The sequence below is a fragment of the Manis pentadactyla genome, chromosome 3, assembly GCF_030020395.1.
Source record: "Manis pentadactyla isolate mManPen7 chromosome 3, mManPen7.hap1, whole genome shotgun sequence".
NCBI lineage: Eukaryota > Metazoa > Chordata > Mammalia > Pholidota > Manidae > Manis > Manis pentadactyla.
This window is the reverse complement of record NC_080021.1, coordinates 88,333,732-88,622,089: the sequence shown is the minus strand read 5'-3', so window position 1 is coordinate 88,622,089 and position 288,358 is coordinate 88,333,732. Positions and strand designations below refer to the sequence as shown.

The following is a 288,358-nucleotide window of genomic DNA, read 5'->3' as shown; positions in this document are numbered from 1 at the left end:
CATCCCAAATATATAAAGAACTCATATGCCTCAACACCCAAAAAACAAATAACCTGATTAAAAATTGGGTGGAGAACAGACAAATCTCCAAAGAAGAAATACAAATGGTCAACAGGTACGTGAAAAGATGCTCCACATCACTAATCATAAAGGAAATGAAAATCAAAACCACAATGAGATATCATCTCACACCAGTTAGAATGGCCAATATCCAAATATTGGCAAGATTATGGAATAATGGGAACCTTCCTGTTCTGTTGGTGGCAATGTAAATTGGTGCAACCTCTGTAGAAAGCAATATGGAGGTGCCTCAAAAAACTAAAAATAGAAATACCACTTGACCCAGTAATTCCACTTCTAGGAATTTACCCAAAGGAAACAAAAAAGTTGATTAAAAAAGGTATATGCACCCCTGTGTTTATCACTGCATTATTTACAACAGCCAAGATATGGGAGGAACCTAAATGTCCATCAATAGATGAGTGGATAAAGAAGATGTGGTACATATACACAATGGAATATTATTCAGCCATAAAAAGAAAAGAAATGTTGCCATTTGCAACAATATGGATGGAGCTAGAGGGTATTATGCTCTGTGAAAAAGCCAGATGGAGAAAGACAAATACCACATGATTTCACTTACATGTGGAATATTTAAAAAAAGCAAAACAAAATGAACAAAACAGCAGTAGACTCAGACACCGAGAAGTGACTAGTGGTTACCAAGGGGGAGGGGTTAGGGTGAGTGATGGTGAGGGGTATAGAGGGGCACAGTAATTTGCAATCACAATATAAGTTTTTCATGGGGATGGTAGTACAACATGGAGAATACAGTCAATGATTCTGCAACAATCTTCTATGTTGATAGATAGTAACTGCACCAGAAGGTGTAAGGATTTAATAATATAGGCAATTGTTGAACCAATGTGTCATACATTTGTGTATCGATGATACTTAAAATGTAATTTAAAAAAAAGAAAAAAAGAATTCTATATCCAGCAAAGATAAAGGATAAATTAAGACATGTCCAGATAAACAAAAAGGGAGTATCGCACTAGTAGACCTGCCCTACAAGAAATCTTAAAGGGAGTCCCACAGGCTAAAATGAAAGGACACTAGACAATAATTCAAAGGCATGCAATAAATAAATAATGGTAAAGGTACATAAGTAAATATAAAAGTCAGTATCATTGTATTGTTGGCTTGTAAATCCTTCTTGTGTTTTAAAAGAATTCTTTTTTTGGTAAATTCTTTTGGTTTAAAAGACAAAATACACAGAACATCAGCAACATGGCAGCATAAGACAGTGCTCCTTTTTAATCAACAAATTAGACATTCATATATGAATAAAAGCATCTTGGTGGGTCTTCTGGAACTTAATTTCTTCCTCCTAGGGTATAATTTCTTCACTCAAGGGTGAAAAGTCTCACCCACCAGTGCAGTCAGCAAGACACACACAAACTACCAGATAGATGCCAAACCAGAGGCACCAGCAAATAGCCTAGAACTCCCACACACTACTGTCAGGCGAAGACTAGGTGAATGCTGTCCCAGGCAGGCACTCATTCATGAGAGAGAACTTGCAGAAGACCAGCATTCCTGAAGCGTGACTACAGCACACCCTAGAGAAACAAAAGAAAGAAAAATAAGAATTTGGCTGCAGTAGAGGCACTAAAAAACACCTTTCATTGTGCTGCCCTTTCCCCAAGGGAACACTGAACAAGGCTGATTTTCTGGTGAAGGAAAACCTGTCCTATGGGGAAATGGAAAGTGGTGAGTGAATGATTGGCTACCCCAGCCAGGTGGGACACAGTTGGAGAAAACCATTTCCACCAACACCTGGAGTACTAAAATACTCTACCAGTGGGGGAGGGAGGGTATTGGGAAAGAATTTCAAAAGGCATTAAAGGGACTGCACTCATCAGAAAGCCTATGGTATGTACCACCCTGGGAATATCCCTAGAAGATATAAGGGCACCCCCAGACACAGTAAGTGCTAAACCCACACCTCCTCCCAACTCTGCTGCTGGCTGCTTATGCATACTCCTTAGTGTGACTAGGAGAGCAAGCTCTGGTAGACAGGGGGCATGCTAAAAAACAGGCCACAGTCAGCAGATGAAGAAACTATGAACTTGAGCTACAGTGCCACCTTCTGGAAAACATGAGAGGTTTCCAATATGCAGCCTGTTGAATGGTAAGAACTGAAGACATAAATGATTAAAAACTCAGGTACAAGAGAAAGCGAGTGGAGTAGATTAACCTTCACAAACACAGAGTAAAAACTCAGATAACAACAATACCATAGAAATAACACCTGATTTGCAGATGACAAAGAGTACAAAGTTAAGGCGTTTCACCTTTCAAATGTGAAAGCACAAAAGCATAAACCCAACAACTATGAAAAATCAAGGAAATATGGCATCAAAAAAAAAGAAATGATACTTGTCCAGTAACCAAGCTCAAAGGCATGGGATATTAACATATAACTTATAAAGAATTCAAAATAGTGGCTATGAAGAAACTCAATGAGTTACAAGAAAATTCCAAAAGACAATTCAAAGAAATCAGGAATAAAATATGTGATCAAAATGAGTTTTTTCCAAAGAGATCGAAATTATAAAAAAAGAACCAAATAGAAATTCTGGAGGTAGAGTTCAATGAATGAGGATGAAGAATGCAATAGAGAGCCTCTGTAGCAGAACAAACCAGATGGAAGAAACAATCAATGAATTAGAGGATAGGAACTTTGAAATAATGCAGAAGAGAGGAAAGAACAGATCTTAAAAAGGAGAAGAAAGCCCACCTCACCCATGAGCAATGGTATTCCATTCAAAAGACAAATTCAGAATATTCAATATGCTAGGAGAAGTGAGGGAGAACAGTGAGTTTATTTAAAGAAATAATAGCTGAGAACTTCCTAAACCTGGGGAAAGGCTTGGACATAAAAGTCCACAAAGCTAATAGGTCACCCACTTATCTCAATGTAAAAAGACCTTCTCTGGGATACATGATAATGAAAATGTCAAAAATCAATGATAGTATTGAAAGCAGCCAGAAGAGAAAATAGATTACTTATAAGGGAAACCCCACCAGGATATCATCAGACTTCCCAGCAGAAACTTAACAGGCCTGAAGGAAGTGACATTAAGTATTTAATGTACTGAAACAGAAGGACCTTCAACCAAGAATCCTGTACCTAGCAAGATTATCATTTAAATTTGAAGCAGGGGTTAAACAATTTCCAGAAGGTTCAAATAATTTATAATAACTAAAACAGCATTACAGGATATGTTACAGGAACTCTTATACATGGAAATGTTACAAAGGCTAAATAGATTTCCCCAGCGAAAATAACCCCACAGTAAAGGTAGTAGACCAATTAATTACCAAACAAGTACAAAATTAAAACAAAACAAAAGCAAAATCAACTATGCACAAAATCAATCAAGGGCTACACAAAAAGTACAGATTATGACATCTAATACATAAAGTGTGGAGTACTGCTTTTAGAAAGAAGAAAAAGTAAGAAGAAAAAAAGTACTTTAGATTTTGTTTGAAATAGGGCAATCAGCAATGTAATATAGACTGCTGTACAGTCAGGAAGCTATCCATGAACATTTGGTAATGACAAACCTAAAGCCTATAATAGATACACAAAAATTTTTTAAAGTAAAATCCAATCACAGCACTGAAGAAACATCAACAAGAGAAGCATATAAGAGAAGAAGAAAGGAACAGAGGACCTAGAAAAACAACCAGAAAACACTTAAGAAAATGGCAGTGAGACATATCTATCAATAATTAACTTGAATGTAAATGGACTGAATGTACCAATCAAAAGACATAGAGTAGCAGAATAGATAAAGAAACAAGACCTATCTATATGCTGCCTACAGGGGACTCATTCCAGACCCAAAGACATACACATACTAAAGGTGAAGGGATGGAAGAAAATATTTCATGCAAACAATAGGAGAAAAAAGCAGGAGTTGCAATACTTATATCAGAAAAAAAAACACTTCAAAACAAAGTAATAAGAGACAAAGAAGGATATTGCATAATGATAAAGGGTCAGACCAACAAGAGGTTATAAACATTATAAATATCTATGCACCCAACATAGGAGCACCTAAATATGTAAAACAAATTCTGACAGAATTAAAGGGGGAAATAGAATGCAATGCATTCATTTTAGGAGACCATTCACACCAATAGACAGATGAACCAGACAGAGAATAAATAAGGAAACAGAGGCATTGAACAACACATTAGATCAGATGGACTTAACAGATATTTACAGAACATTCAACCCAAAAGCAGCAGGATACACATTTTTCTCAAGTGTACATGGAATGTTCTCCAGAATAGATCACATACTAGACCACAAAAAGAACCTCAATAAATTTAAAAAGATTGAAATTGTATCAAACAACTTCTGAGACCACAATAGTATGAAACTAAAAATAAATTACACAAAGAAAACAAAATCCTACAAACGTGGAGGCTAAACTACTTGCTTATAAATAACCAATGGCTCAGTGAACAAATTAAAACCGACATCAAGCAATACATGGAGACAAATGAAAATAAAAACACAATAGTCCAATATTTGTGGAACACAGCAAATGCCATTCTATTGTACATAGCAATACAGGCCCACCTCAAGAAACAAGAACAATCCCACCCCCTAAAATAATCTAACCTCACAATTGAAGAAATTAGAAAAACAAAAATAAATGAAACCCAAAGTTAGTAGAAAGAAGGACATAGTAAAGATCAGAACACAAATGAACAATATAGAGAAGAATACAATAGAAAAAATTAATGAAACTAAGAGCTCATTCTTTGAGAAAAAAAAAATAGATAAGCCCCTAGCTAAACTAATCAAGAAAAAAAGAGAGAATACACACACAAAATCAGAAACAAAGAATGGATAGTCACAATGGATACCACAGAAATACAAAGAATTATTACAGAATACTATGAAAAATAATACACCAAATAGATTGGACAACCTAGAAGAAATGGACAAATTCCTAGAAAAATACAACCTTCCAACACTGACCCAGGAAGAAACAGAAAATCTGAACAGACCAATTACCATCAATGAACTCAAATTGGTGATACATTAAAAAAAAACTCCCAATAAAAAAAACGAACAGGTCCAGATGGCTTCACAGCCAAATTCTACCAAACACTTAAAGAACAGCTAATACCCATCCCTAAAGTTTTCCAAAAAGTGGAAGAGGAGGCAATACTTCAAAACTCATTCTATGAGGCCAACATCACTCTAATACTGAAGCCAGACAAAGGCACCACAAAAAAAGAAAATTACAGACCAATATCCCTGATGAACGTAGATGCAAAAATAGTCAACAAAATATTAGCAAACTAAATCCAAAAACACATCAAAAAGATCATCCAACTTGACCAAGTGGGATTTATTCCAGGGATGCAAGGATGGTACAATATTCATAAATGCATCATCTCATACACCACATTAACAAAAAGAAAGATAAAAACCACACGATCATCTCAATAGATGCTGAAAAGGCATTGATGAAATTCAACACCCATTCTTGATAAAAACTCTCAACAAAATGGATATAGAAGGCAAGTACCTCAACATAATAAAGGCCATATATTACAAACCCACAGCCAACATCATACTTAACGGTGAAAAGCTAAAAGCTTTTCCTCTAAGGTTGAGAACAAGCAAGGATGTTTCACCACTTTCATTCAACATAGTACTGGAGGTCCTAGCCACATCAATCAGACAACTTATAGAGATAAAAGGCATACAAATTGTTAAGGAAGAAGTTAAATTGTCACTATTTTCAGATGATGATATTATAGATAGAAAACCTTAAAGACTCCACCAAAAAACTATTTGAACTAATAACTGGATTCAGCAAAGTTTCAGGAAGCAAAATTAACACACAGAAATCAGTTGCATTTCAGTACACTAACCATGAAACATCTGAAAAAGAAATAAAATGAACCTATTCACAGTAACATCAAGAACAATAAAATAACTAGGAATAAACTTAACCAAGGAAGTAAACAATTTCTACAATGAAAACTATAAGACTGCTGAGAGAACTTGAAGAAGACACAAACAAACTGAGGCACATCCCATGTTCATGGATTGGAAGAGTTAATATAAAAATTCCCACACTAACTAAAGCCATCTACATAGACAATGCAATCCCTATCAAAATTCCAATGGCATCTTTTACATAAATAGAAAAAGACCATCCAAAGATTTGTATGGAACCACAGAACATCCTGAATGGTGAAAGCAGTCATGAAAAATCAAACTAGAGGTACCACACATCCTGATTTCAAACTACACTAGAAAACCATAGTAATTAAAATGTATACTGGCATAAAAATAGATACATAGACCAGTAGAGACCCCAGAATTAAACCTCTACAATATGGCCAACTAATATTTGGTGAGGGAGCTAAGAACATCCGGTGGGGGAACAGATGGTCTCTTCCACAAACAGTGCCTCAAAAACTGAGTAAACACAGAAAAATTAAATTGGAACAGAATCTTAACACCACTCACAAAAATTAACTTGAAATGGATAAAAATTCAAACATAAGACCTGAACCCACAAAACTAGAAGAAAACATAGGGAAGGAGCTCCTTGACATTGGTCTTGGCAATACGTTTTTGGATATGACACCAAAAGAACAAACAACAACATAAAAAGTCAGTAAGTGGGATTACACCAAACTTAAAAGCTTCTGCACTGCAAAAGAAATAATCAATAAAATGAAAAGATAACCTCTGAAATTGGAGAAAATTTTTGCAAACCTTGTATCAGATAGCCAGAATTCATAAAGAACTCATACAATATAATAACAACAACAAAAACCCAATCTTATTAAAAATAGGCAGAGGAACTAAATGGAAGTTTTTCCAAAGAAGAAATCCAAATGGCCAACAGGTACGTGAAAAAGTGTTCAGCATCACTAATAATTGGGGAAATACAAATCAAAACTGCAATGAAATATCACCTCACACCTGAAAGAATGGCTATCATCAAGAAGGCAAGAAATGTGTTCATGAATGTGGAGAAAAGGGAACCCTTATGCACTGTTGGTGGGATTATAAAGTGGTTCTGGCACTGTGGAGAACAGTAAGTAGCTTCCTCAAAAAATTTAAAATAAAACTACAATATGATCCAGCAGCCCCACTTCTGGGTATGTATCCAAAGGAAAGGAAAACAGGTTATCAAAGAGATATGTGCACTCCACACTTATTGCAGCATTATTCACAATAGCCAAGATATGGAAACAACCTGTGTCCATCAATACATGAGTGGATAAAAAAGATGCAGTCTATTTATAAAATGCAGCACTATTAAGCCATGAAAAAAAGGAAATCTGACCATTTGCAACATTGATGGACCTGGAGGACATTATGCTAAGTGATATAATGATATATAAGTGATGTAAGTCAGACAGAGAAAAATGAACAGTGTATAATATTTTTTGGTAGAATTTAAGAAGGACTGAACATTAAAAAACTGGAATGTTACCAGGGGCAGGGGAACACTGGAAAAGAAGACAGGTTGTTTAAGGTTGCGTTCTTGCAGAGGTAAATATGTAGCAATAAATGTGCACATTAAAAAAGAAGAAAGGTCTGAAATTGATGACTTAACTTTATACCTTACCAAACTAGAAAAAGCACAGAAAGCTAAACCGAGAGCTAGGAGAAAAAATAATAAAGTCAGAGCCAAAGTAAAGAACATACAGAACAGAAAAACAATAGCAAGAACCAAAACAAAACAAAACTTAGGTCTTTAAAAAGATTAACCAAAAATGACAAAATTTAGCTAAACTGACAGGAAAAAAAGAAAAAAAAACTCAAATTAATAAAATCACGAAAAAAGTAGAAGGGTTTTGGACATCAGTGTGATGGCAGAGTAGGAACACTGGACCCTTCTTTCCTCCACAAATACTCTTATTCATTAACAATTCATGGACAAATTCCCAGTGTGAGGAATCAGAAGCTAATTGAAAGGGCCTGAAGAATGCACAACCAGGCTTACAGCAGCCAGCAGAACGATTCCAGACAGCTTCTTGCTGGACATCCTGCACCTGGCACATGCCGTACAGGGAGGCACCCTGGCCACTAGCTTCATCCAGGGTATGGAACGAGTTAGTTTGTGTATCTAAAGCTCCAGCTTTTCTGAGTCAGCTCCCCAGAGGATTGGCTTCTGTCTGTACAGTCTTGGGGTTCTGACAGGTCCTACCTACCATAGGGAAACAGAGGTGCTGGCTTGGGCCGGTAGATGCCATTGATCCTCCTTTCTGCTAAGCACAGAGCAGAAGGGTGGGAAATCCCAGCTCTAAGTTTCTCTCTGAAGAGGGAAATATTTGGTCCATGCATCCAGCACCCCAGCTTTTCTTGAGCTGCCCAAAGAATGGACATTTGTCTTGCCAGTCCGGGAGTTCTGAGGCAACGGGTACATTCTAGCTGCCTGGAGGAAAAAAGAGGAGGTGGCTTGGGCAGGTAGACACCCAGTCATTATCCCCCTTCCCAGCACCGAGTGAACAAATGAAAAATCCTAGCTCTCAGCTTGCCCCATAGGCAGGGAAAGAGTTAGTCTTTACATCCAGCACTCCAGCTTCTCCAGGGCATCCCAAAGAAGTAGCATTTGTCTCACCAATCTTGAAGCTCTGACAGGTCTGACACTATCTATCCAACTAGGGGAGAATGGAGGTGGCAACTTGGGCTAGTAAATGCCATGCCCTCCCCCATCTCAGCACAGAGTGAGCAGACAAAAACAGCCATCTTCCAGCTTCTTTCTGGAAGGTGCTTAACTACATACTTGCCTAGCTGCTTCCTGAGGGTCCAGCTCCTAATCACCCTGCATCTAGATGCTGACTGTAGTCCTCCCTTTTGGGACACTGGTAAGTCTGTCATACCCCTACACATATTTGAGAGACAACTAGGAACTCAGGTTGGACTGACCAACAGGGTTCATTTTCTTCAGGAAACCATTCTGTTAGGATGAGAGGTGGCTATTTTATCTGATGCACAGAAACCAACACATAGAGTCAAGGAAAATGAAGAAACAGAGGTATATGTTTCAAACAAAAGAACAAGATAAATACTCAGAAATAGATCTTAATTAAACAGTAATAAATGAATTACCTAATAGAGAATTTGAAATAATAACCATAAACATGCTCACTGAGGTCAAGAGAGCAATGCATGAACAAAATGAGAATTTCCACAAAGAGAAAAAAAATTTTAAGTACCAAGCAGAAATCATGGAGCTGAAGACTATGTAACTGAACTGGAAAATTTAGTGAAAGTGTTCAATAGAAGACTAGATTTGCAGCAAAAGGGATCAATGAACTTCAAGACAGGACAGTGGAATTTATCCAGAGGAGCAAAAAAGAAAAAGAATGAAGATGGCTTAAAGGACCTATATAATTCCATAAAACAAATATATACATTATAGCAGTGCCAAAAAGAGGAGAGAAAGGGACAGAAATCTTATTTGAAGAAATAATGGCTGAAAACTCCCCTAACCTGAGGAAAGAAACATACAGGTCCATGAAGTTCAGACAATTACAAATAAGATTATTTTAAAGCAACACACCAAGATATATTACCATTAAATTGTCAAGAGTTAAAAACAAGGAAAGAATCTTAAAAGTAACAAGAGAAAAGCAACTTGTTACATGCAAGAGAACCCCTATAAGATCAGCATATTTTTCAGCAGAAATTTTGTAGGCCAGAAGGGAGTGGCATGATATATTCAAAGTACTGAAATAAAAATATACCAAACAAGAACACTATACCCATAAAGCTGTCCTCCCAAATTGAAGGAGAAATAGTTTCCAGCCAAACAAAAGCCTTTAGAAGAGTTCACCACCACTAGATCAGCCATACAAGAAACGTTAAAGGGAGTTCTTCAAGCCGAAATGAAAGGATAATAATTAGTAACAAGAAAACATATAAAGTATAAATATAAAACTCATTACTACAGATAAATATGTAGTTCATTTCAGAATACTCTAGTAGTCATGTGGATGCATAACTCATAACTCTGGTATAAAGGATAAAAGACAAAAGTATTAAAAATAACTATGATAATGTTTTAATGGATACACTGTAAAAAGAGGCAAATTGTGGCATCAAAAACACAAATTTTGGGAAGGGGAAGTTTTCATGAAGTTATTATCAGCTTTAAAAAGACTGTTATAAATATAAGATGTTTTATGTAAACCTCACAGTAATCACAAAACAAAAGCCTATAATAGATCTCAAACAACCAAACTTTATATGTCAAGGTACTAAAAAGAAAAAAAAAAAGCAATGAACTAAGCTCAAATTGAGCAGAAAGAAGGGAGGATCAGAGGGAAATAAGTGGCAATAGCAAAGATACTTAAAAAGAAATAAATAGCAATAGAAAAGACTTAAAAGACAATAGAAAAGATCACTGAAACTAAAGCTGTTTTGTTTTTGAAAATGTAAACAAAATAGACAAATATAAAATATAAACAAAATAATTAACTAAGCTTACTAAGGAAAAAAAGAAGATTCAAGTAAATAAAACCATAATGAAAGAAAAGACAATACAACTGATAGCACAGAAATGTAAAGGATCATAAGAGACTATTATGCACAATTATCTGCCAACAAATTGGACGAACTAGAATAAGTGGCTCTTCCTAGAAACATACAATCTTCCAAGACAGATACGAAGAAAGAGAAAACCTGAACAGACCTGTTACTAGTAAGAAGATTGAATAATTAACCAAAACCTCCCAACAAACTAAAGTCCATGCCCAAATTGATTCACTGGTGAATCCTACCAAACATTTAAAGAAGAATTAATACAAATTATTCTCTACTCTTTCACTTCCATACTCATTTCATGAGGTCAACATTACTCTGATTCCAAAGCCAGACAAGCATAGCACAAGAAAATTACTGACTGATACCTTTGATGAACATAGATTCAAAAGTCCTCAACAAAATATAAGCAAACCAAATTCAATAATACATTAGAAGGATCACATACTGTAATCTAGTGAGATCTAGTTGGATTTATTCCAGGGATGCAAGTATGATTCAACATCAACAGATCAATCAATGTGATGTACCACATTAACAAAATGAAGAATAAAAATCATATGATCATCTCAATAGATGCAGATGAATCATTTGACAAAATTCAAAATCATTTCATTGAAAAGATGTTCACATCACTAATCATCAGGGAAATGCAAATCAGAATCAAAATGAGGTATCACCTCACACCAGTTAGAATGGCCAATATCCAAAAGAGAAGAAATAACAAGTGTTGGTGAGGATTAGTAGAAAAGGGAACCTTCCTACACTGCTGGTGAGAATGTAAATTGGTGCAGCCACTATGGAAAGCAGTATGGAGGTTCCTCAAAAAAATAAAAATAGAAAGACCATTTGACCCAGTAATTCCACTTCTAGGAATTTACCCAAAGAAAACAAAGAGGCTGATTCAAAAAGACATATGCACCCCTATGTTTATCACTGCATTATTTACAACAGCCAAGATACAGAAGCAATCTAAGTGTCCATCAATAGATTAATGGATAAAGAAGATGTAGTGCATATACACAATGGAATATTATTCAGCCATAAAGAGAAAAGAAATCTTGCCATTTGCAAAAACATGAATAGACCTAGAGGGTTTTATGCTCAGTGAAAAAGCCAGGCAGAGAAAGACAAGTACCATGTGATTTCAGTTATTCATGGAATATAAAAAAAAAGCAAGACAGAATGAACAAAACAGCAATAGACTCATAGACACTGAGAAGTGACTGGTGGTTACCATGGAATTGGAGCAATTGGGGGAAGGTAGGTGGGCAGGGTGAGGAGGATAAAGAGGAACGAAATCTCAATGATGAGTTGGTCACGGGGATGGAATTGCAGCATGGAGAATATAGTCAATGGTTTTGTAACATCTTTCTATGTTGACATATAGTAACTGTACCAGCTGGGGTGAGGTTTTAATAATGTATGTAACTGTTAAATCACTGTGTTGTATACTCGAAACCAATACAATATTACATATCAACTATACTTCAATAAAAATACACTTAAAAATAATAAATAAGCAATAAAGATCTAATGTATATGATGAAATGGATAATAATGCACTATAATTATATGATGTGAGAAAATCACTATTGGCAATCATTACAATATATAAATGTATCAAAGTAACATACTTATCAAAATATAATGTGTCAAAAACACTTATCAAAAATATAATTATTGAAGTTGTATAACTTTAACTTACACAATGCTACATGTCAAATTTATTCATTAAAAAAAAAACAAGAGGAAAAAATCCAAATCCTTTCATGATAAAAACTCTCTACAAACTGGGTATAAAGGTAATGTACCTCAATATAGTAAAGGCTACATATATATATATACATAAATAAAATAAAGGTCATGCATGACAAGCCTACAGCTAACATCATACTCAATAGTGAAATGCTGAAAGCTTTTCCTCTAAGATCAGGAACAAGACAAGGATGCCCACTCTTACCGCTTTCATTCAACATAGTACTGGAGGTCCTAGCCGTAGCAATTAGGCAAGAACAAGAATTCAAGGGTATCCAAATTAGAAAGGAAAATATAAATTGTCCCTGTTGGCAGACAACATGATCTTAGAAATACAAAATCCTAAAGACTCCATCAAAAAACTGTTAGAACTAATCAATTAATTCAGTAAAGTTATAGAATACAAAATCATCCTACAAAATCAGTTGCATTTTTACTTCCTAACAATGAACTATCTGAAAAGGAAGTTATGAAAACAATCTATATACAATAGCACCAAAAAGAATAAAATACTTGGGAATAAATTGAAGGAGGTGAAAGACTTGTATATTGAAAAGTACAAACATTGACAAAAGAAATTAAAAGAGGACACAAACAAATGGAAAGACATCCTGTGATCACAGATCGGAAGATTTAATATTGTTAAAATGTTCATACTACCCAAAGGGTATACAGATTCAATGCAATCCATATCAAATCATCTAAATGGCATTTTTTACAGAAAACAAATCCCACTCCTAACATATATAGAGCCACAAATTATCACAAGTAGCTTAATCACTATAGCTAAATACATTCTAAAGTATACAGCTAAATCTTGACAAAGGAGAAGCAAGTTGGAAATATCACACTTACTGATTTCAAAATATATTTTGAACATATGCTGTAAACAAAGTTACAGTAATCAAACATTTTGGTACTGGCATAAACACAGACATATCAACCAATGGAACAGAATAGAGAGCCTAAAAATAAATGCATACACTGTCAACTGATCTTTGACAAGGATGCCAAGAATACATAATGGGGAAAATACAGTCTCTTCAACAAATGGTGTTGGGAAAACCGGATATCCACATGTAAAATAATGAAATTGGACTCAACATCATACACAAAAATCCACTAAAAATAGATTAAACACTTAAACATAAGACCCAAAGCTGTAAAATTCACAGAAGACAACAGAGGAAAAGCTTCATGACACTGGTCTTGGCAGTGATTTTCTGGATTTGATACCAAAAGTACAGGCAACAAAAACAAAAATAAGCAAGTGGAGTACATCAAACTAAAATGGTTTTGCAAAGCAAACATCAACACAGTGAAAAGTCAACCGATGGAATAGGAGAAAGTGTTTGTAAACCGTCTGACAAGGGGTTAATATCCAAATATTACTTGTACTCCTACAATTCAATACTAAAAAGTAATAGCTAAATTTAAAATGGCTAAGGACTTGACTAGACATGATTCCACCTGATATAATGCATGTATCATGTAGTCTATGGTATATGAAAGACTTGAATACTGCATGATTCCACTTACATGATATATCTAAAACAGATTCATGGAATCAGAGTGGAATGGTGGTTACAAGGAACTAGTGAAAGGGGTAAATAGGGAGTTACTAATCAATGGGCAGAAAGTTTCAGTCAAGCAAGAATAAACATTAGAGATCTGTTGTACAACACTGTCCCTAGTCAACAGTATGTGTACACTTAAAAATGTGTTGAGGATAGATCTCATGTTGAATTCTTTACACAATAAAATGAAATAAAATAAGAAAGAAATTGGGACATTAGTATGGACCTGACAGAAATAAAAATGATTATAAAAATAATATGAACTGTACACCAACAAATGAGTTAATCTAGATGAAATGGACAAAACCTTAGAAACAACAAACTCCCCAAACTGACTCAAGAAGAAATAGAAAATCTGAGTAAATCCATAACATCAAATATCTCTCAATAGAGATAAGCCCAAGGCTAGATGGCTTCCCTGGTGAACTAAACAAAACATTTAAAGAAAAATTAACACCAACCCTTCTAAAACTTTTCAAAAGTAGTAGAGGGAAAACTTCCTAACTTTTTCTATGAAGCCAGCATTATTACTCTGATACCAAAGCCAGATGAAGATATTACAAACTTAAATCCCTATAATTATAGATGAAGAAATTATCAACAAAATACTAGCAAAGCAAATCTTGTTACCTTTAAAGTAGAGTATACATATTTACCAAGTAAGATTTATCCCAGGAATGCAAGAGTAGTTCAGCATATAAAAATCAGTCAGTAGAATACATCACATTTAAAAAGTCAAGGAAAAACCCCCACATGATTATCTCAATTGATGTAGAAACAGCATTTGACAAAATCCAACACCCTTTCATGATTAAAAAACACTCAACAAAATAGGAAAAGAAGGGAACTTCCTCAACATGATAAATGGCCTTTATGAAAAACTCAGTTTTTCACATCATCTTCTCCAATGGTGAAAAGCTGTCCCTGTAAGACCAGGAACACAAGAATGCCAGCTTTTGACACTTGTATTCAATATTGTATTGCAAGTTCTAGCCAGAGCAATTAGGCAAGAAAAATAAATGGCAAAGAAATTGGAAAAGAAGTAAAATTATACCTTTCTCCAGATGACATCGTGTGTGTGTACATATATATATATATATATATATATATATATATAAATTCTATTATCTATTTTTAAGAATAGTCTTAATAGAAATTCTTAAAAGCTCACAAAAATATTAGAACTAAATAAACAAAATTAGCAAAAGTGATGGATAAAAGATCAACACACAAAAATTGTCTTTAATTGAAGTATACTTGATATGCAATATTAATTTCAGGTATAAACATAGGGATTTGACAATTATACATATTAATGCTCACCATGATAAGTGTAGTTACCATGTGTCACCATACAAAGTTATATTATTGACTATACTCCCCATGCTGTACCTTTCATCTTTTTTTTTGTCCTAAGCCTTTAATTTTTAAAGTGAACTGTTCAGATTTATACAAATCCTTATTTTGAAAAAATTTGAAACAATTTAGTTTTAATATTTAACAGAACAATAATTTTGTTTCTTTTTTTTTTTTTTTTAAATAATTATTTTTTATTGAAGGGTAGTTGACGCACAGTATTACATTACATTAGTTTCAAGTGTACAACACAGTGGTAGAACATTTATATACATAATTCTAGGTTCCAGCTATCACCCTACCAAGCTGTTACAATATCTTGACTATATTCCTTATGCTATACATTACATCCCGGTTACTTATTTATTTTACCATTGGAAGTCTGTCCTTTTTTTTTTTTTTTTTTGTGAGGGCATCTCTCATATTTATTGATCAAATGATTGTTAACGACAATAAAATTCTGTATAGGGGAGTCAGTGCTCAATGCACAATCATTAATCCATCCCAAGCCTAATTTTCATCAGTCTCCAATCTTCTGAGGCATAACAAACAAGTTCTTACATGTAGAACAAATTCTTACATAATGAATAAGTTACATAGTGAACAGTACAAGGGCAGTCATCACAGAAACTTTCGGTTTTGCTCATGCATTATGAACTATAAACAGTCAGTTCAAATATGAATACTCATTTGGTTTTTATACTTGATTTATATGTGGATACCACATTTCTCTCTTTATTATTATTATTTTTAATAAAATGCTGAAGTGGTAGGTAGATACAAGATAAAGGTAGAAAACATAGTTTAGTGTTGTAAGAGAGCAAATGTAGATGATCAGGTGTGTGCCTGTAGACTATGTGTTAATCCAAGCTAGACAAGGGCAATAAAACATCCACATATGCAGAAGATTTCTCTCAGAACACGGGGGAGAGGTTCTAAGCCTCACCTCTGTTGATCCCCAATTTCTCACCTGATGACCCCCCTGCGACTGTGCCTGTCTTAGGTTGTTCCTCCCTTGAGGAGTCTTACCCGTCTCTGGCTAACCAGTCATCTTCCGGGGCCATACAGGGAAATGTGAAGTTGGTAAGTGAGAGAGAAGCCTTATTGTTTGAAAAGGTTAGCTTTTTACTTCTTTGCATATTTATGCCCTGTGGCTTCTATGCCCAGCATTTGTCTTGAGGTATCTTTACCACTTGGAGGAGTTATGATACTCGGTAAATTTGATATGAGGCACGAATTCTATTTAAGGGTTGTAATTAGGAAGGAAGAAGAAAAGCTATAGAAGTAGCAGGCGGAAGAAAACATGGGAAGATTGATTATTTCTTTGACAAATCTTCTTGTAGAGTAACTTCAGCATATATAGGTTTTAAGCTACTACTTAAATTGCGCACACACATTAACATAATAGGAGTATAGTTACATAACCAAAGCAGATCTGTAATTACCAGCCATCTCCAGTGAAACCAAGAAAACCATTAAGGCACCTTAGGCATTTGTGAAAACTTATCTATGATATGGTGGATATTGTCCAACTGAACTTGAACAGTCTGAGAGAAATCAGACAAATTAAAACAACCCATTCCTGGGGACTGTTCACATGCCATATGTTCTTTTAACAGTAAATAGTCTGTAGTTGTAAGACTTTGGAGCGCTACAATTTGCACTTCTCCAAATTCTTGGTTGAGTTCCAACAGTATAGATCCAGTCAAATTTGTTGTTTTACTGTATGCACAGGCCAGCTTAGATATCTCCTTCCTCATTCCCATGGCAAGTCCAGGAACTGGTGGGATGAGTGCATCTACAGCTGTAGCAGTGCGTGGATCTTTGTTGGGGTTTTTTGATGATCATCTTCTGGCATGAGTCTTCCAGAGAGTGCAGATGTTGGAAGTTCTTTTTCATATCGTATCTTAGTTCACTTTCGGGGTAGCCCAATTAGGCTTTGATCCTCTGTATAAACACAAATAGACCCTTTGCCTACACTTTTATATGCCCTTTATACCCTTGTGTAGAACTCGTTGCAGGTTACCACACAGGAACTGCCCTTTTTTTTGTTTTTTTCTTTGTTTTTGGTATCACTAATCTACACTTACATGACGAATATTATGTTTTCTAGGCTCTCCCCTATACCAGGTCCCCCCTATAAACCCCTTTACAGTCACTGTCCATCAGCATAGCAAAATGTTGTAGAATCACTACTTGCCTTCTCTGTGTTGTACAGCCCTCCCTTTTCTCCTACCCCCCCATGCATGTTAATCTTAATACCCCCCTACTTCTCCCCCCCTTATCCCTCCCTACCCACCCATCCTCTCCAGTCCCTTTCCCTTTGGTACCTGTTAGTCCATTCTTGAGTTCTGTGATTCTGGTGCTGTTTTGTTCCTTCAGTTTTTCCTTTGTTCTTATATTCCACAGATAAGTGAAATCATTTGGTATTTCTCTTTCTCCGCTTGGCTTGTTTCACTGAGCATAATACCCTCCAGCTCCATCCATGTTGCTGCAAATGATTGGATTTGCCCTTTTCTTATGGCTGAGTAGTATTCCATTGTGTATATGTACCACATCTTCTTTATCCATTCATCTATTGATGGACATTTAGGTTGCTTCCAATTCTTAGCTATTGTAAATAGTGCTGCAATAAACATAGGGGTGCATCTGTCTTTCTCAAACTTGATTGCTGCGTTCTTAGGGTAAATTCCTAGGAGTGGAATTCCTGGGTCAAATGGTAAGTCTGTTTTGAGCATTTTGATATACCTCCATACTGCTTTCCACAATGGTTGAACTAACTTACATACCCACCAGCAGTGTAGGAGGGTTCCCCTTTCTCCACAGCCTCGCCAACATTTGTTGTTGTTTGTCTTTTGGATGGCAGCCATCCTTACTGGTGTGAGGTGATACCTCATTGTAGTTTTAATTTGCATTTCTCTGATAATTAGCGATGTGGAGCATCTTTTCATGTGTCTGTTGGCCATCTGTATTTCTTTTTTGGAGAACTGTCTGTTCAGTTCCTCTGCCCATTTTTTAATTGGGTTATTTGTTTTTTGTTTGTTGAGGCATGTGAGCTCTTTATATATTTTGGACGTCAAGCCTTTATCGAATCTGTCATTTACAAATATATTCTCCCATACTGTAGGGTTCCTTTTTGTTCTATTGATGGTGTCTTTTGCTGTACAGAAGCTTTTCAGCTTAATATAGTCCCACTTTATCATTTTTGCTGTTGTTTTCCTTGCCCTGGGAGATATGTTCAAGAAGAGGTCATTCATGTTTATGTCTAGGAGGTTTTTGCCTATGTTTTTTTCCACGAGTTTAATGATTTCATGGCTTACATTCAGGTCTTTGATCCATTTTGAATTTACTTTTGTATATGGGGTTAGACAATGGTCCAGTTTCATTCTCCTACATGTAGCTGTCCAGTTTTGCCAGCACCATCTGTTGAAGAGACTGTCATTTCTCCATTGTATGTCCATGGCTCCTTTATCAAATGTTAATTGACCATATATGTTTGGGTTAACATCTGGAGTCTCTAGTCTCTTCCACTGGTCTGTGGCTCTGTTCTTGTGCCAGTACCAAATTGTCTTGATTACTATGGCTTTATAGTAGAGCTTGAAATTGGGGAGTGAGATCCCCCCTACTTTATTCTTCTTTCTCAGGATTGCTTTGGCTATTCAGGGTCTTTGGGGTTTCCATATGAATTTTTGAATTATTTGTTCCAGTTCATTGAAGAATGTTGCTGGTAATTTGATAGGGATTGCATCAAGTCTCTATATTGCTTGGGGCAGGATGGCCATTTTGACGATATTAATTCTTCCTAGCCACGAGCATGGGATGAGTCTCCATTTGTTAGTGTCCCCTTTAATTTCTCTTAAGAGTGACTTGCAATTTTCAGGGTATAGGTCATTCACTTCTTTGGTTAGATTTATTCTTAGGTATTTTATTCTTTTTGATGCAATTGTGAATGGAATTGTTTTCCTGATTTCTCTTTCTATTGGCTCATTGTTAGTGTATAGGAAAGCTGCAGATTTCTGTGTGTTAATTTTGTATCCTGCAACTTTGCTGTATTCCGATATCAGTTCTAGTAGTTTTGGGGTGGAGTCTTTAGGGTTTTTTATGTACAATATCATGTCATCTGCAAATAGTGACAGTTTAACTTCTTCTTTACCAATCTGGATTCCTTGTATTTCTTTGTTTTGTCTAATTGCCATGGCTAGGACCTCCAGTACTATGTTAAATAACAGTGGGGAGAGTGGGCATCCCTGTCTAGTTCCCGATCTCAGCGGAAATGCTTTCAGCTTCTCGCTGTTCAATATAATGTTGGCTGTGGGTTTATCATATATGGCCTTTATTATGTTGAGGTACTTGCCCTCTCTTCCCATTTTGCTGAGAGTTTTTAACATGAATGTATGTTGAACTTTGTCAAATGTTTTTCAGCATCTATGGAGATGATCATGTGGTTTTTGTCTTTCTTTTTGTTGATGTGGTGGATGATGTTGATGGACTTTCGAATGTTGTACCATCCTTGCATCCCTGGAATGAATCCCACTTGGTCATGGTGTATGATCCTTTTTATGTATATTTGAATTCGGTTTGCTAATATTCTGTTGAGTATTTTTGCATCTACGTTCATCAGGGATATTGGTCTGTAGTTTTCTTTTTTGGTGGGGTCTTTGCCTGGTACTGCAACCCCTGCTTTCTTCTCACTGTTGTTTGCTTGAAATATGTTTTTCCATCCCTTGACTTTTACTCTGTACATGTCTTTGGGTTTGAGGTGAGTTTCTTGTAAGCAGCATATAGATGGGTCTTGCTTTTTTATCCATTTTGTTACTCTGTGTCTTTTGATTGGTGCATTCAACCCATTAACGTTTAGGGTGACTATTGAAAGATATGTACTTATTGCCATTGCAGGCTTTAAATTCGTGGTTACCAAAGGTTCAAGGTTAGCCTCTTTAGTATCTTACTGCCTAACTTAGCTCGCTTATTGAGCTGTTATATACACTATCTGGAGATTCTTTTCTTCTCTCCCTTCTTGTTCCTCCTCCTCGATTCTTCATATGTTGGGTTTTTTGTGCTGTGCTCTTTCTAGGAGTGCTCCCATCTAGAGCAGTCCCTGTAAGATGTTCTGTAGAGGTGGTTTGTGGAAAGCAAATTCCCTCAGCTTTTGTTTGTCTGGGAATTGTTTAATCCCACCGTCATATTTGAATGATAGTCGTGCTGGATACAGTATCCTTGGTTCAAGGCCCTTCTGTTTCATTGTATTAAATATATCATGCCATTCTCTTCTGGCCTGTAGGGTTTCTGTTGAGAAATATGACGTTAGCCTGATGGGTTTCCCTTTATAGGTGACCTTTTTCTCTCTAGCTGCCTTTAAAACTCTTTCCTTGTCCTTGCTCTTTGCCATTTTAATTATTATGTGTCTTGGTGTTGCCCTTCTTGGATCCTTTCTGTTGGGGGTTCTGTGTATTTCCGTGGTCTGTTCGATTACTTCCTCCCCCAGTGTGGGGAAGTTTTCAGCAATTATTTCTTCTAAGATACTTTCCATCTCTTTTCCTCTCTCTTCTTCTTCTGGGACCCCTATAATACGGATATTGTTCCTTTTAGATTGGTCACACAGTTCTCTTAATATTGTTTCATTCCTGGAGATCCTTTTGTCTCTCTCTATGTCAGCTTCTATGCGTTCCTGTTCTCTGATTTCAATTCCATCAATGGCCTCTTGCATTCTATCCATTCTGCTTATAAACCCTTCCAGAGTTTGTTTCATTTCTGCGATCTCCTTTCTGGCATCTGTGATCTCCTTCCGGACTTCATCCCATTTCTCTTGCGTATTTCTCTGCATCTCTGTCAGCATGTTTATGATTCTTATTTTGAATTCTTTTTCAGGGAGACTGGTTAGGTCTGTCTCCTTCTCTGGTGTTGTCTCTGTGATCTTTGTCTGCCTGTAGCTTTGCCTTTTCATGGTGATAGGAATAGTCTGCAGAACTGGGACGAGTGACGGCTGGAAGGACTTCCTTTCTTGTTGGTTTGTGGCCCTCCTCTCCTGGGAGAACAGCGACCTCTAGTGGCTTGTGCTGCGCAGCTGCGCGCAGACAGGGTTTCTGCTTCCTGCCCGGCTGCTATGGAGTTAATCTCTGCTGTTGCTGTGGGCGTGGCCTAGCTCGGGCAGCTACTCCAAAATGGTGGAGTCGCGTTGGAGCAGGAGCTGCTGGGAGGCTATTTATCTCCGTAAGGGGCCTCCCTGCTCCCTGCAGCCCAGGGGTTAGGGTGCCCAGAGATCCCGGATTCCCTACCTCTGGATTAAGTGACCCGCCCTGCCCCTTTAAGACTTCCAAAAAGCACCCGCCAAAACAAAACAATGCCCACCAAAAAAAAAAGAAAAAAAAATTTTTTTAATTAAAAAAAAAGGTGGTCGTTCGTTTTTCTTTATTCTCCGGTGCCAGCCTCAGGCCTCTGCTCACCAGTCGGTCTTTCTGCCCTGTTTCCCTAGTATTGGGGTCCCTATCCCTTTAAGACTTCCAAAAAGCGTTCGCCGAAACTAAACAACAAAAAAGCAAAAAAAAATGGTTGCACGCTTTTCTTATGTCCTCTGTCGCCCAGCCTCAAGTGCCTGCTCACTGTTCTTGCTGCCCTGTTTTCCTAGTATCGAGCGCCCTGCACTCTGGCCCGGATGGCTGGGGCTGGGTGTTCGGCAGTCCTGGGCTCCGTCTCCCTCCCGCTCTGCCTGCTCTTCTCCCGCCGGGAGCTGGGGGGAGGGGCGCTCAGCTCCCGCGGGGCTGGGGCTTGTATCTTACCCCCTTCGCGAGGCGCTGAGTTCTCTCAGGTGCGGATGTGGTCTGGATATTTTCCTGTGTCCTCTGGTCTTTATTGTAGGAACGGTTGTCTTTGTTATATTTTCATAGATATATGTTGTTTTGGGAGGAGATTTCCGCTGCTGTACTCACGCCGCCATCTTCCGCCCCTCTCAATAATTTTGTTTCTTATTTGGGACTTCTCCATTTTTTTTTTGAGAGGGCATATCTTATATTTATTGATCAAATGGTTGTTAACAACAATAAAATTCTGTATAGGGGACTCAATGCACAATCATTAATCAACCCCAAGCCTAATTCTGAACAGTCCCCAATCTTCTAAAGTATAACAAACAAGTTCTTACATGGTGAACAAATTCTTACATAGTGAGTAAGTTCTTACATGGTGAACAGTGCAAGGGCAGTCATCACAGAAACTTTCGGTTTTGATCACGCATTATGAACTATAAACAATCAGGTCAAATATGAATATTCATTTGATTTTTATACTTGATTTATATGTAGATCCCACATTTCTCCCATTATTATTATTATTATTATTATTTTAAATAAAATGCTGAAGTGGTAGGTAGATGTAAGATAAAGGTAGAAAACTTAGTTTAGTGTTGTAAGAGAGCAAATGTAGATGATCAGGTGTGTGCCTGTAGACTATGTGTTAATCCAAGCTAGACAAGGGCAATAAAACATCCACGGATGCAGAAGATTTCTCTCAGAACAGGGGGGGTGAGGTTCTAAGCCTCACCTCTGTTGATCCCCAATTTCTCACCTGATGGCCCCCCTGTGACTGTGCCTGTCTTAGGTTGTTCCTCCCTTCAGGAATCTTACCCGTCTCTGGCCAACCAGTCATCATCCGGGGCCATACAGGGAAATGTAAAGTTGGTAAGTGAGAGGGAAGCCTTATTGTTTCAAAAGGTTAGCTTTTTACTTCTTTGCATATTTATGCCCTGTGGCTTCTCTGCCCAGCATTTGTCTTGAGGTGTCTTTACCACTTGGAAGAATTATGATACTCGGTAAATTTGATATGAGGCACGAATTCTATTTAAGGGTTGTAATTAGGAAGGAAGAAGAAAAGCTATAGAAGTAGCAGGCGGAAGAAAACATGGGAAGATTGATTATTTCTTTGACATATCTTCTTGTAGAGTAACTTAAGCATGTATAGGTTATAAACTACTAATTAAATTGTGCACACACATTAACATAATAGGAGTACAGTTACATAACCAAAGCAGATCTATAATTACCAGCCATCTCCAGTGAAGTCAAGAAAACCAGTTAGGCACCTTAGGCATTTGTGAAAACTTATCTGTGATATGGTGGATATTGTCCAACTGAACTTGAACAGTTTGAGAGAAATCAGACAAATTAAAACAGCCCATTCCTGGGAACTGTTCACATCCCATATGTTCTTTTAACAGTAGATATTCTGTAGTTGTAAGATTTTGGAGTGCTACAACTTACACTTCTCCTAATTCTTGGTTGAGTTCCAACAGTGTAGATCCAGTCAAATTTGTTGTTTTACTGTATGCACAGGCCAGCTTAGATAACTCCTTCTTCATTCCCATGGCAAGTCCAGGAACAGGTGGGATGAATGCAGCTACAACTGCAGCATCGCCTGGATCTTTGTTGAGGTTTTTTGATGATCATCTTCTGGTATGACTCTGCCAGAGAGTGCTGATGTTGGAAGTTCTTCTTCATATCGTATCTTAGTTCATTTTCTGGGTAGCCAAATTAGGCTTTGATCCTCTGTATAAACACAAACAGACCCTTTGCCCAAACTTTGATCTGCCCTTTATACCCTTGTGTAGAACTCACTCGAGGTCACCACGCAGGAACTGCTTTTTTTTAAGAGAAAGGAATATTATCAGAAAAGTGTACCTCCATAGCCGATCATCTGACACCCTTTAGGTGATCAAAGTTAAGGATATTTAAAGCATGCATTAATCGTTGGTTTACAGTTAGTTTTATCCTATCATGGTGTAATCCCCTTTTTCTTTCTTTCTTTCTTTTTTTTGTTATCTTCAATCTACACTTACATGAAGAATATTATGTTTACTAGGTTCTCCCCTATACCAGGTCCCCGCTATAAACCCCTTTACAGTCACTGTCCATCAGCATAGCTAAATCTTGTAGAATCACTACTTGTCTTCTCTGTGTTGTACAGCCCTCCCCTTTCTCCCACCCCCCCATGCATGCTGATCTTAATACGCCCCTTCTTCCTCCCCACCCTTATCCTTCTCTACCCACCCATCCTCCCCAGTCCCTTTCCCTTGGTACCTGTTAGTCCATTCTTGAGTTCTGTGATTCTGGTGCTGTTTTGTTCCTTCAGTTTTTCCTTTGTTCTTATATTCCACAGATAAGTGAAATCATTTGGTATTTCTCTTTCTCCGCTTGGCTTGTTTCACTGAGTATAATACCCTCCAGCTCCATCCGTGTTGCTGTAAATGGTAGCATTTGCCCTCTTCTTATGGCTGAGTAGTATTCCATTGTGTATATGTACCACATCTTCTTTATCCATTCATCTTCCAATGGACATTTAGGTTGTTTCCAATTCTTGGCTATTGTAAATAGTGCTGTGATAAACATAGGGGTGCATTGGTCTTTCTCTTGATTGCTGCGTTCTTAGGGTAAATTCCCAGGAGTGGAATTCCTGGGTCAAATGGTAAGTCTATTTTGAGCATTTTTTTTTTCATATATGTATTTTATTTTTAGTCTTATTGCATTTGTTCAATAAATATTCTACATATATACACATGTATACATACATATATAAACATATACATATTCTTATATTGTTTTCATTTTTTATACACTTATGTAACCACCACCCATATCAAGATATCAATTTGGTTATTGACCCCTAGTTCAATATTAAACAGAAGTGATGAAAGTAGACTCCTCCTCTTTTATCCTGATTATAGGGGAAATTATTCATTTTTTTGCTGTTGAAATGTTTCCTGTAGGTTTTCTTAGATGTTGTTTTTTTTTTTTAAATAATTATTTTTTATTGAAGGGTAGTTGACACACAGTATTACATTACATGAGTTTCAAGTGTACAACACAGTGGTAGAACATTTATATACATAATTCTAGGTTCCAGTTATCACCCTACCAAGCTGTTACAATATCTTGACTATATTTCTTATGCTATACATTACATCCCGGTTACTAATTTATTTTACCATTGGAAGTCTGTCCTTTTGTTTTTGTTTTTGTTTTTGTTTTTGTTTTTGTTTTTGTTTTTTTTGTGAGGGCATCTCTCATATTTATTGATCAAATGGTTGTTAATGACAATAAAATTCTGTATAGGGGAGTCAATGCTCAATGCACAATCATTAATCCACCCCAAGCCTAATTTTTGTCAGTCTCCAATCTTCTGAGGCATAACAAACAAGTTTTTACATGTAGAACAAATTCTTACATAATGAATAAGTTACATAGTGAACAGTACAAGGGCAGTCATCACAGAAACTTTCGGTTTTGCTCATGCATTATGAACTATAAACAGTCAGTTCAAATATGAATACTCATTTGGTTTTTATACTTGATTTATATGTGGATACCACATTTCTCTCTTTATTATTATTATTTTTAATAAAATGCTGAAGTGGTAGGTAGATACAAGATAAAGGTAGAAAACATAGTTTAGTGTTGTAAGAGAGCAAATGTAGATGATCAGGTGTGTGCCTGTAGACTATGTATTAATCCAAGCTAGACCAAGGCAATAAAACATCCACGTATGGAGAAGATTTCTCTCAGAACAGGGGGTGTGAGGTTCTAAGCCTCACCTCTATTGATCCCCAATTTCTCACCTGATGGCCCCCCTGCGACTGTGCCTGTCTTAGGTTGTTCCTCCCTTGAGGAATCTTACCCGTCTCTGGCTAACCAGTCATCTTCCGGGGCCATACAGGGAAATGTGAAGTTGGTAAGTGAGAGAGAAGCCTTATTGTTTGAAAAAGTTAGCTTTTTACTTCTTTGCATATTTATGGCCTGTGGCTTCTATGCCCAGCATTTGTCTTGAGGTATCTTTACCACTTGGAAGAATTATGATACTCGGTAAATTTGATATGAGGCACGAATTCTATTTAAGGGTTGTAATTAGGAAGGAAGAAGAAAAGCTATAGAAGTAGCAGGTGGAAGAAAACATGGGAAGATTGATTATTTCTTTGACATATCTTCTTGTAGAGTAACTTCAGCATGTATAGGTTTTAAGCTACTACTTAAATTGCACACACACATTAACATAATAGGAGTATAGTTACATAACCAAAGCAGATCTGTAATTACCAGCCATCTGCAGTGAAACCAAGAAAACCATTAAGGCACCTTAGGCATTTGTGAAAACTTATCTATGATATGGTGGATATTGTCCAACTGAACTTGAACAGTCTGAGAGAAATCAGACAAATTAAAACAACCCATTCCTGGGGACTGTTCACATGCCATATGTTCTTTTAACAGTAAATAGTTTGTAGTTGTAAGACTTTGGAGCGCTACAATTTGCACTTCTCCAAATTCTTGGTTGAGTTCCAACAGTATAGATCCAGTCCAATTTTGTTGTTTTACTGTATGCACAGGCCAGCTTAGATATCTCCTTCCTCATTCCCATGGCAAGTCCAGGAACTGGTGGGATGAGTGCATCTACAGCTGTAGCAGTGCGTGGATCTTTGTTGGGGTTTTTTGATGATCATCTTCTGGCATGAGTCTTCCAGAGAGTGCAGATGTTGGAAGTTCTTTTTCATATCGTATCTTAGTTCATTTTTGGGGTAGCCCAATTAGGCTTTGATCCTCTGTATAAACACAAACAGACCCTTTGCCTACACTTTTATATGCCCTTTATACCCTTGTGTAGAACTCGTTGGAGGTTACCACACAGGAGCTGCCCTTTTTTTTTTTTTTTTTTGCTATCACTAATCTACACTTACCTGACGAATATTATGTTTACTAGGCTCTCCCCTATACCAGGTCTCCCCTATAAACCCCTTTACAGTCACTGTCCATCAGCATAGCAAAATGTTTTAGAATCACTACTTGCCTTCTCTGTGTTGTACAGCCCTCCCTTTTCTCCTACCCCCCCATGCATGTTAATCTTAATACCCCCCTACTTCTCCCCCCCTTATCCCTCCCTACCCACCCATCCTCCCTAGTCCCTTTCCCTTTGGTACCTGTTAGTCCATTCTTGAGTTCTGTGATTCTGCTGCTGTTTTGTTTCTTCAGTTTTTCCTTTGTTCTTATATTCCACAGATGAGTGAAATCATTTGGTATTTCTCTTTCTCTGCTTGGCTTGTTTCACGGAGCATAATACCCTCCAGCTCCATCCATGTTGCTGCAAATGATTGGATTTGCCCTTTTCTTATGGCTGAGTAGTATTCCATTGTGTATATGTACCACATCTTCTTTATCCATTCATCTATTGATGGACATTTAGGTTGCTTCCAATTCTTGGCTATTGTAAATAGTGCTGCAATAAACATAGGGGTGCATCTGTCTTTCTCAAACTTGATTGCTGCGTTCTTAGGGTAAATTCCTAGGAGTGGAATTCCTGGGTCAAATGGTAAGTCTGTTTTGAGCATTTTGATGTACCTCCATACTGCTTTCCACAATGGTTGAACTAACTTACATTCCCACCAGCAGTGTAGGAGGGTTCCCCTTTCTCCACAGCCTCGCCAACATTTGTTGTTGTTTGTCTTTTGGATGGCAGCCATCCTTACTGGTGTGAGGTGATACCTCATTGTAGTTTTAATTTGCATTTCTCTGATAATTAGCGATGTGGAGCATCTTTTCATGTGTCTGTTGGCCATCTGTATTTCTTTTTTGGAGAACTGTCTGTTCAGTTCCTCTGCCCATTTTTTAATTGGTTTATTTGTTTTTTGTTTGTTGAGGCGTGTGAGCTCCTTATATATTCTGGACGTCAAGCCTTTATCAGATGTGTCATTTTCAAATATATTCTCCCATACTGTAGGGATCCTTCTTGTTCTATTGATGGTGTCTTTTGCTGTACAGAAGCTTTTCAGCTTAATATAGTCCCACTTACTCATTTTTGCTGTTGTTTTCCTTGCCCGGGGAGATATGTTCAAGAAGAGGTCATTCATGTTTATGTCTAAGAGGTTTTTGCCTATGTTTTCTTCCAAGAGTTTAATGGTTTCATGGCTTACATTCAGGTCTTTGATCCATTTTGAGTTTACTTTTGTATATGGGGTTAGACAATGGTCCAGTTTCATTCTCCTACATGTAGCTGTCCAGTTTTGCCAGCACCACCTGTTGAAGAGACTGTCATTTCGCCATTGTATGTCCATGGCTCCTTTATCAAATATTAATTGACCATATATGTCTGGGTTAATGTCTGGATTCTCTAGTCTGTTCCATTGGTCTGTGGCTCTGCTCTTGTGCCAGTACCAAATTGTCTTGATTACTATGGCTTTATAGTAGAGCTTGAAATTGGGGAGTGAGATCCCCCCTACTTTATTCTTCTTTCTCAGGATTGCTTTGGCTATTCGGGGTCTTTGGTGTTTCCATATGAAGTTTTGAATTATTTGTTCCAGTTCATTGAAGAATGTTGCTGGTAGTTTCATAGGGATTGCATCAAATCTGTATATTGCTTTGGGCAGGATGGCCATTTTAACGATATTAATTCTTCCTAGCCACGAGCATGGGATGAGTTTCCATCTGTTAGTGTCCCCTTTAATTTCTCTTAAGAGTGACTTGTAGTTTTCAGAGTATAAGTCTTTCACTTCTTTGGTTAGGTTTATTCCTAGGTATTTTATTTTTTTGGATGCAATTGTGAATGGAGTTGTTTTCCTGATTTCTCTTTCTGTTGGTTCATTGTTAGTATATAGGAAAGCCACAGATTTCTGTGTGTTGATTTTGTATCCTGCAACTTTGCTGTATTCCGATATCAGTTCTAGTAGTTTTGGGGTGGAGTCTTTAGGGTTTTTTATGTACAGTATCATGTCATCTGCAAATAGTGACAGTTTAACTTCTTCTTTACCAATCTGGATTCCTTGTATTTCTTTATTTTGTCTGATTGCCGTGGCTAGGACCTCCAGTATTATGTTAAATAACAGGGGAGAGAGTGGGCATCCCTGTCTAGTTCCCGATCTCAGCGGAAATGCTTTCAGCTTCTCGCTGTTCAATATAATGTTGGCTGTGGGTTTATCATAGATGGCCTTTATTATGTTGAGGTACTTGCCCTCTATTCCCATTTTGCTGAGATTTTTTAACATGAATGGATGTTGAACTTTGTCAAATGCTTTTTCAGCATCTATGGAGATGATCATGTGGTTTTTGTCTTTCTTTTTGTTGATGTGGTGGATGATGTTGATGGACTTCCGAATGTTGTACCATCCTTGCATCCCTGGAATGAATCCCACTTGGTCATGGTGTATGATCCTTTTGATGTATTTTTGAATTCGGTTTGCTAATATTTTTTTGAGTATTTTTGCATCTACGTTCATCAGGGATATTGGTCTGTAGTTTTCTTTTTTGGTGGGGTCTTTGCCTGGTTTTGGTATTAGGGGGATGTTAGCTTCATAGAATGAGTTTGGGAGTATCCCCTCCTCCTCTATTTTTTGGAAAACTTTAAAGAGAATGGGTATTATGTCTTCCCTGTATGTCTGATAAAATTCCGAGGTAAATCCATCTGGCCCGGGGGTTTTGTTCTTTGGTAGTTTTTTGATTACCTCTTCAATTTCGTTGCTGGTAATTGGTCTGTTTAGATTTTCTGTTTCTTCCTGGGTCAATCTTGGAAGGTTATATTTTTCTAGGAAGTTGTCCATTTCTCCTAGGTTTCCCAGCTTGTTAGCATATAGGTTTTCATAGTATTCTCCAATAATTCTTTGCATTTCTGTGGGGTCCGTCGTGATTTTTCCTTTCTCGTTTCTGATACTGTTGATTTGTGTTGACTCTCTTTTCTTCTTAGTAAGTCTGGCTAGAGGCTTATCTATTTTGTTTATTTTCTTGAAGAACCAGCTCTTGGTTTCATTGATTTTTGCTATTGTTTTATTCTTCTCAATTTTATTTATTTCTTCTCTGATCTTTATTATGTCCCTCCTTCTGCTGACCTTAGGCCTCATTTGTTCTTCTTTTTCCAATTTCGATAATCGTGACATTAGACCATTCATTTGGGATTGCTCTTCCTGTTTTAAATATGCTTGGATTGCTATATACTTTCCTCTTAAGACTGCTTTTGCTGTGTCCCACAGAAGTTGGGGCTTAGTGTTGTTGTTGTCATTTGTTTCCATATATTGCTGGATCTCCATTTTGATTTGGTCATTGATCCATTGATTATTTAGGAGCGTGTTGTTAAGCCTCCATGTGTTTGTGAGCGTCTTTGCTTTCTTTGTACAGTTTATTTCTAGTTTTATGCCTTTGTGGTCTGAAAATTTGGTTGGTAGGATTTCAATCTTTTGGAATTTTCTGAGGCTCTTTTTGTGGCCTAGTATGTGGTCTATTCTGGAGAATGTTCCATGTGCACTTGAGAAGAATGTATATCCCGCTGCTTTTGGATGTAGAGTTCTATAGATGTCTATTAGGTCCATCTGCTCTACTGTGTTGTTCAGTGCTTCCGTGTCCTTACTTATTTTCTGCCCAGTATATCTATCCTTTGGGGTGAGTGGTGTGTTGAAGTCTCCTAGAATGAATGCATTGCAGTCTATATCCCCCTTTAGTTCTGTTAGAATTTGTTTCACATATGCTGGTCCTCCTGTGTTGGGTGCATATATATTTAGAATGGTTATATCCTCTTGTTTGACTGAGCCCTTTATCATTATGTAGTGTCCTTCTTTATCTCTTGTTACTTTCTTTGTTTTGAAGTCTATTTTGTCTGATATTAGTACTGCAACCCCTGCTTTCTTCTCACTGTTGTTTGCTTGAAATATGTTTTTCCATCCCTTGACTTTTAGTCTGTACATGTCTTTGGGTTTGAGGTGAGTTTCTTGTAAGCAGCATATAGATGGGTCTTGCTTTTTTATCCATTCTGTTACTCTGTGTCTTTTGATTGGTGCATTCAACCCATTAACATTTAGGGTGACTATTGAAAGATATGTACTTATTGCCATTGCAGGCTTTAAATTCGTGGTTACCAAAGGTTCAAGGTTAGCCTCTTTAGTATCTTACTGCCTAACTTAGCTCGCTTATTGAGCTGTTATATACACTGTCTGGAGATTCTTTTCTTCTCTCCCTTCTTGTTCCTCCTCCTCGATTCTTAATATGTTGGGTGTTTTGTGCTGTGCTCTTTCTAGGAGTGCTCCCATCTAGAGCAGTCCCTGTAAGATGTTCTGTAGAGGTGGTTTGTGGAAAGCAAATTCCCTCAACTTTTGTTTGTCTGGGAATTGTTTAATCCCACCGTCATATTTGAATGATAGTCGTGCTGGATACAGTATCCTTGGTTCAAGTCCCTTCTGTTTCATTGTATTAAATATATCATGCCATTCTCTTCTGGCCTGTAGGGTTTCTGTTGAGAAATATGACGTTAGCCTGATGGGTTTCCCTTTATAGGTGACCTTTTTCTCTCTAGCTGCCTTTAACACTCTTTCCTTGTCCTTGATCTTTGCCATTTTAATTATTATGTGTCTTGGTGTTGCCCTTCTTGGATCCTTTCTGTTGGGGGTTCTGTGTATTTCCGTGGTCTGTTCGATTATTTCCTCCCCCAGTGTGGGGAAGTTTTCAGCAATTATTTCTTCTAAGATACTTTCCATCTCTTTTCCTCTCTCTTCTTCTTCTGTTACCCCTATAATACGGATATTGTTCCTTTTAGATTGGTCACACAGTTCTCTTAATATTGTTTCATTCCTGGAGATCCTTTTGTCTCTCTCTATGTCAGCTTCTATGCGTTCCTGTTCTCTGATTTCAATTCCATCAATGGCCTCTTGCATTCTATCCATTCTGCTTATAAACCCTTCCAGAGTTTGTTTCATTTCTGCGATCTCCTTTCTGGCATCTGTGATCTCTTTCCGGACTTCATCCCATTTTTCTTGCGTATTTCTCTGCATCTCTGTCAGCATGTTTATGATTCTTATTTTGAATTCTTTGTCAGGAAGACTCGTTAGGTCTGTCTCCTTCTCTGGTGTTGTCTCTGTGATCTTTGTCTGCCTGTAGCTTTGCCTTTTCATGGTGATAGGAATAGTCTGCAGAACTGGGACGAGTGACAGCTGGAAGGACTTCCTTTCTTGTTGGTTTGTGGCCCTCCTCTCCTGGGAGAACAGCGGCCTCTAGTGGCTTGTGCTGCGCAGCTGCGCGCAGACAGGGTTTCTGCTTCCTGCCCGGCTGCTATGGAGTTAATCTCCGCTGTTGCTGTGGGCGTGGCCTGGCTCGGGCAGCTACTCCAAAATGGTGGAGTCGCGTTGGAGCAGGAGCTGCTGGGAGGCTATTTATCTCCGTAAGGGGCCTCCCTGCTCCCTGCAGCCCAGGGGTTAGGGTGCCCAGAGATCCCGGATTCCCTACCTCTGGATTAGGTGACCCGCCCTGCCCCTTTAAGACTTCCAAAAAGCACCCGCCAAAACAAAACAACGACCACAAAAAAAAACAAGAAAAAAATTTTTTTTAATTAAAAAAAAAAAAAAGGTGGTCGTTTGTTTTTCTTTATTCTCCGGTGCCAGCCTCAGGCCTCTGCTCACCAGTCTTTCTGCCCTGTTTCCCTAGTATTGGGGTCCCTGTCCCTTTAAGACTTCCAAAAAGCACTCGCCAAAACAAAGCAGCAAAAAAGCAAAAAAAAAAAAATGGTCGCGCGCTTTTCTTATGTCCTCTGTCGCCCAGCCTCCAGTGCCTGCTCAGTGTTCTTGCTGCCCTGTTTTCCCAGTATCGAGGGCCCTGCACTCTGGCCCGGATGGCTGGGGCTGGGTGTTCGGCAGCCCTGGGCTCCGTCTCCCTCCCGCTCTGCCTGCTCTTCTCCCGCCGGGAGCTGGGGGGAGGGGCGCTCGGCTCCTGCGGGGCCGGGGCTTGTATCTTACCCCCTTCGCGATGCGCTGGGTTCTCTCAGGTGTGAATGTGGTCTGGATATTGTCCTGTGTCCTCTGGTCTTTATTCTAGGAAGGGTTGTCTTTGTTATATTTTCATAGATATATGTTGTTTTGGGAGGAGATTTCCGCTGCTCTACTCACGCCGCCATCTTCTGCCCCTTCCTATTTTGAGCATTTTGATGAACCTCCATACTGCTTTCCACAATGGTTGAACTAGTTTACATTCCCACCAGCAGTGTAGGAGGGTTCCCCTATCTCCACAGCCTTGCCAACATTTGTTGTTGTTTGTCTTTTGGATGGCAGCCATCCTTACTGGTGTGAGGTGATACCTCATTGTAGTTTTAATTTGCATTTCTCTGATAATTAGTGATGTGGAGCACCTTTTCATGTGTCTGTTGGCCATCTGTATTTCTTTTTTGGAGAACTGTCTGTTCAGTTCCTCTGCCCATTTTTTAATTGGGTTATTTGTTTTTTGTTTGTTGAGGCGTGTGAGCTCCTTATATATTCTGGACGTCAAGCCTTTATCGAATCTGTCATTTACAAATATATTCTCCCATACTGTAGGGTTCCTTTTTGTTCTATTGATGGTGTCTTTTGCTGTACAGAAGCTTTTCAGCTTAATATAGTCCCACTTTATCATTTTTGCTGTTGTTTTCCTTGCCCTGGGAGATATGTTCAAGAAGAGGTCACTCATGTTTATGTCTAGGAGGTTTTTGCCTATGTTTTTTTCCACGAGTTTAATGATTTCATGGCTTACATTCAGGTCTTTGATCCATTTTGAATTTACTTTTGTATATGGGGTTAGACAATGGTCCAGTTTCATTCTCCTACATGTAGCTGTCCAGTTTTGCCAGCACCACCTGTTGAAGAGACTGTCATTTCTCCATTGTATGTCCATGGCTCCTTTATCAAATGTTAATTGACCATATATGTTTGGGTTAACATCTGGAGTCTCTAGTCTCTTCCACTGGTCTGTGGCTCTGTTCTTGTGCCAGTACCAAATTGTCTTGATTACTGTGGCTTTATAGTAGAGCTTGAAATTGGGGAGTGAGATCCCCCCTACTTTATTCTTCTTTCTCAGGATTGCTTTGGCTATTCAGGGTCTTTGGGGTTTCCATATGAATTTTTGAATTATTTGTTCCAGTTCATTGAAGAATGTTGCTGGTAATTTGATAGGGATTGCATCAAGTCTCTATATTGCTTGGGGCAGGATGGCCATTTTGACGATATTAATTCTTCCTAGCCACGAGCATGGGATGAGTCTCCATTTGTTAGTGTCCCCTTTAATTTCTCTTAAGAGTGACTTGCAATTTTCAGGGTATAGGTCATTCACTTCTTTGGTTTGATTTATTCTTAGGTATTTTATTCTTTTTGATGCAATTGTGAATGGAATTGTTTTCCTGATTTCTCTTTCTATTGGCTCATTGTTAGTGTATAGGAAAGCTGCGGATTTCTGTGTGTTAATTTTGTATCCTGCAACTTTGCTGTATTCCGATATCAGTTCTAGTAGTTTTGGGGTGGAGTCTTTAGGGTTTTTTATGTACAATATCATGTCATCTGCAAATAGTGACAGTTTAACTTCTTCTTTACCAATCTGGATTCCTTGTATTTCTTTGTTTTGTCTAATTGCCATGGCTAGGACCTCCAGTACTATGTTAAATAACAGTGGGGAGAGTGGGCATCCCTGTCTAGTTCCCGATCTCAGAGGAAAAGCTTTCAGCTTCTCGCTGTTTAGTATAATGTTGGCTGTGGGTTTATCATATATGGCCTTTATTATGTTGAGGTACTTGCCGTCTATTCCCATTTTGCTGAGAGTTTTTATCATGAATGGATGTTGAATTTTGTCAAATGCTTTTTCAGCATCTATGGAGATGATCATGTGGTTTTTGTCTTTCTTTTTGTTGATGTGGTGGATGATGTTGATGGATTTTCAAATGTTTTACCATCCTTGCATCCCTGGTAAGAATCCCACTTGGTCATGGTGTATGATCCTTTTGATATACTTTTGTTTTCAGTTTCCTAATATTTTATTAAGTATTTTTGCATCTACATTCATCAGGCATATTGGTCTGTAATTTTCTTTTTTGGCAGGGTCTTTGCCTGGTTTTGCTATTAGGGTGATGTTGGCTTCATAGAATGAGTTTTGGAGTATTCCGTCCTCTTCTATTTTTTGGAAAACTTTAATAAGGAAAATGGGTATTATGTCTTCTCTGTGTGTCTGATAAAATTCCGATGTAAATCCGTCTGGCCCGGGAGTTTTGCTCTTGGGTAGTTTTTTTTATTACTGTTTCAATTTCTTTGCTCGTAATTGGTTTGTTTAACTTTTGTGTTTCTTCCTTGGTCAGTCTTGGACGGTTGTATTTTTATAGGAAGTTTCCATTTCTTCTAGGTTTTCCAGCTTGTTGGCATATAGGTTTTCATAGTAGTCTTTAATAATTCTTTGTATTTCTGTGGAGTCTGTCTTGATTTTTCCGTTCTCATTAGTGATTCTGTTGATTTGTGTTGATTCTCTTTTTCTCTTAATAAGTTTGGCTAGAGGCTTATCTATTTTGTTTATTTTCTCAAAGAACCAGCTCTTGGTTTCATTGATTTTTGCTATTGTTTTATTCTTCTCAATTTTGTTTATTTCTTCTCTGATCTTTATTATGTCCCTCCTTCTGCTGACTTTAGGCCTTATTTGTTCTTCTTTTTCCAATTTCAATAATTGTGACATTAGACTATTCCTTTGGGATTGTTCTTCCTTCTTTAAATATGCCTGGATCACTATATACTTTCCCCTTAAGACTGCTTTTGCTGTGTCCCACAGAAGTTGGGGCTTTGTGTTATTGTTGTCATTTGTTTTTATATATTCCTTAATCTCTATTTTAATTTGTTTGTTGATCCATTGATTATTTAGGAGCATGTTGTTTAACTTCCATGTGTTTGTGAGCCTTTTTGTTTTCTTTGTAGAATTTATTTCTAGTTTTATACCTTTGTGGTCTGAAAAGTTGGTTGGTAGAATTTCAATATTTTGGATTTTGCTGAGGCTCTTTTTGTGGGCTTGTATGTGGTCTATTCTGGATAATGTTCCATGTGCACTTGAAAAGAATGTATATCCTATTGCTTTTGGATGTAGAGTTCTATAGATGTCTATTAGGTCCATCTGCTCTACTGTGTTGTTCAGTGCTTCCGTGTCCTTACTTATTTTCTGCCTGGTGTATCTATCCTTTGGGGTGAGTGGTGTGTTGAAGTCTCCTAGAATGAATGCATTGCAGTCTATTTCCCCCTTTAGTTCTGTTAGTATTTGTTTCACATATGCTGGTGCTTCTGTGTTGGGTGCATATATATTTATAATGGTTATATCCTCTTGTTGGACTGAGCCCTTTATCATTATGTAGTGTCCTTCTTTATGTCTTGTTACTTTCTTTGTTTTGAAGTCTATTTTGTCTGATAGTAGTACTGCAACCCCTGCTTTCTTCTCGCTGTTGTTTGCCTGAAATATGTTTTTCCATCCCTTGACTTTTAGTCTGTACATGTCTTTGGGTTTGAGGTGAGTTTCTTGTAAGCAGCATATAGATGGGTCTTGCTTTTTTATCCATTCTATTACTCTGTGTCTTTTGATCAGTGCATTCAGTCCATTTACATTTAGGGTGACTATTGAAAGATATGTACTTACTGCCATTGCAGGCTTTAAATTCGTGGTTACCAAAGGTTCAAGGTTAGCCTCTTTAGTATCTTACTGCCTAACTTAGCTTGCTTATTGAGCTGTTATATACACTGTCTGGAGATTCTTTTCTTCTCTCCCTTCTTATTCCTCCTCCTCCATTCCTCATATATTGGGTATTTTGTTCTGTGCTCTTTCTAGGAGTGCTCCCATCTAGAGCAGTCCCTGTAAGATGTCCTGTAGAGGTGGTTTGTGGGAAGCAAATTCCCTCAGCTTTTGCTTGTCTGGGAATTGTTTAATCCTGCCATCATATTTAAATGATAGTCATGCTGGATACAGTATCCTTGGTTCAAGGCCCTTCTGTTTCATTGCATTAAATATATCATGCCATTCTCTTCTGGCCTATAGGGTTTCTGTCGAGAAGTCTGACGTTAGCCTAATGGGTTTTCCTTTATAGGTGACCTTTTTCTCTCTAGCTGCCTTTAAAACTCTTTCCTTGTCCTTGATCTTTGCCATTTTAATTATTATGTGTCTTGGTGTTGTCCTCCTTGGATCCTTTCTGTTGGGGGTTCTGTGTATTTCCGTGGTCTGTTCGATTATTTCCTCCCCCAGTTTGGGGAAGTTTTCAGCAATTATTTCTTCCAAGATACTTTCCATCCCTTTTCCTCTTTCTACTTCTTCTGGTACCCCTATAATACGGATATTGTTCCTTTTGGATTGGTCACACAGTTCTCTTAATATTGTTTCATTCCTGGAGATCCTTTTATCTCTCTCTATGTCAGCTTCTATGCGTTCCTGTTCTCTGGTTTCAATTCCATCAATGGCCTCTTGCATCTTATCCATTCTGCTTATAAACCCTTCCAGAGTTTGTTTCATTTCTGTGATCTCCTTTCTGGCATCTGTGATCTACCCTCCGGACTTCATCCCATATCTCTTGTGTATTTCTCTGCATCTCTGTCAGCATTTTTATGATTTTTATTTTGAATTCTTTGTCAGGAAGACTGGTTAGGTCTGTCTCCTTCTCTGGAGTCTTTGTTATCTTGGTTTGCCTGTAATTTTGTCTTTTCATGGTGATAGGAATAGTTTGCAGAGCTGGGACGAGTGACGGCTGGAAGAACTTCCCTTCTTGTTGGTTTGTGGCCCTCCTCTCCTGGGAGAACAGCCACCTCTAGTGGCTTGTGCTGGGCAGCTGCGCGCAGACAGGGCTTCTGCTTCCTGCCCAGGTGCTATGGCATTTGTCTCTGCTGTTGCTGTGGGCGTGGCCTGGCTGGGGCTGCTGCCCCAAAGTTGGTGGAGTCGCGTTGGAGGGGGAGCGGCTGGAAGGCTATTTATCTCCGTAAGGGGCCTCCATGTTCCCTGCAGCCCAGGGGATTAGGGTTCCCAGAGATCCCCAGATTCCCTACCTCTGGATTAAGTGTCCTGCCCTGCCCCTTTAAGACTTCCAAAAAGCACCCGCCAAAACAAAACGACCACAAAAAAAATATTTTAAAAAGAAGAAATTAAAAAATAAAAATAAATAAATAAATATAAAATGGCCGCTCGTTTTTCTTTATTCTCTGGCGCCAGCCTCAGGCATCTGCTTACCAGTCTTGCTGCCCTGTTTCCCTAGTATTGGGGTCCCTATCCCTTTAAGACTTCCAAAAACACTTACCAAAACAAAACAACAACAACAACAAAAAAAAAACAATCGGCCGCTCACTTTTCTTTTGTTCTCCGGTGCCAGCCTCCAATACCCGCTCGCCGGTCTTGCTGCCCTGTTTCCCTAGTATTGGGTTCCCTGTCCCTTTAAGATTTCACAAAGCACTCACCTCAACAAAACAACAACAACAACAACAAAATGGCCGCTCGCTTTTCTTATGTCCTCCGGCGCCAGGCCTCCGGTACCCGCTCACCATTCTTGCTGCCCTGTTTCCCTAGCATCCATTGCCCCCCGTGCATGCACTGTGTCTGCGCTCTGGTCCGGATGGCTGGGGCTGGGTGTTCGGCAGTCCTGGGCTCCGTCTCCCTCCCGCTCTGCCTGCTCTTCTCCCGCCGGGACCTGGGGGGAGGGGCGCTCGGCTCCCGCCGGGCCGGGGCTTGTATCTTACCCCCTTCGCGAGGCGCTGGGTTCTCGCAGGTGCGGATGTGGTCTGGATATTGTCCTGTGTCCTCTGGTCTTTATTCTAGGAAGGGTTGTCTTTGTTATATTTTCATAGATATATGTGGTTTTGGGAGGAGATTTCTGCTGTTCTACTCATGCCGCCATCTTGGCTCCACCTTGACCTGTACCTTTCATCTTTATGACATATATTTTATAATCGTAAGCTTGTACTTCTTAATCCCCTTCACTTACTTTGCTTACCTCCCCACTTTTCTCCCCTCTAGCAACCTTTGAATTTTGGCCTTTGTATTTATGAGTCTGTTTCTGGTTTTTTGTTGTTTATTTTCCACATATAAATGAAATCATGTGATATTTATCTTTCTCTGCCTTACTTCACTTAGCATAATACCCTCTAGGTCCATCCATGTTGTCAAAAATGGCAAGATTTCATTCTCTTTTATGGCTGAGTAATATTCCACTGTCTATATATACTTCATCTTCCTTATCCATCCATCAGTGGGCACTTAAGTTGTCCATATGTTAGCTATTGTAAATATTGTAAGTAATGCTGCAATAAACATAGGGGTACATATATCTTTTTGAATTAGTGATTTTGTCTTCTTCTGGTAAATGACCAAAAGTGGCATTACTGGTTGTATGGTATTTGTTTTTAATTATTTGAGGAACCTCCATACTGTTCCATTTGACTACCCAAATTTCTCCGATTTACATTCTTACCAACAGCACATGAAAGTTCCCTTTTCTCTACATCCTTGTCAACACTTGTTGTCTTTTTGACAGTAGCCATTCTGACTGGTGTGAGGTGATAAGTCATTGTGGTTTTTATTTGCATTTCCCTGATGATTAGTGATGGTGGGCATATTTTCACGTGTCTGTTGGCCATCTGGTATCTTCTTTGGAAAATGTCTGTTGAGGTCCTCTGCCCATTTTTTAGTTGGATTGTTTGGGTTTTTTTGGTTTTGAGTTGTATGAGTTATTCATATATTTTAGATATTAACTCCTTATGAGATACATTATTTGCAAATATATCCTCCCATACAGTATGGTGCTTTTCAATTTGTTAAAGGTTTCCTTTGCTGTGCAAAAGCTTTTTAGTTTGATGTAGTTCCACTTGTTTATTTTTGCTTTTGTTTCCCTTGCCTGGGGAGAAAAATATTGCTAAAGCCAGTGTCCAAGAGTTTACTGCCTATGTTTTCTTTCAGTAGTTTTATGGTTTCAGGTCTTACATTTAGGACTAATCCATTTCAAGTTTATTTTTTTTGTATGGTGTAAGATTTTTAAAAATCACTTGTATTTCTATCACTAACAATGAAAAATCTGAAAGGGAAGTTAAGAAAACAATTTCATTTATAACAGCATCAAAAAGAATGAAATACTTGAGAGTAAATTTAATCAAAGACATGCAATATTTGTGTATCAAAACTGCAAAGCATTATTGAAAGTAATTAAAGAAGACCTAAATATATGGAAAGAAATCTTGCATATTTATGGATTGGAAGACAAATTAAGATAGTAATAATGCTGAAAGTGATCTACAGATTCAATGCAATCCCTATCAAAATCCCAATGGCCTCTTTTGCAGAAACTGAAAAACGAATCCTAAGATTAGGATTTTGGAACTGTAATAGACTTGAATAGTCCAATCTTGAAATAGAGTAACAAAGTTGGAGGGCTCACACTTTTCATTTCAAAGCTTACTACAAAGCTATACTAAACAATGCAGTATGGTATTGGCATAGGACAGATACATAGATCAGTGGAATAGAATTGAGAATCATAAACTTACTTTTATGGACAACTGGTGATTGATAACAGTGCTAAGACCATTCAATGAGGAAAGAATAACATCTTCAACAAATGGTAGTGGGACAATTGGATATCCACATGCAAAAGATTGAAATCGGACTGCTACCTCACCCTGCATACAATTAACTATTAAACTGAGAAGAAAACATAGGAGAAAATCTTCATGACCCTGGAATTGGTAATGGATTTTAAATATGACATCAAAAGCACAAACAAAAGAAAGAAATAAATCAAGAGGGTTTTGTCAAAATTGAAAACATTCTTCTTCAAAGGACATCACTGAGATAGTGAAAAGAGAAGCCAGAGAATGAGAGAAAATATTTATAAATCATGTATCTGATGAAGGTCTTGGATCCAGAATATCTAAAGAACTCTTAGAACTCAAAAACAAAAAGACAGAAAACCTGATTAAAAGACAGGCAAAGGATTTGAATTGACATTTTTCCAAAGAATACAAATGGCCAACGGGTTTATGAAAAAAATGCTCAGTCATTATTGAAATGCAAATCAAAACCACAGTACGAGACCACTTTACATCTACTAAGATGGCTATTTTATTAAAAAACAAGAAAAATAATAAGTGCAAGGATGCAGAGAAATTGGAACTCTCACACATTGCTATTGGGAATGTAAATGGCAGAGGCACTGCAGATAACAGTCTAGAAGTTCCTCAAAAAGTTAAACATAGAACTACTATGTGATGCACTAATTCCATTACTGGTTATATACCCCCAAAGGAATTGAAAACAGGCATTCACATAAAAATTTGTAAGAGTTCGCTTCACAATAGCCAAAAAGTGGAAACAACCCAAGCAGCCATCAACAGATGAAGGGATGAATAAAATCTGTGGCATCAATACGGGGGAACCTTATTTAGGCACAACAAAGAACAGAGTTAATTATACATGCTATAAGGATAAACTTCGGAGATGTTATGGTAAGTAAAAAAAAGCCAGATCCCAGAAGTCACATATTGGATTACTCCATTTATTTGAAATACCCTCATGAGGCAAATCCAGAGACAGGAAGCTGATCAGCAGTCGCTAGGATGTGGGGAAGTGGGGATGGAAAGCGACTGCTTAATAGGGAGAGGTTTCCTTTTGGTGTGTTAAAAAGAACTAGATACATATGATGTATGCATAATATTGTGAAAGCACTAAATGCCTCTGAATTATACATTTTTAAATTGCTAAAGTGGTGACTTTTATATTACATTAATTTTATCTTAAAAGATAAGTATACAGACATACTTAAGCCCATCCATTAATGTATCAGTGGAGACTATCTTTAGGCAGTACACATAACCTATATTTTATTAATAAATTTGAAAGCTTTGGGTCATTGTTTAAGTGGAAGCATTTTTTTCTTGGAGGTACACGAAATTGTAGTGCATCTTACAATCGGTTTCATCTTACATCGGATGGAATGTGGTACCTTGATTACAAAACATATTTTGTTGTATTATAGTTTCTGATGTATGTGGATGCTCTAGGGTTACATTTTATTGAGCTGTTGCCCTATCCCTCTGTATAAGGAGCCACATCCCACTATATAAGGGTTCATTTTTGTTGTAGGCAATAAGTCCAAAAAACTGACTTAACAAGTCTGAATGTTTTTTCTGTCTCATGTGAAACAAGTCCACAGATAGACTATTCAGGGCTGGTTTGTGCTACAGTCAGGAAGCCAGCAGCTTTTTCTCTTCACCTTCAGCGCTTGGCCTCCACTTTCCTCCCGAGGATGAATGCTGTTAGTCTGGGTAGTAGCCTGCAGGAAGGAGGCAAGGGAAAGAAGCCTGTGCCTCTTACCATGAAGATGCTCCTCAAAGTTGTACATCATGCAGGGAAATAAAGGTTTTTTTCCATGTCCCCCTAAAAACTGGCATTTCTCAGTGCCAAGCAGTTGTACTGAGTACTCCCAGGACCCAGATCCTGGTTTCTAAATACCATTCTCTGAGAAAAAAGACCAGGGTTCCTTGGAAATAGAGCTGATGGGCATGGAAAATACAGACTGGAACGTCCTGTAGTGACAGAAAGAAAGGAGGTAAATTTGAGCAACACAGTGAATAACATTGTATCAGATTTAACCTAAGTATATTCATATAGTAAATCCTTACTGATATATTCTATAAATTAGTAAATGAACAAGGATGAATCTTCCTTACTGAATGTGATTGTCAGCTCTATGTTTCAGATTGGCTACTCTATAGTCTGCAATTATTCAATCAAACCCTGAACTATATGGGCTGTTGCTGTGAAGACATTTTGTAGACGTGTATAGCAACAACAATCACTTGATTTTTTTAAATTTTGGTATCATTAATCTACAATTACATGAAGAACATTATGTTTACTAGACTCCCCCCTTCACCAAGACCCCCCACATACCCAATTAGTCACTGTACATCAGCGAAGTGAGATGCTGTAAAATCACTACTTGTCTTCTCTGTGTTGCACGGCCCTCCCCAGGCCCCCCCTCCACATTATACATGCTAAACGTAAGGCCCCCTTTCTTCTTCCCCCTCCTTATCCCTCCCTTCCCACACATCCTCCCCAGTCCCTTTCCCTTTGGTAACCATTAGTCCTTTCTTGGGTTCTGTGATTCTGCTGCTGTTTTGCTCGTTCAGTTTTTCCTTTGTTCTTATACTCCACATATGAGTGAAATCATTTGGTACTTGTCTTTCTCTGCCTGGCTCATTTCACTGAGCATAATACCCTCTAGCTCCATCACTGTTGTTGCAAATGGTAGGATTTGTTTTCTTCTTATGGCTGAATAATATTCCATTGTGTATATGTACCACATCTTCTTTATCCATTCATCTACTGATGGACACTTAGGTTGCTTCCATTTCTTGGCTATTGTAAATAGTGCTGTGATAAACATATGGGTGCATCTGTCTTTTTCAAATTGGGCTGCTGCATTCTTAGGGTAAATTCCTAGAAGTGGAATTCCTGGGTCAAATGGTATTTCTATTTTGAGCTTTTTGAGGAACCTTCATACTGCTTTCCACAATGGTTGAACTAATTCACATTCCCACCAGCAGTGTGGGAGGGTTCCCCTTTCTCCACAACCTCACCAACATTTGTTGTTGTTTGTCTTTTGGATGGTGGTGATCCTTACTGGTGTGAGGTGGTATCTCATTATGGTTTTAATTTGCATTTTTCTGATGACTAGTGGTGTGGAGCATCTTTTCATGTGTCTGTTGGCCATCTGAATTTCTTCTTTAGAGAACTGTCTATTCAGCTCCTCTGCCCATTTTTTAATTGAATTATTCAGTTTTTGTTTGTTGAGGTGTGTGAGCTCTTTATATATTTTGGATGTCAAGCCTTTATCGGATCTGTCATTTATGAATATATTCTCCCATACTGTAGGATGCCTTTTTGTTCTATTGATGGTGTCCTTTGCTGTACAGAAGCTTTTCAGCTTGATATAGTCCCACTTTTTCGTTTTTGCTTTTGTTTCCCTTCCCTGGGGAGATATGTTCATCAAGAAGTCGCTCATGTTTATGTCCAAGAGATTTTTGCCTATGTTTTTTCCTAAGAGTTTTATGGTTTCATGACCTACATTCAGGTCTTTGATCCATTTTGACTTTACTTTTGTGTATGGGGTTAGACAATGATCCAGTTTCATTCTCTTACATGCAGCTGTCCAGTTTTGCCAACACCAGCTGTTGAAGAGGCTGTCATTTCCCCACTGTATGTCCATGGCTCATGTATTATATATTAATTGACCATATATGTTTGGGTTAATGTCTGGGGTCTCTTTTCTGTTCCACTGGTCTGTGGCTCTGTTCTTGTGCCAGTACCAAACTGTCTTGATTACTGTGGCTTTGTAGTAGAGCTTGAAGTTGGAGAGTGAGATCCCCCCACTTATTCTTCCTTCTCAGGATTCCTTTGGCTATTCGAGCTCTTTGGAGGTTCCATATGAATTTTTTGAACTATTTGTTCCAGTTCGTTGAAGAATGCTGTTGGTAATTTGATAGGGATTGCATTAAATCTGTAGATTGCTTTGGGCAGGATGGCCATTTTGACAATATTAATTCTTCCTAGCCAAGAGCATGGGAAGAGTTTCCATTTGTTAGTGTCCTCTTTAATTTCTCTTAAGAATGTCTTGAATTTTTCGAGGTATAGGTCTTTCACTTCCTTGGTTAGGTTTATTCCTACGTATTTTATTCTTTTGATGCAATTGTGAATGGAATTTTTTTCCTGGTTTTTCTTTCTATTAGTTCATTGTTAGTGTATAGGAAAGCCTCAGATTTCTGTGTATTAACTTTGTATCCTGCAACTTTGCTTTATTCTGAGATCAGTTCTAGTAGTTTGGGAGTGGATTCCTTAGGGTTTTTATGTACAGTATCATGTCATCCACAAATAGTGAGAATTTAACTTCTTCTTTACCGATCTGGATTCATTGTATTTGTTTTGTCTAACTGCCATGGCTAGGACCTCCAGTACTATGTTGAATGACAGTGGGGAGAGTGGGCATCCCTGTCTAGTTCCCGATCTTAGAGGAAAAGCTTTCAGCTTCTCGCTGTTCAGTATGATGTTAGCTGTGGGTTTTTCATACATGGCCTTTATTATGTTGAGGTACTTGCCCTCTATACCCATTTTGTTGAGAGTTTTTATCATGAATGGATGTTGAATTTTGTCGAGTGCTTTTTCAGCGTCTGTGGCGATGATTATGTGGTTTTTGTCCTTCTTTTTGTTGATGTGGTGGATGATGTTGATGGATTTTCGAATGTTGTACCATCCTTGTATCCCTGGGATGAATCCAACTTGATCATGGTGTATGATCCTCTTGAGGTACTTTTGAATTCAGTTTGCTAATATTTTGTGGAGTATTTTTGCATCTATGTTCATCAGGAATATTGGTCTGTAATTTTCTTTTTTGGTGGGGTCTTTGCCTGGTTTTGGTATTAGGGTTATGTTGGCTACATAGAATGAGTCTGGAAGTATTCCCTCTTCTTTTATTTTTTGGAAAACTTAAAGGAGAATGGATATTATGTCTTCTCTGTATGTCTGATAAAACTCCGCGGTAAATCCATCTGGCCTGGGAGTTTTGCTCTTGGGTAGTTTTTTGATTACCGATTCAATTTCTTTGTTGGTAATTGGTCTGTTTACATTTTCTATTTCTTCCTTGGTCCGTCTTGGAAGGTTGTATTTTTCTAGGAAGTTGTCCATTTCTTCTAGGTTTTCCAGCTTGTTAGCATATAGTTTTTTGTAGTATTCTCTAATAATTCTTTGTATTTCTGTGGGGTCCATTGTGATTTTTCCTTTCTCATTTCTGATTCTGTTGATGTGTGTAGATTCCCTTTTTCTTTTTATAAGTCTGGCTAGGGGCTTATCTATTTTGTTTATTTTCTCAAAGAACCAGCTCTTGGTTTCATTGATTTTTTTCTATTGTTTTATTCTTCTCAATTTTAATTATTTCTTCTCTGATCTTTATTATGTACCTCCTTCTGCTGATTTTAGGCCTCATTTATACTTCTTTTTACAATTTTGATAATTGTGTCTTTAGACTCTTCATTTAGGATTGTTCTTCCTTCTTTACATATGCCTGGACTGGTATATACTTTCCTCTTAAGACTGCTTTTGCTGTGTCCCACAGAAGTTGGGGCTTTGTGTTGTTGTTGTCATTTGTTTCCATATATTGCTTGATCTCTAATTTGATTTAGTCATTGATCCATTGATTATTTAGTAGGATATTGTTAACCCTCCACGTGTTTGTGAGCCTTTTTGCTTTCTTTGTGCAATTTATTTCTAGTTTGATACCTTTGTGGTCTGAGAAGTTGGTTGGTAGAATTTCAATCTTTTTGATTTTACTGAGGCTCTTTTTGTGGCCTAGTATGTGGTCTATTTTTGAGAATGTTCCATGTGCACTTGAGAAGAATGTGTATCCTGTTCCTTTTGGGTGTAGAGCTCTATAGATGTCTATTAGGTCCATCGGTTCTAGTGTGTTGTTCAGTGCGTCTGTTTCCTTACTTATTTTCTGTCCGGTGAATCTGACCTTTGGAGTGAGTGGTGTGTTGAAGTCTCCCAAAATGAATGCATTGCAGTCTATTTCCTCCTTTAATTCTGTAAGTATTTGTTTCACATAAGTTGGTGCTCCTGTATTGGTTGCATATATATATATATATTTTTTTTTTTTGCAGGTGCAATTTTTTAAAAATTTTATTTTGGTATCATTAATCTACAATTACATAAGGGACATTATGTTCACTAGGCTCCCCCCTCACCAAGTCCCCCCCATATACCCATTCACAGTCACTGTCCTTCAACATAGTAAGATGCTGTAAAATCACTACTTGTCTTCTCTGTGTTGCACAGCCCTCCCCGTGCCCCCCCCACACTATACATGTTAATCGTAATGCCCCCTTTCTTTTTTCCCGCCCTTATTCCTCCCTTCCCACCCGTCCTCCCCTGTCCCTTTCCCTTTGGTAAATGATAGTCCATTCTTGGGTTCTGTGCTTCTGCTGCTGTTTTGTTCCTTCAGTTTTCTTTTGTTCTTATACTCCACATATGAGTGAAATCATTTGGTACTTGTCTTTCTCCGCCTGACTTATTTCACTGAGCATAATACCCTCTAGCTCCATCCATGTTGTTGCAAATGGTAGGATCTGTTTTTTTCTTATGGCTGAGTAATATTCCATTGTGTATATGTACCACATCTTTATCCATTCATCTACTGATGGACATTTAGGTTGCTTCCATATCTAGGCTATTGTAAATAGTGCAGCAATAAAAATAGGGGTGCATCTGTCCTTTTCAAAGTGGAGTGCTGCATTCTTAGGGTAAATTCCTAGAAGTGGAATTCCTGGGTCAAATGGTATTTCTATTTTGAGCATTTTGAGGAACCTTCATACTGCTTTCCACAATGGTTGAACTAATTTACATTCCCAGGAGGGTTCCCCTTTCTCCACAACCTCGCCAACATTTGTTGTTGTTTGTCTTTTGGATGGTAGCCATCCTTACTGGTGTGAGATGATATCTCATTGTGTTTTTAATTTGCATTTCTCTGATGACAAGCGATGTGGAGCATCTTTTCATGTGTCTGTTGGCCATCTGAATTTCTTCTTTAGAGAACTGTCTATTCAGCTCCTCTGCCCATTTTTTTAATTGAATCATTTGTTTTTGTTTGTTGAGGTGTGTGAGCTCTTTATATATTTTGGATGTCAACCCTTTGTCGGATCTGTCATTTATGAATATATTCTCCCATACTGTAGGATACCTTTTTGTTCTATTGATGGTGCCCTTTGCTGTAGAGAAGCTTTTCAGCTTGATATAGTTGCATTTGTTCATTTTTGCTTTTGTTTCCCTTGCCCAGGGAGATATGTTCAAGAAGAAGTCACTCATGTTTATGTCTAAGAGATTTTTGCCTATGTTTTTTTTTAAGAGTTTTATGGTTTCATGACCTACATTCAAGTCTTTAATCCATTTCGAATTTACTTTTTTTGTATGGGGTTTGACAGTGATCCAGTTTCATTCTCTTACATGTGGCTGTCCAGTTTTGCCAGCACCATCTGTTGAAGAGACTGTCATTTCCCCATTGTATGTCCATGGCCCCTTTATCAAATATTAGTTGACCATATATGTTTGGGTTAATGTTTGGAGTCTCTATTCTGTTCCATTGCTCTGTGGCTCTGTTCTTGTGCCAGTACCAAATTGTCTTGATTACTGTGGCTTTGTAGTAGAGCTTGAAGTTGGGGTGTGAGATCCCCCCCCACTTTATTCTTTCTTCTCAGGATTGCTTTAGCTATTTGGGGTCTTTGGGGTTTCCATATGAATTTTTGAACTATTTGTTCCAGTTCATTGAAGAATGCTGTTGGTAATTTGATAGGGATTGCATCGAATCTGTATATTGCTTTGGGCAGGATGGCCATTTTGATGATATTAATTCTTCCTAGCCAGGAGCATGGGATGAGTTTCCATTTGTTAGTGACCTCTTTACTTTCTCTTAAGAGTGTCTTATAGTTTTCAGAGTATAGGTCTTTTACTTCCTTGGTTAGGTTTATTCCTAGGTATTTTATTCTTTTTGATGCTATTGTGAATGGAATTGTCTTCCTGATTTCTCTTTCTATTAGTTTATTTTTAGTGTATAGGAAAGCCACAGATTTCTGTGTGTTCATTTTGTATCCTGCAACTTTGCTGAATTCCGATATTAGCTCTAGAAGTTTCGGAGTGGAGTCTTTAGGGTTTTTTATGTACAATATCATGTCATCTGCAAATAGTGACAGTTTAACTTCTTCTTTACCAATCTGGATTCATTGTATTTCTTTGTTTTGTCTAATTGCCATGGCTAGGACCTCCAGTACTATGTTGAATAACAGTGGGGAGAGTGGGCATCCCTGTCTTGTTCCCGATCTCAGAGGAAAAGCTTTCAGCTTCTCACTGTTCAGTATGATGTTGGCTGTGGGTTTATCATATATGGCCTTTATTATATTGAGCTACTTGCCCTCTATTCCCATTTTGTTGAGAGTTTTTATCATGAATGGATGTTGAATTTTGTTGAATGCTTTTTCAGTGTCTGTGGAGATGATTATGTGATTTTTGTCCTTCTTTTTGTTGATGTGGTGGATGATGTTGATGGATTTTTGAATGTTGTAACATCCTTGCATCCCTGGGATGAATCCCACTTGGTCATGGTGTACGATGCTTTTGATGTATTTTTGAATTCGGTTTGCTAAAATTTTGTTGAGTATTTTTGCGTCTACGTTCATCAGGGATATTGGTGTGTAGTTTTCTTTTTTGGTGGTGGCTTTGCCTGGTTTTGGTATTAGGGTTATGTTAGCTTCATAGAATGAGTTTGGGAGTATCCCCTCCTCTTCTATTTTGTGGAAAACTTTAAGGAGAATGGGTATTATGTCTTCCCTGTATGTCTGATAAAATTCCGAGGTAAATCCATCTGGCCCGGGGGTTTTGTTCTTTGGTAGTTTTTTGATTACCGCTTCAATTTCATTGCTGGTAATTGGTCTGTTTAGATTTTCTGTTTCTTTCTGGGTCAGTTTTGGAAGGTTGTATTTTTCTAGGAAGTTGTCCATTTCTCCTAGGTTTCCCCGCTTGTTAGCATATAGGTTTTCATAGTAGTCTCTAATAATTCTTTGTATTTCTGCGGGGTCCGTCGTGATTTTTCCTTTCTCGTTTCTAATACTGTTGATTTGTGTTGACTCTCTTTTCCTCTTAATAAGTCTGGCTAGAGGCTTGTCTATTTTGTTTATTTTCTCAAAGGACCAGCTCTTGGTTTCATTTATTTTTGCTATTGTTTTATTCTTATCAATTTTATTTATTTCTTCTGTGGTCTTTATTATGTCCCTCCGTCTGCTGACCTGAGGCCTCATTTGTTCTTCTTTTTCCAATTTCTATAATTGTGACATTAGACTATTCATTTGGGATTGTTCTTCCTTCTTTAAATATGCCTGGGTTGGTATATACTTTCCTCTTAAGACTGCTTTTGCTGTGTCCCACAGAAGTTGGGGCTTAGTGTTGTTGTTGTCATTTGTTTCCATATATTGCTGGATCTCCATTTTAATTTGGTCATTGATCCATTGATTATTTAGTAGCATGTTGTTAAGCTTCCATTTGTTTGTGAGCTTTTTTGCTTTCTTTCTACAATTTACTTCTAGTTTTATGTCTTTGTGGTCTGAAAAGTTGGTTGGTAGGATTTCAATCTTTTGGAATTTACTGAGGCTCTTTTTGTGGCCTAGTATGTGGTCTATTCTGGAGAATGTTCCATGTGCACTTGAGAAGAATGTGTATCCTGTTGCTTTTGGGTGTAGAGTTCTGTAGATGTCTATTTGGTCCATCGGTTCTAGTGTGTTGTTCAGTGCCTCTGTGTCCTTACTTATTTTCTCTCTGGTGGATTTGTCCTTTGGGGTGAGTGGTGTGTTGAAGTCTCCCAAAATGAATGCATTGCATTCTATTTCCTCCTTTAGTTCTGTTAGTATTTGTTTCGCATATGTTGGTGCTCCTGTATTGGGTGCATATATATTTATAATGGTTAGATCCTCTTGTTGGACTGAGCCCTTTATCATTATGTAATGTCGTTCTTTATCTTTTGTTACTTTCTTTATTTTGAAGTCTATTTTGTCTGATACTAGTATTGCAACATCTGCTTTTTTCTCTCTGTTGTTTGCATGAAATATCTTTTTCCATCCCTTGACTTTAAGTCTGTGTATATCTTTGGGTTTGAGGTGAGTCTCTTGTAAGCAGCATATGGATGGGTCTTGCTTTTTTATCCATTCTATTACTCTGTGTCTTTTAATTGGTGCATTCAGTCCATTTATATTTAGGGTGATTATTGAAAGGTATGTACTTATTGCCATTGCAGGCTTTAAGTTTTTGGTTACCAAAGGTTCAAGGTTAGCTTCTTTACTATCTTACTGTCTAACTTAACTTGCTTATTGAGCTCTTATAAACACAGTCTGATGACTCTTTATTTCTCTCCCTTCTTATTCCTCCTCCTCCATTCTTCATATGTTGGGTGTTTTGTTCTGTGCTCTTTTTAGGAGTGCTCCCATCTAGAGCAGTCCCTGAAAGATGCCCTATAGAGGTGGTTTGTGGGAGGCAAATTCCCTCAACTTTTGCTTGTCTGGGAATTGTTTAATTCCCTCCTTCATATTTAAATGATAATCGTGCTGGATACAGTATTCTTGGTTCGAGGCCCTTATGTTTCATTGCATTAAATATATTATGCCATTCTCTTCTGGCCTGTAAGGTTTCTGTTGAGAAGTCTCATGATAGCCTGATGAGTTTTCCTTTGTAGGTGACCTTTTTTTCTCTCTGGCTGCCTTTAATACTTTGTCCTTGTCTTTGATCTTTGCCATTTTAATTATTATGTGTCTTGGTGTTGCCCTCCTTGGATCCCTTGTCATGGGAGTTCTGTGTACCTCTGTGGTCTGAGAGGCCATTTCCTCCCCTAGTTTGGGGAAGTTTTCAGCGATTATTTCTTCAAAGACACTTTCTATCCCTTTGTCTCTCTCTTCTTCTTCTGGTACCCCTCTAATGTGGATATTGTTCTGATTTGATTGGTCACACAGTTCTCTTAATATTCTTTCATTCTTGGAGATCCTTTTATCTCTCTCTGCATCAGTTTCTTTGCATTCCTGTTGTCTGTTTTCTAGTCCATTAATGGTCTCTTGCGTCTTGTGCATTCTGCTTTGAAGTCCTTCCAGAGATTGTTTTATTTCTGTATTCTCCCTCCTTAGTTCTTGCATATTTCTCTGCAAGTCCATCAGCACGGTTATGACTTTTGTTTTCAATTCTTTTTCAGGAAGATTGGTAAAATCTATCTCCCCAGGTTCCTTCTCTGTGGAAGATGTTGAAGATGTCTGGGTTAGTCTTGTCTGGATCAAACTTTTTTGCCTTTTCATGTTGATAGGTGCAGTGGTATGCTATTGACGTGTCTGTCAGCTGGGAGAGCCTAGAGTTTTTCCACTTGCTCCTGGCCTTTCTTTATTGGGACAACTGCGACCCCTAGTGGCTTGTGTTGGGCAATTGCGTGTAGACTGGGTCTCTGTATCTTGCCCGGCCGGTATGGAGGAAGCTCCCTTGCTGTGGGCGTGGCCAGCCTCAGGCTGCTACTATGTTATGGTGGGGCCCCTGAGGGTTAATGGACGGGGGGCTGTTTGGCTGTTTACCTCTGTGAGGGGTCTCAGAGCTGTTGCCCAGGGGGTTAGTGTGCCCAGATTTCCCTGGAATTTCCAGCTGCTGGACTGTGACCCGGGATGCTTCCGTCCAGTTGTGGGGTCCCTGTCCCTTTAAGACTTTCAAAAAGCACTCACTTTTCTTTTTCCCAGAGGCGCTAGCTGCGGGACCTGCTCACAGGTCTTACTGTCCTGCTTCCCTAGTTTCCAGCACCCCGTGCATGCACTGTGTGTCTGCGCTCTGGTGCGGATGGCTGGGGCTGGGTGTTCAGCAGTCCTGGGCTCCCTCTCCCTCCCCGCTCTGACTCCTCTCCTCCCGCCGGGAGCTGGGGTGAGGGGCCTCGGGTCCCTCCAGGCCGCGGCTTGTGTCCTACCCCTTTCACCAGGCTCTGGGTTCTTGCAGGTGTGGATGTAGTCTGGCTGTTTTCCTGTGTCTTCTCGTCTTTTAGGGATAGTTGTATTTGTTGTATTTTCAAAAATATATATATGTTTTTGGGAGGAGATTCCCACTGTCCTACTCACGCCACCATCTTGGTTCCGCCTCTGGGTGCATATATATTTATAATGGTTATATCCTCTTGTTGGATTGACCCCTTTATCATTATATAATGTCCTTCTTTATCTGTTGTGACTTTCTTTGTTTTGAAGTCTATTTTGTCTGATACTAGTGCTGCAACACCTGCTTTTCTCTCCTAGTTGTTTGCATGAAATATCTTTTTCCGTCCCTTGACTTTTAGTCTGTGCATGTCTTTGGGTTTGAGGTGAGTCTCTTGTAAGCAGCACATAGATGGTTCTTGCTTTTTTATCCATTCCAATACTCTGTGTCTTTTGATTGGAGCATTCAGTCCGTTTACATTTACGGTGATTATTGAAAGATATGTACTTATTGCCATTGCAGGCTTTAGATTCATGGTTACCAAAGGTTCAAGATTAGTTTCTTTACTCTCTTACTGTCTAACTTAACTCACTTATTGAGCTATTATAAATACAGTCTGATGATTATTTTTCTCCTTTCTTATTCCTCCTCCATTCTTTGTATGTTGTTTTGTTTTTGGGTTTTTTTGGTGCTCTTTTGTGTTTCCTTTGACTGCTTTTGTGGTTAGTTAGTTTTATTTTTTGCCTTTAGTTAGTATTTGATTGTTCCACTATCTTTGCTGTGATTTTATTTTCTCTGGTGACATCTGTTTAGCCTTAGGAGTGCTCCCATCTAGAGCAGTCCCTCTAAAATACCCTGTAGAGGTAGTTTATTCCCTCAACTTTTGCTTGTCTGGGAATTGTTTAATCCCTCCTTCATATTTAAATGATAATCGTGCTGGATACAGTATTCTTGGTTCAAGACCCTTCTGTTTCATTGCATTAAATATATCATGCCATTCTCTTCTGGCCTGTAAGGTTTCTGTTGAGAAGTCTGATAACCTGATGGTTTTTCCTTTGTAGGTGACCTTTATTCTCTCTCTTGCTGCCTTTAATACTCTGTCCTTGCCTTTGATCTTTGCCATTTAAATTATTATGTGTCTTGGTGTTGTCCTCCTTGGGTCCCTTGTGTTGGGGTTCTGTGTGCTTCTATGGTGTGAGGCTATTTCCTCCCCTAGTTTGGGGAAGTTTTCAGCAATTATTTCTTCAAAGACACATTCTATCCTTTTTTCTCTCTCTTCTTTTTCTCGTACCCCTATAATGCAGATGTTGTTCTGTTTTGATTGGTCACACAGTTCTCTTAATATTCTTTCATTCCTGGAGATCCTTTTATCTCTCTCTGCGTCAGCGTCTCTTTGTTCCTGTTCTCTGATTTCTAGTCCATTAAGGGTCTCTTGCATCTCATCCATTCTGCTTTTAAGTCCTCCCAGAGATTGTTTTATTACTGTATTCTCCCTCCTTAGCTCTTGCATATTTCTGTGCAAGTCCATCAGCATGGTTATGACCTTTATTTTGAATTATTTTTCATGAAGATTGGTTAAATCTATCTCCCCAGATTCCCTCTCATCGGAGGATGTCTGGGTTTGTCTGGTCTGTATCAAATTCTTCTGCCTTTTCTTTATAGGCAGTTGGTACGTGTGTCAGCTGGGAGAACCAAGACCCTTTCCACTTGCTCCTGGCCTTCCTTTCCTGGGAGAATGGCGACCCCTAGCGGCTTGTTCTGGGCAGCTGTGCACAGACAGGGTCTCTTGATTCTTGCGTGGCCACTGTGGAGTCAGCTCCGTGTGGTTGCTATGGGCATGGCCACTTTCAGGCTGTTGCTCTGCTATGGCGTGGCCGTGCCAGAGGGGGAATGGGTGGGAGGTTGTTTATCGCCATGAGGCACCTCCAAGCTGTGCTGCTGCCTAGGGGTTAGGGTGCTCGGAGTTCCCCAGGATTCCCAACCTCTGGGCTGAGTGTGCCGGGACTCTTCCATCCAGCTGTGAGGCCCCTGTCCCTTTAAGACTTTCAAAAAGCACTCGCGTTTCTTTTGTCCCAGGGGCGCCGGCTGTGGGGACCTGCTCGCAGATTTTACTGTTCCGTTTCCCTAGTATCCAGCACATCATGCACTGTACGTCTGCGCTCCCAGTGCAGATAACTAGGGCTGGGTGTTTAGCAGTCCTGGGCTCCCTCTCCCTCCCTGCTCCACCTCCTCTCCTCCCGCCTGGAGCTGGGATGAGGGGCATGCTCAGGTCCCACATGGCTGCGGCTTTTACCTAACCCCCTTCATGAGGCGCTGGGTTCTTGCAGGTGTAGATGTAGCCTGGCTGTTGTCCTGTATCTTCTGGTCTCTGAGGAATAGTTGTATTTGTTGTATTTTCAAAAATATATATGTTTTTGGGAGGAGATTTCCGCTGTCCTACTCATGCTGCCATCTTGGCTCCTCTCCTCCAACAATCACTTGATTTTAAGTACAGTTGATTAAACTTCTTTGATAATCGAGGTGGGCCTGATCCAGTCAGTTGAAGTGCCTTAAGTATGGGTCAGACATGCAGTCCCTAAGTGTGTAGTGAGGATGTTTACCATCCTAAGCAACTGTCAAGTGCCTTATGAATGCTGTACACAAACATGGATGCTATGAATGTATATGAGTGCTTTTTATTAAGTACTCATGTGGATTCTAAAAGAAATTTTCTCAGATTTGAGAGTGGACTCATACAGTGATCTTGTACCAAGAAACTTTTATTGACATGAAAAGTAGTCATTAAAAAACAGGGTTTTCCAAAATATGGGAATCTAGTTAGTGAATATATCCCACTTTATCAGGACTCATGCAAACATTATGGTTAATTACTTGTTACAGAAAACAATATCATCAACTCATCTCCAAAGTAGGTTTTTTTCTGTGTGCTATAGCAAAAAATATATACTAGATCATATGTATACTGGGTTTTCACATACATCATCATTTATTTTTCTTTAAAGATGGTATTTCCTTGGTTGAATAGATACCATTTGTTGAGAACTTTAATGCCATAATGCAATCTATACATATCAGAATGAATTTGTCAATAATATATGGAAATATTTTACAAGACGAACATTTTGCTTTTGAAACTATGTAAGTTATACATTAATTTGGGAAAAAACTTTTGATGTTTCATATTCTTAACATTATTATTTCTCAAAATCATACAAGTTTCCAAATATAAATGTTTGAAGAAAACTAACAAAAAGCTAGAAACTAACCCAAAAATAGGGTAGAGGGGCAGAATCTGTGACTGGAAAGAAGCCATTGTTATGTCTCAACATTTGATCTTGCTATTCTAGAATGCACTTTTCCTCTCCAAGTAAAGAATTCATTTCAACTAAGGATTTATTTTCCTAGAATTGAAATAGTCTAGAATTCTGAAATTAAAATATCCTAGAATTGAAATAGTCAAGTGCTATTCCTCTCATCATATTTGAAATTCTTGAAGCAATCCTGAGCACAGAGGCACTTTTATCTATCTTCCTGTTGTGGATCAGTGCTGATCACTCATCAAAATTGAGTGCTAAGACCAAGGCTTTTCTCTCTCCTCAATACTCTCTCTCTAGAGAACGATTAAATCATAAAATGTCAAACTAGAAGAAAATAAAGCGAAAGAAAAAACCTACAAAAGTATCCTAAAATATCAAATGCAATCATTTCTAAGTAAAATAAGCAGCAGTCATAGCCGACCTGTTGCTCTCATTATCCCTGCACTGCTAACGTAGTGCAGTATTGTGTCAGCTATGCTGCTGGACTCTCACAGTCTGAGAGAGGAAGTCTCTTGGGTGTAAACTGCCAATGTGCCTTGACTACCACTGAGAACACTGCATGGAAAGTTTGCTTTATGCCATTTGTTGAAAGCTGGTTTATCTAAGTCATAGCACCTGTAATACACTATATTTTGGATTTGATACTGGAATGAGCCTGGATATGGATTTTTCTATTATAAGTCTATTATAATCCTAATCTAATCTTTAATTATAACCTAGCCATGTGTTCATACATTATTCACTTATCATGATCTTGATTAAACTCCTGCTACAAGACTATTCGCTAACTAGATTTCTTCTCTTCAGTGCTTTGGGAAAATCAGCTCACTGATTGATGTAGATAAAAGTTTAGGAGATTTTTAAAACACTTCCATGCTTTTTATCTGCTAACTCCCATAGAGGTCACATCCAGGGCTCCCATCCTATCCAAGTTCTGCCAAGGATGTTGGGGTCTGTTGCCTGGTCGATCAAGCACTTTACTTGGGCCTCTTCAGAAAGTCCACTCACTGGTTCTTGAGCACGAATGTTGTGATCTTTGCTTCCTCGTGCTACAGCCACATAATCCCCAAAGGCAGGTACCTTCTCATGGCCCAGAAGTAACTCATCACTGGATAAAAGAGGAAATACACATAAGAATACAAATTATAAATTATTTTCCTTTGTTGCCTGCATTACTATCCAAATGTTCCCTCTTGTCACTTACAGAAAAGTTTCTGTTGCTTAGAACCTTGAAGTCAAGAGATTGGATTTGTAGGAAAATACAACATGAATAATGCTATTAACATTTGTTTACAAGTTTTGAGTGGACATATGCTTTCATTTCTCCTGGGTGTATACTTAGGAATAGAATTGCTGGATCAAACGGTAATTCTTTGTTTAACTTTTGAGGAACTGCCAGACTGCTTTCTATAGCAGTTGCATCATTTTACATTCCTACTAGCAACTAATGAGGGCTCTAATTTCTCCATATCCTCACCAACACTTGTTTTTATTTATTTTTAATGTCCATTCTAGTTGGTGTGAAGTAGTATCTCATTTGCATTTCTGATGACTAATGATGTTGAGCATCTTTCCGTATGTTCTTGGCCATTTAGTTATCTTCTTTACAGAAATGTCTACTCAGATCCTTTAGTCATTTTTTACTGGGTTATTTGTCCTTTTATTATTGAGGTACATAAGTTTTTTATGTATTCAAGATACAAGTTCCTTATCAGCTATCTGACTTTTCAGATATTTTTTCCTGTTCTGTGGGTTGTCTTTTTACTTTTTTGATGGTATCCTGTGAAGCCCAGAAGTTTTTAATTTTAATGAATTTTTCTATTTTTTTCTTGCTTGTGGCTTTTTGTGTTATACCTAAAGAATGTCAAATGTCATTGCCAAGTCCAAGATCATGAAGATTTACTCCATGTTTCTAACTACTTTATAGTTTCAGCTCTTAATTTAGGCCTTTGATACACCTTTAGAATTAATTTTTGTATATGGTGTGCGATAGGGATCTGCCTTCATTCCTGCTCCACAGCCATTTGTTGGAAAGGCCACTAAATAGTCTTAGGTGCTTTTGTCAAAAAACAGCTGGACATAGATTGCATTTACTATTATTCAATTGTAAAGTCCATTTTTTCCTTTCTGTGAATCATTTCTATAGATTTCTATTTGCTTTAGAATTTAAGAAAAATGTTAAAAGCTAACCTAATGGCTAACCCAATTTAGGTTCTCATTTAATAAGCCCACACTATTCTCCACACCTCCATGCTATGCAAACCAAGATCACATTCTGGTATGCAGAGAAACATCATATCACATTCACATCCTAAGGATGAAAGCAAATTGAAAACCTAAATCTCCTCATGCACATAAACATACTCTTGTACTAGCCTAAGAACGCTCCTGCTCACACTGGTGCAGATTAATCTAGGTGCTGACCCGTGGCTGAGAGGCAGAGGTAAAGAACACAGGTTTAAGAGATGCCCAACCTTTGAGAAGCCAACTTTCTTCAGCCATGCTTTTATCATTTATAAAATGAAGATAATAATACTAATGTCACACGCAAATATAAAGAACTCAGTGCTTTACACGTTTAGTGATTCTTTAGAAAACAGCGACACATCAGCATTCTGTTCATTCTTTCAGCAAGTAAGTATCTTACCAAGTAATAGCTGCGGGATTGGCACCTGCTAACTTTCTCTTAACGTGATTTATTTTCTGCCGGGGATACCAATTTTTTTCAGTTACATTTATTTCTTGAATCCATGATCCTCCTTTTTTCAGCATTTTCTGTTCAAAATTCTAAAGGAAAAGGACATCCCTGCTTATTATAACAGCATGTATGATCACCTTTAAACAGATTAAACATGCAATGATCTTAAAATAAACAAATATCTGTAACTGGGAAGAGCCATACAGCTTTTATGCAAATTCTAAAGGCAGCACACAGAATCATGCCAGTGACTGCAGTTATGCATAAAACCTTACGCCCTATAATGGAGCCATCACTGGGCTTCATTCATTCATTCTTTTGGGGCTATATTATGAACATTTGAGATTTAAGAGAGTGCTGTCTTTATGATTAAGGAAGACCTCTCATGGAACAGACTGCAAACTAAAAGTTGTCTCAGAGAGAAATCACTGTCACCAAAGCGTACATGATTCCTTTCCTCTGAAACAACAGTTTTCTCCAAATAAAGGTTATGTCTCTCATCTGGTTTTTAGGCCAAATGACCCTAAATGTCAATTTTGAGAAATGCTGTATGAACAAGGTGAATACTCTAATAAACCCAATTTGATGCCTTTCCATCATGGGAGAGGAGATGCTGCATCAGCCGCTGGTGTGTGATAATAAAAGCTAAAAGCACATGTCAACAATCCTACCTTCCAGTTGAAGGAAGGATCCTTCACAAACACGTCCATGGTGCTGGTGAGTAGATCGGGGCGTGAGCGGAAGGCCCTCAGGGCGTGCACCATGACACTGCACAGAATCCCCGTTTCCTTCATTGGTAACATCAGACTGATAAACTGGCGAGTTAGTCGGAAAGGCATCAACTCAGGAACTGGTATAAACTAAAGAAAAGAATACAGATTGAGCAGAATATATGACTGAGAAATCTCAAAATCACAGGCACCAATGAAATACCCTCCCATGACAATTATTCATGTTTACTGGAACATTAACACCTCTTTTCCTGAAACCAGCCACATGGATGTGAATTCACTGTCCCCAAAAGTAATCAACACAACCATCCTAGCAATGCACATGCCCACGTGTGCACACCTACACAGCCAGCAGACACTTACAAGTGCAGTCCTCAGTTTAATGTCAGATGCATGATGTCTGTGTGAGACATTTTGATTAGGGAGCTTCATGAAGCCTCCTTATAACCTTTCCTTTACAGGGAACATTTTATTCTTGGCTCTGATTACATAATTGATCACCACACACCTGAACAACGCCAGAACAAAATTGAGATTGCCCCTTTCTACAAGAATGCCAAATACAACAACTATGACAAAATCAACCTGATTTGTCATTTTGTCTTTAAAAACTACGCATTTCCAGGGGGTATTATAAAGTCCTACTATAACTCCAAACTAGTCAAGAGCCTTGAGAGACAGGTGGGCAGACCTGGGTAGCTGATCCAAACGCATGTCCAAAGTCGATCCCCACCATTCCGCCCGTCTCCATGCTGACCATGAAATTGTTCAGATGTCTGTCCCCAATGCCCAGGATCCAGTGGCTGATGCATATGAGGGCGTGAGAGCTGGCGAAGTGGGAGCGGAGCGCCAGGAAGGCCGCGGGGCCCGCGCTCATTTTGAGAAAGGCCCGCCTGCGAGAGAGAGAGACCATCTCTGTCTGTAGTCTCTGCTGCGTCACCAGCGGGCTGGGGGCATCCCAAGTGTACTTACTTCAGGAGATCAGCCGGCACTTTACTTTCTCTTTTCCTAAAAGATGTGACTGTTTCAGAATGACTAGCTACCCTATGATTTAATAACAGGAAACATACGATTAGAACAAACTTCCTGTGACTTGAAATTTAAAATGTATTGAAGCTGAAATATCAAATTAACTAGATTTTGATGATCTCTCTAAGAAACAACAAAAAATATGCAACTTTGAGAAGACTGAACTAGTTAGTAACAGGAAAACCAAAACAAAACTCACTTGTACATTAGCATGTAGGCGCCAATTTCGTATGTCCCAGACATCTTTGCCAGCCAGTCTCTATAATCACGTGCTGGTGCTTTTGGGTCACTACAACAAGTAGGGAAAAGGGAATCAGCATCGGAAAAATACACAGCATTATGTGATTTCAGAGGCAAAAATCACCAAGAATTCACTGAAAAATAGTGAAGAGGCAGGGAAAAATAAATACAACTCTTAATCATACTTAACATTAACACTGAACCCATGTTACTCTGGATCTCAAATTTCAATGTATCATTATTCATTTTTAATTACTCCTACAGAAACCCAAGTGATTTTCTATGCAAAGACTCAGGCACAAAACAGTCAGATGGAACAAGATGAGCTGAGCACAGTGACGGAGGCATGCAGCTTTACACTGTTGGCCCTGGGCAAGACCCAGAAGAGCGGGATGTGGCATGGCAGGCAAGCCTGCAGGAGGCACCACACCTGCTACAGCTAACAAGGACCACACATCGTTTGGGGAAGACAGGGTGGGTCTGTGTCAGTGGTTGCCAGGCTCTTTCTCCGCCATTTCCAATTTGCAGATACAGACAAAACCCATATAAAGTACAGGACAGTACTGTCTGAAATGACAATGGATTTGAAGTGAATATGAAAAGCTGTTTTCAACTATGCTTCAGAGGCAAAAGATAGTTTCCAAGCAGCCGGAAATAATGTTGTGTTTGTATGTTTAGCCACCTTTGAGTTTGTGTCAAAAGCTTTAACAAGTTTTCCTTGTGTGAAGACAGAACAATTTCACAACACATTACGTAGTAGTTCAATTACTTAAAATGAATCTTTTCTGAGCAGCTACTAAATTAATTTCACAAATAGACAACTGCATTTTAATCTCTTCTAGTTTCATTTAAGTTCTCTTCTAGTTTCAACTGGGATGAAAATCTTTAGTTTGCAAAATTGCAACATGTAAATTAAGAACAGCTATGATTTTACTCATAAGGGCCTGTTTTAAAAAAGTAGAAAATAATTTATGCCATTGTGTATCCTGATAAGCACTTTAAACTCTACTGACACCTGTGTTTACTTTGTGCATTTTCCATCACTATCCCACCTTACTGATGGAGACAGGGGTCAAGCGCCTGCTGTGCCTCAGCACTACACTAGGTTAGCACTGAGGCAAGGCCTGGCGTTTCTGACTCAGACGTGCTGCTCGCCAGCTCCCCTGCCCTCCAGGAAAAGCAGAAGGACTGCAGGCAGGGGACTCAGATGATTGGGATCAAAGTGAGTAACACCGTCCTATTCAGCAGGTCACCCGGGAATAAGAGCTTCATTTACTTTAATCATTCCTGACTGATGAAAATACTGATCCCGTATAAATACTTTTGGTAAAGAATGAGAGTAAAATGAAGAGAATTAGGCCTTGAAGCGATTTATGACCATTTCCTCTTCCTCCATTCTATAGCTGGTCACCAAAACTCATCAGCTTCACCTTCAAAATGTCTTTCAATGTCTTTAATTTTTCTTTATAGAAACAAAAAACAAAGTTAATAATAATTATAAAAATCTGATTCAAAAATACATGTTTGTTGTGAAAACTTCAAAAATATAAAGGGATAAGGAAAACCAAAGAGCACCTAAATCATGACCTAGAATGAATCACTAATAATTCTAGCTGCAGCACTTTCATGCTGGGTGTCCTAGGACAACTTGCTTAATTTCTCTGGACATCAGCTTCCTCATTTATACAGAGGTGATAATAATACTCACCTTGTAGGTTTTTGTAGGACATAAATGACTTCATACGCATTACAAACAGAACAATAATGCTTAAATTTAGCTGTTCATCTTACTTATTTCCTTCAAGTTTTTTTTGAAAGTTAATACAAAAAATTTTTTAATTTAAAATATATGCAACTACTAGTTAGAAACCTCTTCTCCATTTATTTTATTCATCCAGCCAGAGGCAGATTAAACAGGCCAGGGTATGGCTGACAGTGCCAAGTAAAAGGAGCCATACAATGTCACTGTAGAAACAGGGCAGAGGAAAGTGGACCTGGGACAACTGTGCTCCGGGTGGCAGAGGGCTTGAGGGGGCCAAGGCAGAGCTGGAGAAAGTGTTTGGACTCCACACTACCTTCTGTAAGCTGCTTTCTCCTCTTGCGACATGGTACTCAAAAGCAGTTCCTTCAAGGTAACAGTATTTTCTATCCATTCAATTAATCCTAATCTGAAAATGAGAATAAATAATGTATGAACAAAACCCAAACTGCTTTTTCTTCACTAGGAAAAAAGTTCTGCAGAATCAAAGAAAAGCAGATGTCTTCATGTCAACTGTCTACATTAAGACAGTATCACAGAAGTATTTACTGGTTTTGTTTAGCTCCTTGTGAAATCTAAAACCCTGAATTGTCAGGTGACCTCCAACCCTGTCTCAGTACAAGTACACAGGGTTTGGCCTAGTGTTGGAACTCCCATCCCTGTCAATGTGCTCCAGGAGGATGTTGTGCGTGGGGTTGTACCTGGAAGTCATGGGAATGACGTGGTACGTCTTTAGTTGCATGTTCCTTTGACTGCAGGCAGCATCTTGAGAGAGGATGACATTCATGACCTCAAAGAGTTGCCCGATGCGCTGGTCCTGGCGCAGGTCTTCACCCCCCTTCACGAGGAAAGGGTACTCTCTCTCGTCATGGCCACGGATGATGATGCGCTTTGGTTTTCTGATAGAATCCATCACTTTTACCTTAAGTAATTAAGAAAAAATTTTAGGTGCAGTCTGAGCAATTGAGAGAATAGCCCATCATATCATCACTGAAAGAGGAAAAAGAAGGCTGGTGGCACACATTCCTCAAAGAAAGACCTCCTTCTGAAGACCGAGTCAGGTAACAGAGACAAAGAACAGGGAACCCAGGATTAGCGGGACATGCTCACACCCACTCCTGACCCCCAGCAGCCCCCCAGTCCTAGGGACACACACTTGCTTATGAATGTGGGTGCCCTCAGTGATGAGCGATATACAACAAGCTAACTTCCTACAACTACTTAATTCTACATATATTTTATAGTGGATTTACACACACATGTATGCTTTACTCTTTAAGTTTATTACATCCTTAAATATGACTGGTGCTGAAACATTAGAAACATTATTATTATTTATTAAGAAATTCAGGAAATAATACAATCAGACAATTCCACACATTTGAGACCAATATGGAAGCTAACTGTCTTTTCTTTGTAAAGGCAAATATGTCATTCTCACATCTGAAGAACTACACTCCACACATTAGCAAGCCCAGCTCTGATGAGTGGGGTCACGAACGCCGGTACCTACCCGCTCATCAAACCCAGCGATCCGTGCATGGTATTCTGGCAGTGGTTTTCCTTTGCCATCATATTGACCTAAGACAAACCACAGAAGCCTTACTTAGAGATAGCTTGTTCCAAAACCCTGTATTTTAAAACATATCTGTTGATCTAATTTGAAAAAGCTAACACGATAGAACTTTTTACTGAAATTTTCACTTAAAAAAAAATGGACATTTCTTTTAATGCTATTAGTTCTCAATTTGACTGACTAATGGAAGTTAGCTTCCTATTCTAATGGCATAGACAAATTCCAAACAGGAAAAGTAATGCACTGAGCTAGCACACTATTATTTCGAGGAGAATCAATCTATATGTCAGGAGGCTTATATTTTCAATGTTTTTCTTGAAATTGACTGTATGCAATTTACAGCTGTTTATAATAACAAAGAAGAGTGTTTCTCCAAATTTGTTTTTTTTTAAATAGCCACTGGAATGAGAATATGAGTAACCATAAGACAGTATTTTTTTTGTCTGGTGAATTTCAGGCTGAGGAACATGGAATGTACAAAACTGACTTTGAGAAATCCTGCGGTGCTCACATCTGACCAGCATGCATACTTGTCCTCAGTGTCCTGTGCTTTTTCTTGAGGGCAAGTCATTTATCATTATCTTGTCCCTCTCATGGGACCAACATGTGCATCCCCAGAAGTGATGTGCATCTGTACCTGTATCACATTTCTGGAGAAAAGTTATTGAGGAGCGAAGCATGGATATGTTCATAGGAAATTACCATTTACCACTATTATTAGGTAGAAATCTGAATACTTGTCATAATCGGGAATATAAGAAAACTGTAATCTAATTGGACATTTAGTAAAGTATAGTAATTCATAATAGTTACAGATTTTCCTCATTATGAGAAATAAGGTCACATTTTAAATTCTTTAAAAATAAAGAGAACTGTCAAGAACCTGCTACCACTATTTTAGAAATCAAAACTTCCTGCTATGTCACTTTTCTTAAGGTAGTTTTGTCACCCTTCAAGGTTAACTCACCAGGAATCTCCAGCTCATTTCTCAAAAATTCTACTTTGAAGTCACTCAGCCAGGGCGAGCATTCTTTCAGATTCCCAGGTGGCTTTGAGTCTTCACACATTTTTAAATATAGTGAGCTGGCAATGCCATTGAAGTCATGGAGCTTCATTCCAGGAAGCTTAGAACCTCCTCTCCCAAAGTATTTATCAAATTCTCTTCCAAAGGCCTGAAATTAATTAATAATTTACTATAAATAGGAATGTTTAGTTTGGACTTTGGGAAAGGTTCTATCTAGGCTTATGAATGTTTATAAAATAAGCACCCAATTATGTGTTTTCTGTGCTTTTTAAGATTTATAGTTTTGCTTTCCTTGAATGTTTCAATACTCTATAACACCTGAAACCTGCCTTTTGTTTGTTTCTTTGTGTTCACTGAGAAGAGAAAGGCTATGGTAGCAACAGCTTCTAGTCACACAAGGGCTTTAGAAATTTGAGGAAGTCATCTAGCCTTCCTGTGCCCACGGTCTAGTTACCAACCTACATCACTACAGCAACAGGATTTACTACAACTCCTCTTATACAGTTATTTTGTACAAAATGAAGTATATAATGAAGGAAGCAATTCAATAAAAATCACCAGCCCAAAATTCTTCATTAGAGCTAAAGAGAAAAACCATAATCCAGTATGAATATTATTTAAATAATTTATATTTCTAAAAGCAATTATTATTGTAAGTACTTTATCTTGGAACATATCAAATGTTTCTTTGTAAACCTAAAAAACAACAAACAAAACAGAAATAGACTCATAAACACAGAGAAACTGACAGTTGCCACAGGGAGGGAGATGGAGGGACGGGTGAGATAGGTGAAGGGGATAAAGACGCACAGACTTCCACTCATAAAATAAATTAGTCATGGCAATGAAAAATACAGCATAGGGAATATAACCAATAATACTGTAATATCTTTGTATGGTGACAGATGGTAACTACACTCGTGGTGAGCATTTAGTAATGCATTTAATCGTGAATCACTATATTGTACACATAAAACCAATATAATATTTTGGTTTACTATCAACTATACTTCAATATATAAACTGAATATTGATGTTAGTTGATGTATCATCCATACTTAAATAAAATATTTATTTGTTGTAGTCTCCACTCAAATATTTAAATTATTATCCCAGGATTAAAAAAAAAAGTATTACTAACAGCAACTTAATAATCATCAAGAATTACCTGATCATCTTGAATTGGAAATGTTTTTACCAAATTTAGAACTAACCCCACAACATAAATCTGGCATAAATGAAAAATATATGCTCTATTTTAAGACAATTCATTACAGGAAAATTGACATATGAAACATTCCTTCTTTAATCTATAAATGGATTGAAAGTATAGAAACAATATGTAATTCTTGGACTACAAGGAAAGACCAGCTATGTAGCACCAACAATATACCTGAATATGCCCTTAAGGATCCTCTAACATGAAATCTGAGGCAATTCTGTTTGGGTAGATTATTATTTAATTAATTAATGCAAATTATGTGTTGATGTGGTTGGTAAGAAGTAGAAAGTTCTAGATTGATTTTCCAATGTACTAGAAATTAACTTCAAGAGAAATATCCCACTGTGTAGGAATAACAGAGGTGTGCTTCTGGCACGTGACACTCCTTTGGGCAGGACGACACTGCAGTGCTAATCAGCAGCCGGGAAGGACAGTGTCCAAGCACACAGACTTTCAGGGCAGAGTCTAACGGGGGCCAGTGCGCAGAGAAAAGGTGGGCTGTGCACTCAGGGGCAGCGTACAGCACCTGTGGGGCTGTGAAGGCCTGCTCCCCTCAGGCAATGAATGGGACTGCTGCAGATATTCACACACAGGCCCAGGAAATCAGCAGCAGACCCTTCTGCCTCGGGCAGGGGCCCAAGCACACTGGAGAGGTGGGTCAGGGGGTGCTGCTGAAAAGCAGCAGTGCCACAGTGAAATCTTCTCACAGCGGGTGGACTGGCTTTGTTACATGCGGAGACCTGGCTCTACTTTCCATTCTGCCTCTCTCCACTTGGCACCAGGGAAGTCACTTTTTCAGCTCGAATTTCTTTGTTTAAAAAAGGTCTGGCAAACTGCAGCCCACACATAAAATCCAGCCACTGCCTGTTTTTATAAATAGAAGTTCACTAGCGTCCTATTCCTTACATACTGTCCAGGGCTGCTTTCACACCTGATGGCAGATGTGAACGCTTGTGATCGGTGGCTGGTGTGGCCCGCAGGCTGGAGACCTTGGCCTGTACAGGAAAAGCATCAACACAAACACTTCTCCAAACCCAGTGTTCTAGAACTCTACACCTTTTATTAATGCTGGTCCACCAGATTCAAGTAGGTTTACATATCGCAAGTCCTGTTCTGAGACCCTTGCCTAGTCAACATGTAGCAGTCACTGGGAAACAGATTTGATATGATGTGGAGTGATACATGTCATAAAACCAAATACAGAGGGTTTATGGTTTTATCTTCACTTTTAGGATACACTCCTGGTCATGTTTAGGCAATGGATAGTCCTGTATGTTCCTACATTCCTACTTTTAACTAAAACTACCCTAATTAGGAATGACCCGCCAAAATCTATTTCCACTTACTCCAACTACACCATTCATCCATCTAATTAAAGATGCCTGTCCACATCAGGCAGGATAGTAGGTAGTGGAGGAAAGAGACAAACAAGACAAAATCCCTGCTGGTAAGGGTAATTCGGGGGCACAAATTAAGGAAAGAGTTAAAGAGAAATGTGGTTTTCCACTCCTGAGGATCTCCTCACAAGAACTTGCACAGTCATTTGCAGCAGCACTATTCACCATCGCTAAGGAGTGGAAACACCCCAAATGTCTATCAGCTGAAGAAAGGATAAACAAATTGTGGCATATTCATACAGTGGAACAACATTCAGCAATAAAAAGGAACAAAGTGCTGACACATGCTATAACATAGATGAACTCCAAAAACATGATGCACGTGACAGAAGCCAGGTCTCACACTGCATGATTCTACTTATACAAAATGTCCCAAACAGGCAAGTCTGCAGACAGGAAGTAGTTCAGTGCTGGCCTGGGGCGCTGGCAGGACGGGACCCAGGAGTGACTGAGGTCAGGTATGCCCTTTCTCCCTGGAGTGAAGACAGTGCTCTAAATTGACGTGGTGACATCTGAAAGACTCGGTGAGCATTAGAAGAACAATGGCACTGTACACTTTAAATGGATGGACTGTGGGGTATGTGATTTACATCTAATCAGCAGTTAGTAAAAACAACTAGAAGGGTCATAACCCTCTTGGCATTAGAGACTGTGGAACGTGAGAACTGGCAATAGGGTGACCAGGGCCTCTCCTTGTGCTTCCAAACTTCTTGAGGCTTAATGAACAGAGTTTGACTAAAATTGGCAAAAAAAACTTAAGAGCAATTGATGCTAGCAGAGGTGTACATGAGGTATGTCAGGTGATGGAGGAGGAGTGTCTTCTTCTTGGGGACAGCGAGGATGTGTTGGCTCAGGGCAGTTCTGAGGAAAAGGGATGCATAAGCCATGTCTCTGAGCGTGGGCTCAAGATGGGCAAGGGAGGCGGTAAACCCATTTAAAAAGGGGGGCAACACGTGTAAACACGGCAGACATTTCAAGGCTCATTTCAGTCTCCACCTGCACCAAGAGGCTTTTCTGGATTCCCAAACTGAGGGGTGTCCTCCTCCCTTCAACTCCAGAGCAACTTTAAAGTAGATCTCACATTATCACACTGTCCTTACGTCACAGTGCTTTATGGACTGTGCTTGTTATTCAATCCCTTTGAATTCAAGGTCCTGTGTCTTTGTATGTCCTGCAGCACAGGAATCACTCACACTGGACAGAGATAAGTGTTCAAAATAGTGATCAACTTGTATAAAATACAAATACTTTCTTGACCCAATATTTAAATCACTTTGAGAATTGAAAATATTAAGCTACATGTACCCTCGTATCTAAGAACACAGAATGAAGAACAGAATGTAATAAAACCTGAGGTTTACCATTGACCCACCTGCCACTATCTGACCTAAAAATGTGCCATCAATATCTCACAGAAAGCATCAGGTCTAAAGAAAGTTTACAAATCCAACAGATAGATTTTAAAACCAGAATTACTGATAAAACTAGAAAATATGAATATTGTTCTTCACTATGATTCTTTTATTAAAATAGCCATACCTGAATAAACCTTCTTCTAAAAGCCCCAACACCTGAAGCCTCTGGGTCTCCTAAGGCTGTATACATTTTTTCATACATCTTTTCAATTTTTTTTTTATTTACAGGGGTTTTTGCTAGTTCAACTTTGATATCATCAGTCCAGTCCTGTGCAGAAAAAAAAAAAAAAGAAAAATCAAGCAAGATTGCAAGTAAGTTTTATCTAAGTTTGATGCTTTATGTGCTAGAAGCTATTACATTACCTTAAAGAGCATTTCCGGATTAGAGAGCTGTTCTAGGGCACTAATTAAATCTTGAATCACTCCTCCTTGATCCAACTTAGTTTTAATCCTATAAAAAAATTCTAAGTTGAGGTAAACAAGCATCTTCCAAAAACCAAGGCTTATGATTTTTATACACACACACACATAATTATTTACACTTACATATAAAACTATATGTAATCAACTACATAGCACAGGGAAGGAACAATTTTAATATTCAATCTAATATTAGATGAAGCACAAAGAATATATTCTATCAAGAGGTGAGGTTCTTAAAGTAAAAGCAAATCTTAAAAATGATATTGACATTTTGATGTATATAATTTGATACACAGTTTCTGAAATTATGTTATGAAAGAAAAAGCCACTTTCTCAATACACTTTGAAACCTTTTCCTCTCCTTTCTTTTTTAAAGAATTAATCATATTGCAACCAGCTTTGTTGAGGAACAGTGAGGTGGCAGATGGCATGTGCATAGTTCATCAACAACCTGTGACAAAGGTGTGATTCCCTCTGCCTGACTTTTCAGAAACAAAGCACTTTAAGTAATGAGGCAAATCAGCTCATGACAAAGTAACTAGACAAAGAACGTCAACTAACACACTAATATTTACAAAGTATTCCTGAAAAGTAATACTAATGTTGGTATGTGCAGTCAGCTGTCTCGACTTACATATCAACTAAAGAAGTGAAAAGGACACCATGTCTGCAGTCTACTGAAACCTAATTAAGAGGACAGCCTTCTCAGGTATTTCATTAAAGAACAATTTCAGGAACTGATTTCAAAAAGCATCTCAGTTAGTATGTCTCAACTAATAGATTACTATTGGCATGATGGTAGAATGCTTCATGAATAACATTCTTAATTGAAAAGTATTTTAAAAAGGAAAGAAATTCAGTAAAAAATAACATGCCTGGAGTAGTTACATTGAACAAACAGATGTCTAAGATTTTCTATTCTTCAATGACAGCTCTAATTAAATTGAAGAAAACACATGCTTCCATGTGTTTGCTTTTACCATGCACATTTTATAACCTGTAATATTTGATTAACCAATTTTTTAGTTGTATCACCTTGCCACAAACTCCTTATTCTTATGACCAGCAGAAGTATCTTTGAAGGAGTAGTTTTCACTACTTATTATAAACGGATAGACAATTGCCTGTGGATAGTTATCAGCAATCTCTTCCACAGTGTATTGAATGGCAACCGCTTGCTCTTTGTCCAGTAGGGCCACAATGTGGCTGATCCAGCCAATGAACTGCCAGCAAGGAATGCAAGAAATCTAAAACACAGAGAGCCATAACTTACTAATGAATACAACATTTAACAGTGTTTGTTATAAAGTATGTGTCCATTACAAAAAGTATATTTGTTTATAATCAGAAGCATAAAACAGGTGGAAGTATAACAAGAAGTCTTCCCTCCCTCAGGCCTCATAATTCCCATGCCACTGAGGCAATCTTTCAGTTCTTCTACTTATTGTTATGCATATGCATACATACCCTTTATTCACAAAAATGGAATCGGACCAGACCATACAGTTGCTGGGTTTTCTTAATTTACCCCATTTCTCTTAACAGCTGTATAATATTCTATTTTATTTACCTACTGCTCTATAATCAATTTTTAAGATATTTTCCAGTTTCTACTGTTATAGATAATGCTATAATGGACATTCCTATATGTTTATCTCTTTGTACTTGTTCTACACCCAAAGAATCAATTCCTAAAAATAAAATAATTGTGTGAACATTAGCACCTGTAAAAAACATTACTAATTTCCCTCCAAAAAGGTTACACTTTCACTTCTAAAAGTGTATCAGAATGACTACTTTCCAAAATCCTTCGCAACACTGGACACAATTTTTAAATTTACTGTCAATCTAAAGGTGAAAAATATGATTTTAATTTGCATATCTGGGTTTATTTGTCTTATATACTTTAATCATGCATGCATTTCCTTTGACCATATTCTAACAGTCTATTTATTTTGTGAAGTGGAGATGTCAATTCTATCTCTAACATGTGTTGTGAATATTTTTATCCCAGTTTTTTAAAGCTTTGGTATGGTATTTTTTTCTGCATAGTATCATAATTATTTTCCTTTATGGTTCTACTCTTTTGTCTCTTTATTCCAAAACCATTTTCAAAATTTGCTCATATTCTTCCTCAAATGCTTTTTTTTTTTCATTTGCTATAGATTCTAGCTTAATTTTCTTTATATATAGCAACTAATGCTTTTTTCCTCTGGCTTTGTATAGGATGACATAACTTAATTAGCTTTCCATCATCTTTTTTTGGGTATCATTGATATACAATCACATGAGAAACATTACAGTTACTAGATTCCCCCCATTATCAAGTCCCCACAACGTACCCCATTGCAATCACTGTCCATCAGCATACTAAGATGCTATAGAGTCACTACTTGTCTTCTCTGTGCTGCACTTCCTGCCAGTGCTCCCCCTACATTTTGTGCGCTAATCATAATGTCCCTTAATCCCTTTATCCCTCCCTTCCAACCCCCCCTACCCAGTCGCTTTCCCTTTGGTAACTGTTACTCCATTCTTGGGTTCTGTGAGTCTACTACTGTTTTGCTTCTTCAGTTTTTGCTTTGTTGTTATACTCCCCCAGATGAGTGAAATCATTTGGTACTTGTTTTTCTCTGCCTGGCTTATTTCACTGAGCATAATACCCTCTAGCTCCATCCATGTTGTTACAAACGGTAAGACTGGTTTTCTTCTCATGACTGAATAATATTCCATTGTGTATATGTATCACACCTTCTTTTTATTTTTATTTTTGAATCATTAATCTACAATTAAATGAAGAACATTATGTTTCCAGGCTCCCCCCCTTCACCAAGTCCCCGCCACATACCTCTTCACAGTCACTGTCCATCAGCGTAGGAAGATGCTGTAAAATCACTACTTGTCTGCTCTGTGTTGCACAGCCGCCCCAGTGCCCCCCACACACTGCACATGCTAATCGTAATGCTCCCTTTCTTTTTCCCCGCCCTTATCCCTCCCTTCCACCCATCCTCCACAGTCCCTTTCCCTTTGGTAACTATTAGTCCATTCTTGGATTCTGTGATTGTGCTGCTGTTTTGCTCCTGCAGTTTTCCTTTGTTCTTATACTCCACAGATGAGTGAAATCATTTGGTACTTCTCTTTCTCCACTTGCCTTATTTCACTGAGCATAATACCCTCTAGCTCCATCCATGTTGTTGTAAATGGTAGGATCTGTTTTTTTCTTATGGCTGAGTAATATTCCATTGTGTATATGTACCACTTCTTCTTTATCCATTCATCTACTGATGGACACTTAGGTTGTTCCATATCTTGGCTATTGTAAATAGTGCAGCGATAAACATAGGGGTGCATCTGTCTTTTTCAAACTGGAGTGCTGCATTCTTAGGGTAAATTCCAAGAAGTAGAATTCCTGGGTCAAATGGTATTTCTATTTTGAGCTTTTTGAGGAACCTTCATACTGCTTTCCACAATGGTTGAACCAATTTACATTCCCACCAGCAGTGTAGGAGGGTTCCCCTTTCTCCACAACCTCGCCAACATTTGTTGTTGTTTGTCTTTTCGATGATGGCGATCCTTACTGGTGTGAGGTGATATCACATTGTGGTTTTAATTTGCATTTCTCTGATGACAAGCGATGTGAAGCATCTTCTCATGTGTCTGTTGGGTATCTGAATTTCTTCTTTAGAGAATTGTCTATTCAGCTCCTCTGCCCATTTTTTAATTGGATTATTTGTTTTTTGTTTGTTTAGGTGTGTGAGCTCTTTATATATTTTGGATGTCAACCCTTTGTCGGATCTGTCATTTATGAATATATTCTCCCATACTGTAGGATACCTTTTTGTTCTATTGATGGTGTCCTTTGCTGTACAGAAGCTTTTTAGCTTGATATAGTCCCACTTGTTCATTTTTGCTTTTGTTTCCCTTGCCTGGGGAGAGGTGTTCATAAATAAGTCACTCATGTTTATGTTCATGAGATTTTTGCCTATGTTTTTTTCAAAGAGTTTTATGGTTTCATGACTTACATTCAGGTCTTTGATCCATTTCGAATTTACTTTCGTGTATGGGGTTAGACAATGGTCCAGTTTCATTCTCCTACATGTAGCTGTCCAGTTTCGCCAGCACCATCTGTTGAAGAGACTGTCATATCCCCATTGTATGTCCATGGCTCCTTTATCATATATTAATTGGCCATATATGTTTGGGTTAATGTTTGGAGTCTCTACTCTGTTCCACTGGTCTGTGGTTCTGTTCTTGTGCCAGTACCAAATTGTCTTGATTACTGTGGCTTTGTAATAGAGCTTGAAGTTGGGGAGCGAGATCCCCCCCACATTATTCTTCCTTCTCAGGACTGCTTTGGCTGTTCAGGGTCTTTGGGGGTTCCTGTTCCAGTTCGTTGAAGAATGCTGTTGGTAATTTGATAGGGATTGCATCAAATCTGTATATTGTTTTGGGCAGGATGGCCATTTTCACTATATTAATTCTTCCTCGCCACGAGCATGGGATGAGTTTCCATTTGTTAGTGTCCTCTTTAATTTCTCTTAAGAGTGTCTTGTAGTTTTCAGGGTATAGGTCTTTCACTTCTTTGGTTAGGTTTATTCCTAGGTATTTTATTCTTTTTGATGCTATTGTGAATGGAATTGTCTTCCTGATTTCTCTTTCTATTAGTTCATTGTTAGTGTATAGGAAAGCCACAGATTTCTGTGTGTTAATTTTGTATCCTGCAACTTTGCTGAGTTCTGATATTAGTTCTAGTAGTTTTGGAGTGTCATCTTTAGGGTTTTTTATGTACAATATCATGTCATCTGCAAAGAATGACAGTTTGACTTCTTCTTTACCAATCTGGATTCCTTGTATTTCTTTTTTTTGTCTGATTGCCGTGGCTAGGACCTCCAGTACCACGTTGAGTAACAGTGGGGAGAGTGGGCATCCCTGTCTTGTTCCCGATCTCAGAGGAAAAGCTTTCAGCTTCTCACTGTTCACTATGATGTTGGCTGTGGGTTTATCATATATGGCCTTTATTATGTTGAGGTACTTGCCCTTTATGCCCATTTTGTTGAGAGTTTTTATCATGAATGGATGTTGAATTTTGTCGAATGCTTTTTCAGCATCTATGGAGATGATCATGTGGTTTTTGTCCTTCTTTTTGTTGATGTGGTGGATGATGTTGATGAATTTTTGGATGTTGTACCATCCTTGCATCCCTGGGATGAATCCCACTTGGTCATGGTGTATGATCCTTTTTATGTTTTTTTGAATTCGGTTTGCTAATATTTTGTTGAGTATTTTTGCATCCACGTTCATCAGGGATATTGGTCTGTAGTTTTCTTTTTTGGTGGGGTCTTTGCCTGGTTTTGGTATTAGGGTGATGTTGGCTTCATAGAATGGGTTAGGGAGCATTCCCTCCTCTTCTATTTTTTGGAAAAATTTAAAGAGAATGGGTATTATGTCTTCTCTGTATGTCTGATAAAATTCCGAGGTAAATTCATCTGGCCCGGGGGTTTTGTTCTTGGGTAGTTTTTTGATTACTGCTTCAATTTTGTTGCTGGTAATTGGTCTGTTTAGATTTTCTCTTTCTTCCTTGGTCAATCTTGGAAGGTTGTATTTTTCTAGGAAGTTCTCCATTTCTCCTAGGTTTTCCAGCTTGTTAGCATATAGATTTTCATAGTATTCTCTAATAATTCTTTGTGTTTCTGTGGGGTCCGTCGTGATTTTTCCTTTCTCGTTTCTGATTCTGTTGATGTGTGTTGACTCTCTTTTTCTCTTAATAAGTCTGGCTAGAGGCTTATCTATTTTGTTTATTTTCTCGAAGAACTAGCTCTTGGTTTCATTGATTTTTTCTATTATTTTAATCTTCTCAATTTTATTTATTTCTTCTCTGATCTTTTTATGTCCCTCCTTCTGCTGATTTTAGGCCTCATTTGTTCTTCTTTTTCCAATTTCGATAATTGTGACATTAGACTATTTATTTGGGATTGTTCTTCCTTCTTTAAATATGCCTGGATTGCTGTATACTTTCCTCTTAAGACTGCTTTTGCTGCGTCTCACAGAAGTTGGGCTTTGTGTTGTTGTCGTCATTTGTTTCCATATATTGCTGAACCTCCATTTTAATTTGGTCGTTGATCCACTGATTATTTAGGAGCATGTTGTTAAGCCTCCATGTGTTTGTGAGCCTTTTTGCTTTGTTTGTACAATTTATTTCTAGTTTTATACCTTTGTGGTCTGAAAAGTTAGTTGGTAGGATTTCAATCTTTTGGAATTTACTGAGGCTCTTTTTGTGGCCTATTCTGGAGAATGTTCCATGTGCACTTGAGAAGAACGTGTATCCTGTTGCTTTTGGATGTAGAGTTCTGTAGATGTCTATTTGGTCCATCGGTTCTAGTTTGTTGTTCAGTGCCTCTGTGTCCTTACTTATTTTCTGTCTGCTGGATCTGTCCTTTGGAGTGAGTGGTGTGTTAAAGTCTCCCAAAATGAATGCACTGCATTCTATTTCCCCCTTTAGTTCTGTTAGTATTTGTTTCACATATATTGGTGCTCCTGTATTGGGTGCATATATGTTTATAGTGGTTATATCCTCTTGTTGGACTCAGCCCTTTATCATTATGTAGTGTCCTTCTTGATCTCTTGTTACTTTCTTTGTTTTGAAGTCTATTTTGTCTGAAACTAGTATTGCAACACCTGCTTTTTTCTCGCTGTTGTTTTCATGAAATATCTTTTTCCATCCCTTGACTTTTAGTCTGTGCATGTCTTTGGGTTTGAGGTGAGTCTCTTGTAAGCAGCATATAGATGGGTCTTGCTTTTTTATCCATTCTATTACTCTGTGTCTTTTGATTGGTTCATTCAGTCCATTTACATTTATGGTGATTATTGAAAGATATGTACTTATTGCCATTGCAGGGTTTAGGTTCGTGGTTACCAAAGGTTAAGGTTAGCTTCTTTACTACCTTACTTTCTAACTTAACTCGCTTATTGAGCTATTATAAACACAGTCTGATGATTATTTCTCTCCCTTCTTATTCTTCCTCCTCCATTCTTCATATGTTGGGTGTTTTCCTCTGTGATCTTTTTAGAAGTGCTCGCATCTACAGCAGTCCCTCTAAAATACCCTGTAGAGGTGGTTTGTGGGAGGCAAATTCCCTCAACTTTTGCTTGTCTGGGAATTGTTTAATCCCTCCTTCATATTTAAATGATAATCGTGCTGGATACAGTATTCTTGGTTCAAGGCCCTTCTGTTTCATTGCATTAAATATATCATGCCATTCTCTTCCAGCCTGAAGGTTTCTGTTGAGAAGTCTGATGATAGCCTGATGGGTTTTCCTTTGTAGATGATCTTTTTTCTCTCTCTGGCTGCTTTTAATACTCTGTCCTTGTTCTTGATCTTTACCATTTTAATTATTATGTGTCTTGGTGTTGCCCTCCTTGGGTCCCTTGTCATGGGAGATCTGTGTGCTTCTGTGGTCTGAGAGGCCATTTTCTCCCCCAGTTTGGGTAAGTTTTCAGCAATTATTTCTTCAAAGACACATTCTATCCCTTTTTCTCTCTCTTCTTCTTCTAGTATCCCTATAATGCAGATATTGTTCCTTTTGGATTAGTCACACAATTCTCTTAGTATTGTTTCATACCTGGAGATCCTTTTATCTCTCTCTGTGTCAGCTTCTCTGTGTTCCTGTTCTCTGGTTTCTATTCCATCATTGCCTCTTGCATTTTATCCATTCTGCTTATAAATCCTTCCAGAGTTTGTTTCACTTCTGTAATCTCCTTCCTGGCATCTGTGGTCTCCCTCCGGACATCATCCCTTAGCTCTTGCATATTTCTCTGCATCTCTGTCAGCATGTTTATGATTTTTATTTTGAATTCTTTTTCAGGAAGACTGTTTAGGTCTATCTCCTTCTCTGGGGTTGACTCTATGATTTTGGTCTGTTTCAAATTCTGCCTTTTCATGGCGATAGAGATAGTTTGCGGAGGTGGCGCAAGTGATGTCTGGAAGAACGTCCCTTCTTGTTGGTTTGTGGCCTTCCTCTCCTGGGAGAACAGCGACCTCTAGTGGCTTGTGCTGGGCAGCTGTGCACAGACGGGGCTTCTGATTCTTGCCCAGCCGCTATGGAGTTTAGCTCCGTGGTTGCTGTGGGCATGGCTTGCCTTGGGCTGCTGATCCGATATGGCGGAGCCGCGTTGGAGGGGAAATGGCCGGGAGGCTGTTTATCTCCGTGAGGGGACTCCGAGCTGCCCTGCTCTCCAGGGGGTTAGGGTGCCTAGAGTTCCCCGGGATTCCCAGCTGCTGGGCTAAGTGTCCCGGGACGCTTCCGTCCAGCTGTGGGGTCCCTGTCCCTTTAAGACTTTCAAAAAGCACTCACTTTTCTTTGTTCCAGGGGTACTGGCTGCAGGGACCCACTCACAGGTCTTACTGTCCTGTTTCCCTAGTTTCCAGCACCCCACGCATGCACTGTGTCTGCACTCTGATGTGGATGGCTAGGGCTGGGTGTTTAGCAGTCCTGGGCTCCCTCTCCCTCCCCGCTCTGACTCCTCTCCTCCCGCCGGGAGCTGGGATGAGGGGCGCTTGGGTCCCGCTGGGCCGCGGCTTGTATCTTACCCCGTTCGCGAGGCGCTGGGTTCTCGCAGGTGTGGATGTAGTCTGGTTGTTTCCTGTGTCTTCTGGTCTTTTGGGAAGAGTTGTATTTGTTGTATTTTCAAAAATATATGTGGTTTTGGGAGGAGATTTCCGCTGCTCTACTCATGCTGCCATCTTGTCAGTCTCTCTTATCACATCTTCTTTATCCATTCATCTACTGAGGGACACTTAGGCTGCTTCCATTTCTTGGCTACTGTAAATAGTGTTGTGATAAACATAGGGGTGCATATGTCTTTTTGAATCTGGGATTCTGTATTTTTAGGGTAAATTCCTAGGAGTGGAATTCCTGGGTCAAATAGCATTTCTATTTTTAATTTTTTGAGAAACCTCCATACTGTTTTCCACAATGGTTGAACTAATTTACATTCCCACCAGCAATGTAGGAGGGTTCCCCTTTCTCCACATCCTCGCCAGCAATTGTTGTTGTTTGTCTTTTGGATGTTGGCCATCCTAACTAGTGTAAGGTGATATCTCATTGTGGTTTTAATTTGCATTTCTCTGATAATTATCGATGTGGAGCATCTTTTCATGTGCCTGTTGGCCATCTGAATTTCTTCTTTGGAGAAGTGTCTGTTCAGATATTCTGCCCATTTTTTAATCGGATTATTTGTTTTTTGTTTGTTGAGGTGTGTGAGCTCTTTATATATTTTGGATGTCAACCGCTTATTGGATATATCATTTATCAATATATTCTCCCATACTGTAGGATGCCTTTTTTTTCTACTGATGGTGTCCTTTGCTGTGCAGAAGCTTTTTAGTTTGATATAGTCCCACTTGTTCATTTTTTATTTTGTTTCCCTTGCCCAGGGAGATATGTTCATGAAAAAGTTGCTCATGCTTATATTCCAGAGAGTTTTGCCTATGTTTTCTTCTAAGAGTTTTATGGTTTCATGACTTACATTCAGGTCTTTGATCCATTTCAAGTTTACTTTTGTGTATGGAGTTAGTCTCAAATGCTTTTTAAGATGTTAATTTTAAGATAAAATCTGATGCTTTTGGAAAGTTGGTACAGGAATGAACTTGGGCAAGCCTCCTCCGTTTGTCTATAAGATGAGGAAAGAGCAAGGTGTGTAAAGGGAAATACATCTGTCCACGGAGCTCACAGGAGCAATAAAGGTTAGCCACCCACCTCAAGTATCTCCCTGATGTCATAACACTGACTACTCCATTTATTGCCTCACAAATTCAAAATGCTAATTTTATTATCTATTAAGTAAAAATTTTAGAAAAATTTATAACTTATCTATTTCCTAACTTATCTTTAAGAAAAACACATATATACTGCATTTCCAAATTTATTTTAATCTCCTATTTAATATGTATTGAAAAAATCCCCACTATTCCAAATCCACTACCAGGTCAGAAGGAGAGGTAAAGCCCTGAGTCTCCACAGCTCAGAAAGCAGTACTGTTTAAAAAAATATCTCTTGAATATAAACATGAGGAACTTTTTCCTGAACACATCTCCTTGGGCAAGGGAAACAAAATCAAAAATGAATAAATGGGACTACATCATGCTAAAAAGCTTCTGTACAGCAAAGGACACTATCAGCAGAACAAAAAGGCATGCTATAGTATGGGAGAATATATTTGTAAATGACACATCTCACAAGGGGTTAACATTCAAAATATATAAAGAACTCATTTCCCTCAACACCCAGAAAGCAAATAACCCTATTAAAAAATGGGCAGAGGATCTGAACAGACACTTCTCCCAAGAAGAAATTCAGATGGCCAACAGGCACAGGAAAAGATGCTCCAGGGAAATTCAATTAAAACCACAATGAGATATCACCTCACACCAGTTAGGATGGCCAACATAGAAAAGAATAGGAACAACAAATGCTGGTGAGGATGCAAAGAAAGAGGAACCCTCCTACACTGCTGGTGGGGAATATAAGTTTGTTCAACCATTGTGGAAAGCAGTATGGAGGTTTCTCAAAAAACTAAAAATAGAAATACCATTTGACCCAGGAATTCCACGCCTAGGAATTTACCCTAAGAATGAAGCAGCCCAGTTTGAAAAAGACATATGCACCCCTATGTTCTTTGCAGCACTATTTACAATAGCCAAGAAATGGAAGCAACCTAAGTGTCCATCAGTAGATGAATGGATAAAGAAGATGTGGTACATATACACAATGGAGTATTATTTAGCCATAAGAAGAAAACAAATCTTACCATTTATAACAACTTCGATGGAGCTAGAGGGTATTATGCTCAGTGAAATAAGCTGGTTGGACAAAGACAAGTACCAAATGATTTCACTCATCTGTGGAGCATAGGAACAAAGCAAAAACTGAAGGAACAAAACAGCAGCAGACTCATAGATTCCAAGAATAGACTAACAGTTGCCAAAGGGAAAGGGACTGGGGCAGGGGTGGGTGGGAAGGGAAGGAGAAGGGGAATAAGGGGCATTACAATTAGCACACATAATATGGCAGGGGAGCACGGAGAAGGCAGCATAGCACAGAGAAGACAAGTAGTGATCTATAGCATCTTACTATGCTTATGGACAGTGACTGTAATGGGATATGTGGTGGGGACTTGATAATAGGGGGAATCTAGTAATGTTGCTCATGTAATTGTATATTAATGATACCAAAAAAAAAAAATAGACAGGATGTAAAATAAAAAACAAAAATTTACCATGTAAAACTAGTACAGTCCTAGGTCATCTTTTGAACTATTTCGTTACCAACTCAAAACTCAGCCCTGGTTGCCAGTTAAACATTTGTAAGTCATGATGGAGCCTTCCAGATGGCCTTCCACTTCGTACTGATGTAGCCCCATGTGGGGTGAGCGCAGGCTGTTCCTGTGTGCCCACACACACTAGCTGCTCACTGTGCGCATGGAGGCCTCAGGATCCCTATGGATGTGGTGCTGCCAGCAGGCACTATAGTCACCAGGGATGGGACTGCAGCTGAAATGCTTCTTCTCCCAAAGCTAGGTAATAAATTGACCATAAGGCTCCACAGATGTCACAGACTATAGCTTAGATTGCATGGGCAGCAAGTTGCTACAAAACATTCCTGTTTCTATCCCAAACATACCTCCTCTTCTATTTCTCAGGGTCCCTGTTCAGACACAGTGTTCTTCTTGACACCCTCAGAGAAAAATGAGTAAATGTGAACACTCTTTCATACAGTTTTAAATTATGCCTTTTCCTAAAATGTAGTAGAATTCCATTCTGTTTAGGAAAAACTATAATGCATGCATTGCACACATGAATGTATTTATATAAACAGGGATATGTCTTTAAGTTCTGCAAAGTTCACTTTCACTAGAATAAAGATACTAACCTCTTTTGTCATTAGGCTCAGGGTCTCCTCTGGATACTGCTCTATAATCTCCAGTAGTCTGGGAAACTTCAGCCTGGCTTCACTGGAATGTAATTTTAAAGCTTTCAACATTTTGTCTACCACAAGAGCTGGATATGTCTGTAGTTCTACATACTCAATAACTGCCAAGGACAGGAAAGAAGAAAACAGTGGTCAGTATATCCACTTATACATAAATCATAAATTTAACAAGTGGTTGTATGCTCTCTTTTCAGTTTGTACTTTGTAGTATGCTATTTTAACAACTGTTTTAAACAACTACTTTAGATCAACAAACACCACAGACAGTTCTGACTATATGTAAAAAGTTTCTACTTCGAAGCTGAGCTCTTCTATGATATTCTGCATTCTGTACAGTTTGCTTTCTCAGTTAGGAACATAAGGGGCAGCTGCTAGTTATTCCAGGAGCAAGAGGCAGGCCACATAAGCCAATAATAGCAAAGCTACAAGCAAAATATGAAAGTGTAAGTGTATAAGTTAAACAAATGGAAAGATAGGAGATAGCTTGATATGCAGGTTGTATTGCTCAGAGATGTCACTGCCTCTTAAAAAGAAAAGACTCCTCTCAGAACAATGTCATTTAAAAATAAGCAAGCAAAGAGGAAACCAGAAGTATCCACAAAACCCTTCAGATTTTGTGCTAATGATGTGATACACCAAGTGCTCTCATGTGTTCACCTGACAAATTCTCTTCCTTCCTGCGGAGCTGCTGGTCACAGAAGTCCACCAGCGTCATGTAAGCATCTATCACCCTGGCTGCAAGTGTCCAGCCCCCGGTGGAAGGCTGGGCCTCCTCCTCTGCCGACTGCACAGCCTCAGAAAGGTGATGGAATGCTCTCTGGTACAGACCCGCAATCACCTGGAATTCACAGAGATCTCAGAAACCTGTCAGTGTGACTCAAGTCTTCTGGACGAACCCTACTTTCTACTTGTGATGAAAAAGGAAAAATACTTGTGATTTGTTAGCCATAAATAACCCAGAAGACTGGGTAAGTGGAAAAGGAAGAGTCTGTCCTTATGGTGAAAGAGTGAACAATTCCAGGGAGATCCTCAGCACCCAGAAACCCGCCAAACAGAAAGCAGCCCAGAGTGGGCCAGACAGCCACTAGTCATGAGACGGCCCTGGAGGGCGACAGGGGTCACACAGCCCTGTCAGAAGAGAAGGAAGCTGGCAACTTATGCTCCACATTCTACACAGAGTTGGTTACGTTATGGGGGAAGAGGCAAGCTTTCCAACCAAAGTGAGGTGCAATGTGGGGAGATGAGGGGGCTGGAAGCATCTGAAAAAAGTGAAACAAAGCACTAAGTAAAAAAGTGGGAATGACTGATTTGTCCCACAAGCTATGGGATGTCTGATGCTGAGATTCCATTAACAAAACTCATGGAAGAACTGTCTACATAAATCCAACACCAATTTCTCATTTTTAATACTAAAAAAATGGTATCATTCAAATAAACAGGAAACGTGGAGTATACCAATTTTCTCATAAGAAATTTGGCTGTGCAGAAATGCCAAATATGTTTCAAAAACAAAGGCAATCATCATTCTTCATTATTTCTTTCATGTAGCCTGAAGGTTGCATATCCAAATATACGACACACAAATATAGAAAGCTTCTTCTTTCACTATTCACTACCTTTTCTGCATTGTCTGAACTGGATCCAGAAAGCTCTACAATTCTTCTAGCTTTGCTTTCCTCGATTTCAGCAAGGCAGGTTGGCTCACTGCTGAGAGCATTAGCTATGATCCTGTAAGTTGTACCCAAGAGAACGTTCTGTTCACGGAAAGCCAGGGTATTTTTGCTTAGGTAGCTTGATGTGTTCTCACCTGTTCGATTAAACACACACACATCATTTTTCTGTAAGTAAATGAATATCATAAATTTAAAAAAAGATATTCATAGTGTACAAAAGTTGTTTTCCATTAAGAAATTAAAATAAATCTTGAAGGTATAAAAAACTGACTTCAAACATTGGCTAAGGCATTTCTTGAACTTGATTAATTAAAAATGTTCTTTGTTAACAGTGACTATATCAAAGTCCACAGAAGCTAAGCAGTTAAAACACTGAATAAACTTTTATTCAAGCATCATTATTCTACATTTTGTCAAAGCTCCTAATTGTATGTATTGCAAAGAATAGAAATTGGCTCTTTATAAAGTATTTGTATATATACACTAGTAATCCAGAGTAGGTTTTAAAATGGAAACTGTGACCGATAGCTAACAAAGCAACAAACTTCTGCAGTTAAAGGTCTAGCTCTGTCTTACTGTGCAGCTCTGGGGAGGGAGCTTACCTAGCCCTGGTCAAGCCTGCAGCTTGCAAGGTGCAAGAAGGGGACACAAAGGAGAGAGTCACCTAGGAATTGCCCACCAAGCACACTGCCCTGCTCATTCACTGGAAGATAATTCTTTGCCACATATATGGTTTCTCAGAACAAGATCATAACTACTGGCTCCGCTTATTTCTTAAAGGCCATTACAAGCTACCTCCACACTATAAGTTCTGTATTAAAGCATTATTATTGTGAGTACTAGCGCTAATATCAGCAAACGCCTCCTCCTCTCCCCCATTCCCCACCTTCAAAAACCCCTAAAAATATTTAAGCAATCATAAGGATGAGCTTCTGATTCTGGGATTAATATGGAAAAGCTGTTTCTCCTTTCTGCACTTCCACCGAGCTGATGCTCTGATGTCACACCCTGTCCTGCTGAAGAGCTGACCTCAGGAATATGGTTGCCAGTGTGCTCCACATGGTCTGTGTCCTTGGACATACGGCAGCAGAGCAGACACACTAATCCAAGACCCACAGAGGAAGTTTTTTTCCCTTCAGTCTTAAAGGCTATACTATTATAAAAAGGCTTTTGATATTTAATTTTTAATAAAGCAGTTCCTGTAGGTAGACATCAACTTTTCCTACATGTATGTAAAAATAATTGAATGATTAGACCTGTAATTCACATAACTATTAAAGAGAAAAAAATCTAATTTCAATTTTATTCTATAGATAAATAAATAAAAGCTCCAAATTTCATATTCAATACGATTATTTGGATACAAAGCACCTAGGCTCCAAAAACTTAATACATTATGAAGACTTAATTTCCAAATGTCAGATAAAGCAGCACAAAGAACAGTTTTAGAAGACATATAGACATAATATAAAATATCATTCCTGAGCTTATATAGAAAGAACAGTCTCATACCCAGCACAGAGACTGTTTTCAGCATGCTGAGAACCTGCTCCAGGTGGCCCCGGGCCTGGCTCTGGCTGTGGCTCAGCCGGCAATAGCTGTGCACCCACTGCACCAGCCAGTCTGCTCTGGTCCTTGACTCTCTGCGCAGCTCCTTCAGTAGTTTCATGGCAAGTGAGAAATTGTTCTATATAATAGAAGAGAGAATGGGATGATAACTTAGAAAGTTTCTAATTGGCCTGCTTCCCTCTTTGTATGATACATTCACCTTCGAGCAGCTAGTTCATTTCCTGAGCTCGCATGATATGGATGCCCTTTTATCTATTGTAGGGAAATAATTCACATGTAAAGTGTACAGCTCAATGTCTTCTAGTATAGTCACACAGTTAAGCAAACTATCTAATTCCAGAATATTTCATCAACTCAGAAAGAACCCTTTGTTCCATGAGTATTCACAACCCCATCATCTGAGCCACTGTCAACCACTAATCTATGTTGTTTCTATGGATTTGCCTATTCTGGACATTTCATATCAATGGAATCAGAAAATATGTGGTGATTTTGTGTCTAGCTTCTCTCACTTAGCATAGTGTTTTCCAGGTTCGCCCATGTCATAGTGTGTATCAGTACTTCATGGATGAATAACAATATTCTATTGCATAGATATACCACATTTTTACTTATTCATTTTTCTACTGGTAGACTTTTGGGTTGTTTATATCTTTTGGCTATTTTAATAATGTTGCTATAAACATCTGTGTACAGATTTCTGTGTGGTTATATGCTTTAATTTCTCTTAGGTGTATACCTAGGGGTGGAACTGCTAGGTTAAATGGTGACTCTATGTTTAACTTTTTGAGGAAATAAACATGAAACTCTTTTCTACAGCAGCTGAACCATTTTATATTCCCACCAGCAATATATGCAGGCTCCAATTTCTCCACATCCTTACCAACACTTGTTTCTCTTTGATTACAACAATCCACATGGGTGTAAAATGATATCAAAATGGTTTTGACTTGCATTTTCCTAATAGCTAATGACATTGAACATTTTTTCCTGTGTTTGCTGGCCATTTGTGTAACTTCTTTAGAGAAATGCCTGTTCAGATCCTTTGCCCATTCTTTAGTTGTATTGATTGACTTTCTATTGTTCAGTTATAAAGCATTCTTTACGTAATCTGGGTGGTAGACTCTTAAAAGATATGATTTCTGAATACTGTCTCCCATTATATGGGTTGTCCCTTCACTTTCTGGAGTGTATCACTTGAGGCACAGAAGTTTTAAATTTTTGTGTACAATTTATTTTTTATTTGGTTGGTTATGTGGATTATCTTTTAAATCTATACACCTCTAACTCTCTGCCAATCTTCAAAAGCCATTTTCATCAGACCTATGCCTTCCTAATTACCTTTCAACTACCCATGCTAAAAATATAAGTCATCCTCAACTGCTCTTCCACTGTAATGAGAGCTAATGAGGTGGTGGGAGATAATGGGCAGGGACTTCTGGAAAAAATGCATCTTCTTTTTTTCTGCAGGAAACAGAGAGAATTATATGTAATTCCAAGAAGATGTAGCACAGAAGTAAGATATGAACATGCACAGCCATTTCCAACTACAAAGGGTGAGCCTGGAGCTGCCAGAGATTCACTATATAGAACCTGAGGACAAAACCCGGTATGATGGAAGAGAGAATGAGGGAGAGAAGCAGGTCCCTGGTGACATTATTTGAAAGCCAGTTCTTTCTAGACTTTTCATTTATGGGAACTGATAAATTTCCTTCATTTACTTAGGTTTTGCTCTGGATTGGGCTTTTTTTGCTATTTGAAAGGTAAAAATATTCCTAACTGATATATACCCATCTCAGACAAAGACCTGTGAACATTTAAACCTACAAAACAGAAATGTTAATTATTTCCTCTAGAATAACATTCTCTGCTTTACAATAGCAATCAATATATGGAAATTAAAAGGGCAAGCTCCCCAGTTTATTCAAATATGATTTAATTACACGAAAAATATTACTTAACACATTTAAATAGTTTATATGCAAGTTTTAGGCACAGTATACATATATCAAAAAAGATCTTAGTATCAAATTATAGATTTCCACAAAATAAACCTAAATATAATCTGTAACTAACTGGCAAGCAAGCACTCATTTTGTTAACAGATCAAACCTGATATGAGGTTTATTTTCTTTTTAAATGACAAAATAATAATTTTGAAATAATCACCAAATATATAATTAATTTTAAAGTCTTGCTGAACAATTTTAATCATTTCTTCAAGTTTACTTCCTTATAAAAAGAAAAACTACTGACTACTCAATTATCTTTAAGCTTCAGATTTTAAAGAAAAGCTGTTTCAAAAAAAGCTAATATAAGAAAATTCTGTGATACAATAAAGAAACACAAATGAGTCCCCACCTGTGTTCTTGCACTTTCTACCATCTTCATCCTCATGGAAAACTTACAGCTCTTAACCAGAGAGCTGACGTCTTCCTGCTCCTCCATGTGCAGGCTGTCACCAGGACCCCCATCTCCATCCATGCTCATACTGTTATCATCTGGAAGGAGAGTGAGTCTTTCCTCTATTTTGCTGAGAAAGAAACATCTACACAGAACAAAGAAAAAAATGAGAATTAATACCAGAGACTCATGAAAGACATCTTGGACATGCAAGAAGCTACTAAATAGCATTCATAGAAAAATTCTGGCTATTAAACTGCTGCTCATTTTTTAGACTATAAATGCACAATCTATGTACTGGATTTAATCCCCATTTTAATTAACCAGCTCTTTAAGGATATTTTTCCAGATATCATGCATTGCCTCCACCTCCACAGTATAAAGCATTTAAACTCACAATTTTCTCTTTTAATAAATGGGTAACACATCCTGTGTTGAATCAAAAGCCATTTACTTCCTTATATCTCCAATCTAACGTCCTACTCCCAAAGGTGAAAAATGTAAAGTAGCAAACAAGTTACAACCACTGAGAATATTAAAAGATAAAGCTGTTTTGCTATAAAATTAGTTTTATTTGTATCGTAATTTACATCTTTGTTCCAGTGACTTCATCATTTTCCTTGTCAGTAATACCAAACTTACCACAAAATTCACCCCAATTAATAATCAACTAACTCTCTGCTTCTCCAGTAACAAATTTCAATTTTCTTAGAAAAAGCCTCTCTACTGATCTGCTTCTGTGTTCCTCACCCTCAACCCAACACATAAGTGTCCCCTTCCTCCCAAGAACCACTACTGTTTTTTAAGTTCTCGTTGTTTTTAATTGTAAGAATAAACAAGTAAAGTGGTATAAAATTGGTACTTGATAACTATTTCAACAAATAATGAATGAAACCTAAATGTCACTCTACCTGTATGAATAAAGTACCCTGGGTGCACAGAAAGGGGAGGGGGGATGAGTTAGGGAGGTGGGTAAGCTTTCACAAAATGAGACAGACTTTTTCCTGGGCTTTGAAGAATGCATTTCATTTCTGGTGGTAGAGGAGGTAAGGAAGCTCCACATGGAGGGAACAAATTAAACAAAGGCAGAGAAGTGTTATAGTACATGATGTCCTTGTATCAGACTGGGTAGGATGGAGCCAGTAAAAGAACCCCTTCCTGGAAATAACAGAGTTCTGGTTCTGGCACGGCAGTATGAGCCCCCCACAGCCCATCCTTCTGCTGATAGCAATTAGAAACTCTAGAAAAAACACAAAATACAACCACCTGAGAACTCTGGGAGTAAGTAAAAGATGGCAGACTGTATGTGCAGGGAAGTCAAAACTGGGAGAAAGTACTGCCATTGGGATGAGTTTCCTGTTTTTTCTTTCTTTCTCAAGTTTTGCCATAAAGGTAACTAACTGTGGTTGTGGAATGGTGAGACAGCCCAAGGGACTAAGATTTTAACAGAAACATGGTGTACTGTACCTAGAGAAACCTAGAAAGGAGCCTGGGCAGAACAAAGATTGCAGTAGGAATCCTGAAGGGGAGAGCCAGTGAAAGAGTCCTGCAGTTCTATATCTGAAGTATGCATGTGCAGGACTGACTAGAACCTGAAGGAAAGTCTAGAAAACTGAGCTGAGATTTGAAGCAACAGAAGGCAAGATGGAATCTGCTATCCAAATCTAATGGGGCTGATTGCTTGCTAAAGCAAAATAATTTGCATTCTCCTGAGGATTATATAAGCACTGAGTCCACACAAGGAAACATCCGCAATTTCTAAGACATAATAAAAAATTAAGTGATATGCAAAGAACCAGGAAAAATGTATCCATACTCAATGGAAAAGACAGTTAATATATGTCAACTTTAAGATACTTGTATGTTGGAATGATCAAATAAAGGTCTTAAGGCAGTTATTTTAACTAAACTCCAAGAAGTCAAGAAAAATACACATGAAATAAATGAAATGGTAGATATCTCAGTAGAGAGAGTATAAAAAGAGTCAAAAGAAAACTTTCCAACTGAAAGATACAATAACTACAAAACATTCACTACACAGACTTAATGAGGAATGAAGACAACAGGAAAATGGCTGTGAACTTTAAGACAGATCAACAGAAATCTAATCCTAAGAACAAAGAAAAACAATATAGAAAATAATGAACAGAGCTTTAGGGACCTATAGAACAATGTCAAAAGGTCTAATAAATGTATAATTGGCATCCCACAAAGACAGAAAGAAAAATGGAGGCCAAAAAATTTGAAGAAACAATGACAGAAAAATTCTCCAAATTTGGTGACATAAATATACAGATTCAAGAAACTCAGTGAACCTCTGGCAGGATAAATTCAAAGAAAACTACACCTAGATACATCATAAGCTGCTGATAACCAATGATGAAGAGAAAACAATTTTGAAACCAGTCAAAAACTATGATATATTACGTACAGGGGAACAACAACAATCTGAATAACTGTGAGTGCACTTCAGAAACAAGGAGGCCAAATGATAGTACTGGGGAGGAAGGGGGAACCACCCGGAGTTGTATATCCAGAGAAAATACTTTTCAGGAATGATTGTGAAATAGACATCTTCAGATAAAGGAAAACTAAGAATTCATGAGAGACATACCTGTAATACAAGAATCACTAAAGGAAAATTTTTAGCTGAAGGGAAATGATATCAGAAGAAAATCTGGATCTTTAGGAACAAATTATGAGCATCAGGAATAGTAATATGAAAAGACTTTTCTTAAGTTCTTTCGAATATGTGTGGCTGTTTAAGCAAAAAAATATAATATCTGTCAGTGTTTTCACTATGTGTTTATACATATATATATATATATATATATACAATGAAACACACACATATATCAGTACGTCATTAATTCAACATAATGATAAAGACATTTAATGAGGAAGACATAACAATTATCAATGTATATATGTCTAATAACAGTGCAAGATGTAATAAATAACAATAGAGTTAGAGGGAGAAACAGGTTCACAATCATGGTATGAGATTTTGAAATTTCTCTCTCAGATGCTGAAGAACATACTGATCTAACCGAAATTTATAAATATTACATTCAAGAACTGCAAAATATTCCAAGCAAGGAAGCTAATCCATAGCTCCACCTACTGCTGAATGCACCCCAATACTGCCACCCCAGAACCCTAATCACAGTGCCTGGGAATCTATGTAGCCAACCCTGCAACCCTGACTACAGTGGCACTTCAACAGAAAGCCCAGTCAGCAGCCCTGTGTCTGCAAAACCAATATGATAGCCCTATTTAACCAGGGAACTTGTGCACAGTTCTGCCTGGTGTCCCCAAACAAAGAGCCTTGCCAGTCTTGGGGCTTATTCTGCAGCCCCAACCAGACAGGAAGGTTAATTTTCATAGCCCACCTACTGCTGAATACAACTTCCAGCCTGGCCTGACTAGGAAACTTAACCAGAGCTCCCAGGAATCTGTGTAGCCCATCTTGAAGTCCTGATTACATTACAGAGAACCCAGCTGGTGGCCCTGCACATCTATAGGGGCAGGACAGTAGCCCATCAGGCCAGGGAACTTAGTGCACATTTCTGCTTAAAATTATTCCAAACAAGACCCTTGCCAGCCTTGGGGCCTCTACTGTGGCCCCACATGGGTAGGAAAACTAATTTGTAGTTCTACCCACTCCTGAACAAAGCCTTCAGCTTGCCTGACAAGGTAACTTAACCAGAGCAAATGGGGAGCTGTATGGCCCAATCTACAGCCCCACTTACAGTGGTATTTGAGCAAAGAGATAGCCAGTGCTTTTCCATGTCTGTAGTGCAAAACTGGTGGCCCTGTCTGGCCACTGAATTTGTTGCGTAGTACTGCCTGATTTGGGTCCCCAAACAACAAGCTGGGCTGGCCTTGGGGCCAGTTTTGCAGTCACACCTCAGCGGGAAAGTTAATTAATAGCCCTACCTACTGCTGAGTGTAGTACTCAGGCCCAGCCATGTAGGAAGCCTGACCATAGACTACAGGCAACCATAGAGCTCATCCTACAGCTGCACTAAGGCAGGGAACCAAGTCAGCAGTCCTATCCAACTGCAGCCAGCAGCAATCCATTCCCCCTTACCTCAGAGGTCAGGCAGTTTTCCTGCCCCAGAATAGACCCTGACAGCTAGCCCCACCTGTCTGAAGACATTACCAGCTGACACAACCCCAAGCAGAGCTGACTGATGAAGGACTGTCTCAATCAAAGTGAACCTGTAAAGTCTGGAAGAGAAGACCACTTACTCAAATGTGCAGCTATGAGTGTAAGGAATCAAAGACCACAAAAATCAGGTAAACATTATGTCACCAAAGGAACTAATATAGCTCCACTAACTAGCCCTAACGAAACAAAGATCTATAAACTGTCAAATAATTCAGAATAACCCTTTTAAGGAAGTTTAGTGAACTATAAGAACACACAGACAGCTAAACAAAATTAGCAAAACAATGCATGAACAAAACAAGAAGTTCAACAAAAAAAATAGACCCCTTCAACAAACAAACAAATCCTAAATCTGAAGAATACAATCACTGAAGAATTCAGTAAGAACTTCAAAAGCTGACTCAACCATGCGGAAAAAAATAAGAATGAAATTATCCAGTCAGAGGAGCAAAGAATGAAAAGAGTGAAAAAAGCCTATGGACTTCTGGGGCAACATAAAAGAAACAAAATACCTATTAGGGAATTCCAGAACGAAAAGATAAAAAGAAAGGGACATAAAGTATATTTAAACCAATAACAGCTGAAAACTGCCCAAAACTGGAGAGATAAATGGATTTCCAGATTTATGAAGCCTAAAAGATCCCAAATAGGTTGAACACAAGTAGGACTACACTAAGACACATTAAAATTAAATTGTAAAAAACTGAAAGACAGGCTGCTCCCTCTCTCTGGGGGCAGCCATTTTCTTTCAGACAATAAAATCCCCTGCATGGGGGGAAAAACAAAACAAAACAAAAAAAACTCAAAGACAAAAACTTTTGAAAGCAGCAAAAGAAAAATGACACATCACATACAAGAACCCCCAAAAGAACAGGTGGAGTTCTCAAATGAAACTTTCCAGGACAGGAGATATTGGGATGATATATTCAAAATACTGAAAGAAAAAAATCAAGACTATTGTACCCAGCACAGCTGTCCTTCAGAAATGAAGAAGCATAAAGACTTTCCTGAGCAAACAAAAGCTGAGGGAGTTCATTATAAGGTAATACACCTGCCTTATAAGATAATAAATGCTAGAAGGAGTTCCTCAAGCAGAAATAAAACAATGGTGTAAAAACATGAAATTAGTATTATAAAATGCACTGGTAATGCTAAGTATACACAGTCAAAGTCAAATTCCCTAATATGGTAATAGTGGTATGTAACTCAATTACAATACTAGTTTAAAGGTTAAAAAAACAAATGTATTAAAAATAACAAATATTACTATTCAGACATAAGAAAGAAAGAAATCCTACTATATGCAACAACATGGATGGAGCTGGAGGATATATAAGCCAGGCGGAGAAAGACAAGTATCAAATGATTTCCCTCATTTGTAGAGTGTAACAATGAAGCAAAACTGAAGGAACAAAACAGCAGCAGACTCACAGACTCCTAGAATGGACTAGCAGTTACCACAGGGGAGGGGTTAGGGAAGGTGGATGGGGAGAGAGAGAGAAAGGGATTGAGGGGTATTATGATTGGCACACATGGTGTGTGGGGGATCATGGAGAAGACAGTGTAGCACAAAGAAGGCAAATAGTGACTCTGTGGCATCTTACTACACTGATGGGCAGTGATGGCAATGGGGTACGGGGGTCTCAATAATATGGGTGAATGTAGTACCACATTGTTTTTCATGCGAAACCTTTGTAAGAGTGTATATCAATAATACCTTGATAAAAAAAAAAAGAAAAAAGAACCAAAATTACAATAACATGTTACTGGATGTGCAATATAAAAAGATGCAAATTGTAACATCAGTAACTTAAAATTTGAGGGAAAGGGGAAGCAAAATTATAAAGCATAAGAATGCTACCATAGTTAAGCTGTGATTAGGTTAAAATAGGATTATAAATATAAGATATTTTATGTAAGCCTCATGGTAACCAAAAAGGAAAGATCTGTAGTACTTATACAAAAGATCATGATAAGAAAATCTAAACAGACAAATTACCAGCAATGAAATTGAATTGGTAATCAAAAAACTACCCAGGAACAAAACCCCCAGTCCAGATGGAATCAATGCTGAATTTTATCAGACGTTTAGAGGAGACATTATACCCATTCTCCTTAAAGTTTTCCAAAAAATAGAAGAGGAGGGAATACTTCCAAACTCATTCTAATGAAGCCAGCATCACCCTAATACCAACACCAGGCAAAGACACCACAAAAAAGAAAAGTACAGACTAATATCCCTGATGAACATAGACGCAAAAATACTCAACAAAATATTTGCAAACCAAATGCAGAAATACATCAAGAGGATCATACACCATGATCAAGTGGGATTCATCCCAGGGATGCAAGGATGCTACAACATTCGAAAATCCATCAGCCTCATCTACCACATCAACAAATAGAAGGACAAAAACCATATGGTCATCTCCATGGACACTGAAAAAGCATTTGACAAAATTCAACATCTGTTCGTGATAAAAACTCTCAAGAAAATGGGTACAGAGGGCAAGTACCTCAACATAAAAAAGCCATATACGATAAACCCACAGCCAACATCATACTGAACAGCGAGAAGCTGAAAGCTTTTCCTTTAAGATCGGGTACAAGACAGGGATGCCCACTCTCCCTACTTCTTCTCAACATGTTACTAGAGGTCCTATCCACAGCAATTAGACAAAATAAAGAAATACAAGGAATCCAAACTGGTAAGGAAGAAGTCAAACTGTCACTGTTTGCAGCTGACAAGATATTGTACATAAAAAATCCTAAAGAATCCACTTCAAAACTACTACATCTAATATCTGAATTCAACAAAGCTGCAGAATACAAAATTAATACAAATAAATCTGTGGCTTTCCCATACACTAACAATGAACTAGCAGAAAAAGAAATCAGGAAAACAATTCCATTTACAATTACATCAAAAAGAATAAAATACCTAGGAATAAACCTAACCAAGGAAGTGAGATACCTCTACCCTGAAAACTACAAGACACTCTGAAGAGAAATTAAAGGGGACACTAGCAAATGGAAACTCATCCCATGCTCTTGGCTAGGAAGAATTAATATGATCAAAATGGCATTGACAGATTCAGTGCAATCCCTATCAAAATACCAACAGCATTCTTCAAGTAACTGAAACTAATAGTTCTAAAATTCATATCGAACCACCAAAGACCCAAATACCCAAAGCAATCCTGAGAAGGAAGAATAAAGTGGGGGGGGGGATTTTGCTCCCCAACTTCAGGCTCTACTACAAAGCCACACTAATCAAGACAATTTGGTACTGGCACAAGAACAGAGCCACAGACCAGTGGAACAGAATAGAGACTCCAGACATTAACCCAAACATATATGGTCAATTAATATACGATACAGGAGCCATGGACATACAATGGGGAAATGACAGCCTCTTCAACAGCTGTTGTTGGCAATACTGGATGGCTACATGTAAGAGAATGAAAATGGATCATTTTCTAACCCCATACACAAAAGTAAATTTGAAATGGATCAAAGACCTGAATGTAAGTCATGAAACCATAAAACTTAGAAAAAATCATAGGCAAAAATCTCTTGGACATATACATGAGTGACTTCTTCATGAACATATCTCCCAAGGCAAGGGAAACAAAAGCCAAAATGAACAAGTGGGACAATATCAAGCTGAAAAGCTTCTGTACAGCAAAGGAAACCATCAGTAGAACAAAAAGGCATCCTACAGTATGGGAGAATATATTCATAAATGACATATCTGATAAGGGTTTGACATCCAACATATACAAAGAGCTCACACACCTCAACAACCAAAAAGCAAATAATCTAATTAAAAAATGGGCAGAGGACCTGAATAGACAATTTGCCAAAGAAGAAATTCAGATGGCCAATAGGCACATGAAAAGATGCTCCACATTGCTAATTATCAGAGAAATGTAAATTAAAACTACAATGAGATATCACCTCACACCAGTTAGGATGGCCACTATCCAAAAGACAAACAACAAATGCTGGTGAGGATATGGAGAAAGGGGAACCCTCCTACACTGCTGGTGAGAATGTAAATTAGTTCAACCATTGTGGAAAGCAGTGTGGAGGTTCCTCAAAAAACTAAAAATAGAAATACCATTCGATCCAGGAATTCCACTCCTAGGAATTTACCCTAAGAATGCAGCAGCCCAGTTAGAAAAAAGACATATGCACTCCTATGTTTATCACAGCACTATTTACAATAGCCAAGAAATGGAAGCAACCTAAGAGTCCATCAGTAGATGAATGGAAGTTGTGATACATATACAGAATGGAGTATTATTCAGCCATAAGAAGAAAACAAATCCTACCATTTGCAACAACATGGATGGAGCTAGAGGGTATTATGCTCAGTGAAATAAGCCAGGTGGAGAAAGACAAGTACCAAATGATTCCACTCATCTGTGGAGTATAAGAACAAAGAAAAAACTGAAGGAGCAAAACAGCAGCAGAATCACAGAACCCAAGAATGGACTAACAGTTACCAAAGGGAAAGGGACTTGGGATGATGGGTGGGAAGGGAGGGATAAGAGGGGGGAAAGAAAGGGTGCATTATGATTAGCATGCATAATGTGGAGGAGGGCACAGGGAGGGCTGTACAGCATGGAGAGGAGAGGTACTGATTCTCCAGCATCTTACTACGCTGGTGGACAGTGACTGCAATGGGGTATGTGGGGGGTTCTCGGTGATGGAGGGAGTATAGGAAACACAATGTTCCTCATGTAATTGTAGATTAATGATACCAAAATAAAAACAAAGAAACAAAAAGAAGATGTGGTACATATACACAATGGAATATTATTTAGCCATAAGAAGAAAACAAATCCTACCATTTGCAACAACATGGATGGAGCTAGAGGGTATTATGCTCAGTGAAATAAGCCAGGTGGAGAAAGACAAGTATCAAATGATTTCACACATCTGTGGAGTTTAAGAACAAAGAAAAAACTGGAGGAACAAAATAGCAGCAGACTCTCAGAACCCAAGAATGGACCAACAGTTACCAAAGGGAAAGGGGAAGGGACTGGGGGGTGGGAAGGGAGGGTAAGGGAGGAGCATTATGATTAGCATACATAATGTGGGGGGTGGCATGGGGAATGCAGTACAGCACTGAGAAGACCAGTAGTGATTCTATAGCATCTTACTATGCTGATGGACAGTGATAGTAATGGGGTATGTGGGGGGGACTTGATAATGGGGGGAGTCTAGTAACCACAATGTTGCTCATGTAAGTGTATATTAATGATACCAAAAAAAAAAAAAGATCATGATATAGAAGTCAAATCATATCCATACAAAAATTTATAAGATCACTAAAGATAGAATAAGAAGCTAGGTTAATGGCTGTACAACACTTTCAAAAGAACAATTAACAACATGGAAAATAGTAAGTCCTTACCTATCAATAGTTACTTTAAATTTAAGTGGATTAAATTCTGCTATCAAAAGACAGAATGGCTGAATGGATAGAAAAAGAAAACAAGATACAACAATATGCTCCCTACAAGAGATCCACTTTAGTTTTAAAGATACACATTGACTAAGAATGAAAGGATGGAAAAGGATATTTCAAGCTAACGGTAACAAAAGACAATCACGGATAGCTATATCAGACAATATAGACTTTAACAATGTTAAAAAGATGCAAAGGTCATTATATAATGATAAAGGGGTCAATTTGTCAAGAAGAGATAACAATTGTAAATACTTATGGACCCAACATTGGCACTGTCAACAATGGGTATATCATCCATACAGAGATAAGTAAACAGTGGAGTTGAACAACACTATAGACAAATGGACCTAACAGACACATACACAATGAAGGAGGAAAACAATCTGATTAACTGAAAAGATATAGAAAAAGTATTTGACAAAATTCAACACCCATTCGTGATAAAACAAACTTTCAGAAAATTAGTACATGAAGAGTAAATAATTGGAAAATACAATTTTTTAAAAAACCTCCATTTACCATTATGCTAAAAGACATAAAGTACTTAGAAATAAATCTAAAAAAATACATCCAAGCTCTCCATACTGAAAAAATACAAATAATTGAAATTAAAGAGATCTAAATAAACAGAAAATCATACGACATTCACAAATTGGAGAACTCAATATTGTTAAGATGGCAATTCCCAACAATCATCTATAGTTAATAAAATCCCAAACTCTCCATTTTTTTCTTTACAGTATATGTAAATGCAAAGAACCTAAAATAAACAAAGTGATTTTCATAAAGAAAAACAACGTGGAGTACTCCCCCTATCTGATTCAAGCCTTATAAAGCAACAGTAATGAAGACAGTATGATAATGTGGGAAGACACACATATAAATGAAGGACTAGAACACAGTCTTCAAAAATAGACCCCAACACATATGGTCACTGATTTTCAAAAAAGGTGCCAAGAGAATTCAATTATGAAAAGTGAGACTTTTGTACAAATGGGACTAGGCAATGGGATATCCATATGGGAGAAAGTGAGCATCTACCCTACCTCGTACCACCCACAAAAATTCTGTTCCACTGGATAACAGATCTAAGTGCAAGAACTAAAATTTTAACCTTTCTAGATAAAGGCATAGAATCATTTTACAGAATAAGCCTGCAACATCAGCTTGAAGTGGCTCCCGCTAGCCAAATCTTAAGACAATTTCAACATGAAATAAATGACAGTGATGGATTATATTCCATTAAATAAAATTAGAATACATCATTAGATACTGATAATTAAATTTTAAGTAAATGTATAAATAGAGAGACAGAAGGGCACTTCCTTACGTTAAGATGTGGACTGATACTTAAATGGTATTCTAGCTAGGGATGCAGCGCCTGAACTTAACTGGAGGATACAAAGACAAACTCAAACTCAAAGTGTTTTGAGGAACATTCCTCAAAAGTGTCAATGTCATGAGAGATGCTCAGGAGCTACTCTAGATTAAAGGAGACAAAAAGATGTATCAACTAAATGCAGTATATGATTATGAACCATATCTTGTCTTCAAAAGGGAGAAAATGCTTCAATGGACATTAATGGGACAACTGATGACACTGAAATTGGGGCTGTAGAGTAAAAATGAAAACAGTGAAGTTATTATGTACTGTGGTTATGTAAGAGAATACTCTTCTTAGGAAATATGCACTGATAAACAAAGGATAAAGAGAGAGACATATGTATGCAACTTGTCATCAATTGTTCAGAAAATAAGTATGTGGAAAGAGAGAGCAAATAAAAATGCTAGTGTGGAGCATATTAAAAAACTGAATTGGGGTAAAAGATACAGAGCAGAAGTCTACTTTTCTAGCAACTTTTCAATAAGTAAGAACTTATCTCAAATTAAAAAGTTAAAAAGTATAAAAAGTAACTTTTAAAAAAACTAGTAGCAAAGGAAACAGGACATAATGGCAAGAATAACACACACAGGGTTACAGTCCTTGAGTCCTACTTACTGTGTATATTTTCACAAAATAATTCACAGCCTCTCTGATTCTACTACCTCTGAAATATATGGTTAATATCTAACTTACTGACTACCCAGGGTTGTTACAGGGCAAGGAAAGACAAGGTTATAAAAAAGATCTCAGACCTGATAAAGTAATACAGGCAATTATGTTATAGCATCAGAAGGTAGGAGGTCAGGGTGTCAAAAATCCAAGTTACAATAACAGAATAATAAGAAATCATTAAGCATATTTCCTTTGCTGCCATTTCACTACATAATGCTCAGCCCTGAGGCAGAAGCAGATGGGCCACAGCCCCCACTGCCCTGACTTCTCACATTGCCAGAAACATGTTCATAATCAACCACCCTGCACAGGATGAATCCAATGTGAGTGGGTGGCAATCCCCCACAGGGTACAAGTGGGAACAAAGGACACACTGCTGACATGGAGAATTTTATTAGAACTTAAATGGGAAATTGCAAGACTCAAACCCCACATTTTTCTAAACCACAGCTAGGAGAAACACCATTCTGGCAATTTTGGAAAAAAAACCATATTCAATTCAGAAGGACCATATCGTACCGATTTGTGATGATGTCATCCCAGATGTTCATTGGATCCATTTTAGTATCTGGATATCTGTTTGTCCAGGTTTTTAGAAGTCTCTTAAGGGGAACTGGAGATGATAAATTACCTAAAAATAATATCAGAGGAGGATTATAGCCACAGCTTAATGGCAAGACCAGTTTACAAGGTGGGGCTGCCATTATAGATGCTTAATTCTAGTTTCCTGTCCAAACTGAAACATTTTATCTTGTCTTTCACAATAGGAATACAAAGTTACCATACTAAATCTAATATACTCTGATATTAGAACTCAATTTCTTAAGGATACAAAATAAAATTGGGAAATAAACATATACAATGTTTACATTTAGCATAGGCCCACAATCCTTCATCCACAATTCCAAAACCCAAAAAGCACTGAAAACTCAAGTTTTTCAGAGAGTTGCAGCCAATTTTCTGACAAAATCTTATCTGAATCAGTGGAGGGCTATGTTTACGACATTCATGTGAATATTTGCCATCTGAACTGGGCATGCATCATTGCATTTAATTATAGAATATTGCTCCAGACCCTGGTGTGTGCACAAGTTACATAATGGCAATACCCAAAACAATCTGGCCTCAAGGGTTTCTGAAAAGAGATTCACAATAATCTCCATGAATCTAAATTTCCCACTGCTAATGCCTAAAGCTTTTGTTTTCTTTCTATTAGCAGAAAAGCAGTGGTTAGGAACACAAATCAAAGACAGTTCTGGGTTCAAAATCTTTATCTTTTGCTTATTAGCTTGGGCAAGTTATTTAATCACTCTAAACTTCTACAACATGAGGAAAAAGAATCTACATCTCATGAGGCTGTTATAAAAACTGCTAACATAGAAAAAAAAACAGATTAACACAGTTTCTGTAAAGTAGAAAGGCACTAGTAAATGATGTGTCCTTATAATGTACTTAAAAAGTATTTCTCCAAATTGAAAACAGAACTGTTAGGTAGACAAAACTTTCATTTGTACTCTGACAAGTGTCTTTCACAATTATTTTTAATTATTTAGCACAAACTTTGAAATTCAGATTTACATATGTTACTGCTGTAAACATGCACTCTTTCCCTTGACTCTTGGTGGCCTCCCACAGGCACCAGGATAAACCCATTTGCCCAATGGCACAATGACCTTCAGTGTGGACACTGCTGACTGCAGTGCCCTCGGCAAGGGCACCTGGCTCCCAGTCACAGGACATGGGCAACTCAGGGACACCGCGGGCTTCCTGTCAGGAGGCACTCTGTGAGCCCCCTCCCTCTTCACACTCAGCTCCAGCCCTTCCCCCAGGAGCCTCCTGCTCCTCTTGTTCCAGGGCGGGTTCTGGCATCATGTTTTACACAGGCTCCAGGGCATGCTTCTCCTCAGCAGGCATCACGTTATGTGGGAATTAGCCTGCTCTTTCGAAAGCTGCTTCCAGCTGGGAAGTATGTTTATTTGGCTTTGCATCCCCAGTGCCTAGAACAGTGCTTGAACACTTCAAATATTTATTTCAATGATCTCAAAATATACATTTGCAGAATGAATTCAAGGCAGTTTCTAACCCATACATTAAGAAACATGTACTTTCATTAAGCAAAAAAATCAGATGCCAAAACTCTTCCATAGTTATAAAGAAAAAAATAATGGTAGGTTAAAAAACTTACCTTGTTTGCTTATAAAGCTGATGAACTCTTTTATTTCTATTAAAGTTTGTACAGACTGCAATTTGGTGAGTCTACTTTTGTGTAGGAGAACATCAATACTAGAATAGCTCTAAGAAAAAAGGTATTTAGCATAGTTAATAAATATACTATTTTACATTTTAATAAATACAATTCTCTAAAACATGAAATACAGCAACCACCCTACAAATACATCACTTACACAGTGTGTCTCAGAGTGGTTAATAATTAGGCCAGAGAAGCAATTAAATGGTTTAAACTTTTTTAAAACAGGGTTTTAGTCACATTCTGGTTCAGTGAAATCGGTAAAATCAATCCAACTAGACTATTGCTCCTATCTGCCACCAATGTTTAAAAATCACAACTTTCTATAATGTAAAACTGCCAACTACAGAAGCCAATTCCTTCTTCTTCTTCAATAGATTTCCTTGAGTATACTAATCAATTTCAAAAAAGCTTAAAAACTAAAGGCAATGGACAAGTATGCTTCTATTACCAATATACACCAGCAACAGACGGTGTTAATGGGCTCTCCACAGACACTGCTTTAAAAACAAACATCAGAGGAAGATTCTCAGAAAAGCAAAAAGGAAAGAAGGCATATTGACAGAAAATGAAAAGGGAAGGTTAATTCATATTCACCAAACAGTCCGACTTCTATACTCAGCTACTCCCAGTGAGAGCCTACTCTCACGTGTTCTTCCAGTGTGAAAGAGGTAAAAACCTAAAGAAAGGCAGGAAATGGACATCTAAAACAGAAAAAAAGGATTAAGACAGGCATTAAGACAAAGGACAGGGTGAAGAGGATATCAGAAGCTGGAAGAAAAGGAAGGAGATGGGTGGCATCAAATAGTAAAAGAAAATTTTTGCTTGCTACAATTTTATGAATGAGTTTATTATTTTTAAAAAATCATAGAAATGATACATTTCAGATTGGTATATGTGGATTACCTGCATAAAAATCTGAATGCAGTTTTCAATATAATATTTGGCTCTGTCAACATCATCTTGTAAGATGTAAAGAAGACTTAGTTCCTGACTATAGTGAAGCTCAATGAGAGCCTTCTGGAGCTCCTGGTTCACAGCTTCATCAATAAAAGTCAGCAAGGACTGGTCACCCTCTCCTTGAAGCAGTAACTTCAGTTTGCTGCGGATCATGTAAGGTAGATAGGTCTCCTAAGGAACACAAGAATTTATTTGTAATTTCAGAAAGCTAATTTGAGTTATTATTTTATTATTATAATAGTCTGGTGTAATTTTATAAGTCAAGATTTAGAGCCAAAGTGATGATATTTGATGCTTCAAACCTAAAGCTGCAATTTTCAAAATAAGTTCATCTAAAATTGCTCATTTTGTAACCACAAAACATGTGAGAATATGTTCTATAAAAAATGGGAACTACTTTTAGCTGAAAGGTAACTGCATGATACATACAAAGTGAGGAATCTGTAAGTACAGCCAAGATGGCAGCAGTGTGAGAGGGACAGAGATGGAGCCTTACTCCAGAAGTCGGGGACCCTGTGTGGGAGAGACACCTTGCTCTCGGAGTTGTGGTGGGCCTGTGTGCAGCGTGTGATCCAGAGCTGAGACAACAGGAAATACTTTATGTCGTCATACCAGGGTTGTTAACATTTCTTTCTAAGTGTATCCCATTTACTTTGAAAGGGTTAGATAAAAGTGGTAAAATATTTACCAACACTATGTGGTTTGTGGGGGAATCAGGTGATATAAGTACCCTAATGCTTTACAACTACCTTGTTTTTGAAGTTTTGAACAGTTTCATTCATTAGAAAACACCTATTTATTTCAGTGATCTCACAAATAATTCTACCCACCTGATAAAATGGTTCACTCCACATTTTACTTAGATCTGGAGGGTTCTGACTGTCAACACTGACTATGGAGCAGTATGCCAGGGATTTCCACTCAGCAACTTGGTTGTAACAGTCGAGGGATGCAAGTTCCCAAAAATCCTTCTCGGCTTTTGTAGGCTCACCGTCCACCCATTCTTGTTCATTCAGAGCCTGGCAAAGAAAAGTTCTCAAAATTATTTTTCAAAGTTGAAAAGAATATAAATGAAGACATTTGTACTGTGGGCAGTGTTAGCAGCATTCAAACTAAGGAGAATCATTTTCAGATTATGACAAGAGGAGAGAAAAGGGAAAATAGAGTAATGTTGAATGGAAGAAAAACCAAAAGGAATCTTAATAGTAACAAATGAATATAAATAAAAACCCTAACCAAAAGGAAACAATTTCTCTGAAAAACTTACCAATGAAGCCAATTAATAAACTGAAGACTTTAAATGACTCATAATTTGATTTAAATCAATACTGTTATTACTTATAAAGTCTTGGAATGAAAATTAGAAAATAGGACATTTATTGAACACTGCAGAGAATTTTACAACTTGGATGGCTCATTCAAGAGTCTCACAGGTCACAGGCCCTGGATTTCAACTATTTGCTAGACAAGTACACTTGGATAGCCACTCGCAACTGAAAACACAAAATGTACAAAATTAGACTCACAGTCATCTTCACAAAACCAATTCTTACCTACCTCTATAAATTTTTTACTTACTGAAGGGAAACAATACACTCAAATAGAAATTATATAATAATAGCAGCTATTAAGTAACATCTTACGGTTTTATAGTAGTTAGTAATTCTCTTTTATTCAATGATGTTCTCTTAAAAATGAATAAGAGATACAACAATAATTATTCCACATTTGGTTATTACGAACCATTCTCTAGTACTAATCTTTGTGTAAAATCTAAGAAATGAAGTTGAATCATTATGAAGCTCTAAATTGTTAAGCCAACAGTTTTTTCATTCAGAGAACAAAAGTATTTAAGTAACTGACATACTTGGCTAAAGATCAACTTTACCTCATTATACTGCTTAGCAGCTTCGAAGTAATCACTTTTTGCTTCTGCTAATAATGCATTCTGAGTGACTTGCTTTGTTCCTATCTCACTGCTAAAAATACCACGGAGGACATCATATTCTCCAATTGATCTATACAGTCTATAAAACAAACCAAAAAAAAAAAGTCCAAATCAGTGAACGCTCAATATTTTTGAGGTATCTATTCCAACTTTACATTAACTAAAAAGGATATATCTTACTTTTTGCAATAATATGAAATCTTAAAAATTTTGAATTTTCCATTAGGTTTTATGAACTTAGTCGTACAGAAGGCAGAAATTATCCTAAGACACATTTAAAGTGAAATCTGAATATATCATAGGCTTACAATGTATAAATTACCTCATTAAATAAGCCTCTTTCCTGTTAATTCATTACAGTAACATTGCACATATCTGTGGGTAACCTATTTGGAATCCTGTAGCCCTAAAATTTGGAATGTAGTCAAGGACCCAGAAGCAAGTAAAAATCAATCCTGGTTATGATGCTATGTTTTAATTCATATTCTATGGAACATCTCTATTCTATTAACAGGTAATGTTCTTATGGCTTTAATATTTGCTAGAAGATTCATTCATCTCTTCACAATGACAAAAATCTGCTTCAGATCAAGCTTCCTGCTTTAAGATACTCTTAAGTGTTTAGTAAGTTTGCTCCCTTCCCCTTGGACACTTTCCTTCCATCTTTTAAGTTTCAACACAAATGTCATCTCTTCCTAAATGTGCAGTCAGCTGGCCAGCTGTCTGAGGACCTCTTCCTCTTGGTTGTCTTGTAGTTTGGACCCTTCCCAGGAATGAAATATCATGTATTTATTACATAAAAAGAGCCCCAGTGGCTCTCTCTCAGAGCCTACCAATTCCACATTTAGATAATGGATGTAGCTCTTGTTGCCCCATCCATAGAGTGGTGAACGGTGATAATCAGAGGCAGAGGGGACAGGAGGTAGGATGATAGCTCATGGCCCAAGAGCCAAAGCAGATGAGAGCTACAAACATTTTCTAGGAACTTGGCAGAGATCAGTCCCACATCCACCCTACACGGGCCCCAAGGTCCTGGGACTAGTTTCACTATAACGTATCAAAACAATAACCATGACATTTCAAGAAAAGTCTAGATTATGCTCTAAATTCTATTTGAAATGAATACAAAATATCTACAGAAGTATGAAGAAGTATAGTAAAGTTAGAAAAAAAGTGTTTTAAGTTTAGGCCCTTAAAAGTTGTATGCTTCATCTACCCAGCAAATACACATTGCATGAGTTTCTTACTCCCTGACAATACTAACTATACAAAGTGTTACTGTTCACTTAGGCATCTGAAACCACAGGATAAATGGCTCCTGGCTAGCATCAGCGGAGGCCAAGATGCACTCTTTGAACTGCCTCCTAGAGAACTCCCCACCTCCTACTTCACATTATGGTTACTTACACATGTAGTACACACACTTCCTACTGAAAGGCTAGTTTTATAAGTCTGTGAGAAATGTCTAATTTGTATTTTAATTCTCAGCACCTGACACAATGCCTTACTCACTCACAGTGCTCACTTAAATGACTATAACACTGGGGAAAGTGCAAGGATTCTTCACCCTTACCTTTACTCTCTTTTCTAGAACCTGGAGATCTAAAAATCATTGCTATAAAATCAAGCTCAAATTTACTTTCAACCTAATCTAACATCCCTCTCAGAATCAGACATGCACTGGCTTTCTCAGAATGAAACCACAGGTAAGAGAAGAATCAGACATAATGCAAAATGGTGTAATAACAAAATGGAATGTGTTTCTCCCAAATAAACTAATAGGGTTGAATTATTTTCAGAAGTTTGAGTCCTGCCAAAAATAATTAATCATCCTCTTCAGTTTAGCAAAGCAGCAAAAACAACATAAACAATACTAGAAGCTATAGGTTATAGTCACACTTTACAGGAAACTGAACTTAGCAGGCATTCTCTTTCCTTGAACAAGATATTCCTTGTCATGACAACTATTCTTGACTCATAGAATGAGTCTGAAAGATTTTTCAAAGAATTTTATAGAAGTGTTACTATCACCTTAATTTGCTCATTTTCTGCCAAATGAAGCCAAGATTTTTCTGTATTACTTCGGTCAAGTTCACTGTTTCCCAACACTGTCAGGATCACAGAACTTACTTAGCAAGTTCCATCCATCTGACAACATCAGTAGAGAGGCAGGATCTCCCCCGAAATCGCTTGGCAGAAGGTTCCTGTGGCACCAGGTGGAGCAGGGCCTCCTCAAGAAGGCGGACACCCACAGGCTGCTGCAAACTGGCCAGGGAGCCAGCACTGACAGAAGTGGGGTCCAGGCTCAGCAAGTCAGGGTGTTGGCAACTGACTTCCTATGAAACCACAAACACATGGAGCTATTTAGTACTTTGGTACTAAGTATTTTTGGTACTTTGACCATATCTTTACAAGTGAATAATTCATTTTACTAAACATAAAAGAAAGTTTTGATGTAATGTGACAAAAAGATTCTCTTGTGTCATTGTATTAACAAATTTTCCCCAATATTCAATTTGCTCAAAGGAGGAAATGACCTTTTAATACTTCCAATCCAGGGATTAATTTAAAGCAAGAAAACCACCAGCAAAATATGAAGATTTTTATGTATATTCTATATATCCAAACAGCAATTTAATTTCCAGGAATATTTAGCCTGAATTTATAAAAAAAAAGCAGCTGAAACACAGAGATTTCATATCCAATCACTAAAAAGTATTATACTCTTCCACAATATTCTAATCAACATCTTCTTTTCCATCTCTTCCCACCTAGGGACCAACTTATTTAATAGCATTGAATAGAAGATTTCAGGAATTAATATATGACCTTTAGTTTGTAACTCTAATTTTAGAATCCTATATACACCAAAATAATAAAAAGTAACCCTCAAATCAATATAGAGAACACTATGAATAGTATGATAGCATTTTCACTGAAACAAACTTGCATGTGTGTCTTATGTATGTGTGTCTGCATGAACATACATGCACATGTCTGGAAAAGAGAGCCCCCCCCCCCCCCAACATCCACACTAGCCACTTCCTTCCCCTTTTGCAGCAGGGCCAGGCACAGACCAGTTGCTAAGTCTGACCAAGTTACCACTAAGCCAGCTACATAAACTCTACACGAGGGGACTTGGAAGAACACAGATTCTTACAAAAATGTTTGTCACTTTTAAAAGGAACTAGTGATACAGGAAAGAAAACTGAAACAAAATTCTATTTCAGTTAATAACACAGCAAAGGCTCTTAGTCAAGGTGTCAGATTTTGAGATAACACCATTCTGATTTGGAGAAGTAAGCCCAGAATAAGATAATAATATTTTTAAATAAACATTTTAAGTTTCCAAGTAATTATCTCATTCTATAAATGTTTATTGAATCCTTCTATGTTCCAGATACTGTGGTAATAATGTTGTCCCTGATTGCATGTAGCTTAAGATTTATTCCTATTTGCCCAGTAGAAGTCTTTCAGTAAGATGGTTTTAATGAATAAATGTTCCCAGGATGTCATCTTTATATGTAAACATGCGCTTAATTTAAATAAAAGTTCTGTAAGTCTGTTTTCAAGAAGATTGACTCTTCTGTATAATCCTGACAATATACTTTTGCTTATAATGATTTGATAAGCAAACTTTAGCCAACCAATTTCACTTCTTATAAATTCCAAAATAAAACAAAGTATGAAGCCTAATATTTAAAATGTTTACCATCTACTGGAATTAATAACAATATTCCTTGTTTGGACCTTTATCTGTTTACGTGATGGCAGGGGTCATTTGTTTGTTTCAAATAGTCCATAGTTCTTAAAGAGATCTGCACATAGAATACGCTTAACAAGTGTTTTCATTAAGAAAAATAAAAATTTTACATAAAGTTCAAACAAGCAACACATAGCATAAAAGCACAGCACCAAATTAATGTCTGTTTGCTGGTCACTAACTGTCATGGAAAAATGGCTGAATGTATTTTCCTTCCAGCTTGAAGGATATATATATAGTTAGGACAGTTTGACAAATACAGGATATGCTGCAGATGAGAACCTAATTTTGGAAGTCCTCGTGGAGTCACAGCGCCTCAGAGAGAGAGTCATTCTTGTAAGAACAAGAAGTCATATGAATGCTATGCCAAATGTATTATGACACCATGGAGAGAAAACAAATTATAGTTTCAGATATGAAACACATAACTGAAGAGAGAAGTCTTAACAGCAAATGCTGCAAGCTGTAAGCACTGACTTGCACTCAGGCGGTCTTTTCCATGGTCAATGCCAAATGGCAAGTTCTAGGTTGAGTGGAAGTTGCTTATTTAGTTAATGATGGTTAGTGACTCTCCTAAACAACAATGGAAAAAACTAGTTTTTAAAATAAATATAGGGGCAAAACTAGGGAATCAGATTTTAAAAATAACTTCAGAACACAATGTAAAGAGAAACTTATTTTGAAACACTGGCTGATTCAACACATTTCTCAAACCTAATCTTTAGAGCAGCCAGGTAAAAGACAATGAAGGAATTCTACTTGTAAATTATAAATAAATAGAAATAGAATATGTAAAAAGAAACTATATTCATAGTTTCATCAAAAAGAACAAAACAGAAAAACTAAGTACTTCATCTCAGGGAATTATTACCCAATTAGTTTGCAAACCAAAGCTACGGGTAAGTGATATTAAAGAATATAATTTTTAAATTATGCTAGAGAAGTTATGAGTCACAAAAATAGTAAAATGAATTGAAAAAATATTCTATTAGGGACTTTGTAATGATCCATGCTTTGAATGGCAAAGACAATGTTTCTTACATGAAAAAGTAATCTTCCAATAAGTATGTTTAAATAGTAACTGGAAGTATACCTATATTAATTCTCTGCTCACCTGCAATGTCTTAGAAGGGCCTTCTCCGACCACTCCATCTATCTATCCTGGACCATGTAGCCCACTCTCACCAAGAGGCTGCCTACTTCCTTGCATCACTCCTGCCCTCTGTTACTGCACAACTGCTCCATCGTGTTGGTTCCATGACCTCACGTTACTTTAAGTGTGTTTACTGTCTAACCCCATCTAGAATGTGAGGTCCAAGTGGCAGGCATCTGTGCCTCTTCCACCCCTCAGAATAAAGTCAGGCCTGCATCAACCAACATCTCCTGCAGGCAGTGAGGAGGTGGGAAAGAATTTGGTGACACATATGTAAGGAAAAACAACTAAACTATAGGCAGGGTTTACCCCAAACACTGAAGGGTCAGCTTATTAGAAACCACAGCATTTCATACCAAGTTTGATTTCTGATCATTCTGTCACAATTTTTTTGAAAAAAAAATACATATATTACATCTACCCATCTGGGAAGTGGTAACCCAAACAGAACACATCTACTCTGTGAAACACCTTCTATTTCAACTTGTAAAACAAAGTTGTAACATACTCATGTGAAGGCAAAGTAGACAATGCATGTTTTATGAAGTGTGTATGGACTTTTACCTGGATACAAGAGATAAAAGGTGGAAAGAAAGAGTAAGTGGTGTTAAGAAAATGATTGAAGTCTTGGAGCAACTTTTGAGTGATGCTGTTTTTTTCAGACATGGTCTTATATTTATCCATCTCTTTTATAATTCCAGAAAACAAGCTGCCAAAGAGCTGTTTTGCAATTATTGGGTCTCTCTGCAAAATATTCAAAACAAAGACAAATTAAGATAAAATGCTCTAATTCACACACTATATACTATTTTTGCAAGTTCCTGTCCACCCATAATTATTTAGATTAAATAAAAAGCTTAAAAATACTAAAGGGCTCTGCAAATATAACATATTATATAATAAATCACTATTAGTACTGAAACTTAAGTACAATAAAATATAAGACATCATATTTCAGCACCTAGCATAATTCTCTCTACATTTATTATAATACTCTGATTTTAAAAATTACTTCAGTAAAAGGGAAAAGAATCAGGCTTTCAGGGGATAAATATCTTGTTTCTGTCAGAGAATTCAGCTAGAAACTTCATTCACTCTCAATACTTTTATACCCTCAGGACTTAGGAAAATATTTCCATTCCTTTGCAATTAAGAGAATTAACAGTAAAGGAAGAATACTGATCCCACTGATAATGTGATAGTCTCCTGATCCCCCCCAAAAAGGATTTTGCACAAGAAGCAAACTGAAGTGGCTTAACACCTTAAGTTTTACAATGATTTTTAAAAAATATTATTTCATTCTAACATTATTGGTAAGAAAACAGACTTCACTTCTGACTTTATATAGAAGATACTGTGGCTCAGAGCATTAAGCTGACAAGGACCCCAACTGCAGGGCTATCTCCTAGATGACTCTGTCAGTCTCATCATGGTCAAAGAAGTTTCAGAGCCAGGAAACAGCAGAGTCAAGATTTGAAACAAGGTCTCTTCACCAAGTCCACTGTTTAGGACAATTCCACACCTCATTTATGATATAGTTTTCCCTCACCCATTTTTCCTTCCACAGAGTAGACCCCTGGAAATGTTAAACAACTTTTATCTACCATTAGAAAATGCAGTATTCACAGACCAACCTGGGCCACAGCTTGCAAGGGGCTGATCAGGCTACTGTATGTAATCTGAATGTCGGGAAGGTCTCCTTGACGGTAACTTCTGTACAGGATGATCTGGGCATCGTGCTTCATTTTTAACTCACTCTTCATCTCCTGTAATCATTAGAACCAAAGAAGTCAGATTATAATCCTTATTTAAGAAAATCAGTAGTGCATGAGCTATGAAATGGTCAGCACCCATCTTTAAAGTGAATCATCTTTAAAGGTGAATCGATGACAATTTTTATCCAAAATGATTTAGTCCCTATGCTTTACCAGTCTATGGCAGGTGATAAATCCAAAATAAAAATCACTATCAGATGTACAGTGAAAAGATTATTTAAACATTTATTACCAAGTATTTGAAATATTTATAAAATCAGAGAAATTGGTTTCAAACTTCTTAAAGCCATAAATCAGAGGGCCCTATTTCTCTTTAATCAATCCTAGAATAAACCTTGGCTCTGAGGCCCCGTGTGATCAGCACAGGCCCTCCAAGACCTGGCCCCTCCTGGCCCTGTTCATGGCCTAGGCCAGGCTGACTTCCATCTGCTCCTCCGTCACCCCAACTCACCCCTTGCAGGGCCACAGGCACTGCTCATCTCTTTGCCTCGCTGTCTTGCTACAGCTTTTCACACATCACTTAGTTCCCACCTCAGTTGATGAGTCCATCATCAAAGAGGCTTCCCTCACCATCTCTGTTCATGGTCTTCCTAAGACATGCTCATCACTTGGTTCATTTCTGACACAACATGTGTCATAAACACTGGATTGTAGCTCCATGCTCCTATTACATTCACCTCCATACCACCAGCATCGAGAATGGTGCCTGGCCCTTAGCACACTGCTCCAACAAATACGTGACCACAGTGTGTGGCCTTCTGATGCCTGATCACTTCCTGTGTTCCAATGAGTGGTCAACCGCAGAAGCCAGGACACCTGTGTCAGGGTGTATGGTCTCAGAGAAGGCCATTCTACATTTACTAACTATTTAAAAGACCTTCGCTGCAGGCCAAATATCTCCTTATACTTCTACCCAACAATCCTGGTTTCCTCTCTTCCTTCCGCTGACACTCTTCTTATCTCCTTCAGACATGCCTGTTAGGTTTAAGGCTTAATTAAGAGTCCATATATACTCCTCTGAGTGGCCAACACAGAGCACCCTCCAATGGTAGGGACAGTGTGAGGGAGTGTGGGGGAACCCAGAGACACAGATTTTGGAACCTTGTCTTCAAAAGAATAGTTGTACTTACAGAGACAAGAGGAAGACAAAAAACCACATTTTCTTTCCACAGAAGATACAGTGGAACCATTCAAACACTTCATTTCAGATGTGGAAGTTAAGCGGTTGATAATTTTAAACTAAATTAGAATAAGAACTCATAACCTAGTCTTCTTTTCTTGAAATTTTTGTCATAATTACTGATCTATAAGTTATGTTGAAGCTATGGCTAAATAAATTCATTATTTCCACATTTTGAGAAATGTTTAACTATTAATCCAGGCCACGCTGTGCCTCGAGTCCTGTTTTCAACAGAGAGCCCTGTCTACACCTCCCTTGAGTCACCATTCTGGCCCTTCCAGGTATCTCCAGAACAGCAGCTTGTCGTAATGAATGTGGCCTCACCTACCCCCAACCCCAGCTTATAGGACCTGCAGTGCCCGTGACCCAAGGTGGGCCAAGGCTCTGGCCTTGAGGTAGAGAATGAGGCTAATCCCTTCCCAGAAGCTGATGTGGTCAGATGTGAAATTCAGGAAAGCTGTAGTGGGAAGCTGAGATAAGGCAGAGATGGGGCCCAGCAGTGCCTGGAGACAGGGCACACCACAGACCCAAGGTCTTCATTCCAAGATGCCCATTCATGACCTCCCCAGAGAGTCATGAATGCCCTTTACATCTGCATTCATCAGGGAAGACTTCAGTTCACAAATAACCTGAACTTATACAGTGCTGCTTCTGTAGTTTTGGTTTGGAGACCAATACTAGAACCAGTATCTGACAGGAAGCCTATTTCCTTTGTATATATGCTTTGACATAAAACAGATATTACTGACCAATCAATTCTTGAAGAAAGATACAAACCTTCTCTCGTTTTTGTTCAACAACACCTTTTCTGGCATAAATCAAACTGAGCTTTTCTTGGTCCTTTAAAAATCGTCTGCGTAATCTTAGTATTTCTGCCCGACTGTCTGTACCTGCAGAATATAAATCAGGTTCATTACAGACAGCCAATTTGACACACAGTTGATTTCACCTCCTTTCCAGAATCCCTTAAATCCCCTAAAAGTGAGACTGCTTGCTTCTCTCCATTTTTTACTTTTATTAATTTTTTTTTTTTTTATGACATAAACCTATGAAGAACAGAAGAAAAGACAGCTAACCAGTTCTGGAAGCTAGAGGACAGAAAGTGTAACTAACTCATCCTGACCCTTGTGCTGTGGTGGAGAGAACAGGGAAAAAGTAATGACCTTGGAGAAGACTTCAAAAGACCCAGGGCCTGGCAGTACCAGGCACCTCCTGAGGAAGGGAGGAAAGTGAGGCTGAAGCACAAAGTATGGTTTCAAAGCACAGCTCCCCATGCTGCTGGGGTGGAACATGGGGAAGGGACACAGGCCCATGAATGGAAGAGGCCGACCAGCTGGAGGCAGAGCAGCATGACCATGGGCCTCTGAAGCCTCCTCCTACTTGGCCCCCAAAGTGCTGGCACCCAGGCCTTTAGCCTGCAGGCAAGAGCCTGGAGAATTTGCTGCTGGACAATTAACCAGGACAAAAGAACAGACAAAGATGCTCACAGAGCAGAGGTCCTAATGCCCTCAGCCAGCCTGACAGCTCAGTACCGACCTAGTCAGCACCACTTCCAATCTGCAGCTATGCCAAATGCCCCACCTGGGAATACAAGCAAAAAGCCAAACATCACAAGACATTTTGAGGAAAGACTCAAACATGAAAGATGAAATACCAAGATAAACACTAGGGAAGTAACAGCTATTAAAAGCAGGCCATCCAGAAAAAAAATTTTTAATCATCATTTATCAGAAAACTAAACAGCAGAGATTGCAACTGTCGACCAATCACTGAAGGAATGTTCAGAACAAAAAACTCATGAGAATGTAAAATCTGATATTATAACTTCAGAGCAAGGGTTAGAACATAAGGTTGAAATTATTTCCCATCTGAAGAGCAAAAAAGGGAAAAAAAAAACAAACCCAAGGAAATTAGGATAATCCAGAAGATCTGATATCCAAGCAACAGGATTCCCAAAACAAAAAACCTAAATGAGGAAATCATCAACAAAATCACCCCCAAAAAAAGTCTCAAAACTGGAAAATGTGTCAGCAGTCTGAAAGGGCCCTCCTTGTGTCTAGAAAAATGGACTGAAACAGACCTACACCAAAGACACGTTGGTAAATTTCCTAAAACTGGCTTAAAAGAGAAGATCCTTGGAGCACCCACAGACAAACAATCCAGTTCCTACAAAGGATCAAGAGACCTCAGATTTCCCGACTGCAGCTCTGGAAAGTACAGAACCTCTGAGTTCATACTCAGAATTCTACAGCTAAACCATTCACTAGCACCATCAAAAGCAATGTATGCCATCAACACATCAGAAAAGCTTACAGCTTCTAAATCCTTTTCCTAGGAAGCTAGTTGAGGAGGTGCTCCAGCAAAAAGATGGAATAAACCAAAGAAGAAGAATCAGAGGTGAACAGACCCTCAGGATGAGGAGGTAGTCTCTAGACTATGGCTGAACAGAGACCCCAAGCGCAAGAGGACTGAAACAGAACATCTCAGGGGCTTCAGGGGAGATTTAAGAAGATGAAACATTTATATGTTGGGGCACAGTAAAAAACAACTATACAACTCAGAGGAAAAACTATAGAGATTACACAGCAATCTAAGCATCTAAACTAATTATTAATACCTAGGAAAAATTATTGTGTAAGAAGGGAAAAATTATGTAATTGTCAAATCATTGTGTTGTACACCTGAAATTAATATAGTATTATGTGTCAACTATACTTCTATTAAAAATTAAAATTAAAAAAAAAGGAAAAATAATCACAGTATCACTCAAGGCTCAACCACAAAAATGCAGTCAAAGTAAGGGGAAACTGAATATTGATCAAATCAACACTAAGATGTAATTATTGTATCAGAAGACGAATGCACAGGAAGAATTCATCTTAAATGTGTGTGCATGTGTATGTGATAGGAAAGAAGGACCAAAAGGAGCCAATCCTCACTGTCTACATGCAAAGCTAAAAGAGGATGCCTAATACTGAAAGTAAAAGGTAGCAATATAAAAATACTGTCTGGAAATATGGAGATAAACACCAAAAACTTGGTTAAAAGATATAAGTTGTTTCATCTGGGATATGGGAAATAAGTATGGAAGGCTGCTGTTCCTTCAAACACTACATGCACACATTACTCTCATACAGGAAAATGCAATGAACAAAATAATGGCAAAAGTGATATTTTAATTAGGGTACAATTTCAAGTTTTTAAGCTATTCCCTTTCAATGGTAGTAAGTAGTATCATAGTAAGTATTAATTTACTGTATCTTATGAACCTGCAAACCTGCAAATGTTACTCTTTAAGCAAGAAAATATACATATCCTAAAGAAGACAGTCTGTGAAATGTTTTAAATCTACAAAGGTACAAGGGGAGATTCAAACATATTAATTGAATTCAATGGACAGGTATTATGGTTGGGATTCTAGGAAAATGGCATAATAGGTCATTGTGGTAACCTCCTCTTATATACACACTGAAGCAGCAAATTCACGTCATACAACTTTCGCAGAAAACCCACAAAACAGACCTTCCAAGGCTAATGATGAAGAGAAGGCCACATACAGAAGAGTAAATGGGCAGTGATACTTTGGGAGCTCATGAGTGGGAGGGAGAGAGGTGTGGAAAAATGAGGGGATCAAGTCCCACATCCAGCATGCCTGGCCCTGGGGATGTGCACTGGGAAAAATAGCTCCCATATCACCTGGCTGTGAAAATTAGCTGGGCTTTACTCTAGGAGAGCCAGAACACTGTGGGAGGCCAAGTCTCCACTCTGGGAGGGTTGGCATGCTGTGTCAATCAGTCTGAGACACAGAAGCAGCAGTTTGAAAAGCATCTGTGTTACATGTGAAGGAGAGTTACTGACTAATTTTGGATCATGTGCCAGAGGAGTGGGGGTCTCCAGGAGCTTTCTTCAGGGAAGGATGGGCTGATGGGTGCCATTTATCATGCCCTCCCTTAGTCCAGCTGGCTGGAAGCTTGCAGAAGCCAGTTCTGACATTCTCCATCACCATGCTAGCACAGCTTGCCCATTAGGTGTTCCTCTGTGGACTCCCCCTGTCCCACCAAAGCCCTACCCCTTACCCGGCAACCAGCCCTAGCCAGGACCAATGCCACTCCAGAGCATTCTCTGCTGTGGGGAGGGCAGGAGCTAGCTGCATTCAGTATCACACTGCAGTAGATAGAGCTGGACCTCTCAGGCAGTTCTCCCCACAAGGATGTCCACATTAGCCATGGCCGGCCATTGCTAGCAGCCAAGCTGAGGGCTGACCTCATCCACCCATGCACTGGCAGGGGCTGTGCTGAGCTTTAGCCAGCTACACTGAGAGTAAGCCCTGCAAATAAGCACGACTGCAGTAGTCCACTGTCCATTGTTGGTAGCCAGGCAGAAGGTCAGCTCACCCACCAGCCCACTCACAGCAGTAATGGCTCAGCCTGAAAAGGAGTGTGTACACAGCCCACTCAGGAGACACCTCTGGAGTGCCTGGTTCTGGTGAGCAGGGGTTACTGCACATCTGGGTACCACAGGATGCACACTGCATCAGGTCACTGCTTTTAAGACCAGAAACATAGCGAACCTACCTAATACATACAAACAAACACAGACAGCCAGACAAAATGGGGAGGTAGAATATGTTCCAAACAAAAGAATAAGACAAAACACCAGAAAAATTGCTAAATGGAACAGAGATAACCAATCCACCTGATAAAAAATTGAGTGTAACAGTCATAAAGATGCTCACTAGAGAGAATGGATGAACTCAGAGAGAACTTCAACAAAGAAATAGAAAATATAAAAAGAATCAGAGCTGAAAAATACAATAAATGAAATGAAAAATACACTACAGAGAATCAATAGATTAGAGAATTCAGAAGATCAGATCAGTGATCTGGAAAACAAGGTAGTAGAAAGCAAGCAAGGTAAGCAACAGAAAAAAAAATTTTTTAATGAGAAGATGCTAAGAAATCTCTTCAAATGAAACAGTATTCACACTGAGAGACAAGGGGCAGACAAGAGAGACAAAGGGGCAGAAACCTACCTGAAAAAATAATAGATGAAATTTTCCTAACTTGGAGAAGGAAACAGATATCAAGGTCTGGGAGAACACATCTAACAAGATGAACCCAAGGAGGTCACACCAAGACACATAGTTATTCAAACGGCAAAAATCAAAGATAAAAGTAGAATCTTTAAAGCAGCAAGAGAAAAGCAGAGTGTTACATACAAGGGAAATCTCATAAGCTATTCACTTATTATTTAGCAGAAACTTCAGAAGGGAGTGGCATGATACATTCAAAGTGTAAGGGGGGAAAAAAAAAAAACGTACAACCAAGAGTACTCTACCCAGCAAAGTTATCATTTAGAATTGAAGGAAAGATAAAGAGTTTGTCAGACAAACAAAAGGTCAAGGAGTTCACCAACCATTAAACTGGCCTTAGGAGAAATGTTAAAAGGACTTCTTATGTAGAAAAGAACAGGCCATAAATAGAATCAAGAAATAGGAAAGGAAAGTAATACCACTGGTAAAAATAAACATACAGTAAAGAAAGCAGCTCAATCACTCATAAAGTAAGTATGAAGTTCAAAAGAGAAAAGTAGTAAAATCAATTATGTATGCCAAACTGAGTGAAGGAATACACAAAACAAAAAGATGAAAATTATGAAATCATATATATAAAAAGCAAAGGGAAGAATAAAAATATACTGCTTTGTAAAGGTGTTTAAACTTAAGTGACCACTGATTTAATATTTAATATCTGTTATATATATGATGCTATATATGAACCTTATGTTAACCACAAACCAAAAACCTGTAACAGACACATAAAAAATAAGGAGAAAGTAGACCAGAGGACAGAAAGCAGATGGCAGACTAGAAAGGAAAAGTGGAAACCTCCTCCCACACACACACCAAAGCAACTATAGCAAAGACAACTAACCTGATAATGACCTGAAGACTGCAGAACAGACCACCTACACTTGGCGAAGAAGAGAAGACCACACAGAAAAGGGTAAAGTGGCAGAGCTGTGATCAAGTGGGACCCAAGCCCTTCTTCCCACATCCCAGCCCACAGTTGGGAGGAAGAGGAACAGAGAAGAGAGGGGACAGGCACCCAGGAACTCTGCACACCTGGTCCTGGAGATCTGCTGTGAGCAGGAGCCCACATTGCATTAGGTTCTGGTGATTAGCAGGGATTGACACCAGGGACAGGTGGAACACTCTGGGGGCTGAGACTCCAGCCACTTGTGTAGGACAGGCACACTCTGCTGAGACTGAACACAGAAGCAGCAGTTTGAAAGATCCACCAGCAGTGGGAGGGATGCAAGAGGGGAGAAGGGTGGAGGGAGCTCTCTCTGCAGGGGAAAGAGCAAGTGAATGATACTCTCCAGCCCCACCTTGGCCCAACAGTTCAGGCACTCTCAAGAGTCCCAGATACTCCATCCCAGTCACTAGCAGCTCAGCCCAGAGGCACCTCCCTGCGCACCACTGGTGCACTGGTCCACTCAAACCAGCAGTGTTGGACTTTGCTGCCTGGTGGGCAGAGGGTGACTCTCCCAGTTTCAGCCCAACAAGGGAGGAACCTGCAGGAGCCAGCTCCAAGAGATCCATCATCCTCTGGATGACCAAGCCTGGTGCTGTGCACCAAGGTGCCACCAGGGGCCATCTGCCACTTGCTGCCACAGCATCCCATGATTGGTTGCCTCACCTCTCCCTGCCACAGTGGACTCACTGCTGCCCTGCCCTGTCCCAGAGCCATGCAACCGCCCTGCTAATCAGTTTAAACCTATAGCCTTGACACAACTGCAGAGCGGGCAGAGGGTGGCCCCACCCACAATGATCCCAGCAGAAGCCACTGCTCTGTTCACAAAAAGGCCAGCTAAGGCAAACTTCTGATGTTAGTGGACTAAGACCACTATAGGCAGACACAAAGGCAGGCCCATGCACTGTCCAGCAACAGCAACTGGGGCTTTACCGCAAAGGAGAAGCAGGCACTGGAGAGTAAAGACTCTTGAGTGTTTGGGCACCACAGGACGCATTCTTCATGAAGTTATTACTCTCTAGACCAGGAATTATAGCAGAGCCATTTAATACAAAGGAAGAAATACAGAAACCCTGACAAAGTGAAGACGCAGAGGAATATGATCCAAACAAAACTACAGAATAAGACACCAGAAAGAGGGCTAAATGAAATTGAGGTCACTGATCTTCCTGATAAAAATTTCAAAGCAAAATTCATTAATATGCTCACTGATATGAGAAGTATTGACCATCTTAGGGAGGACTTCAACAAAGAGATACAAGAGCCAAAAAGAGCCACTCAGAGCTGAAAAATATCACACTGTAATGAAATATACAATGGAGGGAATAGAAAATAGATTGCTGCAAGTGGAGGAGAAAATGAGATGGAAATTAAGAGAACAGAAACACAAGAAAGCTGAGGAACAGAGAGAAAAGAGAATTTTTAGGAATGAAAGGATAAGAGAGCTTTGTGACCAATCCAAACAAAACAATATTTGCATGATAGGGGTACCAGAAAGAGGAGAGAGACACAAAGGGACAGAAAGTCTCTTTGAGGAAATAATTGTTGAAAACTTCCCCAGTCTGGGAAGAAAACAGACCCTCAGGTCATATTAGTTCAGTGAGCCCCTAGTTCAGAAGGAACTCTAGGAAGACAACACCGAGGCACATAATCATTAAAATAACAAGCATTAAGGATAAGCAGAGGGTACTGAAAGTAGCCAGAGAGAGAAAACAGATTACTTACAAGAAAAACCCCATCAGGTTATCAGCAGACTTTACAGCAGAAAATTTATAGACCAGAAGGGAGTGGCATGGAATATTTAATGTATTAAAACATAAAGACCTTCAACCAAGAATACTCTACCCAGCAAGATTATCATAAAATAAAACCACAGTAAAGGTAGTAGACCAAGTAATCACCAAACAAGTACAAAATTTAAAAAAATAAAATAAAGCCAACTACACACAAAATCAGTCAAGCAATACACAAAAATGAGCTACTATATCTAATACATAAAGTGTAGAGAAAGAAGAAGAGTACTTTTAGATTGTGTTTGAAACAGAGTAATCAATTTAATATAGACTGTTACAGAGTCAGGAAGCTATCCTTGAAGCTTTAGTAACCACAAACCTAAAGCCTTTAATAAATACACAAAAAATTTAAAAAGAGGGATGCCATCACAATGCTAAAGAAAATCACCAAATAATAAGAGAAGAAAAAGAGAGGAACTATAAAAACAAACAGAAGAAATTAATAAAATGGCAATAAGTAATACCTATCAATAATTATCTTAAATGTAAATGGACTGAGTGCACCAATCATAAGACACAAAGGGGCAGAATGGATAAAGAAACAAGATCCAACTATATGCTACCTATAAGAGACTCATTTCAGACCCAAACACATACACAGACTGAAAGTGAAGGGATGGAAGAAGACATTTCATGCAAATAATAGGGACAAAAAAAGCAGGAGTTGCAGTATTTATATCACACAAAATGGACTTCAAAACAAAGAAAGTAACAAGAGACAAAGAAGGGTATTATATAATAAGGGGTCAGTCCAACAAGAGTATGTAACCATTATAAATATCTATGCACTTAACATAGCACATCTAAATATTAAAAAAAAATACCAACAGAATTCAAGGGGACAATAGATTATGACATATTCATTTTAGGAGACTTTTACCACACCACTCACATCAATAGATCAACCAGACAAAATAAATAAGGAAACAAAGGCACTGAACAATGCATTAGATAAAATGAACTTAACAGACATCTACAGAACATTCCACCCAAAAGCAGTAGGATATACATTCTTCTCAAGTGTACATGGAACGTTCTCCAGAATAGATCACATACTAGGCCACGAAAAGAGCCTCAATAAATTAAAAAATATTGAAACTGTATCAAACAACTTCTCAGACCACAATGGTATGAAACTAGAAATAAATTACACAATGAAAAAACAAAAAAGCCTGCAAACACCTGGAGGCTAGACAACATGCTTCTAAATAACCACTGGATCAATGACCAAATAAAAAACATTTCAAGCTATACATGGAGACAAATGAAAGCAAAAATTCAGCAGTTCATAATTTGTGGGACACTGCAAAAGCGTTTCTAGGAGGGGCATACAAAGCAATACAGGCGTACCTCAAGAAACAATAAAAATCCCAAATAACAGTCTAAAATCACAATTAAAGAAACTAGAAAAGAAATAATGAAACCCAAAGTAAGTAGGAGGGACATTAAAGTTCAAAGCAGAATAAATAAAACAGACAAGAATAAAACAATAGGGAAAAAAATCAATGAAACAAGAGCTATTTCTTTGAGAAAATAAACAAAACAGATAAACCACCTCCAGATTTATCAAGAAAAAAAGAGTACACAAACAAAATCAGAAACAAAGAAGGAACAGTCATGAAAGATATCAGAGAAATACAAAGAATTATTAGAGAATACTGTGATAATCATCATGCCAATAAATTGGACAACCTAGGAGAAATGGACAAATTCTTTAAAGAACACAACCTCCCAAAATTGACCAAAGAAGAAATAGAAAATCTGAACAGAGCAATTACTGGTAATGAAATTGTACTGATAATAAAAATATTCTGAACAAACAAAAGTTCAGGCCCAGATTGCTTCACAGCTGAGTTCTACCAAACATTTAAGGAAGACCTAATACCGATCCTCCTTAAAATATTCCAAAAGGTAGAAGAGGAGGGAATACTTCCAAAATCATTCTATGAGGCAAGCATCACTTTAATATCAAAACCAGACAATAACACCACAAAAAAAGAGAAAATTATAGGCCAACACCCCTGATGAATATAGATGCAAAAATCCTCAACAACATACTAGCAAACCAAATTAAAAAATACATCAAAAGGATCATTCATCATGACCAAGTACGATTTGTTCCATGGATGCAGGGATGGTATAATATTGATCAATCAATCTGTATCATATATCACATTAATGAAACGAAGGATAAAAACTACATGAACATCTCAATAGATGCTTAAAAAACATTTGACAAAATTCAACATTCATTCATGATAAAAATTCTCAACAAAATGGGTATAAAGGGTATGCACCTCAATAAAATAAAGGCCATAGATGACAAACCCATAGTTAGATCATACTGATGGCAAAAAACTGAAAGCCTTTCCTCTAAGATCAGGGACAAGACAAGGATGCCCACTCTCCCCACTTCAATTTCTTTACAACTGTATCGAAAAGAATAAAATACCTAGGAATAAAACAAACCAAGGAGGTGAAAGATCTGTACTCCAAAAACTGTAAGACACTCGTAAGAGAAATTAAGACACCAATAAATGGAAATCTATCCTGTGCTCATGGACAGGAAGAATATTGTCAAAATGGCCATTCTGCCCAAAGCAATTTACAGATTCAGTGCAATCCTTAACAAAATACCAATAGCATTTCTCATAACCTAGAACAAATAGTCCTAAAATTCAGGTGGAATCACAAAAGACCCAGAATAGCCGAGCAATCCTAAGAACAAAGCTATAATAATCAAAATAGTATGGTACTGGCACAAGAACAGACCCATAGATCAATGGAATAGAATACAGAGCCAGATATAAACACATGAATATATGGTCAATTAATATATGATAAAGGAGCCATGAATATACAATGGGGCAAAGACAGCCTCTTCCATAACTGGTGTTGGGAAAGCTGAACAGCTACATGCAAGAGAATGAAACTGGATTACTGCCTAACTCCATACACAAAAGTAAACTAGAAATGGATCAAAGACTTGAATGTAAGACATGAAACCATAAAACTCTTAGAAGAAAACAGGCAAAAATCTCTTAAACATAAATAGAGCATTTTTTCCTGGACACATCTCGGGCAAAGGGAACAAAATCAAAATTGAACACGTGGAACTACATCAAACTAAACAGCTTCTGTACAGCAAAGGACACCATCAGCAGAACAAAAAGGCAACCTACAGTATGGGAGTTATATATTAATAAATGATTTCTCAGATAAGGGGTTAACATCCAAAATATATAAAGAATTCTTATACTTCAACACCCAAAAAACAAATAACCCAGTTAAAAATTGGGCAGAGGACCTGAACACATTCTCCAGAGAAGAAATATAATGGCCAACGGGCACGTGAAAGGATACTCCACACTGCTAATCATCAGGGAAATTCAAATCAAAACCACAATGATGTATCACTTCACACCAGTCAGAACAGCCAATATCCAAAAGACAAGAAGTAACAAGTGTTGGCAAGGATGTGGAGATATGGGAATGCTCCTACACTGTTGGAGTGAATGTCTACTGGTGCAGCCACTGTGGAAAACAGTATGGAGGTTCCTCAAAAAACTAAAAATATAAATGCCATTTGACCCAATAATACACTTCTAGGAATTTACCCAAAAAAGTAAAATCACTGATCCAGAAAGATATATGTGCCAGTTGGAAGCAACCGAAGTAACCATTAATAGATGAATGGATAAAGAAGATGTGGGATCTAGAGGGTATTATGCTCAGTGAAATAAGCTAGGTAGAGAAAGACAAATATCTTATGATTTCACTTATTTGTGGAATATAAAAACAAAGCAAAGCAGAATGAACAAAACAGCAGTAGACTCATAGACACAGAGAAGTGACTAGTGGTTACCCTAGGGGAGGGGTTAGGGTGGGTGGATGGGGAGTGCAAAGGGGATAAAGGGGGCAGAAAAATTCTTAACCACAATATAAGTTGGTCACAGGGATGGTAGTACAGCATGGAGATTACAATCAATGACTCTGTAATATCTTTCTACATTGACAGATGGCAACCACACTAGAGGGTGTGAGGATTTAATAATATGGGTAACTGATGAACTGCTGTCCTGCTAATCTGAAACCAATATAAGATTGCATATCAAAGGTACTTCAGTTTAAAAAAAATTTTTTTTAAATGCAATCCAACCATGACACAAAAGTAAGTTATCAAATCAAAAGGGAAGAGAGCAAGAGAAGAAAGGAACACAGAGGAACTACAAAGATGACCAGGAAACAATAAATGGCAATAAATATATAACTATCAATAATTATTCTAAAATGTAAACTGACTAAATGCTCCAATCAAAAGACAATGGGTGATGGCCTGGCTCCCCCGCCTGTCCACCAGCTTCCTAGGTGGGCTCAGCTGCTGAGGCTTGGCGGGGAAGGCACGTGGGGCACCGGGGTGGGGAGCGGAGGGCACCTGGTATGCGGAGGGCACCTGGTATGCGGGGGGCCAGGCGGGTGTTGGCACTGGCTGCTAACGCTGCGCGCAGCGGAGGCGGTGCTCCAGCGTCTCCAGGGCTGCGGCGCCTGAGGCCCCTGGGCAAACCGCAGAGTTGAAGCTTTGAAGGATGGGTAAAGACTTCCGGTATTATTTCCAGCATCCCTGGTCTTGCATGATCGTGGCTTACTTGGTGATTTTCTTTAACTTCCTGATATTCGCGGAGGTCCCAGTTTCTCATAGCTAAACAGAAGCCAATGTTATCATTGCTGGAAACTGTTTTTCATTTGTAACAAACAAATACCCCAGAGGGGTTGGCTGGAGGCTCCTGAAGGTGCTTCTGTGGCTCCTTGTGGTTCTCACAGGACAAGTAGATGGCAAATTTCTGTTCCATCAGCGTTTGTTTTGGTCAGTTGCTCTGGTTAAAAATGTTTCGAGAGGGCCACGGGTCGTGGATGACAATGTTCTTCAGCACAATTCTCTTTCTCTTCATATTTTCTCATATATACAACACGATTCTTCTAATGGATGGGAACATGGGAGCATGTATCATTACCGACTATATGGGCATCCGAAATTAAAGTTTCATGAAATTAGCTGCAGTGGGGACCTGGATGTGGGGGTGGGGGGGCTTTGTCACAGCTTGGTCATTGACATGATGCTTCAGGACAAACCCTATCCTGACTGGGGGAAATCCGCAAGAGCTTTCTGGAAGAAAGGAAATGTTAGGATCATTTTATTCTGGACAGTTCTTTTCACTCTGACTTCCACCGTCGTCCTCATCATCACCACTGACTGGATCAGCTGGGACAAGCTCAATCGGGGATTTTTGTCCAGTAATGAAGTTTCCAGAGCATTCCTGGCTTCCTTCATCTTGGTCTTTGACCTCCTCATTGTGATGCAGGGCTGGGAATTCCCACATTTCATGGGAGATGTTGATGTAAATCTCCCTGGACTGCACACTCCTCATATGCAGTTCAAGATTCCTTTCTTCCAGAAGATCTTCAAGGAGAAATATCATATTCACATAACAGGTAAATGGTTTAACTATGGAATTATATTTCTTGTCTTGATTTTTGGATCTTAATATGTGGAAGAACCAGATATTTTATAAACCTCATGAATACAGACAATATATTGGCCCAGGGCAGAAAACATATACAGTGAAAGAGTCCAAAAGTTTAAAGGATTTAAACAGAACCAAGCTTTCCTGGGAGTGGAGGTTCAATCACACTAACCCTCTGACTAATAAAACGTATGTGCAGGGAGACATGTTTCTGCACAGCAGATTCACAGGGGCCAGTGATGTCAAGTGTCTGGCTTTCATTCCGAGCCTAATAGCCTTCGTGTGATTTGGATTCTTCATTTGGTTCTTCGGACGGTTTCTGAAAAATGAGCAAAGCATGGAGAACCAAGACAAAATGTACACACACATGAAAAGGAAATCCCCATCAGAACACAGCAAGGACATGGGACTCACTGGAGAAAACACCTGGCCTCCATGGAAGACCCACTGAATGACCCATCTCTGGTTTACATCAGGTCCAACCTCAATGAGATAGTCTACAAGGCTTCCCACCTGATGTTGGAGAATTTGAGCTCACAGTTGAATGAGCCCGCCAGCAGGACAGAAGCTGACCCAGAGCCGGCAACCTCTGAAAGTACACCTGCGAGGTAGGGCCGTGAGCTCGGCAATAGCGCAGAGGGTGGCCTTGAGCATCACCTTAACAAGCTAGTCTTTCCTCTTATAAGTGTGAGGTTTCCGTAGCGCAAGAAACAGACACAAGGCCACAGTGTTGCTCAACATGCTTTTTCTAGGACTCATTGTTTTCTATTTGTATTATGATCCATGTGCCTACTGTGTATCTTATGGTCCTCTAGAGATTGCTTTTCACAACTGCACAAGCTATTCGCTGGCTTCACCTCATAGTAGATGACAAGCCAACTACCCATATGCCTCATGTCTGATAATATGGTGCCTTGAGACATTAAACTTGTTTTTAACTGTACCAGAAACAAAGAGTGGCACCATTCTCTAACCTACTTCACATGGGGGTTTTTGTATACAATTATTCTGTCTACACTTGATATCTGAGCAGGTTAAAGGGATGGCTCAGAGGTGGCTCAGTAAGTTCTCCCAGTTTTTCACTCGGCAGTAGAGTTGGGGACTTTGACGCAAGACTGCAGAGAGGCACGGTGATTACCTTCGAATTTTTACTGGCCCTCTGCCATGTACAAATGCAGATGCAAAATTCAGTAATCGGAGAATGATAATCCAGCACAGGTCACTACTTGCGAAATATGACTCTCTCCACCAGTAACTGCAAATAGGCTGGTGATAATGCTTAATTATGTTTCCCTAATTAAAGATAAATTGCTACTTGATTAAAAACTGTGCCCTTCACCTTTGGGAACAAAGGATAGGAGGCGCAGTTGGGTGAACTCTCAAGTTTATTGGCATTTACACAAAGCCTGAGAAAACTAAGGGGCTGAGATTTTAACTACGTGAGGGACGTGCAGTCTGCCATCTACAATGTTTGCACATCTTTCTATAAATACGGCTCTGGACAGTGAAAACTGAGACAGGTGCCAACCCTGAGCAGGGAAAGTCCTCTAAAAATCACACACAGTACTTGTGAGGTAGAGAAAGAGGTGCATGAAAGAATGTGTGTAGTGGCTTGTGTGCGCCTTTTTTTTGGTTTTTGTTTAAAGAATTAAACACTGCACATTACTAAAGAACTATACATAAAAAAAAAAAGACAAAGGGTGTCTGAATGGATAAAGAAACAAAACCCCCTTGCTGCCTACAAGAGGCTCACTTCAGACATAATCACACACACAGACTGAAACTGAAGGGATAGAAGAAGATATTCCGTGCAAGTGGACTCAAATAAAAGCTGATGTGGCAGTATCTGTACAGTCAAAATAGGCTTTGTGACTGTAAGAAAAGAAAAAGAAGGGCACTATATAATGATAAAGGGATGTGTCCATCAAGAAGATATAACAATTATAAATATCTATGTACCTAACAAAGGAGTACCTAAATATATAAAGCAAATACTAACAGACATAAAGTGAGAAATTTAAAGCAATACAATAATTAGTATTGGGACATAAAATCCTACTTATGTTGATGGATAGATCATCCAGGTAGAAAATCAGTAAGAAAGAAATGGCTTTGAACAACATATCAGACCAAATGGACATAACAGATTTATACAGAACATTCCATCTAAACACAACAGAACGCCATTCTTTTCAAATGTACATGGAACAATCTCCACAATAGATCACGTCAGGCCACATATCCAATACAGGGCTGACATCCAAAGTATATAAAGAGCTCACGCACCTCAACAAACAAAAAGCAAATAATCCAATTAAAAAATGGGCAGAGGAGCTGAATAGACAGTTCTCTAAAGAAAGATGGCCAACAGACACATGAAAAGATGCTCCACATCGCTTGTCATCAGAGAAATGCAAATTAAAAACACAATGAGATATCACCTTACACCAGTAAGGATGGCTACCATCCAAAAGACAAACAACAACAAATGTTGGCGAGGTTGTGGAGAAAGGGGAACCCTCCTACACTGCTGGTGGAAATGTAAGTTAGTTCAACCATTATGGAAAGCAGTATGGAGGCTCCTCAAAATGCTCAAAACAGAAATACCATTTGACCCAGGAATTTCACTTCCAGGAATTTACCCTAAGAATGCAGCACTCCAGTTTGAAAAAGACAGATGCACCCCTAAGTTTATTTCTGCACTATTTACAATAGCCAAGATATGGAAGCAACCTAAATGTCCATCAGTAGATGAATGGATAAAGAAGATGTGCTACATATACACAATGGAATATTACTCAGCTATAAGAAAAAAACAGATCCTACCATTTGCAACAACATGAATAGAGCTAGAGGGTATTATGCTCAGTGAAATAAGCCAGGCGGAGAAAGACAAGTGCCAAATGATTTCACTCATATGTGGAGTATAAGAAAAAAGGAAAACTGAAGGAACAAAACAGCAGCAGAATCACAGAACCCAAGAATGAACTAACAGTTACCAAAGGGAAGGGGACTGGGGAGGATGGGTGGGAAGGGAGGGATAAGGGTTGGGGAAAAAGAAAGGGGGCATTACGATTAGCATGTATAGTGTGGGGGGGCACAGGGAGGGCTGTGCAACACAGAGAAGACAAGTAGTGATTTTACAGCATCTTACTATGCTGATGGACAGTGACTGTGAAGGGGTATGTGGGGGGGACCTGGTGAAGGGGGGGCCTAGTAAACATAATGTCTTTCATGTAATTGTAGATTAATGATACCAAAATTAAAAAATATTTAAAAATATTTTTAAAAAAAAAGAAATACAACGGATAATATGAGAATTCTACAAAAAATTACATGGCAACAAACTGAACAACCTAGAAGAAATGGTTAATTCCTAGATACAATCAGTCTTCCAGAAACTGAATGAGGAAGATACAGAAATTATTAGTAATGAAATTGAATCAGACCAGAGTCTAGGACCAACAAACCAAAGTCTAGGACCAGATGGCTTCATGGGTGAATTCTACCATTTAAAGGAGAGTTAATACCTATCCTTTTCAAAAGCTTCAAAATTCATTCTATGAGGGAGAGAACCAAGATGGCGGCATGAGTAGAGCAGCGGAAATCTCCTCCCAAAATCATATATATTTTTGAAAATACAACAAATACAACTCTCCCTAAAAGAGAGACCAGAAGATACAGGACAACAGCGAGACTGCATCCACACCTGTGAGAACCCAGTGCCTCGCGAAGGGGTAAGATACAAGCCCGGGCCTGGCGGGACCCGAGTGCCCCTCTTCCCAGCTCCCAGCGGGAGGAGAGGAGTCAGAGCGGGGAGGGAGAGGGAGCCCAGGACTGCTAAACACCCAGCCCTAGCCATCCGCACTGGAGCGCAGACACAGTGCATGCGTGGGGTCCTGGATACTAGGGAAACAGGGCAGCAAGACCTGTGAGCGGGTCTCTGCAGCTGTTGCACCTGGGACAAAGAAAAGCAAGTACTTTTTGAAAGTTTTAAAGGGACAGGGACCTCACAGCTGGACGGAAGCGTCCCGGGACACTTAGCCCAGAGTTGGGAATCCCAGGGAACTCTGGGCGCCCTAACCCCCTGGGCAGCAGTGCAGCTCGGAGGCCCCTCACGGCGATAAACAGCCTCCCACCCATTCCCCCTCCGACGTGGCTCCACCATATTGGATAAGCAGCCTGAGGCTGGCCACGCTGACAGCAACTTTGGAGCTCCACAGTGGCCGGGCAAGAATTAGAAACCCACAGCTACCCAGCACAAGCCACTAGGGATCGCTGTTCTCCCAGGAGAGGAAGGCCATAAACCAGCAAGAAGGGACTTTCTCTTAGCCAACACATGCGCCAGCTCCCCACAAATACCTCTATTGCCATGAAAAGGCAGAAGAATTTGATACAGACCAAGATCACAGAGGCAAACCCTGAGGAGATAGACCTAACCAATCTCCCTGAAAAAGAATTAAAAATAAACCTCATAACCATGCTGATGGAGCTGCAAAGAAATACGCAAGAGCTAAGGGATGATGTCCGGAAGGAGATTACAGAAATGAAACAATCTCTGGAAGGATTTATAAGCAGAGTGGGTAAGATGCAAGAGACCATTGATGGAATAGAAACCAGAGAACAGGAACACATAGAAGCTGATGCAGAGAGATATAAAAGGATCTCCAGGAGTGAAACAATATTAAGAGAACTGTGTGACCAATCCAAAAGGAACAATATCTGCATTATAGGGGTACCAGAAGAAGAGAAAGAAAAAGGGACAGAAAGTGTACTGGAAGAAATAATTGCTGAAAACTCCCCTAAACTGGGGAAGGAAATAATTGATCAGACCACAGAAGTACCCAGAACCCCCAACAGAAGGGACCAAAGGAGGACAACACCAAGACACATAATAATTAAAATGACAAAGATCAAAGACAAGGACAGAGTTTTAAAGGCAGCCAGAGAGAGGAAAAATGTCACCTACAAAGGAAAACCCATCAGGCTATCATCAGACTTCTCAGCAGAAACCTTACAGGCCAGCAGAGAATGGCATGATATATTTAATGCAATGAAACAGAAGGGCCTTGAACCAAGAATACTGTATCCAGCACGATTATCATTTAAATATGAAGGAGGGATTAAACAATTCCCAGACAAGCAAAAGTTGAGGGAATTTGCCTCCCACAAACCACCTCTACAGGGTATTTTAGAGGGACTGCTCTAGATGGGAGCACTCCTAAGGCTAAACAGATTTCACCAGAGAAAATAAAATCACAGCAAAGAAAGCAGACCAACCAAATACTAGGAATACAAGGAAACACAAAAGAGCACAGAATAAAACAACCAACATATAAAGAAAGGAGGAGGAGGAATAAGAAGGGAGAAAAATAAAGAATCACCAGACGGTGTTTAAAATAGCTCAATAAGCGAGTTAACTTAGACAGTAAGATACTAAAGAAGCTAACTGTGAACCTTTGGTAACCACGACTCTAAAGTTTGCAATGGCAATAAGTACGTATCTTTCAATAACCACCCTAAATGTAAATGGACTGAATGCACCAATCAAAAGACACAGAGTAATAGAATGGATAAAAAAGCAAGACCCATCTCTATGCTGCTTACAAGAGACTCACCTCAAACCCAAAGACATGCACAGACTAAAAGCGAAGGGATGAAAAAAGATATTTCATGCAAACAACAGTGAGTAAAAAGCAGGTGTTGCAGTAGTATCAGACAAAATAGACCTCAAAACAAAGAAAGTAACAAAAGATAAAGAAGGACATTACATAATGATAAAGGGCTCAGTCCAACAAGACGATATAACCATTATAAATACATATGCACCCAACACAGGAGCACCAACATATGTGAAACAAATACTAAAGGAGGAAATAGAATGCAATGCATTCATTTTGGGAGACTTCAACATGCCACTCCCTCCAAAGGATAGACCCACCAGACAGAAAATGAGTAAGGACACAGAAGCACTGAACAACACACTAGAACAGATGTACCTAATAGACATCTATAGAACTCTACATCCAAAAGCCACTATTTTCAATAGCCAAGAAATGGAAGCAACCTAAATGTCCATCAGTAGGTGAATGGATAAAGAAGATGTGGTACATATACACAATCGAGTATTATTCAGCCATAAGAAGAAAACAAATCCTACCATTTGCAACAACATGGCTGGAGCTAGAGGGTATAAATAAGCCAGGCAGAGAAAGACAAACACCAAATGATTTCACTCATATGTGGAGTATAGGAACAATGAAAGACTGAAGGAACAAAAACAGCAGCAGAATCACAGAACCTAAGAATGGACTAAGTTACCAAAGGGAAAGGGACTGGGGAGAATGGGCGGGAAGGGAAAGATAAGGGTGGGGAAAAAGAAAGGGGGTATTATGATTAGCATGTATAATGTGGGGGGTGGGCATGGGGAGGGCTGTGCAACACAGAGAAGACAAGTAGTGATTCTACAGCATCTTACTATGCTGATGGACAGTACTAAAGGGGTTTGTTGGGGGGACTTGGTGAAGGGGGGACCCTAGTAAACATAATGTCCTTCATGTAATTGTAGATTAATGACAAAAAAAAAAATTCATTCTATGAGGCCAACATCACCCTGATACCAAAACCAGACAAAGACACTACAGTAAGAGAAATTTACAGACCAGTATCTTTGGTGAACATAGATGCAAAAATCCTCAACAAAATGTTAGCAAATTTAATTCATAAATACATTAAAAGGATCATTAACAGTGATCAAGTAGGATTTATTCCAGGGATGGAAGAATGGTTTAATATCCTGAAATCAATCAACATGATACATCACATTAACAAACAGAAGGATATAAACCATTAGTCACTTAAATAGAAGCAGAAAAAGCACTTGACAAAATCCAACATCTATTCATGATATAATTTATAAGCAATGGAAAGGTGATAGTCACTCTGGAGCTTCATTTTAACTTTGGAGCTTCCACAACTGAAGTTATAGGAAGAAAAGAGCCATGTAACACTTTTGATAGATAGGTTTGGACAGACAGTAGTGGAAAAGTATGTAAAAGAAGAGGTGTGCTAAGAAGCAGTGGTTGTGGAGAAGATGGAGTGAGTATGGGCTCAGGAGCCCTCCTTCAAACTCAAAGCTCTAAGCAAAAGGAGAGATTCACCTCTGTCCATTGTATTTAGATAACTGTGCCTGGCCACAGATTTGCAATATCAAAGTGTGAAAAAGAGTATCTGGGAGTAAGGAAAATATTTTGTGTGTGTGTTTTTTAGTTCATACAAGTAAATAAAAAAGAATTTACCTTTGTTCCTAATCTCATTTCTCTGTATCTAAATTCATAGTTAGCATTTCCGTAGGCTCTGGCCTGGGACCTTTTTGTCTTTATATTCTCTTCCTCTGGGCTTTCACTCACTCCCAGAGCCACAATCCTCACACAGAGCTAACTTCCATACTTACTTCTACACCAGTTCCCTCAGTGCTGCTTCTGTCAATCTGCCAGCATTTTCTACTCAGCCTTCCTGGCATTTCACATGGGCTCGCCCCTCATTCTCCCCACCCTACTCTCTTCCTGCATTGACCCTGGGAACATGTGGTGCCTTTGACCTGCACCTCCAGGCGTCTGCGGGATCCACAGGAACCTCCCCAGAGAGGCCATCTAAAGACCCTTGGCCAGGCTCCACGCCATTTACCATCTGAAGTTGCAGTTCCTTCCTTAAGCCACACCCCATCCCCAAGCCTGTCTTCTGAGCATTCTTTATCTTTGCTCAGTGTCCCGGAGCACCTTTAATGGACTGCTGAGTCCTGCCAGAGTGGGCTCTCAATGAATGTTCCTGAGCTTGTAAGTCGCACACACACACATTCCCTACTTCTCTACCTCTGTCCTTTTCATCCCCTCTTTCCATATCCCAATCCCCCAAGGCTACAAAGACCTCCCCTCATCCACTGGGTCTTTCCTGACTCTATTCTCTACCTGATTTAAACTCCCTTCTTTGAGTCTTAGCTTACACATTCTGCCTTATCACCAACTATTGCCTTACTGACCCCTAATGTTCTGGAAAGTCACTAAATGAATGGATTAGGTCCAATTTATGCAATCATTTCTTGGAAACACCTAAAACTATGCTTGCAACATGGTAAATATTCAGATAACATTTACTGAATTGAATTTTAATGGGCTTAATTACAGATTTAGAGGGTAGGTTATTTCAAACACATGTCAGCAACTATACTTTACCTTTTGCTTTGTTATCCACCTCATCCCCTGGGAGGCTCAGTCTTTTTTTTCCAAAATCAGGCCCCACGAACTTTAAGGGTGCTCTCTGAGATTTTTCACTCCTCTTGTGGGCAAACAGCAAAGAGGATGACAAATCAGAGGAGGAAGAGGCTGTATAATCCGCCAGTGGGTCAATACTGCTTCCAATCAGCCAATTGAAGGAGCTTCTTCCATCTGCAAACAGGCATGACAAGAGCCTGTCACAGCACGCTCAGTGCTGCACAGCCCTGCCAAGCCCACACCCCATCCCGACTGCAGGGAACAGCACCAACTGCCAGAGTGCACTGCATGAAAAGCGGCACGTCATCCTGGTGGCCACCAGCACCTCCAGGTGCTCACCTGCAGCAGTGACTAGGCACAGCTCTCCCAGGGAGACAGCCATGTCATGGCAGGGCACTGGGCAGATGCTCCATCAGATCACCAGTGGACCCCCAGTTTGTAAAGTAGGAAGCCATCACCTTCTCCTTCAAGCTGCTGTGGTTGCTACAGGAATACTTGTATCTAACATAAGGTACTGAAGTCTGTGGTCTCTAGTATCAGTGTCAAAATTTCCATTGTAATCATTCCAATTAGTCCTACCACTAGAATCAACACAGTGTGGAAAACTTATATAAAGAGAAGATACTGAAGTAGTTATGTAAAATGATTAAGATATTTTACTCTACAACTTGTACTTTGCTGATCATAGCAGCTGTACCATTTAAGAAAAGTTTAATGAATGAGTGGTTTATTTCTACTTTGCTTTTGAGATGAGTTCCAAATTTGATGCACTTAACAGATTTTTCTAGACAAAACCAAAAAATACACACATGTATAGAAACTTTTCCAGTTTCTTCCAATCAGAAATAATACTTTTCTCCTTTTTTTTTTTAGTAGTACAATATATATAACATCAAATTGACTGTTTTAACCAATTCTAAGTGTATAGCTCTGTGACAACAAGCACATTGACACAACTGAACAACCACCACCCACCACCACCCCTCTGTAGAACTTTCCCACCTCCTCAAGCTCAACCCAACACCCATTAAACACCAAGTGCCCACTGTCCCCTCCCCAGCCCTGGAGACTACCCTGCTACTTCCTGTCTCTAAGAATTTGACAGTCCTTTCCTCCTGTGACTGACGTATCTGTTTCGGAGGGCACAGCAGGCAGGCACTCAGCTCATGGCTACCTGCACTTGGTGTAGGTGTGAAGTCATACTGCTGTTGGGTGGCCCGTATCTGCCCAGCCACCGCCCCTCGAGCCGAGAGGGATCCCTCCTGGGTTCGGGTCTGGAGGGCACTTTGGGAGGCCTGAGTCTCAATGAACATTGGCGTGAGAACAGTACTTCGGAAACGCCAGTCAGAGTCAATAGTATATTCCTGCATGTAAGAGAATTTCATGTGAAATAATTGTCTTTCTTTGTCAACACGGAAATATTTTAATTTAAAATCCAATAGTATTCAGCAAATATGTACTATAATTTCACATATCTCTGTGGGAAGCAGCTGAAGAAGAACCTTTTCAAATTTAAAAGTTTTAACTAAGTAATTATTTGCCAACTAGAAAAACTAATTGGTACTGGGGATGAAAAAACATTTTTCTACTCCTTAACATTTGGCATTCAAAGACTTAATGGCCTACACAATAATGGCACCAAAACACAACTGCAACAAGCTGAATGACTCAACTCCTTCCTAAGTGCTCACCACATGCCCAGCACTAGGAAGACGCCAGGGATACAAGTGCCAGCAGACCAGTCAGGCTCTCCTGCCCAGGAGCTCGGGCTGAAATGTGTAAATCATCATAGCTGTTAAGGCTGCCAGGATAAAGCACACACCCAATATCTACTAAGTGGGCATAAGGAGTGATGAGGGGGCAGGCATTACAGAGGAAGGAAAATCTAAGTGAAGGCTGAATGGAGAAGTGTGAGCTGTGCGAAGTAGTGTGGACAGAGGGGGTGAAGCCAATGTGAATGCTTCAGAAAGGAATGTGTGAGTATTCCAAGTAAAATTAAAAGCTAGTGTTTCTAATCAATCATGGGGGAAATTGCAAACCCAAACCACAACGACATTATTACCTCACACCTCTTAGAATGGCTATTACCTAAAAGACAAGAAATAACAAGTGTTGGGAGGACATAGAGAAATGGGAACCCTCGTGCTCTGTTGGTGGGAATGTAAATGGTGCAGCCACTATGGAAAATAGTATGGAGGTTCCTCAAAGAATAAAAATAGAACTACATGATCCAGCAATCCCACTTCTGAGTATTTACCTGAAGAAAACAAAAATACTTGAAGGGATATCTGCATCCCCCTTTTCACTGCAGCATTATTTACAATAACCAAAATATAGAAATAACCTAAGTGTCTGCTGGTGGATGAATGGATAGAGAAGATGTGGTACATCTATACAATGAATTCTACTCAGCCATAAAAAATAAAGAAATCTTGCCATTTGTGACAACACAGAGGACCTTGAGGGCATTATGCTAAGTGACATAAATTAGAGAAAGACAAATATTGTATGATCTCAACTTGTATGTAGTATCTAAACAACAACAAAAACCATACTCAGATACAGAGCACAAACTGGTGGTTGTCAGAGGCCAGGGGCAGGCGAAATGGGTGAAGGTGGTCAAAAAGTACAAACCTCTGGTTATAAAATAAGTAAGTCCTGGGGATGTAATGCACAGCATCGTGACTGTAGGTAATAATACTGTATTACGTATTTGAAAGTTGCTAAGAGAGTAGATCTTAAAAGCTCTTATCACAAGAAAAAATATCTGTGGAGATAAATGTTAACCACTTATTTGTGGCGATCATTTTGCAACCTATACAAATACTGAATCATTATTTTATACCTGGAACTGATTCATGTTGTGTGCAAATTATATCTCAATTTTAAAAAAGAAAGCCAGTTTAACACTATTAGAAAATGTTTGTTCAACAACAAATGTTGGCGAGGCTGTGGAGAAAGGGGAACCCTCCTACACTGCTGGTGGGAATGTAAGTTAGTTCAACCATTGTGGAAAGCAGTATGGAGGTACATCAAAATGCTCAAAACAGACTTACCATTTGACCCAGGAATTCCACTCCTAGGAATTTACCCTAAGAACGCAGCAATCAAGTTTGAGAAAGACAGATGCACCCCTATGTTTATTGCAGCACTATTTACAATAGCCAAGAATTGGAAGCAACCTAAATGTCCATCAATAGATGAATGGATAAAGAAGATGTGGTACATATACACAATGGAATACTACTCAGCTATAAGAAAAGGGCAAATCCAATCATTTGCAGCAACATGGATGGAGCTGGAGGGTATTATGCTCAGTGAAACAAGCCAAGCGGAGAAAGAGAAATACCAAATGATTTCACTTATCTGTGGAATATAAGAACAAAGGAAAAACTGAAGGAACAAAACAGCAGCAGAATCACAGAACTCAAGAATGGACTAACAGGTACCAAAGGGAAAGGGACTGGGGAGGATGGGTGGGTAGGGAGGGATAAGGGGGGGAGAAGTAAGGGGGTATTAAGATTAACATGCATGGTGGGGTAGGAGAAAAGGGAGGGCTGTACAACACAGAGAAGGAAAGTAGTGATTCTACAACATTTTGCTATGCTGATGGACAGTGACTGTAAAGGGGTTTATAGGGGAGACCTGGTATAGGGGAGAGCCTAGTAAACATAATATTCGTCATGTAAGTGTAGATTAGTGATAGCAAAAAAAAAAAAAAAAAAAAAAAAAAGGGCTGTTCCTGTGTGGTAACCTCCAACGAGTTCTACACAAGGGTATAAAGGGCATATAAAAGTGTAGGCAAAGGGTCTGTTTGTGTTTATACAGAGGATCAAAGCCTAATTGGGCTACCCCGAAAATGAACTAAGATACGATATGAAAAAGAACTTCCAACATCTGCACTCTCTGGAAGACTCATGCCAGAAGATGATCATCAAAAAACCCCAACAAAGATCCACGCACTGCTACAGCTGTAGATGCACTCATCCCACCAGTTCCTGGACTTGCCATGGGAATGAGGAAGGAGATATCTAAGCTGGCCTGTGCATACAGTAAAACAACAAAATTGGACTGGATCTATACTGTTGGAACTCAACCAAGAATTTGGAGAAGTGCAAATTGTAGCACTCCAAAGTCTTACAACTACAAACTATTTACTGTTAAAAGAACATATGGCATGTGAACAGTCCCCAGGAATGGGTTGTTTTAATTTGTCTGATTTCTCTCAGACTGTTCAAGTTCAGTTGGACAATATCCACCATATCATAGATAAGTTTTCACAAATGCCTAAGGTGCCTAACTGGTTTTCTTGGTTTCACTGCAGATGGCTGGTAATTACAGGTATGCTTTGGTTATGTAACTATACTCCTATTATGTTAATGTGTGTGTGCAATTTAAGTAGTAGCTTAAAACCTATACATGCTGAAGTTAGTCTCCAAGAAGATAAGTCAAAGAAATAATCAATCTTCCAATGTTTTCTTCCGCCTGCTACTTCTATAGCTTTTCTTCTTCCTTCCTAATTACAACCCTTAAATAGAATTCGTGCCTCATATCAAATTTACCGAGTATCATAATTCTTCCAAGTGGTAAAGATACCTCAAGACAAATGCTGGGCATAGAAGCCACAGGGCATAAATATGCAAAGAAGTAAAAAGCTAACTTTTTCAAACAGTAAGTCTTCTCTCTCACTTACCAACTTCACATTTCCCTGTATGGCCCCGGAAGATGACTGGTTAGCCAGAGACGGGTAAGATTCCTCATGGGAGGAACAACCTAAGACAGGCACAGTCGCAGGGGGCCATCAGGTGAGAAATTGGGGATCAACAGAGGTGAGGCTTAGAACCTCACCCCCCCGTTCTGAGAGAAATCTTCTGCATACGTGGATGTTTTATTGCCCTGGTCTAGCTTGGATTAACACATAGTCTACAGGCACACACCTGATCATCTACATTTGCTCTCTTACAACACTAAACTATGTTTTCTACCTTTATCTTGTACCTACCTACCACTTCAGCATTTTATTAAAAATAATAATAATAAAGAGAGAAATGTGGTATCCACATATAAATCAAGTATAAAAACCAAATGAGTATTCATATTTGAACTGACTGTTTATAGTTCATAATGCATGAGCAAAACCGAAAGTTTCTGTGATGACTGCCCTTGTACTGTTCACTATGTAACTTATTCATTATGTAAGAATTTGTTCTACATGTAAAAACTTGTTTGTTATGCCTCAGAAGATTGGAGACTGACAAAAATTAGGCTTGGGGTGGAATAATGATTGTGCATTGAGCATTGACTCCCCTATACAGAATTTTATTGTCGTTAACAACCATTTGATCAATAAATATGAGAGATGCCCTCACAAAAAAAAAAAAAAAAAAAAAAAAAAAAGGACAGACTTCCAATGGTAAAATAAATAAGTAACCGGGATGTAATGTATAGCATAAGGAATATAGTCAAGATATTGTAACAGCCTGGTAGGGTGATAGCTGGAACCTAGAATTATGTATATAAATGTTCTACCACTGTGTTGTACACTTGAAACTCATGTAATGTAATACTGTGTGTCAAGTACCCTTCAATAAAAAAAAAATAAAAATAAAAATAAAAATAAAAATAAAAATAAAAAAAAAAAAAAGAAAATGTTTGTTGACTAACAAACAGGGAAAGCTTATAATACTGACTATCACACAGACAAGCACTTCACCTGAAATTCACATTCTGACAGGGGGTGCTCAAACACAGGATTTAGATAATCTGGGCTCATGCTCGTCATTTCAAGCAGAAAGTCTGTTGCTAGACTTAAAAAGTGCACTTCAATCTTAGGAGAATATAAGGAATTTAATGCCAACAATCGGTCCAAGGTATTTGAAGGTAACCTAGTTTCATGGCTCCAGAAATTTCGAATAATCAATCTGAAAAACAGAAAGGAAAAAGAATCATCTCTCTCAGATATTGGCAAATGAGAAAAAGGAGTGTCATGTTGAGAAGGAATGGTTTTTCATCTATATAAAGCTTAACACAGAGGGAAACCACATTTAAAAGTGTATAAACAGTATAGTCTGAGTTATAAACAATAATATGCGCTGAAGGAAGGGAATATTCCAGAACCTTTAGCATATTTAACAAGAGGTGAGAAACTGGGTGATTTTATTCTCATCTCTATTACCTGGAAAATTTTCAATGATGAGTATGTATTACTAACTATTTTGAAACTGAGACACCACCCAGAAATTACATACAATCCTTTACTGCCTTGATGAAATAAGTCACTCCAAAAATTAGTGCCGTAAGATATTCAAAACTTAACTTAGGTAAAAAACAGATTAGGCTTTTTAATTTATAGATGCTTATAAAATCAAATACAATTTTTAAAAGCTCAGTGAATTTTAAATTGAGTAGAAAATTAAATAGATATGTATTCGATAAACATTCATATAACTGATTTAGGGTAGGCATATTACCACATATAATTAACATTAGAGTTTCCTCTTATTTCTAAGATTTCAGACATTTTATTCAATTCTAATACATATAGTGATCTCAATATTCTTAAATGTGAAAAATAATAATTGTCATTACAGATTTTCTTTCTTTATTTTGGAATACTTTAATTCATTACACTAGTAAAAACAGCTTTTATCCATACCACTTCTTCAAGATTTTTTATATTAAAGTAATATCAGGATTTTTAAGGTTTACAGTGACTTAAGATACATTTTTATTAAACATTATGAATGGAAGAGGCATAAAAAACACTAATATTGCAAATAACACTTCTAAAACTGCAGAAAAATACTCTATGCTAACCTAGAAAGAAATATTTCTAAATTTACTTGTCCTGGCCCAACTATTCCAGGAAGAGCACTTACTGAAGCCCATGGTTCTCATCAATCAATCCTTGAATTAAAACATCTTTTGCCAACTTAAATATTTCCTGGGAGTCATTATCTGCTTGGCTTTCTGGATCCCTGAGAAAAGTAACAAAATGAAAAAACAGTAATACTCTATTCTGTCATTTTTGCTCAACCCCAGTAACACTGTCCAGAATTAAAGTAAAAAATTGTGGCTTTTCCCATGGAACTTTTATTTCCAAAATCACAGCAGAACCCAGTGTCATACCTCTGTAACCTGATATCTTCCTTTGAGTACTTCTGCAAGCCCATCCAAATGACATCATTCCCAGGCCACTACAGGCTCTGAGCCTGAGGGAGAGGGGGTGGGTAGAGGGAGTGCAAAGGGCTCCCAGGGAGCACTAAGAGGTCCTAGCACAGGTCCAGTTCCCAGGAGTAGTGTGACTAGTCCTGAAGGATTAAGATCTCTTGGCACAGTTCATTACCTTAACCTTGTCTGATCTTAAAGGGATAACTATAAAAACAAATTACACTTTTAACTCAACGAGTAATGTCACACTTTGAATATTTCCCAGAGACGTAAAATGAGTTGAAGTAAGGACACATTTGAATACACTAAAATGATTTTTATTATTAACTATATGCTAAAAAATATTTTATTGTTTACTATAATCTGTTTCACACTGCAAAAGCCTGGGTGTGTTCCCTTAAAAAAATGAAGTATATAAAATGTCGGTGTAGAGCTTACCGGTAATTGTCATAAATCCACATAAGAATGTTATACATCTGTTCCCTGCACACGGGAGAAGGATGAGAAACAAACTCCACAACAGGATTCAAGAATTCTCGGAGCTCTCCTGGTCTCAATTTTGCCATCATCTTATAAATTATGTCTAAACATACTTTCTGTCTTTCATCATCTCTATAATGAGAGATTTTAAAAAATACAAATTTAACAGTTTTTATTATTCTACTTTTAGATATGATGGAAACTATTTTCTTTGTGTTGTTCTGTAGCTTAAAATTTGTTATAATAGATAATACTATACTTTAAAAATTTCTATTCTTAAAAATCATTATAATGGGCTAGATTGTTAAAAATAAATTAATTCAATGTGGTATTCTGTCTTGATCTTAAAATAGAAAAAGGACATTAGTGATAAAACTGGTGAAATACAAATGAACTCTAGTTTAGCTAATAATAATGAACTAATGTTAATTTCTCATTTTGACAAACCAATTCAACAAGAAGGGGAAACTGGGTGAAGATGTGGGAACTCTGTACACTTAACTTTTCAGTAAATATAGGAATATTCCCAAATAAAAAGTTCATTTTTTAAAAACCTGACAATGTCAAACAAAATAAGCTAATATAAAGGATTTCATGATTTAAAAAAATGATTTCAAGTACTAGTCAGGCCACCTGGCATGTCATATAGCAGAGTGAAGTATAGCCTGGGTCCCAAATAAGATGCACACCTATTTGCTTGTTTTATGTATCTTTTCCTCCTTAAAGTGACCAGTAATGCCTTACACATAGTTGATACTCAGTAAATCCTTAATGACGGATATCAGAACACAATGACGTACATTCTTTGTTACTGGCACATTACACATTTACCAATAACTTATCCCTATGCAAAAAATACGTATACAGGAAAGACTAGAAAAGAATACAGAGAAAATAAAAATATCTTAAGTGATCAATAGCATTCTCTTTCATACTTACCTTAATAGTATATTGTGATTTTAAAAATAAATGAACAATTTTAATAAATAATGGAAACCTCTTATCTGGCAAAATAGGTATTGAACTCAAAACCATGCCTTTTAAATGTGAAAGAGCTCTAGACAGTCTCTGAGATGTGGCCTCCCCAAAGTTTCAGGTCAGAAGAAGCAGGAGGGCCAGTCCCCACAACTTTTCTTCTCAGATTCAAATTTAACAAAAATGCATTTCATGAAAACCTGCAAGTTCCTCCTGAGTTGAAGGAGACAGCTGAACAAGTCAAAATTTTCTTAGCCAGCTGCATCCAAGAACCCAGAGCTGGTTTCCCACTCACCTGTGTCTCATGATTTGAATGAAATCCTTGCTCTTTAGCTGCAGGTACAGATCTGTTATTTCCTCTGCACGACACAGCACCACCTCCAGACAGAGGGTCTTCATCACACCATGGAATTTCGGCAGCAGGAAGAACACAGAATTCAGGAACCTACCCCAAAGACATGTCCTGTGAGCAGGAAGGCAGCAGACCCCCTTCCCCTGATAGAATGGTCATCACAGCCGACATCCTACCTGTCTGCAAGAGGAGGGAAGTTCTTCACAGCTTTGTTCAAGCACATGATAAATTTGTCCTTCTTCGTGGTCTGATGTTGCTTTAACTGTTTTACGACCAGTTCACATACCAACTCCTCCAGCACCTGAAAAATTAACTTTCTTTCAAATACACAAAAGTGAACACTTACGTTAAGTACTGAAAATAGGTTTATTTTAAATAGCTAAGTACCCCAAGGAAGGGGCTCAGTGCTACCATTGACAAGTGTTCACAAGGGGAGGCGCCAGGCTCACCCATGGGTCTGCAGGAACCTTGGGCAGGACAAGAGCTCTAGGCCCCAGACTGCAGGTGAGCCAGGCCCCAGCCACATGTGTCTGGGCTGCCAGCATCGGCAACCTAGTTTGTGGGGCTTCCTTTTGGCACTGAAACTCTGCTACAAGTCATTTGAGAAGCTGAGCTAAAATTAGTGACTAAATAAAAACCCCATTTAAGACACATTTTATGATGCCAGTGTTCCCATCTCTGGTCAAATATTCACACAAACCAGAATTTTCAAGCAACTCTATCTAACAGCAGCCCTATCCTGGTCTATCTCCCCATAGCCTGCTTTCTCTGCATGCATAGGTACCACCAACTATGATAGAACTGTCTGTGGGTTGTCTGTCTCCCCTCTCCAAATGCCAGCTCCCTCAGAGTGGGGCTGGATGCAGCTTACTTACTTGTTCATGTTTTACTGTTTTCCTAATTTCTACACTAAATAATATCATTTACATTCAAAAAAGAACTACGCAAAACAAAAGTATTTATCATTCCTGTCAATTGAAATTTAAGTCAAGGGAGATTTAACCTGGGGTCTGCTCTAATTTGCTCCATCTGCAGTGAAAATTAAGCATATTATGTAAATTGAAACCCTATATTTAGGGACATTAGAATCATGAAACAAGGTTATTCTGAATTTTAAATTTATTTTTCTAAAAGAGCTGGTAATCCCTAAAATAAATTATAAATGAAGTCTGATCTTCCCAAGGGGGTCTATTTCCTTTTAAATCCAATAAATGCATACTTGGTGAAGTGGGCAGCGTCCAGCACACTATGTGGGGTGTCCTGGGTGTCTGGAGGTGCTCCTGACCTCCCCTACCCCTCTCTTCACGTGGCCTGATGATGATCATAGCTAGACTCTTACCTTTTCTTTCAGGAGAGGAAGTGGACTGGAAGCACAAATTTGGGGATCATGAGCATATAGGCAGTTTGTAAAGCCATGAAGCTGGACATCAGCAGGGGAACCATTAAAGAGGAGAGGACCAAAATCAGAGCTGAAGAGGTAGCTGGGGACACGCAGCAAAGGAAGGGAGAGAAATGCCAGAGAAGGAAGAAGAAGGCCAAGAGGAGTCATGGGGAGTCATCCTGGACGGACCACAACAGAAAATCTCCTCACAAGATGTGACGCCAGGTTTGAAGGCCCCAAAGTGCGCAGCACCCAACACGCAGAGAGCAATGCAGTGCTAACGTCATTCTGCTACACTATCTTCAAGTCAGACATAACACGTAATTTCCATACAGTGGCCCATGCAGTTATATACACGTCTTTAACATTGCATTTTATTGAAAATGATGGTACTCCAAAAGTGCACTACACTCAAAGATTCCATAAGGTTCTTCCCACAATCCTGTGAAGTGGGTGGGCACATAAGACAGAGAAAGGTTCCCTGAGAGGCACCATACCCTGTTTAGCAGCTATGTTATATCAAACATTGGAAGTAGAAGGTGTTACTTCTGAACCTGCAGCATAGCAGGTGTTTACCAGGATAATTTTCTCCAAAAGGAAATCCTGAGACAAACTTCACAGGAACGAAAGCTGGCTAAATAGTCATATCCTGACTTCTACAATAAAATGTAAGTTAACCAACTTTAAATGTTTACCAAATTTCCAAGTATTAAAAAAAATCATATATGTCGTTTTAAAAAGAACACTGAGCACTGTATTCAGTTGGACAGAGAGTGAAGTATTAATGACTGCAGAATGCCCAGCTTGGTTTCTTACAGTACAGAGAATATAAGTACCATGTGTGGTGGTAAATCAAACCTGAAGCAGCATTTAGTTAACACTGCTGCACACACTCACATTTTCTCTCTCGGTGAAGTATTGAAGGATGAGCCCTAGGACCTCTGCTGCTGCCGCGTAAACCTCTTTATATTTTACAAAGGACATATTACTGACCAAAGCTTCAAAGTACCTATAACAAATACAGAAAAAAATGCATAAGATAATCCTTCCCATTGTTGGACTTAAGAGTGTACCAATTTTACTCCTCATGCTGTATCAATAGCACAAATTGAGAAAATATGAAACCTAAACATAACCTAAATTATTTGTGTGAAAATACACATGAAGATGTACTTAAGGCTCTGACATCATGTCCAGGAAACACATGAAAGTCCACAGTTCAGTCACCCAGGAGCTGCGGTAGTTAAAACACAATGCATGATATTATAAACACTTGTGGAAAAAAGCTATGACCCAAGATTTTGACTTACTGACTCCCCCTGAAAGCCACCCCCATGACAAGGGAAGGATGGCGAATGATGAGAGGAGCGTGCACAGCTCCGCTCCCACCGACTGGACAGCACTGGCTGCTCTGTGAGCCTGTCGCTGGGGGAAACCAAAGCTCCGAACAAGGGAACTATCCCCACTGCATCTGTGCTGAGGCACACGCCTCTCCGTGATACTGGGTGCCTGGTGTAACTGGTGACAGGGAGGCTACCACAGGAGGACCAAGTAGACAAGTGAGACACTTCAAAAAAATGGGGATGGGTTGGAAGGGACATGCTGAGATCTATAAATGACCATCACAGGAACAGACTTCAAAATTCTGAAACAGGAAGAGAATGAAGTGCCTATTTTGTGATGTAACAAAATTACCCTCGCCTTCACACGAGGGGCCCGCCTCCTGAGCCTGAAGCTCCCACGGCTGCAGCTGGGCCTCCAAGCTCAGTGCTGGGCAGCACAAGGCTGGGCAGCCCTCGAGGGCTGTGACCCCATAATAAACAGTCTCGCAGAGCTCATGCTGCTTTCGGGTAAACGCTGAAAATATCAGTTTAGAAAATATGAAAGAAAATACTGAGCACCTCTTATTTGCTAAAATGAACATGAAAAAATTACACTGCTTTTTTAAAACTTACCTTCCTCCTTCACTCTACTAACATATTTCTTCTCCCAAATTACCTCTACAGCAACCACCTCGACTTTGGTAAGAGATTTTTAACATGACTCTGTTCCTTAAATTTATCAAAATTAAACCTTACTCCAGTCTGTCAGTCCAATTCAGGTATACTTTAATTTAAAAAGTCTCAAAGCAAACACCTTGATACTCACTTTATATTCTCTATGCCACATTTTGGGTCATAGGGAGGCAAATTATTGGCTATTACAATGCCTAATAATTGAATTCCTACTGAATTGTCTTTAGAATTAGAGTCTTTACTGGAAAATTTTTCAAATATTAACCTGAAACAAAAGCATAAAGGAAAAACACAGATTATCATATAATAAAATAAAAAGGAAGAAAAACACAAAATTTTCTATAGCTAATCTTCAGGGTAAGGAATACTCTATCTTTTCCCACATCTAACACCCTTCTTGCTGAAACTCCCCTTGTTCTCACCCAGGTTATTCTAGCTCTGGAACATAAGCAGTTCTGTTTCTTATAAATCTAATTATTTGCCCAAATTCTCCTTTCATTGATAACAACATCTTTTGAAAGTTTTAGCTTGCCTCAGGCTATGCTAAAAGGAATCAAAGGGAAATCCTACAGCCTGGGCCAGCACAATGAGGGCAGAATGCACTCACACACCCACAGCAGGTAAGGCAGATGTAGAGACCCTGGTGGGTGCCTGAGGTGATGACCCTCCCAGAGATGCTGTTGGCACCAAACTTTGGAAACTCTGATTTTACTTGTGGCATTATAAAGGTGTACATATACATATCAAATTATATTACTCCTTTCATTTTAAGTAAATTTCACTGTAGTCACCATTTACAACATGCTGTATTTTTAAAATTTCTAAACAGTATTACAAAACCTAATAAATTTATACCTGTAAGGGATTGATAAACAATCCTTCCAGCATTCAACAAGGGTTTTTATAATTTCAAGGTTATGTCTAAACACAGCTCTTTTTTGATGAAAAACATTTTTCATTAGGAAATGAAGTAATCGATTTGCTAGCACTTCATCTTTAGGGACCCCCTAAAAAGGTACAGAAATTCCATATTAATATGTAGCATTCCATTCTAGAAAAGTATATTTTAATGCAAAACTCCATTTATAAAAGAAATCTGGCATTCTACTAAGGCATCCAGCTCCTGGTTAAAAACCCGTGTGTGATTGTTCAGGTCCCACCACAGGTGATGGCAGACTCCCTGACAGCCTCGCTGGCAGCTGCCTCCCCACCAGATACGTGCACAGAGGTCCAAGAGGGCTGTAGTCAGACACACGGGTCCCCCAGCCGGCCCTGCTTTCACCCGTTTGCATGCCTAGCCCTGGCCCCTTCATTCTGGGGTGTCTATCCTCTCCAGGACCCTCTGCTGAGACCTCCTTATGAGGGAGGAAGAGGGCTGTATTCTTCCCCACTCTGGCTCGGCACCAGGCTTGCCCACCTCAGCTCTCTGCCTCATACTCCCCTCAACCCCAGGCTCCCATAAAGCTGCTGTGGTCTTTACTCAGGCGTCCCTCAACAGCAAGATGACCCCACACTTGTGCAGACCTTGACAACGGTGCTGTCCCACTGAGTAGTTCACACCCTCTGCTTTCTCACTCACACTACTGCCATGCCCACAAAAGGCTCCACTGGCCCTTTCACCCTGGCTTACTGTGGCTTTAAGTAGCTGTTTCACACCCAGCAGTTCAGCTCTCTCAAGCTCAGTTGAACTCCTGACATCTAAATCAATCTATTCCAATGTTTCCTAAGTTAAACTAAATGCTCTCTTAATTTTTTCATGTCATTAAGCAGATTACAAATTGTTTCATCACATTAAAACTAAATCTAAATTTGATTTATTGTGAAATGAGGTTGGCATGTCCAGACACAAACACATAAAAGCTGATATACATGTGTAAAGATAGCATCCATATGTATGTATGTTATGTTTAATAAGGACTGTCCCAGGATACCCTCCCAGAAAAACTCGTGTACATTATTGTGCTAATGTTTTTAAACGAATGCACAAAGCACCCCCCCGGCCCTAATGAGTTTATACTCATGGAGGCCATAAGCTGGCTTCGGCATAGCATAATGCCACTCATGTGGCAGTCACCTTTTAGCAATCTGAACCATTACATATCACAGCCAATATGGGCATATGGTGGGCAAAATAAATGGCAAAAAATCTAGGGACCTGAATCACAGCAGAAGTTTTCAGAATGTCACATTCAGGGTCTGCTGACCCATTCTTTACACATAGTTTTAATAAATCAATTTTCTAACTTCCAAGCTCTTAACATAAAAAGCAAAATCAGATTAAAATAAAACACTGACAACTGAAAAATAAAAGGAGTGTCAGAGGAATTATCAGAAACAGAACTGAGCAGGATGAGGCTATTTAGCACAGCAGCACCTCAGGTATCACAATTACTGCTAATTAATGACTGTATGTAAGTAAGAGGAGCTTGAAGGTTTGTCACACACTCTAACGTGCCAGTCAAAGACTGATCATTACTGCACAGAAGATAGGTGTTTCCTTACTATAGGAGCAGCTAATCCTGTCCAGGAAAGAACTGTCACCAATATCTCAATCACCAGATAGTGAATCCCTTCTCCTCCGTTGTTCTCAGAAACCACCAGCTGCAGCAAAGGGCTGAGCCAGGACTTCGCATAAGGGTGGAACACCTAGAAGAGAATTGAGAAGTCAAATATCAAAGAATTATTTTGAATAACCAAAATACTAATGCAGAAACATATCTTCCATCAGCCAGAATTTTATGAGTTAACCTAAATCCAAAGCAGATGTAAATTCCAACAATTATCCTGTTTAATCACATCAGATTCTCTGTTGAATTTTTTCCTCATGGGCCCCTACAACCACAGTTGAACTGGAAATGGACTTAATATTCATCTTGCTTGGCTTAAAACCTTTCTGATAAAACTCTGCTTGTAGAAACCAAGATGGTAGCATGTTACATCAACTCTGTCCCATATGAATAATATGCAGTTCTAGAGAATTCTACTTTTATGCTTAGGGTATAAGAAAAATGAGAATAGAAAAATTAAGAGCATGTGGCTAATTTTTTTTCATTTTTTCCTGTATTATCAAAGTCATTCTATTACAGACTTCAGATGCCCAAGATCTCTGAAATTTAAATAAAATGTATCCATATACTAAATTCCATTTGTTTTGAAAAATGCAATAGAATGCTATTTTGATGCCAAAGAACAAATGAAAGTATAATTCAAACTATCTTCTTAACCTTCACCACTTTCTTTTTTTTTCAATTACATTTCTCAGCGATTTCTCATCTGTTCTCACAGCTTAAATATGTGGTCTCAAATCTGTTTTGTTTATGCACCTCACAAATAATAAAAGTATGAATACTCTCCATGTATGTCTACTGGTATACTTACAAATTATGAATACAAATTTCATTACTATATTGTTTAACTATAGATGGTCCCCGACTTACACAATGAATTTTCAAGTTTATTATGGTATGAAAGCAATATATATTCAGTAGAAACTGTACTTCAAATGTTGACCTATCCCCAGGCTAGTAATATGCAATTCGATCCTCTCTAGTGGGGCTGGCAACATGGCAAACTGCAGCTCTCAGTCGGCCCCGTGAACGTGAAAGTGAGCCCCCGCCACACTGACAACCATTCTGCACCCACACAACTGTTCTGTTTTCACTTTCAGTACAGTGTTCAGAAGTTACATGGGATATTCAACACTTTACTATAAAATAGGCTTTGCACTAGATGATTTTGCCCAACTCTTGGCTAATATAAGTGTTCTCAGCACATTCAAGGTAGGCCGGGCTTAGCTATGATGTGTGGTAGGTTAGGTATATAAATGCATTTTCAACTCATAAGATTTTCAGCTTATAATGGGTTTATTGGGATGTGATCCCATCCGTAAGTTGAGGAAGATCAAAATAAAAAATAAATAGGTTGAAATTGAAAAAGTAATGTAAATCTAAGTTTGACCTTTTCTTCCATAGGACAATGGATTGTCCTGAACAACCCCTTTTGGAAACCACCACCGGGATCACTCCTGAGCACCAGGGACATCACAGAGCCTCCTCACACACACACATTTAAGCACGTTCTGCATGCTTGTCAACCTCCCTCCCCACAACTAGTCCACCAAAAAAACATCCAGAACAACAAGACACTGGCTCTTTTGCTAGCCATCAAGTCAGTGCTTACAGGAATGAGAGTGGGAAATCTTGTGTGACCCCAGTGTTTGGGGGTTGAACCCTGCCAAAGGATGTTCAAGTCCTAACTCCCAGTGCCTGTAAATGTGACCTTATTTAGAAATAGGGTCTTTGAAGATTATCAAATCAAGACAGGTCATTATTGTCGGCTCTAATCCAATGACAGAGTCCCTATTAAAAGAGGAAATTGAAATTTGTACATTTGAGACAGATGCAGAGAGGAAGACGATGTGAAAACTCATGGAGACCACTACCTACATGCTGAGAAGGGCCCAAGGCTGCCATAAGCTAGGAAAGAGGCCTGGAGCAGATTCTCCCTCAGCCCTCAGAAGGAACCCACCCTGCCCACACCCTGACCTTGGACTTCCGGCTTTCAGAACTGTAAGACAATAAGTGTCTGCTGTTTAAGCCATGTTTGTGGAAGCTTTGTTATGGCGGTCCCAGGAGCTAAAAGTCAGTCATGACCTGAAGAACACAGGCCCTGTTGTAGCACAGTTCAGCCAGTCAACCACCTCCGAAGCCTGGTGGCCTTTGGCTCACAACTACAGTGCCTCTTAGGACTTTCTATGGGGCAAGGTGCGTCCTGTCATTCCACCTAGCGCCCTTCAGTGTCTCCTTACCACTCAATGAATGAGCTGGACCCTTTTCATGAACCCTGATGGCCTGGCCCCATCACCTGACCCATGAACACATGGCCATGCATTCACATGCCTCTTCTGGACCGGGTGCCCAGGGCCTATGCTGTTGGGGCAGGCAGACCTGGCTCTCCATGGCCACCTCTGCTAACACTGCTCCTTCTATGCAAAACTTAGAAGTTGCACCACACTGTACAACACTTAGCTCAAGGGCTCTCTCGAAAATCTCCCGATTCCCACTGCTGGAAGAGGCACCTCCAACATGGTGTAATACACAGAGCAACAGATGAACACAGCAACTCTTTTTCTAAAAGAGGCAGCTACTTTTCACATAGAGTTAACAGGAGTATTTTCACCACTTTCTTTGCTACTATTAACCAAGAAGGTTGGTAGCCAGAAGAAAGTTGCCAACATAAGACACTTTATACAAAGATCACTCCTAACTCAATGCAAGTTAATTTCCATGTTTTAGAAGAAAATAAAAGAATGACATTAAGCAAATAATAAATATGGCTGCCTAATACAGAATAAAATGTCATGCTCTGTTCCTTTACATCTTTGTTGTGAATTTTAAGTAGATGCATGTAATTGAATTTTAAAAGAAATAATTACTTACTTACTTCTTCTGTATTAATAACAAGCTTGGCTATGAAAAGACGGACATTTAATGGTACCAACGGATTTCCAAGTTTGTCATGAAGAAATTTCATCCAAAGAGGAAGACTTCTTGGCTCTGAACCCTGAAATGACACACTGAAAATTAACTTAAGAAGTGAATAAAATAACTTCATATTTTGATATTAGGAGATAACAGTGACAAAGTAAGACAAGAGCAACAAAAAATAATGTTTATTTGCTATGGAATTTGGTTTAGTCTTTAATATGAAATGTTCATTCTTAACATGATACCAATGAATAGCGGTGAGACAATACAAGACAGGCAGGAGAAAGACCTCTTCTCTAGGAGGTAGGATCCCATTTCTCTGCATGTGCTTGATCAAGGCTGTCATGGGTGCCATACATTCATGTTGATTGAGTTCATCCATCTCTAACTCCAGGATATCATCTTGGATCATGGCATCTTTATGTTCCTAGGGAGAGAGAAGAAGCCAGTGATGCAGAGCACGCTGTTCAAGTTTCAGGGTGTTTGCCATTCTGACTTTTTTGGGCAAAATCATCAAACACACTCAGGTAACAATGTTTAATTTGGTAATAGTATCAGATACACTTGCTATAAAACAACTAAAAAATAATAGGACCTCTGTGGAGGGGAAAAGATTGTGGCAGGAGAAGTGTGGTGGCAATCACCTCCCAAAACCACATACATTTTGAAAATACAGCAAAATCGACTATTCATAAGAGAGTGACCAGGAGTAAGAGTACACCAAGGAGAAGAGTACATAAGGGAGAAGTGAACATCTCATGGAAAAGGGTAAAGTAAAAAGCGGTAACCGGTGGGACCCAAGCACTCCCCCCACCCCAACTCACCAGCAGGAGGAAGAGAATCAGAGTGGGCAGAGAGTGGAGGCACAGGACTGCTAAATACACAGCCCTAGAAATCTACCCTGGGAACATAGATGACACTGCATGGTGCTCTGGAGATTAGAGGGGCTGAAAACCAAAGTCACAGACTAACACTGTGAACAGGTTCCCACAACTGGCTGCCCAGGGACAAAAGAAAAGCAGGCACTTTGAAAGACTTCTCAACAGTCAGAAGGCTGCTAAAGAGGCAAGGTCTAAGAAAGAGAACAGCTGGACAAAACTGTCCCAGCACACTCAGCCCAGCAGGTTGGGAACTTTCAGGAGCTTCAGACGCCCAATTCCCCTGGTTGGCAACACAGCCCCGAAGCCCCTCACCGTGATAAGAAGCCTGCTGCTCCTTCCACCCCATTGGCACCTGTGCGTGAACCCACTGTCTCCGCCACAGCTGCAGACCAGACAGAGGGCAGCCCCACCTACAACTACACAACTCAATGCAGAGGCTTCTCCCTGCACACGGCTAACTGGCCCAGACAGTAGAGACATGCATGGTGACCAGGAAGCATGAAAGAGCTTTGCCCCCACCCTGCAAATATCTGTGCCGTTCACCTGCAAGCCCTGCCATCACCCTAGGCCATCCCAAGGACCGACCCACCCATGGCAGCTTAGGAGATTAACCCAAAGGCTGCTCCTTGTGTGCAGCTGACTGTCACAGACAACAGAGACAGGCACTGTGACCAGAAGCATGAAAGATCTTTGTCCACATGACAGAACCCACACTATTTGCCTGCGAGCTCCACCATCATCCTAGGCCATCCCAAGAGACAACACACCTACAGCAACTTAGGGAATGAACCCAGAGGCTGCTTCCTGCATGTGGTTAACCAGCACAGACAGCTGAGACAGGCACTGCAACTGGGAAGCAGGAAGGGACTTTGTTCTCCCAGCTGACACCCATGCCACTTGCCTGCGACCACTCCCATTGCTCCAGGACTATGAAAAGGCAGAAGAACCTTGTTCAATCCAAAATCCCCCAAACACCAGAAAGAGGTCTTGGTGAGACTGAAATTACCAATCTTCCCAAAAAAGAATTCAAAATAAAAGTCATGAAGCATGCTAAAGGACCTACAAAAAATATTCAAGAGCTAAGAGATGAATTCAGGAGGGATATCTGAAATGACACAAACAATGGAGGGACTTAAAAGCAGATTAGATGAGGTAGAGGAGATAGTTAATGGAATAGAAACTTGAGAATAGGAACACAAAGAAGCTGAGGCAGAAAGAGAAAAAAGGATCTCTATGAATGAAAGAATTAAGAGAACTGTGGGACCAATCCAAACAGAACAATACTTGCATTATAGGGGTAGCAGAAGAGAGAGAAAAAGGGATAGAAAGTGTCATTGAAGAAATAATTGCTGAAAAATTCCCCCATCTGGGGAAGGAAATAGTCTCTCAGGCCATGGAAGTCCACAGATCTCCCAACACAAGGGGCCCAAGGAGGACAACACCAAGATATATAATAATTAAAATGACAAAGATCAAGGACAAGGAAAAAGTATTAAAAGCAGCCAGAGAGAGAAAAAAGATCACCTACAAAGGAAAACCTATCAGGCTATCATCAGACTTCTCAGCAGGCCAGAAGGCAGTGGCATGATGTATTTGATGCAATGAAACAGAAGGGCCTTGAACCAAGAATACTGTACCCAGCACGATTATCATTTAAAATTGAAGGAGGGATTAAACAATTGCCAGATACACAACAGTTGAGGGAATTTACTTCCCACAAATAATCTCTACAGTGTATTTTAAAGGGACTGCTCTAGATGGAAGTGTGTCTAACACTAAATAGCTGTCACCAGAGAAAATAAAACCACACCAAAGGAAGTAGACCAACTAAATACTATGCAAATGAAAAATTAAGTCAGCTACCACAAAGTCAGTTAAGGGGTACACAAAGAGTACAGAATAAAACACTTAACATATAAAGAGTGTAGGAGGAAGAAAAAGAAGGTAGAGAAAAAGAATCTTCAGACTGTGTTTAAAACAGCATAATGAGTGGGTTAAGGTAGACTGCTAGATAGTAAAGAAGCTGTCCTTGAACCTCCCCAGCCAAAACCACTGGACAGAGGGTAGAGGGGCAGAGCTGCCTCACAGCGTTGGCGGGCGGGAGAGTGGGATGCTGGCCTGCAGCAAGGCCCACCCCAGAAGGGTGTCAGGTAGGAAGAGGGAAGAAGGGTCAGGAGAGAGGGAGTGAGCCAGTGCACATCAGAGAAACTGGGAAGGATAGAAGCTTAATGGTACTCTCGAAGGGAATCAGACAGTTTTACACATACGCACATGTGTGCCTATGTAAGTGCTCAGATGTGTGTCTACCTACACGTTCCCTATCTCTGATCAAGAGAGGGCTTTGTGAGCAGCTTCCTGCCACTCTCCACCCACAGGAAGTGGGGATTCTTAGAGAGGCAGCCCATCACAAGGTTAAGGCAGAGGGAGAATGAGACCACCTGCGAACATTTCCTTGTTCCAGCAAGTAAGAAACTGCCCAAAGAATGACAAGGACATGTCAAAAGGACACAGGAACCAGCATCCTACTGACCAAACCTGGGATAATTTGAGCATCAAAATGAATAATAATAACCCACTGAACAACTTTAAGAATTCAGGAGATCACAGTAATAAAAATTAAAACAAAACAAAAGGAAAGAAGAGAATGCTCTTCACTGCAGTAGAAGGCCAACTAATAAATGAAGGAACAGTGATGGATATAGAGAATTGTCACTTTGCAACTGACACAGCAATAATTAATTCAGGGAATACATGTCAATGGCAGTTAAAAATCAGTGGGTGAGAATAAGGATGAGGAATGAGATCTCACATGGTCTCAAAATCTCTCTCAGGGAGAAGACAGCAATGCTCTATCACATTCCTACCAAAATTCCTGGTCTCCCCATGAGGAAGAACTGGATCACCGTAACAGAGGGGCATTCTGCCACAGGGATGTGGTGGCTACAGTGCCACTGTGTCCCAGACTGGATCCTCTTGCCACAAAGGATGTTAGGAGACAACGGGCAAACTGAGTGGGTCTCGAAATTATTCCAAAATTCTAAAACAGCACGTTACTTGACACAATAAAAAAGAAGAAGAAAGAAGGAGAGGGTGCATACACAGGTGAACTAGTCCTGCCTTCCTGCAATACTAAAACAGCTCATTTCAAAGGAGGCTAGAACAGTCAGGAAGGAGTATTTGAGAAGGACTTCCTACTGGCTGCCCACAGGGGTGCTGCATACAGTGGTCCCCCCTCATCTGCTGTTTTGTTTTCCATGGTTTCAGTTACCTGCAGTCAACTGCTGTCCAGAAGCTGGTGATCCTCTTCCTGACATATCATCAGGTCAATAGCAGCCTAATGCTACTTAAAGACAACTATGCCCCACTTTGTCTCACACATAGGCATTTTATTACTTCACATCATCACAAGAAGAAAAATGGTGAGTACAGTATAATAAGATGTTTCAAGAGCGATACCACATTCACATAACTTTTATTACAGTATATTATTATAATAGTCCTGTTCTTATTACTAATGTCTTATTGTGCCTAATTTATAAATTAAGCTTTACCATAGGTATGTATGAATGTATAGGAAAAAGCAGTATGTATGGGGTTTGGTACTATCAGCAGTTTCAGGCATCCACTGGGGGGTTAGAACATATCCCCCATGGATGATGAAAAAGAACTTTAGAACACACATAGATTCTGAAAGTCTGCTACAGGGAAAGAGAGTACAGAGAGATGGAAAGATGGGGAGACAGAGACTGAGAGATGGAGATGGAGCAGAGAGATGAAGATATGGATATGGAGAGATAGAGATGCAGAGATGGAGATGAGACAGAGATAGAGAAATAGAGATGGATTTGGAGAGATCGAGAGATTGGAGAGATGGAGCAATGAAGAGATGGAGGGAAGGAGATGGAGAAATGGAGATACAGATATAGAGAGATGGAGAGATACAGAGATGGAGACCTGGAGAGATGTAGATGGAGTAATGGAAAGATGGAGAGATGGAGATGGAGAGGGAGACAAAGATGGAGAGATGGAGGCAGAAATGGAGAGATGAGGAAAGAGAAATGGAGAGCTTGAGGATGGGATGATAGAGACGGGATGGAGATGGGGAATGGAAATACAGAGATGGCGAGATGACAAGATGGAGATGAAGAGATAGGAGTAATGGGGATATGGAAGGAGAAAGAAACAGGGAGAGGCGGGATTGGGGAAATGAACACATGGCAGGGTCTTCTCTCTGGAAGAATGGATGAGAGTGAGATTAATCCAAACAACAAAAAAAAAGGTGGAGAGGTATAGGTAAAACTTTGTAATGAGGAAGTAAAAGAGTATTATAACCAGCTGGGATGCAAAAAAGAAAAAGACCAAATTCTATCACTAAAAATAACATCAAAATCACTGCATACTCTAGCCCTCATCCCCAAGAGATTATTCTTTAAGAATTAAGCTATCATCTGTGAACATGGATGCTTTTGGTGTCTTAGTTTGATAAAATAAACTATTTGAACAGCTCCTTCATTCTCTCCAGAGAAAGGCTGCAGCAGTCGGATGAGCATCAGCATTTGACTCTCCTTGGAAAGCTCGAAATGCAGCTCTAACTTAACACACTAATCTCAGGGAGACTGGCTAAACTGAATCAGCCTTTGGAGAGAGCCGTCTTTCCTGTGCTGAGTCCATCAGACTGCTGAGTCTGCAGGATGGACATATGGGGATATCTTAGATCTTGGAAAATTCTCTAAACTAATACTATTCTCTGAGAACTACCACAAACAGAGAACTGGCTTCCCCTGCAACAACAGCACCCCCTCCCTTTACAAATGCCACCAATATAATGTAATCACCCGTCTCCGAAAATGGCCAGTGGTGGACACAGGGTCTTGGGAAGTGTATGAATAGCTTTGAACTCCAGTAGAGAAATCAAATTGACTCATTTCCTCACTCAGGCTACTCTCTGCCGAATATGACAAGGAAGATATATAATGAGGACCACCTGAAATATAAATAAGAAGAAAATACATTTGCTCAAATTAGTAAGAAGTATATTTCCCTAAGCTAAAATGACATTAAAATTAAAAGATACTTTTAACTAAGGCTTTCATCAATCTTATGATTCTCAGTATCCAGATTAATACAGCAAAAAGGAAATGGGGAAAAGACTTTCTATGGCTTCTGTTATTATTGAGCAGTTGTTCTCTATGGTCATGCACAAAGAAATTAATCTAGATCCAGTTTTTGGATATGATATTAACAGATTTCTTTGCATTTAAAATTTTGGTGATATAACTTTGCCCATGAAGTCTAACATAATGTGGGAATATATAATGAAAAATAACTAATCCAAAATATGTAAGGAATTTAGAAAACCAGTCCAAATTTTATCTTCAAATCACGAAAAAAGAGCAATGAAGAGAAACTAAACAAAAAATTGAAACAAGCATGTGGAGGGAGAGAGGGTTCATTTTAAATAGGGAGGCCAGGGAGAAGCTCTTTCAGAGGTTGGCATGAAACAAAATATCATGAGCCATGCTCATACCTGCAGCCAAGATATTCTAGGCTGAAGGCACCCCACATGCAAATGCCCTGGGGCAAAAGAGAGCCTGGGCCTCTGAGACAGCAGCAGGAGGCTGGGGTGCCACAATTTGGGTGGAAAGGAAAGCCAGGGAGGTGGTGGGCCAGTTGGGGGCCTTGGGCTGCTCTGTCCTGAGGGAGGTGGGAGCTATAATGGAGGGCTTAGAGCAGACCAGCAAGATGGGACTTGTATTTTAACCCAGACTTCTGAATGTATCTAAATAACATACAAACATAATCCATATGCAAACAAATAAATATCAAGCCAATCTAGCCTTTTTTAAAAAAGTGTGTCATATCTGAGCCCCCTCACCACTCTGAGATCTTCCTGTGCACTTAATCTAACTGCACTTCTTTCAAAATACAATTACATTTGCCACTTAAAAATGTTTCTAACTCAATTTCAGTGCTATGGGGTTTTTAAAGTATTTTCTATTTATATAACAAATACCAACCATGGGAATCTTTCTCGTCAGTGTGAAAATGTCCTACCTGAATCCCCATTTGCTGCTTCCCTGGCTTCTTTCCTAATTTCAATATACTTTTTCTTCCTTTCCATAGGAACCTATTTGGCAAAACAAGAATCAGGGTTGCACAGTTTCTATTTTAGTAGCAATCTGGCAAAAAAAAAGTATTAATTTTGAAACAAAATTTTCATCAAATTTAAAGCATTAAAAGATATCTACAAATAAAGATAGGTTAAGTGCCCCTAAGGAAATCTTTTCCCACAGAACCCCACAGAGGCACTGGCCTTCCATGTGGGCTCTGGAACCCAGGGTATGCTAAGCTCTCACGGCTGCATGCCTGGATTACTAATACTCCATACTTAACCTGTGAACCTCAGATGGCTCAACTATATGGTTAAGATATATCCTAGTACCTTATGGTGCTATCGCAAACTTGAGAAGTAATATAGCAAGTGTCTGAATGCTTAATAAACTAGTACTATTATTTGTTTGTTTTATAGTTCCTTGAACATATGCCAAAGGGCATAAGGCAGGAAGCAACCATTCACATGAACTTATGACCCACTAAGACACGGTCAAGGTCAACAGTTGTGAGGGAAGCATGAGTGGCAGCTCCCACCAAGCTTTACCCTGCAGGCCATGCTGTCTCAGCTCTGGAACACTGCCCACCCTCCCAATTCCAAGGGGCTGTGGACAGCACAGCCACACCTCCCCACCAACTGCTGAGGCTGGCATGCCAAACTTAGCTTGTCACATTTTGCCAGACCAAGTTTCTAATTATTCCCATGCCTCTGCTCACAGCACCCGCATTATCCTGCCAAATCACCCAAGCAGGACCATAGGGCATGATCCTATGAACAGATGGATCTCAATTTCATTGACCAGAGGAATTTACTCAGAAAACAACTTCTCCAATAACTAACAGCCGGGATAACAACTAAGATAATAACTAACAGCTCCCTTTATTGGCATTTTCTTTCCTTTATAAGAGAGAGAAAAATGAAGTTATGATGATTTTTTATAGTTGCCCAAGACTGTACCAGGTTGAACAACATGAGACTGCCAGTTTTTGCAGTTAAAAACAGACTTGAATATTGGGAATTCAGTGTGTTCAGCATAATCTGTTTTCCTCTATAAGTAACTGGTAAGTTTTTTTTAACTTAGGAACACCACTGAAAAATTTCACTCACCTCAACTTCTACAGGAAATGTATAGCAGCGCTTCACGTCTATCAGATTTTCAAAAATAAACAAGTTCTGTAAATCCAAAGAATCATATAAAAATAGATGAATGGTGGAGATCCTTATTACTAATACTATAAATTAATGTTACTTAGTAACTCATGAAGTACTTCTGCTTTAAAGTATAGATCTGCAGAACTAAAGAACTGTTATCTTTCCTGTTGTAAGGAGGTGAGAATTATGAAATAACTTTAACTGATATAATCTAACTTTTGAAATCATATAATGACAGCAGTAGTGAACACTTCAGGAAAGGCCTACCTTTTCTGGTTTTTCACTAAACAGAAAACCTTGGTAAAACTTTAATTCATTAAAGACACAGCAGATGAGAGAAATGGCACAGTTGTAGGCAGCACAATGGTAAAGCCTTCTCCTTTCGAGCAACTGGCTCTCACCCGCCATGTTCTCTGTAAACGCATCATGGCACAACCTGCAGAGTAGATTCAGGTTAAAAATTAATTCAGATAGGCAAATAGTGAATCTGTGGCATCTTAGTACACTGATGGACAGTGCTTGCATTGGGGTATGGGTGGGGACTTGATAATATGGGTAAATGTAGTAACCACATTTTTTTTTTCATGTGAAACCTTCATAAAAGTATATATCAGTAATACCTTAATAAAAAGTTTAAAAAAAATTAATTCACATTACAGGGAAGTCATTGCTCAAGCCCAACAATACCAGATATTAGAGAGAATCTCCTGTCAGGTCAGCCTTTTTTTGAGTGTCAGTTTGTGGCTGGTGTGGCGCTAGACACTGGGAACAGAAGTGCACAAGTCACTGTACTGCATGTCTCAAGGCGAGGCTGGTGTCTGTGTTCACTGCACAGCTGTGCACAGCAACAGCAGCAAGCACACAATGGTAACAGATGGAAGGGAGGAGCAGGACAGTGCCCAGCCCAAGAAGCCAAGTGGGGTTTTAGGAGAAAATACCTGAAACAAATTATGGGTTAGAAGTTAGTCAAGGGGAAAATGTAGTAGGGCATTACGAGCACAGAGCAGTGCCAGTTACAGTAAGGAACACGCTGCATTGTGTGTTCAGAGGGTGCAGGGGGAGCAGCAGTGGCTGGCAGAGAGAAAGGTGGAGAGAGGTGCATCCTGAAGAGTGCACCTGCCACACGAAGCAGCTTGGACTTCATTCTGTAGGGTGGGGCCGCCGAGCCATGACCAGCTACCGCTGAAAGCAGTTTCATGAGAAGAGGGCCACAGCCCTCCCACAAGGTACCTAGCTGGGGCTGCTTTCACAGAGCAGTGCAGTAGTTCCATCAGAGACTGGCCACAAAGCTCGACAGTTACAACCAGACCCTTTACAGAAAGGTTCACCAACCCCGGCAACTGAAGATGAGGTTCCTTTGAAAGGTTTTCGGCACAGAAAAGAAACAACTGGGCTCAGGTTACAGATGTACTAACAGCCTGACAGCAGGACAGATAACTGAGCGAGGCAGCCTCGGAGCAGAAGCAGAATCCTGGAGACCATGGGAGGGCTCAAGAGCCCCAGAGCAAGAGGCTGCACGAAGAGGGGGCAAAGGGAGGGCACTGATCTCATTTTACTGTGGAGGTAAAATCCACTGGGTGTAGTAACTGACCATGTGTGTGTGTACGCAGATGGAGAAAAAAAATATAATGCCTGAGTCTGTTTATGCAGAGGAGTGGATGGTGACAGAGCTCACTGAGGAGTAAAATGAGGATCAGACAACAGGAGAGTAATGGTACATTTGTATTAGATAAGCAAAATGAGATGTGTCAATGTCTGTGCCCAATATTATTAAGAGGGAACTTGATTAGAAAGCTACTCTTAGAAATAGTGTTTTTGATTACTTTGTCTATACAGAACAGCTGTTTAAAAATATTTAATACTCCTTTAATTTCAAACGATATTCAGAAAAAATCAAATATGAAATCACCTCTTACTGCAAACCATAGCACTAAAAATACATCAAACTATTGAGGGGGAAAACTGGTAGGAGAGACAGTAAGAGAAAAAAAGAGTTTTATTCCTTATAAAAGATGTGTATAGGATAAAACATGTTACCCAGTAACATGCTAAATTAAAAGTCCATCTAGGTACATTGTATGTAAGAAAAAAAACAAGAAAACCACACATATTCAGTAAATACTCATATTAAATACATGCTTAGAAATATATGCATCAAAAATATTAACAAATCAAATACAGTCCAAAACTAACTAAATCCTTACTTGATAAGTGCCTTTGTAAGTTCGCTTCCTTCTGTAATACATGAACCATGGAAAACTTGATTGATTTTAGATTCCTTGGAGTGAACATCATCTTTGGGAAGACGAGAATACATCACACCAAGCATCTTATAGTAGCCTGTCTTCTTGGTGATTTGAGTATCGAAGATAGCTTCACTTAGCTAAGAACAGGTAACAGATGATTACTGAATATGAAAAATATTTCATTGAATATATCAAATGTAATACTCAATGCTTTTTACACAGAAAATAGTTTTAACAAAGATATTAAATCACTTCAGTTAAGAGGCAGCCCAGGTAAACCATGGGTACTGATGTGAGTGTGGCAACTAGAAACACATGATAAATAGTGAGTTTTGGGTATGAGTATGTGGCTTTTGTACAAAATCTTACTGAAGAATTGACAATAGCATGTGAAAATTCAATGCTTTAGAAAATAAAACTTTTAACTATATTGAAGTCTACTTAACAATATGCCATTTGGGTATTTACGGTATTTCCCAGCAGCATTCTGTAGGAGGCTGAATGATACCCCCAACTCCCACTACGAAATCCACATCCTAACCCCTGGAACCTGTGGCTGTAACCTCATAAGGCAAAAGGGACTTTGCAGTCATGATTAAGTTAAGGATCTTGAGATGGGGAGATAATTCTGGATTATTCATGATGGCCTGAAATGAAACTACCTGTAATCTTGCAGAGGCATGTAGAGGAAGAGCAGACAGATGGGAAAAGGCAGTGCGACAATGGAGGCAGGGACTAGAGTGACCCAGCCACATATCTAGGAATGCCAGCAGCACCAGGAGCTGGAAGAAGCAAGCAAAAGACACTAGAGCCGCTTGGCCAAGTGTGGCCCTGGGAACACCTTGATTTGGGCTCAGTAAAACTGATCCAGCCTCCAAAACTGACAGAATAAATTTGTCTTAAGCCATCAAACTTACAGTAATTCAGGAAATGGAGAGCTGCTGTAAAAAATGCCAAAAATATGGAAGTGGCTTTGTAATTAGATGATGAATAGAGGCTGAAAAAAATTTGCCATGCATGACAGAAAAAGCCAGACAGCCTTACAGACTGCTGGTAGAAATACTGACTTTAAAAGCACTGTTGGTGAGGGCTCAGAAGGAAGTGGAGCGCATGGGAGAAGCCAATATTGTCTCAGAGACTATCCCATAATCATCATAAGCATATTTTTGGAAACTGGAGGAAAGGGGATCCTTGTCATCTAGGGGCAGAAAACTTAGCTGACTAGTGTTCTATAGTTGTAGAAAGCAGAACTTCTAAGCTATGCACTTGAATATTTAGCTGAGAAGATTTCCAAGCAAATTTGTTGAAGGTGCTGCCTGGCTTCTTCTTTGCTGCTTACAATAAAATGTGAAGTTCAAGAGATTGAGGTAAGAACTGTTAAACTATAAGAACCAGAAATTGATGATTTGGGAAATTCTCAGCCTATTCAGATTGTAAAAGATGCTAAGTTAAAAGATTAACTATTAGGAAAGTGTTCTGTGGAGAGAAGGGCAAGGGTGTGGTTAGTGCTGAAGAAAGTAAGCATGTGACTCATGGGTGTCCCCCACCATTTCGACAGAAGACAAAATACAGATGAAATTACATAGCAAAGATCTGTGGAGGACTCTTGTCTAATGGAGTAAATCTCTAAGACATACAGAGGAGAGTCATAAGGTTTTAAAGAATGTTATACCAGAAGAAACACTGCCAGCTTGGACTGAAAGGGACAAAGACAAGATAAAACGAAAATAGGGTGTTGTACTCTCAAACTTTTACAGGCAAGGAACACACTGATAAAATTATTCAGTTGCAAACATGCTACCTTTCAAGAAAAAAGGGTGACTGCAAGGCTGCAGCCTTTGGTCCAGAAGGCCGAAGAGCATTATTCCCAGGTCTTGAAGTCAAATGGAATTTGCTTGGCTGGATTTTTTGCTTTGGACACTAACTCCTTACTTCTTTTTCTCCTTTTTGTGATATGACTGTCTATAACTATCATCCTATGCCTGTCCCACCACTGTATTTTGGAAGCAAATAATTTGTTTCTTAGTTTCACAGGTCCACAAATGGAGAGAATCTTGCTCCAAGATGTATTACACTCAGAATCCCACCCATACCTGATTTATATGATTTAGATGTTAATTTTGGGACTTTGAACTGATAAAATTTAGATGAAATTTTAGACTTAAAAGTTGATGCTGTAATGTGTTGACTTTGGGTTTTGGGGGATGGTATTTTGTAAGCGAGAACATTTGGGGCAGACTGCATAAGGCTGAATAAGAGCCCCTAAAAGATACCCCCATTCTAATCCCTGAACCTGTGATGCTGCCTTAAGTAAATGATCCTGAGATGAAGAGATTATCCATGTAGGCCCTAAATTCAATCATGTGTTTGTAAGAGGGAGGCAGTGACATTAGACAAGAGGAGGAGGCAATGTAAGCACTGAAGCAGAGAGGTGATATGGCCACAAGATAAGAAAGCCTGGCAGCTTCCAGAAGTTGGAAGATGCAAGGAAAGGACTTTCCCCTACAGCCTTTGGAGAAGTGCAGCCCTGACACCACCTTGATTTCAGCCCAATGAACCAGATTTCGGATGTCCGGCCTCCAAAAAATGAGATAAAATAAATTTCTGCTGTTCTAAGCCACGTTTGTGGTAGTCTACTGTAGCAGCCTCAGGAAGCTACACAGATCCCGTGTAACCCCAGATTGCTATCACAATATAGAACAAGAGACCCCTTGACTGAACACATGTCAGTTCCTAATGATATCCATCAAGGAGATCTGTCAATTCCTGTAAATATTTAATAACAGATGCATACCTTTATAAATCTAGACTTCAACACATCAATGGCATCCATCACAATTTTGCAAAAAAATTCTCCCAGAGCACTCAAGCTACAGTGCCACAACAGAGTGAGGAGAGAACGATCCACATATGCTTGGCGAGTGGCATTTGAAACCAGGTCATCCCGCCTGAACATTCTGTATACACTTTCCAGAAGGCCTACCTGGGTGACACATGAACTCCTAAAAAAATGAAAATTACATGAACATTCAGGCTTTGAACCAATATTTTATAAGTGCCTACTACATAACAAGCAAAGCAAATGCCAGTGATTATGAATTAGAAAAGTAACTTTGAAGATTATATATATAAAAACCATGATATCCAAGATGCATTGGTACATGAACTATATTATTCTATTCATCCCCAGAAAATTTTATGTCAAATTCAGGCATTAGGAAGAATTTTTTTCATTTGCTTTCAAATCTGAGCTTTTTTAGAGAACATCTGGAAGGTTTTAGAAGAATCTCAGGCTTAAAGATGATATTTCCAGAATCTGAAACTCATGAATTATGATTTAAAAATTCTAGTCTCTTCTTTGTAATGAACTACCATTCCTATTTTCTATATAGAGGTACATTCATTTATTTTCTCATCTGGGAAATAAGAGATTTGAATGATCATCCAGAAGATTTTGTCTATAAATCTATATATTAAAAATGCAGTTTCCTTATCTGTAAAAATAAGAAGATAAAACTAAAATCATTAAAATCTTTTCCAGTTCTAAAATCTCAGTTCTCAGAAGTCAGATATGAACCAGGGAAAAAATATTAAATACAGAAAGTAATTCAGTCATAAAATATTAATATTGCAGGTCACTACTAGATGCTAAATGGGCTTATGTAATATTCACATGGGTATTGCCTAGACTTAAATGCTGTTGAGGAGCTTCCTGCTACTGAGTACAGTTAATGTACACAGCCCTAAAACATTCAACTCTTATGTAGAAAGCTAAAAGAATGAAACAAAAGCAAAATAATAAAAACCAGATTTTAAAAATGGGCCGACAGATGGTTTACTGAAAACTGAATGCAAATTAACATTAAATATATGAATACATGCTCTATTTCACTAATAACAGAAATAGAAATGAAAACAACACCGAGAGAACCTTCCTTCCTTATAAAATCGGAAAAAAAGTGTTTGACAACATACTCTATTGGCCAGACTGTGATGAAATAGATACTCTCACACATTGCTTGAGGGGATACAAATAATATAGCCCCAAAAGAAGGGATATGGTGACATCTAACAAAATTATAAATGTGTTTATCTTTGATTTACATTAAGAAATCCACTCCAAAGTTATATTGGTAAAATACAAAATGATGTATACACAGGGCTACTCACTGTGGCATTATTTTTAATAGCAAAAGACTGAACTCAAAAGTCCATCAGTAGGGGGCTGCTCCAAAATACCATGACACTTCCGCACAATGAGTAATTACATGGTCTAAAAAAAAGGGGGGAATGTGGATGATCCCTCTGTACTGACATGGAATGGGAAAAGGAAGATGAAGAGGAACAGGAGAGTGGACAGAGACAGAAGCAAGACTTGAAAATAGCTCATTATACACTTCTGAATCATGTAAGAAAAGGAAAGTAAGTCAAAAGAACAATTTCTAAAATCTGAAAGCTAATTAAGACAAGCATATATAACCAATTGGTGTTAATGACAACACATTGAAAAAACTCTATCAAGGGATTCTGGAACAAAAAATCTGATTGTATGTCCTCAGAAAGTTTATTCTAAGCAAATTATAACTAAAATGAAAAATTTTAACTACAGATGTCATTATTCTCAGTAATAATATTGCTACTGTTATTTCTGAAAGTATTTTATGTGTATTATAGGTAAAGCAATTAAGTAATGATGGAATATTATTGGAACAAAATTGTAACGGAAAAAAAGAATAAGAACTACAGTGTAAGGAGAAAAAAAAGAATAAAGTTAAATAATAAAAAACCCATAATGTTAAGACTGAAAGGAAGTATCAGTATGTTTTTCTTTTCCTTTAAGAAAATACACCTTAGTTATGTTAACTTAAAGGGTGTAATGCAATGCAACCCAGTAACAATAAATTCATAAAGGATCCAGAATGTAGTCTCTAAATACCATTCCTGTTTAAAAAGAACCAGGGCTCTTTGGAAAAATGGCTAATTCCAGGTCAAGACAAACCTGAACAATATGTTGAACCAGAAAACAATGAAAAAATATCAAAGATTAATGGAGTCATGTAAAAGAACTCAGGGACCAGCTTACAGGGACTCCCACTGGCCACACATGGGACAATTTTGACATTAAAAAGAGTAATGACTGCAACTGATTGAAAAATTTATGTTTTGTTTTTTAAAAGTTCTGAAAGTGAAAAAAATAGAAAAAAGTTTAATTTTCACAGAGACAGATGTAGCTTTGCGGCAAGTTTAAAATTGGGATGTAAAATTCCTCTAACTTTATCCTTTTCAAAAGTGTTTTGGCTAGTAAGGGTCTTTTGCATTTCCATACAACATTAGGAATGCTTGCCAATTCCTGCACACACAAAAAGAAGACTGCTGGATTTTGACAGGGATTGCATTGAATCTGTATCAATTTGGATACAACTGCCATGATAACTGATTCTCCTAATTCATGAACATGGAACATCTCCCCATTTACTTATATCTTAAAATTTTTAATTTCCTTCAGCAATAGCTTGTAATTTTTAGTGTACAAGCTTTGTACTTTTGTCAAGTTTATGCCTACATATTTTATTCTTTTGATGCTATTATGAATGTAATTATACTTTTGAATGTTCTCTCCTCAAATATAGAAATACAACTGATTTTTTAATATTGACGCTTTTTTGTATTCTACAAATTTGTATCCTACAAATTTTCTGTAATTGCTTAGATTAGTTCTAATAGATTTTTGTATATCTTTAGGATTTTCTACCTCATGCCATCCATCTGTGAATAAAGACAGTTTACTCCCTTCTTTCCAGTTTGGTTGCCTTTCTTTTTCTTGCTTGATTGCACTGACTAGAACTTCTAGTACTATGTTGTATAGAAAATGGAAGATGTTCTTGCCTTTTTTCCAAACTTAGGAGGAAAGCATTCAGGCTTTTGCTATTAAATATTTTGTCGGCTATTAGTTTTTGTGGATGACCTTTTGTCAGTTTCACCATGAATGAGTGTTGGACTTCTGTCAAAAATTTATCTGCATCTACTGAAATGATGTGGTTTTTGTCCTTTATTCTATCAATATGTTTAATATTAAAACTAATTTCCAGATGTTAAACCAGTCCTGCATTCCCAAAACAAATCCCAATTGGTTATAGTGTATAACATTTTTATGTTGTTGGATTTGCTTCGTAAACATATTTTTGAGGATTTCTGCATCTATATACATGAAGAACATCAGTCTATAGTTTTCTTGTGATATCTCTGTTGGGCTTTGGTATCAGAGTGATAATGGCCTCGTAAGAGTTGAAAAATGTTCCTTCCTCCTCTGATTTACTGAAGAGTCTATCAACTGTTATATTATTTCTTCTTTAAATATTTGATAAAAAACTCACCAGTGAAACTATCTGGGTCTGGGATTTCCTTTGTGGGAAGACCTGAAATTATTAATTCAATGTATTTACTTGGTAAAGCTATATTCATATTTTTTATTTTTTTCTTGAGTCAATTTAGTAATTTTTGACATTCTAGGACTTGTCCATTTTAGTTTAGTTACTGAATTTTTCAGTAAACTATTCCTCATAACATTCCCTCATAATCTTTTTAATTTCTGAGAGGTCAGTGGTAATATTCCCTTTCATTACTGATTTTCATGAGCTATACCTTCTCTTATATTCCTGATTGTGTAGCTAACAGTTTGTTAATTTCATTCATCTTTTTAAAGAACTAATGTTTGGTTTTGCCTGATTTTTTCCCCCCACCATTTTTCTGATTTCTAGTTCATTAATTTTCACTCTCATCTTTTCTGATTTCTAGTTCATTAATTTCACTCTCATCTTTATTATTCCCTTCCCTCTTCTTGCCTTCAGTTTAGTTTTTTTTCTCTACATTTTACAGTAAAAGTTGAGATTATGATTTAAGCTCTTTATTGTTTTCTAATACAGGAATTAAAAAATACAATTCCCCCTCTAAGCACTGCTTTACTGTACCTCATACATTTGGATATGCTTTATTATTAATTTATTCAGATCAAAATACTGTCTAACTTCCCTTATAATTTCTCCTTTGACCCAACTTAGAAATGTGTTGTTTAATTAGTGGATTATTTATAAATATTTTTGGGTTCCTCAAGTTTCTTTCTGTTGTTAATTTCTAATTTAATTTCATTGTGACCAGAGAATATACTTTGTAACATTTTAATCCTTTTAAATTTAAGACTTGTTTTATGACCTACCATCTAGTCTGTCCTGAAGAATGTTCCATGTTTTCAAAGAGAATGAATGTGTATCCTCCCATTGTGTGGGATGTTCTACAGTTACTTAATTATTATACAGTTTTAAAATACCAATAAAAAGGGATCAACTACTGACTCATGCCACATCATAGATTAACCTCAAAAACTTGCTGAATAAAGAAGCCAGACATGAGAGATCACATATTATAAGATTCTGTTTATATGAAATGCCCAGAAAAGGCAAATTTATAAAGTTCCAAAAGCAGATTAGTGGTTGCCTGGGGCTGGGAATGGGAATTAATTGTAAAGGGTCATATAGGATCTTATTAGAAAGATGAAATTATTCTATGGTGATGGTTGTATCACTTAGCAAAGTTACTAAAAATCACTGAATTGTATACTTAAATGGGTAAATTTTATGATATGTAAAATATAACTCAATAAGATAAATTAACATGAATATTTATTTAAATAAGGCCAATTAAAAAAAAACTCTTTGGCCACAATTACAAGTAACCATGGTGTCAAATACTTTAAAAATCAATAATCAAACTTGTCCCATCTTTTCCACCATATTTTACTACAATACTAAAACTGTATTTTAGGTAACCAAACAGCTCTAGTGATAAGGGCAATTTCTTCATTACAGTATTATAATAGCTCCTAAAATTAGGAGGAATAAAGGAATTAAAAAAATGTCCATTTGCAACTTTGATAAATGACTTGGGGCAACAATCATGAATGGATGCTAACACCATTAGGAAAAGGCTACCAGGAATATAGCCAATCAATCTTAGCATCACTAAAATCAGGACCACCAGATACTGTGAGCCCTTCTCAGGCCATGACCATGAAGTGTAGAGTGTCCACTGTTAAATAGTATTGCCAAAACCTGAACCTGAATCTAACTGAAATTTTGGACTTAGCTTTCCATTTATAGGAAACACAGGAGCTGAAGGAACAAATTAAATGAAAAGAACAGGAAATAAAACAGCTAAATCCAGAATGTAAGACACCGCACAGGACAAGTGCCCAGGTTTCTTCAAAAGAAGAAAAATTATGGGGGAGATGGGGGAGCTCTTCTAGATGAGACTTCAGAGACACAACAGTGAAATGCCAAGGACTTTGTTTGGATTAGAATTAAAATAATCAAACTTGTCCCATCTTTTCCACCACATTTAACCACAATACTAAAACTGTATACAGTATTTAAGACTTCAGGAGAAATCTGAATATGGGATTACTGATAATTTTGTTCAGTTGGTAATGATAGTATAGCTACCCAAAAAGACAGAACATTCTGGAGACACATACAGAAGTATTTAGAGGTGAAATGATATGGTATCAGGAATTTGTTTTAAATCACAGCAGCAACAAAAGAGAAAAGAGCTAATGAGGTCATGAAGCTGGAAAATGCTGACACTTGTTCAGTCTGCGGGTTCACTGACAGCCTTTCCTTTAGCTTTGAAGTATGTTTGAAACTTATCATAAAAATCTTTTTTTTTCTGTCAAAGAAAATAAAATTCAGTTGTAAGAGTTGAGTGCAACCACCACTCAACTTTTTTTGGAACAGAGAAGATAACTGCTCATAGAAATAAAATGCATATGGTTCCTTGGATTCTAGACCAGAACGAATGACTTACTTTATGGCAATCATTTTGAAAGTGGATTGAAATAACTCTTCCATAACATGTTGCTGTTCCCGGCAAAGAATTTCTGTCATCAGCTGCAGTAACATAGGACTTTGAGATAATTCCAATGCATCTAGAAACTAGAAAAAAATATGTAACAACAATAATGACGGTAATAATTCTGTTGAGTTATTTTTGCTGTGTTCTTAACAATTCTAATAAAAAGCAGAATTATTGCAGAATTTCAGATAATTTACAAATGCTAGTAATACTTTTGTCACTCCTGCAGATATAATGAATGCCTGCCATATAATAACATTCATTAAATATTTTGAATTTTGATTCTTTTAAGATTTTGCAGCTGTTTTTCTAATAGTTTTCAGAACCTTCTCTTGAAACCCAGGTTCTGGAATTCCGTGACACTGTGCCTTCACTGACACTGTGTTTCCTTCCACATTCCAGGAACTCTGTGGGCACTTATTCTGGGGATGTGTTTCTTCTCCACACCATCTTCACTGCACAGCAGACAGTTGAGGCCGCAAATCTAATGCTCTCATTTTTAGTCTCCCTTTTGCCACCATGATGTCAGTTTGTTCTAGGAAACATCCTCAATTTTATTTTCTGTTCTGTGGAGTGTTTTTTAATTTTGACTTTCTATATTTAATTTCCAAGGGCCCTTATTTGTTTTCTCTCAAGGACTGCCTTCTCTCGCCTCTGAAGCCACTCCCTGCAGCCTCTCTGCTGTGCTCTCACCTCTGCTGGTTTGTTCAGTCCCTTTCCTGTTGGGCTACCTCTTTCTCAGGCTGGAAGCCTTCCTGGGATGTTAAGTGATTGTTTTCACTTACATTAATGCATTTAAGTTAAGAGAAAGTACTTAGAATCTTTGTGGATGCTATAACCATTGGAGACAGATTGTTGGGGAACAGAACATTCAGGTGGTACCAACATGATGTGACACCATCATTACTTAATACTTGCAGAAAGGACACACCATTCAATAGAGAGATGAGGCAGTCACCAGTTTAACCTTGAGATCAAGAACAATGGGACAGTGACACTACTTGCCATCTGATGTGCTATTTGTTGCCAAAAAGATTAGCCTGAATCTCAAAACCAAGCTTTAAGCCTAACTCCAGTGTGGAAGAAATACAAAGGAAGAAGGACAAGTAAAAAAAACACATCAAAGAAACAATCAGACAAATAGGGCACACCAGCAAAGAGAAGTACTCTGGTTTCTTCCAGAAACTTAATGTCAGGAAAAATAAGGTCAACTAGTTCTAGACTAAAAGATATGGTAGGGGCAGAGCCAATATGGCGGCGTGAGTAGCACAGTGGGAATCTCCTCAAAAAAACAGATATATTTTTGAAAATACAACAAATACAACTAATCCTAAAAGAGAGACCAGAAGACACAGGACAACAGCCAGAATACATTCACACATGCGAGAGCCCAGCGCCTGGTGAAAGGGGTAAGATACAAGCCCCGGCCCAGCGGGAACCGAGCGCCCCTCCACCCAGCTCCTGGTGGGAGGAGAGGAGATGGAGTGGGGAGGGAGAGGGAACCCAGGACTGCTAAACACCCAGCCCTAGCCATCCGCACCAGAGCGCAGACACAGTACATGTGTGGAGGGCTGGAAACTAGGGAAACAGGGCAGCAAGACCTCTGAGCAGGTCTCGAAGCTGATGCCCCTGTGACAAAGAAAAGCGAGTGCTTTTTGAAAGTCTTAAAGGGACAGGGACACAACAGCTGGATGGAAACAACCCAGGTCACAGTACAGCAGCTAGAAACTCCAGGGAAACCCGGGCGCACAAACCCCCTGGGCAACAGCTCTGAGACCCCTCACGGAGGTAAACAGCCAAACAGCCCCCGTCCATTACCCCTCTGGGATGCGGCCATAGCAGAGAAGCAACCTAAGCCTGGCCACACCCTCAGCAAGGGAGCTCCCTCCATACCAGCTGGGCAAGACACAAAGACCCAGTCTACACGCAATTGCCCAAAATAAGCAAAGCAGTTGTCTCAGTAAAGAAAGGCCAGTAGCAATTAGAAAGTTTGGCTCTCCCAGCTGACAGTCAATAGCACCTATCAACATGAAAAGGCAAAAAAATTTAATCCAGACAAGACTAACCCAGACAGCTTCGGCATCTGCCACATCTTCCCCTCAGAGGGAACCTTGGGAGATAGATTTAACCAGTCTTCCTGAAAAAGAATTCAAGACAAAAGTCATAACCATGCTGATGGACTTGCAGAAAAATATTCAAGAACTAAGGAAGGAGAAGACAGAAATAAAACAAGCTCTGGAAGGACTTCAAAACAGAATGGATGAGATCCAAGAGACCATTAATGGACTAGAAAACAGAGAACAGGAACGCAGGTAAGCTGATGCAGAGAGAGATAAAAGGATCCCCAGGAATGAAAGAATTCTAAGAGAGCTGAGTGACCAATCGAAACGGAACAATATCCGCATTATAGGGGTACCAGAAGAAGACAGAGAAAAAGGGATAGGAAGCGTCTTTGAAGAAATAACTGCTGAAAACTTCCCCAAACTAGGGGAGGAAATGGCCTCTCAGACCACAGAGGTACACAGAACTCCCATGACAAGGGATCCAAGGAGAGCAACACCAAGACACATAATAATTAAAATGGCAAAGATCAAAGACAAGGACAAAGTATTATAGGCAGCCAGAGAGAAAAAAAGGTCACCTACAAAGGAAAACCCATCAGGCTATCATCAGACTTCTCAACAGAAACCCTACAGGCCAGAAGAGAATGGCATGATATACTTAGTGCAATGAAACAGAAGGGCCTCGAACCAAGACTACTGTATCCAGCACGAATATCATTTAAATATGAAGGAGGGATTAAACAATTCCCAGACAAGCAAAAGTTGAGGGAATTTGCCTCGCACAAACCACCTCTACAGGGTATCTTAGAGGGACTGCTCTAGATGGGAGCACTCCTAAAAAGAGCACAGAACAAAACACCCAACATATGAAGAACGGAGGAGGAGGAAAAAGAAGGGAAAGAAATAATAATCAGACTGTGTTTATAACAGCTCAATAAGCGAGTTAAGTCAGACAGTAAGGTAGTAAACAAGCTAACCTTGAACCTTTGGTAACCACGAATCTAAAGCCTGCAGTGGCAATAAGTACATATCTTTCAATAATCAACCTAAATGTAAATGGACTGAATGCACCAATCAAAAGACACAGAGTAATAGAATGGATAAAAAAGCAAGACCCATCTATATGCTGCTTACAAGAGACTCACCTCAAACCCAAAGACATGCACAGATTAAAAGTCAGGGGATGGAGAAAGATATTCTACGCAAACAACAGAGAGAAAAAAGCAGGCGTTGCAATACTAGTATCAGACAAAATAGACTTCAAAACAAAGAAAGTAACAAGAGATAAAGAAGGACATTACATAATGATAAAGGGCTCAGTCCAACAAGAGGATATAACCATTATGAACATATGAACTCAATACGGGAGCACCAATATATGTGAAACAAATACTAACAGAATTAAAGGAGGAAATACAATGCAATGCATTCATTTTGGGAGACTTTAACAAACCACTCACTCCAAAGGACAGATCCACTAGACAGAAAATAAGTAAGGACACAGAGGCACTGAACAACACACTAGAACAGATGGACCTAATAGACATCTATAGAACTCTACATCCAAAAGCAACAGGATATACCTTCTTCTCAAGTGCACATGGAACATTCTCCAGAATAGACCACATACTAGGCCACAAAAAGAGCCTCAGAAAATTCCAAAAGATTGAAATCCTACCAACCAACTTTTCAGACCACAAAGGCATAAAACTAGAAATAAATTGTACAAAGAAAGCAAAAAGGCTCAAAAACACATGGATGCTTAACAACACGCTCCTAAATAATCAATGGATCAATGACCAAATCAAAATGGAGATCCAGCAATATATGGAAACAAACGACAACAACAACACAAAGCCCCAACTACTGTGGGATACAGCAAAAGCAGTCTTAAAAGGAAAGTATATAGCAATTCAGGCATATTTATAGAAGGAAGAACAATCCCAAATGAATGGTCTAATGTCACAATTATTGAAATTGGAAAAAGAAGAACAAATGAGGCCTAAGGTCAGCAGAAGGAGGGACATAATAAAGATCAGAGAAGAAATAAATAAAATTGAGAAGAATAAAACAATAGCAAAAATCAATGAAACCAAGAGCTGGTTATTCAAGAAAATAAACAAAGCAGATAAGCCTCTAGCCAGACTTATTAAGAGGAAAAGAGAGTCAACACACATCAACAGAATCAGAAACAAGAAAGGAAAAATCACGACGGACCCCACAGACATACAAAGAATAATTAGAACAATGAAAACCTATATGCTAACAAGCTGGGAAACCTAGGAGAAATGGACAAATTCCTAGAAAAAAACAACCTTCCACTACTGACCGAGAAAAAAACAGAACATCTAAACAGACCAAATACCAGCAACGAAATTGAAGCGGTAATCAAAAAACTACCAAAGAACAAAACCCCCGGGCCAGATGGATTTACCTCGGAATTTTATCAGACATACAGGGAAGACATGATACCCATTCTCCTTAAAGTTTTCCAAAAAATAGAAGAGGAGGGAATACTCCCAAACTCATTCTATGAAGCCAACATCACCCCAATACCAAAACCAGGCAAAGACACCACCAAAAAAGAAAACTACAGACCAATATCCCTCATGAATGTAGATGCAAAAATACTCAACAAAATATTAGCAAACTGAATTCAAAAATACATCAAAAGGATCATACACCACGACCAAGTGGGATTCATCCCAGGGATGCAAGGATGGTACAACATTCGAAAATCCATCAACATCATCCACCACACCAACAAAAAGAAAGACAAAAACCACATGATCATCTCCATAGATGCTGAAAAAGCATTTGACAAAATTCAACATCCATTCATGATAAAAACTCTCAGCAAAATAGGAATAGAGGGCAAGTACCTCAACATAATAAAGGCCACATATCATAAACCCACAGTCAACATTATACTGAAGAGCGAGAAGCTGAAAGCTTTTCCTCTGAGATCGGGAACTAGACAGGGATGCCCACTCTCCCCACTGTTATTTAACATAGTACTGGAGGTCCTAGCCACGGCAATCAGACAAAACAAAGAAATACAAGGAATCCAGATTGGTAAAGAAGAAGTTAAACTGTCACTGTTTGCAGAAGACATAATATTGTACATAAAAAACCCTAAAGACTCCACCCCAAAACTACTAGAACTGATATCGGAATACAGCAAAGTTGCAGGATACAAAATTTAACACACAGAAATCTGTAGCTTTCCTATACACTAACAATGAACCAAGAGAAAGAGAAATCAGGAAAACAATTCCATTCACAATTGCATCAAAAAGAATAAAATACCTAGGAATAAACCTAACCAAAGAACTGAAAGACCTAAACTCTGAAAACTACAAGTCACTCTTAAGAGAAATTAAAGGGGACACTAACAGATGGAACCTCATCCCACGCTCATGGCTAGGAAGAATTAATATCGTCAAAATGGCCATCCTGCCCAAAGCAATATACAGATTTGATGCAATCCCTATAAAACTACCAGCAACATTCTTCAATGAACTGGAACAAATAATTCAAAAATTCATATGGAAACACCAAAGACCCCAAATAGCCAAAGCAATCCTGAGAAAGAAGAATAAAGTAGGGGGGATCTCACTCCCCAACTTCAAACTCTACTATAAAGCCATAGTAATCAAGACAATTTGGTATTGGCACAAGAACAGAGCCACAGAACAGCGGAACAGAATAGAGACTCCAGACATTAACCCAAACATATATGGTCAATTAATATTTGATAAAGGAGCCATGGACATACAATGACGAAATGACAGTCTCTTCAACAGATGGTGCTGGCAAAACTGGACAGCTACATGTAGGAGAATGAAACTGGACTATTGTCTAACCCCATATACAAAAGGAAATTCAAAATGGATCAAAGACCTGAATGTAAGTCATGAAACCATTAGACTCTTGGAAAAAAACCTCTTAGACATAAATATGAGTGACCTCTTCTTGAACATATCTCCCCAGGCAAGGAAAACAACAGCAAAAATGAACAAGTGGGACTATATTAAGCTGAAAAGCTTCTGTACAGCAAAAGACACCATCAATAGAACAAAAAGGAACCCTACAGTATGGGAGAATATATTTGTAAATGACAGATCTGATAAAGGCTTGATGTCCAAAATATATGAAGAGCTCACCCACCACAACAAACAAAAAACAAATAATCCAATTAAAAAATGGGCAGAGGAACTGAACAGACAGTTCTCCAAAAAAGAAATACAGATGGCCAACAGACACATGAAAAGATGCTCCACATCGCTAATTATCAGAGAAACGCAAATTAAAACTACAATGAGGTATCACCTCACACCAGTAAGGATGGCTGCCATCCAAAAGACAAATAACAACAAATGTTGGTGAGGCTGTGGAGAAAGGGGAACCCTCCTACACTGCTGGTGGAAATGTAAATTAGTTCAACCATTGTGGAAAGCAGTATGGAGGTACATCAAAATGCTCAAAACAGACTTACCATTTGATCCAGGAATTCCACTCCTAGGAATTTGCCCTAAGAACGCAGCAATCAAGTTTGAAAAAGACAGATGCAGCCCTATGTTTATCACAGCACTATTTACAATAGCCAAGAATTGGAAGCAACCTAAATGTCCAACGGTAGATGAATGGATAAAGAAGATGTGGTACATATACACAATGGAATATTACTCAGCCATAAGAAGAGGGCAAATCCTACCATTTGCAGCAACATGGATGGAGCTGGAGGGTATTATGCTCATTGAAATGAGCCAAGCAGAGAAAGAGAAATACCAAATGATTTCACTCATCTGTGGAGTATAAGAACAAACAAAAACTGAAGGAACAAAACAGCAGCAGAATCACAGAACCCAAGAATGGACTAACAGGTACCAAAGGGAAAGGGACAGGGGAGGATGGGTGGGTAGGGAGGGATAAGGGGGGGGCAGGAAGAAGGGGGGTATTAAGATCAGCATGCATGGGGGGGTGGGAGAAAGGGGAGGGCTGTACAACACAGTGAAGACAAGTAGTGATTCTACAACATTTTGCTATTCTGATGGACAATGACTGTAAAGGGGTTTATAGGGGGGACCTGGTATAGGGGAGGGCCTAGTAAACATAATATTCTTTATGTAAGTGTAGATTAATGATAACAAAAAAAAAAGAAAGGGAAGAAAGAAAAGGGGGATTACTCCATGATAGGATAAAACTAACTGCAAATCAACGATTAATGCATGCTTTAAATATCCTTAATTTTGATCACTTAAAGGGTGTCAGATGATTGGCTATGGAGGTACATTTTCCTGATAATATTCCTTTCTGTTAAAAAAAAAAAGCAGTTCCTGTGTGGTGACCTCCAATGAGTACACAACGGTATAAAGGGCAGATCAAAGTGTGGGCAAAGGGTCTGTTTGTGTTTATACAGAGGATCAAAGTCTAATTTGGCTACCCAGAAAATGAACTAAGATACGATATGAAGAACTACCAACATCAGCACTCTCTGGAAGAGTCATACCAGAAGATGATCATCAAAAAACCTCAACAAAGATCCAGGCGCTGCTACAGTTGTAGCTGCGTTCATCCCACTGGTTCCTGGACTTGCCATGGGAATGAAGAAGGAGATATCTAAACTGGCCTGTGCATACAGTAGAACAACAAATTTGACTGGATCTATACTGTTGGAACTCAACCAAGAATTAGGAGAAGTCCAAGTTGTAGCGCTCCAAAATCTTACAACTACAGACTATCTACTGTTAAAAGAACATATGGGATATGAACAGTTCCCAGGAATGGGCTGTTTTAATTTGTCTGATTTCTCTCAGACTGTTCAAGTTCAGTTGGACAATATCCATCATATCATAGATAAATTTTCACAAATGCCTAGGGTGCCTAACTGGTTTTCTTGGTTTCACTGGAGATGGCTGGTGATTATAGGTCTGCTTTGGTTATGTAACTGTATTCCTATTATGTTAATGTGCATGTGCAATTTAATTAGTAGTTTAAAACCTATACATGCTTATGTTACTCTACAAGAAGATATGTCAAAGAAATAATCAATCTTCTCATGTTTTCTTCCGTCTGCTACTTCTATAGCTTTTCTTCTTCCTTCCTAATTACAACCCTTAAATAGAATTTGTGCCTCATATCAAATTTACCTAGTATCATAATTCTTCCAAGTGGTAAAGATACCTCAAGACTAATGCTGGGCATAGAAGCCATAGGGCATAAATCTGCAAAGTAAAAAGCTAACCTTTTCAAACAATATTGCTTCTCTCTCACTTACCAACTTTACATTTCCCTGTATGGCCCCAGAAGATGACTGGTTAGCCAGAGACGGGTAAGATTCCTCAAGGGAGGAACAACCTAAGACAGGCACAGTCGCAGGGGGGCCATCAGGTGAGAAATTGGGGATCAACAGAGGTGAGGCTTAGAACCTCACCCCCCTGTTTTGAGAGAAATCTTCTGCATCCGTGGATGTTTTGTTGCCCTTGTCTAGCTTGGATTAACACATAGTCTACAGGCACACACCTGATCATCTACATTTGCTCTCTTACAACACTAAACTATGTTTTCTACATTTATCTTACATCTACCTACCACTTCAGTATTTTATTAAAAAAATAATAATAATAAGGGAGAAATGTGGGATTCACATATAAATCAAGTATAAAAATCAAACGAATATTCATATTTGACCTGATTGTTTATAGTTCATAATGCGTGATCAAAACCGAAAGTTTCTGTGATGACTGCCCTTGCACTGTTCACCATGTAAGAACTTATTCACTATGTAAGAATTTGTTCACCATGTAAGAACTTGTTCGTTATGCTTCAGAAGATTGGAGACTGATGAGAATTAGGCTTGGGGTGGATTAATGATTGTGCATTGAGCATTGACTCCCCTATAGAAAATTTTATTGTTGTTAACAACCATTTGATCAATAAATATGAGAGATACCCTCTCAAAAAAAAAAAAAAAAAAAAGATATTGGAGACATGACAATCTGATGCAATCATCACTATGATCCTGGTTTGAGAAAACCAGATAAACATGGAGACATTTGGAGGGATGTGACTGTGGAGTACACAATACAAGATATTAGAGGAGTGTTAATTTTCTTTGGAATGATAAAAGAATTGTGCTTTATTCTCAGGACAAACAGTCTACAGTATTCTTGGGTGAAGTATCATGAGGTCTGGAATTACCCTGCAAATGTTTCAGACAAAACACACACACATGCACACAGGTAAAGCAAATATGACTAAATGATAGAAGATTGTTATGGATGATTGTTTTACTCTTCTTTCAACTTTTCTGTATGTTTAGAAAACATAGTTATAAAAATCATGGGGAGGTGAGACTCTGTATGGATGGGCGGTGTTTGTAAACTGGCCTTTTCATGTGGCCACTGTGCTTCCTTACGGGATGGTAACTGGGTCCCAGAGAAGAGATCCAGAAAAGAGTGAGTCAGGAGGAAGCTGTAGGCTGTTTATGATCATTCTTCGAAATCATGCAGCATCACTTCCACTGCATTACTTTTGTTATAAGTGAGTTTTAAGGCCAACCCACGTCCAAGAGGAGGAAAACCATTCCTTTTCTGTCAATGGAAAAGTTTAACTGTAAGAAGAACATGTGGGATGGAATCCATTGGTATAGCCATGTTTAGAAAATATAATTTGCCACACCAATACTATATGTTTATCTCTACTCTAGCATTTATTATAGTGTATTTTAATCATCTGCTTCTTCCTTGTTTTCTTATAAGCTCCCTGCAAACAAAGACAGTATCTTCATTGCTTTTGAGTATTCAGACATTAGCCCAAGCCTCAGTCCCTCAAGAGTATGGAAGACCACTACCCACCTCCCATGGTCACTCTCTTGTCTCTTTGGTTGTTGAACCCTTGAGTTTTAGACCTGTATAGGTTCCCCGCATCGCTTTTCTAAAGTTCAAATGACACTTAAGACCTACATTAGTGTTACAGACAGGGCACCCCCAAGCGCCACACTCAGCCTCTCAGCATCAAGCCAACAGAGCCGTGAACTGTGTCTGTGAGCATCTGTGCTTTATGTAGGATTATTCTGTGCATCCGCTACAAGATGTGTCCTCGGGTATCAGGAAAGCCTAAGAGAGGTTATTTTTTGGGTCTGGGAATGTTCCAAAAATTTTCCATATAGTTTTTCACTTTACACCATTTCAGCTGAGAAAGGTTTCATAGGAACACTACTTTCTGATAGCAGGGAGGGGAATCTGTTTACACTATTGCCCAAAATAACAAACGTTCATAGCCTTGCTCGCAGATATATGTGGCAAATGGGATAGCAGCAGAATCAGTATGTACAAGTCCTAGAATAAAACCTCAAAGGGAAGGGATGTGTTCTCTATTGCCCTCTCCTTGGTCTCAATGGCTGGAAGGGAACAAGGTGGCAGGGGCTGCAGCAGCCATGCTATACAAGCCAGAAGCACTCATGGATGATGACAGACATGACGGTAAAGGGAGAGGGTCCCTGCTGACTGTGGAGCTACCACACGTCACCAATCTGGAATTGCACAGGGAGATAAATAATCCACCACCCTGTTTCAGCCACTGGTATCTTAGGGACCTTCAGCTGTGTATTAAATAAATGATAATCACCAAATGTTTCTCAAGTAAACAATACTCAATTGTATTTTAGAAAGTGAACCATATTGGTAATATTCTATTTTTTGGCCCTTTTTGGTAATTATTCTTCAAAATTTCTTTATTATGCATTAAAATATTTCACAATCTAAAAATAGGGGTAAAATGAATTCTAAATGATTCAGATATGCATTAATACCTCCAAAAATACCCAGCTTTCAAAAGAATTAAACTGAATTCTTTAAGCTAGAACACTCCTTTGACTCTTCTTTTCATCAAGAAATATAACAGAAACTACAACCAATGTCTTAATTTTACCGGGTACTACTGACAACTAACCTTTTTAAGGCAGTCAACGTAATTATTGTACCGCAGAGTTCCTGGGGGAAATTCTGCAGATTTCATGGGGAAGTTAGAACCAATGAGGGCATCAAGGACACGTTTCAGATCCTCCAGATGGCCTCCAGTAAGACTGGTGAAGAACGGAAGAAGAATGACAGCATGACCCTGTGGAGTAACACAGACACATGAAACTGCACCTATCACGGCTTCGCATCTGACAGAACACACAGAAGTACTGCTTTCTAAAGACTGCAATGAAGCAATATGTGGATTCAGTGAGTGACTTCAGAATACCTCCTAGATTATGTCAACGAACTTGAGTACAGTGATGTATCTTGGCTTGTACTCTAAAGGTTAGTGGGTCAACTCAGGGCTACAAACATGCAAATAAATAAGGGCACTGTATGATGATTCTGTATGGGATTTGTCCTCCTACAAATGATTTTAGTAGAATTACACTAGATTAAGTTTTATGTGGAAAGATGTATTGAGCAACCTATGGGGTAGTTCACAAATGTTCCTTGCAGAAGTCAGAACTTCACACTGAGCTTGAAGGGACTAGGTTTTGTTTCCTATCCCCCCTGTGTGGCAGGGAAGTTCTCAGACTCACTCATATTGAGAAATGAGAAACTTGATTAACCACAAAGAGCAGAGAAGTCCAAAGACATCCTCATGATCCAGTAAAAAGATGACTTTCATTAAGGCCACACTTTATTAAGTATAAAATCGAATTATAGGACTTTAAAATTACAATACTTATTATGCTCTTGACCCCTAGAAATTATCAAGATATGTTGCTATTTATTAACAGAAAAATGATTAAGTAATAGTTTAAATTCTGTCAGTTATATAGCAATTCTCTAAAAAGCCTATTTAAATCATACATATGCAAAAACAAATACTAATTCTTCTAAGTATGGTAATCCCATTGTGGTGTACTTATCTTTCAGAGTGACTTCCTAAAAGCATGTACAGATCAGATAACATGATGCCAGTGGCTTCCTTCAAGGTGATGGGTAGAAGTGACTGTAGTATTGAACCAACCATGCCTACAGACAGACAGCTACTGAGGCTGAGTGGTAGGGTACATGGGGGTTTCTTGTGTTAGCCTCTGTTTTTGAATATGTTTGAATTTTTCCATAAAGAAATATAAAACATCATAAATATGCAGATATATAAAGTGGGAAAATAATGGAGAATGTAATCTGAAAAAAAAATCTTTTTAGTCACTTACCTTTAAATGTAGACCCAACTTCAGATCAGCAAGAAGACTAGTATATGTTGTAAAGACTTCAGGGAATGCGCTATGATTTGTATTAAAAGATATAGATGAATCAATCTAAAGGGAGAGAAATAAAAACATGACACATTCTGTATTATGCCTCTAATTTCCCTTAACGCATCTTTCAAATCATTAATTTCAGAAAAGACCTATAAAATTGTTCTTGGGCTTCAATAGTATTTCAATAATTCTTGCTATGAATTACTTTAAAACTATCTGGTAAGTAATGCTGCACATAAAGGTTCGCAAAAAAGATAAGTTAACAGTAACGATAATGAGTAAAAGATAATGATGTAAAATAATGGAAAAAGTACAAAAGTAAGATAATCAGCAACTGTCCAGTCAAAATACAATTTATTTATTTATGAAACCAATGAGGAGAGAACCAAGATGGCGGCATGAGTAGAGCAACGGAAATCTCCTCCCAAAGCCATATGTATTTTTGAAAATACAACAAATACAACTAATCCTAAAAGAGAGACCAGAAAACACAGGACAACAGCCAGACCACATCCACACCTGCGAGAACCCAGAGCCTTGTGAAGGGGTTAAGATACAAGCCACAGCCTGGCGGAACCCGAGCGCCCCTCACCCCAGCTCCCGGCAGGAGGAGAGGAATCAGAGCGGGGAGGGAGAGGGAGCCCAGAACTGCTAATCATCCAGCCCCAGCCATCCGCACCGGAGCGCAGACCCACAGTGCATGCGTGGGGTGTTGGAAACTAGGGAAACAGGACAGTAAGACCTGTGAGTGGGTCCCCGCAACCAGTGCACCCGGGACAAAGAAAAGCGAGTGCTTTTTTAAAGTCTTAAAGGGACAGGGACCCCACAGCTGGATGGAAGGGCCACGGGACACAGCCCAGCAGCTGCGAATCCCGGGGAACTCTGGGCCCCCGAACCCCCGCAGCGCAGCTTGGAGGCCCCTCTCCGCAATAAACAGCCTTCCGCCTGTTCCCCATCCAACACGGCTCCGCCATATTGGAGCAGCAGCCTTAGGCAGGCCATGCCCACAGCAACTGCAGCGCTAAACTCCATAGCGGCCGGGCAAAATCAGAAGCCCCATCTGCACACAGCTGCCCAGCAAAAGCAGCTAGAGGCTGCTGTTCTCCCAGGAAAGGAAGGCCACAAACTGGCAAGAAGGGACTTTCTCTTACCCAACACACGCACCAGCTCCCCACAAATATATCTATCGCCATGAAAAGGCAGAAGAAAATGATACAGACCAAGATCACAGAGGCAAACCCTGAGAAGGAGATAGACCTAGCCAGTCTTCCTGAAAAAGAATTAAAAATAAAGCTCATAACCATGCTGATGGAGCTGCAGAGAAATATGCAAGAGTTAAGGGATGAAGTCTGGAGGGAGATTACAGACGTCCGGAGGGAGATTGCAAAAATGAAACAATATCTGGAAGGATTTATAAACAGAATGGATAAGATGCAAGAGGCCATTGATGGAATAGAAACCAGAGAACAGAAACACATAGAAGCCGACGCAGAGAGAGATAAAAGGATCTCCAGGAATGAAACAATATTAAGAGAACTGTGTGACCAATCCAAACGGAACAATATCCGCATTATAGGGGTACCAGAAGAAGAAGACAGAGAAAAAGGAATAGAAAGAGTATTTGAAGAAATAATTGCTGAAAACTTCCCCAAACTGGGGGAGGAAATAATCGATCAGACCATGGAAGTGTACAGAACTCCCAACAGAAAGGACCCAAGGAGGACAACACCAAGACACATAATTAAAATGGCAAAGATCAAGGACAAGGACAGAGTTTTAAAGGCAGCTAGAGAGAGGAAAAAGGTCACCTACAAAGGAAAACCCATCAGGCTATCATCAGACTTCTCAACAGAAACCTTACAGGCCAGAAGAGAATGGTATGAAACATTTAATGCAATGAAAGAGAAGGTCCCTGAACCAAGAATAATGTATCCACCACGACTATCATTTAAATATGAAGGAGGGATTAAACAATTCCCAGACAAGCAAAAGTTGAGGGAATTTGCCTCCCACAAACCACCTCTACAGGGTATTTTAGAGGGACTGCTCTAGATGGGAGTGCTTCTAAGACTAAATAGATGTCACCAGAGAAAATCAAATCACAGCAAAGAAAGCAGACCAACCAAATACTGACTAAAGGCAAAAAATAAAATCAACTACCCACAAAAGCAGTTAAAGGAAGCACAAAAGAGCACAGAACAAAACAACCAACATATAAAGAATGGAGGAGGAGGAATAAGAAGGGAGAAAAATAAAGAATGACCAGACAGTGTTTAAAAAAGCTCAATAAGTGAGTTAAGCTAGACAGTAAGATACTAAAGAAGCTAACCTTGAACCTTTGGCAACCACGAATCTAAAGCCTGCAATGGCAATAAGTACATATCTTTCAATAATCACCCTAAATGTAAATGGACTGAATGCACCAATCAAAAGACACAGAATAATAGAATGGATAAAAAAGCAAGACCCATCTCTATGCTGCTTACAAGAGACTCACCTCAAACCCAAAGACTATAGGAACAAAGAAAGACTGAAGGAACAAAACAGCAGCAGAATCACAGAACCTAAGAATGGACTAACAGTTACCAAAGGGAAAGGGACTGGGGAGGATGGGTGGGAAGGGAGGGATAAGGGTGGGCAAAAAGAAAGGGGACATTACGATTAGCATGTATAATGTGGTGGGGGGGCATGGGGAGGGCCGTGCAACACAGAGAAGACAAGTAGTGATTCTACAGCATCTTACTACGCTGATGGACAGTTACTATAATGGGGTTTGTGGGGGGGATTTGGTGAAGAGTGGACCCTAGTAAACATAATATTCTTCATGTAATTGTAGATTAATGACAACAAAATAAATAAATAAATTAATTAAAAAAAAAAAAAAAGAAACCAATGAGCTTTTCAAGAAAACTCCATCACGTTTTTAAATAGTCCAAAACAACTGCATTTTTAAGGTCTCTCAAAATACCTGCAAAATTTTTGCCAGTAAGGTCAGCACTGCCGTCTTACTTTCAGGAGCAGAATCCTTGGCCCACCATGAATCACACTTCCTCCAGTTCTGCAGAACTGAAGTCACAAGTTTCAGGCCTTGATGTTTCTGACTGCCACGATCTCTGAAGCTCTGATCTAACATACCATTCAAAATGGTGCTCACCTGAAACAATGGTGTAATGAATGAAGGAAAAGTCTTATTAAGACTGACACATACATAACAAAATTCACTCTCATTTCATATCTGTTCTTGGAAAATGAAGATGCCATTTCCACAATAGCTGTTTAATTTACAATACTTCAAATTTGAGAACAGCACCTGCACATGTGAATTTTTCCATTTAAGCATAAGGCAGTCTCACTTATGAAATCACGCTCACCCCGCTATCTCCTCTTTCCTTAGGTGGGGGTATTCTTGAAGGGAGGAGGAATTTGCTCTCCTCTGTTACCATCACCACCACATGGTTAGATTAATATTCACTATTCCTGTCATTAGGACAACGTAAACAATTTTCACAGATGTTCCAAGTTGTACACTACCCACACATTTCCTTTCTTGCACATTTTCATCGCCCTGTCTGCTTTCTTTGCTATTTTTAATGTGTCTATCATTATTTGTCATTGAACTCTCCCAAATTAATTAAATCTCCTCAGGATATATGAACACATGAGGAAGTCTGCTGGCTCCATCTCTGTGGTGATATGGCTCGGGCTCTGTAGTGGCAGTGACTGCCACCCTCAGGGCTCCCTCAACACCCTCCAGGGGGCCCGTCCACTTCTCTGAGTACAAGCCAACTTCCAGACCCAGGACGTCCCTCCTCCTTGGCTGATTATCCTATTTCAGTCAAGTACTTCCTCCAGCAGCTTCCTGATGAGGTGCACAGGAGATAGAGCCCTTTGAGATCTGGCAAATCTGAAACACTTGTTTTCACCCCTCACACATAACTGATAATCTGGCTGGACTCAGAACTCTGGGTTGGAAATCTTATTTCCTGAATTGTGAAAGAAAGCTTTCACTTAACTTCCCTGTATTTAAGAACATATCCTTACACCACTGAAATACAAAGGATCATGAGACACTACTATGAACAATGACATGCCAAAATATAAAAATAGTAATTCCTAAAAGCACATATCCTACCAAGACTGAATCATGAAGAAACAGAAATCTTGAATACTCCAATTACTAGTAAGGAGACTGAATCAGTAATCAAAAACTTCCAACTATGAAAAGTTCAAGACCAGAAGGTTTCATGGGTGAATTCAAACAAACATTTAAAGAACTAATACCAATCCTTCTCAACTCTTCCAAAAAACGGAGAGGGGTGAACACTTTCAAACTCATTTTACAAGACCAGCATTACCCTGATACCAAAACCAGACAAAGACACTACAAGAAAATTACAGACTATCCCTGATGAATAGATGTAAAAATCTTCAATAAAGTATTAGCAAATCAAATTCAACACTATGTTAAAATGATCAGACACCATGATCAAGTGTGATTTATTCCAGGGATGCAAAAATGGTTCAATAATGCAAATCCCAGATTTGATGCAATCCCTATCAAAATACCAAGAGCATTCTTCAACAAACTAGAACAAGTAGTTCTAAAATTCATATGGAACCACAAACGACCAAGAATAGTCAAGAGAAAGAAGAATAAAGCAGGGGGGATTATGCTCTTCAACTTCAAGCTCTATTACAAAGCCACAGTAATCAAGACAATTTGGTACTGGCACAAGAACAGACCCACAGACCAAAGGAATAGAATAGAGAGCCCAGATATAAACCCAAACATATATGGCCAATTAATATATGATAAAGGTGCCATGGATATACAATGGGGAATGACAGCCTCTTCAATAACTCATGTTGGCAAAACTGGACAGCTACATGTAAGAGAATGAAACTAGATCACTGTCTAACTCCAAACACAAAAGTAAACTCAAAATGGATCAAAGACATGAATGTAAGTCATGAAACCATAAAATTCTTAGAAGAAAACACTGGCAAAACTCTCTTTAATATAAACATGAGCAACTGTTTCCTGAACACATCTTGGGAAAGGGAAACAAAAGCAAATATGAACACATGGAACTACATCAAACTAAAAAGCTTCTGTACAGCAAAGGACACCATCAGCAGAACAAAAAGGCATCCTACATTATGGGAGAATATATTCATAAACAACATATCCAACAAGGGGTTAACATCCAAAATATATAAAGAACTCACACGCCTGAACACCCAAAAAGCAAATAACTCAATTAAAAAATGGGCGGAGGATCTGAACAGACACTTCTCTAAAGAAATTCAGATGGCCAACAGGCACATGAAAAGATACTCTACACCACTAATTATTAGGGAAATGCAAATTAAAACCACAATGAGATATCACCTCACACCAGTTAGGATGGCCAACATCCAAAAAACAAGGAACGAGGATGCTGACGAGGATGCAGAGAAAGGGGAACCCTCCTACACTGCTGGTGGGAATGTAAATTAGTTCAACCATTGTGGAAAGCAATACGGAGTTGGAGAACTGACACTAAACTTGAGAGATAAAAGTACAAAACAGAATTCTCATTAGTAGAATAACAAAATGTTTCTGTTATGGTACAAAGGATTTCAAACTTTACTACACTGCTTAAAGAAGTACTTGTGTTACAATTTGGTACTGGCACAAGAACAGACCCATAGACCAATGGAACAGACTACAGAGCCCTGATATAAACCCAACCATATACGGTCAATTAATACATGATAAAGGAGCCATGGACATACAATGGGGAAATGACAGCCTCTTCAACAGCTGGTGTTGGCAAAACTGGACAGCTACATGCAAGAAACTGAAACTGGATTATTTTTTAACCCCATACACAAAAGTAAACTTGAAATGGATTAAAGACTTGAATGTAAGTCATGAAACCATAAAACTCTTAGAAGACAACATAGGCAAACATCTGAATGTAAGCATGAGCAACTTCTTCCTGAACCCATCTCCTCGAGAAAGAGAAACAAAAGCAAAAATAAACTCATGGGACTACATCAAACTAAAAAGTTTTTGTTAAGGCAAAGGACACCATCAACAAAACAAAAAGGCATCCTACAGTATGGGAGAATATATTTGTAAATGACATTCTGACAAGGGGTTAACATCCAAAATATATAAAGAACTTACATACCTCAACACCCAGAAAGCAAATAAACAGATTAACAAATGGGCAGAGGATATGAAGAGACAGTTCTCCAAAGAAGAAATTCAGATGGCCAACAGACACAGGAAAAAGATGCTCCACATCACTAATCATCAGGGAAATGCAAATTAAAACCACAATGAGATATCACCTCACACCAGTAAGGATGGCCAGCATCGAAAAGACTAAGAACAACAAATGCTGGTGAGGATGCAGAGAAAGGGGAACCCTCCTACACTGCTGGTGGGAATGTAAGGTAGTGCAACCATTGTGGAAAGCAGTATGGAGGTTCCTCAAAAAACTAAAAATAGAAATATCATTTGACACAGGAATCCCACTCCTTGGAATATACCCAAAGAATACAACTTCTCAGATTCAAAAAGACATATGCACCCCTATGTTTATCACAGCACTTTTTACAATAGCCAAGATATGGAAGCAACCTAAGTGTCCATCTGTAGATGAATGGATAAAGAAGATGTGGTACATATATACAGTAGAATACTATTCAGCCATAAGAAAGAAACAAATTCTACCATTTGCAACAACATGGATGGAGCTGGAGGCATTATGCTCAGTGAAATAAGCCAGGTGGAGAATGCCAAATGCCAATTGATTTCCCTCATTTGTGGAGTATAACAATGAAGCAAAACTGAAGGAACAAAATGGCAGCAGACTCAGACTCCAAGTATGAACTAGTGGTTACCAAAGGGGAGGGGTGTGGGAGGGCGGGTGGGGAGGGAGGGAGAAGGGGACTGAGGGGTTTTATTATGTTTAGTACACATGGTGTGGGGGATCACGGGGAGAACAGTGCAGCACAGAGAAGGGACATAGTGGATCTCTGGCGACTTGCTGCACTGATGGACAGTGACTGCATTGGGGTATGGGTGGGGACTTGATAATAAGGGTAAATGTAGTAACCACATTGTTTTTTCATGTGAAACCTTCATAAGAGTGTATATCAATCATACCTTAATAAAAAATTTCAAAAAAAAGAAGTACTTGTGTTATAGACTGAATGTACTGTTAATTTCTACTAAAGGTTGTTCTTACAAAAAAAAAAAAAGGAAAAGGTTTCCTTACCCTTGGCTATGCCCAAGGCCCCTGTCCAGATATATTTATCCTTTCTAGAGCATTAGCCACCTGCAGTCTCCTCAAGTGGGTAAGGACCAGTCCCTGGCGATGGGTGAGGCCAGGTCGCCTGACAGAGACCACTAATATCCAACTAACTACCCCTCCCATCGGGCCTCCTCCACACCTGGCTCTCTACACTCCAGGAGCTGGGGCCTCCATCACCCACCCCTCTCTCAGTTCTGCAGCACACTGGCCGCCTGTCTTCCCCTGCTCTGGCACACTGTGGCTTTGGAGTCCAAAGTCTGTTATCACCTGTCCTTTTGCTTTCCACATTCCAAAATGTTATCACTCCTGTCTTTTCTCCTTTGTGTCCTTTAAAACTGTGCTTTTGTTAAAAACCCTGTTTCTGTCATTTTAGAAGGATTTGAGGAAAAGGTGTAGGTAAATGCATATGGTTTCCAGCCATCATCTTCATCATAAGTCTGAATGGTTTAAAAGCTCAAAATGTTGTATTTCCTCAGTATCACGGATCTAATACAGTTTTATTTCTAACTTTAAAAAATACAAATTCCTAGTGCAATCTACCATAAAATATTCCCTTGTAATAGACAATAAACACTGTTTAGAATAAAAACTTAACTCAGTAGGAAATTATGTACCCTCCCTTGAAATGGTTATTCCAACAGTTAACAGTTTCTGACTGTCTAGAGACCAAGTTAAATTTCAGAAGTTTCTAAGTTTAGCAAACCAAAGCCAACTACATATTAAATACTGGTCTCCACAGGTTCAGTGTGAGGGACCAAGATGGCTACAGCAGGAACACGCAGGAAATGATGACTTAGCACAGAGACCATCAAAGAACCGTGACTACAAGGAGGGTTACTGGAGCACACAGGACCAGCTTGGCTGGAGGAAGAGCAAAGGCAGGCTTGGACCTCAGGGCAGGTTTATGAGCTCCAATGCCCAGTCTGGATAAAAGTCAACATCCTTCCTACACAACTGTGCCTTGTAATATAGGCCTAGAGATTTTAAGGGAGTGAAAGATTAGAAAGAACAACCAGTGTTTCAACATCCATTAGCTATTATTTATCAAGTGTTTTTAAACATTAGTAAGAGTTTTAAACCTCCCAGAAAGAAATCATGAAAGATATCAGAAATATAGAAATCTTTTTATAAGCATTATATAAGAAAATATACTTCATCATTAAATTTCATTACCATTTTGGGATTGTCCACAGATGATTTCATGAGCCCCAGTACAGCAAGATCTACATTTTTCAACAGTTCTGCATTGATTGTTTCCGAGAACAAGCTGTAAAAATACCCTCCATGGGAGAAGCTGACGATGGTGCTCCGGGCCCCTCCTGATGGCACAGACAGCACGGCCGTACCCAGGAGCAGATTCACCAGGTGCTCGCACTGCGGGGACAAGAACAAGGTGATGACCCGAATGCGCCTTCCTGTTAAGGAGACTCCACGGGCAGCTGCAAGCTTTGAAGGGAGAACATTGCACAGCAGGGTCTAAGAGCCTGGTGTTCAGGCCTGGGTTCCAGTTTGAAATGCACGTATTTCAATAAGCCTCCATTTCTTTGGCTTCATTCCCTGACTTTCCCAAATTTCCAGAAAATCTGTTGCTGCTTTGAGGGGAGAGTCTAGAAAGGGTATTTTTAGACAATTTAAATATGTAATTGTTTACATTAAGTGAACAGGGGGTCAAGAGGTCTGTGTTCCAGGAGAAGGGAAGGTGGGTGGGCTGGTGTGCACATGCATGATTGGCTGGCCGACCTCAGCTCCCACAAGACTGCTGGAGGCCAGCCCAGCACGGTTCAGACCTGTCAGAACACTTTCTGTGGAGCCTCTGGAGTCACCTTCCAGGTGCTCCCCTGATTCAGCTATCTGAAGAATCACCAAGGACAGGGGAAGATGAGGCCACTGTATCAACACAGTTCAACCTCAGTTTAAGAAGAATGTATTCTATTTATTTCATTAAAAAAAGAAGACCTTTCAGAAAGAAAGTCAGTTATAAATCAACTAAAGAAGTACTCACGCAACTAAGAACTTACCCAACTAAATGTCTACTTCTAGAGACAAGTTGCAAATGAGTTATACATTTACATCTTTAGGATAGCATAGCATGTGGCTGCTTTTCCTACCAGTCCTCCACAAGCAAAGGCCAACTCCAGAAGTCCACTGGCCAAGTGCTTACAGCTGGGGTCTAGTAAAGGCAGACACTGTCGTTCATCTCCAGGTGCAATGCTTTTATAAACCAGGGAAAGAAGTTTTGTGCCAAAAGAATGATGCTGATCTGCAGACTAAAATAAAGCCAACACCAAAATGTCCATCAATAAGTTATTTTACGGAAAAGTACAATTTCACACCTTTTTTAAATTAAAAAATCCTTGTTAGCTAACACTGAAAACTGCCTTCCAATGGTCAGGATGATTTCCACTCAGCTTTGCTCTTTATGCTGTATTTTTCATTTATGTTGCCTAGCTACAGAGGCACAAAGTAGTTAGTCCCTACAATTCTTTAGAAGACTGCTGGAAATACTCAAATGACCTTTATTTTATTTTCATTTGTATTTATAATTTCACTTGCAATTTCATTTTACACTTATAAATTTTTATATTTGCTTTCATATTTATATTCTAGATAACACCTACATGTCTAGAGCAAGTACTTCTGTACTTTCTGTTTCAGCATGCTCCATACATAAAGACTGTTTAAGAAAGAATATAAATATATAGACTAACTAGCATAATAAAGCTAACAGAAATGTAAAAACAAATGGGCTATGGTTACCTGAGATGGTAATAGAACATGTAAAAAGCCAGCTCTTTGAAGCTGTTTACAAGCTGACACAACAGAGGCCAGCTTGGCCCTGTTCACGTAAGCATCCGGGCCATACAGGTCAACAGCACAGAGCTCCTCAATGCTGGTCATGAGAGAAACAAGAAAACTAGATGAGTGCTGACTTCACCAATTCATTAAGATACACTAAAAAATGTGGATTCTGTTAGAATTATATTTACAATATTTTATATATTGTACAATTATTTATATGTTGGCATTCAAATTCACTACATGACCCTGGAAAGCAAACACAGGTTAACACCAAACAAGGGCCCGCACACACACCAGCCATGTAACCAACACAGGGCTAAGTACAGCCAAGGCTTGTTTACCCTAAGGTATAAGGAAGACATTGGCTAAATAGATGATTTTCTAACAACTAATGGGATCCTCTGCACCAAACTCCCCATGAATGAGATCCTTTACTTGGGGCAATGGGGCTATAGCAGCCACACACACACAGCAACTTTAAAGCTACCACAACACAGGCCCTGAGCAAGACCAAATGCCCACCTCTCTGTTGTTATTTTCTCCTTGAGGTGAGTCTCCAGGATGTCTCTGTATGGGGACCTCTTCAGTGCTTGCATCAGGCTCACACAGACGCCAGGAAGGTGATCCATAACTGCAATGTCACCGATATTGAAACCTATGCTCGAGGGCTCACACAGGGTTTTCACCAAGACTTTCATGAGGTTTGTGTTACATAAATCCTTCCCAAGAAACTGTAAAAGATGGTTTGAGTAAAAAACACACCTAATAGTCAGCATTAAGATTTTCACTGGAGTATAAGATCCATGAAGTTGGGAATTTTTGCCTTGCTAGGCCAGAAGTTAACAAACTTTCTCTTTAAAAGGTAAGACAGTAAGTATTTTAGGCTCTGTGGGCCATATGGTCTCTGCTGCAACTACCTAACTAATTGCCACAACAGTGTGAAGTGACCATGGATGACACGTAAAAAATGGGCCTGGATGTATCTTAAAAAAGCCTTCTTTACAACAGCAGGAGGCAAGTGGATTCAGCCTGCAGACTGCAGTTCTCCAGCTCCTGATTCAGGGCAGTGCTGTCTCCAGAGGACAGGGCCTGGCATACAGTAGGCACTTAGTATATATTAACTGATGGACCAACTGGAGTTTCTTTATCTAATAATTCTCACAGATACATTTACAAATATTTGCTATTGCCATGTTTCCTAATGCAGATCTTTGATCATAGAATAAAAAGCAATATTCAATAAAACATTTAGAAAGACCATTATGTATTTTATTCACACAATGAGAATCTGAAGTACATGCAAAGTTTTATTATTTCAAGAATGGGTAACAGCTACAGCAATAGAAAGTTCTAAGAAAGCCAAAGTCACTTTTAATAGGTACTTCATAAGTATTTTTCCAGTGCCAAGTACTGACCTGAAATTAACAGAGCAGCAGGAGTGACCCTACCTTCCAGGCTTCTGGGCAGGTGCTGAGCAGTGTCGTGGTGAATTCCATGATGCGGACCACAACTGTGCACTTGCTGTAATTATACCTCTCTCCCTCTTGTGGGCTGGGTTTGGTACCTGTTGCCCCAGTGCCGAAGCACTTTTCTGCTGCTGAAATATCATGCATAGCTATGCTTTCTAAAAAAAAAGCCACTGCTTTCCAAAGTGAGGACTGTGGTTCAGCACCTAGAAAAAAATTACACTAAAATATTAACATATGCTTCCTTCTAACTCCATTCAAATTAACATATAATTCCTTCTTTAATTACACGCATGATAGACTTTAAGCCAAAATTCAAAACTTTCCAAAAAAATTTAAAATTTGATAAAAGCTGAACAAAATGGCAATCATTTCTTCTTTTCAAAATTAATACCACACAAACAGAATTCAACTGTAGACTCAATAGAGTAAGAACACACCTGTGGAAGGTGAGGTTTGCTTCTCCAACACTACTTGTGGGAATATAAATTAATGTGATCTTTCTAAAGGGTAATCTGGCAAATCATACCAAAAGCTTTAAAAATTGTGCATGCCAATTTCTATCAAATGTTAAAAAGCTCATACACTTTGATCCAGCAATACAATTTTATCCTACTGAAATAATGGCAGAATTACAAAGATGTTTTTATAAAGATGTTTGTTTCAGTGCTGCTTTTAACAGTGAAAAACAGAAACAACCTAAATGTTCTTTGAAGAGGCAACAGAGAAACAAATTATGGCAGTGGTCTTTAAACAGGTGTCGTGTACAGGCACTGGGCATTTTATGGGCTCGATTTCAGATCAACTCCTAAGGGGACTTTTTCATAAAGTGCATGTGTCTGACAATGTCACTGAGCTGTTTCTCCTTCCTATCCCCACCCTTTCATGATCACCCTTGTCCTGCTTAGCAGAAGACAGACATGCCATTCTCTTCTCCTCAACCCTATTATGTTCTCCCAGGCATATGGACCTTAGGAGCACCAAACAAAGGGGTCATTTAAAATAGCAGTGTGTGTGTTGCAAAAGTAAATATAATGACTGAATAAGAAATCCTTTTATAAGTCTGATGGTTTCCAATTCTTTATTTTCATAAAATGTAAGTAAAGTTAATCAAACTGCCAACTGATAGACCGTTAAAAATAATTTTGTTGACTGGCCACTGTGGACTCAAAAGAATTGAGAAAAATATATTAAGAATTACATTCTTAACACCAAATAGCCTTGATTCCTACAGACCATGGGCTATATGACACATTCCAACCACAGGTACATCCAATGTGGAAAAATGTGCACTTTAGAATTACTCATATATGGCACTTGTTTATGTGAACTAGTTTTTGTTAGTACTAAATTAAACAGAATTCTAACCATATAATTTTACTTTTTGTATAATTATTTTTTATTATTATTTTTCAAAGTTTTTATTTTATTTATGTTGTGGTGTTAGTAATAAATGTAATGTGTCCTAATAACAAAGTAATGACAACTCAGCACAAAAAAAACCTTTAAATACGTAGATGACCCTTTTGTTGCAAAGACACTGGGAGGGTTATAAGTAAAAAATAAGCATAAAAGCCTAATACTTTAGGATAAAGAAATGTGGGGGTGGAGGTGGGGGGATGGAATGGTGATAATAATTCTGGGACTTTGCAAAATTTCCAGTAAAGAAAACTATTTTAAAGCTGACACGTTGAATATAAAACTCTATAGTAATTAGGTTCCGCTGAATAAATTTTTTCAAGGAATGTTAGGTTTTATATTAAATGTCAACATTTACAACACACTAGAAATGGTAACTTTTTCAATTATTTAAAGCTATAAGGAAAAGTTTTTTGTCATATTTGAAAGAAGGTAGTGTTTTTAATATTTCCCTCCCCACAGACGGTAAATGAAGTTATAGACCACAATTATAATACATTCACATTACACTATTAGTAATATGTGATAATTTAAATTAGATCAAGCTATATGTACTTAACATAAAAAGATGTCCAATATGTTTTCTTTTTGTAAAGCAAATTACAGTAAGCCATGCATATGATTTCATCAACTAAGAAAAAAAAATTAAAAAACATCTATACATTAAATAGACATGGTTTACAAAAGCAAACACAAAACTATTATACTGTTTACCACTGGAAAATGTGATTGGAGAGAAGGTTTTGCATATTTCTTTTCCTATGCTTTTTTCCTTGTTTACAATTTTTCAAAATGAGGATATATGAGATCTTGAAACAACAAAGGTACTACATGTAAGTGAACAACTACTACTGCTATTTTTAAAGTTTCACAACTTTCTTGGCCTTTCCTCTGAGACTCTTATGCTAGAATCATGCAGAATCTCACACTAGAGTCTGACTTCCTCAGAACGGTATAAAATCTGTTTTCCTGAAGCCTAGCATGTGTGTGTGCACACACATTACACATTCCTCACTATGCCTGGCTCTACTATGCCTCGCTCTACCATCCTCAAGCTAGAAGGAAAGTAACCTGGTTCCTTTCTCCCAAATTCCCATGATGTGGACTTCACCCCTGACAGAATGAGAGAGAGAGCGGTAGTTCCTTTAGTTAGCCACCACCTCCACACTGGAGTGGATGCTGTCTACATTAAAAATAATTTAAATAGCAGAATATGTTCTGAGTGGCAAAATCTGAGGTTCAGCCCATGAGACAGAGGATTCAGGAAATCCAGAAGACTAAAATATGCGTACTCAGAGAACCTCAAAGCAGAGGCACCTCTGTCAGCTGACAGTCCTCCAGATGCTCTATCCTTGGAGAGATGCACCTCCGGCTACCTAGGTCACTAGAAGGACGAAGCTGCCTATCGCCTTCTTCCCAGCATAGGCGAGGGAGTACATAAAACATTCCACCTTGCAATGTGCTCTCTGCAAATCACCTGTTATTACCATATGGTAATAAAAACACCTTAGGAAAGGAAAATGTGAGAAAAATAAAGATATGCTACCCAGAAACATGGACTGAGATCATGCAGCCTCATGTTAGGAAGAACTCTTTTATTATGCTACATGAACATGAAACCCCCAAAAGGCTGTTTTATGAACAGGTCATCAAGAACCTGTGAACAGGGCAGTAAAGAAGTTAGATTTTGGGCAGGATTTTGCAGCCTCAGCTGTGTTATCTCAGTTATACACCAGCCTCACAGTGAGATTAAATAGGAACGCAGGTCAAGCACATGGTCCAGTAGCAAACAATGGATACCCGTTACCTGCTATTTTGAGACAGCAGCAAACTGTCTACCAAAAGCCCTTCTGATTTCTTCCTCAGAAAGACTCCAGGGAGCTAGCCAATGCTAACTTGGAAGTGAGCTCTACTTACCCAGGATGTCGGGCACTTCAAGAGTTTTCTCCTGGATGAATGTGTTGTAGCATTCCAAAGCAGCTAACAGCATGTCCATCCACTGCATGGCAGCTCTGAGGATGAATGGCCCTTGCAAGTGGAGAAGGGTTGGCTGAGCAAGGATGCCTGATGACCGATCTTGACCTTTTCCTCCCCCCTCAAATGTGTTTATGAGAAAGGAAATATCTTCCTTCTTGATAACATCTTTCAGCCATAAAGAAGGGGATTTGTTGCCTTAAAAAAAAAAAATGAGATTAAAACACATACATGTAATTTGCATATAATTAAAAATTATTTAATTTGATCACTGTGCCTAATTAAAAATAGCATGCCCCAATAATAAAAAACAAAAATTAAAAGTCTGATGTTAAAAAATGTAATCACACTAGAACAAAACTAGCAAAAGCACAGTATTTCAAGTACAGTTTTCCACAAAAGCCCCACTTAAACTACCTACCCACAGTAGTACAATTTCAAAATGATACTGGATAATCCTTTTTTTTTTTTTAAACAACAGCACTCACAAAACTGTTTTAATATAATTACTGACAAGAAAGGATTTCCATCAAAAGCCATTCTCTTCAGTTTCTTTAAACATAATAAAAATAGTTGGATACTATTTGAATAGCTATGAACTTCACACCTTTTCCCTTCCCTTTTTTCTTCTTTTTTTCATTATAATTGGAATAAAGTATTATATTGGTTTTCAGGTGCATAACAGTGATTCGACGATTATATACAAAATGCTCACCATGAAAAATGTAGTTGTCATCTGTCATCACACAAAATATTACAATATTATTGACTACTTCCCTATGCTGTACTCTCACTCCCATGGCTCTTTTATAACTGGAAGTTTGTGCCTTTTTTCCCCTTCACTTACTTCACCTGTTCCACCATGCCCCATCCCCTCTGTAAACCACCAGTTTGTGCACTGTGTTTATGTGACTATTTCTCGTTGTTGTTTGTTTTACATATAAGTGAAATTCCTTTTTTCATGAAAATTATTATTTTTTAAGTTATAATTTAAGGAATAAACACAAAAAGAGCATTGTGACTCTCAACTTCATATCGTAACTGTGCTGCCTCCCAGCTGTGTGGAACTGGCCTCTCTTGTCTCAGTTTCCTTCTGAACGAGAATCAGAACAGTATCTAACTTGAGGTTGTTACAAAGATTAAATGAACTGAAGTGGTTAATTTAACATTTGAAAAAGTGCTTAGAACAGCACCAGCCACACAGTAAGTGCAGTGTTTATTAAGTAGAAGAGTGAAACGATCTGCTTTTTACAAGATATTTTTCTTTAGGTATTAATCATTTTCTAAAATAAAGAAAAAATAATTAAACTATATTTTGTATGCTCTGAAATCAGTGGCTCTGAAAAGGTAAAATCATTCTGACTCCCCTGAAATTAGAAAAGAATCCCAAGTGTCAAAAAATACCTATCATAAGCTATCTGAGTAAAAGATTTAATATGTTTTCAGGGTTTGTTTTAGAAAGAAATATTAAACATTCCATTATTTTCATTAAAAACAGACAAGGAAAAAATGAGTGAAAATAATGAGATATTTAAACTCTACATCAAGAGTTAGCTGAGGTAGCTGAGAGTAACAGAAGAGTAAGTGCAGAAAGAATGGACGCAGGAAGATCCAGAAAGACCAAGGCAGGGGCGGAAGAGGACTCGAGCAGGAGAGCACATTCGCAGAGCTGGGCTCTCTGTCCTCCGTCCACAGGCCTCCGCTTTGCCGAGTCTCCGCATCCCCAAGTCCGCAGTGGAGGGGCACACCGCACACATCATGTCCAGCTGACCTGCGTGCTGATGTGGACGGCAACCCCACTGCACAGTGCACCCCTTCAGGATGCAGAGCCTCTGGTCTAAAGAGATGCTTAACACTGAATCTAAAAGATCAGTGGGGGAAGGTGGAGAGGAAAGGGGCGGGTGCCGCTGGAGCACAGAGGAGCTGGGTCAAGGGAGCTCGTTAATTTACATACACCACATGTTGGTAGCAGGGCAAGGTTCACCTCCTATTTGGCATCCTTTGTTTAACAAAAACAGTTCTGAGAGTCAGTGCTCCATTTATTTCATTGAAAATACACACTATCCCTGTTACTGGCAATTGAAAAGAGCAATAGAAATGACTGGAGTCAGTCAGGTTGACATCACTGGGAATCGTGGGCAGGAGACCCAGAGACCCTCAGAGAGGCAGGTCTGCCAACAAGCTGTTCCACCTATGGAAGGGGCCTCAGTTCCCCTAAAAATAAGAAAAATATGCCCTGCCTCTCCACCCCTTTATTCTTCAGTGACTTTACAGGACTGGTTGAGAATGACTTAGCACAGAAGAACACTTTGTTAACTAAAAGCAGTAAGCACATATAAAATACTAATAACATATTTTAAACAATTCTCTAAATTAAAAATCCAAATATATGTTTGAACCCACTATATACCTAAAATTCCAATAAAGTAGTAAATATAGACTACATATGTATATACCATATATAACATAAATATACACACCATATATAACATATACAATTCTAATATATACTAAATATATAGTATATAACATCACATATTTTATAGTATAACAAGAATTACATGAAGTAATGTTTGCCTCTTATCCCGTGAAGAACAAGCCCAAAAGTAGTAGTCCTCCCCTGTTCTAACGAGAACTGGCTCTCTCTCATCACCAGTGGTGCCCAGACTGCCTCGCGCAGCACGTCTCAGGTCTAGACTAGCGCACCATGCACTTCAAAGGGACAGCCACAGCCTGGGTCTGTTCTGAGGCACGGCTTCCCCACACCTCATCTCACAACAGACTTACTGGAGAAAACAGAACAATACTTTTATCCCTAAGAAATTAAGTATTTTCAAGTCTGTAAGTTAATAGTTTAGTGCAATAACTACTGAAAAGCACAGGCTCACTGTTTTTCCTTTAATACCACAATGACCTGAGATCTTTCAGACTTGGGAGTTCAGCAATTTCTTATTAATTACATGTTAAGATAAAACAACTTAATTATTTCAATAACTATTAATAAGATTTCTAAATCTTAATTGAACCTCATGTTAACAACTACAATGGTCATCCAACTCTTGCTTATTTTTTTTTTAATGGGATAGAAAAGCAAAAATGTAGTGGGATAGAGGAAGACACAGGGTAATTATAAATTCACTTCCTTTGGATAATTTAACTAATATCAAAATAGCATTTTTTTCTTTCCTTCTATTAATCTTTGAGAAATGTACAGCCATAATTTATCCCTTGTCATACAAATGATCTGTAATTACTGAATATGCTTATTTTTTGTATTTATTAGAAACATTGTTACAATCACCTAAGTCATAGAAAGATCACATTTTACTTAAGTGCACATCTCTTATCTATTGATAAAAGCAAAATCCATCATTAATAGGAAATAAAGATCACAATACCTGGCAATAGAGGAACAAATTTGTAAAAGAGTTCTATGGATTTGTGTCGACATTCTGTCTGGGGCCTCCCACAATGGGCTAAAAGCCAACGGACCACATCCAGTAAACACAGTGATACTGCAGGTGGAAATCCTCTATATGAAGACAACACACTGTATTTAACACACACCCCAACACTTTACATTTAGCTGACCCAAGAGTCTGAAAATCGTACTCAATTTTGCCACACTGGTACATGTAGAAACCCCATTAAAAGGCATTCCATTTATTTTTCATGTATTATCATTAGACTACAACAAAATGTCACAAGTTAAATAGGTCTTAAATGTTGCTTACCTTTTTTTTTTTAATTCAGGAAAAAATTAAAAAGCATTTTTAAAAGAATAGCAGCAAGGAGTCGCATGTTCCCTTCTCAATGTACCTTATAACAAAAGGGAGTTTAAGATCTTAAACAACGCTTCTCAAATTGTGGTCCCTGACCAGGAGCATCAGTATTATCTGTTAACTTGGCAGAAATGGAAATTCTCACCCCACCCCAGACTACTAAATCAGATTCTGAGGGCAGGGCCCAGCAACCTGTGTTGTAACTAGACTTGCGAGTAATTCCAATTAATGCTTAAGCTTGAGAACCAATGCTCTAAAGAGACGTCACAAGTAAATGGTAGAATCTGGAAGAATCAATTTTTAAGCAACAGAGGAGATATTAATATCCAGTCTATATGGGCCAATGCTTCTGCAGAATGACAGTCATCAGCAGACACCAGAGCTCCCCTTACCCCCTCCCCAGATCCAGAGGGGCTGATGTTCACACACTCCCATACTGTCTGAAAATGAAGAATTCTCATCTTGCTGGGATGGAAATGAGAAGCAAAGAATGGTCAATAATTGGCCTTGGTTTTGAGCAGCTTCATTTCATAATTTTATAATTCCATGTCTGTTAAAATCCTACTATTTCAATAATTTCAGTTCTTATATTTCAAATTTATTTCAAAATAGTTCATGCATATTCTAGTCAAATAACTCCATGTAAAATCTGTATTCAAAATTAGTGCAAGTAATATAAAGATCTTGGTTACAAAACTAATTTTCAAATTGTATCTACTAACCCAACCAACCTCTAACTTCTCAAACACAAAGCTTTTTAATATCTTTGAAAAACTGACTCTTCAAACTTCCACACATTCCTTGTTTAGAAAATTAACTCTGTACTTCTTCCTCCTGGATTCCTCTTTATTACTGATAATTTGTTTCATATTTTGGGGGGAAAAATGGAAAAGGAAGTGGCATCAACCTACCGTGGCCGACGTCGTCGTTTTTCTTTGTTTAAAGACACGTGCTTCTTTTCTATGATATGTCTTAGGTGGTCAATGGCGTCACAACACTGTTGAATTGTACCTGTTTTCAAATACAAAAACATTTCCAGAGATACAGAGCTGATTATTATTAATAAATTATTTTTACAGGTTTATTGGCCTACTTTCTTAATTAAAAAGGTAAGTTTACAAAAGAGCTAATACCCTTTCATCCTGCAGAATAAAAAATTTAAGTAAATGACTTACATTGCATGTCCAAAACAAAAAACAAAGCCCATATTTAAGACTGCAGGATAGCATGGTACACATGTGTGCACATGTGCATACAGAACCACCTCACCTAAAGAGAGACTGCTCCACCAGCCCCCAGCCAGCAACACACAGCTTCACGCAATGGATTTGAGGAGGAGGAGACACTTTGCAGGTATTATGAAACAACATACCAGGCCAGAGCCTGGGTCCCTCAATTTAAGGCTGTTATTTAATGGGTTAAGTTCTTTGGTCTCCCTTCCTTTTATGTAGGTTAAATTACATCACAGCTTAATAATACAGCCAGTGTAGAATAAAAAAAGAGTGTAGAAATAAAACAGTAAACAAACTACAGATGTCTAGGGCTATTCAGGAAATGAGCCCTATGCAACTAACTTTGACTTCTGTTACCAAAAAAGTTTTCTTTCTATGCTGTTTAAATGTGACAGTGATTTTTAAGAGTAAAGTTTCACTTACCGAGAAAATTCACCTATATAAGATGTTGAGATAAACAAAGCAATTTTAATTTGTTTGATGGCAAGGACTAAATCTTAAGCATTTTGGCCCATAGCAGGCTATCAACATGAAGGATAACAGAGCTCAAGCTGTCTTTTAAAAAAATAAACAGAAACCAAAATCTGGGTAAGTGAAAGAGAAGTTCTGCCAGCACACAGCTGTGTGACCCAGTTCAGCTGTTCAATTCCTGGGTCCTTGCCCCAATGAGTTGACACTGACTGGTGTGATCACCAAGAAGTCTTCCAGCTCAAAAACCCAAGCATGTTCCTAACAGCTTCTGGGCAGAATTTAATTGCAGAGACTACCACTTATTACTCTCTTTCCTACTTTAGCCTATTTCTGACTTAGTATTGTTATTATTTCTTAATTATAGTCAAAATAGCTTTATCACAATCTTGTAATGAGACCTGTTTTCTGCTTTCTATATTGTCATTGATGAATTCCGAGACAGTGGCCACATCCAGTTTTCTCTGTATTGTGCAATCCATGTATTTTCACATTTTGTGTCATCACAGTAACTAGCTAGCTTTACTGGAGTGTCACAATAACACCCTCCCTGGTAAGGATCATTGACAGGCCAGGGGTCAAGCCCAGTGGCCACCAGGTGTACATGCTGAATCAGAAGAGGAAGGCAGAAAAGGCTCTGACAAACTGGATCTGAAGCACTGGGGTGGGGGCATATCTCCCCACCACATTTATCGCTGTAGATGTAAGGTATGAGAAAAGAAAACACCATTTTAGGAGGCTTAACTCTTGAGTGGAAAAGCTCTCCAAGACCTGTAAGACAGAATTAAGCTTGGTTAAGACCTACCTAAGGATTTCTCATCCGCATGTGCTAAGGCCAGACTTTCCATATATGTAACCAAGGCTTCAAACACAAACTGTTCTACCAGAGCCTCTTCTTCCCTGTAAAATAAAGACTATTGAGACTTACCTAAAAAAATAATAAGCAGAAATGATGAAGTAAAAAATGTAATGTCATTAAAGAATATATAAACTAAATTTGTTTTAAAAAATGGCTGCAATGTTTTAAAATATAAACAACCTAAAATACTTCTCAAAGAAGACTTCCTTAAGAGCAGACCAAAGACCCCATCAACCAAAAGAAGCAATACTGGCTGCTTCTCTGCACACAAGTACCTCTCCTCTCCTCCACCTGTGCAATTGCTCAGAGCACTTAACCTCAGAACACTGTTCCGATACCCGTTAAAACGAAATATTGTAGGAAAGCTCTTACACCACATCCATGTTCCACTGAAATAAAGGAAATTTAAAAGCTCTCAACCTATCCAAAAATAAGTACAGCTAAGCCTTTCACAAACATTATCTGGTACATGAAAATAGTTAACTCGGTCAACAATACCTGTGGATCACCTCCTTATACAGAGTAAACTCATGGGTGGGCCAAGGGAGGCCAGCTCTCTTGATGAGCGTTTGTTCCTTAGTAACACAAGACAGCAATGACTAAGTCTAAAATGACAGGTATAGGCACTAAGTCTCATAGGAGCTCAGAGGAAAGTAAGAATTGGAAGTTCTAGCTGGGTGAGGAAGTGCCAGGTCACACCACCCTGGGAACGGAAGCAAGGTGCTAGAGGACAGGGGGACTTGGGAAATACAAACTGGTGTTTGATTTGGCAGGATTATCATCCTCAAATTTTTTAAAGCTGAATCCTAGGAGGAGCAGGGCCTCCAGGGTTCTACAAGTGCTGCTTCCCCCCAGTGTCCCACACCTAGATCTGACACTGAAAATAAAGGATGTTACCAATAAATACAGGATATGGGCAAAGACATGGGACAAAATGAAAATCACAGAAGTCAGCCAGCAAACAGGCAAAGCTTGAAGAGAATGTTCATTTGGAAGAGCAATTTGTGATAAAACTACAAAAGCTGGAGCTGGAATTTGGGGGGGACTTAGAAGGCCAGGCTAAGTACAGTAGTTTTTATCTTTAACCAAAACCAGTTAAAGTGTAAGTAGAGCAATGACATGACAAAATGATACTCTAAAACTGTGCTTTCTGGAGAAAGGCATGCAAAACAGTTTACTGTACTTCTATTATTCAACATGCAAGGTCTCAAAAAATTTCTCTCTTATGCACCTTTTTTTAAAAAGCCACTTGGAATGTAGTCCAACAAATGACAGTATCCATGGAAGAAGACAACAGGGAAAGGAAACAGCAGGTCAAACCCAGGACAGAAGAAAAGGGAGCCTATGAGCAGTCAGGGAGAGCCAGTCACAGCAGGAAAGCAAGCACCCAAAAAAGACATTGTTGACAGCTGTCTCAAGCTAAGACCCCGGAGTAAGGACTTTCAATCTGGCCAGAAGACCCAATTCCTCTCTGAACACAGCCTCCCACGACCAGGTGCTTGAAGTTCCCCTGTCCATGCTCAGCCTGGATCAGCATACAGTGCTCCTTAATCCCACAGGAGAGTTTTGCTTTGACCCGCTCCTGACAGACAGAGTAGATAGATGCAGAAATTAAAGGGCAGTACACCCTCTCACAGCATTTCTCCCAGACATTGGCTGTTATTCTACCTCACACCATTTCTGGAGACTTCTGCTGCCCAGGACTAATGATGTACCCTTGTCAATTGAATCCTTTGGAATGGCTCCTATAATCAGGGAAGCTGAAGCCAGTCTCTATTCAGCAGAGTCTGCCAGGATCCTTGACCTAACGCTGAGAACAATGACATCCCAACACAGCCATGCCTGTGCCATCTCCTTTCTAAAACACAAGAGTACACCACTTGGGTACATACACAGATAATGGAACAAAAAGAATAGGAAGAGAGTAACATAAAGGTTAGGAGAATGATGAACTCAGGACAGGGAATGTTGTAAAACATTGATGAGGCTCTGTTTCTTAACCTAGATGCTAAGTATGCAGGAGCTTGTTTTATTATTATTATTCTATAAACTTCATACAGTTTTGTTCTTTTTAATCAAGGTATAATTGACATATAACATTCTGTTAGTTTCAGGTATACAACACAATGATTCAGTATTTCTATACAACTGACTCTCTTTTTAAAATTGAAGTATAGTTGATACACAATCTTAGTTTACAGTATATAACACAGTTCACCAGTTACCCACATTACTAAATCCTCACCCCAACTAGTGCATTACTAGCTGTTAACATAGGAAAATATTACAGAATCATTGGCTATTATCTCCATGTTGTTCTACCATCCCTGTGAACAACTTCTATTATGACTGAGAATTTTTGTACTCCTTTATCCCCGCTACCCTCCCCACCCATTTACCCTGGCCCCTCCACAATGGTAACCACCAGTCACTTCTCAATGTCTATGAGTCTATTTTTCTCATTTTGTTTTGCTTTGTTTTTAGAATCCACAGTAACTGAAATCATATGGTATTTGCCTTTCTCCACTTGGCTTATTTCACTTAATCATAATACCCTCTAGTTCTACCCATGCTGTCAAAAACGGATCTCTGTTTTGATGGCTGAATAAAATTCCATTGTGTATATGTACCACCTCTTCTTTACCCATTCAATCTATTGATGGACATTTTGGTTGCTTCCCTATCTTGGCTATTATAAATAATGCAGCAATAAACATAAACATAGGGGTGCATACATCTTTTGAATCAGTGATTTTGTTTTCTTCAGGTAAATTCCTAGAAGTGGAATTACTGGGCCATATGGTATTTCTATTTTGAGGTTTCTGAGGAACCTCCATACTGCTTTCCACAGTGGCTGCACCAATTTACATTGCCACCAGAAGTGTAGGAAGGTTCCATTTTCTCCATATCCTTCTCAACACTTGTAATTTCTTATCTTTTGGATAGTGGTCATTCTAACTGGTGTGAGGTGGTATCTCATTATGGCTTTGATTTGCATTTCTCTGCTGATTAGCAATGTGAAGCATCTTTTCATTTGCCTGTTGGCCATCTGTATGTGTTCTTTGGAAAAATGTCTGTTCAGGTCTTTCAACCAATTTTTAATTGGGTTATTTGTTTTTTTGGTGTCAAAATGTATGTGTTCTTCACATATTCTGTATGTTAACCCCTTATCAGATTAATCATTTATCAATATATTCTCCCATACTGTAGGTTGCCTTTTTGTTCTGCTGATGGTGTCTTTCAATGTACAAAAGCTTTTCAGTTTGATGTAGTCATACTTCTTCATTTTTGCTTTTGTTTCCATTGCCTGGGAAGATGTGTCCACAAAAAAATTGTACAACCTTATGTTCATTAGATTTTGCCTGTTTCTTCTAAGAGTTTCATGGTTTCATGTTGTACATTTAGATCTTTAATCTCTATACAGTTGACTCTTGAACAATTGTATGGGGCACCAGCTCCCCCACCCCAGTCAGAATCCATGTATGACTTTTGATTCCCCCAAAACTTAACTACTAGTCTTCTACTGACCAGAAGATTTAAAATAACATAAACAGTCAATTAAGAGAGATTCTCAAGATGGCGGCATGAGTAGGGTGTTGGAAATATCCTCCCAAACCCATACATATTTTGAAAATACAGCAAATACAACTATTTCCAACAGTGACCAGAAGATACAGTACACCAGCCAGGATACATCTGCAAGAACCCAGTATCTCATGGAAAAGGGTAAGCTACAAACCCGTGACTGGCGGGACCAGAGCACTCCCCCCACCCCAGCTCACCAGCAGGAGGAAAAGAATCAGAGTGGGAAGGGAGTAGAAGCACAGGACTGCTAAATAACCAGCCCTAGTAATCTGCCCTGGGAGAACAGACACACATGATATGGTGCAGTGGATACTAGAGGAGCAAAAGCAAAATCCGAGACTGAGACTGCGAACAGGTTCGCACAGCCTGCTGCCTTGGGACAAAAGAAAAGCAGTCACTTTAAAAGTCTTAAAGGGCCCCTCGGGGCCGACTTCCGCGCACAGGGGAGGCGTGTTCCGGGCCCACGGATCCCGCGCTGGGCGCCGGTTAACACCCGGCTCCCCGTCGCCGGTGCCATGGAGGCGCCGGTGCGGGCGGAAGTCGACAATAAGGACGGCGACAGCAGCTGCGGGGATCTGTGCTTCATGGACAAAGGCCTGCGGAGGACTTGAAGCACTAATTAATCTGACTAGACTGAATTTATCTTATAACCACGTAAATGATCTTAGTGTTTTGTGGTGGGACATCATGATTGGAGGTGGAGATTTGGCACATCGATGGTATTTAATACCTATGAAACCAGGAGATTCTGGAGAGCACGTAGATAGAAAATTGGGACCAGGAATGAGCCCAGGGCACTCTGAAGTTGAAGTATAAGAAGAACCAGTAACATGGAACAAGGACTGAGAAATGTAATGGCTTGATACCCCTTCATGGAATTAAACATAAACTTAGATATATTGATCTACATAGTAATTGTATAGATGGTATCCATCACTTACTTCGATGTGTGGTAGGATTGCACTTCTTAACTCATCTTACTTTGGAGAAAAATGGAGAGGATAATCCTGTCTGTTATTTACCAGGGTACAGAGCAATTATGCTCCAGACTTTGCCACAGCTGAGAATACTAGATTGCAAGAACATATTTGGTGAACCAGTAAATTTGTCAGAAATAAATTCATCACGTCTACAGTGCTTAGAAGGTCTTTTGGATAATTTAGTTTCTTCTGATTCTCCCCTTAATATAAGTGAAGATGAGATCATTGATAGTCTGCCACTACTAACACCTCCTGTCAATGAGCTAGCCCCCTTGGATCAGTGTGCGAGTACACCAGCATGTGCTGATTTGACATCCTTTATATCTGTCTGTCCATCTTCCGAGCCAGAGAAGGTTACTCATGAAAATGTTTTTCAAAATGAGATGAAACTTAATAAGTTAGATGATCAGATTTTACAGCTCAATGAACTAGGATCTCCAGTGCAATGCTGAAGAGAAATGGTGACAGTGGGCACCTTTACCTTATTCCTGATCTTAAGAGAAGAGCATTCTCTATTTCACCATTAAAGTTCTAATTCTTTAATACATGATGTTCCTGAGAAAGATCTTAGACCAAAAAAAGACACAGATGTGACTTCTGAAAGTGACTGTGGAAACAGGAAAAAATGCAATAGAAAAATTCCTCGAAGATCAAAAATCCCATATTATTCCAGAACTGTTCGCACAGTTAAGCATCATAGTAGAAATAACAACCCTTTTATAAGTTCTAATCGGAAAATGAAACAACCTTTCTTCAAAGAATTGTATGTAAGATCACCTTTAGCAAACTGTAATATATTAGAAGAATCAGAAGAGCAGAAGACTGAAATAATTAAAGTAAACAACAGTAGCTCAGAAGACACCACTTACCGGACACTTGTTGAACAACTAGACCAAGAGAGAGAGAAGAGATGGAAAGCTGAACAATCTGAAAAGAAACTTATGGATTATATCGATAAACTGCATAAACATACATATGAGAAAAAAGATATTCACAGTCTGGCTGTAGTTTCCATAGATAGGCTAAAGGAAATTATTTTTTTTAAAGAGAGAAATTCGAAAGTACAACTGGAAGTTATGGTTCACAAACTTCAAAATGAAATAAAAAAACTAACTATTGAATTAATTAAAGCAAGTGATGAGCAAGAGGATCACATTAGTCACTTACAAACTCTAGAAAAAGCATTAGAAAAAATGGAGAGGCAAAAAGGGCAACAGCAAGCAGCACAGATGCGACTTATTCAAGAGGTGGAACTCAAAGCTGCCGCTGCTGATGCAGAAATAAACTTACTTAAAACTTCCCTTTATGAAGAAAAGGAACAAGTACAACAGCTTCATGAACAACTTGCATTGAAGGAACAAGAACACAGGAAAGAAATTGAAAGAAAGGGGTTTTTTAGTGATGCTGAGTTCCAGGAAGCCTTAGCTAAAGAAATAGCTAAACAAGAGCGAAAGAATGAGCAAGATATAAAAGAATATCAAGAAAAAATTGATGCATTAAACCAACAGCTTATGGATTTAGAAAATGAGTTCCGTTTTGCTTTAACCATTGAAGCCAGAAGATTTAAAGATGTTAAAGATGGTTTTGAAAATGTTGCAACTGAGTTAGCAAAGAGCAAGCATGCTCTTACTTCAGCTCAACAAAAAGAAAATGAGTCTTCTTCTTTAATTAAAGATCTGACCTGTATGGTGAAGGAACAAAAAACAAAACTTGCACAAGTTTCCAAATTGAAACAGAAAACAGCAGCAAATTTACAGCATCAAATCAATACCCTTGAAATTTTGATCGAAGATGACAAGCAGAAGAGTATTCAAATAGAACTGCTCAAGCATGAAAAAGTCCAGCTTATTTCTGAGCTAGCAGCCAAGGAATCACTAATTTATGGTTTAAGAACAGAAAGAAAAGTATTGGGACTTGAGCTGGCACAACAGGGATCTTCAATAGCCCAAAACCGTGGGCAACTAGAGGCTCAAATTGAAAGTTTACGCAAAGAGAATGAGTCTCTGAGAAAGGCAAGTGAACGTGATAATGATACATTAAGAATTAAGTGCAAAATTATAGAAGACCAAACAGAAACAATTGGAAAATTAAGAGTCTGTACGGGAAAGAGAGGAACAAATCAAAATATTACAAGAAAAGATCACTGAAATACAAAAATGTACTCAAGAACAACTTGATGAAAAATCCTTACAACTGGGTGACATAATTGAAAAACTAGAAAGACACAGTGAAAGAAGAGAAAAACTAAAACAGCAATTGAAAGTAAAGGAATTAGAACTTGAAGAAATTAGAAAAGCTTACAGTACACTTAATCAGAAGTGGCACGATAAAGGAGAACTTCTATGTCATCTTGAAATGCAAGTAAAAGAAGTGAAAGAAAAATTTGAAAACAAGGAAAGGAAACTTAAGGCCGAAAGAGACAAAAGTATTGAATTACAAAAGGATGCAATGGAAAAGCTTCATAGTATGGAAGATGCCTTTAAAAAACAAGTTGATGCAATTATTGAGGCTCATCAAGTTGAAATAATACATCTGGCAAATGATAAGCAGAAATGTATTGATTCTGCAAATTTAAAGGTATATCAAGTTGAAGAAGAAATGCGTGGTCTTCTGGAAGAAACATGTAAGAACAAAAAAGCAATGGAAGAAAAAATTAAGCAACTTGCTTTTGCTTTAAGTGAAATTCAGCAAGAAATGTGATGGTTCTGAGAATGAATTAAATTGAAATAGACCAGACATACTGTAAAAATGATTAAATACTTTAATAGTAGGAACTGCTACATTTTTGAAATATCTCTTTCTACACATTTCATTCTGATTTTATTTTTAAAAAGGCTTTTGATCAAGTATTTATTGTATATGCAGGTTTTTATAATAAATTGTTGAAATAGTGTTTATTAGAAATCCCTATCAAAATAACTAGACTTAAGACACTTTCTTATTTCTGTGCTTATACATTGTTTGGTAATTACACATTTGCCTACAGATATGTAAATGAAAATTAAGATTAGTATTGGACTCTATGAGGGAAAATACTTTAATCATTGTTATTACCTTATTGTGTTGGTGAAGAACTAATTATATTTATTGGTTGTCCTTTAGTTGATGTAGATCCATTCTTTTAAAATTTTCTTAATTATAGCCAAAAGTATTGAAATCTGATGAGATGTGGCATTCTTGAGAAAGCATATTTAGCTATGTCCACATCACTCAATGACTCCTTTTTATGCACATGAGTTTTTCATTAAAAATTACATTTAAGGTTTTGTAAAAAAAAAAAAAAAAGTCTTAAAGGGATGGGAGAAGCCAAGATGGTGGCGTGAGTAGGGCAGCAGAAATCTCCTCCCAAAACCATATATATTTTTGAAAATACAACAAATACAACTAATCCTAAAAGAGAGACCAGAAGATACAGTACAACAGCCAGGCTACATCTACACCTGCGAGAACTCAGCACCTCAATGAAGAGGGTAAGATACAAGCCGCGGGCTGGCAGGACACGAGCACCCCGTGCCACCCCAGCTCCCCGGCAGGAGGAAAGGAGTAGGGGCAGGGAGGGAGAAGGAGCCCAGGACTGCTAAATACCTAGCCCTAGTCATCTGCACCAGGAGCGCAGATACACACTGTGTGGTGTGCCGGATATTAGGGTAACGAAACAGTAAAATCTGCGAGCAGGTCCCCACAGCCGGCTCCCCTGGGACAAAGGAAACCTGAGTGCTTTTAGAAAGTCTTAAAGGAACAAGGGGCCTCACAACTGGATGGCAGCATCCTGGCACACTCAGCCTAGCACCTGGGAATCCCGGCACCCTAATCGCTTGGGCAACAGTGCAGCTCTGAAGCACCTCATGGCGATAAACAGCCTCCCATCCATTCTCCACCAGTGTGGCCACGCCATAGCAGGGGAGCAGCCATGCCCGCAGCAACTGCCCAGAGCCTCCTCCGCAGCTCCCGGGCCATACTCAGAGGCCGTGCCGGTGCACGGCAGCCCAGCACAGACAGAGGAAGCCAGGACAGGGCACGAAAGGTTGCTGTTCTCGCAGGAGACCACACCCAGTGCACAGGCCTATCCCCACGGGGCTCTGGACTACCCCGATGGCTGCCGCACCTGCGGCAACTCAGGAAATAAAACCAGAAGCTGCTCCCTGTGTGCAGGACATTGTTCTCCCAACCAACACATGCGTCAACTGCCTATGACTACCTCTATTACCATGAAAAGGCAGAAGAATTTGATCCAGTCCAGACTTACCCAGACAACTCCTGAGAGGGAACCTGGGGAGATAGATTTAACCCATCTTCCTGAAAAAGAATTCAAAATAAAGGTTATAACCATGCTGATGGATCTGCAGAGAAATATGCAAGAGCTAAAGGATCAAGTTAGGAGAAAGAATACAGAAATAAAACAAACTCTGGAAGGACTTAAAAGTAGACTGGATGACGTGCAGGAGACCATTAATGGAATAGAAATCAGAGAAGCTGAGGTGGAGAGAGATAAAAGGATCTCCAGGAATGAAAGAACATTAAGAGAACTGTATGATGAATCCAAATGCAATAATATTCACATTATAGGGGTACCAGAAGAAGAGAGAGAGAAAGGGATACAAAGGTCTTTGAAGAAATCACTGCTGAAAACTTCGCCAAACTAGGGGAGGAAATAGTCTCTTAGAACATGGAGGCCACAGAACTCCCTACACAGGGAACCCAAGGAAGACAACACCAAGACACATAAGAATTAAAATGGCAAAGATCAAGGACAAGGACAGAGTATTAAAGGCAGCCAAAGAGAGAAAAATGATCACCTACAAAGGAAAACCCATCAGGCTATCATCAGACTTCTCAGCAGAAACCTTACAGGCCAGCAGAGAATGGCATGATATATTTACTGCAATGAAACAGAAGGGCCTTGAACCAAGAATACTGTATCCAGCATGATTATCATTTCAATATGAAGGAGAGATTAAACAATTCCCAGACAAGCAAAAGTTGAGGGAACTTGCCTCCCACAAACCACCTCTACAGGATATTTCAAAGGGACTGCTCTAGACAGAAGCACTCCTAAGGCTAAATAGATGTCACCAGAGAAAATAAAATCACACCAAAGAAAGCAGACCAACCAAAAACTAACTAAAGGCAAAAAATAAAATCAACTACTCACAAAAGCACTCGAAACAAAAAAGAGTACAGAATAAAACACCTAACACATAAAGAATGGAGGAGGAATAAGAAGGGAGAGAAATAAAGAATCATCAGACAGTGTTTATAATACCTTAATAAGCGAGTTAAGTTAGACACTTAGTAAAGAAGCTACCCTTGAACTTTTGGTAACCACGAATCTAAAACCTGCAATGGCAATAAGTACATATCTTTCAATAATCACCCTAAATGTAAATGGACTGAACACAGTAAACAAAAGACACAGAGTAACAGAATGGACAAAAAAGCAAGACCCATCTATATGCTGCTTACAAGAGACTCACCTCAAACCCAAAGACATACACAGATAAAAGTGAAGGGATTGAAAAAGATGTTTCATGCAAACAACAGGGAGAAAAAAGCAGGTGTTGCAGTACTGGTATCAGACAAAACAGACTTCAAAACAAAGAAAGTAACAAGAGATAAGGAAGGACATTACATAATGGTAAAGGGGACAGTCCTACAAGAGAATATAACCATTCTAAATATATATGCACCCAATACAGGAGCACCAACATATCTGAAACAAATACTAAAAGAATTAAAGGAGGAAATAAATACAAACCAATGCATTCGTTCTAGGAGATTTCAACACACCACTCAATCCAAAGGACACATCCACCAGACAGCAAATAACTAAGGCCACAGAGGACAAAAACCACATGATCATCTCCATAGACACTGAAAAAGCATTCGACAAAATTCAACATCCATTCATGATAAAAACTCTCAACAAAATGGGTATAGAGGGCAAGTACCTCAACATAATAAAGGCCATATATGACAAACACACTGCCAACGTCATACTTAACAGAGAGAAGCTAAAAGCTTTTCCTCTAAGATCGGGAACATGACAGGGATGCCCACTTTCCCCACTTCTATTCAACATAATACTGGAGGTCCTAGCCACGGCTATCAGACAAAACAAAGAAATACAAGGCATCCAGATTGGTAAAGAAGTCAAACTGTCACTATATGCAGATGACATGATATATTACATAAAAAACCCTAAAGTCCAGTAATCAAGACAATTTGGTACTGGCACAAGAACAGAGCCACAGATCCGTGGAACAGAATAGAGACTCCAGACATTAACCCAAACATACATGGTCAATTAATATACGATAAAGGAGCCATGGACATAAAATGGGGAAATGACAGCCTCTTCAACAGTTGGTGTTGGCAAAATGGGGCAGCTACATGTAAGAGAATGAAACTGGATCACTGTCTAACCCCATACACAAAAGTAAATTTGAAATGGATCAAAGACCTGAATATAAGTCATGAAACCATAAAACTCTTAGAAAAAAACATAGGCAAAAATCTCTTGGACATAAACATGAGCGACTTCTTCATGAACATATCTCCCCGGGCAAGGGAAACAAGAGCAAAAATTAACAAGTGGGACTGTATCAAGCTGAAAAGCTTCTGTACAGCAAAGGACACTGCCAATAGAACAAAAAGGCATCCTACAGTATGGGAGAATATATTCATAAATGAGAGATCTGATAAATCGTTGACATCCAAAATATATGAAGAGCTCACACACCTCAGCAAACAAAAAGCAAACAATCCAATTAAAAAATGGGCAGAGGAGCTGAACAGACAGTTCTCCAAAGAAGAAATTCACATGGCCAACAGACACATGAAAAGATGCTCCACATCGCTAGTCATCAGAGAAATGCAAATTAAAACCACAGTGAGATATCACCTCACACCAATAAGGATCACCACCATCCAAAAGACAAACAACAACAAATGTTGGCGAGGTTGTGGAGAAAGGGGAACCCTCCTACACTGCTGGTGGGAATGTAAATTAGTTCAACCATTGTGGAAAGCAGTATGGAGGTTCCTCAAAAAGCTCAAAAATAGAAATACCATTTGACCCAGGAATTCCATTTCTAGGAATTTACCATAAGTATGCAGCAGCCCAGTTTGAAATAGACAGATGCACCCCTATGTTTATTGCAGCACTATTTACAAAAGCCAAGAAATGGAAGCAACCTAAGTGTCCATCAGTAGATGAATGGATAAAGAAGATGTGGTACATATACACAATGGAATATTACTCAGCCATAAGAAGAAAAGAAATCCTACCATTTGCAACAACATGGATGGAGCTAGTGGGTATTATGCTCAGTGAAATAAGCCAGGCAGAGAAAGACAAGTACCAAATGATTTCACTCATCTGTGGAGTATAAGAACAAAGAAAAAAACTGAAGTAGCAAAACAGCAGCAGACTCACAGAACCCAAGAATGGACTAATAGTTACCAAAGGGAAAGGAACTGGGAAGGATGGGTGGGAAGGGCTGGACAAGGGGGTGCAGGGGGGGAAGAAAGGGGGCATTATGATTAGCATGTATAATGTGGGAGGGCATGGGGAGGGCTGTACAATACAGACAGGACAGGTCGTGATTCTACAGCATCTTACTACACTGATGGACAGTGACTGTAATGGGGTATGTGAGGGGGACTTGGTGATGGGGGGAATCTAGCAAACATAATGTTCCTCATGTAATTGTAGATGATACCAAAAATAAAATAAAAAGATTTTACATCAACCAAACTTCAATTAAAAAAGAAAAAAAAAATCCAATTAACACATTTTCTGTATAAGTATTATATACTATATTCTTACAAGTAACCTAAATATAATGCTTTTTCAAAATGTTGCATTTCTCCAAAAAATTTTCCAGTATATTTACTGAAAAAATTCTACATATAAGTGAACCTGTGCAGTTCAAACCCATGTTGTTCAACTGTAGCTTGCAAAATGACCACACAGTAAGTCTGTTTATATGTCACCATAGTTATAAAAAGCTATTTTCTTTTGATGAAAACTAAAGATGTACTCTCTTAGCAATTTTCAAATATGAAATACAGTATTAACTAGTCATCATGCTGTACATTCCATCCTCTAACTTATTTACCTTGTAACTGGAGGTTTGTACCTTTGACCCCCTTTACCCATTTCAGCCACTGCCCATTACCTGTGACAACCACCAATCTGTTCTCTTTATCTATGACCTAGGCTTCATTTTTAAATTCACACGTAAGTGAGATCAAATAGTATTTGTCTTTCTTCTGTCTTATTTCACATGTTGTTGCAAATGGCAAAATTTCCTTCCTCCTTTTTTAATATCTGAATTATTTATATGTACCTTATATGTAGCATATCTTCATCCATTTGTGGATACCTAATGTCTTAAATATTGTAAATAATGTTGCAATAAACATAGATGTATATGTATCTTTTCAAGTTAGTGTTTTCATCTCCTCTGGATAAATACTCTTAAGTTGACTTGCTGGATCACATGGTTACTCTATTTTTAATTTTTTGAGGAACCTCCATAGTGTTTTCTGCAGTGACTGCACCAACTGACACTCCCACCAACACTATAGAAGGGTTCCCTTTTCTCCACAACCCTGCCAACATGTTATTTCTTGTCTTTTTGATAGTGGCCATTCCAACTGGTGTGAGGTGACAACTCACTGTGGTTTTGATTCGCATTTCCCTGATAATTAGAAACATGGAGCATTTTTCATATGCCTGCTGGTCATTTGTATTTCTTCTTTGGAAAAGTGTCTGTTCAGATCCTCTGCCCGTTTTTTATTTGGATTGGTTGTTTTTTTGCTAATGAGTTGTATGAGTTCTTTATATCCTTTGCTGTGCAAAAGCTTTTAAGTTTTGATGTAGTCCCAATTGTTTATTTCTTATTTTCTTGCCTTTGCTTTTGGAGTCAGATCCAAAAAAAATCGTGTATTTACAGACTGATATCAAGTAGCTTTCTGCCTATGTTTCTTCAAGGAGTTTTATGGTTTCAGGTATTACATTCATTCAAAACTTTAATTCATTTTTTGAGTTGAGTTTTTTTGTATGTGTAAGATAGCAGTCCAATTTCATTCCTTTGCATGTGGCTGTCTTTTTCCCACTGTATATTCTTGGCTCCTCTGTAATAAATTAATTGACTGTATTTGCAAGGGTTTATTTCTAAGCTCTCAATTTTGTTTCACTGATATATGTGTCTATTTTTATGCCAATACTGTAGTGTTTTAATTACTGCAGCTTTGTGATAATAGTTTGAAATCAGGGGTGTAATGCTTCCAGCTTTGTTCTTCATTCTCAAGATTGCTTTGGCTAATTAGAGTCTTTGGTGGCTCCAACAAATTTTAGGATTGTTTTTCTATCTCTAAAAAAGTCAATGGAATTTTGATTGAGATTGAATTGAATCTCTTTATTCCTTTGGGTAGTATGGACATGTTAACAGTATCTATTCCTCTACTCCCTGAGCATGGCATAGCTTTTCATTTATTTGTGCCATCTCACCTCCTTGGTTAGGTTCATTCCTAGGTATCTTACTCTTTTTGATGCAATTGTAAACACATTTCTTAATTTCTCTTAAGTTCATTATTAGTATAAAGAAATGGCAATAGATTTTTGTATATTGATTTAGTACCCTCCAAGTTTACTGAACTGGTTTGTTAGTTCTAACAGTTTAGTTTTTTATTGATCATGTCATCTGCAAATAGTGACAATTTTACATGTTTTAAACACTCTTTTGTACAAACAGGTTTCACAATTTAGAAAGCTAAAAAAAAAGCCACAGTGGCTTCAAACTCTCATCAATTTTCATACAAATGTGTTTGTATGTGCATACACACACACACACACACACACACACACAAACACACAAATTACTACCCATCCATTGCACCATCATCCATCTATCATCTGTCTGTCTGTCAATTTATCATCTATCTTATTTTACAGTGCTCCACTCATCTTTATCCCAACTGCCATTTCTGGGAGAAGTTATCTGACCACATATAATCAGGTTCCTCAGGATAAGACTGCTGAGTCATTATGTACCACCACTTAAAAACACTAATTTCATCTACAAGTTTTATGTTTATCTGTGTGACTCATTATTACCTATGTCTCTACTTTAAATGCAGCCCTCATAATGGGTTATGTCTTTATATCTACAGCATTTGGCACAGTGCCTTGTATATAATATCCTTAATAAGCAATGCACATATGAACCAACAAACACTACAACCACCTTAGGTCAGGGATAATGATCTTTCCTTTGGACTCTAGTCCTGGACTTCAGACTCACTCTCCATATAGCTACTGGCAGGCGACCCTTAGGAGGAAACCCAAGCTTGCTGCTCCCTGCTCCCACAGCTCCAGGGACTGTTCATCACAGAAGTAACATACGTTTCTTCATGCCACAGACAAGGACCTGGCCAGCCTCTGTACAGTCCCTCCAAACCTCAAGCTCCACAGTCCAGGAATGTAAACTGCTTTCACCTCCTTATACACCACCCTATTTCTTATCTCTGCTCCATCCCTCTGACTGAGTCACTTTGGCTGATTCCCATTCTTACTTTGTCATCTCAAGCACAAATGCTACAGGAAACCTTCCCTAACCTATTCAAGCTAGGTTAGATACTCTTGTGCTCCAGAAGACCCTGTTTTATGACTTTTGTTGTGCTTACAAGACTGCTGTGCTATGTTTGTAGGCATTTCTCAGTAGTTTTGAGCTTCTTGAATGCAAACTGTATTTTAATTCACTTTTTGATCCCCAGAAAATAGCAAAGCATCTGGCACATACTACTAAAAGCTTGATATATGAATACATGGGTGCACAAACACCAAGTCACTTTTCAAATCACTACTAAACATTTAAAGAACTTCTTTCCAATCTTCTCTGTCATGTGGCTTGCTTACCTGAATTCCCTGTAGATGTTATTAAAAGCAAGGGATGCTCCTAGCCTTTTGAAAGCACTGGAGTGAAGTGCAAAGCTGTATAGTCGCTTGAAAAGTGATTTGGTGTTCACTGGACTTTTTTCCTGCTGCTGTGGTGTTGTCTGCTTAATGGACCATTTGAGGAATTCTCGAATACACCGACCACAAAAATCTCTTAAAGTACTGTCAACAGGATCCACAATTCCATCCTGAAACAAAGTATAGAATGAAAACTGATACCATGGTCTGCCTCTGAGCATAGATAGAGTGTATTATGAAAATAATTGTAGAGCACTATTCAAGAAAAAAATAAACACTAGTGAAACCAATCTGATTATCTAGAATCTAGATTCTAGTAACAGTGTCCTTTTGACATGATAATACTTTCTTCTAAAGAAATTAAGAAATTGAAAAATACATGAAAAAAAGAAACAATACTTTAACTACACAATAAATAGTCTTTCTTTCCCCAAAGAAACAAAATAGGTACTAAGAATTTCTGTTGTTGATTTAACCTCTTAACAGTATCTCATATGCTTTATTAAGGTTAAAGAGAGTAAGACCCATGTTAAGTTCCAAGGAAATTGGAATCCTCCATAAAGAAAAAGCATATGGAGGTATGGTTCTGAAAGTACAACTTTTTGCTAAAACAGTCCCTCAAAGCAGTCTCTAAATACCTGGAAAAAACCACTAAGGAAATTTGAATTATTTTTTCCTCTGGGTATAATTCTCTCTTAGATCTGTACAGAAAAAGTTTAACTTGAAAAAGTACACTGAATACTGAAACAAGAGATTTCTTTCTGCCTAATATCCCTAGTTATTACTGCGTGGCAGCATCGTGTGAGGTGGGGGTGAGAAGGCTTGTTAGGGCAGAAAGCAGAGCATTGCACGTAGGGTGACCTTATGCTCCAGTTTGCCCAGGACGATCCTGGTTACACATGCTGTGTGTGGTTATCAATAGCACTCCTTTCCCTCTCAGAGTTACCTAGCTGGATGCCCTACTGGGTGTTACCCGAACATTTGCAAAATCTTTGATTACAGTGCTAATTAGAATTCAAGAAGATAATAAACCACAGCAATGTGAAGAGGTGGTATTTTCTGCTTCTCAGAGCAGAGGTAAATAATGCATGTATAAACATTAGGGAATTAGTAATTCTTACTGGGAGGCCTTTGGACACTCTTTTCACATGAGAGTTGTACCGACTTTACCTTTTCTTTCCTCAACTCTCATTTTACACAATCATTACCTTAGCTGACTTCTTTCTGAAGCCCTTACTTAAGCTACCTTCAAGCATCAAAAGGGGAGAAGAAACAAGACAGGAACTTCAGAACAGAAACATTAGAATAAATAAGTCTGAATACAAATAAGCCACAAGTTAAATGTAATTAAATGTATTTATTATAGGCAGGATTTGTTGGTAGACACTGCAGGGAATTAAAGCATAGATACAATCACAATCCGTCACTACCCTAAAACAAAATTATTGGCTGAAATAATACGTAAAATCAATTAAGATGACATTTAAAGGAATCAAATGTAAAGTTATTTACAAAAGTTCAGAAAATTAAAGTAAGTGAAAAAAGACAGGCTTTAGCTGACTCACTGTATCTGCCCTCAGTGAATCAATACCAAATCCTACCAATTTGGCTTCTGCACTCTGAGGAGGGTTCTATTATTAAGTGGTGAGTTTCTAGGGCTCTTGAGATGCTGAATCTGAATGCAGGAGAGAAGTGGATAAGCTCAAAAATCCTTTTACTCTTAGTTAATTAATATACTATAGATTATGTTTTTTTTTTTTTTTTTTTTTTTTTTAGGAGAGCAAGGTGAAGGCTTTTATTTAGAGATAAGGTGAAAGGACAGAGCTCCCGGCTCATGCCAGGAGGGGACAAGAGAGCCCGATTATGTTTTTTTAAAAAGAAGATACTACAACTCTGAAAAAAGTCCAAGAACATGCTTATTCACTCATTCCTTATACACATACACATGCATGGAGCCTTAATGTAGGTGAAATCTGCCAAATTTGTAACCATATGCCCAAAAGAGAACAGAACATGACTGCTTGCAGATATTTAAAAGTATCAAATAAATATGGTATACTGTCTATTAAATGCCATTTCACCAATTATTAAAAAAAAAACTATAACCTAGCTAAATACTACATTTTGATGTCTTAACAGGTACTTTTCTTAAAATTCTAACTATAGATCAAATGTAACTACTCAATGAGAATATTGGAAGAGAATCAACCATTACTCACCAATATTGTTTCCAATAAGGCCACAGTGTCCTGACTTTCAAATTTCTTATTGTTAGTGAACCAGTGAATCAGCTGCATAACTAGTGGCTCATATAGTTGCCTTGTCACCTGAGGAAACAACATCATTAGTTTATTTTCTTCATGTTAATTTTATATTGAAAAGAGTTCCATTTAATGTCAGGGAAAAGTTAAGCAATATTACTAGTGTGGTTTTATTACTTTCCTTTTCTAGTTAAATTCTCTGATGAACATGTTCTAACTATCCTCTCCTAAGTCCAGCAAAGAAAAACATGCATACTAAGACTTATTGTTCCTTTATTTAGGAGGGCAATTTAGGTTAAACATTGTTTTTTTAGATATTCATCTTTATTAATTTGATCCTGAATGTGCACATGGGGTACTGTGGATCAGAGACATTATCATTATTCAACTAAAAAGCAAATAATGACAGTATGGTTCCCTACACCCCCATTCACAAAAGGAAAGCCAGATCAATGTCCTATGCCTCAAACTTCAAAGCCTGTGTCATAGAAGATACACTGGAGAAGAGGCAGCTTTTCCACCCTGCCAAAGGAGGGAAAAAAAACCTTTAATCCTCAGAGATGGGATGGGATAGAAAAATCCTTACTACTGAGTTCCCACTGTAACCTTTTGCAAAAAAAGCGTCTTTTGGAGGCCAGAGAGCCCTTAGGTCTCCACTTTTACAATCCAGGGTGTCTCCTCCCTTCTGAAAGGAAATTCCCAGGAATACAGTGCTTGTTTTTCTGCTTCTGTTTTCAATATTTTGAAATGTTACTCAGTATAGCCCTTTAAAAAGAGAAACTTTTGTAGCAGTAAATAAATGATTTGTATATGTGTGTGTGTATCTATATATATAAGGGTATATATAGATACACACACCCTTATAGAAATTGTAGAAAATGTAGAAAACTCCCTCAGTTTGGGAGCTTAACCTAGTGCCCCAGTCCACTGTGACTATGGGATCATTTTGGGGAGACAAGTTTTATTATCCTTCTGGAACAGAGCAATTACCTAGACAAATGGTTACACATCTAATCCTCATTACATATGAAGAATAAAATGTTTGTCATAGCAGAAAAGGCAAACATTCCCTTTGTATCTTTATCATTTCTGTGTCTCATAAAACTAGGGCTCCTAGAGGAGCCCTGAGAAATCCAAGGGAGTTTCATCTTCACAATGATACTACGTTCAAGAATGAAGCTCCTTGGCTTGTACGCTGTTAAAAATCATGTAAAATGTATCAGAATTCACACTACCTAAAACACAGTCCTTGCACCTGGATATTTTTCTCCAAAAGAGCATCTTTCGAATCTTTGAAACAATTTTTAGGATTAATCAAAGTAAAGGGGTCTTACCTTTCAGTTTGGGAGCTTAACCTGGTCTTAAAGCATCACTGTTGTTTTTTTTTCCCAAAAGAATAAATACTGCTTTATCTCTAGTAAATAAATGATTTGTATATGTGTGTGTGTATCTATATATATGAGTATATATATATAGATACACACTCCCTTATAGAAATTGTAGAAAATGTAGAAAACTATCCTCTACATGTCTACATCCCAAAAGTAACCAGTTAACTTTCAAAATATTTTATTTATACACATTTAAAATGTTATATTCATGTGTATAAAAATAAATATACATATTTATAACCCCTTTTCCTCTTAATTCTGAGTATTTTTCATATAAATACATAACCTATATCAGTATTTTTATCAACTGTCTTGTATCTCATATATGGACATACCATTATCCCAATCCTATTAGAAACACAGGCATTTCTAATTTATGTCTATTATAAAGACATCACAGTGGAAAGTACACTACTCTGAGCACATCTCCAGTAATGAAATCACTGGACACGCTACAGGGCACCAAGTCTTTTGCTCTGCCTACAAAGAGCCTGTGCCAGTCCACACCCCACCAGTCATTCCTCACAGGGCCCTTTCTCTACAGGCTTGACAAAACTAGATATTATCACTTTTTAAAATACTTGACAATAGCTGCAAACAATACCATTTCAATTTGAATTTTCTTTACTAAAAAGGTTGAATATTTTAGAATATATTTCATTGACCATACATATTTCATTTTATGATCTGCCTATTTTTGTTATTTATCCATTTGCCCATGTTTAAATCTTTTATCTTCAATAGAATGTTGCAAATGATGTTTTCCACATTATACATACATTAAAATTGTGGATTTTGTTCCATTCAGTAGTTTTAAACTTTATAAAGTCAAAACTATCAATATATTAACATTGTTTTTCTATTTATCTGCCTTCAATGTCCTGTAGGAAAATCTCCCTTTCTATGCAAACTTTATGGTAAACCCTGGAAGGATGCCTATAATGTAGTGATAGCAGAAATAACATTTGAACATAAAAGAAAGTGTTTTTGAATGCAATGATCCTACTTTTTACAACTAAGACAAAATATATATATACATTTGTAAAAATGTGCTTTTACAGAGAGCTAGGAGTTTATCAGTTCATACTCCTTGGCTTTCCAGATTTAAAAAAAAATATTTAAAATAACAATCTTTTTCCTTCCTTCCTAATGTCCCTGTCCTTGGGGAACTCAGAGCCCAGATACCAACCAGTGCAAATAACTAGTTAAATGTAAGTGAAGCTGTACTGGGCAACCACTCCAAACCACAGCACTGCTCTGGGTGGTGCTGGAAGGTGGTGAGAAGGCCGGGTCACTGCTCAGCCCCGCATCCACCGGCTGCAGCGCGGGCAGCATTGTGCTTCCTGACTTGGCTGTGACATGCAAGGAGACGTTCTTTATTGTGTTACAGATAATATTAAACTGTTCCAAGTTCACGAGAATAAATGCCTCTTAGGCTTCCATGAAGAGAATCACTGCTTCTAAAATCTATTACTATGATAAGTTTTCAAGTTTTAACCAAAAATCCTATTCAATTATCGCACACCTTAATACAATGCTGAATTGTATTTATTCATATATATTGAAGAAGTTTCCACGTATATTTCTAAATGAGATTTTCAGTTGGTTTTATTTTGTGTCTGTGCAACCTGATATCAGGGTTATGCTAGCTGCATAAACAAAGAATTGTTTTTTTCTGCTTCTTTACAGCAATGGAAATTTGTCCATAGTCATGAGGAAGAGACCATTTGCCAACATGCCCAATCTTCCCATGACTATTGGCCATGCTACTTATCTCCTTCATTCATCGAAAGACTGTGAGTCCCTGCACAAGAGGGGTGACTGCTAATTCAGCTTTATATGCCAAGACTCTCAGATCAGAGATTCATTCCCAAACTTTGTGCCACATTAAAAATCACCTGGAGAGCTTTTATAAGTCCTGATCCCCAGGTCAGATCCTTGAGGAATTAAATCAGAGTCTGAAGGGTAGCAGCTAGGCAGCAGTATTTTTTAAAGCTCAACAGGTACAGCAATCTTTGATGATCAATGAACTAGAAAGAACAACTTCTTTTTAAGTTTCACAACCATGTCAGATTCAAAATCATTCACTTACCTGATCAACATCACATGCAAGGCGAAGTAGCACAGGAAAAGTTCGCTTATAGAGCTGGTACATGGGAGGGAAACCCTGACCACTTTCAGGCATTTGAGTGGCTTTTCCCAACATGAACATAACCATGCTATGTAAAAGTTCACAAGCTGCAACCTAAAACAGTCCAGGAGTTCAAGAATATTTTGAAATGTTACTCAGTATAGCCCTTTAAAAAGAGAAACTTTTGTAGCAGATAACCCATATATACCCAAATGTAAATTAACTGAAAATGGCACTTCTTGAATAAAGTTAACATTTCTATAATAGAAGTGTTATACCGAAGAGTTAAGAATTGACATTAAAAAGATTTAGATATTGGGACTAATACATTCATAAGAAATATATTTCAATGCTTACCATATTACAGAACTTGCTTCATTTGTTATCAAATTTACACTAAATATACTTTCTAAGCATTTTGGAAATTTACAAATTACAAAAAAAAAACTAGATTGTTTCTAACCTTCCAGGTTGAGAAGATAATTGAGCACAAACTGAAAATCACTTTTAAATGCCCTTTGCACTACATTTATATTAAGAGTTTTTGGCAAATTAATATTTTGCCAAGTTATTATCTATTAAGATGATTTAAATTTAGTTTTCATTTATCAATGACATCTACTTCTGATAATTGGTTACTCTTCCAATTACTATAGTACAGAAAATGCAAAATTAATGATACTGGAATGGCTGAAATACATTATAAATTTCCTAACGTATTTCTTAAAAATAATATACTCTATGAACAGAATAGAGAGCCCAGATATAAATACAAACATATATGGTCAATTAATATATGATAAAGGAGCCATGGATATACAATGGGGAAATGACAGCCTCTTCAACAACTGGTTTTGGCAAAACTGGACAGCTACATGCAAGAGAATGAAACTCGATTATTGTCTAACTCCATACACAAAAGTAAACTCAAAATGTATCAGAGACATGAATGTAAGTCATGAAACCATAAAATTCTTAGAAGAAAACATAGGCAAAAATCTCTTGAACATAAATTTGAGCAACTTTTTCCTGAATGCATCTCTTTGGGCAAGGGAAACAAAAGCAAAAATGAACAAATGGGACTACATCATGCTAAAAACCTTCTGTACAGCAAAGGACACTATCAGCAGAACAAAAAGGCATCCTACAGTATGGGAGAATATATTTGTAAATGACAGATCTGACAAGGTGTTAACATCCAAAATATATAAAGAACTCACACACCTCAACACCCAAAAAGCAAATAACCCGATTAAAAAATGGGTGGAGGTTCTGAACAGACACTTCTCCAAAGAAATTCAGATGGCCAACAGACATATGAAAAGATGCTCCACATCACTAATCATCAGGGAAATGCAAATTAAAGCCACAGTGAGATATCACCTCACACCAGTTAGGATGGTCAACATTCAAAAGAATAAGAACAACAAATGGTGGCAAGGATGCAGAGAAAGGGGAACCCTCCTACACTGCTGGTGGGAATGTAAATTAGTTCAACCATTGTGAAAAGCAATAGGGAGGTTCCTCAAAAAACTAAAAATAGAAATACCATTTGAATGAGGAATTCCACTCCAAGCAATTTACCCAAAGAATACAAGATTTCAGATTCAAAAAAACATGCACCTCTATGTTTATCGCAGCATTATTTACAATAGCCATGATATGGAAGCAACCTAAGTGTCCATGAGTAGATGAATGGATAAAGATGTGGTACATATACACAGTGGAATATTATTCAGCCATGAGAAGAAAACAAATCCTACCATTTGCAACAACATGGATGGAGCTAGATGGTATTATGCTCAGTGAAATAAGCCAGTTGGAGAAAGACAAGTACCAAATGATTTCCCTCATTTGTGGAGTATAAGAACAAAGCAAACTGAAGGAATAAAACAGCAGCAGACTCACAGACTTCAAGAAGGGACTAGTGGTTACCAAAGGAGAAGGATAAGGGAAGGTAGGTAGGCAGGGAGGGAGGGAGAAGGGGATTGAGGGGTGTTATGATTGGTAAACATGGTGTGTGGAGGGGTCACGGGGAAGACAGTGTAGCACAGAGAAGACAAGTAGTGACTCTGTGGCATCTTACCACACTGATGGACAGTGACTGTAACGCAGTGTGGGGGGCACTTGATAATATGGGTGAATGTAGTAACCACATGTTTTTCATGTGAAACCTTCTTAAAAGTGTATATCAATGATACCTTAATAAAAAAAATAATAATAATACACTCTAAATAATGAATACTGAAAAATAAAAGTACTTTAGTTTGTCTGTCACTAGCTGAAAGAGCTAATTCTGTGACCCGAGGCAAGAATATATCCAAATATATGACAGGCTTCATTTCTATAAATGGTACTGCAAATCGGAGTCTTTTTTCTCTGTCCCATGCCAAACATGTCTTCATTTCATTTGAGGATGCAGCTGTTAAAAAAAAGATTGAGTGTTTTTTCATTCAAAAATTTTTTAATGCCAATTGCTATACAATTCATTCATAAACCAGAGTGCTTTTGTGTTTTTAAGTTGGGCACGCTATTCATCTTCCCTTTTTTGTTTTTACTTCAGACATGTAATTAAACATTAGAAATCACTTACACTATTTCTGGATTTGATTTAAAGTTATTTTTAAGTAAGCCTAACACTCTGAAATGTTCAATTTCAATAAGAGTTACTTAAGTTAGTCTGTAGAAAAATGATAAATGAACAATATTTTTATTAAAATCTCTTTTTAACACTTCTTTTCCCAATATAGGGTCCAATTTCCTAAATAACAGAAAGTCACTAGTACACTTAATATGAAATTTCAGAAGTAAAAATACAGATACATTTTTACTAATCTAAAACATTCTGATCAAAAATATTCTAACAATATCCAAATATTAAGGGTATCAGATTTTAAAAAGACTTTTATATTAAACATTGTATCAGGAATTGAAAGAGAGTCAAATTAGATTGTTTCAAAATGGAAAACAAGCTTAACAAATAGAGCTAGAACATCTTGCCTGCTAGTGTACTGAATGAGTCAGATTACATGGGGATAGTCAAAGCATTTCATTAGGCAAAACATTATTCTTTGTAATCTTATTTGAAAATACAAATGTCAGAATATACCATGATACGTATATTATCTAATTTAAAGTAAACTATATCTACAGAGATTAATTCATTTTAAAGGTAAGTTTACCTGTTAAAAGATTTTTGTTTATTTGTCCTCCTAGAGAGCCGAGCACTTGTACTACTCTAACTCTTATTTCTTCTAAGGACAGTGCTTCATTCTGCAAATTTGGACAACAGAATACATGTGATGATAACTGAGTTAAAAATTAAAGAGAATTCTGAGAGTAAAGAAAAACTATTTTACTACCATCTCTATTATTAATGTCTCTCAATGGTTCTTTATATCCTACACAGGACTATTGTTATTTTTACTGCAAATTCATGAAAAGAAGCCATATGTCTTCCAATTTGCAGTTAGATATCACGTTCCTAGAGCAGCAGTCCCAAAGGTTTGGCAGGACACATTACACCCTTAAAAACACTGAGGATCTCCAAGTAGCTTTTGTTTATGAGGGTTGTATTTACCAGTATCATACATGGAGTAAAAACTTAGAAATTATTTAAACAGTTGTTATTTTATTTAAAAATACTAGACCCATTGAGTGTTAACAAATGACATATTTTTAGAACAAGTAACTACATTTCCCAATATTTTACTCAGAAAAGGCATTGTTTCAGATTTGTGCAAATCTCTTTATTGTCACTAGAACACAACTCTTGTGATACTTTGTTGGGGCCGTAGCTGGAAGAGGGAGGAGTACTTTAAGTCTTTTTTAGATAATAGTGGTTACTTTTTGATACTACTCCAAAACTGAACATGCGGTAATTTCTTAGAGGTTAGTAACAATGTGAGAATCTGAAACTTTATCAACGAATTTTATGTGGTCTATTACATTAAAATCCATTGGTTTATCTTTCTTTCACTTTGAGTCGATTTTTTACCCATACATGATTTGGTGACATAATGTATTGCTCATCTGAAAATATTAGTTCACTGGGTTATACAGACCTTTCAAATGTAGACACATTCCACTATATATGCAAAAAAATCACATTTGTTAATATCACCCCCAATCTCATCAGAAAAATCACTTAAATATTGAGAAGTCATCAAGCTCACGGTAATGCCTACAAGTTTTCCTAAATTTTAATTTTCACTTGAATTTTATCACTGGCAACAAATACTCTCAGATGTTTTCTTTGAAGTGACAGGCTCACTCTATTTTAGACAAAATGTCTTCCAAATACTGAATAGCTACCGGTTGTCAGTCAGTTTTCTTTTAAGTGAAAATGGTGTTCATGAAATGAGTGGCTACTTTAGCTTACAGCTCAAAGCATCACATAAGTGCTTTTCCTGAAGGCAGCTGTCATGCCTCACTGACAACAGCTCGCTTTATGTAGATACTTCCTGTTTCATCTCACAGAACATTAAAAAAATGTGTGTTCAGGGGTCACAATTTACTAAAACACTAAGGAGTCAATAGTGTCAGCCACTGGTACACCCCAGTGCAAATGTCAACAGGTAAGACCAGTCCTGGCCTGGCATCCTGGAACTCACAGGAGCACACGCTCCAGGCACTGCTGTCCTAGGGAACAGGGGCTGCGTGTCTATAAGGAAATTTTATTTGCAAAGCCAGAGATAGCTGAAGTAATTTCATCTTGCTTTATTTGTATTTGATAAAATAATTTAAAACTTTTAGAGTCCCTAGTTTCATTTAAGGCTCTCAATCAAAATCTGTCAAAAATAATAAGGTAGGAAGAATTTACCCTAGAGCTTGTATTACTAGTTCTAAACACTGAACGGTTTTCAAGTTTCAATTTTCACCTAAAATAGATATTTGCCCTATATTAACTCAATTTTTGCTATTTACATTATTTTTTCTTATTACATTATATGCCACATCTCAAAAAACTGGTCTCAAGAAATTATCACCAAAAAACTCCACAAAAGTTGTATAAACTGAACTTGAAAAAATGACACACTTAAGATCTAATCAGTAAATGAATCAACCTTATATATCCATGTCAATCTTCTAATTGCTTATTGAGTATGAAACATATTACTTTTTATTATCTGTTAAATACATTTGAATGTAGAGACAAACAGCAAAACAAGTTCAAGACAGTAAACCAAATACTTACCATACCTTACATTTTCATTGCTAAAATTTATTGAAATTTTTCCTATATTATACTCTAACACATATAACAATAAATGAAAATTTTTACTTTTTATAGAATCTGATCTCTGAATTATTTAAGGTGAAGAAAATAAAGGGATTTCTTACTGATGAAATGTTCTTTGTCTTTTTCAGATGCTTTAACATACTTTTATTAAATCCTTTCTGGGCAGCCCGAGAAAGTGCTGACACTTCCCAGTTATTCTTGGTCTCATCTATCAACAGTAAACAAACATCAATTTGAAGTAGCATTCATTCACTGATTTGATGAGTACTAAGAAGAAAACACTACACTGACAAATAAGAGACATTAAAAATCCTATTAATTACAATTCAAAAATTAAGTTTCTAGAACAAAAAATATTAATAGTTGCTTTCTTGATTTTAAATACTGTTGTCTACTAAAAGAAACATGATTCCTTGGAGAAATGGCTAATACAAGAGATGGGGCAGGTGCCAGGAAGTAAGGAACTGCTCAAGGAGAAGCACCCAGTGCCCACTCCAGATATACAAGTCAAATCTGGGACAATTTGAGTGTCACAATCAGGAACAGTAAAAGATAATACCCACTGAGAAGATAAGAATTCACAAGTCCCTACTAATATAAACAAACAGGTGAGAAAATAACATTATTTCTTCCAGTAGAATGCCAACTAGTATAGAACAAATGACAGTTAGAAAAACACCACTTTGCAACTATTAGAGTAATTAATTAAAGAAGACTCATCAATGGATACTAAAACTATTACAGTAAAAGCTCGATGAAGAACAAGAATATGTACAGTCTTAAAGTACTTCCGTATAAAATTTTTGAACCGATCATAAACTAACAGAAAACATGGAAGTGTAGTACAAAATTTCACTTTCAAGTTAGTAAACTACCAACTTGATGCTCCCCCATCACTAAACACTTTGGTGTGTATTTCCTACTAGGACATTCTCCTACATCAGAACCATACAACTATCCAAATCAGGACACTGCTCTTGAGACACTGCTCACATTTATGCTCAGCCCCATTCTGGTTCCAGCACTGATCCTACAATATCTTAGTTCAGGACTACATGTGATATTTAGTTGTCCTGTCCTTTTAGTCTACTGTAAACTCAAACAGTTCTTCATTCTTCCCTTGATTTTCACTATTAGGACATTTAAATTTTTTTATGCCAGTAATTTTGTGTACTGTCCCTCTATTTGGGTTTGTCTAGTGTTTTCTTCTGATTACTCAGGTTATAGGAACCTACTGTAACAGCTTACTAGTACCTTTATTGAATTAAATAAGATCTTCAACACATGCTGGTTTTCTGTCAGTGTAGATTCTTAATTTTACAGTTGTAAAGCTGCTTCTCACTAGTCTGGAGATGCCCAGTGGATCGGCTGACAGTCCACAGGAAGTTGCACTGCTGGGGGACACCACTGGTGGTTTAATCCCTGCATATTTCGCAGGAACAAATCCAAAATAACAGCAGAGCCTTACCTCTGCTGTTTGTCTAGTTCTCCTTTCTACAACTTTATCTTTGCTTTGCCTATACCCAATAAGCTAGCAGCCATGGCAGGAGCAATGACTGAGAATTTGGGTTTACAGTGTGCTGACCCCATGGTGACCTGTGAGTTGAGGCCAGAGACCTACTCTCCAATGGGCCAGAGACAGAAAGAGGATCTGGTTTTCAGCCCTTTTCTTATTTCGTGGAGCTCAAATTAGTTAAGAATTCCATTCACTGGAAAGCACCTGTTTGAAGTTGGGACCAGTGAATGGTTGTCTCTGGTGTCTTTCAAGCTCTGACTTGTATTACAGAATTGAAGTAATAAGCCCTCCCCGTGTTGCATCTGCGTGCCTGAGCTGAGAAAGGCCTGGACTGTGTGTAATGCTCCTGTATTTGGAGAGTATCAATAAATTAGATTACAAAGTCTCTTAAAGGAGCTATGTTCTGACTTATTTATATGATAAATAGCTATGTAAAGAGAACATTCCTTAAATTCTCTAAATAAGGAAATTGCAGTCATAATGCTTTAAATATGCCAAACTTTAAAAAAAAATCTTACAGAAACAAACTCAGAAGCATTTTAGGAACCCACTTACTACTGAATTTTCTCATGGCTTTTTAATTCCTGTTTAAGAAAATCATTTTGGCCAGCAGTGTGTTAGGATTTATGTGGAGTTCAAAATATGTAAGATAGAGTTCTTGCCCTTGAAGATTCTATAAATCTGTAAGTAAAAAAATAGGCTTAATACCTCAGTTATATTTCCTATAACCCAATTAATTGAAATGAATTGGGAGATAAAAATACCAATCATATTTTTAATACACTGGGCTCAAATTGCAGAAGTTGCAAAACACGGATAGTCCTATTATAGTTACTACATTGTCACTTTAACATACACATCACAATTCTTCTAAACCTTACCTGATAAGGCTGAAGTTTTCAGATATCCATCAAGGCTGGGTAGAATGTCCTTATAATGGGGCTGAATTTCATGTTTGCAGATGTAAACTGACCATTCTTCTAGGGCATTCAGGCCTACTTCTGCCAATGGGATATAGCTCAGGCCCAGTTTAAAAGCCATCTACAAATACACACAAGGTAAACTGAAACATAGAGAATTTAAGATTTAAAGAAAAAAACACCAATTAATTGTTTCTAATGAAAAAGCCCTTCTAATGCCAGAATGCCAGACACTGCTAGAGGTAAGTGGGTGCATCTCTGGTCATTAGCAAAGTCTACATGGTTGTTGTTATACTGCAGACTGTCCACACATTGAAGGTTTAATTCTTAATTTCTTAATCCTCATATCCATCTGTAAGGGAAGCTCAAAGAGGCGAAGCCAAGTGCTCCAAGTTCCAAAGCTACTAAGTAGCAGAAAGAGATTTTTACCCAGGGGTGTCTGATGGGTAAGCACCTACTGAGACTGCCAGGGCAAAACTTTGGTATTTCCATGTTTTCTAGGAAACAAAGCATTGCATGAAGAAATGGATTTGCGCAAAACAATGCATCCACCTGCAATGCCGGAACATAGGCTCTAATGTCAAGTTCAATGACATCGTGTGGCAGGGACAGAATGAAGGTCAAACAGGAGGCCAAAAGTTCATCTTTGTATTGCTTCATTTTGACTGATACCTAAACAAGAAAGAAGAGAAAGACCGTGGTATGTACCTGAACAGAGCCTATGACTTGAAAATCAACTAAAAAGTATCTACCCTATTCTGGAATATAAAAAATGATCCTGTAGCTTTTATATGACATGGTAACATTCATTTACAAATTAAGCACTGATCTCCAGGAAAAGTTCATTTGTTGAAGTACTTACATTATATGAAAAGCTAAAAAATCTATTGATTTTGAGTTCTCATCATTGAAATTATTTTAAGAAAACTCAAGTGTCCTTTGCAGCAAAATGATTCCTGCTAGTATTTATTAATCTGTTAAAAAAAACATTTAATTTCTTAATCCCTAATGACAACCTGGATTAGTAAACCAATTTTTAGATAATGAGATCATTTATGATCACTAGAATTTTTTTCAACATATTCATTTTTAAATAGCCTATGATAACAATGGATAAATCATTTCAAATTACCTCTTTACCAAATTTTGCAAACAAAGTAAAGCAAGAATATTTTTCTGGGTCCTCAGGAGGCTGTTTCTGACTCCTTGGACCAACGCCCTGTTGAATAAAATAGCAAATTAGTGCAATGAACAATGGTAGGGTTATACTGTGTCCTAATCTGGCAACCTTCCTTCTGAGGGTTAAATCCATTTCCACTTTGCCAAGGCCTTGTGCAGATGGAAAGGAAAATTAGCTCTGAAAACATTTCAGGCAGAGGCCAGTGGAAAGCAGTGTGAGGTGTGAGATGAATGGATGGTCAAAAGCCAGAGGCTTGGCTAAATCCTTTTCTTCTTCCTCATCTTCCAAAATGCACACTTATATCCCAGAGACCCATTCACCCTATAATTAACCAGACTGCTCATGACTGAATGGAGCCTTAGGTTCTCTAATCCAGTTATTCTCAAATTTCACAAGCCACCAGATCATCTGGGTGGCTGGTTAGCACAGACTGCTGAGCCTTGCCTCCAGAGTTTCTGATTAGGTAAGTCTACAGAAGGCATGAGACTTCCCAAGCAATGCTGTGCTACAGATCCTAGGACCAAGCCTCAAGGACCTGTTAATCTGACATAATCAGCCAGGTGGTTGTAAATCGGAACAGAAAATGCAATTAGCTTTTAAAGCATATCATCCAATTGCCACTCACATTAACAGTTTTTAAAAATACAGATAATAAAATTAGATTTTAAAACTGCAGTATGTTATAACCTCATATTTTATACAGATACACTAATTTAATTGCACTTCACACATATTGGTTTTCTTTACAAATTGGAGGTTTATGCAACCCTGCATCAAACAGTTCTACCAGCACCATTTTTCCTACAGCATTTGTTCACTTCTAGTCTCTGTGTCACATTTGGTAATTCTTACCATATTTCAAATATCTTCACTATTACTGTATTTGTTATGGTGATCTGTGATCAGTGATCCTCAATGTTATGATTATAATTAATACTGCACACTTAACAGACTATAGTATAGTGTAAAAATAACTTATATGCTGGGACTTGCTTTATTGCGATATTCGCTTTATTGCAATAGTCTGAAATCGAACCTGCAATACGTCCAAGGTACACCTGTAATGCATTTATACAAGCTCAAACAACTAAAAAAACACAGAACACAGGAATATTTCGTGTCCTCCAAAAAACACTTACCTCAAAATATTTTATTTTTTTGGCATTTCTCACAGCAATAGAAAGTAATTTGTAGAAACCACTAATGAGTGGCAACCGTGTAGACTGGACAATTAATTCATATGCAAATGAGTATATCCATGGCTCAAAAAATTCTACATGTTTCTCTGGAAGAATCTCTCTGTAAAAATAATTAAAAGCTTACTACAGAATTTTTACTATATAATATTTTTATTCAGCTTTGAAATTATATGGGACATAATTAAACAGGTCTGTGATTCCAGTTTTAACATTTTCAGGCATACCTATATTCCTTGTTTTCCATACCTAAGGATCTTTTAAATATAAAAAAAAGAAATATTTAAGCTGGTACATTTAGATTTATTTTAAAGGTTCATATAAGTGATTTTAGATTTTAAGACTTTCATTTCTTATACCTATATGTTTTCCTTATATTATAGCCAATAACTAGTAATTTTTACTCTTAAATAATTAGAATTTTTTTTAAATACCTGCAAAATTCCACCAGGTTAATGAAAGCTGAAAAATCTTTTGGTTTAGCAGGATACAAGTTAGCAGCTGGATCTGAAGTCGGGATCACCCAAATGCCAGTAGCTTCATTTTCATCCTTAAAAATAAGTTGTAACAAAACTAACATTGTACTACTCAATCATTCAACAAATAACTGACTGACTTCACAATCAAGACCTAATGCTATAAGGAAGAAATGCAAATGTGAGGAAGGTATAGATGGGCCCTCAAGAACTTACAATTTGACAAAAATAATTGAACTTGCAGAAAACACTAAATTAAAGGACATGTGGGAGGTGATAAAGTGATAAAAGAATGGTACGAATACAAAAATATGAAGGGGAGCTACAATTTCTTAAAGGAGAAGCAGAAATTATCAATAGTGACTTGGAAGTTTCAAAGTGAGAAACAGAAACAACAGTGTTAAGTAATATTAACTTAAAGTTGACATATTGAATTTGTGTTACCAGATTCAGGGGGAAATGCTAAACAAGTAGTTAGGAATACGGAGCTGGAAACTATCAAGGAGGGTTGGAGACTAGATGTATTTGGGAAATGCTAACAGGTCACACCTGGCCTTTTGGAATGAAGTAAAAAGGGCAAGAAATAAAAGAGAAACGAAATACATGCAACAAAAATGATTAAGACGTGTAATCTAAAAAGTAGGTTTGTTGACTAACACAGTCCCAGCAGGTCCCTTTTCTGCAAGTTTTTAAACGAAATTATTTTAGACCTTCACAAAACAGAAAAATCAAGAAAATACACATTGGTGTTCCCATTAACCAAATAAAAAATGAAATAAAGCTAATGTGACAAGTGGCCTTTTACTGTTTCCTTTATGTATCCTCTGCATTCCTTCCCTGTCATCTCCCCTGATCATGGCACTGCACTGAAGTACACATGCACTGACCCCAACAAGCATACTCTAGTCTGAGATCCCACAACCGGGCTCAAATGTTATGTTTCCCACTGAAACTCAAGCCATTTGACACTTGTCTCATTATCATAGTTTTTGATCTCCTCACAGGAGATCACAGCAGCTCCTAGAGACAGCACTAAACCATGACTTTTACCTGCACCAGGAAAGTGGGGTACAGGAAAAAGGGAGGGTCATGCTCATTTTGCTGCCTGTTGACTGTATCCTACTATCCCAGGAACACAGCAACCACTATATATCCAGTGTTTGGAGTTTCCTTAGCTAAAAACAAGAGGAATACAAGTTTCCCTCTCCTACTGCAAAAAGCTACCTCTATACAAAAGCAAGATTTGACTCTACCATTGCTAAGGAGTAAGTAACAAACAAGCCTTGTAAACAACTTAAAAATTGCTTTCAACGTTATTAAACATATACTCAATTACTTTTTGAACAATCTAGTGATAACATTTTCTATACATTAGGCTATTGAAATAGAAAATAATCAGCAAAACTGACTAAGGAGGAAGAAACCAATTTACTGTAACACTCTACAAATGTGCTATTTTCCCTGATTATTTACATGAAAACAGAATTGGTATAAAAATGATGCAAAATCATTATTGACAAGAACTTCAAACCTCTTGTTCCCCAACATTCTGTTTTTCTAGTGAAAGATCCAATTTCTCAACAATCTTCAAAACTGATTTTACAAATTCATCATATAGCAAACGGTTCAGACTTTGAAGGGAGGAATTCACAACAAGAAAAGCTTCATCTGCTAAAAGAGAATCCTTTAAAACAAAGAAAAATAATAAACTTCAAAATTTGGTGTTAAAAAGCGTAAGTATTAAGTATTATGATGCATACAGACAAACATGCATATTTAGATATAGAAACTACTATGTAAACTGTCAAGTTTTCAAGCAGCAAAATGTAGCCACCTCCCTAAATTATTAGGACATTCATTTAGTCAGATATGACTTATCCAGTCATGTCAAATAATTACTAGTACATAGGAGTCAATGAGAAGATTTAGGCCAATCCTTTTAAAGAATTTACCCCAATTAATTTGTGTATATGTCTGTACATACATATGTATATTTACACATTTGTGTAGTTGTGCTAATGCATGGTGTATACCTAGACACACACACACACATATATACACATATGCTCATACATACAAATGGATATATATATCCTCAGAATGAATTTAAAAGTATCATCCATCATTTCTTTAAAAGTGAAGGTATTCTACCATTCTAAAAATACAGGCCAATTACTGTGCCTATAATATCACGTATAAGGAAGAAATATTTAGGTAAAATTACTAACACTGTTATATACACTATTTTACCTCAATAAGAAAAGTAAAAACTCCTAAGATTTTCCACAGGACAGGAACCATCCACTGACAAAAATAGTTTTTCCTAGCCTATTAATGCTTTGTCAAAGACTGTTAAAACAGTGGCCAGACCTGGCTTAAAGTAGACATTAAAGAAACAACCGCTAGAAACACATTAGGCAGGAAGCTTTATTCTAGCCATAAATGATGTAAGTAATAGCTATCCACCAGTCTCCTTCATACCGATTAAATCGAATGGATTTATCTTCATCTTTAACAACTAAAAATAGAAGAGCTCTTCCACAGTGATACTTCCATTGTATTTTTGTTACCTAAGGGACTGTTAGAACAACTTAGAATCGACTCTATTACATGGCCACTTGAAGAAAAATAAGGACTCAGCTTCAGCAATTAACTTTAAGTGGAGTTCTATGATTTTGTTCCTGTTAACTGATTTTTCTCTAATTTCACTTTAACTGTCCTAACTTATACTGCTTTAATTTTTTATTTTTAATTTTTAATTTTTTATTACTTGAATTACCCCAATTAATTTGTGTATATGTCTGTATTTTAGAAAAACAACTGAAAGCTAGGAAAATCTAATTCTAAATAAATAAGTCTTAATTGTAAAACTATGGAGACTGACAAAGGGGAACTAGGCTACTTTTATGATTTTAAAATTGTCATTTTTACCATCATCTGATCACAGGTCAGGAGGTTTCTAAAAAGGTCCAGATAGTCTTTGTACGTGGGCCCTTTCCACTTGCTGGTTCTGACTTCCACTGATGCACGGTGGTCTTCGGACTCCGCAAGCTGGGCAGAAAAACAACAGCCAACGCTTACTGACAGAGTCACAGAATAAGCACTGCTGCTAGAACTTTCTGATTTTCAGTTTTCTAAGCTAAAATAGCCACCAGTAGGAGACTAAATTTGACTGAGGAAGAGTATATTATGAAGCATTATAAAACAAATAAGCTAGAAAAAGTCATGATTTTTCTAACTGGGATTAAAATAGTGACACAGTAAAAGGTATTTCATAGCAATATCCAAGGAATGTGTTATAAATCTTTTATCTCACTTTCTTAAGCAAGTCAATCTCTCATCTCATCCTATTTCCTGAGAAACTAAGATATGCCTCCCATAATACACTTAAGTATTTTGCCCTCAAGTTTTAAGACAAGAAACATTTTTTTATAAAAATGTGTGTATAATAGTAAACTTACATTTAAGTATGTTTCATAACTTAGGAGAAGTTCATTCACCAGAAAAAACAGAGAGGTAGTATGTCCTACACTTCAAACTTAAGGCATGGCTAATAACTAAAAAGACCGGTTCTGTATATTTAACACACAAAAAAACCCCAGCAATGTTTGTAACTTTCAGTGAAACTGAAAAAGACTAATTTTCAAAACATTAGATTCAGAATTTACCTTTTGTAGGATTACTGGCTTAGAACATATTCTGATTAACCCCTGGTGCACTGAAAAAAAGCAAATGAGAACAAAAATAAAGGAAACACTGAAATATACAACCAAACACTCAACAAAAATGACAACCATTGCTTTTGAACATAACCTTACCTCTCAAGGTTTTCTATAAGTTTGTTAGTATCTTTAGGTTTACTTTCTGGAATATTAAGATTCTGAAGCAGAGGAAAAAAAAAAGATCCAAAAAAAAAAAAGGATGGAAAAGGAAACTTTTTTCCCACCAAAATATTAGTTCTCCAAGACACATCCAAAGATACAAAAGAATTTAGCAATCAGATAGTCACTATACCAAACATGTGGAGTATTCATCACTCATCATCACAGAAACAACAGTGAATTCCAGACTTACCTACAGTACTAACACAATTCCAGAGAACTGGTCCTTTTTCTGCTAAGGCTAGGAAAACTTTCACTATGGCTCTGCAACATACCAACTGCATTTTTGGACTATACTGCGGGAAGCTGTCTATCTGGACCACCATGAGATGTTCCAGAACTGGAGTATATATCTCAGGAACCTACCAGAAACAGAGAACTGAAAGTTAAGGAGGGAGTAAGTAAAAATAGGAATAATACACATATTCAAAGTAATTACAACTCAGACACATATTAGATTAATGAAAAAAACCCAGTTTAACTAGTTTGCTAATAAGCTTACCAGTTATTATTGTGATTGCCTACAAAAATCAGAGCAAAATTGAATACTTACGGTGCATTTCTATCCCAAGCAGTAATCTTAATCTTTTAGAAAGACAGAACACAGTAACAAATAATTTTTCCTGCTTTGGGTAACAAAAAGTCAAGTTCCATGACAATATTTCTATTGACACAAAATACTAATTAAAAATATCCACCTGATCAGAATGGTGCCTGTCCTGAATGCCTACAACTCATATGACTCCATCAAATCATTTAAACTGAGATTAAATAGTTAAAATTCTGCTCAGTTTAGTTAACTATTTCACTTACTGTATCGAGGTAGAGCAAGACACTTGCAATAGATTGGAGGAAACTTGGCATCTGGTAAACGTAGTCATCAACAGTGTCTAGCTGGGTGAGGAACAGCTGCTTGCAGCGCTGGATGAGCTCTACATACATGAAGTCAACATCTTTTGCATTTATTACCTTGCAAGGCTACAGGAAATGTAAAACAGAAGTTTTTTATCAATCTTATCAGTGTCAAATAATATTTAAGGTGGCATGTTAAGCCAAATGATTATAAATTGAAAATTAACAAGCTTTCTAATGGAGAATAGAAAATACATGTATCTTACAAAGATGTTTTTTAAATCATCTGTAATTATATTCTAAATATTCATACACAAAACATCTAGTGATCGTCAGCTACATTCTAGGCACTGTTTAGATGCCAGATATCAAAGACAAGTAAGTCCCTGCCCCCGGGGAGGCCAGTCACCCCAAGGAAATGGCTGGGAGGTAACCTCAAAGTTGGAACACACTACTACACTGTGCTATACACTGTGCCCAGGGCCATCTTTATAGGGCCCAACCTAACAATGATACCACCCAGCTCTGATTTTCCAAAGGCTACTTTGGACTTCAGATCAAGTCTCACCATCTTGAGAACCTGTGTTTGTCTTTTAAAGGCTCTCCCTTTTTGCTTGCCATCACCCTCTAGCCACAGTGCGAATATACCTAACTACAGTAAACAAGTGAAGTTGATTAGACCAGCGTGTACAAACTTCAAAGTTTCCTGCTCTGAGCCTTCTCACATACAATTCTTCTGCCCTAAGTATATTTGAGAACCTAACAGAGACAAATGAAGATGGAGATTAAAAAGGGGTTGGGGGGGCGGTAAACAGATCATTTGGAAGCAAACTCATTAAGTATCAGTGCAGAATGAGCAGTGAGAGTGGAAGACGGGAGGGAAGGATTCTCACTCTGGGAAACAAGGGAACAGACACTGAGGGACAGACATGTAGAAAGCAAAGTAGCAAGTGATTCTTTCTGTGAAGAAGAAGTCATAGTGATCCATTAACAGGGAAATAACTATGGTTATTCTCAATATGCTTAACTAGACCTCTTTCTGCCACAAGAACTTCTCTTTCTAAAATGCTGAGTGACAGCAACTACAATTTTACTTCATAAATAAGGGGCAGCAAGGCATAGTGGAAAAAAAGGTGTTTCTCATCTTCAGATTTGAATTATGTCTTGGGCCTGTCAGTTACTAACTATGAGTCCTTTGACAAGTTACCTACTTTCTCTGGGTCTGTTTCTTCATTTGTAAAGTGAAATAATACTCCTAAAAGCTTGTAGGAAATTTGTGAGCATTGGAGATGATACATGAACAGAATCCTAGTACATAGCAGATACTGAAAAATTAAGTTAACAACAAAAAAAATAATATTATCACAAAGGTGAGATGCTATTCAAAAATGCAATAATTATATTCCTTTAAACACTCAAATGAAACTAAAAAGATATGGGTAAATTAATGACCATACTCCTGCAAAAAGTCCATATCCACGAATGGCAATGGATAAGTCCTTGCTGTTTGAATCCACATTCTTGATAATTCCATAAAACTGCTCCATAAAGTACTGCAGTTTACTTTTATGCATTTCTGCATCTTTTGCCACCATAAGAGAAACCTGCAATTACATATTTACTTGTTAAAAATATTTAATAGCAAAAGCAAAGGATCTGTACAAACATAAAGACTAAAATTATTTAGATATTATCAATGTATTGTTATAATTCCATATAGTTGCTTTTACTCTATTCATACCAACCACTGTTTCCATTTGCTTAGTCTCCATCAAGTCCAGAAATGACATTCTCTTAAATAATAATTATATATGTTATAACATGTGATGCATTTTTTCCTAGAGAAAGGGTCTGAAAGAGACCAGGGAAATGCAGGAAAACATATGCACACACACACACAAGCACACACACAAAAGCAGATTTTTAAATTAAGGTTCCCTGATGAAGTAGAAAGTTCTTTAGGACTCATCTGTGACTCACAGGGTGACACAGAGTTGTGCAGGCCCACGGACCAGAAAGTGCAGAATTTATCAACAGACTGGGTGCCTCATTAAGGGCAACACAAAAGAGTTCAAAACAATCCGAAAGACCAAGCATCTCATTTTCAGAAAAATAAACTACAAGCAATAATTAAATTAGGTGAGGCAAGGGAAATAAGAACTATTTATTTGATAAGTAAGTAGGATCACTATCTACCAAACTAAGTGGCAATAGCCTGAATGCAAGAACACAGTGTTCAAAACATTCCCAATTTCAGGGCAGACTGTGAAAGACAAGAATGGAAAGAATCTAAGTATTTATGTCCTTCCAGGCACTTTGCTCCCCATTTACTTTACAAGAATGGGACATCATACACACTGCTTCACAATTTCTTTTCTCAAGCATATCATGAACATGTTACTGAAGAAGCACACAAACATCATTTTACTTAATTACAGAGTAGTCTTCATTGAATATACTATAATATTTACACATTTGGAATTTCTAATTTTTTATTATTGTACTTTCAAGAAACATCCTTTTTAGCCAATTGTTTTCTTCATAGAGCAGCAAAAACTTGGAAACAATTACCCAACAGTAGACAATAGGTTAAAACATTTGACTCATAAATATAATGATAGAGATCAGCTATGTTGCCATTAATAAGTAATCAAGTAGATTTCAATGTGCTAACAGGAAATACCCAATACTGTGGAAAATCTTAAGGCTACAGAAATTATGAATACTCCTTTATGTGGAGAGGTCTCTCTTTCTCCCTCCCCATTCTCACCCTCTGAAGGAAATTTTAACAGTTCATTCTCTGTACTCTTCTATACTGTTTTAATTGTATGGTACTACTAACCTGCAATGTTTTTCACAAGAACTTTATATAAAGTTGAATTAAAAAAGAATAATTTCTTTCCCACAAGAGTAATGTTTAAATTTAAAAATGCACATAAAATAGTTAAAGCAATAATGGAATGAAGGAAGAAGCTGGAGGGCACCCTCTACCTAATTTCAGGACATAACATAAAGCTAGAGTAATCAAGACGGTGAGAAACTGACATTAAGAGCAGATAAAAAGTGAACACAACAAAACAGGTCCACAAACAGACCCACACAAGAGGCCAACTGATTGTTGACAAGGGTACCAAAGTAAGTCAATGGAGAAAAAAGAGTCTTTTCAACAAACAGTGCCCAAACCAAAATATGGGAGAAAAAAAAAAATCAACTTCAACCCTTACACTATGCACTACAACTAACTGAAAATGGATTATAGACCTAAACTACCTTCTTCCTTCTGGAAGAAAACCAGAAAGAAATGTCCACAAACGTGGGATAGACAAAAAACTTCTTAAGTAGGACACACAAAGAGGAAGCAGATAGAAAATTGGTAAATAGGACTTAATTTTTTAAACTTCTGCCCTTTGAAAGATACTATTAAAAAAATGAAAAGGTAAGAGAAAGCAAACTATTTGTAATATTTTTAGAAAAAGACTTACATCCAAATTATGTAGAGAACTCTTAAACTCATTAATAAAAACACATACAATCAAATTTTAAAATGAGCAAACTAACTGAACAAATACTTCACAAGATAAAAGAATGGCTAACAACTACAGGCAAAAAAAGATCACTATCAACAGTTACCACAGGAATTCAAATTAAACTGCAATAGGATAACATCATACACCAATTAGAAGGGCTAATGTTAAAAAGACCAACAGTGCTAGGTGTCGATGAGGACGTGGGGTGACAGATTCCCTTGTATTGCTGGTAGTAATGTAAAATGGCAGAGCCAGTTTGGAAAAGAGGTCAGCAGTTTCTATTATAGTCTAATACATACCTGCTATAGGACCAAGCAATCCCACTTCAAGAAATGAAAACTTGTCCACAAAAATATTTGGTCTCAAATATTCTTATTTTATTTAAAATAGATCCAAACTGGAAACAACCCAACGCCCATAAACCAACTGCAGTATATCCTTACTACAGAGTATTACCTGCGCAACAGTTCAAAGAGGGCTTCAAGGGATAACTGGCAAATTTAAGGGCCATTTCAGCCCACTGGTTCAGGAAGTGGAGACAGGCACGCAGCCAGGAAGCAGGAAACAGCTCTTTCCTCCCCCCAGGCACCAGTACCACTCCCCTGCAACCCCCGACATTGCTTCAGGGGCTGAGCAGCTGCAGAGAGTAGAGCTTCCAGACACTTGAGGGCGCCATACACAAATATAAAATGCGAAAGGAACCTGGTTCAGAGTAAAATTAATATAACCCCTGAGAAACATGACATGGACCTCATGACTCTTCACGAAAGAGAGTTCAAAATAAAAATAATTAACGTGCTAATGCAGGTATGGAAAGATATTCAAGAACTCAGGAATGAATTCCGGTTGGAGATCCAATCATTGAAGAGCACAATGGAGGGTATTAAAAGCAGACTGGATACAGTGGAGGAGACGATAAATCAAATAGAAACTAGAGAAGAGGAATACAAAGAAGCTGAGGCACAAATAGAAAAAAAGATGTGTAAGAATGAAAGAATATTGAGACAACTGTGTGACCAATCCAAACAGAACAATACTCACATTATAGGGACACCAGAAGAAGGAGAGAGAAAAAGGGATACAAAGTGTCTTTGAGGAGGTAGTTGCTGAAAATTTCCCCAGTCTGGGGAAGGAGATAGTCTCTCAGGCCATGGAGATCCACAGATCTCACAACACAAGGGACCCAAGGAAAACAACACCAACACATATAGTAATTAAAATGGCAAAGATCAAAGATAAAGACAGACTATTAAAAGCAGCCAGAGAGAGAAATAAGATCACATACAATGGAATGCCCATCAGGCTAACATCAGACTTCTCAGCAGAAACCTTACAGGCCAGAAGGGAGTGGCATGATGTATTTAAAGCAACGAAGCACAAGGGCCTGGAACCAAGATTACTTTATCCAGCAAGATTATCATTTAAATTTGAAGGAGGGATTAAACAATTTCCAGATAAGCAAAAGCTGAGAGAATTTACCTCCCACAAACCATCTCTATAGACTATTTTGGAGGGACTGCTATAGATGGAAGTGTTCCTAAGCTTTACTAGCTGTCACCAGAGGTAACAGAACCACAGTAAAGAAAGTAGAAGAGCTAATTACTAAGCAAATGCAAAATTAAATTAACTATCCCCAAACTCAATCAAGGGATAGACAAAGAGTACAGAATATGATACCCAATATATAAAGAATGGAGGAGGAAGAAAAAGGAGGAGAAAAAGAAAAGAACCCTTAGATTGTGTTTGTAATAGCATATTAACTGAGTTAAGTTAGACTCTTAGATAGTAAGGAAGGTAACCTTGAACCTTTGATAACCATGAATCTAAAGTGTGCAATGGCAATAAGTACATACCTATTGATAATCACGCTAAATGTAAATGGACTGAATGCACCAATCAAAAGACATACAGTCACTGAATGGATAAAAAACAAGACCCATCTATATGCTGCCTACAAGAGACTGACTTTAAATCCAAAGACATACATAGACTAAAAGTGAAGGGATGGAAAAAGATATTTCATGCAACTAATAGAGAGAAAAAAGCAGGAGTTGTAGTACTTGTATCACACAAAATAGACTTCAAAACAAAGAAAGTCACAAGAGACAAAGAAGGACATTACATAATGATAAAGGGGTTAATCTGACAAGAAGATACAACCATTATAAATATCTATGCTGCCAACACAGGAGCACAACTGAATTAAAAGGGGAAATAGAATTCAATGCATTCATTCTAGGAGACTCCAACACTCCACTAACTCTGAAGGACAGATCAACAAGACAGAAAATAAATAAGGACACAGAGGCACTGAACAACACATTAGAACAGATGGACCTAACAGACATCTACAGAACTCTACACCCAAAAGCAACAGAATACACATTCTTCTCAAGTGCCCATGGACCATTTTCCAGGAGAGATCATATACTAGGCCACAAAAAGAGACTCAGTAAATTCAAAAAGTTTGAAATTGTACCAACCAGTTTCTCAGACCACAAAGGTATGAAACTAGAAATAAATTACGCAAAGAAAACGAAAAACCCCACAAACACATGGCGGCTTCACAACATGCTGCTAAATAACCAATGGATCAATGACCAAATAAAAACAGAGATCAAGCAATATATAGAGACAAATGACAACAATAATTCAACATTGCAAAATCTGTGGGACACAGTGAAGGCTATGTTAACAGGAAAGTATATTGCAATACAGGTCTACTTCAGGAAAGAAGAACTATCACAATTAAAAAAACTAGAAAAGAAGCACAAATGAGGCTCAAAGTCAGTAGAATGAGGGACATAATAAAGATTAGAGCATAAATAAATAAAATCGAGAAGAATAAAACAACAGAAAGAATCAATAAAAGCAAGAGCTGGTCCTTCGAGAAATAAACAAAATAGATAAACCGCTAGCCAGACTTATCAAGAAAAAAAGAGTCTACACACATAAACAGAATCAGAAATGAGAAAGGAAAAATCACTATGGACAACACAGAAATACAAAGAATTATGAGAGAAAACTATTAAAAATTATATGCCAACAAACTGGATAACCTAGAAGAAATGGACAACTTTCTAGAAAAATACAACCTTCCAAGGCTGATCAAGGAAGAAACAGAAAATCTGAACAGACCAATTACCACCAACGAAATTGAACTGGTGATCAAAAAACTACCTAAGAACAAAACACCTGGACCAGATGGTTCACCGCTGAATTTTATCAAATATTTAGTGAAGACCTATACCCATCCTCCTTAAAGTTTTCCAAAGAGTACAAGAAGAGGGAATATTTCCAAACTCCTTCTATGAGGCCAGCATCACTCTAATACCAAAACCAGGCAACACCACCACAAAAAAAAGAAAATTACAGACCAATATACCTGATGAACATAGATGCAAAAATATTCAACAAAATATTAGCAAACCGAATTAAAAAATACATAAAAAAGATCATCCATCATGATCAACTAGGATTTATTCCAGGGATGCAAGGATGGTACAAGATTCGAAAATCCATCAACATCATCCACCACATCAACAAAAAGGACAAAAACCACATGATCATCTCCATAGATGCTGAAAAAGCATTCGACAAAATTCAACATCCATTCATGATAAAAACTCTCAAGAAAATGGGTACAGAGGACAAGTACCTCAATGTAATAAAGGCCATATATGACAAACCCACAACCAACATCATACTTAACAGCGAGAAGCTGAAAGCTTTTACTTTATGATCAGGAATAAGACAAGGACACCCACTTTCCACACTTCTATTCAACATAGTACTGGAGGTCTTAGCCATGGCAATCAGACAACATAAAGAAATAAAAGGAGTGGGGGCGGAAGATGGCGGCGTGAATAGAGCAGCGGAAATCTCCTCCCAAAACAACATATATCTATGAAAATATAACAAAGACAACCCTTCCTAGAATAAAGATCAGAGGACACAGGACAATATCCAGACCACATCCACACCTGAGAGAACCCAGTGCCTCGCGAAGGGGGTAAGATACAAGCCCCGGCCCCGCGGGAGCCAAGCGCCCCTCCCCCCAGCTCCCGGCGGGAGAGGAGCAGGCAGAGCGGGAGGGAGACGGAGCCCAGGGCTGCCGAACACCCAGCCCCAGCCATTCGGGCCAGAGTGCAGGGCCCTCGATACTGGGAAAACAGGGTAGCAAGAACAGTGAGCAGGCACTGGAGGCTGGGCGACAGAGGACATAAGAAAAGCGCGCGACCATTTTTTTTTTCTTTTTTGCTTTTTTGCTGCTTTGTTTTGGCGAGTGCTTTTTGGAAGTCTTAAAGGGACAGGGACCCCAATACTAGGGAAACAGGGCAGAAAGACCGGTGAGCAGAGGCCTGAGGCTGGCACCGGAGAATAAAGAAAAACGAACGACCACCTTTTTTTTTTAATTAAAAATTTTTTTTTTTTTTTAATTAAAAAAATTTTTTTCTTGTTTTTTTTTTGTGGTCGTTGTTTTGTTTTGGCGGGTGCTTTTTGGAAGTCTTAAAGGGGCAGGGCGGGTCACTTAATCCAGAGGTAGGGAATCCGGGATCTCTGGGCACTCTAACCCCTGGGCTGCAGGGAGCAGGGAGGCCCCTTACGGAGATAAATAGCCTCCCAGCAGCTCCTGCTCCAACGCGACTCCACCATTTTCGAGTAGCTGCCCGAGCCAGGCCACGCCCACAGCAACAGCGGAGATTAACTCCATAGCAGCCGGGCAGGAAGCAGAAACCCTGTCTGCGCGCAGCTGCGCAGCACAAGCCACTAGAGGCCGCTGTTCTCCCAGGAGAGGAGGGCCACAAACCAACAAGAAAGGAAGTCCTTCCAGCCGTCACTCGTCCCAGTTCTGCAGACTATTCCTATCACCATGAAAAGGCAAAGCTACAGGCAGACAAAGATCACAGAGACAACACCAGAGAAGGAGACAGACCTAACCAGTCTTCCTGACAAAGAATTCAAAATAAGAATCATAAACATGCTGACAGAGATGCAGAGAAATACGCAAGAAAAATGGGATGAAGTCCGGAAAGAGATCACAGATGCCAGAAAGGAGATCGCAGAAATGAAACAAACTCTGGAAGGGTTTATAAGCAGAATGGATAGAATGCAAGAGGCCATTGATGGAATTGAAATCAGAGAACAGGAACGCATAGAAGCTGACATAGAGAGAGACAAAAGGATCTCCAGGAATGAAACAATATTAAGAGAACTGTGTGACCAATCCAAAAGGAACAATATCCGTATTATAGGGGTCCCAGAAGAAGAAGAGAGAGGAAAAGAGATGGAAAGTATCTTAGAAGAAATAATTGCTGAAAACTTCCCCACACTGGGGGAGGAAGTAATCGAACAGACCACGGAAATACACAGAACCCCCAACAGAAAGGATCCAAGAAGGGCAACACCAAGACACATAATAATTAAAATGGCAAAGATCAAGGACAAAGAAAGAGTGTTAAAAGCAGCTAGAGAGAAAAAGGTCACCTATAAAGGGAAACCCATCAGGCTAACGTCAGATTTCTCAACAGAAACCCTACAGGCCAGAAGAGAATGGCATGATATATTTAATACAATGAAACAGAAGGGCCTTGAACCAAGGATACTGTATCCAGCACGACTATCATTCAAATATGACGGTGGGATTAAACAATTCCCAGACAAACAAAAGCTGAGGGAATTTGCTTTCCACAAACCACCTCTACAGAACATCTTACAGGGACTGCTCTAGATGGGAGCACTCCTAGAAGGAGCACAGCACAAAACACCCAACATATGAAGAATCGAGGAGGAGGAACAAGAAGGGAGAGAAGAAAAGAATCTCCAGATAGTGTATATAACAGCTCAATAAGCGAGCTAAGTTAGGCAGTAAGATACTAAAGAGGCTAACCTTGAACCTTTGGTAACCACGAATTTAAAGCCTGCAATGGCAATAAGTACATATCTTTCAATAGTCACCCTAAATGTTAATGGGTTGAATGCACCAATCAAAAGACACAGAGTAACAGAATGGATAAAAAAGCAAGACCCATCTATATGCTGCTTACAAGAAACTCACCTCAAACCCAAAGACATGTACAGACTAAAAGTCAAGGGATGGAAAAACATATTTCAAGCAAACAACAGTGAGAAGAAAGCAGGGGTTGCAGTACTAATATCAGACAAAATAGACTTCAAAACAAAGAAAGTAACAAGAGATAAAGAAGGACACTACATAATGATAAAGGGCTCAGTCAAACAAGAGGATATAACCATTCTAAATATATATGCACCCAACACAGGAGCACCAGCATATGTGAAACAAATACTAACAGAACTAAAGGGGGATATAGACTGCAATGCATTCATTCTAGGAGACTTCAACACACCACTCACCCCAAAGGATAGATCCACTGGGCAGAAAATAAGTAAGGACACGGAAGCACTGAACAACACAGTAGAGCAGATGGACCTAATAGACATCTATAGAACTCTACATCCAAAAGCAGCGGGATATACATTCTTCTCAAGTGCACATGGAACATTCTCCAGAATAGACCACATACTAGGCCACAAAAAGAGCCTCAGAAAATTCCAAAAGATTGAAATCCTACCAACCAACTTTTAAGACCACAAAGGCATAAAACTAGAAATAAACTGTACAAAGAAAGCAAAGAAGCTCACAAACACATGGAGGCTTAACAACACGCTCCTAAATAATCAATGGATCAATGACCAAATCAAAATGGAGATCCAGCAATATATGGAAACAAATGACAACAACAACACTAAGCCAAAACTTCTGTGGGACACAGCAAAAGCAGTCTTAAGAGGAAAGTATATAGCAATCCAAGCATATTTAAAAAAGGAAGAGCAATCCCAAATGAATGGTCTAATGTCACAATTATCGAAATTGGAAAAAGAAGAACAGATGAGGCCTAAGGTCAGCAGAAGGAGGGACATAATAAAGATCAGAGAAGAAATAAATAAAATTGAGAAGAATAAAACAATAGCAAAAATCAATGAAACCAAGAGCTGGTTCTTCGAGAAAATAAACAAAATAGATAAGCCTCTAGCCAGACTTATTAAGAAGAAAAGAGAGTCAACACAAATCAACAGTATCAGAAACGAGAAAGGAAAAATCACGACGGACCCCACGGAAATGCAAAGAATTATTGGAGAATACTATGAAAACCTATATGCTAACAAGCTGGGAAACCTAGGAGAAATGGACAACTTCCTAGAAAAATATAACCTTCCAAGATTGACCCAGGAAGAAACAGAAAATCTAACCAGACCAATTACCAGCAATGAAATTGAAGAGGTAATCAAAAAACTACCAAAGAACAAAACCCCCGGGCCAGATGGATTTACCTCGGAATTTTATCAGACATACAGGGAAGACATAATACCCATTCTCCTTAAAGTTTTCCAAAAAATAGAGGAGGAGGGGATACTCCCAAACTCATTCTATGAAGTTAACATCACCCTAATACCAAAACCAGGCAAAGACCCCACCAAAAAAGAAAACTACAGACCAATATCCCTGATGAACGTAGATGCAAAAATACTCAACAAAATATTAGCAAACCGAATTCAAAAATACATCAAAAGGATCATACACCATGACCAAGTGGGATTCATCCCAGGGATGCAAGGATGGTACAACATTCGAAAGTCCATCAACATCATCCACCACATCAACAAAAAAAAAGACAAAAACCACATGATCATCTCCATAGATGCTGAAAAAGCATTTGACAAAGTTCAACATCCATTCATGTTAAAAACTCTCAGCAAAATGGGAATAGAGGGCAAGTACCTCAACATAATAAAGGCCATCTATGATAAACCCACAGCCAACATTATATTGAACAGCGAGAAGCTGAAAGCATTTCCGCTGAGATCGGGAACTAGACAGGGATGCCCACTCTCTCCACTGTTATTTAACATAGTACTGGAGGTCCTAGCTACTGCAATCAGACAAAATAAAGAAATACAAGGAATCCAGATTGGTAAAGAAGAAGTTAAACTGTCACTATTTGCAGATGACATGATACTGTACATAAAAAACCCTAAAGACTCCACCCCAAAACTACTAGAACTGATATCGGAATACAGCAAAGTTGCAGGATACAAAATCAACACACAGAAATCTGTGGCTTTCCTATATACTAACAATGAAACAACAGAAAGAGAAATCAGGAAAACAACTCCATTCACAATTGCATCAAAAAAAATAAAATACCTAGGAATAAACCTAACCAAAGAAGTGAAAGACTTATACTCTGAAAACTACAAGTCACTCTTAAGAGAAATTAAAGGGGACACTAACAGATGGAAACTCATCCCATGCTCGTGGCTAGGAAGAATTAATATCGTTAAAATGACCATCCTGCCCAAAGCAATATACAGATTTGATGCAATCCCTATGAAACTACCAGCAACATTCTTCAATGAACTGGAACAAATAATTCAAAAATTCATATGGAAACACCAAAGACCCCGAATAGCCAAAGCAATCCTGAGAAAGAAGAATAAAGTAGGGGGGATCTCACTCCCCAACTTCAAGCTCTACTATAAAGCCATAGTAATCAAGACAATTTGGTACTGGCGCAAGAGCAGAGCCACAGACCAATGGAACAGACTAGAGAATCCAGACATTAACCCAGACATATATGGTCAATTAATATTTGATAAAGGAGCCATGGACATACAATGGGGAAATGACAGTCTCTTCAACAGGTGGTGCTGGCAAAACTGGACAGCTACATGTAGGAGAATGAAACTGGACCATTGTCTAACCCCATATACAAAAGTAAACTCAAAATGGATCAAAGACCTGAATGTAAGCCATGAAACCATTAAACTCTTGGAAGAAAACATAGGCACAAACCTCTTAGACATAAACATGAGTGACCTCTTCTTGAACATATCTCCCCGGGCAAGGAAAACAACAGCAAAAATGAGTAAGTGGGACTATATTAAGCTGAAAAGCTTCTGTACAGCAAAAGACACCATCAATAGAACAAGAAGGATCCCTACAGTATGGGAGAATATATTTGAAAATGACACATCCGATAAAGGCTTGACGTCCAGAATATATAAGGAGCTCTCACGCCTCAACAAACAAAAAACAAATAACCCAAATAAAAAATGGGCAGAGGAACTGAAGAGACAGTTCTCCAAAAAAGAAATACAGATGGCCAACAGACACATGAAAAGATGCTCCACATCGCTAATTATCAGAGAAATGCAAATTAAAACTACAATGAGGTATCACCTCACACCAGTAAGGATGGCTGCCATCCAAAAGACAAACAACAACAAATGTTGGCGAGGCTGTGGAGAAAGGGGAACCCTCCTACACTGCTGGTGGGAATGTAAGTTAGTTCAACCATTGTGGAAAGCAGTATGGAGGTACATCAAAATGCTCAAAACAGACTTACCATTTGACCCAGGAATTCCACTCCTAGGAATTTACCCTAAGAACGCAGCAATCAAGTTTGAGAAAGACAGATGCACCCCTATGTTTATTGCAGCACTATTTACAATAGCCAAGAATTGGAAGCAACCTAAATGTCCATCAATAGATGAATGGATAAAGAAGATGTGGTACATATACACAATGGAATACTACTCAGCCATAAGAAAAGGGCAAATCCAATCATTTGCAGCAACATGGATGGAGCTGGAGGGTATTATGCTCAGTGAAACAAGCCAAGCGGAGAAAGAGAAATACCAAATGATTTCACTTATCTGTGGAATATAAGAACAAAGGAAAAACTGAAGGAACAAAACAGCAGCAGAATCACAGAACTCAAGAATGGACTAACAGGTACCAAAGGGAAAAGGACTGGGGAGGATGGGTGGGTAGGGAGGGATAAGGGGGGGAGAAGTAGGGGGGTATTATGATTAACATGCATGGGGGGGTAGGAGAAAAGGGAGGGCTGTACAACACAGAGAAGGCAAGTAGTGATTCTACAACATTTTGCTATGCTGATGGACAGTGACTGTAAAGGGGTTTATAGGGGAGAGGCTAGTAAACATAATATTCGTCATGTAAGTGTAGATTAGTGATAGAAAAAAAAAAAAAGGGCAGTTTCTGTGTGGTAACCTCCAACGAGTTCTACACAAGGGTATAAAGGGCATATAAAAGTGTAGGCAAAGGGTCTGTTTGTGTTTATACAGAGGATCAAAGCCTAATTGGGCTACCCCGAAAATGAACTAAGATACGATATGAAAAAGAACTTCCAACATCTGCACTCTCTGGAAGACTCATGCCAGAAGATGATCATCAAAAAACCCCAACAAAGATCCACGCACTGCTACAGCTGTAGATGCACTCATCCCACCAGTTCCTGGACTTGCCATGGGAATGAGGAAGGAGATATCTAAGCTGGCCTGTGCATACAGTAAAACAACAAAATTGGACTGGATCTATACTGTTGGTACTCAACCAAGAATTTGGAGAAGTGCAAATTGTAGCGCTCCAAAGTCTTACAACTACAAACTATTTACTGTTAAAAGAACATATGGCATGTGAACAGTCCCCAGGAATGGGTTGTTTTAATTTGTCTGATTTCTCTCAGACTGTTCAAGTTCAGTTGGACAATATCCACCATATCATAGATTTCACAAATCATTCACAAATGCCTAAGGTGCCTAACTGGTTTTCTTGGTTTCACTGCAGATGGCTGGTAATTACAGATATGCTTTGGTTATGTAACTATACTCCTATTATGTTAATGTGTGTGTGCAATTTAAGTAGTAGCTTAAAACCTGTACATGCTGAAGTTACTCTACAAGAAGATATATCAAAGAAATAATCAATCTTCCCATGTTTTCTTCCGCCTGCTACTTCTATACCTTTTCTTCTTCCTTCCTAATTACAACCCTTAAATAGAATTCGTGCCTCATATCAAATTTACCGAGTATCATAATTCTTCCAAGTGGTAAAGATACCTCAAGACAAATGCTGGGCATAGAAGCCACAGGGCATAAATATGCAAAGAAGTAAAAAGCTAACCATTTCAAACAATAAGGCTTCTCTCTCACTTACCAACTTCACATTTCCCTGTATGGCCCCGGAAGATGACTGGTTAGCCAGAGACGGGTAAGATTCCTCAAGGGAGGAACAACCTAAGACAGGCACAGTCGCAGGGGGGCCATCAGGTGAGAAATTGGGGATCAACAGAGGTGAGGCTTAGAACCTCACCCCCCCGTTCTGAGAGAAATGTTCTGCATACGTGGATGTTTTATTGCCCTGGTCTAGCTTGGATTAACACATAGTCTACAGGCACACACCTGATCATCTACATGTGCTCTCTTACAACACTAAACTATGTTTTCTACCTTTATCTTGTATCTACCTACCACTTCAGCATTTTATTAAAAATAATAATAATAAAGAGAGAAATGTGGTATCCACATATAAATCAAGTATAAAAACCAAATGAGTATTCATATTTGAACTGACTGTTTAGAGTTCATAATGCATGAGCAAAACCGAAAGTTTCTGTGATGACTGCCCCTGTACTGTTCACTATGTAACTTATTCATTATGTAAGAATTTGTTCTACATGTAAAAACTTGTTTGTTATGCCTCAGAAGATTGGAGACTGACAAAAATTAGGCTTGGGGTGGATTAATGATGGTGCATTGAGCATTGACTCCCCTATACAGAATTTTATTGTCGTTAACAACCATTTGATCAATAAATATGAGAGATGCCCTCACAAAAAAAAAAAAAAAAAAGGACAGACTTCCAATGGTAAAATAAATTAGTAACCGGGATGTAATGTATAGCATAAGGAATATAGTCAAGATATTGTAACAGCCTGGTAGGGTGATAGCTGGAACCTAGAATTATGTATATAAATGTTCTACCACTGTGTTGTACACTTGAAACTCATGTAATGTAATACTGTGTGTCAACTACCCTTCAATAAAAAATAATTATTTAAAAAAAAAAAAAAAAAAAGAAAAGGCATCCAGATTGGTAAGGAGTAAGTTGAACTGTCACTGTTTGCAGATGACATGATATTGTACATAAAAAACCCTAAAGACTCCACTCCAAAACTACTAGAACTAATATCTGAATTCAGCAAAGTTGCAGGATACAAAATTAATACACAGAAATCTGTTGCATTCCTATACACTAATGATGAACTAGCAGAAAGAGAAATCAGGAAAACAATTCCATTCACAATTGAATCAAAAAGAATAAAATACCTAGGAATAAACCTAACCAAGGAAGTGAAAAAGACCTATACCCTGAAAACTACAAGAAATTCCTAAGAGAAATTAAGGAAGATGCCAATAAATGGAAACTCATCCCATGCTCATGGATAGGAAGAATTAATATTGTCAAAATGGCCATCCTGCCCAAAGCAATCTATAGATTCAATGCAATTCCTATCAAAATACCAACAGCATTCTTCAACGAACTATAGAAAATCGTTCTAAAATTCATATGGAACCAGAAAAGACCTCGAACAGCCAAAGCAATTCTGAGAAGGAAGAATAAAGCTGGGGGAATTACGCTCCCCAACTTCAAGCTCTACTACAAAGCCACAGTAATCAAGACAATTTGGTACTGGCACAAGAACAGACCCACAGTCCAGCTGAACAGAATAGAGAGCCCTGATATAAACCCAACCATGTATGGTCAATTAATAAATGATAAAGGAGCCATGGATATACAATGGGGAAATGACAACCTCTTGTTGGCAAAACTGGACAGCTACATGCAAGAGAATGAAACTGGATTACTATTTAACCACATACACAAAAGTAAACTTAAAATGGATTAAAGACTTGAATGTAAGTCATGAAACCATAAAACTCTTAGAAGGTAACATAGGCCAACATCTCCTGAATATAAGCATGAGCAACTTCTTCCTGAACCAATCTCCTCGAACAAGGGAAACAAAAGCAAAATTGAACTCATGGGACTACATCAAACTAAAAAGTTTCTGTATGGCAAAGGACACCATCAACAGAACAAAAAGGCATCCTACAGTATGGGAGAATATATTTGTAAATGACATATCCGACAAGGTGTTAACATCCAAAATATATAAAGAACTTACACACCTCAACACCCAAAAAGCAAATAACCCGGTTAACAAATGGGCAGAGGACATGAAGAGACAATTCTCAAAAGAAGAAATTCAGATGGCCAACAGACACAGGAAAAGATGCTCCACATCACTAATCATCAGCGAAATGCAAATTAAAACGACAGTGAGATATCACCTCACACCAGTAAGGACGGCCAGCATAGAAAAGACTAAGAACAACAAATGCTGGCAAGGATGTGGAGAAAGGGGAACCCTCCTACTTCCCCAATCCTGGCTCTGATGCTCTGATCAGACCTGCTATCTGAGTAGTTTTCTTTCAGTCCTGTGGCCACCCATGAGACTGATCAATAACCAAGCTTTTTTCTGTAAATACTACAGAAGCTAATGGATCCTCTTGCATTTATTTTTCAAATGTGCATGGGGATGTAAGCTAGTTCAACCATTGTGGAAAGCAATATGGAGGTTCCTCAAAAAACTCAAAATAGAAATACCATTTAACATGGGAATCCCACTCCTTGGAATTTACCCAAAGAATAGAACTTCTCAGATTCAAAAAGACATATGCACCACTATGTTTATTGCAGCACTTTTTACAATAGCCAAGAAATGGAAGCAACCTAAGTGTCCATCCGTAGATGAATGGATAAAGAAGATGTGGTACATATACACAATGGAATACTATTCAGCCATAAGAAACAAACAAATCCTACCATTTGCAACATGGATGGAGCTGGAGGACATTATGCTCAGTGAAATAAGCCAGGTGGAGAAAGACAAATGCCAAATAATTTCCCTCATTTGTGGAGTATAACAATGAAGCAAAACTGAAGAAACAAAATAGCAGCAGACTCAAAGACTCCAAGAATGAACTAGTGTTTACCAAAGGGAAGGGGTGTGGGAGGGCAGGTGGGGAGGGAGGGTGAAGAGGACTCAGTGGTATTACGTTTAGTATACATGGTGTGGGGGATCACGGGGAGAAGTGTGTAGCACAGAGAAGGCACATAGTTGATCTGTGGCATCTTGCTGCACTGATGGACAGTGACTGCATTGGGATCTAGGTGGGTGGGGACTTGATAATAAGAGTAAATGTAGTAACCACATTAATTTTCATGTGAAACCTCCATAAGAGTGTATATCAATCATACTTTAATAAAAAATTAATTTAAAAAAATGTAACAGCCATTTATAACATTGCTCCAAAGAAAACTTCTGTTGTGACTCTTGTAGTTTCCCCTACAGCCAAGCCAAGCAGCCTACTGCCATAAGCCTACCTTGAACAGCAGATATTTTCAGACTCCTTGGATGCTCAGAACACAAACACAAGAATATCCTCCTTAGCCAACTAAGACACATTTCTAAACCTGGAGGCCCAAATTCTACAACCACATCATATCTAGATGGAAAACATAGAAGGGCAAATGTGATCTCCTTACAGTCATGAGAAACACATCTTATCTTAATATGACAGCTGACCCTCACCTCTTGGGAGATGTGGTTTCTCACTCCCACCTGGCTGCCCCTGGCTTAAAGGATCCCTGACCTTCCTTCCAACATCCTCATTGCCACCTTCATCCATTAGAGTCGCCCCAATCCTGGCTCTGATGCTCTGATCAGATCTGCTATCTGAGTAGTTTTCTTTCAGTCCTGTGGCCACCCATGAGGCTGATCAATAACCAAGCTTTTTTCTGTAAATACTACAGAAGCTGATGGATCCTCGTGCATTTATTTTTCAAATGTGCATGTGCAAGACTGGAATTTAAATTTTTGCATGGCAGTAGTATTTTAAAGTGAAAGTTGTATTTGTAGTACCTGTTTCAGAAAAGATTCCAGAGCCGAATATGCAGCCTTCTTCAACTCTATATTTATGTGGCTACACCACGTTGACAGCACTTCGAACAAAGAAATGTAGTTATCCAGAAGGCAGGTGCTGAACTGAGATGCATGCTGAGTAAATAAGCATAAGCCAGCTGCAATTGCAAAACCATTACATTTAAAACAGGACAGGAGAAGGCAGACAAAGAACTAAGAAAGCTTCAGGTAGACATCAAAATTAAAACTGTTCGTGAAGAGCCAGCATCATGACACTGTAATGATGCAGGGACCCTCACCAGAGTACTAATACCACCAAACTCCACTTCAATCTACAGGCCAATGACCCCCAAACCAAAGTTCAGAAGTAGGATCAGGGTTTATTTAGATCAAGTCAGAATCAAACAATCTGGATCTCCTGAAAGATGCTCTTAAGGTCATCTTTTTTTTTTTTAATCGTGCAATCTGAGTGTGACCATCTGACTGGAGTGCGTGTTGCTAGGAGCAAGTCTCCAAAAGCCTCCCTGTAAATAACTGCATGTGAAACACACATGAAAGACGTTAGCATACTTACTTTCATTTGTAGTTTAAGTGAAAGTTTACTCAAGACATTAATTTAATAATCTGAAATATTCTATACTTCATTATAGAATCTTACCTAAGGGCACCGCATATCTCCTCAGATCAATCTATTAAAAAAAAATTTACCATCAATATTTGATGACTGCAAATCTCAGCTGTGCAAGAGACAGAGTAATATGAATCCTACCTGAGGACAAATTGCCTTTAGGGCAAAATCAAAGATCTCCCTTGAAGTCTGGGGATCTGAGGGAAAAAAAAGCTTGTGTTACCAATTATAACAGCATCATCTGAGAAATCTCACCAACGACTTTACAGCAGCTTTAGTTCAGACAGCTTCACGTCTATATGAATCCCAACTGTCTCTTGTGAATTCAGAATTAACATACCTCATTCAATCCAGCTCAGAACTGCATGCCGTTATACAGCCCGAGGCAGGAAGAACTCTGGAATAACAAGTCCTACTCATCACTTACAAGCTATCGATCACCTCTCAGAGCCTGTTTTCTCACCTGTAAACAGGAACACTATACGCCTTCTTTTAGAGTTGTTAGGAGGATTAAACAAGGCTAAATACGTCATTTCTCTCCCAATATCCCATGCATTTACTGAATAACAGCATATGCCAAATTACAAATATGAATAAAATATGATCTTTGACCTTAGCAAACTTATTACCTAAGGGAATACTACCTGAAAGGGAAGATAAAACAGGCACACAACTATAATCTGAGGCTCTTATCCTGCCTGATGGATGGACATCACAATTATTCTGTAACTACTCCCACCAGTACTCCCTGCAGCTATCCAGAAATCATGTTTCATTCATCACTGAGGTCTCCGCCCTTGTGACAGTGACTTGCAAACAGCAGAGGCTCAAGAATTGTTTGCTCTGATTGCCAGGATTGATATACTTGAAAACAGAGCCCAGATATGATAGTAGATAGAGGGAGAAGGGGGTCAGAGAGGAATTAAGATGAGAGAAACATCAGCATGTATATAGGATAATGCCATAAAAGAAAATAAAAAATATCTACTTTGGAAATCAATATAATAAAAGATAAAATCAAAGTGTCAACAAAGCTGTGTTCCTTTCTAGGGAGCTTTTAGGGGGCTGTCTTCCCCAGATTTTCCAGTTAAAGGCCACTCACACTCCTTGGCTCATGGTCCCCTTCCATCTTCAGAGCCAGCAGTGGCTGGTTAAGTCTTTCTCACAGGGACACTCTGACATGACTCTGACTCTCAGGCCTCCCTCTCCCACGTTTAAGAGCCCTGTGATCATATGGGGCCCCCTGGATAATCTCCTTATGTCATGGTCAGCTGATTAGCAACTTTAACTGCATCAGCAACCTTGCTTCCCATTTACCTTGTGGTCCACATACTCACAGGTTCTAGGGGAGAGAATAAGAGCCTCCTTGGGGTGACTGTTCTGCCTATCACACTAGTTGTGCAACTTATGCAATTATTTAACTTGCTTTAGTTCTAGTTTTCTAATCTATAAAATAGACATACTATTACCTGTTTTAGTTATTACAGGAATTTTCCTTCCAACATGTTTATAATAATCTTTAGCCCATAGTAAATGAACAATGAGTATTATTTTTCTTGAATTATGTATGTTCACTGAAGATGTCAATTAATATGCCAAACAAATACAAGGACAAATAAGCAGTATTACCTCCCAACAGGGTCAAGTAACAAAATAAACATATAACCTGATAAATTAAAAGCACATTTTAGTCAGTGCTGTAACAGAGAGAAATACAGAAGCCAGAAGAAGTCACTACTCAGCTCAGGGGAATCATAAAGGCTTCATAACATAGGTGATCTTTGAACAAGAACTTGACGGAGTGGAAGCTGATAACAGGATATGGGAGAGATGAGAAAGAAGAGAGAGAAAGAGAAATCACAGGGCTACTCCAATATTCTTGGTAAGAGGTAATAAAGAAAGGATGAGTAGAAATATTAGATTCACACATATGAAATCGCTATTTTTGCAAAAAATCATTGATTTCAGAACTTAAAAATACAGGATATTAGAATTTCATAAGTTTCAACCTAATAAAAGCAAAAATAGGAGGTAAAGTATTTGCCTATTTGAGTAAAAATGGTAACAAAAACGAAGAAGAGGTTTTTTTCTTTTAAAGAATCTTTTAGAGCTAAAAATTTTATATGCCTTTTAAAAAGAAATGAGTTTCATAATGTTTATAATGTCACAGCTGTATTATCCTCAAAACCTTTAATTTTGAGGTACTATAGGAAAACACCATTGATAACTCTGAAGAAAGTATATTAAACAGAACTTAAAATTGGAAGGTAAGTATCTGCATCCACAGAAATACAAAATGCTGATCAAAGAAGACCTACATAAATGTAGAGATAGACTGTCTATGGATAGGAGAACTCAACATAGTAAATATGTCAAATAATACATAGTTTAATGTAGTGACTATCAACATCCAAGGAAAGCTTTTTGCAGACACAAATGTACTCTAAAATTTACATGGAAAAATACAGGCCATATAATACTAAAATGGTTTTGAAAAATAATAATAGAATGGGAGGATTTTACTCAACATTAGGCTTATTATATAATTAGTCAAAAAGACAGTGTGGTGATGGCAGGCAGGTAAAGAACAGAACAGAGAACTCAGAAATATATGCCCAGCTGACTTTTTACAAAGGCACAAAACAATTCAACAGTAATTTAGCAATGATGTTATGGATATGCACCAAAACTACAGGCAACAAAAGAAAAAATAAATTTTATTTTATGTGGACTTCATCAGGACAAAGAAAAGAATTTTTGTGCATCAAAGGACACAGTCAATAGAATAAAAAGGCAACTCATGGAATGGGAGAAAATATCTGCAAATCATGTATCTGATAAGGAATTGCTATCTAGGATATATAAAGAACTCCTACAACTTGACAACAAAAAGTCATATGATCTGATTAAGAAATGGGCAAAGGACTTGAACATAGGTTTCTCCAAAGAAGATATACAAATAGCCCATCAGCACTTGACATCAACACCTACTCATAAGGGAAATGCAAATCAAAATCATGAGATACCACTTCATACCCATTAGAATGGCTATTATCAAAAAAAACAGAAAATAAGTATTGGTGAGGATGTAGGGCAATTGAAACCTGTGGTGGTTGCTGGTGGTAATGTTAAACAGTTATCTGTAGAGAACGATATGGCAATTCCTCCAAAAATGCAGAATTACTATAAGTTCTAGCAATTACACTTCTCAGTACATAAACAAAAAAAAAAATGAAAGCAGGGACTCAAACAGATCTTTGTACACCCATTTTCCAAAAGCATTATTCATTATAGTCAAAAAGTAGAAACCACCCAAGTGTCTACTGATCGATGAATGAATAAACAAAATATAGTATATTCATATTATGGAATATTATTCCGCCTTAAAAAGGAAGGAAATTCTGACACAGGTCATTACAGGGATGAACCTTGAAGACATTACACTAAGTAAAAAAAAGCCAGTAACAAAAAGTTATGTACTACAGTCCATTAGTCCATTTATACAACCTTGAAATGACAAAATTCAAGATGGAGATAGATCATTAGAGGTTGCAAGAGGTGGGGAAGGGAGAGCGATGGCTATGGCTATGAAAGGGAAGCAGGGAGGATCCTCATAGTGAGGGACTATTCAGCACCTTGACTGAGGCAGTGCATACACAAATCTACATGTGATGAAATTTCATAGAATTAAATACACACACACAAATGTGCACACATCAAACTTGTGAATTTGAGTAAGGGCACTAGATTTTCTCAGTGTCAGTACTGTAGTTGTGCCCCTGTACTACAGTTTTGAAAGATGTCATCTCTAGGAGACACAGTAGAGGGATGTATGGAATCTCTGTATTATTTCTCACAACTTAGGTGAATTCACAATTGGTTAAGAGTTCAAAAAAATACACAGGTAATTCATTTAGACTTAGAGTTTTTGAATAAAGACAAGTGAAGTGAGGCAATACCTTCTTCCATGGATTTAGTGAAGTTACACATAAGTGAAGACAATCCCTTCAGACACCCTGCCACAACAGGTAGTTTAGGCTCTCTCACTGTTGATGTCATCTACAAGGAGAGTTTTAAGATGATTATCATGAAAAGAGAAAAATACAACCAAATCTATGGAGGCAAAATATCATAAAGTTTACCATACCTGGGTCTTGAGTTCACCGAGAAAAGCACGGAACAAATTTTCTGAATTATTTATCATCTCACAAGGATGAACTTCACCTAATACTCCTAGGAGTTCATATATTTTTTCTAAAACTGAAAAATAAATTTTAGACAAATGAAGGCCTAAGATTACATTTAATTAAAAATGTATGAAAAGAATATGAGAGGGTTTTTAGTTTCAAAGGTAATTTCACAATAATACAAAATATCTAGTTTTATGTGCTGGAATCTTTCCTGATAAGTTTTATGCAAATCCATTATTATAGACTAAGTCATATTTGACATGCATTGTGAGTTATCTATTTAAAGAAATTGTTTTGTAAAGATTAAAATTTTATAAGCAAAATCTTCACACATGGTTTTTGTTTGTTTCAATTTTGGTTTGCTCTCAGTAAAAAAAAGAGTCATCTGTAAAGTATATAATACCTTAGTAGGAAAAAACCTAATTTTTATACTAAATTTTTTAATGCTAATTTGTAAAAACACTTAAAAATAACATTTAAATGCACCTCACCTGTATCTGCTATTTTTGTTTTCAATGCAATTTCTCCATAGAATTTGCTAAATAATTCTCCAACTCTAAGTTCATCCATGAGTCTGGAACTTCTTAAAGTCTGAAGTAACTAAAAGAATACAAAGCAGCATTGTCTAAAGAGAAAAATAACTAAAGGCTTCACCTTCCTAAGTGTGTTTGTAGACAGCAAAGTTCCAGAATTATGTGTCTCTGTGGGATTTACAGTTGGCCTCTCAGCACTTTTACCTAGCCAGATTATTTGGGAGAGTGGTTAAGGTGGGCGGTGGAAGAACACAGGGGCTACAATGGGAGAAGAGGGTACAAGCTTCATTTTACACCCCCAAGGAACCAATGATAGGACCTGACCATTCTCTGAGAGGCGGTGAAGACAGGGACCAACTAGACCAAAAGGAATTCTCAAATTAAGATGCAAAAAGGAGATGCACCTGAGATGCAGGTAAGAGTGAGCCCCAAAGCCCACTCAACACAATGAAGACCCAGTCTCATGGCCCACCTTTAGGGAAAACTCAGAGACACAAGGGGTGGGTCCTGGCAGTTCTCACCGCCATTAGCTTAAGAGAAACAGGGCACCGCACACATCTTCCCTGCTCTCCTCGGGTCCCCTCACACCCAGCTCTTCTTGCTGCCTGAGGAGTCTGAGACAAGACAGCCAGAGAAGTCAGGCTGTGGGTGGGAAATGCACATCTCATCCACACACTGATGTAACTCAGGACTTCGTTCACCACCTCTCATCCAAAACACAACCCAAAACTCTAGTTTTCAGTTTTCTAAGTTATATGTTTAATATAAAATATATGTACTTAGAAATATAAAATTACCTTAATAAGAAGATCGAGGGCTGGAATTTTACACTTAGCAGCTTTATCTTTCGTGTAAACACTGGTACAAGTTTTCTAGGTTTTAAAAGGAGACATACCAAAATCACCAATAAGATAACATCTTACTTCTTATAACTAAGACTTAACAATAGCTAAAACTACATCTCTGAGAGAAGCAAGACTGACATATGACAGACCACAAGTTAACATTTAGCTGTTAAAAGTATAATATTAGAATATGTGATGGACAGATTAAACATTACTGAAAACATTGTTGCAATATGCTATGGTAATAACAATAACCACAGAAACACAAAATAGACGGAGAGCTCAGCAGGATTTTTTTAAAAGTTACTCTTCCTTATATACTTCCCATAGCACTTATTGCCTTACATCAAAAAAGAAAGAATGAAGAATAAAGAGGTAACTAAGGCAAAGAAAACACAGGCAAAAACCTCTTGAACATAAGTATGAGCAATTTTTTGCTAGACACATATCATCAGGTAAGGAAAACAACATAAAAAAGGGACAAGTGGTACTATATCAAACTAAAAAGCTTCTGTACAGCAAAGGACACCATCGCCAGAACAAAAAGGCAACCTATAGTATGAGAAGATATATTCCTAAATGACATAACCAACAAGCGGTTAACATCCAAAATATATAACAGCTTTTATGCCTCAACACCAAAAAACCCACACAAATAACCCAGTTAAAAAATGGGCGGCAGACCACATATAAATCAAGTATAAAAACCAAATGAGTATTCATATTTGAACCGACTGTTTATAGTTCATAATGCATGAGCAAAACCGAAAGTTTCTGTGATGACTGCCCTTGTACTGTTCACTATGTAACTTATTCATTATGTAAGAATTTGTTCTCCATGTAAGAACTTGTTTGTTATGCCTCAGAATATTGGAGACTGACGAAAATTAGGCTTGGGGTGGATTAATGATTGTGCATTGAGCATTGACTCCCCTATACAGAATTTTATTGTCGTTAACAACCATTTGATCAATAAATATGAGAGATGCCCTCACAAAAAAAAAAAAAAAAAAAAGGACAGACTTCCAATAGTAAAATAAATAAGTAACCGGGATGTAATGTATAGCATAAGGAATATAGTCAAGATATTGTAACAGCTTGGTAGGGTGATAGCTGGAACCTAGAATTATGTATATAAATGTTTTATCACTGTGTTGTACACTTGAAACTAATGTAAGGTAATACTGTGCGTCAACTACCCTTCAATAAAAAATAATTATCTAAAAAAAAATTTAAAAAAATGGGCGGCAGACCTGAACAGACATTTCTCCAAAGATGACATACAGATGGCCAAAAGGCACATGAAAAGATGCTCTATGTCACTAATCATCAGGGAAATGCAAATCAAACCACAATGAGATATCACCTCAAACCTGTCAGAATGGGCATTACCCAAAAGACAATAAATTAACAAGTATTGGCCAGGATGCGGAGAAAAGGGAACCCTCCTACACTGTTGGTGGGAATGTCAATTGGTACAACTACCATGTTGTCATGGTACATTCAACCCAGTTAATTCCACTTCTAGGAATTTACCCAAAGAAAACAAAAACCCTGATTTGAAAAGATATATGCACCCCTATGTTTCCTGCTGCAGTATTTACAACAGCCAAGGTATGGAAGCAACCTGTCCATCAATAGATGAATAGATAAAGGATATGTGGTATATATACACAATAGAGTATTATTAAACCGTAAAAAGAAAAGAAATTCTGCCTTTTGCAAACATGGAAGGACCTAGAGGGTATTATGGTAAGTGAAATAAGACAGGCAGAGAAAGACAAATACCGTATCATTTCACTTATTGTGGAATACAAAAAACAAAGCCAAACAGAATAAACAAAACAGCAGTAGATTCACAGATACTGAGAAGTGACTAGTGGCTACAATGGGGGATTGAGGGGGGATAAAGGGACACAAAAATTCTCAATCATGTAAGGTGGTCACAGGGAGAGTAGTACAGCATGGAGAATACAGTCAATTGGTTCTGAAACATCTATGTTGACAGATAGTAACTGCACTCGAAGGGCTGAGAATTTAATAATATGGGTAACTGTTGAACCACTGTGCTGTATATCTGAAACTCATATACAATTGTATATCAATGATACTTAAAAAATTTTTTTTAAAAAGGTAACCAAGTCTATTCAGAGAACAGTTGGGACCCCACAGGAACCACAGTGTGATGACAGAAGCAGCCCTCCATAAGTAGGCAGTCTGGCTCCAAGATTTGGGTGAGTTTCTTAACTTCTAAGTCTCATTTGCAAGCTAGAGAGAGTAAGACTACTATCTCACAGTCTTGGCAAAAACAAGATAAACTGTTCATCAAAGAACTTTGTTATGAACCACTATGCAAATGTTAACTACTCCTACCACTGAGACAATTTTTTAAAATATTAAGATTCCAATCCAAAAAGACTAGAAGTCAAAAGAAAAGAAAACCCTATATAAAAAAGACTGACCATTATTAAAAATAGCTTATATATTAGAGCTAGTTATAATTTGTAAAATAACCTCTTATAAGTTACCTCAGGTTGAAAACATACTTCTTCATCAACTCTTAGCATCCCAGAACTAGGAGCAAATTTAGGACCAATTAAAACAACTCACTTAGAATGTGGCGCTTGTTGAGAGTGTAAGTATGAAGAAGAACAACTTTTATTTACAATTGCTAGTTCCATAGTAAGTTATGAAGCACCAGGTAAGGCAGGGTGGAGGAGGATGGGCACAAGAAAGGCACACTTTCCAGACTGTGGTCAGAGAGCCCATGAACTGCAGGAAATATGAATTCTTACCAAATGGGAGAGCTCATCAAAACTGCTTTCTAAAGTATTCTGAAATCTCCCCACAATTCCAAAAAGTATGACTTCCTACAAAAGGTCTTATTTATCCTGTGTGCAAAATGCTATCAAAATAGTTGATAAGAGCCTTAGCTTATTAAAACTAAAAAAGTAAAAAATTGAATAGCCCACTTCATCTCTTAACACAATCAAACAGAAATAAACTTCCAAACAAGGTGGAAATTTTAAAAATTCAAGTTTAACACCATAAATCAAAATGGGTGTTGGTATAAAGAGGTATATTTTTTTCCTCCTTACCTTAATGTCAAGAGAATAAGGTGTGATCTTCTGACCAAGTTTTTCTAAGAAAATACATAAAAATTTTAGGACTTCTTCTCTACAATCACGGAACTATATGAAAAAAAATAAACACTATAGTAAACATATGGGTAAGAATAAGAATCACTCTAACATAAAGGAATTATACAGGGAAAGAAAAATGAAAATTTTCAACTTACTTCATCAATGCTAAGTGATTTCTGAACAAATACAAGCAAACCGAAATCTTTGGAAAAAATTAAGGAAGTCTGTAACGCTGGACAAAAAAAAGAAAGAAAAGAAAAAGTGTTAAGAGCGCTGCCAAGAAGCACTACATAAACTGCCCCCAAAGGGCAATGTGTTTCTCAGTTCATCCTCATAAGTGGTAAAACACTAGCCTAAAGCTGCTATACCGACAAGGAAACCAGGCAATGTTCCACAAGGATGCAGGAGGCAGAATGGCCCCCGGAGATGCTAGAGCCCTAATCCCCAATGTCTCACACCTGTGAATATGTTACCTTTACATGCAAAAGGCAATTACGGTTGCAAATGGAATTAAGGTTGTTAATCAGCTGACCTTAAAATGGGGAGATTATCCTTTATTACCCGTGGGCTCAATATAATCACATAGGCCCTTACCAGTGGATCAGGAGGAAAATTTCAAGCAGGAATGCTACTTATGTCGGATGGTTGGGGGGTGGGAGTGTTAGCGGCTTTGAGTTTGGAGGAGGGGACTATAATCCAAGAAATGTGGGCAGGAACACCAACACCAAAAAGGGGCCTCACTCCCACAGCTCCAAGGAATTCTAACCTGAATAAAAATGAATTTTCCCCTGAAGCCTTCAGATAGGAAATGGCCTTGCCTGATACCTCGGTTTCAACTTGGTGAGACCGGTGTTGGGCTTTCAGGCTACAGAACTGTAAGATTAACAAACTTGTGTTGTTTTAAACCAAGCTTACAGTATTTACTACAGCAGCAAAAGAAAACAAGTCACTCTATAACCTAAAGAAGAGACACACACTGAATATTAAAAGTAAACTTGTAACTGCTTTATGAAGAAATCACTAAAAAAACAAAAAGAATTCTAGTTTACTAATTCTGAGACTAGAAAGCATGTTAATTTTTAAATTTCCCATTAGTACAGCGTTGACAACAAAGAGGTACCATACAGCATCGTCAGAAATTCTCACGCAAAATATTTTAAAAGTGCTTAAAAGAGGCACTTTTGCATAGAGAAATGTTCTCATCCAGGCATTGCTTAAAAAGTTAAAAGAACAGAATGCCTTTTCATTTGTATTTGCGCAATGCTTCTGAAAAGCAGGCCAGCACATACAAGAGTCTGGAAAAAGTTTTTTTTTTAGGCTAGATTAAAGCGAAAGTAAACTTTCCTCTTGTTCTGTCCCCCGACTCTGCACAGCCAATTGCCAGATTGGGGCACTTTCACCAACCCTGGTTTTGGAGCACCTTTCCCCTGCCAGGAAAGAAAGCAGTATAGCAAGTCACTTTAACACACATCCACAGAACGCTGGCGGCCCACAGTCACTGGTTGTCTACGAACATAGCGCTGCATCCAGCGGCGGGAGAAGCGGGCTGTGGGGCCGCAGGCCGTACCCACCCAGCACCGCCGGGCTCGCGCTCAGCACGCACTCCTGCCCCAGCCCCCGGATCAGCTGATGACTGGCCACCGCCGCGCTGCAGCGGTCCGCTGCAGACAAGGCCTCCTGCAGCTGCAGCAGAGAGCGCTGCACCGCCGACCCGGAATCCACCATGGCTGCCAGACCTCACGCGTCGGCGCACAGCCTCCCGGTCCCGAAATGCCACGCGCACGGGGCGGGGGCTGGCGGGGGGGCGGGGGCTAGCGGGGCTCGGGGCGGGCCTGGCGGCGGGCGGCTTTCGCGACGGCGGGAACCTTCCATGAGGCTGTCGCGGGAGGGCCCTCCACGTAGGAACTGCCCTTCACGGGTGAATTAAGATAGTGGCGGATTTTTTAGTGTGTTGCACACAGTACACTTAGCATGCGTACGTGGACGCTTAAAGAGAAACTGGAATCCAACGTTTTGACCTCCTGAAATGAATGAGAGTTGGTAACTTGAAGTTGACTAGGTACCCGAGGCAGAAAAAGACAAGCCAGGGCTTGAGTCGGGATCTAGCATTTGTGATGAAATGAGTGGAAAACCACTAGGGATATCTTTAGAACGGAAAACGCCTAAGGGCTAAAGAAGCGTGTTCTCCTTGGGCGCCACCACCATGAAGATGAGCCCACGTCACTTGGCCTGGTGGGATTCCGCAGATTTCCAGCGAAAGCGCGGTACACCACGGGGGCAAACCACCTGCACGGAGGGGCACTCCGAGAGAAGCCCTGTCTGGACCTCCTTGGGCAGCCCTTGAGTTCCCCCTGTCGGTGCGCAATGGAGCCTTCCAGAGGCGGGGCCATTCCAGAGCCGCCTCCATGACTGGTGAGGCGCTGCCGAGGGCGGGACGGCGAGGCCCAGGGCGCGAAACTCCGACGGGGCTGGCTCGGTGCGGGAGCGCGGCCGTTGCGCGTGCCGTCGAGCGGAGCGGGCTGTGAGTGCCTGGGGCAGAGCTAGCTGGTGTTTTGTGGTGCACGTTCCAGAGCACCATGTCGTCCCCGGCGTCGACCCCGAGCCGCCGCGGAAGCCGGCGCGGGCGGGCGACCCCAGCGCAGACGCGTAAGTGCCTCGGTCGGCTAGTGGGCCGTGCGGTCCCGCCCGCTTTTCCCACCGTTCCGGAGACTGGGCGCGCGGCGGCCGCAGCGTGCGGCGACGGTATCCGCCGCGCCGGCCGGTGCCACACCAAGACGGGCAAACGTGGCGTCGCCGCCTGCCGGCGCGGTGTTGTGATGCGTGTCCGGTAACGAGTCTGACCGCCCCTAGAGGCACATCGGGAAGAGATAGGGGTGACGGCGCCTTTCTGTTCTTGTGTCCCAGCTCGCGGTGAGGATGCCAGGGCCTCCCCTTCTCACAAGCGCCGGGGCGAGGACTCCACGTCCACCGGAGAGCTGCAGCCCATGCCCACTTCACCGGGGGCCGACTTGCAGAGCCCAGCCTCACGCGACCCTTTGTTTTCCAGCCCTCCGCAGATGCACTCCTCAGGTATGTTTGTGCAGGTCTGGGTTATCCTGTGGTTTATGCACATGGTGCATCAGGTTTGCTGCTTTGTTGATGGGTAGTTGCAACTCCGTGCACGAGCTGATGTGTTCACCCAAGAGTACAGGGATCATAGATTCAGAGTTTAGTGAGCAAACAAACTTGGCGCAGCTTCTTTTAATAGGGCATTCAATAGTCCTCAGACAGTTCTCCACCACAGGATACATAAACACTGTGTGCAATTGCGGTTAGAAGACTTAGATCAACACGTGTTACCTGTTGTTTTATGTTATCCTGTAGTTTAGGGTTTGTGCACTACCAAAACTTAACGGTAGAATTTCACATTTTATTTTTGTAGCTGTTCCTCTTGACTTTGATAGCTCGCCACTTACATATGGCACTCCCAGCTCTCGGGTAGAGGGAACTCCGAGGAGTGGTGTTAGAGGCACACCAGTGAGGCAGAGGCCTGATCTGGGGTCTGCACGCAAGGGCCTGCAGGTGGATATGCAGTCAGATGGGGTGAGTATACAGTACAGTCTTCTGCTGGCATCACTGGGGAACATAAAATGGGTAATTCACCATTAACATGATTGTCATATTTTTCTGTGTAGCCCACTGCAGAAGATACAGTGGCAAGTGAACAGACTTTAGGCCAGAAACTTGTGATTTGGGGAACAGATGTAAATGTGGCAGCCTGCAAAGAAAATTTTCAGGTAAGCTATATGTGTTAAAATTCATACCTTTAGGGCTCTGAAAATGCTAGAGAAAGTGTTTATAGCATATATCTAAGGAGCCATAATGCTTAGGGGAAGAGTTTTAGGTAATTTACAATTGTTGATTTTCTAGTTTTTAAGAAGAAAAGGTATTTTTGTCTTTCTCCAGTTAGTGACCTACTTAAAACTTTGTTTTTTGATGGTTGCTCATTTCTTAATACATTGAGTTTAATGTTTTTCTCTCCACATCAAGAGATTCCTTCAGCGTTTTACTGACCCACTGGCCAAAGAAGAAGAAAACGTTGGCATAGATATTACTGAACCTCTGTACATGCAACAACTCGGGGAGGTAATCAGATGTTCTTACTTATAAATGCAAAGTAAGCATTTTAAAACAACTAGAATATAACTTGTTTGTTTTGTCTTATAGATTAATGTTATTGGGGAGCCATTTTTAGATATAAACTGTGAACACATAAAATCATTTGACAAAAATCTATACAGACAGCTCATCTGCTACCCACAGGTAAGAACTTGGCTTTGGCCTTTGTGAATTACAGTAAACATGTAGATCAACTAGGTTTCTGGATAGCAAAATTTCCTTGGTTATCAGAATGTGCCTCCGAAGCACAGAAACTTAAGCAAACCATGTTTCATCTCCTTTAAGATGAACATTTTTTCACACTTGAGCATTTCTGAAATTGGGATGTGTATTACTGTCAATGGCGTGTCATTGTTTAATCGGCAGTTTCTTGATAGTTTAACAATAATGCTGAATCTTAAAATTGATGACTTCTTGGGTTTGATTAAGTAAATTATCTTAAAGGGAAATATTCTATAAATGCATAAACTCTTCTGTCATCTCTAACAATATATTAACCATATTATAGTCTTTTTCTTCTAAGCTTAGGGTCAGGTTTGATGAATGAACTATCAGCCATGTTGATTTTAGCTATAGGCTTTGGAGATCAGCAGACTTGACAGACTTAATTTTGCTGCTTAATAGCTGTGTAACCTTGAAACTTGAGTTCCTTAGGCTCCCAGGGGCTGTTTCTTCATCTGGAGAATTAAGAAACAAATGTTAACAAATTTGAAAAAAATAGCTATGATTGAAACCTATTTTGGTGTCATTTCATTATGGAGAAAAAGTAAGACATGAAAAGTATGAGCTCAGACTTGTGTTACTGAGGTACACCTGCATGTCACAAAGGCACTCTCTCATGTAATCACATTTAACCCAAATGAGAATGTGCAGAGGTGAGCTAGTCCAGTGTGCCCAAGGTTTTGTAAACAATGTGTATGATAATACATGATAAAGTATGAAGCATGTGTCTTTGTTTTATACTTTGCTGCTATGAAATGCTTTGTTTCATATATTTAAGCCTAAGATAGGAATACAAGCACAGCTTAACATCCTTATACCTATTTTTTATAGGAAGTTATCCCAACTTTTGACATGGCCATCAATGAGATCTTCTTTGACCGTTACCCTGACTCTATCTTAGAACATCAGATTCAAGTAAGACCATTCAATGCATTGAAGACTAAGAATATGAGAAACCTGAATCCAGAAGGTAATATTTTGAATAGCAGGAAATACCTTACACAAAAAGCAAAATCTTACTTCATCGAAAGAATTGGTGATAGTGGTGGTAATAGATTACAACTTGGCAAAATATTAGCAGAGTCAATTATTTTGTACATTTAAGAGCTCACAATACCTTTTTCTAACTTAACTGAAATTATATAAAATATTTTCACACTATTGACAACAATTCTCTATCTTAAGGTGAATTTTCCCAAATAATTTTAGGGTTTGTAGTAGGCACTTTGTCGAAATCACTGTATAAAATAAATAACAAGCTATGATCCCTGCCCTGGAGCTTAAGAAAGAAATCTGGTTTGGAAAGTAAATAGGAAAAGAGGTAGAATAACAGAAGAACAATGCGGAGATGCCTTTTAGCCCAGGGGGAGGAGGAGAGCATAGGACCTAGTGGAAGATTTCATGGGGAAAGAGAAATTTGGATTATTCTCAGCACTTGGACAGCAGATGTAAAGGAATTCACTTAGCAGAAGGAAGGGATATAAGCAGAAGGGAAACAGGGTTACATGTGGACAATAAATGGTACTGGAGCAGGGAGTTGGAAGGAAATGTTTGTGGGGGTGCTGTAAGGCTGAGGTCCCAAAGAGCTTTGAATTCTTACTTGATCAGATTTTTATTCCAAAGTCAGTAGACTGCCATTGATAATTTTGAGGAGAAGGATTTTGCCACTCCTGAGAAGTTCACAGTGGGTCTAGTATATAAAGTATGTTGAAGTTCAGTTAGGAGAATTTATCAGTAGCTCAGGCATGAGACAGGACCCTAAGCTGAACAGTGATGTACAGGACAGTTACCTGCCATGTCATGTGTGTGATTATCTGCCATGCATTGAAGATTGAAGTATAAAAGCCGTTGAGAATTCATGAATACCCCTGTAGGCGAATTGTTGAAACAAGGCAGTGTCTGAGAAAAGACACAGATTTCAGTAAAAGACAGCCATAAATATGAACAAATGTTGGACTTCGCTTTTGATTAAAGAAGTGTGGTATTTTTTCTCTTATGAAATTGGTTCCTGACCTCATCTCTCTGTTAGGCGGCTCTGGTGGGGACACGAGCAGGTAGGGGAGCTGCATTGAGGTTTCCAGAGGCAGAACATTGCTAGGTGAAAAATAATTGGTAAGATTGGAGATTACATAGTTTTAGAAGTCAGGGAACTGCCAAGTAGTCCGCTGGTTTCAAAGGTTTTTAACTTTTATTTATATAACTTGTTAACAAGTTGCATTTAAAGGAAAAGAAGGATTGGTCAAAAAGCAAGGAAGCATTATAAGTAGGTAGGAGGGTGGGACTGAATTGCAGAGGCCTCAGCACTGGGAGGGGGAAGGATGGAGCCATCTACAAGGTGGCAGTGGCTAACTACAGGCTGAGTTCTTTAGACCACAAGTAACTAACTCATTTGGAACCAGCAGTGGGAATTAGTTGGGGAAAAAGTCATCAGGGAGGGTCCAAATTTTAGAGGAACCATGAGCAAGAGTGAGAAATTGTCTGTACAGGGGCTTTCTTATATAGATAGTGATGACCGCCTGAATTATAGAGTGCTTATTCTCTGCCTACTGTTCTCATTAGGCTTGATGTATGCTCAGTCTTAGTCTCAACTTTGTGAGGCGTGTACTATCATTAGTCCTATTCTGACCGTGGGGCAGAGAGAGGCTAAGTGTCCTCAGGGTCATACAGATACTCAGGCCCAGCTGTCTGGCTTTCACATACAGAGCAGGACCGCACATGGCACAGTGAGTGAATGGAGGCTATGGACAGGGCAAAAGCACAGAGCTTCTGATCTGAAACAAGACAGTGGGGCTGAGCAGGAGAGAAATGAGGTGGGGATGCCTATTGGACAGGGCCCTGAGGAAAGAAGAAGCCAGGAACCCATTAAGGTCAGGAGGAAGGCAGACTGGACACAGGAAGGGCATCCTAGGCCAGACTGAGGGCACCTGGACATGCACCTGCCTTGACCTCTGCCATCCCTGGTTCCTCTGCATCTCCCAGTGTGGTTCTGGGCTTGGTGGCAGGCCCAGACCTGCCCTGGCAGGGGCCAGCTAAGGGAGACATTGGCTGGGCTGGGGACATTGGCCTGGTGGGCGAGCCAGCCTCCCTCCCTTTGCAGATATCGACCAGCTCATCGCTATCAGTGGCATGGTGATCAGGACGTCCCAGCTGATTCCGGAGATGCAGGAGGCCTTCTTCCAATGCCAGCTGTGCGCCCACACGGCCCGGGTGGAGATAGACCGTGGCCGCATTGCCGAGCCCTGTGTGTGTGATCGCTGCCGCACTGCCCACAGCATGGCGCTGATCCACAACCGCTCCATGTTCTCCGACAAGCAGATGGTACATGGCCTTCTGACCCACGGGCCACCAACCCTTTGGCATATATCTTGCCTCCATTCTACATCTCTCTAGATTCTCAAAAGCCAAACTTGCCTGCTAGGAAGGCCCTGAAGCCTTGCTTCCCTAAACGGCGTTCAGCTCCTTCTCTGATGATGTAGGTTTTGTTAGCAGGATGTCGGTTTGGCATTTGCAGCTCTTCAGCTTAGGGATAGCAGTGTCCCTGTTTTTATTACCAGTGAGCTCCAGCTCTTTATTATATACTCTGTTCTCAGCCTGAAATACTTCATAATGAGAAGAAAATGCATTCTTCCACTATAAACATCTTAAGTTTAATGTCATTTGTAATTTAACAGATGAAACTAGCCTACTTTTCCATCTATTAAATTTAACATCAGCTGCTTCTATGGGAAGTAATTAAGTTGTTAAAAAAAAATTTCGTATATGTCAGATCAAAGTATACAAAATACTTAAGATCAGTGAAAATTACTTGATTAAATTGTGTCATTTTGCAACTGTCTCACTGGTATAGAATAGGCTGAGAAATTTTTCTGTTTTCCTCACAAACTTTATAGGAAGCCTGGCCTTTTATATCTTCAATCATGAAAATCTTAAAAGATAAAGTTACTAAAATGACAGAAGTAAGTGGTAAAAGGAAATCATTTATTTACCATGATTGTAGTGGTGTAAAAAGTATGCACAAGGTCTTGAGTTTTTATTGTTACAATGTTTAAACAGTTTTTTTTAATGCTAAGTAGAGAGAATGTGTTCAGAATACTTACTGACAGGAAGTCAGTAAGAAAATTACTAGCAAATATGGAAAAGTGCTCAACTTCTTTACTAACCAAAAAAACTGAAAATTAAGATATAAATTTTTATCTGCTATTGGTATAAATTACTGGGGCAAATGTACCTCAACTCATGCCAGCACATTGCTAGGAGATGGAGATGGAGAGGTGGGTGCCCTGCTTCCAAGGAGCTCATTGGTATAGTAGTCTTGGAATGCTTCAAAGACTCCCAACTGACTTAAGTAAAACCTAGTATCTTAAAGTAGCCTTCAAGTCTACATGGCCAAGTGTCACCCCACAGCACCCCCTTGTACCCACAGGCCTCCCTGATGTTATGTCAGCCATTTCCTTATTCACAGCTCCTCAGCCAAGCACTGGCCTGCCTCAGGACCTTTGCACTTGCTGTTCTTTTCATTAAGAACGTTGTGTCCCTCCTAATATCCTTAGACCTCTACCCAGAGGTCACCTGATTTGAGAAGGACCCTTCCTAACCTTTATGGAAAGCATCTCCACCCCACTGCCTCTGATCCTTGCTTTTTTTTCTTCTGTGCAATGCTTTTGTGTATTGTCTGTCCCCCCTCCAATCTGGGGGAAGAAAGTGATTGCTTCAGAGTCCCCAACACCTGGAATAGGGCTCAGCCTGTGCCATTGTGCTCAGCAGGTGCCCATCAGGTGAGTAAATACAAGTCAGGTGAATAGGTAGGAACTTGTGAGTTGCAGGCAGTTACAGATGCACAGAAGTGCTTGACCATGAACAGCTCTACCCAGGATGTCTGCTAGCAGTAATATCCCCCAAAATAATTAGAAATGTAGAGAAACATTTATGCAGAGATGTCCACTATAATCTCTAAATGGTGGGAAAACAGTCAAGTGAACTGCTGCTCCTTCCCTCCATAGGAGTCTTTAAATGAATAACATTCTCACAAAGCATGTGTCCATGCCACATTAAAAGCTTTTCTAAAAACTTAACCATCCAGAGGTTAAAACAAAGAATGATGTTTTAAAGAGAAAGATGCTAGGCATCAAAAACAGTTGCCTTTAAGTGGTACAAAGTTTTGTCTCCATTATGCTCTTTCCTGAGTTTTCTGTTCGCACTGCTCCTCTTTCAGATCAAGCTTCAGGAGTCCCCTGAAGATATGCCTGCAGGACAGACACCTCACACTGTCATCCTGTTTGCTCACAATGATCTTGTTGACAAGGTTCAACCAGGGGACAGAGTGAATGTTACAGGTAAGAATGTAGGTTGTATTGATGGCAGTAAGTCTGTCTGGCTTTTAGTGACACTTTCTAGTCCTTTGCCTAGTTGGGAATTCATTGTCCTAGGGCTCAGTCCTGCCTCCGCTGTCCTTCAGGTCTGGAGATGGTGGGGTGTGCTGCTTCAATCACGCTCTTTTTAGCTGGATGGAACCCTCCAGTGTGCACCCCCTGCAGTCACTTGCCTTGTCTCAGCATCCCAAGCTACATGTGTATCTTGACTTGAGAGTGTCGATGTCTGGAGAAAGCTTCAGACGAGGGTGGTGGTAGGTGTTGCACTATGCCAACCACTCCAAGAAGTAGCGCTTGGCCAGCTCTGGAATTTTTAATAATTTCCTTATTTCCCAAATACACAGCTAAGGGTTAAAATATATTTATTTAGGGACGAATGAGTCAGAGCACCTTACACTGCAGAATTTCACTGTAGTATTTTTAGAGCTGAGGAGGATGAGACTCAGATGTGTAGATCACTGTGCTAAGAGCCTGTGGTAATGAGTGGCACCAGGACTCCTCTTCTCTCGCTGCCCCGGGGCTCTTCTCACTGCACCCAGCTGCCAGTCTTTCTCCCAGTGCCACTGGGTAGTGTGGCGCCGTTTCACTTGACCTCTCTGTGCTGGGGATTTGTGTTTGTGGTGGGCTCAGGCCTCTGCTGGGGCCGAGGGGCTGTGCTCCTGGGGTATTCACCTGCACTGCTCTGTGAGTCCGGCCACACGCCCAGTCCCCTGAGAAGGAGCCCAGCAGTTGTCACCAGCACTCCCGTTGTAAAAGTACTTGTAATAGTTCCAAATGGGAACGAATGTCATCCTTCAATCCTAGTTTTACCACCCTACTGCTCTGAAACCTCTAATAAAGTATTTAATCCAACGTTTTAATTTCCTCATGGCGAAGTGGAATTAATGTGAGGATATGTGGGAAAGCATTTGGGGGCTGTGGGAAGCACCATGTAGATACAAAGTGAGTGCCATCAGTACATTTCTGTGAAGAGATGAATTGTGGTGCGCACCAGCACAGCCCCTTTATCCCAAGAAACAGTCATCCATGCCTCATCTGTCTTGGTGTGAAGAATAGTGTACAATCTGAAAATGTTACATAGAAACCATTTTTTATAATTAAAAAAAGACTTCAGTGACCTGTTAATAAACAGAATGACAGGTGATCTGTGGCAGCCTGTTGTGAAGGCTGAGAGAAATCCAGTGTTGTCTCAAAGCAGCAGGAAACATTTGTCCTGGAGTTCAATCCTTCAAGTTTGGACTTCAAAAAAGATAAACATCAGACGTATCAGTCTTGGAAGCTTTTCTTCGTAGATAATGGATGAGTTGGTATGGTTGAAGGGTTCATCTGCTTCCTTTAATGCTCACAAATTCTCTTTACGAAACAGGGTAGGGTGTGACCACTCACCAAGTTTTTGGTACCAGATCGTAGTGTTTTTTTCCAGTCAAATAATTATTAACATTCTGTATACTCAGCTTAAAAGTGGAAGTACTGTTGAAAACACCGTTCATTGAATATAACCATGTGCTGTGCTAGAAGCAAAGCAATTTCATTTAAACCTCAGAATGGTTATGTGCCGTGGTTATGTTCATGTGGGTGCGCAAAGCCATAGCTGACTAGTGCTCACAGAGGAACGTGTTTTTAGGTCTGCCTTTTTCAGAGATCCGTGTTCTTTCCTCTTGCCCTGCCCTGTTGGGCGGAAACTTTGCAGGGTACGCCTGAGTCCTGAGCTCTGGGAAGGCCATGCAGGCAGTGTGCTGGGAAGCTTGCCTCCTCCAGGCCCAGCCCTTATCTTCCGCACTGCCTGTGGTCTGCACTGGCTGAGTGAGCCGGATAGTGGGAGGTAAAGTGCCTCGTGTTTGTGCCCTCAGGCGTCTATCGAGCTGTTCCGATTCGAGTGAATCCAAGAGTGAGTAACGTGAAATCTGTCTACAAAACCCACATTGATGTCATTCACTATCGGAAAACTGATGCAAAACGTCTGCATGGTCTTGATGAAGAAGCAGAACAGAAACTTTTTTCAGAGAAGCGTGTGGAATTGCTTAAGGAACTTTCCAGAAAACCAGATATTTATGAGAGACTTGCTTCAGCCTTGGCTCCCAGCATTTATGAACATGAAGATATAAAGAAGGTAACAAGGGATTTGTAACTTGTGGTTGGAATTTATGGTTCTTTGGGATCAAATGATATAAACATCCTTTCCCCCTACTCTCCCCAATAAAGAATAAGGGCTGCTGCCTGTCGGGCAGAGCAAGGCACTCACAGCCTGACTTGGTTATTGGTTGACAAGAACCACAGCATCATTGTTTTACCTCATCTCTACAACAAACTTAAATGTTTCTAAACTTAAGAAAAGCCGCACAGAGTCAAGTCAGAATAGGGATTTACAGGGCTCCCATTCTGGCCTGATGGAATTATATGCTTACGAATAATTTGCTTAGTAGTAACTTCTAGCATTGTTAACATTTTTTTCTACCTTCCTTTGACTTCTTTATTGTAATTCTTTATTAACAGAGTAGAAAAGTACCTCTCATGTTTAAGCTGTACCTCAGTTATTCTATAGTAAATGAATGTTTAGACATAGTTTACTTGTTTGTTTATTTGTTTAGGGAATCTTGCTTCAGCTCTTCGGTGGAACAAGAAAGGATTTTAGCCACACAGGACGGGGCAAATTTCGTGCTGAGATCAACATCCTGCTGTGCGGTGACCCTGGAACCAGCAAGTCCCAGCTGCTGCAGTACGTGTACAACCTGGTCCCCAGGGGCCAGTACACATCCGGGAAGGGCTCCAGTGCTGTTGGCCTCACTGCCTATGTAATGAAAGACCCTGAGACGAGGCAGCTCGTCCTGCAGACCGGTGCCCTTGTCCTGAGTGACAATGGTATCTGCTGTATTGATGAGTTCGACAAGATGAATGAAAGTACAAGATCAGTATTGCATGAAGTCATGGAACAGCAGACTCTTTCTATCGCCAAGGTGAGTCCCATTCTCTGTTCATAAACATGAGTACTTGAAATACAGATCTGTGGACCACACAGTGTTAACCTTGGTTCTAACTTAGGGAAACTGGTAAATAACTTTTCTCATTAGATTATAGCTAACACTGAGTGTTTTCTCCAGAATTCTTTCATCTTTTTGCTGTAGTAACCTGCTGTCATGTGGTAGTCATAGGACTTGAGTTTGTCGTAAGTCTCATGCATGGAATTTAGTTTGAGTAAGATGTGTTGGTGTACATACATTTAAAACTTGGCTCTTGGCATGAATTTGAGGACAGGACACTGTCCCATATGGAAATTTCCAAGGTGACGTGCCTCTTAGTGACAGTGGACATGTGGCAGAGGGCACGTGTGAGGATAACTTGCCCTCTAGCAATGTGTTGGGGTGCCAGTGTTGGGGTGGGGCCTCTAACAGCACTGTTTCTCTCATAGGCTGGGATTATCTGTCAGCTCAATGCACGCACCTCTGTCCTGGCAGCTGCAAATCCAATTGAGTCTCAGTGGAATCCTAGAAAAACCACCATTGAAAATATCCAGCTCCCTCACACATTATTATCAAGGTATAAAAACATTTTTGTAAAAGAGACCTAACCTGTCTCCATTTGTAGAATTTTCAGGGTGAAATTAAGAAAAGGAAATACTAAAGTTCAGCAACTGCTTATATGATAAACTCGCCTTAATTCATTTTTTGAAGCAATTAGGACATCTCACCTTGACATCCTTTTCAGAATCCTATTGTTCACAACTTTAATCTTAGTCTTAAAGATGACGTAGAGAATCAACAATGCATGCAGGAAACAGCTTCAGATAGTAAATGAGTTCTAGTGTGCTAAAGTGTAGCCATATAATCCACACATTTTCTCACCCCCTTCTCCAAATACTAATGTCATTCTTAAATGGATTTTCGATTTTAATTACTTGACTTTTTTTAACCAAATAGTTCTTTCTCCCCCAGAATAATTGTGTTTTCATTTAAATCTAGTCTCCAAAATTATGGTAACACTTCCCTCAGGAGTATCTCACTTCTTGTGACCAACCTTTCCTCAGGGCCGGGAAAGCAGGCATCTGCTGGGAACAGAACAGGGTGAAGTGCACAGATCTGAAGGCCCTTTTCCCAAGACAGCCCCACCAAACACATGTCTACTGTGCATGCCTAGGTGGCTCAAGAGTAATTTTAAAATTACATTTGTAGGTATGTGGTGTTCCCAGCCAGGAAAAACAGTGCCTTTACAATGTCTTCTCAGGTTTGATTTGATATTCCTCATGCTGGACCCTCAGGACGAAGCCTACGACAGGCGTTTGGCTCACCACCTAGTGGCTCTGTACTACCGCAGTGAGGAGCAGGAGGCAGAGGAGTTCATGGACATGGCAGTGCTGAAGGACTACATCGCTTACGCCCACAACACAGTCATGCCCCGGCTGAGCCAGGAAGCCAGCCAGGCTCTCATCGAGGTAACACATCCATGGTTAAAGCCTAAAAAGGTTTTGCTGAGCCTGTAGCCAAAAACATTAATAGAATGAGCTGGTTATTCCCTTCAAAACATTAATTATTTTGTTAAAAATAACAAATTTTTCTATACCTATTTTCTATGTTGCAAATTGACTTTCCAAATGTAAACAAGAGGGAAAAGATTGACTTATGTACATTGTACATACTCTTTTTATATTCAAATACTTATAAGCACAGTGAGTTTAATATCAATACCTGAGTTGAAATATAGGTGATGCTACTTGGTAACTTTGTGACTCTAGACATGTCATCCAATTTCTCTGAGCTTCCACTTGCTAATTTCTAAAAAAATTAAGTGAATTGCAAGTACTTATATTCTCTTTTCAGTATCCTTTTACATGGGCCGCAGTGTCCAATGACACTTGCTAGTTGTTCCAACACTGTGATATACTGGGAAGGTTCCTGGAGCTTTGATGGGCTTTATGATTACATCCTAACTAAGCCCCCAAAAGTATGCAAATAAAAGTTACAAATGGTATGTAGTTTTCCATTTGTATCTTATTCTTGAGAGTTTGAAAATAAATTAAATTATGGCATCTTTATATTAAGTTTAATACAGCTTACCTTTGGTATCCTGGTAATCCTGTGCATCGCTCATTAAATGACTCCTCGGCAGGGGATGTAAAGCAGAGCGAGCCTGAGCATCTTTTCAGACAAGTGCTGTGCAGTCATGGCATCCCGCCCCTAATCGCACACCCTGTGTCCCCTGGGTGCCCAGCCTCACACACCTTCACTTGCATTCCTGTTCTTCAAAGCTACATCAGATATACCTTGATGACTTCAGGCCCAGGGCTAGATCTGGCTTGTAATTCTCCTTTGTACCTACACATGGCAGCCCTACAGGAGTTTGGTTTATTTAACAAAATTCTGGCTATTCAAAGTTCACCCACAAAACTGAGGTTCTTGTTATTGTTGGGTTTATTTCCTGTCTATACTAGGCTTATGTAGACATGAGGAAGATTGGTAGTAGCCGAGGAATGGTTTCTGCATACCCTCGACAGCTGGAATCATTAATTCGCTTAGCAGAAGCCCATGCGAAAGTACGATTTTCAAACAAAGTTGAAGCAATTGATGTTGAAGAGGCAAAACGCCTCCATCGGGAGGCCCTAAAGCAGTCTGCAACGGACCCCCGGACTGGCATCGTGGACATAGCCATTCTTACCACAGGTTTGTTACTTGCATTGAACATAAAAGCATATGAAAGTTATTAGATATATATGTAATTGATATTTCATAATTGAGCTCATGATTACAGCATGTGAAATGGAGGTTTTTAGCCTTTTTTGGATTAGAGCCGCTGAGAATCTGAAAAAAGTTATGAGAAGAATACTCATATGTATGCACATACACACAGTATTGTATCTAATTTCAAAGGAATTTAATCTTTTCTGTCTAGGCCACCATATTAACCCATTTTAAAGTAATTCCTTTCTTACCGAGCAGCGACTACTCATATACAGGTTATATAGATGATGCTTCAGTAGGAAGTAACAGCTATTGACTTATAGAAAATTAGAAACAGCAAAGGATTGAGAACTCACGATTTTGAATATTTTGGCATTCAGCCACCGTACCCTGACTTCTGGTGACACTACTTTAGAGATACTTAACAGAAATTTGAAGTATTTCACTTGCTTATAGCATAAACATTTTTGTTAATTTCTTTTAAATTAGGAATGAGTGCCACCTCTCGTAAACGGAAAGAAGAATTAGCTGAAGCGTTGAAAAAACTTATTTTATCTAAGGGCAAAACACCAGCTCTGAAATACCAACAACTTTTTGAAGATATTCGGGGACAATCTGACATAGTAAGTGTTTACATGTATTTTTTTTTATTTATAGAGTTTTTCTTTCTTCCCTTTAGACTGCTTTCAAGGTTTTCTTTTTTTTTTTCTTCATTTATTATCTAAGTAATAAGTATAGATAAGAATAAAGAAGAAAAAAGTAAGGTCACCCATAAACACATCATCAAAAAACATTAGAATGCAAATTTTTTTAAACTCCTCATAACTTTCTGTGTGTTACAGTTACGCATATGGTCTTTGAAAAATGAATAGTCATCTATAGTCGCCATTTTTTAACTTGCTGTTTGTTTTCTTTTTGATGAACAATACTAAATCATCTGTGATGGTAAATGAACTTCATGACATTATAAGGTTTGGGAAACATTCTGTTGCACCCATATCCCATCACTTACTGAACCAGTTGTTGGACATTTAGGATGTTTGCAGTAACTATCAAGTTTGTTTATATAAATTTGTTTCAGGGATGAGATACTCAGGTTCCCTTTTGTGAGTAAGTGAAGTGGAGTTGTTTAGGGAGAAGAACATCACTGGCCAAATCCGGCCCTTTGGCCCACCGTCATACACTCTGCATGTGATGTGTTTTCTGGGCTATGTTGGCACAATAGGGCAGTGTGTGGTAGTTGTGACAGACCTTTGGACATCAAGCCACCTGCAGCCCTCATCCTCTGGCACTTTATAGGAAGTGTTTGCCACTCCTAAGTCAGAGCATAGGAAGTACAACCACCAAAAAAGGAGAGGCTGGTGGCTCTTTACTGTTGAAATCACTGTACCTTCATCAGGTAAAGGAGTACATGACATGTAAAGTTTCGTTTTCATCTCTTCCCCAAAGGCAATTACCAAAGATATGTTTGAAGAAGCCCTCCGTGCCTTGGCTGATGATGACTTCTTGACAGTAACTGGAAAAACCGTCCGCCTGCTCTGAAGCCCTGAGCAGTGCTATGTTTTGCACACCTGCCCTGTGCATGGCACGTGCTTGCATATCTGTGTGGTGTGGCGCCCAGGCTGGTCACCTGCTGCTGCTGTCAGTGGAGATAGAGTCTTGAAAATTTCCTAACCTGGGTTCAATTTTCATACTGAAGTGTGTGTTTTTAGTTTTTTAATTTTAAGTAAAAGTTCTGTGCCAGTTTGCAGACATACACAGTAGAAATTGTTTTCGTGAAGTGCCATTACTTTAGCACCGAGGCTCTTTATCTGTGTTTATACACAGATAAGCAGGGTGTCAGTCTTTTTTGGAGATGCCAGTCTGGGTCATGGCTTTTGTTCATCCTTTCTAATGGCAATGTCCCAAGTGCTTGAGGTTTCTGTAATAGGAGATAAGACTTAGCCAGGGCATATCAGTCAGTGGGAGGTAGTGAAGGACGAGGGCCTTTCTTATTCTCAAGTATCATTCCTCCTTAGAGGCTTGTTCTCATGACTACTGGATAAAAAATGGGTTGTTAGAAATGATTAAGTTCTAGGTTAATTTCTACTACTTTATGATGATAAATAAAATTTCTTCCTATTAAATAAATGATAGAATAAATAGTGTTTGGTTATCTGGCATTTTTTTTCATCAAAAAAAAGAATTAATGAAGATTATATTCATGAAAATTCATGATTGTAAGTACTTGATAAATCATAAAAAACTCACTATACAAAATGGGTTTCATTTTATTCAAAAATTATTTCAATCTTAGCAGTCATTATTCTTATAAAACTGCCACAGCTATAATCTTATATGGAAATACTACTATAATAAAAAATTTCTGAAACATTGTCATTGTATGAGTTAAGCCTTTTTTTAATAATTTAAGAGGCTACCATCATTAATAAAGTATCCATAGAAAATGATCTACTTGAATATTTAAATAACATTTGAATGTTAACATCAGAATGACATTTAGATGTCATCCAACCATACTCATTTCCTGAGTTGCCATTCTTACCTGTACTGTCCCTGGCAGGTTTGCAAAACACCTGGCATTTTGAGGGAGGTGCTGGTTAGGCGGGGGCATAAGAGAGTGCAAGGCTAGCTGCCCACCAGCTGGCTTCACTAGAGAGCTTTCCTCAGTGAGCTCACTGCGTAGGATCAATACTTTACTTTTTATGGATGAGGGAAGCAAGAAGTCTCATCTCACATGACCCAAAGCAGGATATGGAGATAAAATTAAAAACAGTAGAGTCTGACTTTAGAACTTAACTTTGTTTAACTATACAGCACTCGGGCTATAACACAGATGCTTAACTGTTCAGTGCTTTCGAATGCACTGTGTACGCCTCCAGAATCATGCAGGGTCCCTGGGTCCTGTCACATGGTGCATACTTTATAAATGTCCCATTGAAGAGAAGTTTGTTGAACTGTGTTCTTGTGGTGCCATGTTTTGCAGACAAAATAAATTTTATTCACAGGGCTAGAGTTACTCAAAGATAGCTGGCTCTTAGACTGTTTTTGAGCTTGCCACTGTCAAGCTGTGTAAAAGCACACACATTTGCACTATGGATATTACACAAATTCTGTAGGGATTTGTGAGGTAAAGTTACCTAAAAGTAATTGGGAAGCATGTTCTCTGACCACAGAAAGCACCCTCAACTTTACCCTAAGTTGCATACTGAAGAAGACCACAGAAAAAGCCTGTGCAATTATAAAGTCAAAGAGCAAACATTGGCAGCCCCTAGTTGGCTAGAACACGATGTCAGGGTTCTAGAGCTGGTTCTTTTATACAGTTTGCATGGTACCTGAAACTGCTCGGAAAATAGTGGGTACTCAGTACACACTTGCTAAGGTGTTCTTTTCCCTGAAGATTATGTGTTTCTAAACCTTGCACTTCAGTACCTAGATGGAAGTTACATAAAATTTTAAATGAAATGTATATAGCTCAAAGAGAATTTCAGTTTAGTGAAAATGTGTCCTGGTGCGGGCAGGTTCCCTCGTGAATCTAAGTTTATTGAATTTGATGAGTTAACTTCTCACATGTAGCTTGCCTGATGGCCTGTGGGTCTGAAAGTGGTGACCAACACCCTCTTGGCAGTGCCTGGTAGATGCTATTGATTCCATGAAGCATTGATTTGTTTGTTGATAGCACTGATTCCATGAAGGGAGAGAGGATGTAAAAGTTACCACAGCACCCTTGAAATCAGTGAAACTTAGAATGTGGAGTAGAATAGGAGGATGTGTTGAATTTAGAGCTCTCTCCCTGTATTCTGGCAGATGCTCCCTTAAAGGGCGTTCCCCAAGAGTCAGTTGGTGCACCCAGTACCCCTCAGGAGTATTGGGGCAGGAGAGGCTGAGAGCCAAGACCTTGGGCTGAAGAGTATCTTCTGCACTTGGACAGGTGTTTGTGAGCACAGGTGTGGGCTGCCCCAGCTCACCAGCCACTCCTAGTGGCACTGCTTAGGACCCTAACACCCAGTAAGTGCTCAGTGGGGATTGTTACTGCGAACAGTAAAGAGAGTGGGTTTTTTCTTACTGGGACAATACAATTTTTGGCTTAATTCTTAAGGATATATATTAAAATAATAACATTACAATATAAGTAACTCCATTTGGAGTTTCCCTCTGATTTTGACCCTGTAAGATACCAAGACTTGCTTAGAATGGTTTTATTTGATTTTCACAAATATATATGTGTCATTCTTCCACTACCCATCATAAATATAACTAACTCAATCCAAAGGAGTCAAGTATTAGCAAGAAGAATAAAGAAACCCAGAATTTAAAGACAATGTTGGCATTAGGCTAGGAAATAAGAAAGTGCTACTACTTAATGGATCCAAGGTAATTTTTAAAAATACCTCTGCTTTAAAACTTGCTGAAATTTCAT

The 288,358-nt window shown here is 38.7% G+C and overlaps 3 protein-coding genes and 1 pseudogene across 6 annotated transcripts; 3 read left to right on the top strand and 1 right to left on the bottom strand.

The window, feature by feature from the left end:
• Positions 1 to 55,341: 55,341 nt before the first annotated feature.
• Positions 55,342 to 270,274, bottom strand: PRKDC (protein kinase, DNA-activated, catalytic subunit). 3 transcript variants are annotated; one of them, XM_036925479.2, is made up of 86 exons: positions 270,092 to 270,274; positions 268,676 to 268,752; positions 268,476 to 268,568; positions 265,330 to 265,404; positions 264,491 to 264,599; positions 263,957 to 264,069; positions 263,769 to 263,868; positions 259,951 to 260,006; positions 259,840 to 259,870; positions 259,182 to 259,339; positions 242,239 to 242,385; positions 240,743 to 240,907; positions 240,123 to 240,291; positions 239,717 to 239,766; positions 238,980 to 239,099; positions 237,580 to 237,732; positions 236,007 to 236,122; positions 235,516 to 235,675; positions 234,329 to 234,415; positions 233,749 to 233,868; positions 233,158 to 233,317; positions 230,862 to 230,968; positions 228,701 to 228,791; positions 227,780 to 227,940; positions 225,480 to 225,632; positions 221,955 to 222,062; positions 219,679 to 219,905; positions 204,136 to 204,230; positions 202,542 to 202,641; positions 201,247 to 201,380; positions 197,792 to 198,046; positions 194,438 to 194,661; positions 193,512 to 193,720; positions 192,948 to 193,080; positions 192,299 to 192,457; positions 191,364 to 191,564; positions 185,849 to 186,034; positions 182,833 to 182,937; positions 181,596 to 181,763; positions 170,530 to 170,657; positions 164,468 to 164,675; positions 161,632 to 161,810; positions 159,695 to 159,863; positions 159,383 to 159,448; positions 158,218 to 158,290; positions 156,999 to 157,147; positions 151,572 to 151,709; positions 151,239 to 151,358; positions 148,299 to 148,442; positions 146,652 to 146,803; positions 145,930 to 146,061; positions 144,679 to 144,790; positions 142,577 to 142,701; positions 142,344 to 142,493; positions 141,032 to 141,205; positions 140,302 to 140,400; positions 139,137 to 139,344; positions 134,598 to 134,787; positions 133,385 to 133,597; positions 112,581 to 112,693; positions 110,483 to 110,614; positions 109,413 to 109,592; positions 106,063 to 106,268; positions 103,873 to 104,011; positions 102,815 to 103,003; positions 101,931 to 102,155; positions 100,962 to 101,070; positions 99,296 to 99,407; positions 87,023 to 87,209; positions 84,605 to 84,779; positions 83,036 to 83,226; positions 82,077 to 82,257; positions 81,360 to 81,520; positions 70,471 to 70,682; positions 69,376 to 69,463; positions 69,137 to 69,280; positions 64,922 to 65,126; positions 63,892 to 63,959; positions 63,080 to 63,300; positions 62,695 to 62,787; positions 60,579 to 60,668; positions 60,323 to 60,394; positions 60,042 to 60,243; positions 59,291 to 59,479; positions 58,569 to 58,708; positions 55,342 to 57,029 (listed from the first exon to the last, which is right to left on the bottom strand). In XM_036925479.2, exons 1-86 carry the CDS (start codon positions 270,243 to 270,245, stop codon positions 56,825 to 56,827), a joined length of 12,387 nt encoding a protein of 4,128 aa, XP_036781374.2. In that variant the 5' UTR covers positions 270,246 to 270,274; the 3' UTR covers positions 55,342 to 56,824. The 3 variants fall into 3 exon arrangements, 2 of the variants coding, with proteins under 2 accessions (XP_036781374.2, XP_057354074.1); XM_057498091.1 differs by having other exon boundaries at positions 269,990 to 270,107; XR_005032648.2 differs by lacking the exons at positions 55,342 to 57,029; positions 58,569 to 58,708; positions 59,291 to 59,479; ... (5 more) ...; positions 63,892 to 63,959; positions 64,922 to 65,126 and having other exon boundaries at positions 69,235 to 69,280; positions 70,560 to 70,682.
• LOC118932204 (transmembrane protein 117-like) lies at positions 124,101 to 127,021 on the top strand (annotated as a pseudogene).
• On the top strand, positions 209,244 to 211,673 carry LOC118932202 (leucine-rich repeat and coiled-coil domain-containing protein 1-like). The gene is given in 2 exon segments (XM_036925482.2): positions 209,244 to 210,852; positions 210,854 to 211,673. Coding segments are annotated over 2 exon segments (1,962 nt in total). The 5' UTR covers positions 209,244 to 209,491; the 3' UTR covers positions 211,455 to 211,673.
• A 138-nt stretch (positions 270,275 to 270,412) lies between the features above and the next one.
• MCM4 (minichromosome maintenance complex component 4) lies at positions 270,413 to 286,317 on the top strand. 2 transcript variants are annotated; one of them, XM_036925484.2, is made up of 16 exons: positions 270,413 to 270,932; positions 271,425 to 271,589; positions 271,942 to 272,102; positions 272,195 to 272,296; positions 272,550 to 272,645; positions 272,727 to 272,822; positions 273,732 to 273,870; positions 275,998 to 276,218; positions 278,113 to 278,233; positions 280,120 to 280,379; positions 280,858 to 281,223; positions 281,676 to 281,803; positions 282,488 to 282,695; positions 283,692 to 283,920; positions 284,428 to 284,561; positions 285,388 to 286,317. In XM_036925484.2, the coding sequence occupies exons 1-16, from the start codon at positions 270,926 to 270,928 to the stop codon at positions 285,478 to 285,480; spliced, it is 2,526 nt and encodes an 841-aa protein (XP_036781379.2). In that variant the 5' UTR covers positions 270,413 to 270,925; the 3' UTR covers positions 285,481 to 286,317. The 2 variants fall into 2 exon arrangements, with proteins under 2 accessions (XP_036781379.2, XP_036781378.2); XM_036925483.2 differs by lacking the exon at positions 270,413 to 270,932 and adding an exon at positions 270,939 to 271,166.
• The last annotated feature ends 2,041 nt before the right edge of the window (positions 286,318 to 288,358 follow it).

Bases quoted from the DNA above. Each gene is read 5' to 3' on its own strand.
- PRKDC (XM_036925479.2), bottom strand. From the start codon at position 270,245: ATGGTGGATTCCGGGTCGGCGGTGCAGCGCTCTCTGCTGCAGCTGCAG. The intron at 259,340-259,839 runs GTAAGATTCTAT...TTGCAATTGCAG, and splicing joins GAGATATGCGGTGCCCTTAG to CTGGCTTATGCTTATTTACT. The intron at 133,598-134,597 runs GTAGCCATGAGC...GCCTGTTTGCAG, and splicing joins CACACCTACACCAAGTGCAG to ATGGAAGAAGCTCCTTCAAT.
- MCM4 (XM_036925483.2), top strand. From the start codon at position 271,097: ATGTCGTCCCCGGCGTCGACCCCGAGCCGCCGCGGAAGCCGGCGCGGG. The intron at 281,224-281,675 runs GTGAGTCCCATT...TTTCTCTCATAG, and splicing joins AGACTCTTTCTATCGCCAAG to GCTGGGATTATCTGTCAGCT. The intron at 284,562-285,387 runs GTAAGTGTTTAC...TCTTCCCCAAAG, and splicing joins TTCGGGGACAATCTGACATA to GCAATTACCAAAGATATGTT.